The following is a 282,853-nucleotide window of genomic DNA, read 5'->3' on the forward strand; positions in this document are numbered from 1 at the left end:
ACCACCTACTCGCGCTGTGACAGCTGCCAACATACCATCACTGCAGCTACCATCCGTCCGCCATATTATAATCACTGCTGGACTTCCACCACAATAAGGGCAGAAATCCGGCAGTGGTAATGGTGGTGGACGGTGGTAAACTGATACTGCTACGATCAGCACCGCCACGCCAGTAGAACAACGGCAGCTAAATTATGACCAGTAATACGGCCTGGTGTTGTTCTGCTGGCAGGACGCTGCTGGCGGTAGACGTAGCCCGTCCCGTTCCCTGATGGAAGATCTCTTCGACCAAGGTAAAGGGAGGGGGGTGTTTGTGTGTCTGAGTATGTGCATGAATGTCTGAGTGCATGTGTGAATGCACCTGTGTGTGTTGTGTTGTTTGTGTGGTTGTATGCGTGTGAGTGAATGCGTGTAAGAATGGTGAAGTGAGTGTGTGTCTGCATGTCAGTGTGATTGTGTGTAAGAATGTGTGTGAGCATGTCTGGAAGTATGCATGTATGGCAGTGTGAATGATTGGATGTATGCGTGGTGCGTGTCGGTGGTCTATGGGGGTGAGGGGGTGAGTGTGATGATCGGAGGGGATGGGGAGGTGTAAGGATCAGAGTGGATCAGGGGTGAATGTGATGATCGGAAGGGGTGGGGGGCGAGTGTGAGAATCCGAGGGGATGGGGAGAGTTTGGATGGAGGGGGGATGGGTATGTCAGGTGTGTGTTGGAGGGGTGGGGGAGCTGCCTACCAGTAACAGGGAAGGAATTCCCTGTCACCAGTAGGGCCTACCACCATTGTTTTTGTGGCGTTGCTAACGCCACGAAAACCATGGTGGTAGGCAGGCTCATAATGCCGCCAGCTGTACTATGCCAGACGATGGCAGTAGGAGTGGAGAAGTGGTGGGTTGGCTGCAGCCAACCCTCCATTCTCATAATGTGGCAGTATGTACCGCTAGCCTATTGGCGGTATTGCCATCACATTACCACTCACCGCCGGGGTCATAATGACCCCCACAGTGTCTGCCCTGGACAGAGTGTCAGAGCATGAGAAAAAGGGGCCCCATGTTGCTGCCTCCCCTGCATGTCTACCACAGAAGCATTAGCTGGTGTTTGGGGGGTGGAGAAGGGACAAAGAAAGTCATTTGCAAACTCAGGGGCCAGTGTAGAATGATGTGTGGTCCCTGAGAACTGAAGGGAAGGAAACCAGCAATGTAGCTATCTTGTTTCGTAATGTGGCTGCCCAGGATTGATCTGCTATGTCAATAATAAGTGTTTCACACTTGCTTTTGCTTTGGTGTACCATCCAAAATAAGGTATGTAACACAAGTATTAATATGAATGTTCTTTCTGTGCATATGTTAAAAAAAATTGCCACAAAATGTGTCATTCCTTCTTCTTCATTTAATACTCCTTAATTTCAAAAACTATAACCCATCCTAAGCTGGATGCCAGTTTAGTCAGATTTCAAGCAGACAGTCAAGCTTTTGCTGTCCGTTACAGTAAAATGTACGTAGTCAACAGGTGAGCAAGTTAGTTTTGCCACCTTGTTTGAAGTCCTTGCGAGACAGTTTAACGATGTTTTAAATAGACTGGAACTCAACTTGTGCACACAATTATTGCTGCGCTTCTCAATGAATGCCATTCTAATTAACCTGTGGGACTCTATGTTGAGAGTGGCAAAATACACATAGGTCTTGCCAACAATGCACGTCACTGAATCCAATATCAGCACTTACGTTAAAGCTCGCTATTTCACAGCGCCTTCCCTGCTGCCAGCTTCCTCTTTCACAGTTTTTGGACAAAGGGACACCCTATGTAATATCAGTGTGTGCGTTAACAGTAGCATAGTTAACATTGTGTGTGCACAAAGTAATACACGGTGTGTATTTACAAAGCAGCCATATTAGAACTGTTTTTGACAACCCAGAAGTTAAAACAGTATATGTAAAAATCACAAAATACAGTGGGATGATCCAAAGAGTGACAGACAGCCCATTGAGCCAGTACCTGAAGGGGGCCCATCCAAACAAACTAATGACAGACGAGAGCTGAGCAAAAACCCATTTCTGTATGTTTACGTTCTTAAACTCCTGTGTGTTTTGTGTTTGTATGGATTCAGTAGTGACCGGCCTTTTCTGAAGGCTAATGTGATTCACCCACACTTAAAAAGATGACTTCTTAAAAAGAAATAATCTGTAACATTCACACATGTGCAGACGTTGCACTATACTAGTTCCGCATTTTTTCACGTTCATCAGCATCATTGTTTTCCCCTCTTCCTAAACACCTGAATTCCCCTCCCTGTCACAACTGTTGCTCCTCCCTCAGCTGGCCAGGCTGGTTTCCTGTGCTTTAAAACTCTTCCACGCACACCTCACCTCACCTGTAGATGAAAAGCTGCTGCGCTGACTGCCTCGGACACCTAGTATCTAGACACCTACGAGCGCCTCTTTCCAGTTTCCCTGCTTCTCGGAAACCCTGGACTCGTGACCACAAGGCCAACACGTAAGTTTAATGAGGTCGAGCACTTCCTGTCTGTAAGCTTTCTGTAGCCCCTGGGAGCTGAAAGTCAGTCACACTTCGCTTTGTATGTTTATTTATGTAATGGAAATGTACACTCGTTTAATAATTCAAATGCCATGCTGTGCTAAATTGTAATGCGCGCTGTAAATTATCATAAGCAGGGCCGTAACTTGGTCAGTAATTTTGGGGGTGGGGGTGAGCTTCAGTCAGGTTTCCCAACAATATTGCTGGCAGTGCCATATTATTTTACACTACGTTATACAACAAGCAGCGCAAATGAAAGGGCTTAAGGGCTTAAGGGCAGTGGAAAGGGAGACGAATGCGGAATGTTAAAGTACTGAGTGAAAGAAAACACAATATTTTGTAAAATAAACAAGAGTTTTGAAGACTTTCGAAAAACAGATGGAGACATTGTATGTTTTTTGTCTGTGTATGTAAAAGTTAATGGTGAAATGTGATAGACACCTCACCATAGTCCATACCCAACTGAAAGAATCTGTACCCAACTATTTACCAGAAAATACATTTATTAGGAGGTGTAACACCCCAAACACACCCCTCGAAGCTACGCCTCTACTCGTAAATGGTTGATATGTTTCAAGCTATTGTGTCTGCTTAACTGTTTCACACGGGGCGTGTTTCGTTCGTACGCAGAAAGACGGGATGAACGCGTCTGTCTGTTTCATTCCATAATCTCCAATCAGTCTCAAGGGACAAGTAACTAAAACCGGTTTGAAATTTGTAAACGTTATTTCACTTCAGGACATGTCTTTTGTAACTTCTGCTCTTCGCTTAAGTATCGTTCCTATTATTCTTCTGTCTTAGCATACCTGTGTTTGCTCAGAGTTGTAAATCACTTTGGTGACCTTGAAGTTTCAGATTATAAAATTCTTAATGAACAATTACTCAATAATTTATGAGTCAATGACGTTTGGGAGGTAAAACGGCTAAAGTCAGCACTGTTCTCTTTTTAGACAGCGGTGTGAGGGGGAAATCTTGCCTGATCATGGCATTAAAAACAGATTGCAACAGTTCACTACTTGCACTGAGCGTATTAAGGTTCCAACAACGTCGCTTCCTGAAAAATGCGTCGAAACAATTAACAGATAATATGTATCGCTATTGGTACAGCTCCCTGTTCTAAAATATATTGTTGACATTTTCTATCAGGACTTATCAATATCATTTGTTCTGCTCCTCAGTATTTAATAAAACGTATTCTGTGTTGTGTGAAAAAAATAATTTAGTAAACGTAATTTTGAACAATGTATTCTTAATTTTACTTACGCTGTAAATGTACGTACCTCCTATTCATTTTAGATGTTTTGGCTATCAGGATTCACACATATAGTGCTAGAACACAATCATTTGTAAATATTACCGCTGTAATATAAATACATGCTTCCCCCTCTCCAATCCACTCCCGTGAGCAATCCCTTATGTCTTCGCTCCCCAAATACTAGAACACACATGACATCTGCACATGATGTTGCATTAACCATATGTTCAATACATGCTTACAGATTGACCAAGCTAGAAACCCCTCCGTGAGGCTAGTTTCTCGACTTTACCAGAGTTTTGTTAAAATCAGTAGCGTCTCGTGGGGATTCCTGGGGGCGGGGCGAACAAGGGAGGGTCATTAATACATTACAATTTATTAAAGAAATTTTTTAAAAAAGTACCTTCTCTGCCGCATGCTGCTCTTCTCTCCCGCGTCGTCCCTCCAGGCACAGGCTCCCAGCCTGCCCTGCACTAATCCTGACGCTGCTCCGAGCAGCGTCAGGATTGTCTGGGAGCGCACAGCCAGAGCGCTCCCAGGCAGACTGGGAGCCTGTGCAGGCTCTCTCATGACAGGCAAGAAAAAGCCTACTGCGCATGTATGTTTGGCAGGCCCGAGACAGCCGGCCAAACCTACATGTGCAGTGCACTCCCCCCTCAGTGCACGTCACCCCCGTGGCTCTGCTGCTTTCAAACGAAAGGATAATAAACACAGTTTATTATCCTTTTCTTTGAAAGGTTTTGCAGCTGCTGCTGCTGATGGGGGGACGACGCTCCTCCACCCTTATGGAGGAGCTGCCCCTGGTTAAAATTCACTTTCAACCATCCCAGCTACACATTCTTTCACTCCCTGGATATCACAGACTCGATACTGCATGGCATTTCATGCCCTCGATTGCTGACTTTGAGGTGACCAGTTACAAGGAGTATCATATTTTCAGGATAGTAGCTCATGCATGTTGTCTTTTGTACATAACTGTTGCCACCTTTCTCAGAGAAGCACACATGCCTGTTTTCTTGATATGCCTATATTCAACAATATTTCATCTTTTACCAACTTCATAGCATCCTTCCTCTGACCATCTATTTTAAGAGCTTTTTTTTAGCTGATTTACCTTTCAGCAGGCCTTGCAGGGTCTCAAAATTGCCTGGTTGCAGTAGGGGGAGTGTATAACTCTAGGTGCTTATAGGAATTATAATTATAAGGATGAAAATGATTGCGTACAAACTGGAAATTGTCAGAGGCATAAAGATCATCATTTTATTCATTTCTGGATCACTTTGTACATGTGGAGATTTTAAAGCATTTGTAAGGAAGCAATGTAGTTTCACTCAACAGCTTATTCCCATGTGATAAAAATCATAATTTTATTCTTGTGACAATCTTTCGAAAAGCAAGCATGCTTGATGAATATCAGCAATCCATCATAATTACAATGTCAACATTACTTCAAACATTACAAAAGAGGCCCAGCTAAAAGAACTACCACAGGATGGATAGGAAAAATTATTTTCCAGTTAGAAAAACCCTCACCCACCAGGGTTACCCCTTGGTGACACGCTTCATCATTGGGTTTCTTCCTGTTCTGCCACGGAGCAGGATGTGCTAGGGCCTATGGGATATGTGGGAGCACTGATGTAGTCTTGTCAATGTGAATCACAGAAGGAATAGGAGTGGTGGGGCCTTGGGTGAGTTGAAAGTACCTGTCTCCTAGTAATTCCAATGATTTAATAGATCTCTTGAAGGCGGTATGATTAAAAAGGGGCTGCGGAAGTGGGGGATGTAATATACCTGACTTCCTAGTCTACATGTTTCGGAGCCTTACCCATAGGCTCCTCTTCAGGACTAAGGTGGACTCACTTTTGCCACTCCTTGTTTGACTACCCTTAATGAAAGCATAAATAATACATGCTCTGTGATATGGTGCATTTCACCTTACTAATGTGGTGTCATAAGATGATACCTATTGCTTATGGTGTCCGTCATTGATACTTGTGGAAATATAAGAGAGGCATAGTTATCATAGCCCCCATTTGTAATGGGCCTCTATAGTGTGACAAACAGCAAACCCTCAACAATAAATATTAGCCACTCACATATACGTCACCATCACAGTAAGAAGGGAACGAGTAACCCTTCATTAAACACAAAAAAGAAACTCCCAAATAATTATCAAAACGATATGGGAATCCCTAGTTCTACCTCTGTAAGCCAATGAAGGCCCAATTACCTCTTTGCAATTACAGGCACCCACAAGAGATACCTACTTTTAGGGTCCTCGCGGACCCCCCTTTGTTCAACGGGAGGCTGCCATCTTGGGGAAGTTAGCGGTCTAGTGCTGCACGCTTTAGCATGCTGAGATGCAAGAGCTGCACATTTAAACTCTGCTCCCATGTGAGCATTCAAGTTTCAGACCCCAGGTAGGTGAGCATTAGGTACAGAGCAGGAGTGTCACTCTGAGGAAGTAACTGCCTTTCGAAAATTGTTTACATGGAGCTACAGATGTAATAAGATGAATTGATTCTAAAACTTTACCAAATCTTTAGAGTTTGACTACAAGCCCACACCCCTCCTGGAGAAGCGATGATATGAGAATCCAAATGCTACTGAGTAGGTTACGCATGCACCACACGTGTGCTGTTTGGTGTGTTTCACATGTTTACATGTTTAAAAGTTTTAAATGTAGTATGTCTTGTCCTGTTGATTGTGAGAGCACTGTAGTCTCTCAGTCCTCAAATTCACAAGTGCCGTTTCCCACGAGTGGGGTGCAGTTTGCAAATAGGTGGCACCACACCCACAAACAACATATATAGCGGCCCAAAATGTACAGATACTACAGGATTTGTGACCCACCTACCCTTATCTACCACCTGCAGAAGTGGGTCTACTACAATGGTTTGCAAGTGGGTGGTGGATATCACAAGGGATTCCTGCATCAGGGAAAGTTTTGGCATTGCACTGATGAGCTACAAGTCCAGTCCTTTTGGAATGGGTCAGGCGGCATTCGGGGTGAATATCCTTACTCCAGCACCGTATTTTGCCCAGCAACTTTACCTGGTGCATTTCCATACTTGGTAAATCTGGGTCCATTTGTCTTGTATCTGGGAACACAACCAGGCAACAATGAATTAGGCATGGCATTATCCCCATCAAGCCTGTTTCCTTGAGGTCCTGATTTGGTTTTCTTACAGTGCTTGGTGCCACTGGTGTTGCCAATTTCATTGTGCCCATATCGTGCTTGGATAGAGGCTTCTCTGTTGGAAGTGGACTTTGAATCCAGAGCTACAGCTTGTAGTATTATAAGAAATGGAAGCCTACATCGCTAGGCTGTCTGTCTACATATTCCAAGCCACAGACTTATAATTGCTCCCCTGAGTTTTTGTTTGTTCTCCCTCCCCATCACACTCATTTCAACACACTTCAATTTAGTGGCTGAGCAAGCACTACTCATGTGGATCAGAACTGAACACATACATGCAAAATGACAAGCTGGTTGCAAAAGCAATACCCACTAGAGAAGTGGAGAAGTGTGGCTCAATGGTTAGAGCGGCAGACCCTGATGCAGAAATCTGGCCCAGGATCAGGGTTGAATTCCCACCTCGGTGGGTCTTGAGCTCAATCTTCTCGGACCTGATAATTCTCGCATTGGTGCCTAATCTAATTCATGGGTCCCACTCTGGGCAATAGCTTGCTTAATCTCCACAATGGCCCCAACACGCTGGGATGCCTGGCTTCACCTTGGAGGTTACCCAGGAGTGGGCACCTCACAGGGAAAAGCCAGTAGGGGTTCCACAGTGGTATGCGTACAGCGCCTTGAGACCCTAACGGGCGAGTAGTGCGCTATACAAGTACGAAGTTTACAGTTTACTATAAAAAAAGGGTTTGCCCCCTATTATATCAGATGACTCTGCTATGGGGTGGACCATGAGTTGCCAGCCACGATCGTGGCCCACTGTAGCACTGTCCCATCTCCTGTATGCTCTTTCTCACCTATGTAGCTTTTGTCCAACCTCCGGTATGCTCTTTCACCTGTGTCCTCCCTCTCCTTTTATTTGATGTCTGCTTAGTAGTCTTCTATACACTGCACACAAACATACATTCAAACAAGTACTCCGCGCCCCACAGCAATCCTGCTTTTTTATTTTTTACTTGCAGATCTTTCCCATATCTGGCCAGTATTCCAATCCTCTGCCTTATCTGAATGCAGATTGGTGGTGTTTGGGGGTGAGATGAAGATTTGTATGTGCAAGCTGCATGTGTGAGTTTGATTCCAGGTGTCTGTGTGTGTTTGTATGAGTCATGAGAGAGAGTGTGTCATCAACCTACCTTCCACACATCAATGAACCCCCTTATTAATCAACTTAGGAACACAGTGTGTATGCATGCACTCAGTCTTTCTTCCATCCATGCATTTAGTCTTTCACTTATCCATCCAAACACTCACTCATCTGTCCATTCTGTCAACCTTTGACTCATTATCGTATTCTACCACACATGCATCCAAACAACCCTGCGTACCATCTAGCCTATGAGAAATGGACTGAATTATCGCAGACTTGTTAAGAAAATGCTGTAGGCACTCGTACATGAAGAGTCAGTCTAAAATCACTGTATTCTTTTTTGACTGTGCCACCCTTCCTATGGGAGCCTTCACAGCAGCGTGGTGGGATTAAGAGGTACTGAAATCTTGACAAACACTCTCCGCTACTAGCAGGCTCTCTGACCTTTAGGCAGGGGGCTGCATTGGGTAGATGTTCTTCCCTGACCTATCCAAGTTCTCAGCAACACACAGTTGAGGTGCAGGAACCGCTGTTACGCAATTCTGCTACTGTTACTCAATTTCAATCTCAGTTTATATAATTAAAATGTACAGGTACATTTGCATGTAATAGTTATACGACTCGCCCTGCTTCTCTGCAATAAAAGGCCAGTCTGCTTTAATCACTATTTCCTGATTTCACCATCATAGTTTACACAACGTACATCATTACGGTATACAGCTACATCAGTGCTGTAACATTCTAGAATGATTTGTAAACAAAATATTTAGAAAATGGCTCGTATTAGGCCAAAGCTTGAAGAAAATTTAAGTTTAATGGGAAGCACTCACTTAGATCTGCCCGTGTGACTATCTTCATTCTCTAAAACCTTTAAGTGAATTAATTGAAATCAATGTAAATGCTTTCCTCTCTTAGACCCATCTATTAAAAATAAAGGAGCTGTGGGGCTCCAAAGTTGGTAATACGCCATCCAAAAACCTCCAGTTCTGGGGTGCTGTTAGTTTCAAGTATGACATTACTCCTCTACTCTAACCTTTCCCCATGGATTGGGGAACAGCTATGTGATTCGTTGTTAATAAATAGATTCTTCCATGTTTTCACCCTTTACCGACTGAAACAGGATTTACTCCTGGCTTAGAATCAATACCCAAGTGTTCATCTGAATGCCCAGCAAAGATTTGTACCTGCTCGCCATTGAAAATGGACTAATCTATATTCAAACTAAGTGACCATTCAGAAAACACCTTTAAAATATGGCGGAAACTTTACTGTCAGTTGGTGACTAGTTGAGTGTCATCCACAGTTAATATAAGGATTAGATAGCTTGATGGCTAACCAGAAGGCCTTCTAAAATGTGCTGCCTTTTTTCAATAGAAGTAGGTTGTACCTAGGAGGACGTATACTGTATCTAGCCATTGTAAAACATCAACTTTGTAGAGTTGTATTTATCAATTTAGTAATTTGTTAATTAAACCGACCACCATGTGAAAATGTCTATCAGAGTAGAATACACTCCCCCAAACCTTGTTTGCCTTTTATTGCACTCATATTCAAAATACATAAACACACCTGAAATATGAATACCGAAAGACAGGTTAGTTTGCTGTGTAATATTATTCCTATTAATATTACTTTTATTATTATTTCACCAATGCAAATTACAAATATCAATCAAAGAATTATTTTTGTTTCTGCCAACCTGCCTTTTACAAAAAGCCTAGACATGTTTGATATTACCATGGGCACTGTGTTCTTCAGCTTGCTTGTCGCAGGTATTCACCTTTTCCTGCTCCTCCCGTTTCTATTAATAGTTTAGCCAACACAGGAAAAAACACTGCACAGTTGAAATTGTCATGATGATCGCTAAAATGTTAATGAGCACCTCATATAAATAGAAATGTGGCAGAATGAGCTGAGTCATGAGGAAACCAACACAAGATAAGATGCATGGGAATTTAGCAGCAGAATGGGTGAGTCAGAATGACCTCGTTCTTTTTGGTCTCTGTTAGAAATGGGGTCTTTGGTTGGCTGTCAGGTTACCCCCTGTCCAAGCAAGGACCCTGACTCTAGTCAGTGAAAGTCACACACAATCCAATTTATCCTGTGCTCACCCTCTGGTAGCTTGGCACTGAGCAGTCAGGCTTAACTTAGAAGGCAGTGTGTAAAGTATTTGTGCAATTAATCATACAATACCACCATATAGCACCACAAAAATACACCACACAGTGTTTAAAAAAATAGTAATATTTATCTGGTTAAATGCAGGTCACAACGATCAAAGATGCAATAAGTAAATGTAGAGATATCACTGAAAAGTGATATAAAGTGTCAAGTCTTTTAAAAGCAAAAAAGTCTCTTTCAAGCACAACGTACCTGGTTCCTGTGAAAAATCTCTGCAATTAACCGCAGAGGAGGAGAAGCATGGAAACAAAGGGCCGTGTGTCGGTTTCTCGGGCCGCACATGGAGGAGTCATTTTGTTTCCACGCAGGGATGGCTGTGCATCGATTACCGGTGCTCGGTCGTGGATCCTCTTCGGGTGCAGGGTTTTCAGACGCCCTGGGGATGGTTCGTGGATTTCCTGTGCTGGCAGGACGAATTCACAGGAGCTGCGTCGATCCGGTGGGCTTTGTGCCTAATTTTCTACCGCACGGCAGATGCTGCATTGATTCCTCCCTGGAAGTTGGGCTGCGTCGTTCCGGTTTGGCTATTCGTCGATCCAGTGGGCTGTGCGTCAAATTTCCAGTCGTTATGCTGGAGCTGCATCGATCTTCTCATTCCGAAGTCTGGCTGCGTCATTCCGGTTCAGCGTGCGGTGAAATTTGTACCACGGTGCAGGCTGTGAATCGTTTCTGGCAGGCTGTGCGTCAAATTTTGCCGCATCAGGAGTCCTTCTTGAAGAGATGAAGTCTTTTTAGTCCTGAGACTTCAGGGAACAGGAGGCAAGCTCTCTCCAAGCCCTTGGAGAGCACTTCTTCACCTCAGCCAGAGAGCAGCAAGGCAGCAAGGCAACAGCAAGGCAGCAGTCCTTCACAGAAAGCAGTCAGGTGAGTCCTTTGGGCAGCCAGGCAGTTCTTCTTGTCAGGATGCAGGTTCTGGTTACAAGTTTCTTCTCTAGGAAGTATCTGAGTTGGTAGGGGCAGAGGCCCTATTTATATACCCAAATATGCCTTTGAAGTGGGGGAGACTTCAACGAGTGGCTTAGGAGTGCACCAGGTCCCCTTTCAGTTTAATCCTGTCTGCCAGGGTCCCAGTAGGGATTGGAAGGCACAGAACGATTTAAGTTAAGATACCACTCAAACAATGTATGAGGGCAGCCCCAAAGTTAGCCTATGAAGGTAGCAGGCCTCACAGCAGTGTAAAAACGAATTTAGGAGCTTTACACCACCAGGACATGTAAACTACATAGGTACATGCCCTGCCTTTTGCTTGCACAGCACCCAGCCCTATGGGTTACCTAGGGCATACCTTAGGGGTGTCTTATATGTAGAAAAAGGGGAGTTTTAGGTTTGGCAAGTACTTTTAAATGCCAAGTCGAATTGGCAGTAAAACTGCCCACACAGGCCTTGCAATGGCAGGCATGAGACAGGGTTTAGGGGCTACTTAAGTGGGTGGCACAATCAGTGCTTCAGGCCCACTAGTAGCATTTAATCTACAGGCCCTGGGCACCCATAGTGCACTCTACTAGGGTGTAAATTAAATAGTCCAATTTGGTATGATCCAATGTTATCATGTTTAAAGGGAGAGAGCATATGCACTTTAGCACTGGTTATCAGTGGTAAAGTGTGCAGAGTTGTAAAACCAGCAAAAGCAGCAAGCACGGTAGTAACGTGGGTTGTACAAGTGTAATTGTCAGTCATGTCCGAGGAATATTACACAGACGAAAGAAACCCTTTCCGAAGATATGAAATATTAAAGTACAAAACTGATAACTATAAATACACTTCAAATAAATATTCAAAAGTTAAGATTTTGGTGCTGCAATTGATTAGCGGAACGTCTTCTTGACTTCCGCACATCACAAATGAAGGATACCATGGATAGAAACAAATATAAATATGTAAACCAAGTGGATGTGAATAATCTAAAAGTCCTTACTTTACTTATTCTGAAAAAGGAGATTGACCATTTGTTTCCAGTATTATGTGTATTGAATGGAGGACCCGATTTAGAGTTTGGTAGATACGTTTGTCTACACTGTAAATTCAATGGATCTGGCACGACATCTACCAGTTTTTTTTGTGGTTGTGCCTTATCCTCTAAGTTATTTACCAGGGCTAGAATAACAGAAGTGCACCCATAAAAGGAGAACAAAGCATAGAAAAGGGTGTTGTTTGGGAAAATCAATGAATGGCCATTAGAGTTCATTCAAATCCACCGTCAGACCTACAAAATGCAAGTTAGGCTGCAAATAGTCCAGCTCACGAAATGAAACACCTATGTCTCCTCAGGCAGTACTACAAGCCAACCAGATTCAAAATTACATACACCCGCCAGTCCTGAAGTAAATCACAACACAATTTACAGGACAGCTTCTGGAACTATAAGGGAATTACACAGAAATCAATAGATGCAGACATTCACTCTACCTTGAAAAAGGACAGAAGCATAAAACATCATGACGTACTGTGAATCTCAACAAAACACTGTAGGTGGCCATGTAAATACAGAAAACAGTTACAGCAACACACATTGAGACAGCAAAACGCATCAACAAAACAAAATTATTGCAGAAAATGCACAGGGAACATACATACAAACACAACCCACACTGACCAATGCAAGAGGAGATGGGCCTAATTGAGAAAACTTGTAATATAACCAATACCAGAAGATGATTATCAACCTAGCAGCCAATCACACATACAATAGGTTAGCCCCATTAACAAATCAACATCAGACACACCAGCCTTTCCACCATGGCAGCATCATTGTTTGCTACACTGCCCCTAATCCTAGAGAATAAACACTTGAACAGGACACAAGACCGAAGGTATTCAGACAGAACATCATCCTCTTTTTATATTTCAGGCGCAGAGGGGATGGGAAGATACACTTTACCTCTATGAATCATTTTGGATCTGGTTGCTGAATGAAAACTCTCCGATGCCATCCTTGGCCATCTCACTTCAAAGTCACTCTATCATTCCAGGTGACACAAGAAAGACAATTCATCTGCTTTCACCAGGTTTTGAGATGCTTTGAAAATTGAGTACAACAGTACCATACTGCTCCATGCTACATGCACAGGAGGGCAGTCAATGGGTGGTATGCCAGCTCTTTGCCATAGCTCATTGTCCCCAGATTCCTGTTCCCCTTGACTGTACACACGTGAACCTCCAGACATCCTAACCGACCACACTTCAATATTACACTGACATTTCATCAATGTGCAAGTTTACTGCAATGCCAAGAGACTTTGCTTATTTTCCTGGTACGATATATAGCACTTTCATTTTCTGTAATTCATTGATTGCAAATTAATTGATTTGCAGGGGTCTTCAGGCGTGTGTATCCTTTGTGAGTACAGCAAATAGACATGAGATGTGCATGTTCACATTTGGCATAACAACATCATGGCTGGCACACAGAACAAAACTCTTCCATACCTAAACCCTAACACAAGCTATACATGTTCGAAACTGTGGAAAGTAAAGAAATGTGAACAAGTACTTTGATTAATCAATACTTCATTACTCTTCCTAGGTGTTATGTATATTGCCTCTCTCTCAAATCCCTTCTATTTGTGGATTTCAGATTGTTAATGTCACCTGGTATGGTCAATGGTCAGGTGCTGCTATTTTCCTATCCCCCCGCAGAATATTGGTGTATGTTTTCCCTGAACAATCATGTTAAATGCGTTTTGGGGTATGTGTATACATAGGTTCTACAAAAGTAGCTTTACAAGTCGTAACATCCCTTCGAACTTCAGGGTTAATCCAGTCAACCACTGATTTGCATATGTAAAAGGGGGTCGATTAGAGAATTTCTTCATGTAATTACAATCTTAATATTTGTGAATAGCAGCAAAATATATATGAAATCATAGGCACACATTATAGAACCCACACAGAATTAACTTTGTGAATTGTGGCTGTAAATCTTTAAATCGTGGCACAACCCTGGCACAGACATTGTAATGTCCTGGGTAGAGGGTGGACAGATCACACTTCCACAGTTATGTTTCCAATCTATCCTTTATTTAAAAAGCCCTCTCTGTAACTTTGTGTAGGAGGCTGGCCTGGATTGTAGTGGGTACCAAGGGGTACTTACACTCTGTACCAGATCCAGTTATCCCTTATTAGTGTAGAAGAGGTGTTTCTAGCAGCTTAGGCTGATAGAAGGTAGCTATAGCAGAGCAGCTTAGGCTGAACTAGGAGATATGCAAAGCTCCTACTATACCACTGGTGTCATATGCACAATATCATAAGAAAACACAATACACAGATATACTAAAAATAAAGGTACTTTATTTTATGACAATATGCCAAAAGTATCTCAGTGAGTACCCTCAGTATGAGGATGCCAATTATACACCAGATATATGTACACAATACCAAAAATATGCAGTAATAGCAAAAGGAAGTAATGCAAGCAATGTAAAGTTACAGTAGATTGCAATAGGAGCACATAGGTACAGGGGCAACACAAACCATATACTCCAAGTGGAATGCGAACCACGAATGGACCCCAAACCTATGTGAGCTTGTAGAGGGTCGCTGGGACTGTAAGAAAACAGTGAGGGTTAGAAAAATAGCCCACCCCAAGACCCTGAAAAGTAGGTGTAAAGTGCACCTATATTCCCCAGATAGCACAGAAGTCGTGATAGGGGAATTCTGCAAGGAAGACCAACACCAGCAATGCAACCAAAGTGGATTTCCGGACGAGAGTACCTGTGGAACAAGGGGACCAAGTCCAAGAGTCGCGACAAAGTCGACAGTGGGCAGATGCCCAGGAAATGCCAGCTGAGGGTGCAAAGAAGCTCCCACCGGATGGTAGAAGCTGTGGTTTCTGCAAGAACGGAGAGGACTAGGAACTTCCCCTTTAGAGGATGGATGTCCCGCGTCGAGAAGAAGCTTGCAGAGGTGCTCCCACGCAGAAAGACCGCAAACAAGCCTTGCTAGCTGCAAGAGTCGCTGTTAGGGTTTTTGGATGCTGCTGTGGCCCAGGAGGGACCAGGATGTCGCCACTTGGATGAGGAGACAGAGGGGGCGCCCAGCAAGTCAGGGAGCCCTCACAGAAGCAGGCAGCACCCGCAGAAGTACCAGAACAGGCACTTAGAAGAGGAGTGAACCGGAGCTCACCCGAAGACACAAATGGGAGTCCCACGACGCCGGAGGACAACTCAGGAGGTTGTGCACTGCAGGTTAGTGTGTCGGGGACCCAGGCTTGGCTGTACACAAAGGAAATCCTGGAAGAGTGCACAGGAGCCGGAGCAGCTGCAAATCACGCGGTACCCAGCAATGCATTCTAGCCTGGGGAGGCAAGGACTTACCTCCACCAAACTTGGACTGAAGAGTCACTGGACTGTGGGAGTCACTTGGACAGAGTTGCTGAGTTCCAGGGACCACGCTCGTCGTGCTGAGAGGGGACCCAGAGGACCGGTGATGCAGTCTTTTGTTGCCTGCGGTTGCAGGGGGAAGATTCCGTCAACCCACGGGAGATTTCTTCAGAGCTCCTGGTACAAGAAGGAGGCAGGCTACCCCCAGAGCATGCACCACCAGTAAAACAGTTGAGTAGGCGGCAGGATCCGCGATACAAGGTTGCAGTAGTCATCTTTGCTACTTTGTTGCAGTTTTGCAGGTGTCCTGAGCAGTCAGCGGTCGATCCTTTGGCAGAAGGTGAAGAGAGAGATGCAGAGGAACTCTGATGAGCACTTGCATTCGTTATCTAAAGAATTTCCCAAAGCAGAGACCATAAATAGCCAGAAAAGGAGGTTTGGCTACCTAGGAAGGAGGATAGGCTAGCAACACAGGTAAGAGCCTATCAGAAGGAGTCTCTGACGTCACCTGCTGGCACTGGCCACTCAAAGCAGTCCAGTGTGCCAGCAGCACCTCTGTTTCCAAGATGGCAGAGGTCTGGAGCACACTGGAGGAGCTATGGGCACCTCCCCTGGGAGGTGCAGGTCAGGGGAGTTGTCACTCCCCTTTCCTTTGTCCAGTTTTGCACCAGAGCAGGGCTGGGGGATCCCTGAACCGGTGTAGACTGGCTTATGCAGAGATGGGCACCATCTGTGCCCATCAAAGCATTTCCAGAGGCTGGGGGAGGCTACTCCTCCCCAGCCCTGACACCTTTTTCCAAAGGGAGAGGGTGTAACACCCTCTCTCTGAGGAAGTCCTTTGTTCTGCCTTGCTGGGCCAAGCCTGGCTGGACCCCAGGTGGGCAGAACCCTGTCTGAGGGGTTGGCAGCAGCAGTAGCTGCAGTGAAACCCCGGGAAAGGCAGTTTGGCAGTACCCAGGTCTTTGCTAGAGACTCGGGGGGAATCATGGAATTGTCTCCCCAATGCCAGAACGGCATTGGGGTGACAATTCCATGATCTTAGACATGTTACATGGCCATGTTCGGAGTTACCATTGTGACGCTGTACATAGGTAGTGACCTATGTACAGTGCACACGTGTAATGGTGTCCCCGCACTCAGAAAGTCCGGGGAATTTGCCCTGGACGATGTGGGGGCACCTTGGCTAGTGCAAGGGTGCCCACACACTAAGTAACTTAGCACCCAACCTTTACCAGATAAAGGTTAGACATATAGGTGACTTATAAGTTACTTAAGTGCAGTGGTAAATGGCTGTGAAATAACGTGGACGTTATTTCACTCAGGCTGCAGTGGCAGGCCTGTGTAAGAATTGTCAGAGCTCCCTATGGGTGGCAAAAGAAATGCTGCAGCCCATAGGGCTCTCCTGGAACCCCAGTACCCTGGGTACCTCAGTACCATATACTAGGGAATTATAAGGGTGTTCCAGTATGCCAATGTGAATTGGTGAAATTGGTCACTAGCCTGTTAGTGACAATTTAGAAAGCAGAGAGAGCATAACCACTGAGGTTCTGGTTAGCCTCAGTGAGACAGTTAGTCATCACACAGGGAACACATACAGGGCACACTTATGAGCACTAGGGCCCTGGCTGGCAGGGTCCCAGTGACACATACACTAAAACAACATATATACAGTGAAATATGGGGGTAACATGCCAGGCAAGATGGTACTTTCCTACACTTTGTTCTTCTACTTCTGGGGAAGTCTCCATCCATGTTGTCCTTGCACTGTCCCCAGTCGTGTAACAAAGGCACCTGTACCCCCTGTGGTCCGGGGGCTCCTAGGCTCCAGGGGGCCCCTGAGCACAGTAACCTGGCATTAGAACTCCTCAGTGAGCCTGGAGGGGGCTTTTCCATGTACTTTCCAGGGGGACCTCCTCAAGTTTCGTTACACCACTGACGTCCCCAGCCTAGAATCCTGTGCTTCTACCTCACACATTCTGTCCAGTCCCTAGGCAGAAAGTGGAGTCCAGTGTCCAGGCTGTGAGCCTGGGGAGGCTTCAACCTGCCTGGTTCTAACTTCCTCCACGACACAAAACCTCCACCCTTATTACAGAAAATGACACAACGCTGACATGACATCTCCACCTTTCTTAAAGAAGGATGATATAACAACCCCACCCCCAATTAAGGGAAGACTTCTTGAGTGACTTTCCATATGTATAGTGTTAAAAGCTGTGAGCTCTTTGAGTCAGTGAAACTGCTCCAGGTGCTGGGCATGGCATAATGTTCCTGCTTCTTCTGTGGTGCAGCTGCTAGTTCCATAGTCTCAAGACGTGAAGTAAATCTCTCATCATTCAAAGGGCTCGCTGAATGTGGTATAATTGCTTTGGTTTCCTGTAAAGATGTTCTCCTGCTCCTAATGTGACTAGTTCTGTTGACCCAAGAGCTTGCACAGTAAAGCTCTCAATGCCTAATGTGTCTTCAGGTGTTTTCCCATGTGAAAATTGTTTTGACAGTGGTGTGCAAAGTTGTCATTGATCTACCTGAATGCTGTGAACCGCTCCTTGAGTCATAGGCACACTTGGGTATCTCTTTAGTAAACTACTGTTGATGATTCTCTTGTGTTCCTGGCTCTTTGGTGCTCCTTCCACAACATGACAAACATTAAATGCCCATGGTATTTTAAAATACTAAATGTGACCCCAAGTGTGCTAATTTCCACTCGATGCTCCTTCTTAATGGTCGGCTGTAAAAATGTTGTCACGTAAATCACAAAATTCAGTTTGCGAGTACTCTATTTCTAAACGTCCTTGCCTAGTGTACAGTGATTTATCGTTCAATAACTTAAATGTTTATATATGTACCCATCCATGGGCAACATTTTGAGCTTCTTTCCCTAGGAGTTGCAGTTTAAACCACAGACCATTTTGAAACTGGATCCCAAAAAGTTTGTCTTGTTTTACCTGGGCAAACAAATAGCTAGAAATAATTCTTCCTTCGGCATACTTCTTGGAAGACCTGCCAAATTAAGCCGTAATCAAAACCGGTTTCTTTGGAAATGCTCTACGCTTTCATACGCATTTTCCTTAGTTTAAATAACCTTTTTGTTTTTCTTCCTTGAAACAGGAGTTCATAATCATGATGAGATTGTGAAAGAGAAAGGCAAATGTTTCTTTTTCCCTAGGGCAGTTGGATTCATGTGAGATTCGCTGCACAAACTGGCTGAATGTCTACAGCTTTGGCCGACACTGTTCATACTGTGAACAACCCAGTAATGTATACACAACTAGATCGTTGTTCTCATATATTTGTCCACATGCAAGTATTTTACTTTAACTAGAAATGAATGAATGAATGGTGCAAACTAGAATATATAAATATGGAATGAGATATTACAATGCCAACCAAGAGTACAATTTTAGGAGACCTTTTTTCATTACAGTTGGCACTCTTGTCATTTACGAGTAGCCAGGTATCAGCATCTAAGGCTGGGTTGCTCATTGTTGGCTTGGCCAACCTAATATCAGGGAATCTGAAGGCAGCAGCAAGAGCAGAAAGTAAGCAGGCCTCCAAAAATCCTAAATTTTTGTCCATTTCACTCTCCTTGACTTTCCCCTGACCTTCATCCGATACCATAGGTGTGTGACTCTTGCTCTGCTACCAGTGATGTTTTAATAAAGTAAAGGTCATTGTTCATCACACATCCAACTGCTAATGTGGAATTCCCTTATTTCTGGTACAGAAAATGCAATGTTAGAGAAGATTACTGTGTGACAGGAAAGGCTTGAGGAGGATGGGTAGGTGTATTTGTCTTTTTGTAGGTTGAAACCAGGCATGAAAATATGATTGCAACTTAAGGTACTTTGATCTGTGTTTTAACCTGGGAAACCATCAATAAAACACCGTTTGCTGCTAGGTGGGGTGCGTGGAATGTTCTTCCATAATGAGCCATTGGAATGAGTCTGATGTAATTGAGTTAATCAGTTTGCAATCCAGACAATCCTTGTTGATAAAGGCAGCCTCCTCCAGTTCTTTCTGTGTTATTGAAGTGGAGCATGTCACACTCTACTGATAAACAGTGGTAAAGTTAGTTTGGATCAGTTAATAATGAGATCACTAGTACCAAGCTCCCAATCTTTTATGTGTCAGACTGTAGACATACGTTCAGTGCATAATTTATATATGATCTGTTAGAGATGCATCCCCTGGTTGAGATGAGGTGATTCCCCTAAAATTGCTTATGCAGACTGATCTTTGATTGCCTTCAGAAATGTAGGATGCCAAGGTTTGGAGACTGTGGTAAGAGGATGTGTTGTGGAATTAGTGTTAAAGGAGTATTAACTCATATTAAGTGAATTGGAGGTAATTTGCAAGAACTGCCCTGTTGTTGTGTGTATGTTGAGTTCTTCAGCAGTAGGTGCATCGAGTGAGGTATGACAGGGGTAGAAGGGTAGTCCTTAAAATGTGAGTGCTCGTGGGAGAGAGGAATAAAGTAATTTGCAGACTGTATCATCTCATGTAAGTGATCTAAAATCAGTTTGTTGTCAAGTAGTTCATTTTTGGAAGTGGATAGAACATTTGTACTCTGATAGATGATAATTGTCTATTACATTATATGGCGACTAATCACACCTTTCATGCTAATCATGCAACTGAGCATTTTAAGTCTTTTAGTGGTAAGTCAAGTTTGTGTGCTGTAGTTTTTGTGTATCTGTACTCGACTGGATAATTAATGGCATAAAAGACTGTGTTGAGGAAACATTGTTGGTAAGTGGGAGGCTTGTGGATTTGGGCTCTCCAGCATTTCAGTCTGCCGGAGCAGGAGTAGCTTTGTTTCAGATTTTGGTCCCAACTGCCTCAATTTATGCTGACATTTTGCTGTGTGGTTTTATTCCCTGAGTGGTGTGAGGGTTATAATGAAATCAGGAGCATGGAGGAGTGAGTGTTGGTGATGTTGAAATTAGAAGAAATGGTAGCCACGGTATCTGTGCTAATATCTCTACCCATGAAAGAAACGTTGGGGACCTTAAGGGTGTCAGAATTTGTAGTGAGTTTATGGAGAATGGTATTGAAGAATAAATCCTAACCTTTCCATTTTCATGCAATGCAATATGTAGTTAATATTTCTGGTTTAAAATAATAGATTATTCTGCAGTTCAATATTGTGCTCTTTGAAACAAAGCAAGAAATACAAGCATAGTGTGACAGTCCAAAGAGTATGTCCTTCCTTACTAAAAATAAAGATATTTATTTTAAAGAGTCGAGTCTCAGACTATGGGCCTGATTCTAACTTTGGAGGACGGTGTTAAACCGTCCCAAAAGTGGCGGATATACCACCTACCGTATTACGAGTTCCATAGGATATAATGGACTCGTAATACGGTAGGTGGTATATCCGCCACTTTTGGGACGGTTTAACACCGTCCTCCAAAGTTAGAATCAGGCCCTATATGATTTGTCACTGCTGGAAGTTTCAGTGTTGTCTGATAGGACACAGTTTCTGTGATCTATTTTGAGTGTAGGTTTGAATAGGCTGGGAGAGAATAGGATCTCTTAAATGTTGTTACTCATGTATTGTGTAGTCTGATATGATACCAAGCACTCCTTGTTGTAGGTTTAGTGACTACAAAATATCACATTAAAAACATATAAGCTATTGATCTAGCGAAATAGCTTAAATATGGGAAAACCACAATATGGACCTGTGAAGCACCACTCTGTAGGAGAGAAATGCAGTAGTAAAATATTGCATTATATGTAAAAGGTGAGTATAAATCTGAGTTCATATTTGGTTAACAACATACAAAGGTCATATCGTCTTTGGTGTGACAGGAGCAAGGGAGTGGAAAACCACAAAACACATTTAGATGCAAAAGCACAATAACATGAAAATTCCCCCTACATGAAACATAAAGAACATTGTGGTATTACATGTAGGAGCAAACCTATATATGCACACAAAATCACACTAGAGTGTAAAATCATGTTTGATGCAACATGTACAGGAGCATGACAACATGTTTTAAAAGCATAAATTACTTTAAGCAGCAAAAACATATTTATAAAGCATCCATTTTAGGACATTCTCATCCCTGCTTTTCATCCATCATCCCTACTTCTCATCCACCATACATCATCCCTACTTCTCATCCATCATCCCTACTTCTCATTGGTCATCCTTGCTTCTCATCCCTACTTCTCTTCCATCATCCTTGCTAAAGTATTCTCTAGTAGGGTAGTCTGGTATTTCTGTCTTTGCTTACTGTGTATACTCCTCTTCGATCATCCCTACTTCTCTTCCATCATTCCTACTTTGCATCCCACATCCTTGCTTCTCATCATACTTTTAATCCATCTTCCATCATTCCTACTTCTCATACTTCCTCCATACTCCTCATCCCTCAGTCATGCCAACATATTTTCAGTTTTGTAAATCACACCTTCACACGGATTGGTGGGCAACAGCCAATCATAGTTGAGAGAGAGCTGCATTCCATTTCACTGAAAAGCAGCCCTCTCAATGCACATGCTGGGGAAAGAAGGAGGAGAGGAAATGCAACTGTGTGTTTGTTTCAAGTGAATTCAAGGCTGTACAGCATTTCATTTTATTTAACAAAGTGTTTTTTTCTGTTTACACAGCATCAGCAGAAAGCTCTGTTGGTTTGGGAAATACAAGGAGCCCAGAGCTTGGGCCAAAAAACAGCTCTTGGAGAAAGGGTTATATAGTTTATCTACGATTCAATGAAAACCTTTCTGGTTTCAGAAAAGGAAAAAAACAGCTCTCCGAGATAAAGGCAGCCTCAGATTTAAACATTTTATTTGTTACAAATAAAAATGAAACCAGAATTTTTTTAGGAATCAAACATTTTCTAGCTTGCGCAACAAGAATTTTCAATTCTATTAAGGACACGGAGGCAAGGATTATGCTATCTCTTCTTCACTGTCAACACACAGCAGCCAATAAAAAAACAAACTATATTTCCCATCAGCCTTACAGCCTCCATATGACCCCCAATCAGGGCCCACCTTCCAGTATACATAGCATAGTCCTCAAAGTCCATCCTATTTCTTTGCTGCTGCAATGAGGAGCTAAGTACTTTACATTTCCCCTAAACACCATTGTGCTGTAACAATAACTGTGTGCATGCTCAGCGTGGCCATGTACCTTCAAGCGTTTTCATTTTGTGTTGTGTTCACACGCAGATATAGGATTTAACTATTTCCGGTGGCTCGTTCCTTACTGCCACATATCGTTTGTCATGAGTAATTGCTTATCGACTCGCTTTCTGTTTGGGCCTTCCGTGTACGTGCGCATTCCCCTGTTCTTCCGTTCTGCCGGTGAGGAGTGAGAGGAGAGGCCCGCAACGAGTTGAGCAGTCCGCTTTCTCTTCTTGCTTTCGTGCATGCACACAGACTCGTCTTTGGGATCTGTGCGAGCGCGATTCAACAAGAGAAGACGGCTTCCTTTTTGCTTAGTGCCCCTCCCGCCCTACGCCCAGAGGGGCTGTAATAATACGTTAGAGCTTGGCTCAAGGGATTTCTGGTGCTCCTCCTCTTACATTGCATTGATTTATACCAGCAAACAGGTTTTTCTTGCTCATAGCACCTGGGTTTTCCCCCTCAGTATTGATACACATTTGTGCACCTTAGGACCTCTGAGCTTGTATTACTTGTGCACAGAATATCATGGCCCAACAATACATGGATGATGATCAGTATGGGGAATATGATGCTGGGCATTATGATCAGCACATGGAAGAGCACCTTGTGGAGGATTTAGACTTCCACGTTCAAGACTCAGTTAATAAAGCTTTAGTGAAAGCACTGCATCCATTCGCACAACCTATATTCAATTTTGGAGTTAGGCGCTTCCCATAGGTTAGGGGAACACCACCCCTGTAGAGGTCAATATAAATGTTCCTGGCTGGTCATCTTATGACCCTTTGGATCAGACCGTTAATATGGGTCTGAGTGATCACAAATATGGGGCTTTCAGGAGTCGTAAAACTCCTTCCCTCCAAACTTTGTCTTTGGGTCTTTGTGTTTATTTCCACTATGTATTAAAAAGCATGACAATCATTTTGGCTTTTGTACACTAAAATGCTTTATACTAGGTTTTAAGAACAACACAAGGTACATTAATTAAGAAATATTCAAAGTACTCAGAGTCCAGCACGCTAGGAAAGCTGTGACCTACCTCTCTCTGCCACCCTGGAGGTAATGCGAGAGCAGAGGAGGTTGTATATATGCTGGATAGCACCGCAAGTTTCCCAAAAATAGGCATAGGTGAAGAACAGGCGGTGGTAGCAGTAGAAGCAGTGCAATATTCTTTCTCACACACAGAACCGGTACAGCACAGACTGCAGCCGTGCAAGCCTCACAGAATTGGTACAACTGTCAACAACAATGCCAGCTTCTGACCTTTTCAAAACAGATGGGGCAAAACCAGTAGAAATCCTACGTCTTCATAGAATATACTCTGGGACAGTGCTGGGAATCTGATCAGCATCACATTATGCCATAAAAAAAAGTGAATTTGGTAATAATGCTTTATACCACAGAGTAATCCATTAATAACACTGCAATTTTTCCATCCATACAATTTATTGATTTTCTGTGGTTTAGTCTTGGTGTACCCACAGGCTCCTTGTATTATCACGCTTTAGGATGGCTCCAAACGTATCTGCAATGTCCAGTTTGTGTCCTCTTTCTTTCTCTTATAACATCTTGCTTGCTCACAGTCCTTCTCTGTTGCCGTTCCTCCTTCTGCTGGCATGTTCATAATTATCAGTGGTGCTGGATGCTGACTGAGCTCAGTTGACTGCAGACTCCAGAGCACCAGTTCCCTGTGATACTACCTGTTCCCTTTCTTCATGGGAGTTGTCACAGCTATCACTACTATGGGAGAGTCTGCACACTCAGCAGCACAAGTGCATTGTTGTGCAATTGGTGAAAGACATGCAGCCATTACAGATATCAGATTTTAACTAATACTATTAGATAGGGGTACTGAGCAGTTGTCTGCAAGAAGGACTGTTACTAATTCTTTAAAACAGTTGTTCCCAACCTGTGGTCCGTGGAACCCTGGGGGTCCACGTAGCTTCCTCAGGGGGTCCATGAGTGCTTAGAAAATTAACTATTATTAACAGATTAATGAGGTGTATATAAATAAAGTGGCTAAAAGTACAATTGAAAATGTACTGTAAATGTCCCAGGAACTTGAAACTGGAGGGTAAAAATTAAATTAGTATCCTCAGATTGATTTGTGGGAGAAGTTCAGGTGCATCAAACAGAATACAGTATGGATGGTGTGTGGCTTCAAGTGAATTTAGAAAAGCTCCAACCTTTCTGTTATATATATATATGAAATATATTATATTATATTATATATATATATTTAATATATATTTCATATATATATTATATGTATATATATTATTTTGTTTGTAAATTATGTAAAATGTGTTATTATTTGTGTATGTGTTTAATGGAATGCTTCTTTCTGTATTTTTTGTGCATAGTTTTGTAGTTCACATTATCGACAATGTGTAGGCCTGGATCCCCCCGGCTTCCAGTAGTGACTCAGTAGGGGGTTCCTGGGTTCCAATAAATTACTCAGTAGGGGTTCCCGGGATCCAGTAATGATAAAGTGGGGGTCCACAGAAATCAAAAGGTTGGGAATCATTGCTTCAAAACATACATTGAGTGGGGTCTGGTGTGTTCTAGAGGAGTAATTCTCTCTCACCTCATGAGCATCAGGGATTATTTTACATGCCATAAGTACTTCAAATCATCACACATTACATTATTTATCTCTTAGATGAATTGTAGAAGGAAAGTTGTATTTGTTTTCGCAGCATTAGGCTTTTTTAAATATTATAGTCAGGGCTCAAAATGCAAGTCAGACATATTAGCTTTTTCCAGTACTCGTTCAGACTTTCAATCCTTAACAAAATCTGTTTTCAGGATGTTACTTTGAGGCTTGATCATGATGTCTGAAGAGAAAATCCAGTGTTTTATTGTAGAGTTAAGTCAATGCAGTAATAGTTTTAAAATGAAAGATGGATATTTACCTGTGAAAAAGACATAATATAAATGGTTTGTGGCATATTGAAATGGTTCTAATTTGTGTTGTATGTTTTTTTTTTTTTTTTTTTTCAAGTAATGAGTACATGTGGAAAAAAGGTTCTGCATCTGCTGTCGCATCTGAGTCCATGAACAAACTATAACACATCTTCAATGCTACTTTTTTAACTATGCAACATACTCTATGCATGCAGTATATGTTTTCCCAGCAGAGCTACCTGATACAGTATTTGTGCGGTGTCAGCCAGTATTCCAGCCGGATACCATTCAGCCCGGCCCCTCCTCCACAGCCCAGTCTCACAGATACAGGTGTGCTCTGCTGGGGCCAGGGCAGTGACGCTTTCTACGGACCGCAGTTCTGGGGATGTGGCACTGCGTGTACTTCCGGTGCTAGAGAGTGTTCCATCCTTTCGGACCTGTGTGCGCGTGCAGCTTCTGTACCTGACTTCATAGGGAATATGTATACAATTTTATGCTGACTGAAAATTTCAGACGCACTGACAGAGACCAGAGGGACTACAAATCCCAGACTGCATTGCGGCCCCAGGAGGCTGCCATTTTCTGCATCATCTGCTCCCACTTGCCAGATCCAACGAGCATTATAAAGCGCAAGGGGGAATACTGCAGTGCGGGACGCACTGACCGATACCAGAGGGACTACAGTCCCAGACTGCATTGCGGCCCCAGCAGGCGCCTATTTTCAGCATCACCTGCTCTCACTTGCCAGGTCCAACGAGCACTATAAAGCGCAAGGGGGCATACAGCAGCGCGGGACGTGCTGACTGAAACCAGAGACCAGAGGGACTTCAGATCCCGGACTGCTTTGCGGCCCCAGGAGGCAGCTATTGTCTGCATCACCTGCTCCCACTTGCCAGATCCAACGAGCGCAATAATGCGCAAGGGGGCATACCGCAGCATGGGACGTGCTGACAGAGACCAGAGGAACTACAGATCCCTGACTGCTTTGGGGCCCCGGGAGGCGGACATTTTGTGCATCACCTGGTCCCACTTGCCAGATCCAATAAGCGCTATAAAGTGCAATGGGGCATACTGCAGCGTGGGACGCATGTGGGCTGCGCCCAGGCAAATCCAGGGCCAAGGGCGGGCCCATCCAGCACCCATCAGCGATGGGAAGAGGCAGGGAAGGGCCACCCCATTTCGCCTTTGCGTGGGAGCTCTTGTGTGGGAGCTCTTGTGCAGGGCAGGTAGGAATGAAGGGAAGAGACTGTAAAGGCTTTCCTTAGGCTGGTCATAGTCTTGACTCTGGTGTCGGTGGCTTGGGTATATGGGGCGTAACCCCTTGAATGGTGCAGGGTGAACGCTTGCAAGGGTATTGCATTGTACAATGGCTGATCTGGCTTTTATCGATGAAGCACCCTGTAGGTAAATTGCTGTCATTTCGTTGAGGCATGCAAGATTCCTTCATAATTCTGGAAGTAACTCATTTATTATGGGCAAGAGAAAGGCCACCGAAAAATCCTTGGGGGCAGCAGGCACAATCAAGTTCTCTAGACATTCCGCAGAGAACTGTACCCTGAATTAAACTGATGATCTGATAGTGGAAGTAGAGGGTTTATTGGCCACAAACAATGTGGACCCATCTCAGCGTAAGAGGACACGAGTTACACCTCCCAAGGGTATACAGACCTACCTTAGAAAAAACACAAAGGGGTGTGGCACCAGGTACGGCTCTAGCCCAAAAGACACCTATGCACCAGGGAATGAGCATTTAGGAGTAAGCACACTAGCAGCTGCCCCGGTCCCTTCAATAGATCTTTCTCAGGTTGAAAGCACAGCTGCTGTTAATGTTGACTGCTCCAACCGGTTTGCCTTCCTAGCTAAGGAACTGCACCAGATGAGAACCCAGATTCACTGGATCTAGCAAGGCACCCAGACACAATAGATCTAAATCAGCCCAAGATAGGGGAACCAGTGGCACAGCTACAGGTGCTTAGAGGGGAGATACAGGGATTGCATGAGTGTATGAACAAGATGGCTGTCGAATTAGGTGAAAAGGTGGCCAAATTATGTACTTGATGGAAAACGTAGGAACCAAGATAGGTGGTGCAAATCCAATGCCAAAGCACTATAGCCTTACACCCCTCCCAAAGCTGCAGTCAGTTAAGGGCAATGGGTTACGTGCTGACAATGGTGGGTTTGCTAGCGTAGCATGCTCAACCTCATCTAACCTTGTTAGAGGAGAATTAATTGGAGGTAGATACACCCTCAAGCAACACAGTGCACAGCCAACTTTGCCATCCGCCTGCCAAACAGGGCAGAATCATTGTGGGAGTCAAAATACCTCCAATAACAACCAGGTACACATCTGTCTAGCATTATCCACCTGATAAATGTCCCCAAACTCACGCAAGGAGCCAGTGAAACTCAATAATCTTGCATTAAAAAAGTAATCCACTGGCTCCACCACACCAGGGGTTGTACGTCTATTATTATGGATGACATATTTTCTGCCTCACGTTCTAGCCCCTTTGCACTCCAATGGGACTATATAGGAGTGGAACTTTAGAGTCCTAAATTGGTGGATGAGCTGATATCACTGGAATTAAGACTTATACCTACACCAAGAACACACATACGCCTTAAACTCAATGCCCCCAGCCGATTAAGAGAACGCCAGATCTTAGTAGGGTGTAATTCTTTAACTCCCCTCCAATGCACCACATTATAGGGGGAATGCTATAACTTAGCAGACATTGATTGACAACCAGGGGGGTAAGGACAAGTTCTGTCCTGAACTGTAGATCTACGGGAGGCATGAGTGGGCAAAAGGCAGCATGCGCCATCGAGGACCTAGATCCAAGTACACAGCTACACAGAGTAAGATTCATTCTACTATGGCTGGACAGGTAGGCGCTAGTGCGGGACGGAGGTGGGATAGCAGGCTGATTGCGGAAAATTCCATTTGAGTTCTAACTTAGAATGTAGCAGGCGTGCGTGCTAAATTTGTAGACCCAGAGTAGGGTGAGTTCATTGATCACCACCAGATTGTACTTTTGCAGGAGACGTGGGCAGTGGAACCAGTAAATTGAAGTGGGTATATTACGTTTGTTGCTAATGCGGTCCCTTCACCCATGGGTAGAGCTTCTGGGGTTCTTATTTGGTTGAAACTAGATCTTTTCCAATTAGTGAAAACAGTTCCAATGGGAAGTAAGGACTTGCTAGGGATAGAAATAAAAGTTAGAACGCCTACGGGAGCCAGATATATTGCGATAATCAACACCTACATTAGATCAGTCCCTGTAAAAGTCCCCTTCCCCACAGTAGTTCATTTCACTAAAACTGTTCAACGCCTAAAAAGAGGTACCTTAAAACTGATCTCAGGTGATTGTAACTCAATACCTGGACAAGGGCAGAGGGAGATAGTCAGGATATCCAAGGTTCTCTGATTGGTTCTGGGGCAGCTGCACGAACGACAGGGAAATTAGGCACTGTAGCTGGCAAACTAGAAGACTGTCAAAGTCACCAGATCCTCGGGGTCTGTGCACGTTCCCAACACTTCCACCACAAGACAGCTCCAATAAATTAGAATTATCACAGAGACTAAGAGAGTCCAAGTGGGGAAAAGGGGATTAGGAAGGGAACAGCTGGGAAGGAGACCTGTAGGAAGCAAAAGGTTAAAACATGCAATATCAAGATTATATCATATGAATCAGTACTAGATTATAACTCTAAACATTGTTGTTCTGAAAATCATAGACAACCTATGAGTGGACTTAGAACAACTAGGCTTCAAGATTACTGGATACCTGAGGAAATCAAGGAATGGTTAAATGTAATGTTCATATTCAAAACATTATTTTTTGCATGAGGATCAAGGAAAGAAAAACATTATATACTCACTACATCCCATCTAGAACTCTAGCATTTTGTTCCCACTAAAAACTGTAGGAAAACATGAATTGCGCACATTGTATACTTTCACAAAAAGGTTGTAAATACCATAGAATGATTGTGCACCATGAATAACTTAAGTTAGACTCGAGAAATAAATCACGCACTTTGTTGGCTAGAAAACCACCTCGTAAATGCCATGAAGAGGTAGCACATTATGAACACCGTGATATTAAACACAAGAAAAGAATCACGCTTCTTGCAGATTCAACTGTCACCATGAAAATGCCAGAAAAAGTTAGCGCACAATGAATAACATGAATTACACACGAGAATGAAATCGCACGTCTCGCCGATTTGAATGCCACCATGTAAATGCCAGGAAATGGCAGCGCACCATGAATATCAAGAGTTAAAACACGAGGAAAGAATTGTGCATCATATGAATGCCTGGAAATGGTAACGCACAATGAATAACATGAATTATGCACGAGTAAGGAATCGTGCGTCTCGCCGATACAAATGTCAGCATCTAAATGCCCAATAAACATCAAGCACACTTTAACACGCACAAGAGTCAAAAGATTTTATAATGATAATTAGGCACAAGAACTCGAACTCCTTCGAAAACGGGATCGGGGGCCCAGCCCGACCTCCGTCTTACCGCCCTGATCAAGAATCACCAAGCGCAATGAAAGGGTGAGGTCTGGAAGATCCCAGTAGGCCTCCGGAACAGGAGCTCAAGAAGTTGCTGCTGCTCTGCACCGGGACCTCTGAATAATGAGCACGTGGAGCTGGGCTGGCTCCCTTTTATAGAGTTTTAGCCCAGCCCACCAACCACACCTAGGCATGCTGCAGGGAAGCTTCTAGAAGGCCCTGGAAGGGGACCACACCCTGACACAGTCTGAAAGCCTGCAGCAGTACATTATGGTGGTCATTCTGACCCTGGCGGTCTTTGACCGCCAGGGCGGAGGACCGCGGGAGCACCGCCGACAGGCCGGCGGTGCTCCAATGGGGATTCCGACCGCGGCGGTAAAGCCGCGGTCGGACCGGCACCACTGGCGGGGTCCCGCCAGTGTACCGCCGCCCCATTGAATCCTCCGCGGCGGCGCAGCTTGCTGCACCGCCGCGGGGATTCCGACCCCCCCTACCGCCATCCAGATCCCGGCGGTCGGACCGCCGGGATCCGGATGGCGGTAGGGGGGTCGCGGGGCCCCTGGGGGCCCCTGCAGTGCCCATGCCACTGGCATGGGCATTGCAGGGGCCCCCGTAAGAGGGCCCCTACATGTATTTCACTGTCTGCTGCGCAGACAGTGAAATACGCGACGGGTGCAACTGCACCCGTCGCACAGCTTCCACTCCTCCGGCTCGATTCCGAGCCGGCTTCATCGTAGAAGCCTCTTTCCCGCTGGGCTGGCGGGCGGTCTGAAGGCGACCGCCCGCCAGCCCAGCGGGAAAGTCAGAATTACCGCCGCGGTCTTTCGACCGCGGAACGGTAATCTGACGGCGGGACTTTGGCGGGCGGCCTCCGCCGCCCGCCAAGGTCAGAATGAGGGCCTATATGTGAACAGTAGTTATATGCATGCTGAACATAAGTCTACAGGATGAAACTCTGCAATGCAAAAGGTTAAACAACATTATATCAGCACAATGCATGAATTATGTTAGTTTGAAATCGTTAGGCTTTTGCATTCTGGTTGCCAGTAGAGCGCGCACTGCCCTGATGTTGACAAAGACCTGATAAAGGAGAATGGTTTAATAGTTGCTAATGGCAATACTTGTTCTGATAATCCCCCGCACCCGACCTTTAAGAGAGGCATTCTGAGATCTTACACTGAATATCTCCTGGTCGACCTGGAAATGTGGCCGCTTTTTGACAGATATGGCAGTTATCTCTCGAACAGATAGTGATTGTTAGAAATGGGGTTTCTGGTTGACTAGGGAATGCACCTCAGCCAGGCAGAACTTACCCACTCTAGTCAGGGCAAGGGAGTTACACGTCCAAGATAACCCCTGCTCACCCCCTTGGTAGCTTGGCACGAGCAGTCAGGCTTATCCCAGGGGCAATGTGTAAAGCGTTTGCACAACACACACAACACACGTGATGCAATATCCCCACCACAAAGGAAACACAACAAAAGATTATATGAAAATATACTGTATTGTACACAATGCAATTATCAGACCAAACATCAGATATCAGTACTATCCTGCTACCTTAGCAGTTGTCAGAACGTTACACTGCAAATTAGCAGTAGTCACACATAACACACAGGTTACTCAGTATTCTGCAACATCAGCAGTAGTCAGGAAACATGTTATTACACCAAAGCACTTGTCATAACAATATCATAAAAATGCCCACAGTAGGAACATTAGAAAACATATGGCAAGTTAGAACAACATATTGGCAAGTCATGTCCATAAAAGGAACATTTGCACACATATATAAAAACATCATCAATTAGGCAGGCAATATATCAATCAGCCAAAGTCTGTAGGAAGAACTTGGATTGTAAATATATTAGTTTAAGAGTACCTAGTTTGATGAAGGCACCTCCAGTGCATTTAGAAAGCTAATTGGGGCCCCCGGTGCTCCTCTGCGCAAAACAGGGGCCTCCTGTGAGCACTGGGACCGAGAGGGGCGGCACGCACTCTCTCAGTATTCCTGACGGGACCCTCCTGGGACCTGTGGTCACTGGGGGCTTCCCCGGGCCTCCACCGGACCGCATGTTGTGGGCCAAGGTCACCCAGCTGCACGCACCCCCTCCAATTTGCAACGGGCCCCTCCTGGGGCCCGTGATCTATAAGGGTTCACCCCTGGGACTGCACCGGCCCTCCTATGCGGGGGGGAGAACAACACAATGCCCCAAATTAAGGATGCGGCAACCCGGCGGCGCGATGAACCTCCGATGAGGTTTTCACCCCGACCTATCCTTGGGCTACACTGAAAGAGGAGAGCGGGGACCCAGCGAACCTCGGTCCCTCGATGCGCTCCGCCTGGAGCGAGTATTGAGCCCGCCGGAGGCTCACAACGGGCCCGGCCGTGCTCTGGAATCCTGCCTGACCGGCAGGTGACTTTGTTTTCTTCCCCTGGGCTGCGGCGGTGCAGGCCCTCAAGTCAAGGCCTTCTGGTGCCCCGGGGGTGCTCCACGGAGCAGACCTCGCCCCGGGGGCAACGATAGGAGCACACTTGCTCCGGTATTCTGCGAAGTCAGTTTTCTGGTGCCCCGGTGGCACAAGGGGCAGCGTGACTCTGGCGCTGCCTGAAACACGGCCCGGGTCGCTGCAGTGATGCTCCCACAGCACAAGAAAGTGCTTTTCAAGCGCTATTAGTTCAAATGAAGCAGCACTTTCCCTGACAGAGTGCCAAATCCGATATAGCTACAGCGCTTTTAAAAGCGCTAAATCTGGCCCATCTTGAAGCACTCCTCGAGCTCCCTAATGTTGCAGGGATCAGGGGCCACAGCACCCTGCCCCTAGGGAGCAGAAACTAAGAAACAGGCCCACAGGAGAAGGGGCCCAGCAACAGGCTAGCACATAGAGGATGCAAGCAGGGGGCAAGTCTTTTCAGTGACCAAGCAGGTCACAGGTCAGCACAGCAGCAGCAGCAGTCCATGGTGGTTCCTGGTGAGTCCTTTCAGCCTTTGGTGTCCAGTTCCAAGATGATTCCAAGAGTCTCCAAATTGGGGGGAAAATTCCCCTATCCTTATACTCAGTCCTTACAATGTTTTGCAATGGTAGGGAGAGGAGGTTTCAGCCAGTTACAAATGGTTCTGGGAGTGCCCCCTCTCTCCTTTCAGCAAAGGCTCCAAACATCAATGGGGGGTTAACAACCCTATTGTGTGAGGCCAGGGCACAGCCTTTACAAATGTAGGTGTGCCCCGCCTCTCCATTCTCTCAGCCCAGGAAGACTATTCAGTATGCAGATGCACCTCTGTGACACCTCCACCTTCCCTGTGTACAGGCTGTCTGAAAAGTATGCACAAAGCCCCAACTGTCACTCTGCCCCGCCGTGGATTGGAGTCCAGCTGCAAAACACCAGAGTCATAGGCACAGATAAATGCGCACTTTCTAGAAGTGGCATTTCTGTGATAGTAATAAAAAATACACCCACACCAGTAAGCCATACCAAACATGCCTAAGCTACCCCTCATAAATCAGACAATACCCCTTACACATAAGGCAGGGCATATCTAATGCAATCCTATGAGAAGACAGAACTCACAGCAGTGAGACACCGAGTTAGGCTGTTTGTCACTACCAGGACAGGCCACGCAACCTGGCACATGTCTGGCCTTTCTACATACATGGCACCCTTCCCATAGGGCTAGCTAGGGCGTACCTTAGGGGTGACTTACATGTAGTAAAAGGGGAGCTCTGGGCCTGGCAAGTAAATTTAGATGCCAGGTCCCTGTGGCAGAAAACTGCGCACACAGGACCTGCACTAGCAGGCCAGAGACAGGTTTTGAAAGTCTACTTCACTGTGTGGCGCAAGCAGCGCTGCAGGCCCACTAGTAGTATTTAATCTACAGGCCCTGGGTATAGAGATACCACTGTACAAGGGACTTATAGGTAAATTAAATATGCCAATTAGGTATAAGCCAATCATACCAACTTTAGATGTGAGAGCACCTGCACTTTAGCACTGGTCAGCAGTGATAAAGTGCTCAGAGTCCTAGAGCGAACAGCGAGAGGTCAGAAAAACCAGGAGGAAGGAGGCAAAAAGGCTGGGGATGACCCTGCGTAAGCGAAAAAGTCCAACAGCGATCATGAGCCTGAAGTGCTGTATTCTCTCCTGCTATATTTACTAGCTGTAATCTGTCAGCGGTAGTCCATGCAAATCCCCTACAGATAGTTAATAACAGGAGGAACGTGAAATGGGCAGAAGTCATGGATAATGCGGAAATTCAAACTAAAATATACAACCTATTTGTGGATAACCTAGTTGAAGTAACACCATTAAGAGGGTATGAGCCCGATATGGGTCTTGTGCATTGTCAGCTCATGGAACAGCTTAGGCCTCTGTTTACTAAAATTAGGAAAAGAGAGGCTTCCAACAAAGTTGCCCCAGAATGGTTCACTAAGGACCGTCAGTTGGCCAATATCGATCTTCCAGACGCTCTGAAGCAGCGAATGAAGCCAAAAATAACCATTGCTAGGAATAACTACAAGGGTATCCTAAAAAAGGCTAAACAGAAGTGGGAGATAGCCCAATGGGAAGAGCTTACCAATGCACTTAAGAGTAAGAATCAGAAGAGGTTTTGGTCACTGGTGGCATCCAGCTCTAAATTAATAGGTAACCACCTTGAAGCAGTAGCAACCAGGAGCTTGAGTTGAGCACTTCGGATCCCTGTACAGTGGGGGGGGGGGAGGGGTGGAACACGATGGAAGCATTGGGGAGGAACTAATTGAGAGCGATTGCTTGGTAGGCCTGGAGGCTTTTTCCAACCCTCCTGAGATGAAGGCTAACGTAGTGCCCATATTGCCCCCAGGCTGAAACCAGGGTCACCCTGGATGCAAATGAAGAAAGAGAAGGCCCCTGGCCCGTATGGTATTCCAGGCGATTTGTTTTCCACTCACACCAAGATGTCTGGATCCCCTACCTAAATGCACTGAGCAATGCTATAATGAAGGGCATGACCATTCCACCGACCTGGCTAGGAGCTGTTATCGTGCCCATATTCAAAAAAGGAAATAGGGACGTTCCCTCTAACTACAGACCCATAAGCCTGTTGGACAATATTCAAAAATAATTTTGCAGACAGGTTCTGGCTAAACTACAAGCATGGGCAATGGACAATCATATCCTTGAGGATGCCAAGGCAGGGGTATGGAGCAAGATCAGCACTGTTGATCAGGTCTTTAGTTTCAAGTTGTTATGCTGGAAGTATGTCACCCTAAAGAGGGACCACCTGAATGTTGCCTTTATAGATCTTAGGGCAGTCTTTGACTTGGTACCTAGGGATAACTTGTGGGAAATACTTGCAGGATATGAGGTGCTGTTTGATCTAATACGTATCTTGAGAGCACTCCACATAAACACCTATGCCAAAGTGAGATGGAACTCATGGGGACGGATTTTACAGACCCGATTCCAACTCGTTGAGGAGTAAAGCAAGGTTGCGTACTGGCCCGACTTTTCAGTCTCTACCTTAATGGGGCAGTTAAATGGCTTTCACAATGTACACATGATGCCCCTAAGCTTGCTTGAACCTCTCTTCCAATACTAATGTTCGCCGGCGATACCCTGCTCATCTCTAGATTTCCAATGGGCCTTCAGGCAGAACTGGACTCCTTTGTAGCCTTTTGTAAAGCAAGGGGTCTGGAAACTAACCCATAAAAAAAATGTATGGGGATAAACACCCACAAGACATTTAGAGGGAGAATGTTAATCAATGGCTCCAAAATTGAACAAGTCAAACACTGACTATTTAGGGGTCCGAATGCCTTAGTCCGTGTCTTTGGGCCATCAGTTGGTGAAGAGCAAAAATCTTCTTATCCAGAAGGCTTACCGAATCAGCAGGAATCAGCAGGAAACAGAAGGAAACGGGGGTTGGTGCAGTGTCCCCGGTTCTTCAGATATACAAAGCTACTGCCCTCACGGCAGCCACTTATGGGGCAGAGATTTAGGGTTTCACGGATGCCACCGTCCTTCTAACGGCTGAGAACAATTTTATTTGGAACATGCCCAAGTGAACTAAGGCCACGCCACTGGTGCCACTGAGGATCGACTTAGCACTAAACCCTATAAATTTGGTGGTGGCGTTAAAACCCTTGTTGTATTAGGTGAGGCTGTGGAAATGCAGGGAACTAACACCGCATAGGGACTCCTTGATTGACCTAAATTCTAGTGACTCATGGGTAATCAAGCCTTGGCTGAACTACATTAAGTCCCATTGTGAGAAACTGAAAATGATTGACCTTTGGAAGTCACCAACAGTGGTTGCGAAGGACGTATCCCTGACATTATAAAGAAGTTACTGGAACTATACCTTGGAACAGACATGGTTGAACAGTGGCCATGAGAACCTGGCTGGGCAATTTTCAAACATTAAATGCTCCCCATCCTAAGAAAATGTCCTGGATAAAATCCATTCCCCCCTTTGCCAAGTGCCTATGCCTACAGCTTCGGTACGGGTCCTTACCACTAAGACATTTAACGGCTAAATGGGAGAAGCAAACCTCCTCTGTCTTGTAATTTCTGTCCTCAGCTAAAGGTAACTGAAGAGCACTTTCTTTTTTTCTGCTCGCAATATTCACACCCTTGCGAGAGATGGATAATCCCGGTTTGTAAACTCTTGAGTGCCAGACACAACTGGGAGGCCCTGAGAATCCTTAAATATTACTCGAAGGCGGTGATAGCTGTTACTGTAACCAAATATCTGGAGCAAGCATGGCACATAAGACTGAGAGCCATGCTCTAATGGAAATTCTTGGACTGACAAAGCGCCCAGGCTGTCTAGCTATCAGACAGATACTTTTGAACTTATATTTGATTACTCCATTTCCAATTTAGACCTGTTTCCCATATGCCGTACATGTACTTCAAGTTACATTTGTACCTTGCACTTACACGATGCATATGTGTTTTAATTCTTTTACATGCGTAAATAATACATATTTTTATCTTTTTTTTTTTTTAAAGATCTGAATGCACTGGGAGATTGTATATACTCAATTTTATGAATGTATTTATGTATACTTTTATGGTTGATTTACCAAAATAAAGTAAATAGTACTACTACCCTACTCTGTCACCACAGAGTCTCCTGCGCATATTAGAAAACCTCAAATAAATAGATGCAAAGTTCAGAAATCCAGGACAACTTAAGGATTTGGGAGGCCCTTGGCCTAATATATTTTGGGGGTCCTTGTTCAGAACAATTTGAATTTATGATTCAATTTCAGCTCTTTCATGCCCTTTTTGGCAGGGTTATTGACAGCACATATATACAAGTGCAGAATGCAGGTTCCTAAAAGAATCCGTAAAGCAGGCTCCTTGCTAGAAGTCTTTTAAAATAAGACACCCTTATGAATTGTAAGTGGAGGTGCTGTGTGTGTGGACTGGTGTAAATGTGGTAATAAAATAACTAAGAGAGACCCGAAAAGTTTTAATATGTACGACCTCTTGTTATAAATAAAAACAAAGGGTGGCTGTGTTGGAGACAATGATCAGGTACAGCTCACAGGGAAGTGAGACCATTGGTCGACATTTTTTGTGCCATGTAAAGTCCCTGCGGATCTGAGCACTTCTTCAGGACCATGTAGCTTAATCTACCAATGATTGGGGTTATAGTCGTAGTAATTAGCAACAATAGCCAATCTCAAAAGGTCACTCTGAAAGTGTAGGGTATACCTTATAAAAGCTAATATCTGACCTGCAGTGGGAAAGAGGCATATACAGAGTGAGAGTTAAAAACAAAAAGGGGATTCAGTAGGTCATACCCCATTGTCACCTAGCAATGCATTATGCAATTGTAGAAATTCTAAGCCATAGGTGGATTCACGCTTGTCAGTGAAGTTGTATATACACCTAAGAACAAACAAACAGATAATTCAATAGGCAGGTGATACACATGTGACATATAACCAACACTTACATATAATTCTCATCATACACATAAGTGAGTGTGGATAACCACTAGTGGTACTAAAGTGGAATGCAAAATTGCAGTAAAATCCCACATAGGCGGTAGAACTTACCCGATTTCAATAAGTAAATGGCCCATTAGGTGATGGCTTGCGGAGTGAATATAGTAGAGCGAAGTAACATTTAGCAGTTGTAATTATCACTCACAGGTGTGAGGAAGAAGCACAGATATGGGTGATCACCTTCAGTGTCAGGCTAGATCATAAACCTGATGCTCGATATGCCAAGTATGCAGCCATGTTGGGGATGACATGAGTGAAATTTCACAATGACCCATTAGTAAAATACGTAGAGGTCCCCACTCTGGGTCAGCGGTCGCTGTCTGTGCTCTTTGTCTCCCGCTCCGGCCGTCCACTGGCAGAGAAAGCCAGTCAAAGTGGGACACCTGACCGGGCCCTCTTACAAAGTCAGTGGGTGCGGAGTCCTGACTAAGGGGAATCTGTGCTGCAGCAGCAGCCATATTGGAATGGTCTCTGTGGAGAAGGATAAAACAGAGGCATCAATGAAATCTAAATAGAAAGAACATCATAAAAGCAATCTCGACAACAAAAGAAGCTGAGTTCCAAAAAACAATCTTCATATTCAAAATAAACACCAATAGAGCACATTTGTCACATGTTGGTCATGTATAAAAATTATTTACACTGGTGTGTGATTATGGGGATATCTAAAAACATGAGGAGGATACAAACAACTGCAATGCGTCAGTATATCTATATTGGGAGTGTCAGGGTTGGAATTTCAGAAGTTAGTTAAAAGGGAAGATAGCGCCTCTGTACTCTAGTCAGGGGTAGGTAGTATGGGTCCTACCGGAGGAAAATGGTACTGCTAATGCGTCCCTTTATGACTAATTTACTCTCTTTGGGACTCGTTTTAGGCCAATGAATCTTTTGACCCTGATTGAAGACACCTTAGGACGAGATAGCTAATCAACATGTCAATCAATATGTCAATAATGGCATCAAGGTTCACAGTAATACGACAATTCAAATTAATCAAAGACATTTAATAGAACACGCAAACCACCATGACCTTTCAGTCATGAATAACCACACCAGTTTAGTAAGATTTTGTGAGTTTTATTCCCTATTGATTACAATTCTACTAGGAAGTTTATTAGTCTCAAAACCAAGAAACACAATAGCATAGTCACAATATGGCAACTCTGATAAGATTTTATCAAAGCAAGAATCACGAATATTAGAACATAACACTGCATCAACATAGATTCTTTTTAGCAGAGTAACATTAGCGCATTATTCAACAAAGCATAGAATCAGTCATTTGTCTATTTGCCAGTTTAATGAATCCCTGTCCTAACCTCGAATTAGCATTGGCATGTTGGGCTTCATGCAAAACAATTTAGTAACACCAATTTAGAAAACATCTAACTATGCACTCTGTCAAAAGAAGCAGTTGGTACCTAGAAAGGAAAAGCAAACAGACAATTACAATTTAATTGTTATATAGTTACCCTCTGTATTGGGTCAGCCCTCAGGTTCAGTCTTCGTCCTCAGGACATCAGTTGGTTCGTCATCAGGAATTCAGCAATCGGGGAAAAGGGGCACTTCCCTCATAAGGAGGTAAAGTATAAACGGGCAATGTAAGGCAAGAATGGTTTTAAGAACCAAACTGCAAAGTCTCTATGCATAGTGACAAAGTGTCTGGGTCATAGCAAATCACATCAGCATTTCCCTAACTCCCTCCTTGTCTCCTATTCTCTCCTGTTCTGATTTACTTCCTGGTGTCAAGGGTTTTTATCCCATTTTCGTTGTGCATTCCCTTAAAATTTGGTTGGACAAGGGGTTGCACCCCACTATCTTTATCCAATTGTCTTCAAATTAGCTCATCAAATTTTTCACCCCATAACAGTTCTCACGTATTTTATTGGTCCTTATGATTGACGTCTTCAGCGGGTGGAATGTCCGGTATGATTTCATAGTCTTGTGGTCCTTCGCACATCTTCAGTCAGTGGCTCCATTGTCTGTACCGGTTCAGGCGACCTTGTACCTGCTACTAATCTACACTGTTGCATTCAGCTAAAATGTTTCTACAAGCAAGTCGAATTTCATGAGAACAGATCTACTACAGTTAGATTCAGCTACTAGTTTGGAGGAAAAAACAAGAGTTCATGTCCTTCAGCAAGTCAGCACAATGCACGTTAGAAAAACACATTTAATATGAGAGTCAGGCAGCTAGGTCTCGACTCATGCTAACTAAAGCCTAATGATTTATTAGTAAACTCTCAACGTATGACTTAATGACTTATTATTATTAGTTCAAAATCATCTTTTAATATAACATTTTATAATTATTAATCAGTTTCATTAGTCCCCGTATATGTTGACGGCCACTCCCCGTGGGCACATTTCAAGCACACGTTTAGTAAAATACATTAATACATTTTCTATGCGCCATTATTACACATTAGTTCATAAACTTTTCATGTTAATATATAAGCTACGCTCTCTCAGTACCCAAGAGCAAAAGAGAACAGGGCTCATGGTAGAAGAGCCTATGGTGAGATGGCATATATAACTAAAAACTGTGAAGTGCAGAAGTATCTGTAAAGGACCACAGACGCTGCTTTGTTGTGGTACAGTAGTAAGCTGTTGCAGCCCATCTACTTTTCATGAGTGTGTAGACACACCAATCCAAATTAATCAAGTGCTTAAACCTATTCAATGATAGTGACCATTTTTCAGTGCTGTAATAGAACAGCCACTCACTTATATTATTGCAGATATTGGATACAACTCCACTCCATTTCTCGTATGTGAGGTCCTGAATCAGACTTTTTATGGATGTTGTGATGGGTTGAAAAACAAACACAACAGTTCTCTGCAAAGCGTTTGTACTAGACTCCCACACATCACCCTTTTTAAAAATAAATGAAAGAAACCAGTATTTAAAACAGCCTGTTTAAGAATCTTGCAAGGTCACCAGGGTAGCACTGTCTGCAGAACGGAGTGGCTCTATCAAGACACCCCCTCAAAGACTGAGCACTGGTCCAGCACCCACTTTGCCCATGCATTAAAATGGCTCTGTCAGGAATGCGTGTAGGTATCTCACTATTACAGACAGGACGTAACGTCAAGGGGGATGTTTGTTGTGAAACACCCCTTAGTAATCTCCTAATTGGGTCTTGGCTTGACAATGGCAGTTTGATGACCCAAGAAAATATTTGCCTGTTGAATCATGCAGCAAGCACACAAAAATAACATTAATTCACTATAAAAAGAGTATTTCTTTAACATGCACAAGCATTTTATCTTGCTACTTCAGATATCACTGCATTGAGAGGCATTTATTAAAGTGATAATTTTAAAACATGAATTCAGAAATATCCCTCTGCTATTATGACATTGCCACTTGTGAAATCGGAGTCAAGTTAGTTGTCCGGTTTAACCAGTATTTGGCCTAAATTCTTATCATAAAAGGGGCAACATTATAATTGTCTAAATCAAACAGAAGGTGTTTGTACAGCACACTTCCTGACCTCACGAAATTGAAAGTTCTGTCTTAAGTGATAATGAAGTAAAAGGTGAAATCAATTATTTGCCTATGAGCACAAACATTGTTCAGAGCATTCAGGACTGATCCCAGATTTTATACTTTCTCATTGTGCAACTTAGCTACTAGATGGTTAGCCCTTTCTCTCACTGGATTCACATCAAAGGTTTTACAGTGTTGTTAATTCTTGGCACATGAGATTAGAACATGAGGGCAGACAGATGTCACCCAAACTCGGTTTGGGCTTTAGGGTCCAGGAGAACCGTGAGATGAGCCAGGGCCAGTCATCTGGCTTTAGCTTTAGGTGGCTTATCCACTTCCTGTACTGGACCTGAGATGGCAGAATGACCTACAAATATGTGTATGATGTGCAGGCAAGACAGAAGGCAAAAATCTGTCATCACTCCACATCATTATGCCAGCTGCAGGATTTTTAGTGGGTCGGGTCCTGCTAGGTCTCAAGTGTAGCAGTAAATAAAAACTGTCTTTGAAATGGGTCACTATTGATCCTATATTCATATCTTTTAAAGGTGAAAACAATTCTTGAATTCCCAATAAAGACTATAGTAAGCCTTGTGCTAATCCATAACATCAATGCATTCAGTTTTTACATTTCATCATGCATTTCCTAAGAGTGTTTGTTTTTTCCCATTTACTTTATTTTTGTAGCTTTTCATGGAACATATATTCCTTTTACATAAACGGAATCCGCTCTAGTCGTCTGGGTGCATTCTGATTGTGGGTAGGAGTTCGTGATGGGGCACAAGTGGGAGCTGAAGTGAAATTAAGAGCCTGAAAGTAGTGTGAATTTCTCACAGTGTCTATCAGTGTTGCATATATGTGTTTAGACTTCATGAACAAGCAGCTTTTTGATTCCCCGCAGAGTGCACAGAATAATGGTCACATATGTGTTGATTGTAATTGTGAGTTTATGGCAAAGTGTGTGAACTACACAACTAAAATATTTATTGCACCATAGGAAAATAAAACATACTGCTTAAAAGTTGATGAGCATGTGTGTGTGGTAGGATGGTGAAGTGAGGAGATCAATGGAGGTATGTGCAGACGATGAGTGAGAAGACGGTGTACAGAGGAAAATGATGATTTTGTGAGACATGCAGATTATTTTGTAAAAATGTGGGAAGACAAAAGGAGTAAGGGCCATATGTAGCAAGCAGTTTTGCCCATTCTGGGTCAATGGGAAAATTTGTTCGTACAAACGGCCGTAAGTGTATAACAGACTGAGAGATAACAGAAGGAAGTGAAGGGAAACAGAAGTGACTGTGACACACTATGAAGAAAACCTCATGTCCCACAGCTCTTAGCAATTTTTAATTTAGTCTCAAAATTCCATAATTGAAACATGTTCATTTCTTATTATTTAAAAATAAATTATTGTTGCTTCTCATTTATTTGATCCCGATAAAAGCATTCGTAAAGTAAATAGGTCTGGTTAGTTTTTTGGGGATTTCTGTTGGTATTATATGTCTGAATGCAATAATATACAACTCTGAAAGAGGCAGCCAAGTACTGGCCAGGTGACATGCTTTATGAAACACATGCTTTTAGTGGTTTTAGTTTTCCATACCCCAAAGTGTGTAGGTCATGCCTCTAGGAAAGGATTCCTAGTTACACTTAATTGCCAATGTCCCTTTAAAGAACTCCCCAATTTGTTCATCCAACATAAAGCACTAGCCATCTGGGAGGATGGCTACAGTGATCTTATGAATGGAATATGTTGTATCTGTACACCCCTCTCAGGCCTCATAAGTGTACTTGGACACGCATAGCACAAAATGCATGTTGTATGTGAGGGTAAATTTTGTGCTAATAAAATAGTGCTAAATGCAGGGCTATTTTCCTCAAGTAATTCTATGTAATCTCATGTAATGTCACCGTAATTTTGTGTAATTACGAGAAGCAAATTACGTAAGTGACACCCACCACTATTGTGTAGATAAATGTCTATTGATGCCTTGGGATGCATTTGTCTCTGGGTTCAATCCATGATTACCTTTCTTCTTTGGGGAGCTGCAGGAATGCTTGCCACATTTCTCAGAGAAAAACGTCAACTTTACTGGGTTATGCAGAAGACATGTAAGGACCAGGAGACAGTACTTAAATAGCAGTCTATGTAAATCACATTTTGAGTTGGGTTTGCATTAAAAAGGTGATGCAAACCTGTCTTATTGCATTTTGGACTTACTTTCCATGGCAAAACATTTTTCGCTCTAAGAAGTCGCCAGAAAGCAATGCAATTCAATGGTTTGCTCAGATTTACTTTGCATAAAAGGGTGTTCCATAGGTGGTACATGAGCATTGCCTTGTAACCATCGATTGCTTTTGACACAAAGCCCTATCTACTAACAATAGAAGACAGGGCTTTTGGACAAACAAAAGGAGAAATTATTTTGTTTCTGCTACCTGTTCCCACTTCGCACTGTGCAGAATACATCTACATTTTGAAAAGTTTTAAAGTCAGACTAAACATAGTGTTTTGTACTAGAAGGGTACTCTTTCGGTACAAAAGGTATGCCAGACAAGATGCAGACACCTTTGCAGTACAGTGCAAAGTGTTTGCGTGATGCCAGGGGGCCTGATTGTGCGCCAAGCCAGATTAACATGTCTCACTACACCAGCAGAACACCGTAAATACAGTTCTTGTCACCATCATATGTACACTACAGCCCAAAGACATATAGGCCCACATTATCACATTGGCAGTATAAACCTCCTACTGCCGCAGTGACGGCCGCCAAAGGACCGTCATCACGGCTACAATCGGTTCACCAGATTATGACCACAGACGGACTTCCACCACAAGAAGGGCGGAAATCTGGCCATGGCCATACTGGCGACCATACTGGCGGATGGTGGTAAGGTGGCGCTGCTACAACCAGCACTGCCACACCATGACCCATGATACGGCCAGGCGGTGTTCCGCTGGCGGGCACTGCTGGCGGTAGCACACGCCTGTCCCGTTCCCTGATGGAAGACCACCTGGATGCAGGTAAGTTGGGCTTCCGACATAGAAGGGGGTGGGGGGTGTTGTGTGTTTGGGGTTGTGTGCATGAGTGTGTGCGTGAATGTGTGTGTGTGTGTAGTGGTGTTTGCTTGGGTCTGAATGTGTGTAAGAATGGAAATGTGAATGCGTGTCTGCATGTCAGTGTGAATGTGTGTACAGATGTGTGCGGGCATGAATTGATGTATGTGTGAATGAATGCGTTTATGCCAGTGTGAGTGAGTGGGTGTATGCGTGGTGCGTGTATTGGGGGCTGGGGAATTGGAGGAGGGGAGTGTGGATGGAGGGGTGGGGGGCATCTGGGGAGTGTTTGGGGGTGGGTGAGCCTCCTACCAGTGACAGGGAAGGAATTCCCTGTCACTGGTAGAGCATACCACCATGGTTTTCATGGCGTTAGCAAACCATGGCAGTAGGCTGACTCAAAACGCCGCCAGCAATATTATAGCGGCTGCTGGGCTGGATATTGTTATCTTCGGCCCGGCGGCTGCTACCGCCATGGCATATGAATGGTAAATTGACGGATTGGCTGTAGCCAACCCGCCAATGTCATAATGTGGTGGTATGTACTGCCAGCCTGTTGGCGGTACTACCGCCACCTTACCACCTACTGCTAGGGTCATAATGACCGCCATAGTTGTCAGTTTGTTCCCTTAGTGCTTCATCATTGCAAGCAATACTAGCAAATGAAATCCTATTATTAACAGTCCTATCTTTTAAGAAAAAGTTAGATTAAACCTACTACATCTATGAACTCTTAGAACTGTATCATAGCTACAAAATTAGTAGAGGAGCTCAAAACCAACTACTTAAAGCTGAGCAGTGAATAATTGTACAACCCAGCAAAACACAAAAAATTGCAATGCCCTTCAGCAGACCTATCAACACACACAATCTTAATATCTTATCATAAATTTGTGATACCATTTCTATATTCTCTGTTAAAAGGGAGAAGAAAATAGGGGTCACTGCTTTCTTGTTGTGTCGATCATCACAATGTACAAGGGTTTTATGGCCCAGTTATTTTCAAGCTTTCCTTTGCTAGACGTTTGGGCTCCTTGTGTCTTTACAGACCTCTAGGTATTCTGCAGCATTCTCTTCTACTTACCAGTTTTTACGTAGCCTGTCCTACATGTTTGCTTGTTCTTCTAAGCATAGTCTGCTGCTGGGCCTAGGCCACTGAAAGGTCTGTCTATCCTAAACCTGGTTTTCTGATCTTAGGTATGGGCTAATGCTAACCCGCACTTCTGGGTTTCTCTGCCCTACAATGCTGTGAAAAGGAACTGGACTAGTGAGGGCAACGTAGTACATAATATCTCACTGAGGATCCATGCTGACTAGCCTTACTTTTCCAAATACCTGAAAACTAATACTCCTAACCATGACCATTACCACACTCCAGTAGTCCCAGCTCGCCCTATCCGTTTTAGTTGACTACACCTCGTTGCTTGCTGGGAAATGTCAAACTCGCCCACCCACCCCCAACATTATTGATCTAAGTACATCCCTGGTCACAGAAGTGGGAAATGTCACCAATTACTTTGAGGAAATGTACTTGGACAGTGAGCCTGCTTGCCTATGAAAACCTCTCTCCGTGCTAGAAACTTGTTTTGTCATCGGAACATGAACCAATCGGGAAACAAATAGAAAGTTGATAATTCATACCATTTGACAGGCACCTCTTGTGCAGAATGACAACAAAGAAGGGAAACTCGAGCAACAATTTTAATGTGCATTTTTTTTTTTTGTAGATGAAAATGCGTGCATTTCAAGCAGTGATGGCCCTGTGCTGGCTGCATTTTACAAGAGTATCCTCCTATCCAAACGGAGAAGTCAGTATTTCCTGTGGTTCCATGTTACCTAACCACGGAGAAAACGCTCCACAGACAGATGCAGCTCCCTACAGGATTTTGGTATCGAAAAGTACATTTATTCCTGAAGAGCAAATCACAGGTATTTACTTCAAAGTTTTTATTTTTCCTCCGCATCACGGTTGTGTGAAATGCAGATGTTTTGTTTCGTAACTGAATTCAAGCTGGAGGAAAATTAGTCAGACAGGAGTTGAAATTTATTTTCCATTACCAGGTTGTGAATTTGGTTGCAAATCATTTGCGAACCTTCGATCTTGACAAAAACAATTACAACTTAATTATAAACTACGCATTTCATGTACACTAGGTGAACGTTTTTGCATTTGTCTTGTATGTACGGGGCAGTAATGTAACTATTAGGCGGAATGTAAAATCGTATTCCTTATGTGATGGAAAGTTTCAGGTTTAAGGTGAAAATTATGCACTTCTCTCAATTTATTCTAACCAGGGCAGTTAATGTAAAGTTAATCCACTGCATTCAGGGTACCTTTTTCAAAAAAAAAAAAAAAATTCCCACTGGCAAAAAGGCCTTTAAAGCCGTAGCAACCCCTGCTGAATGGACCCCAAGATGAGAAGTATTCATGCCCACTTCCGCTCTGACCTAATGGAGCTTTCTGGCAACAGTAGGAGAAGGCGCTGACCAAAAGGTTTTCTTGATCAAAATCAGAGGTTGATGATCTTCTGCTTGCCTTAACTCCTATGAATTATGTCCATAACCCTTAATGCATCTAACTAGACTGAGGCCCTCATTACCCGGTCCCGGAGGTGAAGGCCGCCGTATCATGAGCATGGTGGAGTGGCCGACGTGAAACAGCCACACCACCGCCAGTCCAGCCAGCACAGGCAGACCATTGGCCTTCTCCAGGCCGGTGGCAGGCATCACACTGCAGGCCGTATTATGAGCGTGCAAACTACCAGGGTTTTCGCAGTGATCGCCCGCCATGAAAACCCCGGCAGGAACGCACCTGGCAAAAGGAATACCCATAGAGACACATACACACACCACACACATGCATGTTTGGCAAACACCCACTCCCCCTTACGGTCATCCCACCTACCTGTCTGGGCCACACAGCAGCCCATGTCAAGGAAGTTGTCTGAGAGGGGCAGATGTCTGCAGTGAGGACCGCAGCTTACCTGACTGTCACCGCCAGCAATTGTCGTCGTGGGCTTCAGTCCCCCATTGGCAGCAATGTTTTTTATTAGATGGTGCACAGCAGTGCAAACTGCCAATGGTTCACTGATGTGCAGGGACCACTGTGCACAAACGTGGCTCATAATACGGCAGGCGGAGTTGTGACGTCGTGGCGATACTGGTGGTGGGACCTCCTCACTCCCGTCCGCGGTCAGCCTGACTGTGTTGAATTTCGGGCTGCATTATGGCGGTTTCCACTTAGTGACTCATAACACGGCGGTTACTGTACCGCCACCACTGGCGGTCAGGTGGTGGGTTGCCGCATGGCAGTCTTGGCCAAAAGCTGTCAAACTCGTAATGTGGGCCTAAGTTTGTGTGGGTTCAGAAAAAATGAGTATGAAATAGACTGCTTATTGGATTTGGGTCTTCTGTTGATTGTAAATGTTAGCCTGTCTGGTGTAAGCATCTTGGCAAACAGATCCAGTGCCTGAACATATGGAACACATCTGCAGGATACCAGGCATAGCAACATGGCCAACTTACCCAAGAGTTCTTTCCCAGAAAAGTAATCATTTTTTACCCAAGATTGGACAGGTTAAGCACCAAATCAATGTTTCAAACTTTACAAAGACATATACCCACTGAAATAGGTGAGGGAAGGATGTTTATAAACCTGCACACTAATCCAGCATCCATCAGTTTTGTCAACAAATTAGAAACATCACCATTTCTGATCCCATGAGATTCAGACACTTCCATGTCCATACACCATTGTCTCCAAGCAGATTGGTACAGTTTGATTGTACTGTCCTCCCAAACCCTCTTGATAGGAGACTTAGCTTGACTCAAAAGTTCTGGGATAGCCAGCAACTCTGGCAATCCTCCACACCATCAAACAAAGCACCAACTGGTATGACTCCCCCAACAATCAACAAGAATGATCTGAGACAGATGGGGAAGAATTGGAGCATCCCAGGAAAGGTCAGTTATAACTGGAAACCAAACTTTAGTGCTTCAGAGAGGCAATATTAGGATAACATTACCTCTTGCCTCCTTACCATGGCCACTACCTTGAGGATCATCATGAAGGGGGAAAAGTGTAATTGCAATTCGTCCTCCATTCATGTAGGAAGGCGTATATGGCTGACGATCCATATCCAAGTGTCAGCTGAAGTATTTGGATAGCTGGAGAGATAATCATGATGCATAGAGGCCCACCTTTTTAGATTCCCATCTGTTCTTTAACACCTTTAAAATCCGTGTATCCAGCATCCAGTTGCAGGGATCACAAATGTACCTGGAATTCCAATCTGCCACAAACTCTGATTTGTCCATGGTCAACAAGAACCAGAGACTCTGAAAGGCGATCTATGGCATTCACCAGATGAGATTTTAACCAGCCTGGGAAATGGATCAGAGATAAACAGTCTGATCCCAGACCAGTATATAAATACGCCCACTGCACTGTTTTGCTGGTCAACTAAGGGTTTCCTCAAACCCTGCCTCCTGACTTATTCTCCCTTTTCTACTGGAATGCCTTCTTATAAATATGGTACCAACTTAAAACCCATAAGCCGAGGAACAACCTGATTTGCCCACATACAACTTTACGTGCCTAGACACAGTTTAATCTGCACAGACAACAGCCTGATATGCCTCCTCTGCCTCTTTCTCTGCTGATCATGACATGACAATGTGCCTGGTGGATTTCAGTGTGCCTCCTAAAGGCAGCCCTCTGGAGGGTAGATCGTGGTCCCATTGACCTGCCTCACCCCCCCCCCCACCTCCAGACACCACTCTGCTGGTGGGTGCAGTCTCTCACTGAACCCACCTGGGAGGGGTTTTCTGTCTCCTCTTGAAAGTGCATGCAGGTTGCCACCTGCACTGTGAAACATGGAGCAGATTTTAAAGAGCTGCTCTGTATTTCACCTGATGGTGCTGCCCAGGGGGCAGCACAATCTTTGTAATATAGTGCACTGTCCTTGTTTGCAGCCAGTGCACTTTTGAAAGGTGTGCCATGGTGGAATACAAGAAAAGTGTACTGTATTCATAAAACATCCCCAGATGAGCTATTGCACAGGGACTGAAATCAATGACCTGCAGATTACACAGATAACTCAGGAATCTGTATATTGAGCATAACCAGTATTTCTCTTGTCTTTTATCCTGCAAAAACCAGTGCCTATATATGCTGTCCCATGTATTGTCAGTCCTTAATATGTACTCAGGGTCTCTGTCCCTCTTTCATTGAAGGGTTAATTTTATTTGTAGACTCTCCTTTCAGCTCATTCCCTCATGTTTTAACTTTGTATCAGTTGCTGTTATCATTCTTATGACTTACTCTATTAAGTTATGTCGACCTATTTAGCTTTAGTCACGTAGTTTAGTATTCCCTATCTTCTTTCAACCTTACCACAAATGTGTGATGCTCCCTTCTCTACTTCTTCATTTCGTGCTTAGCCCTCTTTTATCACCATTTTCTTCCTTTTCTGCATAAATTCCACTTTTGTTTCTCCCGTCTTGTGTACATGGGTAAAGGTGTACTGGCAAGTTCCATGGAATGGACTTCACATAGCAGCTGATTTCAATCTCGTGAATATTTTTGTACAGAAAGCATGACCACAGCAGCACCTTTTTTTCCCAGGCATATCTAAATTTTACTTTTAGTAATGCTTTAATAAGGAGAATATAAAAAGAAAAACATTACATGAGAATAAAAACATTAAAATTACGCAAGTATTGTGCATATCAGGTGAAATATGACATTAACTTGAAAGTTGCACAAAGAAAGAAACTTGTTGTTACAAATATGTGAATTTTAAATCTAAATGCTTGAATTAAGAAATATAATTGTGAGGAAACCAATAGCATTTGATGTGTAATATTGTTAAGAATACAAAGAAAAGAGAATACAGGGGAAAAGAAGAAGAGGGGAAAAAGTAAGAAGAAATATTTAACAAAGTCGTGAACTGGTGCAGCAATTAACAACAATATTCTAATTACTACAGCAACATTATATGCTGTATAAACCTCAAATGGGATCAAAATTGATAGCACTAGATGAGGAATGAAATGCGTGTCTAGATAAATAGTAAGTGAGCGGCAACCATAACAGATCTCTATTAACAATTGAAGGACGAGAGGTGGCATGTGCTCTATCCATTCTGTGATGATGAGAGAGTAGATTCCACCAGTCAATAAAGATCATTTTTGTGGTGTCTTTCCAATTTGATGTGATAATGTGTAAGGCAATTTCAATTAGCAAATCAATAAATTTCACAACCGTACTTTCAGATTGCCCCAAGGGGGAGGAGCCTCATAAGAAAACGTGTAATATATTGAATAGTATATCAGTATAAAGGGCAATCAAAAACCATATGTAGAAGATCACTGTTATCATGAGAACAGAACCAACACTTAGCATCCTTGGAAATGTTAAATGTATGTAAACACTCAGGGGTGAGATACAATCTATTGTAAAAAATAAAACAAATGTTTGAATTGTGCTGCCTGAGGGGGGGAGTGGTGTGTATCTTGGCCTATACTGATTTCCAAGTTTGAACAGAAAGTTCTTGGTGAAGATCCGTTTCCCATCGTAATTCTTTATTGGAGTGTATTCTTTGTGTAGAGGAAGAATTCAAAATTTTGTAAAGGAAAGATGCCCTTATTTGTGAGGAAAAAGCGGGAATGGAAGAGGAAAGTTCTGTGTAGGATACAGGATGTGAGGAGTGTGAGAGAAACTGAAGAAGAATAGTCTGAAGGTGATGTTATTGGGCAGCGTAATATGGAGATATGTCATATTTTTGTTGAATATCATTAAATTCTAGGGATGAGTCATTAGTATGTGTAGTGTGTGTTAATAATATCACTTTTTTACTTTGCCATCTAATGGCTTCAGGAAGGCCTTAGATCGTTCCATGAAAATGAGACAAGTGTTTAAAGTCCATTTTAAAACTTGTTGGCATGGTCCTATGTTAAAGTTAAGGCTATGCAGCCCTGATTTAATCATGTTAAATGCTTTGGCCGGTAGTTCAGCAGCACAGATTCACCTAAAGTAAAAAAGTGGTATTATTAACCAATACACCAGGGCTACATGAGATGGAAGGCGAATTGGTATATTTTTTTTTTGTTAACACGACTAGGATGTTTCTGAGTACAATTAAATAGGGGTGCTTCCTATTTTAATATTCTGTCCTGATGATGACCCGTCTGAATTAATTTCTTTGATTCGGGTCGAAACGTCAACATTGTATTAGAAATTGTGGATTGACTTTGAAAAATTCATCAGACTCACAGTACCTATGGTTACAGGTGCTTATTTGAGACCTGATACTTTTAACCACAGTTTGGTTTCAGTTTTCATGTAAATAGCACTACAACACTTATACTAACTCATAATTCACTCACACTGCGCCGTTATACAGGAGCACATCAATTACTTCACTTTAAATTGTTGAATTTAAGTTTCCAATAAATGTGATATATTACTCACAAACCTCATCAGTACAGAAAGTTCTTTATGGTAACAACCACTGTTGTGGAGGTTAATTCATATTCTTTCCCCAGAGGGACTAAAACATTTTTTTGAAATATTATTTAATGCGTCTGAGCAGAGGGTTGAAGAGGAGAAGCATTCCTCTGGGTGAAAAAGATCCTCTGTGCCTCTGTAGGAGCTCTTCCAAGTGCCCATCTTATCTCGCCGCTGCATGCCAATCGCATATCCCATTTTTAACACAGATCCAATGTTTGGCATCAATGCATACATCTTGTGCTCAAAATTGCTGTGCTGCATTGCGTAACAAGGAGAGAGCAGGAGAGCACCATATCTACAGAGATTTGGCACTTTCCTCCCACCTCCATAGTGCTGGCACAGAATTTTGCTGCTGAGTGCCACCCACCTTTGCGCCATAGTGCTAACGTATCTGCATGAGTCTAGCATAGGCTTTGTACTGGAAGAATCCCTTCCAGTACAAAATACTATGCTTAGACTGAATTGAAAACCTGTCCACTTTGTATGTGTGCTTTATAGTGCTACACACATGCAAAGTCGGAAAAGCCTGTTTGAAGTGGCGTTAATTCTGGGCACTAAACCCTGTATCAAAAACCATGGATGGTGGCATGGGAAGGCATATGTACCATTCTTTGAACACCACTTTGACGCAATGCAAAGCAGTGCTTTACGCTGGTTCGCTTTATTTTTTCTTACAAATCAATGCAAGTGCCAATTTGCGTTAGTTTCTGAATCCCAAAAAAGATTTTGTGTTGGGTCAGTGTTAAAAAAGTAATACAAACCTGATGGAAATCCTTTCTAAATCTGGCCCTGTGTGGTATGTGCGCAGATGAAAGCAAAACCCACGCTAAGCACATTTATTAAATCCTGGGGCCAACAGCCTTTATTTGTGCACTACAAATATGGAAATTGCTCACAAATTTCCAGCACTAAGATATTCCAGGAAAGTCAAACATACTCTTTGCACACTGACCGACTGCAATACCTATAATGTAATTTAGGCTACAGTGTGTCCATGTAAAAGATCGGACAAAAAATATCTGGGCACAAAAGTCGGACTAGATGCAAAGTTGAAAATGTTCCGCACTTTTGATAAAACAAGATACATCATGGATGAATGTTAATCGAAGAAGTCATATCACAATACCCTAGACGAGATCTATCAAAACTGATGCTTCTGATGGATGTACATTTGTGGCGGGTGCGTACATTCGGTACAGGGGAAATCCAATATTGATGGCTGGACAGAGTAGTGTTACTGTTGTATTCAGAGAGGCATGCAGTGTGTGCTGGCCCTTGGCAGTATTGTGGATTCAGACACAATGAAATGGAAAGCGGCAGAGATGGTGTATAGAAGTATATTCTTTGACAAGTTGTTCTACAGAGAGCTATGTATCAGTACTTTATATGTCATAGTAGTGTATGGAACTACAGTCATGATCGGACCAAATAGCCATATAAATGCTGCCCCTATAGTTATAACGTTATGGTGCATAATGCTTCGGGGGTGAATGGATAATTCGTTTGATATGTTACATGGCATTTCGAAAACACAGCTTTTCTGCAAAACTTACATTTACACATTGTTTCCAAGAAGACACTGAAAATAAAACGTTTATTTGGAACCTGCAAAATTAATGTGTATGTTACAATCGTTCACACTGCCAATTATCCTAGACGCTTGCATTCAATGGAATAATGCATGTATTTAAAATTAAACCAACTGGTATTTAACTTCAAAGGAGCCGTCAAAATATGTGTTCTCTTTTAAGTGACTCTGCGAGCAAATACTGGCCCATTCCTAGGATTCTTAGTGGAGGCCCGAGCGGTTGGTGGAGATTTCACGGTTGGGAAATTTGCAGTCACCGATTCCAACGCCCAACTATTGGATTGTAACGGTGTTGCAGTAAGTCACCACTTCTTCTTCAACTTAAAAATAATGCTATTGGAATTGAATGCTAAAGATGAAGATAATTCCTTTCAGAATCAATATTTTCTTATTTTGCATTTTCGCCTGAGGGGGTGCTAAACAAAATAATTTGGAGTGGCTTGTGTTAAACTGATGGTCGACTCGCTCTCTAGCTTGAGGTCATGCAAGAAAATGGTGTGCCATCAGCTAAAAGCCCTGGTAAGTGGCTTGGTAAGTGGCTTCTAGGATGTGCTCTGGGCCTTGACAAACTTGACATGCAAGGTGTTATTGTTTGAAATTCAGAAACCCAGAACAAGACAAGGTGCATTCTGTGGACACACTTAAATATATTTCTCACCCTACTCATGATTTTATAACAGGTACTGGCTCAGCCCTGTGCATTCAACCCTTCGCCATTCACACAAATCACAATTTTAATGTGCCTATATATTCATATACGTTACAGACCAGTCATTTTTACGGTTGAGCCTGCGAGAGCATGTGCTAGCGCATGCACCTCGCATGTGAGACACTGTTGTGTTTAGTAAAGGGTTGGAACCCGACTGTAGCTCACCATTTGGTGATTTGTGTGGCACTCTTCTTTACAGCCTGCTAATTCATCAAGGCATGTCTGGCATGTTCCTCTGTGTGGAACTGGGAACAAGCACTAATTAATTTCAACTTAATTAGTGCCTGTCCGCTGCTACTGAGGTGATTGCTGTACTATTTTGTTCATACAGAACAAACAGAAGGCTTGTGACTGGCAAAAACGTGCCCAGCAGGACAAACAAAATTGCAAAGCTTTATTTTTTTAAAGCTAACTTTATTTTATTATGAGTCGTATTTTCCCATTTTCCCCTTATGTTTCCTTTTGTTTTTGTTTGCGGGGGCTGTTGTCAAAAGATGACAATTAACTTGTTTTTAATATGCAAGACCTATTGCATTGCAAATGCTTGTTCTAACACGTTTTTGGGCATTTAACAGTAAACACAGACATGACATTATTGGGTGGCATACCACACACATTGGATGAGGAGATAATCAGCATCTATCATGGAAACATTGAGACAGCAAGAGTTATACAACTTAAGTGTGATTCTTTTACTACAAAAACAAATTAATTTACATCAAGATTCCAATGTGCTAAGCCCCATATCTTAATATGTTTTTAGGGGCACCATGAGCATGGTAAATAGATTTTTCAAACATAGCACACCTGTCTATTACCAGAATCCTTCTTGATAACGAGGAGCTAATCTGGAGTTCTTCTGCCTGGCAATGCCCCTTTCGTCTAACCCAAACCCTAATCCTACAAGTATTTGTGCCCCCCGCCTCCCCAATAGGAAACTTGCCTCTTCCATGTTTCCCAGCTGTGCCAGTTAGGGGTCTGTTAGAAATGGGGTCTTTGGTTGACAGTCAGGTTACCCCCTGTTCAAGCAAGGACCCTCACTCTAATCAGGGTAAAAGAGAATCACCCTCAGCTAACCCCTGCTTACCCCCTTGGTAGCTTGGCAGAGCAGTAGGCTTAACTTCAGAGTGCTAGGTGTAAAGTATTTGTACCAACACACACAGTAACTTAATGAAAACACTACAAAATGACACACCAGTTTAGAAAAATAGGAAATATTTATCTAAACAAAACAAGACCAACAATCCAACATACACAAGTCAAGTTATGAATTTTTAAAGATTAAACTAAAAAATAGTGATTAGAAACACCAAATGCTTTGAGGCGTTAACACGGCGTCGTGACGGAGTCGTTCCCAACAAGCCGACACCAGCGGCGCCGGACACGGATTCGTGTAGACCCCCAAGTACAGTACCTTTGGTGAAGAGTGAAAACAAGTTGATGCGCGAAGTCGGGGATCGTGGCGTCAGTGCGAAACTTTGAATCTGCGCACTTCGAGAGGCGTTGGTCACGACGTGGTGCGGCGACATCCACGGGGTCGCGGACTTCAGCGGGGCTGCAGCGGCGTCGGGCCTGCGAAGGTCATCGCGTTCCAGCTAAGATCATGGAGTCGGGTGCAGGCGGCGTCACTGGATTCAGCAGCGGCATCGGTCCGAAGTCGATTTCCTTGGATTTCCGCCAGCTTTCCTTTCAAGGGTCTAGGGACTGGAAAGGGCACCACTTGTCAGAGCAGGAGTCTCTCCAGAGACTCCAGGTGCTGGCAGAGAGTAGTCGTTGCTGTCCCTGAGACTTCAAACAACAGGAGGCAAGCTCTAAATCAAGCCCTTGGAGATTTCTCCACAAGATGGAAGGCACATAAAGTCCAGTCTTTGCCCTCTTACTCTGGCAGAAGCAGCAACTGCAGGATAGCTCCACAAAGCACAGCCACAGGCAGGGCAGCTCTTCTTTCTCAGCTATTCAGTTCTTCTCCAGGCAGAGGTTCCTCTTGTTTCCAGAAGTGTTCTAAAGTCTGTGGTTTTGGGTGCCGTTCTTATACCCAATTTCTCCTTTGAAGTAGGCCTACTTCAAAGCAAAGTCTCTGAATGTGAAATCCTGCCCTTCCCAGGCCAAGCCCTAGACACTCACCAGGGGGTCGGTGACGGCATTGTGTGAGGACAGGCATAGCCCTTTCAGGTGTAAGTGACCACTCCTCCCCTCCCTCCTAGCACAGATGGCTCCTGAGGAAATGCAGACTACTCCCCAGCTCCTTTTGTGTCACTGTCTAGTGTGAGGTGCAACCAGCCCAACTGTCAAACTGACCCAGACAGGGAATCCACAAACAGGTAGAGTCACAGAAATGGTATAAGCAAGAAAATGCTCACTTCCTAAAAGTGGCATTTTCAAACACACAATTTTAAAATCAACTTTACTAAAATATGAATTTTTCAATTGTGAGTTCAGAGACCCCAAACTCCACATGTCCATCTGCTCCCAAAGGGAATCTACACTTTAATCAGTTTTAAAGGTAGCCCCCATGTTAACCTATGAAAGGGAAGGGCCTTGCAACAGTGAAAAACGAATTTAGCAATATTTCACTGTCAGGACATATAAAACACATTAGTATATGTCCTACCTTAACCAGACACTGCACCCTGCCCTTGGGGCTACCTAGGGCCTACCTTAGGGGTGCCTTACATGTAAGAAAAGGGACTGTTTGGGCCTGGCAAGTGGGTACACTTGCCAAGTCGAATTTGCAGTTAAAACTGCACACACAGACACTGCAGTGGCAGATCTGAGACATGATTACAGAGCTACTTATGTGGGTGGCACAACCAGTGCTGCAGGCCCACTAGTAGCATTTGATTTACAGGCCCTGGCACCGCTAGTGCACTGTACTAGGGACTTACTAGTAAATCAAATATGCCAATCATGGACAAACCAATTACATACAATTTTACACAGAGAGCATATTCACGTTAGCACTGGTTAGCAGTGGTAAAGTGCTCAGAGTTCAAAAGCCAACAGCAACAGGTCAGAACAAAATAGGAGGCAGGAGGCAAAAAGACTGGGGATGACCCTGCAAAAAGGGCCATTTCCAACAGTGTCCAATTCATAGCAAGCTGAAGGACTGCTGATAAGGTGCCAGTAATTTCCTCCCAATATGTTTTGATGGCTTGGCACCTCCAAATCAGGAGAAAAAAAAATCTCCTTTATGAATCCAGCATTTAAACTATTTCAGGCAGAGATTGTACCCATTTTCAAGAGGGGCTCTGGCATGGGGTATACCCTATGAAACTACTTTAACTGTATCAGGCCTACCCTGGGAAGTATCACCAGCTTCCTGTGTGCCATCCCTGCCTACTAGCAGCTGCTATCTTCCAATAGGCCTAAATTTGCTTCCCAAGACGGATACACCCCATCATTTCTGTCCAGGCATAACATGCCAGAGTTTGACATACCAGTGAGGTTTTTTCATCATCCAGTTGACCAGTAATTCGTTTGTCTGCATTTGGCAAATCAGTGAGCTTCATACTGTGCTGTATAGCACATGTCTCATTTGGAGATACCCCAAAGAATGGGACATATGCATACCAAACTCACCAGTGAGTTGTAACAAGGAATTCATGTATGTGTCTTCCCACACATCTCCTATCCTGGATATTTTGACAGCATCCCACGGGCCTGTCAGTTTCCTCATCTGTGTCAGTCCAGTGCTGTGTTAGAGGGGAGTCTATCGGGTACCCTTCGATCCCAGCCCACCCAATGAAGTACCTTGTACCAGGTTTCAATTAAAACACAAGGGATCTTTGGAAGGGCTGAGAGCACAAGGATTCCAAAGAGCTTCTCTGTGTCCATCAAGCCTGCTAACTCTATGCTGATTGAGTCCTCCCTCACCCAAAAAGACATTCTCAGTAATATAAATGTTGGAAATGGGGTCTCTAGTTGGCAGTCGGTTTGCACCCTGTCCAAGTAGGGACCCTCACTCTAGTCAGGATAAGGGAGATACCCGCTCAGGTAACCCCAGCTCACCCCCTTGGTAGCTTGGCACGAGCAGTCAGGCTTAACTCAGAAGCAATGTGTAAAGCATTTGCACATAACACACAGTAATAAGTGAAAACACTACAAAAGGACACCACACCAATTTTAGAAAAATAGCCAATATTAATCTATATAAAACAAGACCAAATACAATAAAAATCCAACATACAGTAAGAAAAGTATGAGTTCTGCAAGATTTACTTTAAACTACAGTTCCTTGAAGTCGATAGCCCCAGGTGGAGCTATCACGCCGTCGTGATCAACAAAACCAACAGTTCAGACCGGCTGCGGCATTGCGGGCCAGCTATGGTGTCGGGAAGACCTGCAAACAGTACCTTGGATTTACAGGGCGTTGTGATCCTGAGGGTGAGCTCCAGACCATTTGGTCCCAGAGTCTTGCCACTTTGAATAGATAACAGAGTTTCAGACAGCTCTTCATCTGCCAGTGCACATCATCTCTGAGGTGGAGGACTGTCAGTTCTGTCACCAGTTCCACCCACACCACAGTATTCCTCAAAAACCAGGGCAATCAGCATCAGGCCAGAGGTTTTCTCTCCTCATTCCAAGCTTAACTAAGGCACTGGCCTAGCAGATTAGTTGGTGAAACCTACCTAGTACAGTAATTTCCCCACCTGTCCCCTAATTCATAGATTCAATGCTGCAAAGTATTCCAGGCAGGCAGTCCCACATGAAAGGTCAATTGCCTTAGCGTCTCAGGAATCACTTCCATTTGCCACAGGTAGGAGTCTACCCTGCCACATACATAATCTTTTTCAAGTCATGTGTAATTAGACTCCAGGCACGTGAACCTGTGTTAACACTATGGCAACCATTAGTTGAAATTAGCTTCAGTCTCCTCCTTGAGTGCCCAACAATAGTTACTGTCCATGAACCATCAACCATTTAATCTCCAACTGCTCTGGGCTCTCAAATCTTCACACCCCAAATGTTGCTCTTTTGCAGCACTAGCCACCAGCCTGCTAGACCCTATGGGGACTCTTGAGATCCAGGTCATATTTGGGGTCGGTAGCACGAAATAGTCAAGGTGTGACCATATTGTTACCTACTATGAAGTAAGTGTATTCTGTGGTATTTCATTGACAGGTTTGCCACACACTTGCAAGACCCAAAGAAACTACTCCTGTAGGGAGAGGAGAGGTATGCTGCCTGGCACATAGCTTTGTTTTAAGCAAGTCCCAGTTCTGATCCATGATTGCATTAAACTCACTCCCTATCAGAGAGACACCTGCTTGAACGTCCATTAGGTGGGCAATTACTTTGTCCAGATGGGAGTGGAACATATACACTTTCAGACATTCATGCCTGACCCCCGTTCAATACAAACACTGCAAGGAATGATCCTGTGTATCTTCTATGAGTCCTGTAATATGGAAGGGGAATACCTTGTGAATTAATAGGGCCACACCTCTGTACCCTGTAGGGCACCTGTGTTGGCCCAGAAAATTGCACGTATGTCCCAGCAGATGGATTTTAGTAAGCAGTAATGCTGCTGGGGGGTGATGCTTCATAAAAGTGCAAGACAGCCCCTCTTTTAGTCTTTTTATTTTAATCTGATTCAAGATATCACTCGGAATCCAACTGTCTCAAGTTTATTGTCACATGCCATCCTCTGTTTTCCTTTCTTTCCCTATCCCTCTCACTCCACTAACTCATTCCAGTCTATATTATGATGTTGCAACATAAGACCACACATGAAAATTAACTTCCATTGCAATACTGAACCAACTAGTCCACATGACTGAACTATGGCACTCTCTTGGCTGTCCATGGTATTCAATCAGAGGTCCTTGTGATATCATGCAGCACTGTCACTACATAGTATAAATTGCATTTTTCTTACCACATTTATCACCAGGCACCACCCTGTAGGTAGGAAAAGAGTGGAAGAATGAATATGTGTGGGAATCAGTCTGGGAATGTGCGAGAGAGAAATTAAAAATGCACCCTCAGCTCATTCTGAGTTTGCCCTCAAGTTGCCAACATTATAGATCATTGAAGGGATGGCATCGAGGGCATGGCCCTGGTCAGAGTGCTTTGCCTCCTCTTCCTCACTGGATGAACCAGTTTCATCTTCATCAATGTGAGTCGTGCTCCTGAAGTCCCTCCATGTCCCTCACTGTCTCTGACCTCTCCTCCCAGTCCCTGATGGTTGCGTCTCTCTATTCAGCAGGTATCAATGCAGTTTGTCTTGTGCGGGGTGTCTCGAGGCTTCCTCATTTCAGCTCAATCCCACACAGTCTATGATCTGTTAAGGATGTGGGACTACCTATGGGCAATCACTTTCAATGTGGTTATGTTATTTGTATTTGTAAAGCACTCTATGAACTGCAAGGGTATCCGTGGGTGTGTGTGTGGGTGTGTGTGGGTGTGTGTGTGTGTGTCTATAGTCCAGTCCAGCCTACTATTGCACATTGGTTAATGGAAAAGCCAGGTCTTCAACATCTGGTGGAGTTTGAAATGAGATGAAGAAGCTTTGATGTGGGGTAAAAGGTCATTCCACAGTGTAGACGTGTTAAAATAGAATGCCCGTCTTCCTGATCTGGTTCATGTATCAATCAAACATTTAGAGTGCAGCAAATCACCCGTGGGGGTCTTGATGCACTGGATCTGTATGCTGCTGCGTGGAGGTATGACCATTCAAACATCCAGGTTTTTAGTTCTCTCCTGAATTGCTGGAGTAAAGGGACAGTCCTGAGGTGGAGGTTGTTCCAAGCCTTGGCTGCCAGGTGCGAGAAGGAATATTCTCCGCTGTTGGGTTGACTGGTCAGTAAGGCCTCCGCAAGGGAGAGGTAAGCTAATAAGAGGTGTCTGGTCGGTCGGTGAAAAGTCAGGCGTTTGTTGATGTAAGCTGGTCCTTCCTAGTGCAGGGCCTTGTAGACATGGGTCTGCATCGTGTATAGGCATCTCTTCTGAATCAAGAGGCAGTGTAGTTTCTTGGGATGTGGAGAGATGTGGGCCCTTCATGAAAAGTTGAGTATGAGTCTTGCTGCTGAGTTCTGTATTGTCTGGAGTCTCTTCCTGAGGTGTGCACTGATTCCTACTTAGTGCTTGTTTCCATAGTCCAGTCTGCTGGTGATGAGGGCCTGCGTGATAGTCGTTTTGGTGTTTGCTGGGAGCTACCTGAAGATTTTGTGGAGCGTGCAAAGGGTGCTTAAGTAGGCAGATGAGACTGCACTGATTTGTTTCTTTATGGATAGCTTGCTATCCAGGATGATGCCAGGGTTGTGGGCATGGTCTGTAATGGCAGGGGGGGGGAGGGGCTGAGCTGTGCGGGCCACCATATGGCCGTCCATGGCAAGGTGTTGTTCCCAAAGATGATGACTTCTGCCTTTTCAATGTTTAGTTTGAGACAGTTGTCCATCATCCAGTCTACCGCATTCATCATGCTTCTCTGAAAGTTAGTTTTGTGGTGGAGGGATCTTCAGACAGTGAGAGGATGAGCTGTGTGTTGTTGTCATAAAAGATGATGTTGAGTCAATGTGATTTGTGAGGGAGGTCATATAGGTGTTGAAGAGGGTCGGGCTGAGGAATGATCCTTGGAGGACTCCACAGATGATCTGTTTGGGCTTTGAGGTGAACGTGGGAGACTGATCCTTTGGGTTTTGCCGGTGAGGTATGAGGTGAACCATTTGAGGATGTTTCCTTGGATGTGGTGGAGTCTGTTGATCAGGATGTGTTGGGAGACGGGGTCAAATGCGTCCAGAAGGATGAAGGCTGCTCTTTCCCCATGCTCTGGGAGGGCTCTGATGTAATTTGTGGCTGTTATCAAGGCTATCTCTGGGCTGTCTCGGTGCTGTCCTGGGAAGGAGGCTGTAGAGATGGAGGTATTCAGGACCTTCCTGAGCTCATTGCTGATTGTTTTGCTTCTGAGGTTGAGGACATGGTGGGGGCAAGAGTCTGTGGGTGCTCCCAAGTGCACTGAGATCATGATGGAGTGTCTTGCATGATGAGGAGTTTTCAGTGGGTGAGAAGGTGTTTGGGGTACATGTTTGTAAGTGTGAGGTATTTGATGCTGTCTGCAGCAGACGGTTGTAGTTTGATGTTTCTGTAAATGGCTGCAGTGTTGTCATGGAAGAAGTCCACAAGGTTGTTGCACAGACCCTCGGAGGGAGTAATGTCGTTCTCGTGGCTATGGGATTGGTGAACTCCTTCACAATGGTGAAGAGTTCTTTGGTTTGGTGTGCGCTGTCTTTGATGTGCCACTTAATTTCAAGTTGCCAGCACTTGCATTTGGTGGAGTGCAGTTCCTCGGTGAACCAGCTTTTTTTTTTTTTTGCCTTAGTTGTCTTGGCAGGGGCGCTGGTGTGGCACGTTCTGTGATCCAGAGGGAGAATCTGTTTGCAGCTTACTCAGTCGTGTGTAGAGTCTGGGAGGTAGGAGTGTACAGTTTTGTCTCACTGGTTTTCTGATACCTTTTTCCAGTTTCTTTGTATGGACCTCGGGGGCACTGTGCCAGGGTAGGTGGGTCTTGAGATGGTGAAGTGTACGCTGTGGTGGTCGGACCAGGTGAGCAGTGTGGATGTACCTTACTCTGTTGCTGGAAGTGAAGATGGGGTTGTGCGTGTGTCCTGCAATGTGGGTAGAGTCAGTGACGAGCTGGTTGAGGCTGTTGTTGCTCAATCTTTCCTGGAGTTCAGTGGAGTTGGTGCCACCTGAGTCATCGAGGTGGAAGTTGAGGTCCCCTAGGAATATGTAGTACTCTGAGATGAATGCTTGTGGGACAGTGAGTTCCTGGATGGCGTTGCAGAAGCTGGAGCATGGTCCTGGTGGTCTGTAGGCAAGGGTGCATCTGAATATTATTTTCCATCTGTGTGGAGTTGAGAAGGTCGGTTACTGGTTATCAGGGGTTGTCATGCAGTGGATGGTGTCCCTGCAGATGATGGCAATTCCACCTCCATGCTTGTTGCTTCAGTCCTGGTGTGTTATCTTGTAACCTTTGGGGATGATGGTGGTGATGTCTGGTGCAGAGGCGGGGTTTAGTCCGGTTTCTGTGAGGAAATGACATCTGGGGTGAGGGAGGAGATCGTGTCCCAGACCTCAGTGGCGTGTTTACCAAGTGGATGTGGAAGAGTAGGATGCACTGAAGTTGTATCATGGTGGTTTCAGGCGATGTGTCTGGTGAAGCCTTGTTAGCGGTGTGCTGGTGCCATTGGTTGCTTAGGTGCTGAAAGTGAGGCGGCAGTGTGGGCAGGACAATGGTTCTCTGGTGGTATGTGGGGATGTGCGGCAGCAGTGGTTGGTATGTCTGGGGTCCAAGGTTCAGAGGTCAGCGGCGGAGTATCTTCGTGGGATGGAAACCCCAGGGGTCCTGGTGCTGGGTGTGGTCCAGGCATGGATGGGAGCAGACGGGCTTGGCTTTGGTGCACCTGTAGAGTGCCTGCTGTACTGCTGCTCTGCGGCCTCAATTAGGTAGATCCTGGGAGGAGGGAGGGGTGCTGTGAAGCAGTAGGTGGAGCTAGTCGGGAGGCAGGAACACTGGTGGCAGGCAGGAACAGCAATGGGGAGAACAGGATGAACCGTGATGACGAGTCAAAAAGCAGGACAAGGCACTCACAACAGGGGGAGGGGGAAAGCAGTAAAAGGAAGGCAATAAGAAGAAGAAAGCACTCAGAAAATGGGTAAGAAGATGATAAAGCAGTAGAAATGAGGCAAAAAGGAGAAAGTCCGAAAAAAAAACGAGGGGATAGGAGGAGAAGGCAGGAAAGAGAAGGCAAAAAGGAGAGAGCGATGCAGCCGCAGGGGAGAGCTGACCAGTATGCATGGAATATGTGCGAATAGAAGTATTGTGGAGTGGAATTTTCTGGGTGGTTGGGTTATTGCTGGAGGAAGATGCGACTATTCAGATAGGTGGGACCTGAGTTGTGTACAGGCTTAAATGTGCACATGATACATTTGACTTGAGCACCTGTGTGTTTCGGGAGCCAGTGAAGTTCCCTAAGGTGTGGGGTGATCGGAGTTCTGTGTGGGAGGATGAGTCTAGCTGCCAAGTGCTGAATGGTTTGTAGTCCTCTAGGGAATTGCTTTGTGAGCCCCGTGCAGCGGGTGTTCCCGTAGTCCAACTTGCTGTTCAATAGCGTGTGAGTGACAGTTTTTCTAGTGTTGTTTGAGTGCCATTTGAAGATCTTTCTCAGCATCTTCATGGTATGGAAGCAAGATGAAGTGATCCTGTTGACTTGTACTCTCATGTCCAGTTTGCTGTCAATGGTTATTTCCAGGTTCCTGGCATGAGTTCTGGGTGTGGGTCTTAGTTCAGCAGGCCACCAGTTGGAGTCTACATTTCAGTGTTGAGCTTAAGAGAGAGTACATTCATCCATTAATCAACTTGTTTGTTGTGTTGGAGGTGTTGTCCAAGAGGCAGAACATGAGTTGGGTGTCATCTGTTGATGATGTGTATATGTATGTTGTTGGCCAGATGGCTTATGTATGCACTGAAGAGGGTGGTGCTGAATGATGATCCTAGAGTGACCCCGCTAATGAGTTTATGGGCTTCAGAGGAATAAAGGTGCCAGACTGACTGCTTATGTTCTGTCTGTTAGGAAAAAGCAGATCCAGGAGAGTGCAGGTCCTTGGGTGCCAATTGCTTGCTTGCGCCTGATGATGATAGGTTGTGAGACTGTGTCACACACTGGAGAAAGATCCAGGAGAATGAAAGCTGCACAATCTCCTCTGTCATGGATTATGTGGCGGAAATGAGTGTTGTTTCTGTACTGTGGTTGGGCCTGAATATGGACTGCAAAGCTTTAAGGAGATGGTGGTCACTAAGGTGGTTGGTAAGGCATTGGTTGACTAGCTTCTTTAAGACCTTAGCTGGGTATGGTAGGAGGGAGTTTGGTCTGTAATTGGAAAGCTTGGCTGGGTCAGCGCATGTTTTTTTTGAGCAAGGATGTGACGGTGGCATATTCCCAGGTATTTACAATTCTGGCTGAGTTGGAGTCATTGAGAATGGGTAGTAGTGCTGGCTGATAGGTAGTAGTCCTTTGAAGGTTTTTGGCTGTGGGTCAGATGGAGCCCATGAGACAGTGATCTTTGTGGTAGTAGTGAATTTGATGGCATAATGGCAGGCCACAAGGTCAGGGTTTGTTGATCAGCTGTGATAAGTTGAGTTGTGACAGTGACTGGATCTATTTGAGGACTGAAGTTGCTATATATAGAGGTGATTTTGTTACAGAATAATTCCAAGAGCTTGTTGCAAAGGTCTTGGGAAGGGGTGTTGTTGCCAGCGGTGGCAGAGGACACAGTGAAATCTTTGATGGTGAAGATTTCCTTGCTGCTGTTAGTTCTGGCATCAATGCAATCTGCAGGAGCTGTGCACTTGGCATTCCATATCTGCTTGTGGTAGCGTCTTAGGGCTGATTTGAAGATTACTTTATCTGTGGTATCTCAACTTGTTCTCCATGTGCACTCCAGTTGCTTGCAGTGTTGAGTTCAAAACATATGGATAAATAAAGGGTTTTCTTGGGGGAAAGATTAGACTTGCGGTACTCAATCAGTGAAAATAGTGTCACTTCTTTTTGGAAATGCACCTTAATTTGCTACAGTACTTTCTTTCCACGCATTTCCTAAGATAGTTGTCTCCTAGATTTTAGAATGTACAAGTGTACAAATATAGTCAAAAAATGTGATATGCTTTATTGTCACTTCTGCATATACGTCAATTGCTTAATGTACAAAGTTGGAGTCACTAGTTGGAAGCTGTTGTATGGAATCATTTGTGAATGGGATGTCAACCCCTTCCGTGGGTCAGTATCAGATCAATATGTTGCCACCACAATTGTGGATGCAAAGCATTACCATATTCAATTGCAGTTGAGCAGCAGGAAGAGAATGGCACTTTCAATTCTCTTCCTACTATATCTCAGTTGCGAAGTGTGTTGTCTGAGGCAGATGGTAATGTCAAACTTGGGCCTTTTGAACATTCCAACATGCAAATTGTGGTTGCAAAGCCTGTGATCTTTAAAATTGAAGATGTTGTAACAAAAAGGCTTACACAGTTTTCTTCTTCCAGTCGCCTTCCTCACTTCACTAGATCTCTTTGTAGACATGTATGTTTAGCTAAGCTTATCTCTAAGTGTTTTTTTTTTTTTGTCTACTGAAGAACATTTTTTCATTTTATGTTCCTTCTTTCACTTGTCACTAAAGAATCAGCATTAACTATCTCAGAAAAGCTAATCATCCAAACTGTGCATTTGTGGGTGGTCACAGTTTACATGTACAATCAATCACTTTCTTCACACCAATGTTGAATAAAATAGGTTCAGTTTTAGCAGTTATTGCATACTTGGATATTAGAGTTTTTGTGTTAATTTTGTGATATGAAAAATTGTGTGATCTTGCACACACCTGAAACCTTAAAACAGGTGCGCTGAGTGCAAACAGAGAAAGTACATTGAATGCACTGCCCCCAGGGCAGCCGAAAACTCATGCTGCCCTGTGACAGCACATTCAAGTGAAAAACAGAGCGGCTTTAAAGCAACCGCTCTGTATTTACCTGTGTAGGTAGTAACCTGCCTGCCCTTTTAAGGTCCCCTTGCAGGTGCGTGTAGTGAGTGACTGCACATGCCTGCAAGGGGAGTCATAGGGGAGACCACTGACAGTGCACCACCTTATAGGTGGTGCACTGTCAGTGTGCCTCCAGACAGCTTCTTTATTTCTGTGCTTGTGTCTTTAATACAGCGCAGGCACAAAGAGGCAAAGGGAGTCCCTCATTTGCATGGGGGCATGCACCCATGCAAATGAGGGAACACCCTGTGGTGATAGCACTGGCACTATATGTGCGCCAGCGCTATCTGCATTACAGAAAGGGGCACACAAGCATCTGTGGCCCATTCTGTAATACCAAAACGCACAGTGGGTGCAGATGCCTGGGGCACTTTGTATAATACAGCTCGGGATGTTTCCTGTATATTTTACTTCGGTGGAGTCCAACATTAGTTTGAAAGACCATCAGTGCTTAATTTTAAAAAAGAAGAGTGCCTTTGACCAAAGGTCTGCTCAGATACTATGCCAGATGCCATTGAATGTTGGTGCGCTGAATACCATGGCTGTGTAGCCTTGAATTCACCTCATGCCTCTTAAATCAACTATCAATTTTGTGACAGACTTTCCGTCTTTCTCTGCCTCTGTCTTTCCATTTTTTTAATGTTCCCCCCTTCTTGCTCTCCGCCAATGTCTGAGGAGGAAAAATACGTGTCTGTCCCCAAAAATGAGTGCGGGTGGGGAGCACTGAATCAAAGTAGGCACTGAATGCCATCATCTAAGCCATATTTTCAGCTTATTTACAAAACATGAATTCACATAAATACATTTAAAAGCAAATAATTTGCATGGTTCGTGCTTATCCTGAAATATGACATTGCTCAGTCCAATGCAGGCATAGTACAAAGAGCATGCATTACAAGTATCCCTCCAATAACTTCCATAGAATATTTTGTTTAACCCCTTGTACCACATGGTCATAATGGTTACGTCTGCGGTGGCTCCTCTCAGGGGTAACGGATGTAACCATTACATCCGTGTACCGGCCCTCAGGGGAAGCGCTAGCGCTCCCCCCGAGGGCCGCAGTCCCCCCCCCCAGGTAAGGGCTGGAAGGGGAATCTCTTCCCCTTACAAACCCCCCCCCCCCCCACCACCCCAGTGACGTCTGATGAGGTCACCTCCCATCGTGCTGGGAGCATGCTTCCAGCACGATGTGGAACAGAAATGCAAAAGCATTTCTCTTCCACTCGGGAGGAGGGGGCCGGCAGAGGCATGAAAGGAAAGGCCTTTCCTTTCATGTCTCTGCAAGCATTTCTGCTGCCCGATCACGATGCGATCGGGCAGCAGAAATGCCCACTAGACATGAGGGAATTTTTTGGGATAATGTAAAATGAGGGGAACAGCCCCTTGGGCAAGGGCCGCTTCCCAGGGGGCCAAATTAATTTTAGGCCATTTCAGCCGATCTGCCTCAGGGGGGGCAGAAAACTGCTAGACACCAGGGATACATTTTTTTTCTTCTTTTATGTGTTGGGAGCGACCCCTTAGGCAAGGGTCGCTACCTGGGGGGTCAAGTTGTTTTAGGCCATTTCTGCCCCCCCGGGGACAGATCCGCCTAATATAAATAAGCCGATCTGCTTTCAGGGCGGGGGGGCAGAAACCACTAGACACCACGTGAACTGCCCCAAATAGCCAAAAAAAAGGCTTGGCACCTGAGGGGTAAAAGGCCTGGCAGCGAAGGGGTTAAAAGGGTCAAGGGTAAAGGGACTAGTCTTGACTTTCGTAGATGGACCAACGGACCAGCAGGTCTAGAGGCATTTGTCTGCTCTGTGGCGTCTCTGTGCCTACAGCACATCTGTCAGTACAGCGGATGTACTCTAGGAACGGCTGTGTGAGTGCCATGTTTTTTGGGGAATTTGTTTGGGGAAAAAGCGAAACGTGATAGTCATAATGCACAGGGCAGTTTCTCCTTGCACTTCAGGGCAAGCTTTTTTTTTTTTTTTTTTCCTGTCTAGGCTGACCAGTCCTTGAACGGCAGACGCAGCAGAAATAATGCATGATTGTTCAGCTGCCCTAAATAATGCGTGTCTGCCACCACCCTGGCAAAGGGGATCTAAAGAAGATGGACTTCTGGGTCAATGGTTTATAGCCACAGAGGCAGCTCTGTTGTCATCCCACCTCTAAATGACATGCAGGAATGTTTAGTTTGGTGGGTCTGCAGCCCCATTATTTATGGAGATGCTTCTGTCCCATCGAACACTATGTGATCTTAAAAGTGCTTTGCTCTCAGCTGAGGTCATAAAGCTCTCAAGGACTCCTCCTATTCCCCATCTCTAAAAAGTGCTAAAAAAAGGTATTAGTGAATTTTTATAAATACATGACTAAGGGCAATTTTTGATTTCTGTTGATAACTTGTTTCTGTTTCCTCAATTACAGAGCACTGCAGTAAGCCACACTAGTCGTGCGCCAAAATCAACTGTCAACATAACCTGGACTGCACCTTCTGGCTCTGGATATGTTCAGTTTAGGTATTCTTTGTTTGATTGAATATAATTTACCTAAGATCAATTCACAGCTTCATGTCCCTTTATTAAAGCAATAGATGACAACTGCAACCAGAACTCATAGTAAGTAAAGAAATCTAAACTAATATAGATTTGATAACATAAATATTTTTGTTGGTAGTGGAGTCTGCTTGTATTATCACGAATGGGATGGAAAATAGAATATAGTAACTTTTGTCTGGTTATGTTTGCTTAACATTTAGTTTTGAATGAACACACTAAAATCAGGGGTGAATGTCCATTTAAAGTAAAACATACATTCCCATTGGAAATGACAGCACACCTAGCCCTATTTAGTGTTTGCCAGACTGGTTTATACATCATCAGGGCAATGGAGTAAAGTATTCTGTCGTCCTTACGGAGTCCCTGTCTGACAAATTTTGCGATGACGCCGAATCAGCAAGCATCTGACACATGCAGGAAGCACCATCACAGCGGTTCCTATCACTGGATTGTAAGTTTGAAGTACAGCTCCTTCAACATGAAGTTAAAAAAAAAAAAAAAAAAATTGTAAACAAAAGCCCAAAGTGAGATTTTGTTTTTGAAAAAAAAAAAGAGCAATGCCTCCCTCACCATGGGATTTTTCTATTATGGCAATAATGCAGTTTTCAGCTATTGACATAACCCCGTTTCTAAATAAGGCGGGCAGACCTAGATTTTGGCAGACAGTGTACGTAGCTGCCATTGCAGTGGAGTACCTTCCCTTCCAAAATCTAATTGAGCACCTAGTTTTCCTATTTTTAATGCAGGCATACTCAAGCCCTTATGTATTAATAAATTTTAACGCAAACGGAGACTGGGTAAAACCTTTTGGTACATCAGGCGGTATGAAATACAATCTTTAGGTATATTGAGCAAAATAGAATTTATGTAACGCAGCATATCTGATATTGGTTCATTTGGAAAATGCAATACACTGTGCATTTATATCTAGCATTGTGTCAATGCAATGTATGGGGTGGTATCAAAACGTTATGTAACCCCAACTGCAGACAGCAAATTCCTTGATAGCCTATTTCAAGTTCTTTATCTTTTCTCACACATAGACTGAAAAGTGGCTAAAGGGCAACATATGTCTTTACCTTTGGTTTTGGTTGGCCAGGTTCTCGCCAAGGTCCAAACAGGGGAAACAGAAAGCAAAATAGCCTTGGCAAAGACAATTGGACAAAGACAATTGGACAGCCCTTAGCATTGTGGTGCAATTTTTTTTTTTTATATAATTTCAAGCACATTATACATGAATAATAAAAAACAAAGGGAAAACAGACTGTCATCCATATTCAGCCACAATATGAATACTTTAAAATTGCAAATAAAAAAAAGAAAAACACTGATGTGTGTATTTTATTAGTGAAGGTTTAATAAAAGGAAACCTTTCAATTGTGCCATGCACTTTACGAAGATTTTTTGTAAAGGCAGCAAGAAGTAATTGTCACCCAAAAAGAGCTTTCAAAAGGAGACAGCTAAAATGCCATTTTGTCACTCACATATGTTATAAGAGAAAATTCAAAAATAAATACCACAATCTAACTGGGCATCTGAATGGCAAGCAAAATAAATAGCCATTTTTGCAAATATAAAACGACAAAACGCACTGTATAAGAGCTTTATCACCAAAGGAAAAGGAACTATTTTTAAGTTGATTTGAACAATGTGCACTACAGTAAAGACAGTGACAATTCAACTCACCTATGGATGAAGCCTGCTGACCAAAAGCCCTTCTATAAGTGTGTAGTATGCAAGAATCTTGTTAGATTACAATAATCTGCTGAGACATATAAAGCTGTCTCAATTGCCAGACCTAAAAAATGGTGAAGATGCAGATTCTAATGGCATTCTCTTACTCGCTAGGCTTGACTTTTCTAAAGATTTAGGTGAAATTTGTTGGTCCAATCTGCATAATGCCTATGCATACGTTTATAGACTCGGTGCAGCTGATTAAAACCTTTGCTTGGAGGTAATGGTGGTGAGTGGCATTTAGAATTTAAACATCTCGCTTTACTGATGAACGAGGTCCTGGGTCAGAGTTCAAAACCTGATTGCTTTTCGTTGCATTTCAGAATTCGACTTCCCTATTGAATTAGGTACCCTACTATCAAAGATGTTTGTAAGATAAATATTTCCATAAAAAAAAAATAAAAAAAAAAAATCTATTTTCAGGATAACATCATTGTTTTCAGTGAAAGACTAACCCAAAAATGTTTACCAATGCAGTATGTTAGTTTCGATTTCAAGTGCAGTAGGAAACATAATGTTACTTCCTCTGGGATACCACTGTGATAATGACTGTTGTACCCTATTTTTTGAAGAATAGCTTATCATTTTAAGGGGAACTGGAAAATGACTAAGCACAATATCTTATGGAAACATTTCCAACCTAGGAACTACTTGTGTATGTGTACACCAAACAGTAATTATTTGAAGCCACATCAGTTGCAACAAGATGATTCGAAATAACTTAAAATATGAGGTATGTAGTGCCTGTATTGGGGGTTAGAATGCCAAGATTTGTGGTTATTACTGTAACTCTGACCACTTCAGTTTTTCACAGATAAATTTCAGCAGATCAAACCTCCCAAATTATCCTTGGAGGAGCATGTGTGGTAAATGCAGAGGCATCCAAATTTCATGAAGAAAACTCAGCATTTGAGTTATTTACCACACCTAATACATACCACGCTCATGCATTTGGAATTTCCTGAGTATAGTAAATACCTAATCGCCACCCAGCCAACTCAGTACATTAGTTTCCAGCTCCATGCTTGATCATTCACTCTGATTGACACCCTTTGGTTGCTCAACCTATTTTTGGATATTGCACCACCTATAAGCTTATAAAGTCAGCCCCTATATGCAATGAGGCTGAGTGGTGTGTAGGATTAATTTTTGCCTCATGCAGATAGCAGATCGCCTAATGATTTGGAATGCCAAGGCATGGACTGATTTTCATAAAGATGGTCCAGCTCTGTAATTGAAAAAATAAGCTTCAAAATAAAGGATATTTCTGTACCTCGCATGATGACCCACAAGCTCTTGGAACAGCCTACTTGATGTCCCTATTTTTTTAATTTCTCTCCCTACATCTTGTTAACTCCAGCACACAGAAGCAAACTAGAAATTGTACTAGAGCTCAACAAATGAAAATACATTCATAAATATAATAATTAGGCAAGAGGTATAGTTGTTGTTCATATTTATATAACTCCAGTTCTCAATTCAGGGACTAATATATTGTGCAGTTATTCATTGAGATTTTTCTTTTCTTTTCAGAGGAACCTTTGTTCAGAGTTTCAATAGATTCTGGACTGGAGTTCAAAGCCAAATTGTTGTGCCAGTAAGTTGCAGATTTTAATAAAGCAAATATTTTTTATCAACACCATCCTTTAACAATTGATATAAGGTTTCCTCCAGTTACCTTACATGCTGCACTGTTTGTAACAACTACAGGGGTGAACCTGTTTTTACATCCTGTGGCTACAGCGATGCCTTGATATTAAGTCACATCCACTTTTGTGAAATAGGCTTATTGTGGTAAGCCATGGTTTACATCACATCCTCTTCTGTGAAATGGGTACATTGTGTTAAGTCATGGTAGCCAATCACATCCATAAATGTGTTTGGGGGATAACAGCAGCAAACAAATGTCTTTATCACACCAAAGTGACTGTTTCCTGGTTCACTGTTATTAATGATAACCATGGCTTGAACACCTGAATGTCTTGTTCGTCAGAAGACCAGGTGCTGGATCAACTGTTGCATAGAGGCTTACGAGAGAGCAATACAGCGAGTAAAAATATATATTATCTGTGTATCAGTTTGCAAACTTTACTGTCAGTTATTTATTTAAAGTTTGTTTTTTAAGTCACTACTTTTTTACCTCATGACCACTTCAGAGCATAATGACTAGCACTCCAGTGTATAAATGACCATTAACGTTGTTAACTTTCGTGCACAAGATGGTTGAATGGTTCCTGTTGAAAGAATGGCCACTGTACATGAACCAATTTTAGAAACACATTCTTGTTTGGTCTTTTGATGAACAGGGCTGATGAACGGCGCTGGTCCCACTGACTCTGGCCATACCTCAGAGCTCAAATTGACCAAGTGACTGCTAGGACTAAACATACAAACTCACCAGAATGGCCTGGGACATAGATGTGATACTATATACATGATAGCATTGACTGTGTTGCTGTCATATAGTTGTTCATTTTGAATGAAGGAACAACTACTGCTGCTTTAGCCTTACTAACAATGAGAGGCAGTTAAAAATATTTTATGTCAAGAACGGCACTGCTGTCGCAGCAAAGGAGCAGGTCTTTTCCAAGCCCTACCACAAGAGCAAGCAGGGTTAAATTAATGTAATCTGTTTTTTCCTTAAGTAACTATAGCTCGCACCATCGCCAGGCACTGCTTGTACCCTCACATACTGCACCACTCATAGCCTGTTAAATTACTGCATTGATAACAACCCTAATGACATCTGAAATTACATAATTTATATCAACTTTGTGCATGGGGAGGCCATGAGTTATAGTTACTTTAGAGAAATTGTAGGATTGTTGTATCGCTTCACACATTAAGAACTATGAGCCAGCTTTTCTAAGGTTCTATAGGTCAAAGTCCTAAAACTGCCTCAACCCTCTCTTAACCCAGGACAAAATCCTTAAATAATCAGAGAAAAGGTTATTAGATGATACTCATTATGCTTTGTTCTTACATGAAGCACTGCTATTGCTTGAAAAAAGAAAACAATATTTTGTCCTGTCATCTGAATGAACCCATGCCTCAATACAGCTATATTTTTGATGGACACTAATTGCAGTAATTGGCATTGTTAGTCCTGGCATTTTTGGTGTGGTGTTCCCAGACTTTTTGGCCTTCTGATTTTCTGGTTGCTGACTTCTTTTTGCTGGCTTTAGGACTCTGGGCACGTTACCACTGCTGAACTGTGCTAAAGTACATGTGTTCCCTGCTTAAAACATGGTCACTGTTGGAAATGGCTTTTCTGCAGGGTCACCCCCAAACCTTTTGCCTTAATCCTTCTCTTTTTTTCTGACCTCATTTTTGCTGACTTTAGGACTCTGCACACTTTACCACTGCTAACCAGTGCTATAGTGCATATGCTTTCTCCTTAAAACATGGTGATATTGGCTTATTTAATTTACTTGTAAGTCCCTGGTCAAGTGCACTACATGGGCCCAGGGCCTGTAAATGAAATGCTGCTAGTGGGCTGTAGCACTGGTTGTGCCACCCACATAAGTAGCCCCCTAAGCATGTCTCAGGCCTGCCTGTGTGTGCAGTTTCACTGCCACTTCGACTTGTCATTTAAAAGTACTTGCCAAGCCTTAAACTCCCCTTTTTCTACATATGTCACCCCTAAGGTAGGCCCTAGGTAGCCCATAGGGAAGGGTGCTGTGTAGAAAAAAGGCAGGACGTGTACCTATGTAGTTTACATGTCCTGGTAGTGTAAAACTCCTAAATTCGTTTTTGCACTGCTTTGAGGCCTGCTCCTTTCATAGGCTAACATTAGGGCTGCCCTCATATACTGTTTGAGTGGCAGCTGATGATCTGAAAGGAGTAGGAAGGTCATATTTAGTATGGCCAGAATGGTAATACAAAATCCTGCTGACTGGTGAAGTAGGACTTAATATTACTATTTTAGAAATGCCACTTTTAGAAAGTGAGCATTTCTCTGCACTTAAATCCTTCTGTGCCTTACAATCCACGTCTGGCTGGTTTCAGTTGACAGCTCCCTTGTGCATTCACTCAGACAAACTCCAAACACAGGATGCTCAGCCTTACTTGCATACATCTGCATTTTGAATGGGTCTTCCTGGGCTGGGAGGGTGGAGGGCCTGACACTTAAATGTCAAAGGACAGTAGCCTGCCCTCACACAAAGGACTGCCACACCCCCCACTGGGACTCTGGCTGACAGGATTGAACTGAAAGGAGACCTTGTGCACTTCTAAGCCACTCTTTGAAGTCTCCCCCACTTTAAAGGCACATTTGGGTATTTAAGCAGGTACTCTGACCATCCCAACTTAGACACCTCTGAAGTAGACACTCTACTTCATCAAGACACTTCCTGGAGAAGAGAACCTGAACCAGAACCTGCATCCTGCCAAGACTAACTGCCTGGCTGCCCAAAGGACTCACCTGACTGCTTTCTGTGAAGGACTGCTGGCTGTGCCGAGAAGACCTCTCTAAGGGCTTGGATAGAGCTTGCCTCCTGTTCCCTGAGATCTCAGGACCAAAAAGACTTCATTCCTGCAAGAAGAAGAACTTGTGTGGTGCAAATTGATTGTAATTGGATTCATAGTTGTTACTTGATTGACTGGTTTCCTGATGGGTGCCTTGTGAGGAAGATTGTACTCAAAAGGATATGCCTAAGTTGGGAATGGTGACAAGCCAAGGATGTTATTGGCCTGTTTGGGTAATTTGGGAAATCTCTGGATAGCGCATCACCATCATTAAGGTAATATGAGACATCAGGTGATTTGTTAGGTAATTTTAGCTTATATTCTAACTCAACTGGATCCCCAGAAAGATTAATTTCACTACTCCCTCAGAGTTCTTTTAACAACGAGGTTGAGTCCACCCATGTGGTATCATCCTACCCGGGTGGGGATAGGTGGTCAAATGATGAAGCATGACACTACAATATGTGTGAGACCATCTACTCCGTAAGGGGAACTCACCCACTCTTTATAGAGCACACGGCCACCACCACCACACTCCATGCAAACAATTAGATCACCACGTCTGTGATCTGATGACTAATGTATTGTGAACACCATATTTTAAAGTCAACAGGATAATATTCATATTGCACTGCTTTTTAATGCTTGTAGGCAAAGATTTTGTTACAGTGAATCTCACATAATCCTGTAGTAAGAAAATATTTTGGTTTTGATTAATTTATCGATAATCCCTGGGGTAGAAGAAGACTTGCACTGTGTCCATCCTGTCTGTACCATCATAGGAAGGCCTGGCAGGTGTAGTTATGCATACAGAAAGCACTCTTCTGTTGTTCAAGTGCTACTCTCATTCTGCTTCTCCCCACAATAGCATACTTCCTGGGGGAATGGGTTGGTCCTTTTCTGCCTTTTTCTCTATTGCTCTGTGAGTAATGGCATTTTGCCTGATCACATGTTCACCTGTGCCTCAAAATGAGCATAATTAAGTGTCTAGGCAGATGACCTGTCCTCAATTTATTTTTCATTTTTCCCTTGTATATATCCCTTTTAATTTCTTTCCTTGTTTTTTTTTTTTTTTAAGAACATCTTGCTGATTCCCCTGTACTGTTACCGGGTGGCTTGCTTGAAACTAATTTCATTTGCAGAGTGCTGCTACCTGTGTCAACTCTTTCTTAAATGGGTTGCCATCTTGATTGTATTACATTCCAAGATTGCCACCATGTTTAGAATAGAAGTATTATGTTGATCACCTCGGATCAGTAAAACAGTGATAAACTGTATACTTTAACATTCAAAGATGGCTGCCAATGCGATGTTTACTGAGTGGCCACCTGGGAAATATATTATGAATAGTCTTTCATTGTTTTTTGCTCCAAGATAGCCAACACATTGCTTCTAAAAATGGTAGCTATGTTGGAAATGTAAAACATTATGCATTATGCTATGTACTGTACCCCTGGAGGTCTACCGACTAATGTTCTGTTTAATTGTATTTTTGTATTGCAAGCCTATTCACATCAAGTTTAGATGGCAGCCTCTTTTATCCCTACATTTATTCTTTTAATTTAACATTCATATGCTTGTTGAGTCTGTGTCAGTTTTATTGTGAATGGCTAAGGGGAGAAATGCATGATAGGATGGCCACCTCACTCCATGTCACCATGGACACTGTTTAATTACTGAACATTTCATTCAAAGATCACTGCTAGCAGATTTGTTAACGTAATTTCTTTAATTGGAGCAAACCAAGACTCTACCGAGAATGCATTATGTAGTATGATAGCCCAGGGCTAGAAACTACTACCATGTGTAAGGTGGCCACCTTAAAGGAAGAATGAGGCAGTAGGAGGATGAATGCATTCTAGAGTACAAGGATGATTGACAATTCTCATTTATGATGTCCACTGAGTGCCCAAATGCATCTAGAACTGAAGAGGCACTTTAGATTACAAGCTCCAGATCTATTGGCATTGCCAATGCTTAGTATTATGATTACTTATAGTCTTTATAATAAATTCAATTAAAATAGAAGTAATCAGTTGTTGGCCGAGAACCTAATGGATACAGAAACTAAAACATGTTAGTTGCTGTAATGCCATAACAATTTAATTACCAACATAAGAAGACCAAGTAAATGGCTTTATTGCATGCTCCATAAATTTAACTACATCTGCAATCAGCCTGATAAGGACACCTCTCAAGGTGTATTTCATTGCTTCTGTGGCTGGATGACAGACATGCTGTCTAAGGAAGGACCTTCACCATTTTCGGGTTAGATGCCAAGGCCAAATGCAGATAGCATGCAATAATGGGCCAGATGTATGACATTTTTTTGCACTCGCAAATGGTGCGAATCGCAAAATTCGGCCGTTTGCGAGTGCAAAAAAGTGGTCTGCGATGCATGAAAGGCATTCGCAGACCACAAATAAGAAATCGCAAAAATTGTGATTTCTTGCATTGCGACCTGGTTTTGTGAGTCGCAATTTGCGATTCGCAAAATCCACATCGCAAGGCGATGCTGCAAAAAATTGCAAATTGCGATTTTTCGCAGAATGGCATTTTGCACATGCAAAATACCATGAAATGAAACCAGGTGGTAACCTGGTGCAAAATTTAAAAATGCATTTAAAATGCATTTTTACATTGAACATGTAAAGCACACATGCCCTATTGGCATGTGTGCACCTTACATGTCCCCCACAACATTTTTGGGGTGCAGCAGAGGGGGCCTTAGGCCCCCAGCACCCTGGGCTTTTGCATTTCCAAAATTGCGATTTCTGGTTCAGAAATCGCAATTTTGGAAATGCAAAAAATTCGCAGATATGGGCCAACAGGCCCATAGCTGCGAATGGGGCCGGTATCGCAATTTGCGATTCGGTAATAGCATTTGCGATTTTTAAGAAATCGCTATTACCGAATAGCAAATGTGATACATGGCACTTTGCGAGTCGGAAATAGCGATTTCTTAAAAATCGCTATTTCCGACTCGCAAAGGGCCGTGATTATACATCTGGCCCAATGTTTCAAGGCCTTTTTTTGAGAATGGCCAATATGTGTTTAGGCCTCAAAAGTGGCCTAGTCTGCTCTATATATTCAGATGCAGGCAGCAATAAAAACAAGTCTGTGAAAGCGTGTCTTTCATCCTTACTCTTTTTTTAAATAGTGTATTTGATATATTTTGCAGGTAGGGACGATAAAAGGGTTCCATAAGAACAAAATTCATATGAAATGTCAACATGATTAAAAATACTTAGGCATAAAAAGATATATGTTAAAATACCTATGTATACATACATATACAAGCTCCAGTTTATCCCTATTATCCCTTCAGCCTTCCCTCCAAATGTGTAGATGCTTCCGAATTGCACCTATTCTCTGTGCATAAAGTTGTTCTCTTGACTTGACTACTTTCATCTTGCGTACCCAAAGTTCATATGGTGGGGGTGTTACTGTTCTCCATTGTTGTAATATTAGTGGCTTTGTTATTAAAGATACAGTGAAAAAGATCTGTTTTGATCGAATAGATAGATTTGAACAACTGGGAATTCCGAAAAGAACCCCTAAGCAGTCCGGAACTAAAGACGCTTGTACTTCAATGCTGAGCCACTGACACACTCTTCCCCAGAACCCTGCTAAGACAGGACAGGTGAAACACACATCTCCAAACTGTGCTTGTATCTAAAGCATTCCTCCCGAGACCGAAGGAAACATTTTCTTGACACGAGAGGGTGTATATTAGAGCATCCATTTTACAAAAAAAATCCATTCTTTTTAATTTAGCTCCCCTTATGGCTTTATGAGAAAATATATTCTACTGCCTCCAAAGCAGTGAATCAGTCTTACACCCCATAGTGGTCTCGATCCCGGTCAGAGCTTTGGGGATGATTGTCGTAGAGTTTTTTCTGCAGTATTCAATCCCACTTCTCCACCCCATTTGACCACTTATATAGTATGCTTGGGTAATATGGAGGCTAATATGTCTGATGTCTGAGGTGATTGAACGCAATGGTGGATTTGCAGGTAGGAGAAGATTAAGGAATCAGGGATACCTGGTTTGCTAGGTCTGAGCTGCTCCAATGACATGACTTTTCCTGCCAGTAGAAAATCATTGATCTGGGAAAACCCTAGCTTTTCCCATTCATTAATGTTGCTTGCACCCACCTGCAGACCAAACACATCAGATTTGTGTTGCTTGCACCCACCTGCAGACCAAACACATCAGATTCGTATGACGACATAGAGGGGTGAAATTGAGTAAAATGGTACTCCTCTTAGAGCTCGACATTTCTAGACCATACAAGATGGAAAAATCTATACCTGGTGTGCTTTGGAAGCCTCAGGACCTTAAGGAAATGAGGGAGTTGAACATTATCTTCAAACAGCATCTGTTTGAGATGAAATTTTTGTCAAGTTTCTGAGATGTAGCTGCTCTAATAGCCCATTCAAAATATGCTGCCTCAGAATGTTTTAAAATGTGGTAGTGCTAAGCCACCATCGTCAATGCGTAGCTGGAATGTTTTGAGCTTAGTATGTTTTTTTTTTATTTGCCCGTACAAACTGGCATAACATCTGATCGAATGCACTAAAACAATTTTGGGAGACTTTGATAATGACATTAGATAATATAAAGAGAAATAATGGGAGAATCATCATTTAAATTAATGGGGTATGACCAATAACTCTTAGCAGAAGCATTTGCCATTGACGAAGAATGTTTTGGGCTTTTTTGAGAGTGATAGAGGTCTGCAAAATTGTGGGAAACATATATGCCCAAATATCTAATGGGACATAGGGCCCTGAAATGTGCCAGCATATCTGTTGGACAGACTAGTTTGGTACTGTGAAACAGGAGTGCCTCTGAATTCGTATGATTAACTCTGCAGTACCCTAAGGGGGTGATTCCAACCCTGGTGGTCCGAGACGGCCAGGGTTGGGGACCGCGGGAGCACCGCCAACAGGCTGGCGGTGCTCCCAAGGGCATTCTGACCGCGGCGGTATGGCCGCGGTCAGAAACGGAAAACCGGCGGTTCCCCGCCGGTTTTCTGCTGCCCTGAGGAATCCTCCATGGCGGCGCAGCAAGTCCTGGCGGTTGTGACCGCCAGGAACAGGATGGCGGTGAGGAGTGTCGTGGGGCCCCTGGGGGCCCCGGCAGTGCCCATGCCAATGGCATGGGCACTGCAGAGGCCCCCGTAAGAGGGCCCCTAAAAGATTTTCAGTGTCTGCCATGCAGACACTGAAAATCGCGACGGGTGCTACTGCACCCATCTCACCCTTCCCACTCCGCCGGCTCCATTCGGAGCCGGCTTCCTCGTGGGAAGGGGTTTCCCGCTGGGCTGGCGGGCAGCCTTCTGGCGGTCGCCCGCCAGCCCAGCGGGAAACACAGAATAACCGCGGCGGTCTTCTGACCGCGTAGCGGTATTCTGTTGGGGGAACTTGGAATCACCCCCTAAGTCTGTAAATACTTTGATCTTTGCAAAAGCTCTTTCCAGATTCTGCACTTCTGCTCCTAAATACAAAATCATGTCATCAGCAAATAGTTTAACTTTGGGCACATCCTGTCGGGGATGCCTTTATATAAGTGTTTTGTCACAATGTGGTCACCAGGGGCTCGATAAAGAGTGCCAAAACCACAGGAGACAAGGGGCATCCCTGGCGGGTCCCTCGACATAATGCAAGCTATGTGTCTATTAACTAGGATTACAGCATCTGCATTCTGATATAGATTTTGGAGTAGCCTCACAAATGTTTGGGGAAAATTAAACCTATGCACAATTGAGAATAGAACTTCCCTTTGAACTAGATCGAAAGCTTTTTCAGCAACCAACATTATTACCTGTAGCAAAAAAATGGTGTTTGTTGAAGTAGTTCTTTCCAGAAGGAACCCACACTGATCCCTATGGACCACACCTTGGGCTAGTGGAATAATTCTGGCAGCCAAAATCTTTGTAAATGACTCGCAATTGTTGTTCGAGAGACTAATAGGATGATAAGAGCCCAGTTCATTCATCTTGAGAAAGCTAACAATTACTGCCCTGGTAAATGAGCTGGACACCTCCCCCGACTAAGTATGTCATTAAACAAAGTAGCTAGAAATCCAGCAATATGCTCTATCAGGGCTTTTTAAAGGTCGGCTTGCAGTCCATCATTCCCACAGATCTTCCCGTTATGGGTGTTCTTAATAGCCTCCTTTACTTCCATTAGCCCGATTGGTGCCACTATGGATGTCTGGAGCTCTTTACTAAGTGTAGGTAGATTAATTTCCCACAAGTATTTGTCTACTTGATCTAAACTGACTGAGGACGTAGGAGTGTAAAGTTTAGAATAGTGTGCTAAAACCACACTATGGGGGTCATTCTGTGACCGCCGGGGCCAGGGTTGGCGGGAGCACCGCCAACAGGCTGGCGGTGCCCCGCAGGGCATTCTGACCGCGGCGGTTTTGCCGCGGTCAGAAGTGGAAAACCGGCGGTCTCCCGCCGGTTTTCCGCTGCCCTTAAGAATCCTCCATGGCGGCGCAGCGAGCTGCGCCGCCATGGGGATTCTGACAGCCCATACCGCCATCCTGTTCCTGGCGGTTCGCCCGCCAGGAACAGGATGGTGGTATGGGTTGTCGTGGGGCCCCTGGGGGCCCCTGCAGTGCCCATGCCAATGGCATGGGCACTGCAGGGGCCCCCGTAAGAGGGCCCCACTTTGTATTTCAGTGTCTGCTATGCAGACACTGAAATACGCGACGGGTGCCACTGCACCCGTCGCACCTTCCCACTCCGCCGGCTCAATTCTGAGCCGGCGTCCTCGTGGGAAGGGTGTTTTGCACTGGGCTGGCGGGCGGCCTTTTGGCGGTCGCCCGCCAGCCCAGTGCAAAACCCAAAATACCCTCAGCGGTCTTTCGACCGCGGAGCGGTATTTTGGAGGGGGGAACTCTGGCAGGCGGCCTCCGCCGCCCGCCAGGGTGAGAATCACCCCCTATGTATTTCATTGGGTTGATCAACCATACATCCCTGGACCTCGTTGAAAATAGACTTAATGGCCGCATTATTTTCCCTCTTTTGAACTGACTAAGCCAAAAACCTCCCAACATGTTTGTTCTCTTCATAGTATTGCTGGAAAGATGTATTTTGATTTACTACTTTCTGGGACAAGTAGTGCTCCCTCAAAATATATCTAGCTTCTTTCACTCTGGCCTCTGAGGTCCTGTGTTGCTTGGTCAAACTCCTGTTGCAAGGTCATAGATTTCTCCTTTCTTAGCTTCATTATTTGTGCTTCATATGAAATGGCTTCTCTCCTACTGAATGCCTTGCATGCCTCCCAAATTGCAAAAATAGAGGGCGAACCTGCATTCCTAATCAAAAACTCAGTAACGGAGAGCTGTAGGGCTGCATTCCACCCTTCATCCGTCAATAGGAACTTATCTAACATCCACTGCGGCCGTTCTATCTGCCTGGCCCATTAATTCGGTAATGGGGACTGAAAAGGGATTAGGCAGAATACAAGAGTTTCCACGTGGCCTATTGATGTGAGCTTAAAACAAAATCAGTCCTGGAGACCACATTGAATTTTTGGGGAAACCAGGTAATTTCTTGGGTCTGGGGATGATCTACTCTCCAGTGATCTATTAAGGCCAGGTGTCTAATAATCATTGCCGAAAAACACGAGGCTGTGGGTTTGCTCTGAGACTTATTCTTATGCGATTTATCTATCGTTACATCTCGTATGATATTAAAATCTCCCCCTAACACCAGGAGACCAGGAAGAGAGATCAAAAGATTGTATAATTCCTGCAGGGAGATTGTTTCACCTTCTATGGGGCCATAGAAACTAACCAGATGCAAATACTGACTTTTGGTGTAAATGCTAACTGCTATCCACCTGGCCTGTTGATCTCTGAAAATTATCTGTGCCTATTATGATCTTACCCAGTGATGTTTAGCCCATATTTGATTCCATTGTTAACCCTATTCGCATTACACAAGGCAATTTAAAAACCTTTGCTAGCCATCTAGCTGGGTATCCTGTCCGCCTGACCCCCCCTATCCACTTTTGTTTTTATGCCTAGACTACTGGTTAGGACCTCTTCTCCTTCTGGCCCAACTGCCTAGATTTAGTGACTTCTCTTAACCCTGTGCACACTAAAATAACCTTTCCCTACCTGCTTTATCTCCCCCTCCTAAACCCACACCTGCCCCCTTTGTGCCCCTCCCCTCACAGCCAACCATGAAGCCCTCCACCCCACCCCTCCTCCCATCCCATGAAAGGGAGTGCTGTGGCACTCCCAGAACCTGCATTTGACGGAAAGCAGCAGATAGCCATGGATGGACATGAATGAGTCCCAGTGGAATTAAATCACATTCCCCTTTTCCCACTTTTCATAGTGTGTCTTGAAGTCCAAATCCTGAGCTTCATTAGATAATAATCGATAAATCAAATAGTCCACTGGAAAAAGTTTTATTTCCCCAAAAGGCTAATTCATCGTTTCTCCCTTAGCACCGCCCCTTTTATTGACTGCAATAATCATTTTGCATGATCAACAGAATGAAAGATGTGTACTTGTCCCTTACAAAACACCTTAAGTTTGGATTGCTGAATTATACCCACAAGTACCCCTCAATACTTGAAGTCACCAATCAGTCCTGGAAACTCTCTCCATTGCCGAACAGCCATGATAGACATGTAGCAAAATACCCAAAAGGAGCTGTAGTTTTTAGTTCTAATGGCATACGACAAAATTTGCTCCTTGATTGTGAAGTTGCCAAAGTTCATTAAGGCCGTGTGCAGGAATTTTGCATTTGGAGACCTCGTCACAGGTGCTTGATGAACCCACATGATTGTTAGATCTGAGCCAGAGCAACTTTGTTGGTAAGTATATACTACTCCGGCTACTCCTCAGATCCATAGTCTGACCTATTGATTGATCCACAGGCCCGGATGAGGCCCTCTCCCTTCCCGATCCTTTTGGATTGCTCACCGTAAACACAGGATACGTATGCTTCCCTTTGGGATTATCACAGATTATGGAACTGGGAGTTAAAAGGGTATCCTGCCATCAAGTTGTGACCTTGTTTGATCTTTAGAGAGCGGCCTCTCTGTACCTGAGACGAGCCTGGGCACTGGCTGTTGCTCTGTATGAATAATCTCAGGCCAAGATGTCTTCAGTGCTTCCGGATCCACTGAGGAGATGACAGCATTCATCCCCTGATGGGCCAGCACTTGCTGTGACTCCCCTGGAGAGTTGTCTAGTCTGATATTGTTACTTGTAGACACTTTAGATCCTTCGGCTGTTACAGATATTTTCTGGCTCCTAGTGGATTTCAGGGCTTTTCCCAAGACTCATGATTTTAGTGGTCCTTTTCTGGTGATGCCTTTCACCTTAAGTGTTTCAGACTCTTGCTGGGGGATGCCAGAGAGTCACTAGGGAGCAGCAACCTGCATCTGTGCTACACAGACAGCTTCTGCAGAGATTGACTCGTGGACGATCCCCACCTCCACCACGCTTACGGTCCACCTTCTGCATGCTGCCATGCCAAGCTGTTGCTGCTTGCTTGCTTACTGGCGGTGATGGACCTTACTTGTCCCACGTCTCACACCTTATCGTAGCCCCCCGGCATAGCCTACTAAGTAGCATTTTTCCTGCACCTCCAGCACCACTGCTGCTCCTCTGTTGCTCACCCACTGGCCATCTTGCTGTGACCCAGACACAGCTTCAACCACGAAGCATAATGGGATCTCCACGTTTTCCCATTGTGCACATCCTTACTCATTGGTAACTTTAAATAATTTTATATGACATTATTAGCCTAAAAATACATTGAGTAGTTAGCCCATTTCCTATTTTTATTACCTATTTTTTTAATCTTCCTAACCTTTGAATTTAATGTTTCTATCACATTAGAAGAAGGAATTTCTACAGTCCTTTCCATTTTATTAATTTCAAATGGATCCTCACATTATAGGCTGTGCTGCCTGCTGGTATTATTCTTTTCCAGACACTGTGGAAGTACAGAATCATCCAGTGGAATACGATAGATGTCTTCATCTTAATGTTTATTCTAGATTTTCTTTATCCATCTTGGTTGGTTGATGATATCTCCTGTGTGACCTAATTGTCGCCCTGGACTTTGTGCTACCTCAGTTGTGATTTATGTCAAATAGATATTCCCTTCCACAGACCTGTATTGAATACTGGAAGCTCAACCTGCAAGCATCCCCTCCTCTTTGGTTCTTTTACATAAGTACAAAACGGTAAACAAAGATAGACCAAGACTTCATGCTTCCTAAATGCCATAGTCACCGTGTTAGAAACCTCTGTGGTTTATCTGTCTAAAATAACTGTTTATGACAAGTGAATGGGCTCGTCTTTTGACCTATGTTTCCCTGGTGCCAGTTGCAGATCACCAGTGGTAACTGTGACTCCGAGAAGTTATGTTTCAGAAATCCCAGTGAATGCAATCCTGCTACCAGCTCCAACTGTTTCTTCATGTCATCTGTTCCTGCAACTGGGGGTGGCTTCGTGTTTGAAATGAGTGCCCCATCAGATGGATATGTGGCGATTGGATTTTCATCTGACAAAATCATGGTAAGAATTCCTATTTTAATAGCTGAAAATGCTAACATGCAAATGTCTTGAACAGTATGTCTTATCTGTACCCTTTTTTGTCCAATTTCCTTCTATGTACCAAAATAATGCTGACTGAATCCTAATGACTGGGGGCGGAATACAGACAAAAGCTGTTCACTGTAGTTGCAAAATCTATATGTAGGAAAGACATGAATGATTAGTGTAAACTAATTTAAATGGTCAAAGCATATTTTTCTGATGAAAATTTGTGACGGCTAAAAAACAAAACCCAAAGGAATTGAGTTCCACCCAAAAAAGTTGAATTCATTGTATTGTGTCTGTATAGCAGCAAATTCAGTTTGACCATCATAATCTTTTAAAGCAAATGTTAAAAAATAAGTTTTACATTGTCAATAAAAAAATAGGTTAATTATCTCTATCTCGTCAATGCAACATAGTAAAACACACAGGGGCCGATTCACAAAGGTAAACTTGTCACGCCACAAGTACAGACATAATGATAGAACTCATAAATGCCCTTTCTGAACTCCCAAAGTCATAAACTTATACTTTTGGTCTAAGTTTACAACAAAAGTCAAAGCATAGCTATGTGAATCGAGCCCATACTTCATTGAGCAATGGATGCATGAAAAGTATAATTTCTGGAATACATTTAATACTTTTAGATTCTCCATTTCAGCACATGCCTTCTCCAAAGTTGAATAATCACATTTTAGCATAAAATGTCTCTCCATTCTCTCCATCAATTTGTACATTTTTATTCCCCACTCTTTTAAAATAGGCTGGTTCTTTACTTCCCATTTTCTGCAATCAAAGATTTCCCCCAAATCCTGGAAAAATAAAATGTCCATGGAGTGGTTCCCAAACTTTTTAGACCCACAACCCACTTTTTAGAATGACAAACTTTTTCGAGCGACCTACCTTCAATGTACACGGGGAGGGGTGATTTTTTAATGTGACTAAAGCATCGTGTCTCATTTACACACAGCACATTTTCATGGAAATGGCTAACTTTCCACAGACATACAGCTTTACTGATAAAAGTGTGTAGCATTCAACACTCAAATGATAATGTGTGGAAATGGGTTTTCTGTGAAAGTTTAGCATTTTTGCATCACCAGATAAAGATGCTCTATTTGTTTTGTTTTAAGTCTTATAAAATCTCTGTTTCCAGCATACTTCAAAATCGCAAAAAATTTACTTTATCCCAACTGACAAATGTGTCTACATTTTGTTGTGTTTTGCAAAAAATACATAATTCACTTTAAAACTCCTTTCACTTTGTAGTCCGAGAAAGAAAAGTAAACACCAATCTCATGGTAAAAGAATAAGCTGCAGCTTGTCAGAAGACATAGCCTGACATTTGACTTCGGTCGCTGAAGCACTGCAAATGTAACAAGATAAACATATAATTTACAGGACTTTCCCGACCCACAAACATTGGCTCATTACCCACAGTTTTAGAAACACTGGTCTTTAGCAGCTTAATGTAATCTGTGACTTTTCTTGTACTTATTTCTTAACTTCAATGTTGTTTTTGGAACTGCTGTTCATACCTTACAAGCACTTCCTGGAAGGGAAATTTGTCCCCAGCTTAGCTACTGAGGCAAAAGTACAGAATTCCTCTCTGAAACCTGCTTTTATTTTCTAGGCACTGAATGGTTTACATTTGTGGGAGCAACAAAGCAACACATATCAAGACTAATGTTTCTCTTCCCCCAGCTATCAATCCATTTCCTTACTGCCGCCTTGAGTGTTGGCAGGTTATCCAAAGCTATTTTTTTTAAATGTTGCACAGATTAACATCACACGAAAAAACTACATATTTTAGACCATATACTAACTTTCAGTCCGGTGCTGAGGTCTTTGCCGTAGTGTAGAGAAAATACTTGCTTAGGAATTTGAAAAGTCACCCCCAACTTTTTGCTGCTCAATGCTGTCGTGTTATATCTGAAAGTGCAGTGGCCTGCTAATCAGACCCCTGTTCCAGCGCTCATTCCTTTAAAATGTAACTGTGATTGGTAAACCCAATTGGCAAGGACTTTACGACTCTTGGAAGGCCATAGTAAATGGTCCCAGTGTACCCAGGGCAGAGATGGTAAAGGGGTCACCAGGGCTGCAGCACTGATTGCCCCAAACTGAGTAACCAGAGTAAAAAAAAAAAAAAAAAAAATGCCTACAGAGCTGCCATGTCAGGCTGCACGAGCAGCTCGCCTGCTCAAGTTCAACTCTGCCCACACAGGTCAGGCAGAGTCCGCCCACTGCCCATAACATAACACACCTCAGATAGGCCTCCTATAGCCCAGGAGGCAGGGTGCATTGTGTTGTGGATATATATGTGGAAGCATATATGGCCTGTGGTGGCATTTAAAACTTAATGCTACCTCAAGTGACTGGCGGCCCATATGATGACATGGGCTGGCACCCGGGCAGATCCCAGATGTACAGCTCCATAATGGCATGACTGAATTCCCTCGTGTTTGGTGTCAAAGACTGCGGTTTTTAACCCTGGACACGATTCTCGTGCCCAGGTTTACCTAGCATGTACCCAGGTGATGTCCTCAGAGGATGCCCACCAAGTGACTAGCTTTCCCCTGCCTTGGAGGGCTTTCTCAAGGGTTTGCCGCCAAGACAGAGTGCTGATCACATGCTTGGGAGTGTGTGCCACTCCCAGAGGTCAGGACAAAGACCACTGCAGAATGGCTAGTGATTAGACCCATCATGGAGGTGAGCTTCAAAGGCTACACCACCGCTGCCGGACAAAGGAATTTGCCCCCCTCTCGAGGACAAAGCTTCCCCCTGCCCCAGACATCTTATGGCATGGGGCAGGTGGGAAAACGTAGCTAGTCAGTAGGTGGACAATCCCCTCGGGCTGAGCCTCTAGAGTGAGCCAGATGGAGTGTACTGTGGCAGATGGCCCATTCCATCTTGAAATAGTGAGTCCGGGATAGTTTAGTGATGCACTCCCATAGGATGTGGTCACCTCAGGGGTGGATTAGCTGCAGGACTATATGCCCTTTGGCCACTGGTCCTCACACCCATTAGTACCCCTAAATATGTGATTTAAAGAGCACTACTGGCCACTAGAACCTCAAATCTGCTGTGAAACAAGAAGAGACCCATTTCCACAAAGAAGGGGCACACTGCTGGACTTTGACTCACCCCGGACCACAGACCAGTTCCAAAAGGAATGCGAACCCCTCTGCAACTGGGCCCCTTCACCAGAACTCCCTAATACTAAAGGGACTAGTCCCCTGACAACGGCAGTACCAGACCACGGAAGAACTGCCCACCGGGACCGAAACATGGCTGCCCTAAAGTAACTGATCAGGAGGCTTCAGAGAACCACATACCTCCTGAGAGCGGACCACCAAAAGTTAACAGACAGAGGGGGTCATTCTGACCCTGGCGGTCAAAGACCGCCAGGGCCGCGAATGACGGAAGCAACGCCAACAGGCTGGCGGTGCTTCCTTGCCCATTCTGACCGCGGCGGTAAAGCCACGGTCAGAAAACCGGGGCCGGCGGTTTCCTGCCGGTTTACCCCCAGTTGGGTGAATCCTGGGGATTCTGACCCCCTTACCGCCAGCCTGTTTCTGGTGGTTTTCACCGCCAGGAAGAGGCTGGTGGGAACGGATGTCCTGGGGCCCCTGGGGGCCCCTGCACTGCCCATGCCACTGGCATGGGCAGTGCAGGGGCCCCCTAACAGCATAGCAGACAGTGAAAAGCGCGACGGGTGCAACTGCACCCGTCGCACGCCTGCAACACCGCCGGCTCCATTCGGAGCCGGCTTCAGTGTTGCAGGCCTCCTTCCCGCTGGGCCGGCGGGCGCTACATTGGGTAGCGCCCGCCGGCCCAGCGGGAAAGTTGGAATGGCACCAGCGGTCTTTTGACCGCGGAGCAGCCAAATGGCGGTTCCCGCCAGGCGGGCGGCAACCGCCACCCACCGGGGTCAGAATGACCCCCAGAGTCCGGTGGGCAGAAAACACACTTTTGGAAATTGCCCCAAAACATGAGAACCTGGAAGCCACGATAATCGACCTGACCGACCGAGTCCTACTCCTGGAGAGGCGGGTAGAGGGCCAGTATTTGCTCCTCTTCCCGGCCAAGTTGAGGGTGATTGCCAATGGCGAAACTATGTTTTTCCTGAAACCTGATGAGGCATGGGAATGGCTGGAGTCACGAGGTATGGGAGAAGGGCACCGAGGAGGCGGCTGCCAGGCCAGGTGGAACCCCCTTGGGGGATAAAGGAGACCACGGAACAGACGCCACACACGGGTGAACTGACCCAGGCTCAAAAGGATCTCGCTAAGAGAGTGGCCTTGGAGGCTGCGGCCTCCATTAGTAAGGAAATGTCCTCACAGGAAGGTAGTGGAGGAGAATCGGACCAGGCCTCTGTATCCTCGGTGGGGGGTTCGGGTTGTTTTGTGTCTGCTCCGAGGGTGACCCCTCAAACGGCAGACGAACTGGGCTGAATGAATCCATAAATTGGACCTGAGGTGAGGATCACAGTACGAACAGCAGGCCCTGGCGGGCATGGAGCTACCACCCCCCCCACAGGTGTCTCCGGATGGCAAGACCTATACTTAACTTGTTGACTAAGTCGCACTGTTGCGCTCTTTCATGGGCCACCTCAGTTGGAGAGGCACCCTGGGGAATGGGAGTTGGGAGTTACAGTTTTATGTTTTTAATGGTGATGTCGTGGTAAGGGGCCACATATATATAGGACACACAGGCTAGTCGTGGGGCCCAGCGGAGTGGCGGGCACATGGCGTACTACAGTCATGTTATCATGACAGAATACAACATAATAACATGGAATATAAGGGGGATGGGGTCGCCCACCAAAAGACATAGAGTGCTCGCCTACTTAAAAAGACGAGGTATAAACGTGGCCCTACTACAAGAAATTCACCTTGTGGCGACCGAGATTGAAAAATTAAGACGAAGATGGAGAGGGCAGATATTCGCCACCAAATATTCGGTATTTGCTAGGGGGGCCCTGGTGTGGGTTAGAGCGGGAGTCCCCTTTGAGGCCACCTCGACAGACATTGACCAGGAGGGTAGGTTTGTAACAGTAAGAGGGAAATTGCATAGAGTCCCGATCGCATTCACCAGTGTCTATGCCCTAATCAAGACCAGATCCTCTTCATGCAGTGCCTTTCGAGCCATATTATACGCCGCCAAGGGGAGGAGCTAGTGATTGTCGGAGATTTTAATAGTATAATGGACGTTGATCTAGACCGGTCCACTCCACCACTGGCGGGAGCCGTAACGCATAAAATAGCTAAGAATCTGAGAGAGTGGGTGAGGGCTTGGGAGCTGATAGATGTATGGCGTAGTCAGCACCCTAGGGAAAGGGACTGCTCCTACTACTCCTGCCTCCACCAGGTCCACACCAGGATAGATAGGATAGTGTGCTCGACCGCAATGGCGCAGGAGGTGACTCACTCGGAATATCTAGAGCGTACCCTCTCTGATCATAGCCCCCTCATGCTTACATGGAAAGCGATCAATGATAGACCCCCATCCCAATATAGAGATTGTCCGCGACAGCGCTGGAAGACCAGGCATATAGAGAGATGCTACGCTCTCACTTGGCAAACCATATTGCTATTAATAAGGGCTCTGCATCCGCGAGACATGTGGAATGGGAGGCACTTAAGGTGGCGACTAGGGGTTGCTGCTTGGGGCAAACAGTTGGAATCAGACACACATTGGAGCGGGAACTGAATAAATTAGAGAGGATTATACATGAGGGTGAAAAAGGGGGAAGCAGAGAGGCGACTGAGCAAGATAAATACAAGGAAGCAAAGAAGAACTATTCACAGGTCAAAGAGCAGTTGAGATGCCATAGTACACAGGGACATTGGGCATCGGAGGAGGGCAGATCGGGCAGGATGTTAGCCTGGATGGTGAGACCAAGAGGAGGGGAGACACCCATTGTAGGAGTCAGAGACATGAAGGGGGAACACAGAAGTACACTGGGAACCATAAATGATGCGTTTAGAGAGTATTACACCTTCCTCTATAGGAGCCCAGAGGCGCACGAGACAGAAACATTGGACATCTACCTGCACCCATTACCTCTGAACAGACTAGAACAGAGAGAGGGGGACGAGCTGGGCGGACCAGTGACTTTAAGGGAAGTGCAGGAGGCCATCACACAGTTAGCAACAGGGAAGACCCCGGGCATAGACGGACTCCTGATGGACTTCTATAAGAAGTATTCGACCCTGCTGGCACCCCAGCTGGTGGAAATGTACACAGAGGCGTTCCAGCGAGGCCGACTGCCGGGCTCAATGAGGGAGGCCCTGGTGATCCCTCTCCCCAAGACGGATTCGGGCAACGCATCTGGGACCGACATTCGCCCACTATCGATGCTGAATAATGACTTCAAAATCCTCAGCAAACTTATGGCCAATCGACTGCTCCTACATATATCGAACTTGATCCATGAGGATCAGAACGGGTTTGTACCTGCCCGCAACACCTCACTAAACCTTGGACGCCTTTTTGCCATCTTGCACATGCCACGCGAAGAGAGGTCCCCTACAGGAACGCTCCTGGCCATTGACTTTGAGAAGGCCTTTGATTCGGTCGGATGGGACTACCTGAGGACAGTCATGCGTCGGATGGGACTGGGGGAGGGATGGGTGAGATGGGTAGACCTATTATATGAAGCCCCACTGGCTAGAGTAAGGACGGGCAGGACGATATCGGAAACTTATCCTATATATAGGGGCACCAGGCAGGGGTGCCCACTGTCCCCATTGTTATTCGCATTGGCGATTGAACCCCTGGCAGCACGGCTAAGGATGGAGGGCAAGGGAAGAGGAATTGAGTGGGGACAGAAAGAGCACATTATCTCCCTCTCTGCTGACGACATCTCGATCTACTTAAGAGATGGTAATTCGGGACTACCGTGGGCACTCGACAACCTGGACCGCTTTGGCACCTTGTCCGGCCTGCGTCTTAATAGAGGTAAGACCTTTGTATTTCCCTTGGTGGCGGGAAGCCTGCCCCCACAGTCCTGTCCGGAGCATATAGTATGGGCACCACACACCTTCAAATACTTGGGCATACAGGTGTTTCACGATCTCAGGGACCTACGGGAAGGTAATGTGGGAAGGGCACTCCGATCGCTCCGTGCCTCTGTGGGATTCTGGCGATCTCTTAAATTGTCCATAATGGCCAGAGTGGCATTGTCCAAGATGATTATGTTACTGCGCCTCCTTTATTACTTCACCAACCTGCCGGTATTACTCCCTCTGTCGTGGTTTAGGGAACTGAACAGTATCCTCAGGGACCTCATTTGGGATGGCGGACAAGGAATATGGGGGACCTTTTCAGTGATGGGGTATTAAGATCTTTCACAGAAATGGCTGGTCAGAAAGGAATGCCAATCGGGCAATTTCTACTACATCATCACTTGTTACACCACATAAAGGCACACTGGGACACAGTTAATGCAAAACCTTCCACACACCGGGTCCCGATCTCCTGTTAACCTCTGGAACTGACCAACACCAGGTATCCGGGTTATATTAGGCCCAGAGTGATGACACACTTAATCCACTGCAGACACTGAGGGAGAGATGGGAAAAGAGATTAGGTAAAGATTTGTCGGAGGCAGAGTGGAGGAAGGTTGTGGCATACCTGCGGGTGGTTTCACGGAATACTAGACTTCGATACATACAGTACAATTACGCCCATAGAACATACCTCTACCCGCACAGGCTGAACCTAATATACGATGGTGAACCCAGGGGATGCACTAGATGCGGAGAAGTAGACGCGGACCTGGACCATATGATGTGGCACTGCCCTGGACTCCTGGGGAGCTGGAGGGCAGTTCTGACCGACTTGGAGGGCCTTTTGGGTGCCACTCTGGGACTGACCCCCTCTGTGTGTCTGCTGGGCTTGTACTCAGGACCATCACTTGGGATGGTAGGCAATCGATTCCTCGATTTGGCCTTAGTGTTGTTCAGAAGACAGATCACGCTAGGGTGGAAGTCGCCGAGGCCCCCACTTATGGAGGACTGGAGACGGGACCTGACAAAATGGGCGAAGGCTGAAGTGCAAGTGCTTAGAAGTGTAGAGGCTCGGGGGGTGCGTCTGACACCCCTGGCTCCTACATGGGAGGAAGCCCTGATCAAATGGGAGAGTAGGGAATGGGAGGTAGGGACATCGACAAGAGGGTCAGGACCCAACTCAGAACAAGACGAGAGAGAGAGGAACCGGAGCAGGTGGAACATACTGAACCGTGGTACTAGGGGGTACATCATGGATTGTACCTCCCTTCTGAGCAGCCCAGGACAAGGATAGAAAAGGAGCAGGCAGACCTGGAGAATAACAGAGGATATGGACAGCTTGAAGGAATATGGGCGGAGGTGTTGCTCCATCCCTGCCCGGGGCCACTCCCACACAGCAGGGGAGACACAGAAGAGACGTCTGGGGGTGGCGGTCTCCCTCGGCATGGGGTCCTTGGCATATACTCTCTGCAAATTAGTGGTCAATACCTGCCCCTTCCGCAATACACCACATGTTGACAGTTGTTATAGTTAAGAAGTGTTAGGTTGGTGTGAAAATGAGAGAAGATATTAAAATGCATGACACAGGAATATACGTAACTACTGCATACATAGCACACAGAGATAAGGCCATGCAAAACATAAGTACCAGATTTCCATGGGAACCCATTAATAACACATTTGAGACTAACATTGGGATGGACTGCGATTAGTCAGAACTGCGTGAATTAATACAAGTTTATGCAATAAACGGAACTGATTATATACACCAAAATGTTGAAAATGCTAATAAAAACAAATAAAAAATAAATAAAAACTATAGGTTCCATGTGGAATATTCTTAATATATGAATATGAAAGTGGAGCACGTGGTGTTTTACAAAACATTTATGGGAGAATATTGAGACCATATCACAACTCTGTAAAGGAATTGAGCACATCAAGTAGTTAATATTGTAAGTTTTTACTTGTGTACTCTCCAAAATACATGATTTGGGTTTTAGTTATGAACATATTGAACCCTATAATCAATTACAACAAGCAACTTTAAATAATTTAGTACAGTGTGGGAATGTTAGTGTAATGTGTTTACCTGGGCTATGCTTATATTTTGTACAGTTTTGGCAATGCATTCTCACTGAGAGCATGCCCTACATTGCTGAGCGTGAGCTGGTAATATGTGTCTGTAGATTAAATGGGAGTATCATTTAGCCAGTCTCTCTGTCTTCTAGTCTGATTTGTTTTTAATTTGAAACTGACACTTCGAGGCCCGTATTTATACTTTTTTTGCGCCGCATTTGCGACGTTTTTTGACGCAAAAACGGCGCAAACTTGCAAAATACCATTGTATTTTGTAGGTTTGCGCCGTTTTGCGCCAAAAAGCGGCGCAAATGCGGCGCTAAAGAAAGTATAAATACGGGCCTAAGTCTTTTTGGCAAGAACATTCTTTGTTATGGACCTTGTGTAGCATGCATGCAGGTTTACAGACCTCAATTGAACAACTTTTTAGATGTCTGGGAATTGTTTTGTTTTGTTACATGAGAAAACACTGTGGCTAATTCTAGACCTGTGGATTATTAGCAGAAGAGGAAGACATGAAGTAACCTAAATAGTTCAGTCATTGCAGTAATCTGCACCTTTAATGCTCACACCAATGTAGTTGCTGTAGTATTCATTATGGAACTTTCAATGCACATTTTTAAACTTAAAATACATTTTCTACAGTACTCATGGGACTCCGGCTGTAGGAAATGTTTCACTATTATTATATTTATACTAATTCAAAAGTCTGGAGAGGAACCAAACAGGCAAAGCTTCTCAAATTATGTGGGCAGTCGTGTCTTATTTCTCTTTATTGTTTTTTGGGTTACATTTGCTTGCTTATCAATCATCGATTCACCTAAGGACGATCAATAGTGTCTGATGTTCCACCAGTAGACAGTAAGGCTCTGCTGGGAAGGAATATGCCCAGTGTGCGCGCCTACCCTCAGAAAGAGAATCGCTGCTGCCAGAACATGCTACACAGAAAATGACAGTTAATGGCAAATCAAACAGCAATACAGGGAATTGTATCTTTTACATTTGAGGGATAAATTTGTGGGTGTTAAAAACATTGTGTGTAACGAAACATTTTTAACAGATATTTAGCTAACTGATCTCAGACCGACTGGGTTGTAGTTTTTTTCACTGAAAGTGGCTAAGAAACAAGGCCAAAGAGCAAATGGATCACACCAAAACTGTTAAGGTGTAAGCATCCTGCCTGGCATTACTCAGTCATAAAATAGAAACTTAGGCCCAATCGTTTCTAAGGGGCATTCAAAGGTTTAAAATAACGTCCATAGGATACCATTGTTCATATAAGCTATTCAAAATACAGTGCTTTGCTGAGTAAGTGCTTTAAAATATTTTATGGAAGCAGGTTGTGAGCTGTGAAAATCTCCAGTTTTCTCTTGTCGGCCTATAGTTTTTTGACCTGCGCTGTGGGTGAGTCTTCTTCATGAGGTTTAACACACTAAAAGCTTCTGTTAATAAAATATGTTAGCTGTAACCTCCAGTGCTCAAATTGTAAACGATCTCTGCTGCACCGATGAGGTAAGAGGCTCTGCACAGGTTTAAACATGCATTTGCACAATGTTGCAGGAGCTAATAGGAAAACTTGTCTGTTTCTGCCTCGCATCTGTGCATAGGTGTCACTGTTGCTGATGGCACTCGGGCTAAATAGTATATGACCTGCTAAGACTTTAGAATTTACTTGGGGATCCAACACATGTTCTCTTTCTTTCTGTCTGTCTGACGTGTAAAATCTATGCGTTTTAAAATGTTTCCTCTTTGGGACATTTGGTTACACTGCTGGCCAGCTCGCATTTCAGCGCCCCGTCCCTTTTACCCCCTATAGGCAAATGCTGGAAGAATAGCCTTCTTTTAGGGCTTTAGTTGGACCCTGCCTCCACAGCAAGCGTCAATAGCTATCTGCCTCCGTATTGGGCATTTTTGGGTCGCCTCAGAGGAAGAAAGGAAAAGTGCACCAATGCATTTGTCTGTTTTCATCCGAATTAAAAGTGGAGGGCACCACAACAAGACTTCTTCACCTAAGAAGCACTAATGGTTGAGCTTAGTGGTCATGTAATTTTCAAGGGAGTGGGCTGTAGGTAAAGGAAGCACCAGCAGATTGGCAAGATTGTCTTTAGAGGATGTCCCCTTTTTTTCTTTCCATTTGTCAATCATCACTGTGTGTAGTGCTTAGTTTTTGTTATGCATTTATTAATATACGTTCCTTTTTTAAAACTTTTTAAAAGAAAAACAATTATGAACATTGACTTATTCAGAGTTATTTATTATATTGCTAGGTTCTGAATTTCTTGACCCAGCACTCCATGAGTAAGCTCTTGGCTCCTCTGCTTCCTTGCTTCCAAGTTCTAACAAGCATTTGCAATCCAATGGGTCTTGCATTTGCTCGAGTTAGAGCTATTAACATTTTAAATGCCTAACTGGACTTTTCTTGCCACACAAACTGAAAATAAAAAGTTAAATATTTGGCATAAGTCAGCCATTTCAAAGTGCCACCACCGCCATGAGTGTGAGCACCAAGGTGAGACACGAAAGGAAAAAGAAGTTCGCTTGCTGTCAAAGTTATCAACAAAGTGCAATTATCTATGTAACCTGGTCGATGGCTACGCTGTAACCAAACCGCCCCAAGGAGGGACAAACGTAAAGCATTTACCAACAAAAACAAAGGATTTTTGAAAGGCAAACCCATGAACGAGTGATCGTGATGGGTGTGCAGTGGGCGTGGTTAAAAGCCCAGATACATACCAAAAACCTCTTGCGTGCTGCTATGCTCAATCTAAAAAGGGCACAGTAGCTTTCCATAGCCCTGGGAATGGATTTTTTGCAGAACTGTTTAGTGTTTTAACTCAGTCAACAGTGTTCCTATGAACTTCTGTTTTTTGTGTTGATGCTCTTTCACTAGGAATTCAATTATGTGCAGAATAAAGGAAACAGTTTACCTGTTACTATATTTGCAACACAAACGATAGCAAAATGTCAGTGTAAGGAAACAGTACCAGAAATCTAATGAATAAAAATACCTTCATCCATTCTTTGCGATTTATGACCAAATTGCTTCATCCACCCACAAAACTAGTCAACTTAAACTTGTCTTTGTGTGAACAAAGGCCTGAACATTTTTTGCCTGTGAATGCATGTGTGTAGCAATACATGTTTTTCCTAATTCAGAAAATGCCACAGAGTTGTGCAAGTTTGAAGTAGCATGCATGCTAAATGCATTAATACAGAGTCAGAAAATATAGTTGTATACAATTTTACAATTGATTGTAACAGCCCATGTTCAGCCACAAACAGCTGAGACTGGCTGGGTTCAAGAGAACTACCTCTGTTAGGAGGTGGCATTGTAAAGTAAAGAAGACCGGGTAGGCTTTGAAAGTCACAGCTGTTTTTCAATAAAATCCAGATGTTGATAAATAAACAGCAAAAGCTAATTCAGAAAACAGCTGACATTAATAGTATCTGCATGATTCGTTTCTTTTCCATAATACTCTTAGAATCATTAATATTTTTCTACCTAATCACTTTTACATTTGGAGTGGGCAACTTCAATATGTTCCTGGATAATCAAGTTGACTGACATTTTCCTTCAGCCGTAAGAGACCTAAAGACAGGACTACCTTAAAAATCGAATATAGGATCATTGACCGATTAATAATGGCACAGTACTTTTTCTGTGCAGCTGACTTTCATTTTCATTAGTATATTTTTAAGCAGAAAATGTATTATACAGAAATTTCTCATCTGTGATGATGCCCATAATATATACTTCGGAGCATGCACCAGCCGGCTTAAAGTTGTCAGTTCACTGGAGATTCAACACTTTTGTCCTAAATGACAAATAATTTCTATGGACTTTTTTGAAAGGGATGTACATTTTCTAGGGATGAAGTTAAAATAGGTGTAAAGGATATAAACATTTTGAAGTCTCTTAAAGCAAACAGTAATGGGCTAACAGTTGTTGAATCAAAGATCTAAGGTCACTTCAAGAAAAACAGTGGAGGTCCAGTTTAAAGGAATAGAAGACCGAGATGCAATAGTTTTAAACAATCCAGCGAGCTGTGGAGAAAATTAGAAAGGAAGAAATACAGCATTAGCTCAGTGCAAAACAACTAAACAGGCTTAATGGGATAGAGCCAAGTAGTGTGGAAAGCTGCATTCACACTTGGATCAACAATTGTATTCTAGAATATATAGGGAAAGTCTGACTAATAAGTGCAATGACCTAATAACAACTAATAATGATTTCAATTGTGTTTTTGCCAACTTGTATGATGCTTTGTTCATGAATCAAGAAACATTAAATTGTAGTCAAACGTTCATCATAATTAGCAAAAGATCTCACCTGAACAACATTTGGTCGGATTAATTAAAGAGCAGTGTTGGACATCCTGTAGATGTCTAAGGCACTATATGAGAAAATGTACTCACCCCCCCAAAAGAGATTCTTAACTATTACATTTTACTCAGTCAGTCATATGTTCTGGCGATACCTATAGAAGTCAGGAGTATAATTGGATGCCCCACCTTTGATGAATTTAGAAAATGTAGCCATATTTGTAGTGTCTGCAGAACAACAAGGCTTCATTATACTGAGACACAAAGTTGAGACTTTACTCCACTTAGCCCCACCAGCTGCTGAATATTATACAGATTTGCTCATCAACAGACAACTCAGAGACCCTTTTCTGTTTAGATGTTGAAAGTCACTAAACTAACGTCGTAAAGTATAGATTCATTCCTGTGGCATCCTTTCAGTTCTCTAATGTCCATAGAATGAAACCATTGAAGAATACCCCACTCACCCATATGTTTCATATTGCTTTGGATATTGTATTAATTTTTATCAGAGAAAGAAAGTAAATAAACATTTTACGTAGTGGCAAGTAAAACAATACTAGACAAAATTATTTTTCAAATACCATGATGACAGCCAGATCCTTTACATCATGAGCAATACCACAGCTCTAGAGTGGTCTTTGTCTGAAGTATTTTATCTAGAAACTAATTTTGATGGGAATCCTTACCTCACCACCAACATTCTTAATATGTATTCCATCATAAACATGTGCAATTAATCATTATCTGATGGGAAATTTTGGCTTCTTCCGTGGGATAACAATCTTTGCTCCAATGACACTATATCACCTAGATTCACTTATGCACTAAGGTTTGGAAAAATAATGGGACTGTATTAGAAGGGTGCATTGAGAACCATACAATAGCCCTGAATAGACTTGTGACCCTTTGAACTACACCATGGTGTATTTGTGCATTAGTGTGTACCATGAAGCCTTTATAATGGATGAGGTGCCTTCCCCACTTCTGTTGTCCAAATTCTCTCTTGTTAAAAAATACTAAATGGGTGGCATCCTTTTCAGAGGGATAACAAGTGGGGTGTACTATATTAGGATTTGTATACATTTTGAAAGATATGTAATAACACAATATTGCTTTGTTTGAGTTAGGAAGCAAATTCAGAATGTCCAATGTTTAACTTGTAATATAACTTTTGGAAATTAATGAAATCTCTAAAACAGTCACAAACTTCCAAATTCAGACTAGCTGAAATTATAGTAAAGCTAATGGCTCCTGAAACAAATGCTATGCCTCCTTTGCCAATTATCATGAAAGCATATTTACAAAGGATCTATTGACCAGTGACATCCCATCTATGTAATGAAATCATTTTGGCCCATGTTTATAAACTCAAAAACAATATACCGGGCTGAGAGGGTCTTCATATTTGTTAGTGACATATCAAGTTATGAAAAAAGCATGATGTAGTTCTCCTAAAATAAGCCTGGACATGATTTGTAATTTCATTGTAACTAAAGTTTACTAAACATCTGTTGGTGTCCATAACAATGTTGAAATCATAAATGATGGGAAATCTGTTGCTCTCCTAACTCAGTATGGCTCTACCACTATATTTATTGTAATTGTTCAGGTGCTAATTTATTGTGGTAATAGTAGGATGATATTGGTCACAGGTCTTGCAATTTCAGGAAACCCATACTTTGTTCATTCTTAATGGTCCTAAAAATAATATTCTACTAAAGAAAGAATAATCCAAATTATTTAAATTTTAGCATTAATTAGCCTATCCACTGTTTCACTGTTGGTCTTGGATGTAGAACTACAATCATGCAAACCTATTCGACTTCAAGATGAAGCTTAATATTGGTAATCTCTGCCGCACTCATACTTGGTGCTAGCTCTCAAAGCATGTAGAAAGGAACACTCAGTTTGAAACTGTGAACCTCTTTGCAGTGTTCTCAATGTTTAGGGATCAGTGCCTTTAATTTATGGCACTTCTTTTTTTCAAGAACAAATACCAGTGTATGACAATATGTCTAATAGTTTATTAGCAGAATACTGATCACTGATTTCGGGTATTGGATACTAGGCACAGATATTTATGTGAAGTTAGAATGTGTTGCCTTGAGAAACAAACATTATTGGCTCTCTTGATTAATATGATTAATATAATCAATCTATGCTGCTTTGCTCATCTCTGCCTATACTCTTTTTCAGGGAAATGACGACATTTATATGTGTGTCTTGAACACAACTCAGCAAATTGGAATTCAGCATGCAATCTCCACCGGACGAAATTCTCCCACTATTAGGCCTCTGGTATGTGTATTTCTTTGTTCTGTTTTAGATAACATTATTTCTATAACATCATGCTTGAAATCTGGACTCCTACCTTTACCACACCGTAATCTATATAAAAAGTAAGCATTTAATAAATGCATTGCTAAGGTGTTTATACATTTTGAGAAAGCTAATGCAGCGTGACCTGAACATACAAGTACATCGGAAATCGTCAGGTGTCTGCCATATAAATCATCTGTATGTGGTTTCATACACATTTTAGGAATTGTGTTGAGTTCTGAGGGGATTTTACTTTGCTTTGTGAAACATGCTGATCCTGTGTTGTGATTTGCAGCCCCGTGATTAAGAGAAAATGATTTTGTCTCATGGTTTTCTCACAGAAGGTATGGAAGGTGCATCAGAAGGTAGAATAAGAAAACATTTTCAAAATATCTTCCTCAGCTGTGTGAGGAAAAAGGTCCGACATGCTGAGTAAAACATACTTCTAACTGTCTGTCCTTTAATTCTCCAGTGTTCTACTGTAACCATTATGTCCCGGCACTGGAGCATAGGGGGAGCACTAGCACTCCCCCGTGGGCCTCCCCCCACACCTCTAGCACAGGGATGGAAGGGGAACCGCTTCCCATTCCACTCCTGTCCCCTATCCCCCAGTCACACCTGATGATCAGCGCGCGATCGCACGCTGGCCTCATCAGAGGCTGCCCCCATCGCGCTGGAAGCTTGCACAGAGACATGAAAGGAAAGGCCTTTCCTTTCATGTCTTTCTGAGCATTTCTGCAGCCCAATCATGAAGCGATCGGGCTGCAGAAATGACCACTAGACACCAGAGATTTTTGTTTTCTGTAAATAAACAATGAAGGGGAGCGACCTATTTGGTAAGGGTCGCTCCCCTAGGGGGCAATTATTTTGAATTAGGCCTTTTCTGTTTCCCCCCCCCATGGGCAGATCAGCCTTTTTTAATTAGGCCAATCTGCCCCCGGGGGGGAGAAGCAACTAGACACCAGGGATCTTTTTTAAAAAAAATTGGGGATGTGGGGAGTGACCCTTTAGGCACTCCCCTAGGGGGCAAATTGTTTTTAGGACATTTCTGCCCTTTGGGGGCAGATACTCCTATTTCTATTAGGCCAATCTGCCCCCAAGGGGGGCCGAAACCACTAGACACCAGTCTATTTTTTTTTTAATGACAATTTCACTAAAGGGGAGTGACCCCTTAGGCAAGGGTCGCTCCCCAGGGGGGGGAGCGCAAATTTATTTTAGGCCATTCCTGCCCCCCCTCCCCCTTGGGGGCAGATCGGCCTATTTTAATTGGGACGATTTGCCATCAAGGGGGGCCGAAACCACTAGGCACCAGGGATTTTAATCTTTTGTATTTTTTTTTACTAATGGGGAGCGACATAGACAAGCAAGGGAAGAAGGCCATATGGGAAGATCACAGGGGAATGATCTAGAAAAACAAAAGGCTCAAATCACTACAAAAACAATAACCCATATAGATTAAAACAAATGTACTCTGAACCAAAAATGTTCAAGAAGACCCGTCTAACCCAACACCAAAGCTTAAAATGCCCAACATGCACTTGTGTAGCAAAGTTTAATCAGATGTACACATTCACTGACCATCAACACCAAATTTGAACAATAATAAAGCAAAAAGGAAGTGTGCTATAGTGAAGAAATGAAAAGCATGTAGAGGTGACATACATAGTAGGCGGAAGAGGCGAAAAGATGACTGCAGCAGGCCAAGTATTCTTTTAAATGAAATGCCCAAGCTGGGACTAATATTAAAATTCACATGAGGTCTATAGAGACTAATATAAGGCCACAAATTATGAGAACAACCATAGAAACAGGAGAGCAAAACCATCCCTTATTCAGAGTGAACCGCTAAGATAAAAGATAAATGGGTTAGCGAACACCCAGGGAGACTAAACGGACCACTAGAAGTAATATGGCACAAAATATACATTCCAAAATGGAATAAAAATAGGCCCAGAGCATGTAAATGATTGGTGCTTAAATGACTGGTGTGACCTGTCCTATGACTGAAAAGAGTATTTTACATAGGCACAGAAGGGAACAGCTATCTCAAACAACACGGTCCTCAGCAGAAAGCTGGAAAATAGGAAATACCTAATAACTGAGATGACCAATAACAGAGCTATCAGATCACTGTCAATGGGACTAGAGAACGAACAGTGTAGATTTGCCACTCAAGGCATATGGATACTCATAACAAAATATACTGATCCACCATCACACAAGAAGAAATGAGATAAAGAACATGGGCCAAAAGCAGCATGTAGGTTGAAAAGTGACTAAAGAAGCTATAATTGCTTTATGAAATTTGCTGAAAATAAGGTAGAGAAAATCAGCTGAGCTATTTAACGAATAAACATAACGTCTCCCTTATGAAAAATATTCCACAAATATGGCAAAACCACATTGTCATAATAAAAAGGGCCTGACAGAAAAAAGTGCAGCTGTAAACCTAAACTGAGCCCAATCACTAGTACGTAAAAGCCTTACTCACTGAGATAAGCCCAAACTGGAGAGCACTGAATAACTGATAGTCTATATGCACAGGAAAAATATGGCCAAAAATACAATTAAACACTGACCCATGAATTGATGCAAAAGTGAAATTTGAAAAAAATCTCCGCACCAAGAAGCGTGTGCATAACGGGTGGCAAGGACCAGCTGACTCAACAATAAATGTGAAATGCAGTAGTCGGGGCATTTCAGAGCCCATAATGTACATAGCCAAAACCAAAAATAGCCTCTAGAAGTGAGCAGTTAAAACGTGTCTACAACCATGATTCGAAGTACACAATTCTCCCTTACCTGGTCAGCTGAGAACGCTCACCATACTCTTGGTATGTCTTGTCACATCTAGGAACCGATGGATCACCTCTGCTGTGTGATGCATCTTCAACCGGAGCCACACAATGCTCCCCAACCTCAGATCAAGGTGCTTTAGTTCAGCAGGCCTGACTGGGTCCCTGTAGCCAGCCTGCTTTTTTACAATGTATTCTTTAATAAATAATAACACCAGGTCTACTTATTGGATTTGTACAGTTGTGGTCTTGCTTTATTTATTCAATTTTACCCTGTATTTCTAATCTGGTGTGGAATTGTTTTGTGTGTTGTTTTCACTGTTTTACTATTTGAAGTGATTCACAAATACTTAAAAACACTGCCTCTAAGTTAAAACTGATTGCTCTGTGTCAAGCTACCAGAGGGTGAGCAAAGATTAATTTAGGGTTTGCCTTTACCTTACCCTGACTAGGAGTATGGTTACTGTTTGACTAAGAGTTACACCCCAGTCAACCAACAACCCAATTTCTAACACTCAGATTCTCCTACAGATCTTTATCTTGACATTAATTAAGGTCAGAGCTTAATCTGATCCTTTGACTCAATGGGATTTGAGAGAGGAGATTGTTCTCTGTCATAGCTAGGGTGAAGGTAATTCAATCTAGCAGACTGTTTTGTAATGTCTGGAATTTACCGGTTTTGCATAGAGAGGGAAAATTATAAATTAGGTACATTTTGGCTTTACATACCACAGGGTTCCATAGCGGAGTGCTATTTTGGTATTGCTAAGTGCATAATACACTTCTATTGGTGGTAATGTACAACTTTCAATTAACTAAGGTGTTTGCACATGCCGGCGTCACTGCTAAATCAATTTATTCTCCTTTACTTAATACCACTCCCCTGTCATTTTCTTGAAACAAATGGTAAATATATTGGAAAGAAAATTGAAATGCTAATTTCTCAAAGACAGCTCTATCAGTGAAACAATCATACATTAATGATATGTCATTATATGTCATGGTGTCTTGTTTTAGGGAGTGGTAGAGAGTCCAGTTACATCTTTCAACAATGGAAACATTAAATGCACTTTTGTTCTGAGAAGTAATATTTCACTTCCGAGTGGCGAGGCCAGCAATCTTTACTATATATTTCTTGCCACTGGACCTGTTTCAGCAGGTAAGCATCATCTTTTTTCATGACTTTGAAAGTAAATATAATGTCGTATGTTCACTGTTTCTGTTAGATTACAGTTTAGTACAGTAGTTACTGTTATACTATTGCCCACTCAATGGTTGCCAATGATCAGAGTGCAGCGGCGAGAAAGGTATGTTGTTTTATTAATTTAATCTTTTTTTTGTTCCCCCGACATGCGCCGTGCCACCTTGCCCCTTTTTCCTCCCACTAACCACAACTGAGCCACTGTTTCTTCTTGAAATGAAGTTGCTTGTGAGAAACTTTACAGCATGAGGTGCTAGAAAGGATGGCCTGATAAAATGTGAATTCAGGCAGCAGTGTATTTTCATGCTAGCACCCCTAGTTTGAGGTACGGGACTGGAGTGCTTTTGTCTACTGGAAGTGTCCATGGAGGAAGCCAAAATCTTCTGCTATCCCCCAACTTTTGCCAGTCCCATAGCAAACAAAGGGCCTGGTTTACAGTTTGACAGACAGGTACTCCAACACAAACGTGACGGCTACCCCATCTGCCTCATTACAACAGCAATAGTCACAAATGTGATGGATAACCCACCCTCCTTATTACAATTGCATTAGGATGTTATGTCATTTCAATAAAGCAGACAGGATATTGGCCACATTTGCAGGGTTGGCTCCTCCATGAGGGCGGAGGTGCTTTCTCCCCCTGCCACCCCCCACCAGCAGCAGCAGCTCAAAACCTTTCAAAAAGAGGGATAATAAAACCATGTTTATATCCTATTCTTTGAAAGGGGCGGGCAACAGGGGTGACGTGCACTGAGGGGGTGTGCACAGCACTCCCCCTCACTGCGCATGTATGTTTGGCCTGCCATCTCGGGCCGGCCAAACACACATGCGCACAGGGCTCTCTCCAGCCCAGCAACACAGTTGCTAAGCTGCAGAGAGCCTGCACAGGCTCCCAGTCTGCATGGGAGCGCCCAACCTGGACGCTCCCATCCAATCCTGACCCTCCTTTGAGCAGTGTCCGCAGGGCAGGCAGGGAGCCTATGACTGCAGCATCCGGACGAAGGCGAGTGGCTCGGCGCAGGAGCAGAGGTAAGGTGTTTTTTTTAATTTTTTATTTCACTTTATTAATTCCTCCTGTGATCCAGCCCCACACACCGCCCCGCTGCCGGAAATTCCCGCAAGCCGGGACTGCTCATTTGTGAGGGACTACCAGTCTGCCAAACTGTAATTCAGGGGCCTCTTTTCATGCTCTGCCTGCTTTCACATTGTGTGTGATAATGCAGAAGACATGTGGCATTGTGGATCTTTCTCAAACCTTAATGAGGTGGGAAGCACACCAGTGAACTGGAAGCTGTTAAAATGACGGTCATCCATGACAACGAACACTATTATCAACAACTTGAAAAATGTTGGCAGTGTTTTGAAATGTATGACCCGAATTTGGAGTTGAACCGAAAACGCTCAAGCATCTGTACAATCTTTTGAAATACACACCTTATAATTTCTACTAGAAAAGAATAGCTGGCAACAGCGCAGCGTGTTTCAAAACTGTACATATGCAGCAGTGTTTTTTTTGTTTTTTTTTACCTGAACTACATTTTCATTTAATTCAGTTATTGGTAGTTGCAACGCGGACCCATATCTTGTGTGACAACATATGGCAATCTTGAATGCAATGCTATGTATTCTGAGAATTGCAGTTTTGATGCACTCAATATATGTATTTGATTAAAAACCACCCATGCGCGTTACATTTGTCAAATTAAACGTATTGCTCTTTAATTGTAATATTTTCAAAATTCACAGCTGTTCGAAAAAATATTTTTTTCCTTTTCAGATTCTTGATATAGTTTTACATGATATACACGTAGAACTAACCGCGTATATTGTGAAATTGGTGTTATTAACCAAACATTTTGTTTGCTAGAGTCGCACAACAATCATATTGATAGTTCAGCTTGTGCTTAGGATACTACATCCACTCTTCTACAACTCCCCCCGCCCCCCTGAATTCTGTAGGGTGCCCACCTCTAGTTAAAAGAACAACAGGATTGTTGAAAACGTGATCTGTGCAAGTGCTCTGGATTCATCCGATTCCTCAGTGCCAGCATGTGTTTTCCTTTGAGACATTATAGGCATTAAACTATTAATACCAGACTCTAACTGGTTGAACCATATGACCCACAGCATTTATTAATGACAATATAAAAAAACTGGAAAAATGATATTAATTCTACAAAATGAGCATTCTGTCTCCTCATAGAATAACAGTAGCCCTTAAGCGGTGACGTAGGACAGATATCAGCGTAGTTTCTTTAAGACATTCATGTCCTCTGCATTTCACTTAGGAATACGAATAACGTTGAGTGTATTTGTGTCCCGTTTCAACATTTATTGCTGTTATTTATAGGTTACATTAATTTGTATTGCCACTGTCAGCACTGTAGAGCACGTTGTGTCAACTTTGTTACTAATATCGTTGAGGCTTTGTCCCTCTAAGTTTATAGAGGCTGTTGCCTGGTCATTTTACGAGCCACCCTATTAGTTTCTGTATTTCACATCCTGGTTCATGTATTTGAATGAAGATTTCCGTGGCCACGTGCACGCTGGAATTGTTAGAATCCAGTCTTGGCGTCTGCCTGACACCTCTGTCAGTGCGGCACAATCATGAGTCAGTTGATCTACACAATTGGGTATTGGTGGTGTTGGGCATGTAGCTGCTGCACTTCTTGTCATGGTTAGAGGCGAACACATTGGTTGCTGGTAAAGCACAGTATATTTCAGGTTACCCCATGTTTCAGTAGAATGAGTTCATTGCTTGACATACGTCACACCAGGGTTTTCACGTTTATAGACGTGGCACGCTGTAATGTGTGAACCTCGACACGTAAGGGAACTGCACGCCCTGACTCAGCGGTGATTAACTCATAAACCAGTCAGTGAGGCTAAGTAGCATTTAAAGCATGTGTTAGGCACAGTGTGGAATTCCTTCTGATGATGGGTGACAAGTTTTACTCTAGTCATAGATCGATCACAAGGGGGCTACACAATGTCTTTGGGGTTTAGTGAACTTTTTCGATGAAGTTTACACACATATTGTTATATTGTTTGATTTGTAGTTAGCCCTGGTGAAGGGTCATTGACCAGAAACGCATTGGGTATTCATAATTAAAAATCGCCCTAGAATAAAATGCATACCATTGGATTCATTATGTTTTTTCTAAACATACGAACTTCATTTGTCAAAACAAAAACGGAGTTTAATTGATATCAATTTACACAACTGAATAATTTTCAAGAACATGAATAATAAAGAAAGTTTACTTCAAACGTCTGGATACAAAATAATTGAACGAACTGAAGTGACAAAAACCCTCAGTTTTGAAGTAAAGTGTGTCTGGGCCTTGGTAAGAGGGCTTCTACTGCCAGCACGAGTTAACATTCATTATAGCCAGCACATGTTAGCAAATAAAGGTTCTTTTCATGTAGTTTATGTGGTTTAGTTGTTCAGATATACTCAGATATATTATCCTGATAGAACATCAGGAATTTATTCCTTACTAAAGTGAACACACGTTAAGGATATACATAGTAAAACAAATTAATGCCTCTAGAAATATCTGGTTGGGACATTTAGAGACACTTTATCAAGACTCCTCAACTGTCAACAAATGACAGGTGACCAAATGTTACCAATATTATACATAACTGATAGACAGGTGAAGTTCCCGTGTAGACACATTTGTATTATATTTTGGAATATATTAATACCAGATCAACAGTATCTTAAAGTTGTGGCAAATCTGTCCTGCTTATTTAGCAGTACTTATTTGCAAATTCAACATTGCTCAGTGAAGGGCTAACTTTCATCTCGGTTTGTAAAGCAGGATACCAATAGCAGAGCTAATTGTGATTATCTATATCACCAAGAGCAAGCAGAAAGTTAGAGTCGATACTGCTAGGATTAAAGCATTTGTAGGATATTAAAACTACTGGGTATTTCCAGTGATTTTTTGGGGGGTCCTGAGATTGCATGCCCATAGAGAATGTATTTACTATACATGGCAGCACAGTGATGTGCCACTTGCATACAAAATTGTACTCACATGTTAAAAAATATATTTTTCGCAATTCCTACTGTGCTCTAATGTTACAAAAAATGCTTGAACCGAACATTCTGCCTGTGAACGATTTCCTGTAGGTGCTACACTTGCATGTTTTGCGCCCTGGACTCATAAATGGCAGTTCACTGATATGTTGAGCAAGACCTACCCAGTTACTCAGGAATACTGTTTTGACTTCCCATTGCATTTGAAATGCACAAGACTAGATGTGTCCTCATTGGGGCAGAACTTGGGAAATGCGTTAGGAGTGTAGAATAACATATGATATGTGGCCCATACTCAGTCTTGCCATAATCCGCTCTTGATGTTACTTTAAAGGGCAGACTCCCCTTGACAGTGCTTGCTTGTCAGCTGCAGGTGGAGATTTTACTGCACATGATCTTCCACACAAAAATAAGGGCTCAATTCAGGACAGTGCACTGAATTGAAACACCTTGAAAGTGATCATCATGGGTAAACAAGAAAATGTCCTAGAGGTTTATACTGAGTGTGAACCAAGAGTTTAACATGTTTCGCAAATTTAATGAAACTTTGAGGTGAGAGTGGTAGCTGAACCACTCCATACAAATGACCTTAGAGAAACAAAAAAATATCATGCCCAGGTAGACAAAATGAAAGGGGTTAATTATAACTAATATATCAGCAAGCAACATGCAAAGGTCCTAGTGCAAGGATGCCTATGGGCATGGTTAGTCCGAACTGACACAGACAGGAAACCCATATGCATGATTTGATCAACAATGGGAGAATTACTATGCACACATTCTAACGATTGTTAGAAATGGGGTCTTTGGTTGACAGTCAGGTTACCCCCTGTTCAAGCAAGGACCCTCACTCTAGTCGGGGTAAAAGAGAATCACCTTCAGCTAACTCCTGCTTACCCCCTTGATAGCTTGGCAGAGCAGTAAGCTTAACTTCAGAGTGCTAGGTGTAAAGTATTTGTACCAACACACACAGCAACTCAATGAAAACACTACAGAATGACACACTATTTTGGAAAAATAGGAAATATTTATCTAAACAAGACAAGACCAAAATGACAAAAATCCACAATACACAAGTCAAGTTATTAATAAAAATGCAAAAAAGAGTCTTTAAGTAGTCTCAAACACACACTAACGCTGTTAGCGTGAAAAAGTACCTTGGGTATGTCAAAAATAACCCCGCACGGGAGAGTGCGTGCCAAAAAGCGCTTGCGATGCTTTGGTTCCACTCACGAGCGTTTCTCCTTCCGCCGGGTCGGGGCGCGTCATTTCTTCTCTCCGCAGGAGGGCGATGCAGCGATCCGGTCAGCAACCTAGAGTCCGGGCAGGCCTTGTGTTGTTTTTCCACGCCCAGCAGTACTTGAGTGGGAAATCCAGCCGCACGATGATCTGAAAACCCCGCAGCGCTGGTTGTGATCTCCCAGCCTCTGTCAGCGATGCTGCGAGCCATTTCTCCCGCTCCGTGCGTCAATTCTTTGGTCGCATTTCCAGCGAGCGTCGCTTCTCAGCTGCAGAGCCGACGGCGCGTCATTTCTTTAGCCGCAGATCAGAGTCACGTCGATCTTTTCCCCGCACATTGCTCTGTGCATGGATTTCCTTGTCTTTAGGCTGCCAGCTTTTCCTTTCAGGGTCCCAGGAACTGGATGGGCCTCACAGGGCAGAGTAGGGGTCTCTCCAGAGACTCCAGGTGCTGGCAGAGAGAAGTCTTTGCTGTCCCTGGGACTTCAAACAACAGGAGGCAAGCTCTAAATCAAGCCCTTGGAGATTTCTTCTCAAGATGTAAGGAACACAAAGTCCAGTTTTTGCCCTCTTACTCTGGCAGAAGCAGCAACTTCCAGAAAGCTCCACAAAGCAGTCACATGCAGGGCAGCTCTACTTCCTCAGCACTTCTCCAGTCAGAGGTTCCTCTTGTTTCCAGAAGTGTTTCTAAAGTCTGTGGTTTTGGGTGCCCTTCTTGTACCCAATTTCTCCTTTGAAGTAGGCCTACTTCAAAGTAAAGTCTCTTTTGAATGTGAAATCCTGCCTTGCCCAGGCCAGGCCCCAGACGCTCACCAGGGGGTTGGAGACTGCATTGTGTGAGGGCAGGCACAGCCCTTTCAGGTGTGAGTGACCACTTCTCCCCCCCCCCCTGCACAAATGGCTCTTCAGGATATTTGTGTCACTGTCTAGTGTGAGGTGCAACCAGCCCAACTGCCAAACTGACCCAGACAGGGAATCCACAAACAGGCAGAGTCACAGAAATGGTATAAGCAAGAAAATGCTCACTTTATTAAAGTGGCGTTTTCAAACACACAATCTTAAAATCAACTTTACTAAAATATGTATTTTTCAATTGTGGGCTCAGAGAGCCCAAACTTCATATGTCCATCTGCTCCCAAAGGGAATCTACACTTTAATCAGATTTAAAGGTAACCCCCATGTTAACCTATGAGAGGGACAGGCCTTGCAACAGTGAAAAACGAATTTAGCAATATTTCACTGTCAGGACATATAAAACACATTACTATATGTCCTACCTTAACCATACACTGCACCCTGCCCTTGGGGCTACCTAGGGCCTACCTTACGGGTGTCTGACATGTAAGAAAAGGGAAGGTTTAGGCTGGCAAGTGGCTACACTTGCCAAGTCAAATTTACAGTTAAGAATGCACACACATACATTGCAATGGCAGGTCTGAGACATGATTACAGAGCTACTTATGTGGGTGGCACAACCAGTGCTTCAGGCCCACTAGTAGAATTTGATTTAGAGGCCCTGGGCACCTCTAGTGCACTCTACTAGGTACTTACAATTAAATCAGATATGCCAATAATGGATAAGCCAATTACATACACATTTTGTAAAGGAGCACTTGCACTTTAGCACTGGTTAGCAGTGGTAAAGTGCCCAGAGTAACAAAAACAGCAAAGTCAGAGTCCAGCTCACATCAACAACCTGGGAGTAGAGGCAAAAAGCCAAGGGAGACCACGCCAAGGATGAAAAGTCTAACACATGTTTCCCCCCCAGCTGAAAGTGGGGAACAACTACTCAACCTCATGGGAGTTCTCATCACTAAGGCTGAAGAACCTGGCCAGACCATCAGCATTTGCGTGCTCTGTACCGGGACGGTGTTCCACCCTAAATTCCATCCCCTGTAGGGAAATGGACTACCTCAACAGTTTTGGATTCTCACCCCTCATCTGCATTAACCATCTGAGGGGCCTGTGGTCGGTCTGAACTCGGAAGTGAGTCCCAAACAAGTAGGGTCTTAGCTTCTTCAGTGCCCAGATCACAGCAAACGCTTCACGTTCTATGGCACTCCACTTACGTTCCCTGGGTAGTAACCTCCTGCTAATGAAGGCTATGGGTTGATCAAGGCCCTCTTCATTAAGCTGTGAGAGTACTGCTCCAATACCATGCTCAGATTTACAGTTAAAACTGCACACATGGACATTACAATGGCAGGTCTGAGACATGATTACAGAGCTACCTATGTGGGTGGCACAACCAGTGCTTCAGGCCCACTAGTAGCATTTGATTTACAGGCCCTGGGCACCTCTAGTGTACTGTACTAGAGACTTACTAATAAATTCAAATATGCCAATCATGGATAAGCCAATTACGTACACTTTTTGTAAAGGAGCACTTGCACTTTAGCACTGGTTATCAGTGGTAAACTGCCCAGAGTAACAAAAACAGCAAAGTCAGAGTCCAGCTCACATCAACAACCTGGGAACAGAGGCAAAAAGTTAGGGGAGACCAGGCCAAACATGATGAGGCTATTGTGGAATATTGTAAAGCACTGTGCTCAACTCCTATCATGCCAACTATAGAGCATGTTATGGACTACTTAAATGAGATACCTGTGACTCAACTGATAATGGCACGGGTTGACTCAATAGATATGCCACTCAACACATACAAGACTAAAACAGCCTTTGACTGTAAGGAATTGGGTTGTTGGTTGACTGGGGTGGGAGCCCTGGTCAAGCAGCAACCACTATCCTTGTCAGGGTAAGGCACAAGCAAATCCCAGATTAACCTGTGCTCGGCCCTATGGTAGCTTGGCACAGAGCAGTCAGGCTTAACTTAGAGACAATGTGTAGATTATTTGTGCAACACGTTAAACAGTGAAAACACCACACAAACATCTCACACTAGGGCCCTCATTACGACCCTGGCGGTTTGTAACCGCCAGGGCCGCTGGACGCGGAGGCACCGCCGACAGGCCGGCGGTGCCCCGCGGGGCATTCTGACCGCGGCGGCTTAGCCGCGGTCAGAGAAGGGAAACCGGCGGTCTCCCGCCGGTTTCCCGCTGCCCCCAAGGAATCCTCCAAGCCGGCGCAGCTTGCTGCGCCGGCTTGGGGATTCCGACTCCCCCTCCCGCCATCCAGTTCCTGGCGGTTCTCCTGCCGGGAACCGGATGGCGGGAGGGGGAGTCGCGGGGCCCCTGGGGGCCCCTGCAGTGCCCATGCCAACGGCATGGGCACTGCAGGGGCCCCCGTAAGAGGGCCCCAAAATGTATTTCACTGTCTGCCTTGCAGACAGTGAAATACGCGACGGGTGCAACAGCACCCGTCGCACCTTCCCACTCCGCCGGCTCTATTACGAGCCGGCATCCTCGTGGGAAGGGAGTTTTTCCCTGGGCTGGCGGGCGGTCTTTTGGAGACCGCCCGCCAGCCCAGGGAAAAACTCATAATACCCTCCGCGGTCTTCTGACTGCGGAGCGGTATTACGGAGGGCGGAATTCTGGCGGGCGGCCTCCGCCGCCCGCCGGAGTCATAATGAGGGCCTAGGTTTAGAAAAATAGCACTTAACATGACATAGGCATCCTCCTTCCTTACTTGCAGAACGAGTCCACCTTCCACCCTTCACCTCACCATCATTCAGCCTCAACCTTTTCACTGTCTATAGTCCCCCCTTGCCAACACAGTCGGATCCCACAGACTCAACACTAAATCCTATGCCAACGACACACAACTCATCCACTGCTTCTCAAAAATTCTACTACCATCAGGACAGAGGAGTAACTGCCTCATGTTCAACACAGACAACATTGAAGTGTGATCTTCAGCAGTGACAACTTTTCCTGGGACGCTCCCTGGAGGCCAACAGAGCTGGCGCCACTCAAACCCCAGGTAAGCACACCAGGAAATTCAGTATTAGGCTCCAGCTTCTTCATTTTGCACATGCTATGCAAAGTCTTCAAGAGGCTTCCTCAAAATGCAAGACACACCATCGCCCAAGCTCTTGTCACCAGTCGACTGGATTAAAGAAACACACTCTCCCTATCTGATAAAGTGAGGAGTATATATACAGATCTGCCTAGATCCCTGACGTGGTTTAGTTCCCAAACAGTAGGTAACAAGGCGTGCTTGGGCTGGTAATTAGTATAAACAATTCCCTCAAAAGCGTGAAGAGGGAAAGTAACTAACGCAGACACCTTCAGTTTGTTTGTATTTGTTGCCTGATCTTGGCGCCTTACCACGGTGGCACTCATAAGGGAAATCAAAACATGGGCCTAAGTCAAAACAAGGCAGCCATCTTAAAAGAATTAATTTAATAAATGTGCTAAAACAGAGCAGGCTAAGTAGGCTAAAAGTCACTAGGTGATGGGGGGGCATTAGTTTTGCAAGCCAACGGCTAAGCTAGCTCCTGTATCCCTATTGAAACAAACTAGGATTCATCACAGAATCAAGGCCCACCTAGTTTAGAGACTACTAACCATATTAGACAATGCAGCAAAACTCATCCTGGATCTCACTCGTTGTACCCACTTCACCCCCCATCTCAAACAACTCCACTGGCTCCCATTTCAAAACAGATGCCAGTTCAAGCTCCTCACCCACGTGTTCTAGGCCCTGCACAACTCCAGACCCGCCTATATTGTCCAGATTCCACAAATCCTCCAGACACTTCCACCCTACCTTCCTTGCGCTGGCCAATTCCAGCCTCATACAACGCAGCAGAGCAGGAGGGCGCTCCTTTTCCTACCTTGCAGCCAAAGCCTGGATAGACTCCCCCTGCACCTCAGGACCAGAGGGAGAAGTTCTTACAGTTGGAGATTTATACTCGGGGTTGGGGGTATAATTCAGACATTGAAATGGATGAGAGATGCTGTCGGTTTGGGCGCATACCAATTTATAGAGCATAATGCACAAGATAGGACCGTAAGATTAACTTTGGCAGGTGGGGAGAACAAACCTCCTAGATCATAGACATTACTTAAGAGGACGTCTGGACAGTGCAGACAAGCCCTGGCTACCTTACACTTGTCGCTGGCTGGAGTATGTTGGGGAGATGTGTCCGATTTGAAAATAAAGTGGGAGCACAAACTATAGAAAACACTTATAGTTAAAAAATAGACGGATAAGCTGAGCTACACACAAAAAGTAACGAGCAACTTGAGATTTAACTTCACCCAAATTTAGACCAAACTTTTTATCTCCCATATAGATAGCCCATGTGTTTTAAGGCGTTACCGACTCCTGTTCAAGATGCCATTATACACAGCTTACTTCTTTCATATGGTATGGGAATGTGCACTGACGGTATTGGGATGAAATACTTAGCATTTTTACAGAGGTATTGGGCCAATCCTTAGAATTCACACCACAATTATGTTTGCTGAGGCAAAGATCCAAGACTACCAAATATATATGTCGGCTTCATTATCTTGTGCGCGTCATGGCCAAAGGTAACATAGCCATGTGCCTGAGAGCACATAGGGCCAAAAATATTAAAATATGTTTAAAAGATGTTACGAATAGAGCGGTGGCTGAACTGACTGAGCTCCTGTCTAAAATACCTAAATGTATAGGTTTTTAGGAAAGAAAGGTATGTCAAATGAATAAGAGGGGGGAACACTATGCGGATAACTTTGGGATAATATGTTAAAATGGTAAAATAAATAAATATTATGCTAGGGAACAACTTGATACTGAAGTGAGAAGCGATTAGTGCCATCCAAACGAAAGTGGAATGTAAGAATGTAAACAGGAACACTCTGGATGACAAAGCGCCCAACTGTTTTCTTTAATATAATATTGAAAATGTTTTGATGAGTCACAGGTTGTTACATGGTTGAATGCTCTATGTCACTGATCATTAATTTAATGTTGTACATATACCTAATAGTGTATGTGAGAATTTTTTGAAACAATTACATGAGCGAATCTAAAAAGTAAAGAGCCATTTTAAAAACAGAGTTGCCATCCCTGCTCTATTTTAGTGAGATGACTTCACTGGCCAGTACCCTCACTCCAGAAATTGTCGCAGGACCATTGTGTGTCAGCGACCCTATATACACAAGCACAAGCCAGAGAAATTCCTAGGGAACCTGGTTAAATACCTCTCAGCATCCAACATCATTATTCGCCAAAGCATGGGGGGGGAGGGGCGGGAGGGCATTTTGCTTCCAATATTATCCTCTCAGCTAAGTATCTTCAGAAAGCTCACAGTAGTCTTCCTGGTATGAAACCACTTTGTTCGGCCGTGTCTAGGCGCCCAATTAGCTCAGATGACTATTACTTTTATAAATAGGCTATACATAATCAACCATCTGCTTTATACTTTGCATATATATTTTAAACAAAGAGTCAGATTTCCAAAGAACTCCTACATTACCTCTGAAATGCAGTAAACGTACTGCTATATCGCTCCTGGCTAATGCCTGGAATTCAGGAGTAGACCAGGAGCAGCATAAGAGGAAGTCTCATGAAAAGCTTTGTGAAATGGGCCCATTCATTTTCTAGCGCTTAAAGGCAAAAAAATAAAAAAAGATGTGACACACCAGGTGCAATGGTAACTGGTTACCGTTGAGCTGCAGATTGATGAAGTTAGGTATTAAGATGGTGCAGTTTTTGACTACATCAGATCAGATTTAGGAAAATATTTCCTATGAGTAGGTATAGCTTTCTCTTATTCCTGGAATTTATTTTAAGCCACGAGTACTCTACAAGTAAGTTACACCTACTCATAGTTATTTTTTTTTTCAATCAATCAAGATTTATAAAACGTGGCAAACCACCCGATAGGGCATCCATGTGCTTGCAAGTCACAAAAAGGCTTATTGGAAGACCCAGGTCTTGAGGGCAATTCATAATTTCTGAAGTGGGGTGATGGTCCGGAGGTGGGTGGGGAGCCTGTTCCAGGTTTTTGCTGCTATGTGAGAGAAGGGGCTTCCTTCACTTCAGCTTAAATAGATGCGGGGAGTATATGCAAGTGGAAGGGAGTCAGACCATAGTCTTCTCAATGGTTTGTGGAAATTCAGGCAATAGATAATATACCCGGTCCCTTGGTTGTGTGGAGCCTTGTGTGCGTGGATCAGCAGCTTGAATTGGCATCTCTTCTCTAAGGGGAGCCAGTGGAGTTGGTGGAGGTAGGGTATGAACTAGGTTAATCAGGGAAGGCCAAGATGAATCTGGCTGCGGCAGTTCTGTATGGTCTGGAGTCTCCGTAGGAGGTGTGCGGTGATGATCCTTTATCTTTCTTGATTCAGTCAAATGCATGTTTACCTTACAGGCACTGCTCAAAAGAGCAGTTTTTCCAAGGGGTCTTTTAGAAGGTAAGCACACCCAAACATTTTCCATTTATTTTTAAAGTGTTTTTTTTTTTTTTTTTTTTTTTCAATAATTCAAGCGAGACAGCTATTTACTAAACGTAGAAAGTATGAAATTATTAGCATGGCTATATCTTCAGGGAAAAAGGAGTTTTAAAAGTGTTCATAGTGTTGAAAAAGAGTGAATCCAAAAAAAGAAGACAGTCAGATTGTAAATGTGATGCACATAATAAATCTGCCATTCCTTTTGTTACAAGTTATGTACACAAAGTAATTTACTCTGGGGTTAGAAAGGATAGCGGCCCTTCTCACAAGGATTCTGCTAGTTGACTCGATCTTGTCATACAGTTGATGGAGTCCTGAATTCCAAATGTTAGACAAGAGAGCTCCTCACCTATTGCTGAAATGCAGGAGTAAGCAAGGAATAGCACAAGAGCAGCTAACAGCTACCGCTAGCAATATATTTGTGCAAAAAATATTTAATTGTTGGTGAGTAACAATGTGAGAATGATTTACCTAATCTGTAGGCTTCCGTTCTTAAAAATAAAACGAAGTACTTTCTGTTGACTTTGGATCCCCTTTATATCAATGTGCATTGAAGGAAAAAAAAACTAAAGTATACATTTCCATGCTAAAGTTTTTATATTTTTGATTGACACAGGGCTTTGTCACCCTCAAAAAGGCAATATTTATGATAAACATACATACAAACATTTACAAACACATGATGGCTAACAATTTGGATGAGGAGCGTCAATCCATGCTTTTACACATTTTCTCAAATACTGATTTTAATTAACGCACAAATCTTCACTTTGGAACGAAGGAGGGGGTTATTACTTCACAAATGAGATGGATAACCCATCCACCCTATTACAATTCTATAATATCCTATGGAAATTGTAATATGACAGATGGCATATCTGTCACATTTGTGACAGAGTGACTCATCCTCCAAACTCTAAATCAGGCCTTTTGTCTGGACGAGCCAGCAAATCACAGACATATATTAAAGATTTTCATAATTGAGTGTTCACTTTCGTTTAACCTGTTCCTGCACAACATTGATCTTGTAACGAGATTAATGCATGAATCCTGCAGCTTGGTATAATGCTTACTGGCACTTCTCTGATTAACCCTTTAACATCACCTACCAACATTACTCTATATCGTTAGTATACTTTCAACAAGGGACGTGTGGAAATAAACTGGTACTGTCAAAATGGCTGCATTTGTAGCCTCTTTTAAAAACCAGCTTCAAATAAATGCCTCTATCTTCACAAGCTAATATCCAAATGACCTCTTAGCTCATGTGAACTGTAGCGCACCCTTGATTCTTGTGGCCATATTGCAGACAGGGCTTCTGGTGTGCAAAGGGATTGTGTGCCACTCTACTACACCCTGAGGAATATCTGTATTACAGAAGGTACTGCAGACTATTGTGGGAGCCCTTCTGTAATACTGCATGTTTACTGCTGATGCATTCTTAAGAGAGTTGTCTATAATTTCCTTAGGACATGGCATCATGCAAATGAGGGAAACATTTTGCGCAATCTGTACTATGGATGCAGGGAAAAAGGCCATTACGAGTTGCACTGACTGTGATCACAATCACTATGCTGCCTGAAGGCAACGCTTTGGTGGTGGTACTAGGGGTGACATGGACTCCTTAAACATTCCTTTCCAGGCACTCACACACTCCACTTGCCTGCAGGGGGATCTCTTCTCCCTTTGAAATGCAGGTGGATGTTGCTTCTTCAATATGATGTGCCCTTTCACTAATGCTTAAGGGGCACCACAAGTTGCCAGCTGCATTGTGGGCAACGCATTGATGGAAATAAGGCATGCTGACCTAGCCTCCTCAAGGCTCAACTTGTTGAAGGTGCAAAGTGGTGCAGACCGGAGCAGTGAGTACTTCCCTTAATATCGCCCCTGGTGAAAAAGGTTAATTTGTTTTTTCTCATTTCCCCCAACAAACTGAGCTCTTTGTTTTCATTCAATGATCTAGGAAATCTGGTGCTCTTGCTGTGGGTTTTGTGGGCTAATTGAGCTGTATCATGAAAACTTTGCAGGAGCTGAGCAATTCTTTTATGCTTGTGAGTTGTCTAAAGTTCAGAATTCACCCAAGTTAATGGATGAACATTAAACAGAACAAGATGTAAAAAGTAAGCAGAGGATACCTCTCTCCGTTTCCGACTTCTCTAGTATAAAGTGCATGCATTAACTAGGGGAAATTCCGAGTTATATGTTTGAAATTGAGACACCTCACACACAGAAAACAGTCTTACTGCTCTGCACATAGCCACCATGATATAGCTCCTGGTGTTTTTTTTTTTTACCCTCTTTGCGCAGCATCAGTTTGCTTTTGGAACCAGAAAAGTGACGTGGCAACAGTGCATATGGTTAGAAAACTAAAAGGGAGAACTATTGGAAAGATGTTCTTGGCTTCATTGCCACATTAGATGTCAAGTAAGTCCTTTTGAGTTAGCGAAGAAGTTGAATGAATAACATATGTGCATTTCATTTTTCAGGTGCAATAGGACAACATACTCAGAATCCATTTATCACAGACCAGATGGCTGATATCATGGCGACCCGAGCACAAGTTTTAACAACTTCCTCTGTAACTTTAAACATAAGAGTACATGGTATGTATGATTTTTTTCAAAATAATTCTTCAATGAAAATGTTAAAACATACCAGAGTTGGCTTGAAGCATGAACAAGTCCCTGCTAAGTGAATATTACATTCATTTTAAGGCAGTTCTACTTCAAATATAAACAAACATTTACAATGCAATGGGTCTTTTGTTTGCTCGAGTAAGAGCTGTTAACGTTGTAAATTCCTAACTGGACTTTTGTTTGCCACTTAAATTGAAAATGAAAAATAAAACAATTGATATAAACGGGGCGATTCAAAGCGCCATAGCCGCCCTTAGAGCCAAGGAAAGACACAAAAGGAAAAATAAGTTTGCTTGCAGTCAAACGTATCGGTAATTGTGCAATTGGCCATGTAACAGGGTCGATGTCCAAGGTGGTAACCAGACCGCCCCATGGAAGGACAAATGGAAAGCATTTACCAGTAATAACAAAGGATTTTTGAAAGGCAAGGCCACAAACGAGTGATAGTGATAGGCATGCAGTGGGCGTGGTTAAAAGCCCACAGATAGATTACAACTGGTCGGAGCACTTCCGCGCTCAACCTAATAAATGGTTTATATCGTGTCAGTGAAAACAACTTTAGAATAGTTCACATTTGAATAGACTTGCACACTGTTCCCAGTAAGGTGTAGTTACACATCTTAAGGCACAATGCAAAGCAAGCAAGTATCAATGAGCTGTACCTGCTGTTCTCCAGGGAGAAGGGTGAGGCAGCTAAACTGCATTCTCCAAATTATACATATGGAACAACAGCCAGAGTGAGGGAGATAAACACATTCTTGTTTTCGCCTCTGGAACTTGGTTTCTTCAACTTCCTATTTATGTGTTCCAAAGTAGTAGGGCAAAAAGGCACAGAAACCTATATTGCCAATGTGTGTGTGTGTGTGTGAAGAATGTGGATTTGCATGTGGGTGCATGACTGTGTGTGCTGGGGAGGAAAGTGAAAATGTTATTTTTATATATATATATATATATATATATATATATATATATATATATATATATATATATATATAGTGATCACTGATGTTTTCATACACACATCTTTCCTGGAAGGATGTTTTCATACACACATCTTTCCTGGAAGGAGGATTTCATACACACATCTTTCCTGGAAGGTGTCTGTTAAATTGTTATGCTGTGTTGTGCGTTATGTTGTATGTCATGCTTTAGGTTATGTTATGTTTTGTGTTATGTTTCGTGTTGTGTTACGTGGGCTGTGTTATGTTGTGTTGAGTTGTGTTATGATGTTTTATGTTATGTTTTGAGGTATGGTAGGTTTTATGGTATGTTTTATGTTATGTGTTGTGTAATGTGTTATGCTATGTGTTGTGTTAAGTTTTTGTTATTTTATGTTTTATGGTATGTTTTATAGTATGTATCTGTTAGAGCTCTACAGGTCCTGGTGTAGGAATACTAAAATAAATAATTGAACTTAGTATCAATTAAAGATCTATGTTTTGGGAGATTTTTTAAACCGTTTAAAATCTGTGCATGCACCTAGATGTAGCGGAAGCTGATTCCAGTGCTGGGGGACAAATATGAAAATGAACTGCCCTCCTACTTGGTTGTGTGAATGCGGCAAGGATGTAACAGAAGTTTCCCAGTGGATCTAAGACTTGCAGTAGGGACATAGAGCTGAAGTTGGCCCTACAGATAGAGAGGCCCACTTCCAAACAGGGATTGATGTACCATACGACAAGGAGCGCTTTGTTGACAGGCAGCCAATGTAGAGTTCTGAGAATGGGTTCTGAGGGCGATCGAGGTGGAAGATTACCAAGTAAACGCGCCGCAGTATTTTGAACCACCTGGGGCCCTCATTCATGGCTACTATTAGTGCATTGTCATAGTCCAGGCGACTGACTATGAGAGCCTGGATTAGGGATTTTGTAGACTGAAGAGTTAGCCACTGTTATGCTTTCCTAAGGAGGTGCGTAGTTCTAGAGTAGGGACCCGAAATGGCATTCACATGTTTCCTCATAGAGAGGTTTTCCTCTACCATTTTTCCCAGGTTTCTCACTAACGCTTTTGGGTTGGGAGCTGAACCTAAGTTTTGAGACTACCATTCCTACAACCGCACAGAATGAGGCTCCCCAAAGAGCATTGTCTCTCTTTTGCTAGTATTTAGCTGAAGACAATTGAGCTGCATCCAAGAGCCAATCTTTTCCATACTATCACACAATCTTTCTTTAGTAGAGTCCGGGTTAGGCCACATTGTAATGACAAGTTGAGTGTCATCACCAAATGAGATGACATTGAAACCGAAGGACTATATCACTTGCGCCAGTGGGGCCACATAGATATTAAACAGTGTGGGGTTCAAAGATAATGGTTTCATCCGCTGCAAAGAGGTTACTTTTGCATACAATTACCTGTTCTTTCCCTAAAGAATAGTCTACTAAGTCTGAAGCATATTTAAACAAAGGCAGAAATTCTGATAGTGTTTTCATAACGAACATACAATGTTTAAACTAAAATTATAAAATGCACTTGTTTGATTACAATTCTGGAGTGATTGTCAAGCAATACCATGTCACTGGCATAAAATAAAACATTCAGATAGAATGATAACCTTTGGTTTATAATTGTTTTTATGGAGATTTGGTTAATGCATTATTTATATATATATATATATATATATATATATATATATAATCAATTTCTATAAAAGAAATAGTGGCAACTACGCACTGCATGTCATCTGTGCCAAACTCTTACAAACTCAACTATTTAAAAGATTTTCCAATTGATTACATCCTTTTTGGGTATTGCATGTAACTGACCCTGTAACTAGGTCTAAGGCTAGCCTCCAATGAGTTATAATCGACTAATTTATTCTTGGCAGTATCTTCAGTCTAAGGGGATTGTGAATTTAACATTCAGCAATTTGACTCCATCAAAAATGAAACTGAATATTTAGTAGACTGCTTTTCTGTATTCAGTTTTAGAAAAGTAGCATTGGTTTGCCATTAGCATCATGGGTTAATCTTCAATTGAATATTGTTTGAAAGTCTTTGGTACCGTGAAATACGGCTTCGTTGCTACCAAGACAGCAAACCACTTATCAAAAAAAGACTAATTGAAGTTGTAAAGAATATTTTTTTTTTATTTATTTTTTTTATTCATTTGTTAAGAGAATTTTAATAAAAATATGTCCACAATTATGGTGCTCTAAAAAACCAACACGTGTTTTCTTATGAATGTCACTTTCTCGGAGCTAACATTATTTTTTTTAATGTTTCTTAAACACCAATTGATTTTATCCAGTACTTATTTTAGGGTTTATAAAATAGGCAAATGTTTCCAAAATAGTAATGATCAATATGTAGTTAGGTGTTTGATTTGATCGCGATTGAACATGTTACCCTGCTGGGCGCAAAGAATCCTGTTGTCCCGTATGAACAACCATAATCCATTAAATGTCGTGACTGTTTCCACTAGGACAACTGAGATAATTATTTTTTTAATGTCTTTATTCAGTTCGTTTCCTGTACAAATTAGTGTTTTTAGAGTTATATCCCTTTAGAACCCTGAACATCCTTCATTCAGCATTGCTATAGCAATACATTTTTGGAAAGGTGACATTTGTAAATTAAAGAGGTAATAGTTCCCAGAATTATGCCCACTGTTGCTGCCCTTCACCCGATCCTGACTACTTGTCCCTGATGTTGTTTATTTTTGGGGTCCCATTTGGACTACAGGCATGCAACATACTTCCAACCCCCATTCTCCGCTTTCTGGCCCTTCGGTGATACTGCTGGAAACAAAGGACTAGAGCTCCATCTGCAAGTAGCACAATTGGCTGGGGCTAATTAAGCGATTGTTTTGCCAGCTGGAAAGGTGCAGAAATTGGCTTACTAACGACTGTCATTTGCTGGATTTTTTCTTGACCTATTGAAAGACCTTCCAGCTGTTCCATGTGTTCCCATTTGGGCTATGGGCCCAAACTCCCTCATAAAGCTCACACTCTGCTACCGAAACTGGGGGGAAGGGGTTACTGCTAATGGACACAGAGAAACACCCATTAACTCCTTCGCTTCCAGGCCTTTTCCCCCTCCTGTGCCAAGCCTTTTTTGATTATTTGGGGCAGTTCGCGCTTAGGCCCTCATAACTTTTTGTTCACATAAGCTACCCATGCCAAATTTGCGTCCTTTTTTTCCAACATCCTAGGGATTCTAGAGATACCCAGACTTTGTGGGTTCCCCTGAAGGAGACCAAGAAATTAGCCAAAATACAGTGAACTTTTTGTTTTTTTCAAAAAAATGGTGAAAAGGGCTGCCGAAGGCAGCTCGTGGTGGTTTCCCTGAAAATGGCATCAACAAAGGGTTTGCGGTGGCAAAATCACCATCTTCTCGGCTTTCAGGAACAAGCAAACTTGAATTGGAAAACCCAATTTTTCTATACAATTTTGACATTTTACTGGGACATACCCCATTTTTACTATTTTTTGTGCTTTCAGCCTCCTTCCAGTTAGTGACCAAAATGGGTCAGAAATCAATGCTGTTTCCCAGAAAGCTAAGCATTTCTGAAAAGTAGACACAATTCTAAATTCAGCAAGGGGTCATTGTGTACATCCTACAAGTGTTTCCTACAGAAAATAAAAGCTGAAATATTAATAAATTGAGATTGAGGTGAAAAAAACAGCCATTTTTCTCCACATTTTATTCTGTAACTTTTTCCTGCGATTTCAGATTTTTGAAAGCAATATACTGTTACGTCAGCTGGACTCATCTGGTTGCGGGGATATATAGGGCTTGTAGGTTCATCAAGAACTCAAGGGTACCCAGAGCCAATAAATGAGCTGCACCTTGCAATGGATTTATATTCTATACCGGGTATACAGCAATTAATTTGCTGAAATATAAAAAGTGAAAAATAGGTATCAAGAAAACCTTTGTATTTCCAAAATGGCCACAAAATAAGATGTTGAGAAGCAGTGGTTATTTGCACATCTCTGAATTCCGGGGTGCCCATACTAGCATGTGAATTACATGGCATTTCTCAAATAGAAGTCTTTTTTACACACTGCCTTAGATTTGGAAGGAAAAAACACTTGTTTTGCTATTCTGTGTTCCCCCAAGTCTCCCGATAATAATGGTACCTCACTTGTGTGGGTAGGCCTAGCGCCCACGAAAGGAAATTGCTCAAGACACAATGTGGACACATCACATTTTTTCACAGAAAACAGAGGTGTTTTTTGCAATGTGTATACCTGTGGATTTTGGCCTCTAGCTCAGTCGGCACCTGGGGAAACCTAGCAAACCAGCGCATTTTTTAAAACTAGACACCTAGGGGAATCCAAGATGGAGTGACTTGTGGGGTTCTGACCAGGTTCTGTTACCCAGAATCCTTTGCAAACCTCAAAATTTGACCAAAAAATCACTTTCCTCTCATTTCGGTGAAAAAGTTCTGGAATCTGAGAGGAGCCACACATTTCCTTCTACCCAGCATTCCCCCAAGTCTCCTGATAAAAATGGTACCGCACTTGTGTGGGTAGGTCTAGCGCCCACGAAAGGAAATGCCCCAAAACACTATCTGGATACATCAAAATTATCAAATACAAAACTACCTGTTTTTGCAGGGGGGAACCTGTGTTTTTGGTCCTGGGCTCAGCAGCCTTCTAGGGAAACCTGCCAAACCCAGACATTTCTGAAAACTAGACACCCGAGGGAGTCCAGTGAGATGTGACTTGCGTGGATCCCCCAATGTTTTCTTACCCAGAATCCTCAGCAAACCTCAAATTTAGCTAAAAAATCACATTTTCCCGCACACTGGGACACATTTCATACCATCCAATGTTCCCCTCAGTCTCCCGGTAAAAATGATACCTCATTTGTGTAGGTGGGCCAAGGGCTTGTAAAACGGAAGAGGCAAAAACATGTCGATAATGAGGTGGAACAAAGGGGGTCCAAAAGGGCAGTTTGCAAAAAAAAAAATTTTAGGCCGACAAGTGCAGCAGAATTTTTATTGGTATAGATGAGACAATGCTGGGTGGTAGGAATTTTGTGGATTCCTGCAGATTCTGGAAGGTTCCATCACAAAAACGTGGGAAAAATGTGTGATTGCCAGCAAAGTTGGAGGTTTGCAGGGGATTGTGGGTACAAAAATGGTGCGGGGTGCATGTGAAACACACCACTCTGGAATCACACAGATGTTTAGTTTTCAGATGTTTCTAGGTCTTGTGGATTTTTCTACATGGCAGCGTCCCAAAGTCCATAAAGTGCAGCCTTCGCCATTACAAGTGGGACGATTTTGAGAGTAAGCCAAGTTCTCATGGCCCAAATGTAAAACTAAAACCCTAAATAATCAAATGCCTTCTTGCTTGCTGTGGGATAAGATGTTTTAGAGTGCGGGGAGAGCTGAAAGACTGTTAACCCCTTCAGTTGAGGTGTGGGCTTAATCAGGCCCATACTGGTTGGTAGCCACCACCCCAACATGTTTTTGGGTTTGGGTTTTTTAAAGTTCCCTGGCATCTAGTAGACTTTCTGCCCCCTGGGGTGTGGATCAGGGGTAATTGCCCCATCTGCACACTGGTGGGCAGAACAACTTTGGCCCCATTTATTTGGGGTGGGGGTTTGGCCATACCCCCACCCTCTTATTTTTGAAAAAAAAACTTCCCTGGCCTCTGGTGGGGTTTCTGCCCCCCCCCCCCTTCGGGGCAGCTGGGCTTTCCAAAAATAGGCCCATCTGCCCCCAATGGGGGGCAGATATGGCCAACAGTAATGTGCCCCCATCGGATGCGACCCTTACCCAAGGGGCTAAAGAAAACACATGCATACAAAATACCAATCCCATGGGGGCAGATTGGCCTAACAAAAATCGGCCGATCTGAACCCTGGGGGGCAGAAATGGTCTAAATACAATTTGCCCCCCAGGGGAGCGACCCTTGGCTAAGGGGTCGCTCCCCACCTCTTAAAAAAAAAAACAATTGATCCCTGATGTCTAGAAGTTTCTGCCCCCCTAATATTAGGTCGATCTGCCCCCAGGGGGGCAGAAAAGGCCTTAAAAAAAAATGCCCCCCCTGGGAGCGACCCTTGCCCAAGGGGTCACTCCCTCATGCCAATTTCTGGTAAATAAATAAATCCCTGGTGTCTAGTGGGCGTTTTAGCAGCCGGATTACTTGCAATCCGGCTCCTAAAATGCTCAGAGGAACTTCAAAGGGAAGGAAATCCATTTCCTTCCCTTTAAAGTCTCTCCGGCCTCCTCCACGTGATCGGAAGAGAAATGCTTTGCATTTCTCTTCCGATCACGCTGGAAGCTGAGTTTCCAGCGCGATGGGAGGAGGCCTCTGTGATTGTCAGCGCGCAATCTCGCGCTGAAGTCACAGGAGGTGGGGGGGAGGGAAGGGCTTCCCCTTCTATCCCTGCCTTGGGGGTGGGGGGGAACCCCACAGAGGGAGCGCTAGTGCTCCCCCTGGGCTCTGTGCCCCGGACGTAATGGTTACGTCCTGGGCACACGAGCACTGTGCCTCAGGACGTAACCATTATGTCCTGGGCACAGAAGGGGTTAATAAAGATTGTGGTTGTCTGTGACTGACTATAAAAGACATTCACAACAGCATCACATGTTTTGCATGTGATGTGCCCTAAAAATGACCCTGTGCATATTGTCTTAGATATACTTATTATTAGTAGTAAATCAAGACCACTATAATCGAAAGAAGGCTAAACAAGGTGATTCCCCCCAAAGGGCTTAGAAATAAGTATGAAAAAGGGTCACATCTATGACTTTTTACTTACAAGAGAAACTTCTCACTGACACTGATAGTGTAGTACCACCTTCACATGAGACTGCAGTATTGGTGAATTGTTGTAGGGTCCTTTGCTTTACACCATTTTATCTATGTTTTAGTTGACATACAATGATATGGAGTATCTTTCTAAAAATATTAACTAATATAAAGTGGAAAATATGAAAATTCCTTGGTGGTTTGTGCCTATCCCTGACCTAACTTTTGACCATGCTCTTTTTTTTTTTTTTCTTCCTGGGACTTACAATGCAGTAACATCAAAATATTTTTATCCATTTGTAGTACTATAACGTTCTGTTCAACGGGTAGTATTCAGCATTCCCAGTGTAATCTGGATAGTCACACATTATCACACAATTCAAACCTTCCAGAGGAATCACTGAGTAGAAATAGGAACATTAGTAGTAGCTCTATGAGCACAAAAATAGGAGAAATGCTTAGATAACAACATTAGAGGTTGCTTACATCTTCCCTATTGAATACATCTAATAAATGTGTGTAGCAAGAGTAACAGGTATCCACCAATCTTACTCACTAATCCCGAGAATTTACAACCTTTACTGTCGAATGTATTATGTGTCTGCTGAATTCCAAAGGAGCTGGATGTTTTCAAGTACTTTGCTTAACAAAGGTTGGTTGGTAAATCCTTTTGTATGCATCTGGATATAGATCCTATGCTTTGAGTAAACCCGTATAAGGCGGATTTTCCAAGAATGAGCTAGGTTATATTTGTGCCCTTATAAAAATGGAAAATCATGGTGTTTCTTAGTGAGGAATAATGTGTGTGGTGCTATTAAGGTTCTAAATAGTGTAAATGTTTTTCATTAGAAAATGTTCATGAATTATCAGAAAGTCTAAACGATTGAAATTGGTGATGTTTATTTAAATGTACCTTTTATCCCTATGGGATTAATAACATATGATAAAACACATGAATTCTAAAGTATTCCTAGCATTAGAAACCAACTCAGAGATATGGAAATGTCCAAGAAGATGATTAGTGCTCACAATAGAAACATAATGTGCCTTACACCATATGTAGGAGAAATATCTGCTGAATTAATTAACTAAATAATTTTAAGGTCATACCTTTTCAGCTTATACATATATTTCATTGTCATAATTTATGTTTCAGTTTTTTTTTGTATTTGCCTTGGTATTTTGATTACTTTGTAAACCAGCATTTACAATGCAATAGGTCTCGCATTTGCTCAAGTTACAACTATTAGCGTTATAAACTCATAACCAGATTTTTCTTGCCACATAAATTGAAAATGAAAAGTAAAACAGTTTCACATCAAAGCGACTGTGTGGAAGTCACGGGCCATCTAAAATAAACATTTTTATGTACATTTACTGTGGGTGGTTGTGGGAATAACGCACTATTGTACCGTACTCGCAAGCCTCTAAAACCATGTAACTGGGTCGATGTCATGCAACGCGCTTGATTACTGCCCAGCGAGATCGCGCTGCGTAGAATATACAAAGAAAAAGTAGTCCAATAAAACATACTGAAAAGATGGAGTCTCATATGTTTACAGTAATTTACTGGTGCTGTTGAGGAGGACTAAATACTGGAAAAGGCATGACGTATGCATGCACTTCACAAATGAAATCAAAGATTTTTAAAAGGCAAGCTCACAAACCAACCAAATTCAAGGGCATGACATGGGCGTGATTAAGAGCACACAGAGCGATTAAAACAGGGGCCAGAGCGATTGCGCGCGTTCGACCCCAAAAAATGAGAGCTCACTTTCATCCACGATAGACTACACATTAGTGCAATTTTTTGGTAAAGGTAAACTTCTTTTGTTCTAAGGAAAGATGAAAATGTGGAACTTCTCTTAGATGAGTTGTGGAACTATGGATCCTTGTGAAAAGGGGGATAAGTATTTGAAATGTGAGGAAAATCTTACTTGACTCTCCTTGGACTCACTTGTACTTTATTCATTTATATTGCTTAAAATACCAAAATCTAGCAAGTTTTTAACCAGAATAAAGACAAAAGCAAAAGTAAATAACAGGACTACTTTGTGTATGTCAAGACTCCAAAATCATGGAAAAGTCCTATCCCATAACACATAGGCAGAAAAAAAAACCAAATGTTTAGGGAAGCATTGTAAAGAAAAGTGGGTAGAAGATATTAAAATGGTGAAAGCAAACAATACTTAGAGACTGTGGTCAATGATTAACAATGCAGCCAATTGCTCAGTACCCAGTCAAAATTAAAGTGTGTTGCTTTCACATCCTAAGAGAATTATATATTGACCCTTTTTGTTAAGAAGCTAGTGATATTGGCACTTTTAACTCTACTGATTTATTGTAGTCTGTCTGTGTTCCCATTTGAGATTTTAAAGTTACTGTGGCCCCATATTGTGTTAACTCCAGTTTTAATTGAAGCGTTAACTGTGGGAGTTATTGCAGACTCATGGAGTTGCTCAATTCCACGTCCAATTCAGAAAAAATGAAATCTAATATTTATTCAAACTACAGGTTAAGTGTATTTCTGACAATGATATAAAATTATATGCTAGGGTTTTCTCCAAGTGTTCCATACTTGTGTGAAAGAATGAGATCTCCTCTTGTGAGATCAAACATGCTTTAAACCGGTGTGCAGAACCTTAGACATTATTATCCCTTTGGTGGTATTAGTGCAAAAACAAGTTAATACTCCGAAGAACAATATTTGTGTGTCCTTCATTGACTGTTACTTCACCTTTGACTGATTCAACTGTAATGGTTGTTTAACAACTGGAAAATTACCCCAAATTCTAGACTATATAGTACGCCTTCATCTGGGGAGGGAAGCACCTATGTCCTTTCAGATGTACACTAATAGGGGATAAAATTAGGATTCACTGTCTGTTAGGCTTTTGACAAATGATCTGATGCCAGATGAGTTTCTTACAAAACCATGGGGTCAGCATCTACAGAAAGCTTGAGACATAGATGTGACTGTTTTCTTGGACCATATTCTCCTACATTCTGAACATTCTTTAGGCAAACTAGTAAAATTCAAAGTGTTAAATGACTTGTGTATTAATATAACAAAATCTAAACTAAATTCCTCTGGGAAAAGTAACATATTTAATTGATACATGAATGAAAACTAAATACATGTTCTATGGTTGTATATATGTTACATTAGACTGATGCTGTGGCTTGACATAAATTGCATTTGCATTCCTTAAGCATGTGTACATATGCAATCATTTTAAAATAATGTATCTCATAACTCATTACCCTCTTTGCGATCTGTGATGAAAGAAAAAACTGGCACCCTTTCCTATGTGTATTTTAGTTTTTATAAATAATTAGGAGTCTTTCTTGATACCACCATGTGTGGTTATTTTTTTTTTTTTTTTAGCACTGGCTAATTTCATCATCACAAAACTTTATTTCGGTCACAAGACCATAAAAGTGCAGATAAAAACATTACAATACTAATACATAGCATGTGTAAAACATATCCATGGTAAAAGATGAGAAAAGTGCAATCAAATTATAAAAGCTGAGCTTTATGATATTAACCAAATAAACTAGGTATCTCAGGATAGACCCAAGGCATCTTATTCATGAATAAATGTAACAAGATTGCATTTATCCCTTGATAATGTTTTTTAATTCATAGTTCTAATCATTCCATTACAATAGCATGAGGGTAAAATATCTTCTGATGCATGAAACAAGGACATAAAAATGTCAGAAGACCATTTACGACATGCCACTTGTCTAATCCTCCACATAACAATTAAGAAGCGTAATACAGCAATACCAAAAATTGAGAAGTATCAGACCTTAAGGTGTGAAGGGCATTTTTATGTTCTCTGACACCAAGAAGCCGGCAAGCATGAGACGTTCACTGGGAGGAAGAACAGCACATGTTCAACAGTTTCCCTTTCAGCTCTGCAAGATGTGCAAATAAACCCACTATCACCATTATTATGGGCTACAGTTATCAGTAAAGTGGGCGATAGGCAGAGCTCTATATCTTAACTGCACATACAATTTCCGAGCTAACGGGGCCTCAATTTAGTCGAGAAAATGTTCAAAGTTATTCACCACCTTAACTTGGAGAAAAGTATCTGTCAGACTACCCAGCGAGGGGCTTACCAGCATCTGAGCTGATTTTAACTCCAAATATATTTTTTTAACTAGGGTTTTACTGAGTGACTGTGCAGTCACCAGGCCAACCCACATTTCTCCACACCCTATCTTGATTAACATTTCCTTAACATTCAGAAACCAGGGTATACTACTCAACCTAGATGGACCCAATACTTCACAAAGACATGTTCGATAGGAAATAACTCAGGACCAACCCATATCCGCCTCCATTAAAGTATGGGCCTAAGCCCCACCCCCTCAGAGATGGGTCTTAAACCCATGTAAAATCTGAGTGGAATTAGTGGCGAACTAACAGGGAGCCCTCGAAGCTGATGCAGGAAACAATTTTCCTGCAAGCTGTAATTTGGCCACTTTTTTGTGTCCCCAAAGTTCTGACCCATTCATGGCAGCCCACAAAGCTTGCATTTCATGAATTTGAATTGCCAGAGAAATTGGACAAAAATATGAGCTTTTCCCCACTCTTAATAGCGCCCCACTATGTTGCATGGTCTTGAGTCTCCGTTTCTCTATGTGGAGGTACCAATCCATGTACTCAGTTAGGACATCCCTAAATAATCAAAAACCTTAACCTTCTCCAAGGGAGCATCAGTGAGTGAGGGGTTGTGGCATATAGAGCGACCAGGATTTAAAATGATAAATGTAGTTTTATCAACATTTATCACAAGGCCTCTGTGCACACAAAAAAGCCCTCGAAGTGACAAAGTAATTTCTGCAGACCCATAGGGGATTTAGATATTAGGAGTGTATCATCATCAAACATCAAGGCAGAGGCCTCAGTGCCTGCTAACCTAGGTGCATCTCCATCACGTTCATCCTAATAGGAGACCAAGTATTGACAAACAATGTGAAAAGAGAGGGTGCAAGTACACATCCTTGACTTACCCCCCACTTCACAGGAAAATGGTCCGCCAATTCCCCCCACCCAGTCCACACTTTACCTGCACAAAGGTGCCAGAGTGTAGCCTGATAAAAATAGCCAACAGGTCAGCCGAGAAGCCCATATTGGCCCAACACTGCCACAATTTCAGATGAGGGACCATGTCAAATGCCACCCGTAGGTCAACGAAGGTGATGTAAAGGCTGCCACAACCCAAGACACAGTTTTCCAAAAAAATAATTGGAAGCAGAAGACCTGATCAGTGTGCTAACATGGGCACCAAACTCCTGTTTTACTCTTAAAGAGGTCACCTGGAATTGTATCCAATCTAGGGGCTTTATTGGCCACTATCTTACCAAGAGCTGAATTTAATTCCTCTAGCATAATTGGGTTAGGTTTAATGCAGTTAATATAGGTATCCTCTTCTAAAATACAGTTATTTTCCAACAACTTTGACAGGCTGTTGGTGGTAACTTCGAATAGATTATAAAGAGAGGAAAAATGACTTACCCAGTCTGCTGCAGAGATATTTGAAATTGGCGGGTTGATATCTCCCCTGCAACCCAATAAGACCAAATTCACAAACCCACTGTGGTCTTTTTCTTTAACTGCAATCAATATATTGTCCCATCACTCAATTTCCCAATCTTTTTTGGCCTTTCTAAAAGTATTTTTATAAAACCCCCTCTGAACTTTAATTTCCCTTCTATATTTGGTTTTGATAGCAGAACAAAGGACAGATCTGGCACTCTTGCATGCTCTATTGTACCATAACTCAGACGGGCATATGCTATGTTTTTATTTTTTAATTCACACATAAAAAATCATTTAAGATCACCAAATATCTTGTAATGGATTTGACAAATCAAATACTGGGCTGCATTGCTGCTGTCTCTGCTCACCAACTTAGCAATATCCCCCAAGCAGCCAGCCACTTTTAAATAGATTATACCCATCTGCTCCTCCAAGTCCTTCATAGAAGCCCACTTCATTTTGCATTTATTACTGGACACCCTTACCCAGGGGTCCAGTGGAACCCCAAAGCGTGTCTCCACACCTAGAGCAGAGAGGTCAACATTCAGACTCAGGGCTTTGTGATCACTATCTAGCTGGGGAACAATGATAAAATCAATCAGAGTTGGCCAAATTAAAGTCAAAGATCCACTAAAATATAACCAATGATAATGGTTATAGGCAGTAGATTGAACGTAAGCTTCCCCTTACAATCGGACTTTGACCTACTGTTTGCAGCCCAAAGACTCAAGTTCAATGTGAGAGCATAGATTTGCATAGCCAGAGGGGACCATTTCTTAATCTGAACTATTCTCAGACTTGGTATGCCCCATACACTATCTTCATGGACATAAATCAAACAATCCCCATCCAAAGGTTCCAATTGACAATTAAAATTAAAGCCCACCACCTTCAATACATCCCCAGGGGCAGCCATCATATGGGAAACCAATGATGGATGACTCATGAGATGAACCACCTGGTCGGAAATATACATTGTATAGCTACATAGTTCTAAACTTATTGGTTAAGCAAACATACAAAATGTCAGGAGAGGGGATCAAGACTTCCTTAATCTTGCATGCCAGTCCAGAGTTTATCCTCTGGAGAGTCTACCTCTGCATGTTTGAAGTAGCACCTTTACTACAATTAACAAAACCTTCTCCATGCAGAGGTCTTAGGGCCCATGTTTCCTGAAATAGGCAGATAGTATGTTGATCAATAAAACCAGTCCATTCAGGAACATTGTGCTTGGAACCTAACCCTGCAACCTTCCAAGACAGAAGTTTGAACTACTTTTTTGGGGATATTAAACAAGAGCCTGCAGGGCTCCATTGATTCAAGGAGTCTCTGCTGCAACATCCTGCAATGGAGATTAGCACGGCCAAGCAATTGTGAGAACATCAGTGGCCTTAAGCTCCTCTCCTATGAGTTCACACTCCCAGTAGTTGCCCATCCCCTCCAGAACCGATAAATCTGGAGGGACAAGCCCCTACTGTCAAGAGCTATTAGGGCAGGACTACTGTTGCAAACTATTGACCATGATGACACTGTGGGATTGTCGAGCTCATATCTGTGCCCCTGGACATAGTAGGCACCTCCTCTCTCACCTTCTCAACTTTTCATGCCCAATTAATATTAATATTTTCCATAGCCATCCATTGGGTTTAGTCACTCTACCCTATCTAAGACACTGAAGTGGTTTGAGACTTGTATCCTTAAACCAGCAGAATCCATTTCCTGGACAGTTGAGTCCCTACAGGTGTGGGCTGGAAAATTGTGTGCAAAAGTGACTGTCATTGGGGCCAGGTGGTTTATAAAAATATCCCAGCTGGAATAGGCCAATCCTGGTTTCTCTCATAGAACTTAAAAAGGGACTGGAGAGCAACCTCTGTACAACCTGAGGTGATCAGAAATTGATAATAATGCAATCCCCATGGTGAACTTTTGTCCCCAGTCCCACCCAACTCACTCTTTGGGTAAGTAGAATCTTGCCTCTGCTCGATCATCCAGCTCAAGCATTTGTTGGTTAACTCATACTGGCCCTCTCTCTCTCAAGAACATACGGACAGGAGGCTGGTTGCTTCTTCGTAGTTATTGAGACATTGGACTTAGATAAACTCAATCCCATAACTCCAATAGACTAAAGTGAGGGGGACTCGGGTGCCTTGGTTGCATGTGGAAAGCTTCTAGCTCCCACCTCCTTATTATTACAAAAGACATAACTGGATGCAGTGGAGCTAGTAGGATTGCCCACGAGATTGTTGTGTACTGCCTGGACCCATAACCAAGTTATTTGACAGTCAGACTTTTGAACACAAATACCATGTTCTCTTCGGGTATATCGGGAGCAGGTTGCCGCGGCTGAGTGAGTGCCAAGTCAAGGGCCTTTTCAAAGGCTTCCAAGCAATCAATACAGAAAGCTCTTTGTGTAGATGATCTTTGATTTTTTCCAAAAGAGACTCCAGAAGGTCGTCCACCTAGGGTGCTTTAAGCATAGAATCTTGAAGACTAGAGACCAGTGAATCCCCAGCACAGGGATCGGTATATGGGCTGTTGGATCCAACAGGGGACTTAGGTGCAGAATGTTGTCTAGGCCGCTCAGCTGCTTGAGGTAGCCGAGGTGTACACAACTTACTAGCCCCCTTCTGGACTGAGCACCAGATTAAATGCTGGATTTACAGTATCAGTACTAACCTACTGATTTCCCAAGGATGTACAGACCGCTGCAGCAACTCCATTAATTGAGCTAAGCCCTGCTTGGTCTACAGCATCAGGGCTCCAAGTGACAATCTCCTTTTGGTCATTGCAATTTTGGTTGAAATATTCCCCATTGCCCTCTGTAACATTTTATCAATGCTAGTGGTCTTCGGCGGCGATGGCACTTTAAGTATGTCCCCCTGCACTTTCCGCTTAGCCATTATGGATAAGTTCAGCCACAGAGCTCTGGGTTGTGCCACAAAGAAATAAAATGTTTGAAGCAGGAAAAAGAGACACTCCCTCCAAGGTCACCTCAACAGACTGCCCAGCCTAGAATCCTCCGATCTCCAACGGGCTCTGGCATCCTGGGCAACAGGAGTGAGGGGAGCTCTTCATAGTGCTAAGTAGTCCTGCCCTCAATGTCACCGGTGGCACCTCCAGGCACTAAGGTTTCTTGGACTTGTAGTCCCCCTGTTTCCAATCGCACCATCCCCTTCTCAAACGTTCCCCTGCAGTTTCACACAAAGCCACAATACAGTCCCCTAGGGGGTGCCGGCTGGGGCCTGGTCTCAGATGATCTCTGGGGATCCACACCAGCCTGCCCCTGCCTGAGACCAAGAAGTGACAGGGAAATCAACGTGGGACCTACTGCCACCGACCTGCAAGCTGGTCCCAGGAAGACCATCTTATGTCTTTCATTTGGGAGGGTGTAGGATGAAATTGGTGCTTGTAAGCAAGGGATGTGGGATATTGCCCCCGGGGTTCAACAAGCAGCAGCCATGCACCTACATCTTTCCTCCTTCCTTGAGCAGCAACTCTACAGGTGAGGAAGCTGCAGATTGCAGTGGTTTTGTGGTCAGATACCCAGTCCTTCCCGGCCCACTGACTCTTCCAGCGTAGTGACTGCAGTGCACGTCAGTGTTAGGCATAGCACCGTCCTTAGTTACTCTCCCGGGGCCCAGCTCAGTAGTTCTTTCCCTCACTCAGTTCAGGGCTCACTGAGGAGTTTTGCCAGCCTCAGTGGAACCAGCAGAACTATCTGGCGAGCAGCAACACTAGACACTCTCCTCTCCAAAACTGGAAATGCACCAATTTTCCACTTGCCTTTTGTTCTCTAGGCAACTCAACAAGGCTCAAAATCCAAAAAATCCAATTAAATTCCAGTCTGCATAGGTGGATCATCATCAGCAGACTGTATCTATTCAGTGTGGATTATGGGACTAAATCTCCCAGAATCCTTAGTTACAGCACAAGGAATAGTTTTGCTTCAGTAGTGCCAAGATTAACAATGCCCATGAAGTCGAGTTCCATCGAGGAACAGGCTTGCTGAAGGAATCCTGAAGATGCTCCTATTAGGAGTAATATGTGCTAGAGCAAACAGCTTTCTGATCCTGCTCCCTCGGTGACCATAGCGAAGTTGGAGGTGCCTCACCTCTCAGGAGATAACATTTCTGAAATCAAAGTCAAAATGAGGTTAGAATTTGATCTGCATCACCTTCTCCTGCAACTAAGAGGCCATTAGCTGCTGCAACATTGCACTGCAGTGGCCAGCTTACACTGTTATTCCTGTTCAGTGAGCAGAGATTATTCATGGACATGTTCCCATCTGCTATTGGAAGGAATACCTTACAAGACTGGTCCTGAATTATCTTCTTCCAGAGGGTGTTGCTGCTGAGGCCATGATCTTTTGTGCAGACTCTTCATCTGGCAGATGGTTAGGATGAAAAAGGACCTGCTATGAATTGTCGATATGCAGTTTCACACAAGAGGAGGTGACCAGGCCTTAGTGTTATGGAATCTGAGTTTGACCCCCCACCCCATGACTCCCAGCTCAATGTAATTGTAAATCAAGCCCATTAAAGCAAAGTTCATGTTTGGAAGAGCTTTTACTTAAGATTCCAAACTGTTGATTTTCAAAATACGAAGAGTGTGACATGCGATTGTTGAAAAGTTTCTGTTTCTCCTATCGGCATCAGAAAAAATGGAGGGAAGTATGACTGAGAGTTACATTCAAGCTGTGTATACTTAAAACAATGTGAAAATAATTGGAACGGTTGTAAATGAGTGATGTGTAAGGACCTGGCATTGTCTTTTTCTAAAAAGATGACCTAATGGGGAAGTGCCTTTTTTAAATGATTCACAACCCCCCCCACCCACCCATGGATTCAGGCAAACTCACCTTGAGAATTCTATTTTAAAATCACTGAGAATGGAATAGAGATTGAAGAACGATATGCATGTTAAAATGAAGCTAGGTGAGTCATTATCTGAATTGTTATACCACTTTGGATAGCCTAAAGAACAGTGTAATTGACAAACTGAGCCTTACGGGCTGAACACAACAAAATTCTCCAGCACGTTGAAAAAAATTTAAAAAAAGGCACAGTAGCTTGAAATGTGTAGAAACATGCTGAAAGATTCAAACATTTCAATAATTACCAAAGGAGTGCCAAAAATAAACATGTTGCCATAAATATCTCCTCATCACTAAATAGCTAGAAAAATGGAAGAAAGAAAAGCAACATGTGTTTGTTTCTTAAACCCATGCTTTAATTATGCTCCATGACCTGATTTGCCTTTCCCCTTGGCTGCTGGTTCTGGCAACAGGCAGTGCGACATTAGTACTCAACTGTAATAAGCTTTACAGTTGAGTTCTGATGACATTTCCTTATAATAGGTGACTGAGTGCATTACACGTCGCCTAATATAAAATAAATTTGAGACAGGTTTTTATACAGGGATTGCAGAATGCCATGTGTTAAACGTAAATGCAAGTGCAAAGACACAAGAGTAAATCATTAACAAACAATTGCATTGTAAACTTGTGATAATTATCATAGGAATAATAGCGAAAATAAGATTAGACCTGCGTTATCATCTTTTTCTATATATTATCATCACAAGTTGCCACAATAAAGGTTTAAGAAAACAATAATAATCACTCACAAATGTACTAATTGAATAACATTGCATGACATTATTTTGTGATATTTGAAAAAGAAACACTCAAGCCCTCATTTCAACCTCAGTGGTCTTTTTCAAAGACCGCCGAGGTTCCGCCGGGCCGAAGACTGCCAGTGTTGGTGGTCTTTCGCCAATCATATTATGACTGCTGGTGACCCTCCTCCCTTTTTTGGATGGAGAGCCGCCAGCAGCCATACTAACGGTCGGCGGTGTAGTGGAGGCTGCTCCACCATCACCACCACGTCATCAGAACACCGCCCACCGAATTAAGTCTCAGTATTTGGCATGATGGTATTCTGGTGACGGGGTGTTGGCAGCGGAGCAGCCCCCATGGATCCCGTTCCGTCCCGGAGGATCACCGAAACAGGTAAGGTGATTGTCCGTTAGGGGAGGGGGTGGGGGGGTGTTGTGTGGTGTGTGCGTGCATGGGGGTGTACGTGTGAGTGTGTAGAGGGGGTGTGTGAGTGCGTGTATTTATCTGGGAGGTGTAATGTGTGTAGGGGAAATGTTAGGTGTATGTGCGCGTGTATGTGCGCGTGTATGTGCGCATGTATGTGTGTGTATGTGTGTGAGTGGAGTGAGCGCGCATGAATGGGGGTTAGTGGGGTATGTTGGGGGGTATATGGGGGTCGGGTGGGGAGGAGGTCCTACTACCTTTGGGGTGTGGTAGGGGGGGTCGTGGGTGATGGGGGTGGACTCAGGGGAAGGGGGGAGAGGGAGACCCCAATCAGTGCCAGGGAACGCATTCCCTGGCACTGATAGTGCCTACCACCATGGATTTCATGGCGGTTCAAAACCCTATGAAATCCATGGGGGTATGCAGGGTCCTGATACCGCCGACGGACTAGTGACGGACACCGGGCTGGAGACTGTTGTTTTCAGCCTGGTGGTTGTTACCGCTGTGGCAGACGGTGCGGTTCATTGTTGGTTTGGCATATGCCATCATTGCACCGTCCGCCAGGGTCGTGATGAGGGCCTCAGTCATTGTGACCATGTTAATTGCATAATGAATATTAAATATGTTCTAAGGACGTAGGTAGTGTATGTATTCTAAGATGCTTACCTGTAATACTGTAATACAGAGTAGTTATTTAATGACATGTGGATCATTATCCATTGCCTCATTGTGATTTATGATCTAGGCCGGAGCTCCAAAACACGAAGCAGGTGCATGACTCAGAATAATACCACAGAGAAGTGCCTTTCCTTTTAAGCATTGATGTTCATCCAGCAGAGAATGTCATCCAGAGATATCTGCCATAATTCAATATAAAGCTAAGAGTGAGGGCATTATTTTTAAAGCAGTGTTCCTCAAACTTTGTAATGCCAAGTCCCCTCTTCCCCCAAGCAAAATGGTTTAGCTTTGTGCACTCCACCCAATTTGTGGATGGTGCACAGTGGCAGGAAGCTTATTATTTGGGCAGTAGGAATTGTACTAGGGCACAGTGGTGAAAGACCGGGCCGCTGCTCTTGTCCTTTCACAACAGGATCCACTAGCACTCCCTCACTGCTGGCTCCTGCATTGCTTGCTTTCTGCAGGCTTGTGCAGTCGCCATGCCTAATGCCTGAAATTCTGTACTGACCCTCCCTACTTTCTTCTGCTGCGCTGTTTGTCTCCCTCCTAACTCCTATAGCATGCCTTCCTGCTATCCCTCCAGTTCTTGCAGTGATTCTCCATCCTGATTTCTTCTACACTTATGCTGACAGACTCACAAATCAACTCCTTTACTGAGGTTTATCCAGCACCCATCCACACCATGCTCCTGCAGCCTATTTTCAGATTTCAGGAATGCTTCCATCTTCCAGGCTCCTGAAACCCTGTCTTGCTCCTAGCTCATACACTTCTCTCTCCTCCATGCTCTCCCTCCAGAATTCAGTTCAATTCTATCTCTGTACATTCCGAAAGAGTGGAAGCGTGTTCATTTGGGCATGACACAATATCATCTGGGGGGTAAGGAGGCTAAAGTCCTCAGTTTTAAAGGATGTAAATGGAAATGGTTCCTTTTCAAGGGGGACGGTGCTCATACAGTTGTTTGTTTTCTTATTTCAAAATTACCATCCCACATGATTCCATAATCATTCATACTTGTCCATATATGTTAAAATTGTATAGCATCTGTAAGTACTGTTTTGATGAACAGATCGTGACAATTAGATTGCAGTAAAACTGAAAGCAAGGTAAATTCGGTGACCGTGGAAGAGATGCTATTAAAAAGCTGGCTCGCTGGTAAATTTTTATGTTTGTTTCACAAACTACAACTTTAGATTCAGTTATTTCTCCTTATTAGGCCTAAATTTTTAACTCTAGGGGACTACTCATGTTTGATAGAAAAAACATGTACCATGCATTAAGTGACGAATACTTTCAGTAAATAGGGATTGACATTCTGTAATGTAATTGATGCCAAGTTTTTTGTTTTCTGATATTTTGCATTTATTTCTTAGCCTTTTAAATATATTTTCACAATTAAAACGTTTTCATCTAAGTATCTTTTTTTGAACAGGTGCGCTCATGCTTATCGCATGGATGACCACAGGGAGTATAGGAATGGTGTTTGCTCGTTACCTGAAGAATGCTGCAGAGAAACCTGTTTTGGGAAAAGCACTCTGGTTTCAGGTTTGTTGGCAGTCATCTTATCATGCATTTCAGTTATGATATATTTCCCTTGTTTGGTACCACCAACATTTCTCTTGCCTCTACTGTCTAATTTGCATGTTTGATCTTTTTGATCTTTACCTCTTCTAATTATCAGACATATAGAAAGATGTCATGGGGTACTCATTTTTTGCATTTTGCAATCCATCCACGAACAAATGTATTCAATTAGGATTTTCTTTGACTAGATTTAAGCTTGAATAAGTGACTATGCCCAACTGCCTTGTAAACATTGCTTGGTTCTTCTCTGAGCCCATACATTGTGTCCTATATTCTAGACACTTTTCAATGCTAAATCCATGTAAGTGTGTTGCTAAATCTTATTATCTCCTTACATTTTGTTATGAGAAAGAAAGTAGAAAAATTAATTTTAACATAACTGCATTCCTGAGCTGTTCCTGTATTATTCCTTTAACCCGCCAATACATTGCTGCCCAGTCTGTAAATTAGCAGAACTTGAATTTAACATGTAGGCAGTGTTTTTAAAAAATGATGGTAAAATCAGTTTGATTTCACAAAACTATTATCCTATAAGTAATTAAAAATGCATTCCATTGTCACATTTTGTTTAGTTGAACATCTGCAAATCAAGCCATCTTTAAAAACGTATCACCTTACTAGATTAAAATGGAATTTAGGGCCATATTTATACTCCGGTTGCGCCGAATGTGCGTCAAAAATTTTGACGCACATTCAGCGCAAACGATGCCCCATATTTATACCCTGACGCCCGATGCGGCGCACAAGGGGAATGGCGCTATGTGCGTGAGTTTTTGGAAGCGGCACCCCGCCCTGCGTTAATGACATGCAGGGTAGGCGTTCCCGTCCAAAAACCCACGCATACAGCGGTGCGTCGTATTTATGCTTCCGGGCAAAAATGTCTCCCGGGCCGTAGGCGGCGCAAAAAAATGACGCAAAGCACGAATAGCGTTAAATTTTAACGCCTGGGTCAGGGCAGGCGTTAAAATGGGGCAAACACACCTGTACTTAAGCAGAACACACAGAACAAACAACAGAGCAGCAGAGCAGCAACAGGGAGCTATGGAGGTGCTTTTTCTTCAACGTGCACGTAGACGCAGAGCCCTGCAGCAACAACAGCAGCTACAACAACAACAGCAGGGACCCCAAAGACAGCGCAGAAGGCAGGACAGGATATTCCGCCCAAGAACAACCCTGCATGGCCTCAGGGAACGGGACATCATCCAGAGGTACCGGTTGAACTGGCAGGCCATTCAGCAGCTGCTGGCAAATATCGAACAACAGTTGGCCCCCACTTTAGTGACACCCCGCACTATCCCAACTGAAACAAAGCTGCTTGCCGTACTACACCTGCTGGCAAGTGGCTCCTTTCAGACAACTGGTGCCCTGGTTGGTGGAATTTCCCAACCATCATTCTCTGCATTCCTGCCTAAAGTCCTGGATGCCATCATTCGCCTGACACCCCGCCATATCTGCTTCCCTAACACACTGCAGAAGCAGCAGAAAATAAAACAGGGGTTCTACGCCATCAGTGGCTTCCCGCACGTCCTTGGTGCAATCGACTGCACACACGTACGCCTTGTGCCACCTGCTGATTCAGAACACCTCTACCGCAACAGGAAGCACACACATTCAATCAACGTGCAGGCCATAGTCGATCACCAAGGACTGATCACCAACATCGTGGCCAAATATCCTGGGAGTGTACATGACGCATTCATCTTCCGTCACTCCACCATCAACCAACACTTCCAGGATGGACGCTATGGCAATGGACTACTTGTTGGTAAGGACAAAAAACAAACCCATACACACACCGCACACAAACCCTCTAGGACAAACAACACATACACCACAATAGCAACACCTAGCCAGGAACACACTGAGGTACTCACATCACTAGCCATGTGTCAGAAGTCAACATTTAACCTGTCACACATTGGAATTTAATCCACAGCCTAATGTGAAGACATCAATGAGTGTGGTTGGCCAAATGTCACTTTACAGATTGGAAGTCTCAAAATAACCTGTACACTAATACAATGCATAAGTCAAAAGGTATGGGATGGCCTGGGCTCATACACATGAAGGTGTCAAATACACTTTCACGTTTTAACTCGGCATGGAACTAACATCACACCCCCAGTGAGGACACACAGACAACTGTATCACTAGTCACAATGCTAGGGAGGGAACACTCTACTGCAACAACAAAAACAGTCCTTCTGACAAACGGTTAGCCAACAAACACTTGCTCAGCCAAGGGAAAATATATCAAAGCAAAGTTTTCAATAACAACCATAGGTTGGAACATTAGTACACAAAAGAGTCACAGACAACACAAGACAACTACAGCCATCAAAGATCCGTACAACACTGCCTCCTACATCTAATTCAATCCATTCTCTTTCTCTTTCAGCTGATCAGGGGTATGGCATCCAGCCTTGGGTGATGACACCATTCGGGAACCCAATCACTGCTGCAGAGCGGGCATACAATGACGCCCACAAGAGGACCCGCAGCATTGTGGAGAGGACCTTTGGGATACTAAAGTCTAGGTTCCGCTGCCTTGACATCACTGGCGGGAGCCTACTCTATTCCCCAGAGATGGTGTGCAAAATCATCCTCACTTGTGCCATATTGCACAATATATGTGTCCAGAGGAACATTCCCCTCCTTGAACTGGACCCAGGCATGCCTGAGGATGACGAAGAGGAGGATGCTGGGCCGCAACAGGAGGGGGGACAACCCAACACGGCAGCAGGACAGCGTAGGCGCCAGCAGCTTGTAAATAATTTTTTTGCTTAATGTATAATAATCACCTGTATTACACTATTGTAAATAAACACAGATATCAAACACCACATCATGCTTTGGTCCATGCATTACTGAGCACCTTTACTTATAAAATGCTGACGAAGAATGTGGTCTCCTTGACCAACAATGCCATAACAATCATCACAACAAAAAAGAACATTTCAATTGTATGCACAGAGGGTAGGATGTGACATGATACATTGCCATACACAGAGGCCCACATGAGTACAAATGTGGCAAATCCACATGCTACATCAAAACACCTGAGACAGTCTTGCACCCAGACAAAAAAAGTAGATCATGTGAAAGTCACATCACATGTGGTCAGAGACAGGGTGGGACCATCCATGTGTACGTCACCATGTCATCAATGGCTTCTCTCCAGTGGGTGATATGAGCAAAACACAATTGGGACAACATTAGCTGCCACTAACTCAGGAGGAGACCTGGATGTCACAGTGACAACATACACCCAGACAGGTGATAGTGGATCCACATACCAACACACATGTACACATATGTCATACAATCAACCAAATTATTGAAAGTAGACCATCACAGTCGGGTCCCAGTTTGAACCTAGCAGGAAGAATGTGACATGCCACTTAACCAGTTAATGCAGAAAGGGACACAGACACCCACTAAAGAATATTCCCCAGAACATCAGGAACGCTCAGAGTCTTCCAAACATAGTCATTGGGAAATGGTAGGCATGTCAGCTCAAAATCATCATTACTGCAAACTTCTAATGGGCTAATGAGATGAATGAATGGTCAACAGTCATACATACCATATGGCCTTACATTAGCCTGCTGCTGCAGGTTTCCCATAAAATATTAAGCCAAGCCATGGATACTGTAACTAATCAGGATGGTCAAATCCTAGGGTGCTGGGGGCCTAAGTCCACTTCTACGGTCCCACAAACATACACAAATCCTGTACTTGTGAGCCAAACACATGCATAAGGTACATGTGTGGCCTACATGTCAAGAGTAGAACACAAAGCACAAACACAAAATGAGGCTAGGACATGGTTAGCCCCATAATAACTGTAAGTGACCATTGCACTCCCTGTTAGGACTCCAGATAAAAGCATCACCATCATAAGTGTGGACCAAATTTGGAGAAGGAATACATCATGGTATCCCATCCATCATTTCCAAACAGCCATCAGCAATTGCCACAAATATGTTGACAAATATGGAAAAGACATTATGTAACGTATCCACACCATTACTGTGTGAATGCCTGCCATACATACAACAATGGACATGTGGCATATCCAAACACAAATGTGTATCACATTGCCCCGTTTGACCCTGACAAATCACCTTCCCCAAGTTAAAAACATGAAGACGTAACAAAAAGATTTGATCATAATTCTACGCATACAGCATGGGTGTCATATTTTGGTCACGTACATGAGTGCACAGAATGCAGAGTCAAATCTGAATGTATACAAAAATTTCACAGATTTAGACAGCAAAATATAAGTTACATCATATTTCAGATTTGACTCAGCAGCATGTGCATTCCTGTACGTTTCATGTATGCGCATCATGTATGCGTCGGAAAAAATGACGCAACATGCACATATTTTCGTACATCTCGTACAGTAAATGAATATTAATATTTGTAGGAGGCTGGACTGGCTTGTAGTGAGTACCAAGGGGTACTTGCACCTTGCACCAGGCCCAGTTATCCCTTATTAGTGTATAGGGTGTCTAGCAGCTTAGGCTGATAGATAATGGTAGCTTAGCAGAGCAGCTTAGGCTGAACTAGGAGACGTGTGAAGCTACTACAGTACCACTTAGTGTCATATGCACAATATCATAAGAAAACACAATACACAGTTATACTAAAAATAAAGGTACTTTATTTTTATGACAATATGCCAAAGTATCTTAGAGTGTACCCTCAGTGAGAGGATAGGAAATATACACAAGATATATATACACAATAGCAAAAATATGCAGTATCGTCTTAGAAAACAGTGCAAACAATGTATAGTTACAATAGGATGCAATGGGGAAACATAGGAATAGGGGCAACACAAACCATATACTCCAGAAGTGGAATGCGAACCACGAATGGACCCCAAACCTATGTGACCTTGTAGAGGGTCGCTGGGACTATTAGAAAATAGTGAGAGTTAGAAAAATAACCCTCCCCAAGACCCTGAAAAGTGAGTGCAAAGTGCACCAAAGTTCCCCTAAGGACAAAATAGTCGTGTTAGAGGGAGAATGCAAGGAAAACACAAATCAGCAATGCAACAACGATGGATTCCTGTCTGAAGGTACCTGTGGAGCAAGGGGACCAAGTCCAAAAGTCACAAGCAGCTCGGAGATGGGCAGATGCCCAAGAAATGCCAGCGGTTGGTGCAAAGAAGCTCTTACTAGGCTGAAGAACTGTGAATACTGCAGGAACGACAAGGGCTAGAGACTTCCCCTTTGGAGGATGGATCCCCCACGCCTTGGAGAGTCGTGCAGAAGTGTTTTCCCGCCGGATGGACGCCAACAAGCCTTGCTACACGCAAATCGTTCGTTTGACGTTTTTGGACGCTGCTGGGGCCCAGGAGGGACCAGGAGGTCGCAAATTGGACCTGCAGAGAGAGGGGACGTCGAGCAAGACAAAGAGCCCTCACTGAAGCAGGTAGCACCCGGAGAAGTGCCAGAAACAGGCACTACGAGGATGCGTGAAACGTTGCTCGCCGAAGTTGCACAAAGGAGTCCCACGTCGCCGGAGACCAACTTAGAAAGTCGTGCAATGCAGGTTAGAGTGCCGTGGACCCAGGCTTGGCTGTGCACACAGGATTTCCGCCGGAAGTGCACAGGGGCCGGAGAAGCTTGCAAAGTCGCGGTTCCCAGCAATGCAGCCCAGCGAGGTGAGGCAAGGACTTACCTCCACCAAACTTGGGCTGAAGAGTCACTGGACTGTGGGGGTCACTTGGACGGTGTCGCTGGATTCGAGGGACCTCGCTCGTCGTGCTGAGAGGAGACCCAAGGGACCGGAGATGCAGCTTTTTGGTGCCTGCGGTTGCAGGGGGAAGATTCCGTCGACCCACGGGAGATTTCTTCGGAGCTTCTGGTGCAGAGAGGAGGCAGACTACCCCCACAGCATGCACAAGCAGGAAAACAGTCGAGAAGGCGGCAGGATCAGCGTTACAGAGTTGCAGTAGTCGTCTTTGCTACTATGTTGCAGGTTTGCAGGCTTCCAGCGCGGTCAGCGGTCGATTCCTTATCAGAAGGTGAAGAGGGAGATGCAGAGGAACTCGGCTGAGCTCATGCATTCGTTATCTAAAGTTTCCCCAGAGACAGAGACCCTAAATAGCCAGAAAAGAGGGTTTGGCTACCTAGGAGAGAGGAAAGGCTACTAACACCTGAAGGAGCCTATCACAAGGAGTCTCTGACGTCACCTGGTGGCACTGGCCACTCAGAGCAGTCCAGTGTGCCAGCAGCACCTCTGTTTCCAAGATGGCAGAGGTCTGGAGCACACTGGAGGAGCTCTGGACACCTCCCAGGGGAGGTGCAGGTCAGGGGAGTGGTCACTCCCCTTTCATTTGTCCAGTTTCGCGCCAGAGCAGGGGCTAAGGGGTCCCTGAACCGGTGTAGACTGGCTTATGCAGAATTGGGCACATCTGTGCCCAACAAAGCATTTCCAGAGGCTGGGGGAGGCTACTCCTCCCCTGCCTTCACACCATTTTCCAAAGGGAGAGGGTATCACACCCTCTCTCAGAGGAAGTTCTTTGTTCTGCCATCCTGGGCCAGGCCTGGCTGGACCCCAGGAGGGCAGCTGCCTGTCTGAGGGGTTGGCAGCAGCAGCAGCTGCAGTGAAACCCCAGGAAGGGCAGTTTGGCAGTACCAGGGTCTGTGCTACAGACCACAGGGATCATGGGATTGTGCCAACTATGCCAGGATGGTATAGAGGGGGCAATTCCATGATCATAGACATGTTACATGGCCATATTCGGAGTTACCATGGTGAAGCTACATATAGGTAGTGACCTATATGTAGTGCACGCGTGTAATGGTGTCCCCGCACTCACAAAGTTCAGTGAATTGGCTCTGAACAATGTGGGGGCACCTTGGCTAGTGCCAGGGTGCCCTCACACTAAGTAACTTTGCACCTAACCTTTACCAGGTAAAGGTTAGACATATAGGTGACTTATAAGTTACTTAAGTGCAGTGTAAAATGGCTGTGAAATAACGTGGACGTTATTTCACTCAGGCTGCAGTGGCAGGCCTGTGTAAGAATTGTCAGAGCTCCCTATGGGTGGCAAAAGAAATGCTTCAGCCCATAGGGATCTCCTGGAACCCCAATACCCTGGGTACCTCAGTACCATATACTAGGGAATTATAAGGGTGTTCCAGTAAGCCAATGTAAATTGGTAAAAATGGTCACTAGCCTGTTAGTGACAATTTAAAAGTAATGAGAGAGCATAACCACTGAGGTTCTGGTTAGCAGAGCCTCAGTGAGACAGTTAGGCACCACACAGGGAACATATACATGCACACCTATGAGCACTGGGGCCCTGTGTGACAGGGTCCCAGTGACACATACATATAGGCCACAAACCTATGAGCACTGGGGTCCTGACTAGCAGGATCCCAGTGACACATAACAACCATACTGAAAACATGGTGTTTTCACTATAAGCACTGAGGCCTGGCTATCAGGATCCCAGTGAGACAGTGAAAACAGTGACAAACACCCTGACATACACTCACAAACAGGCCAAAAGTGGGGGTAACAAGGCTAGAAAGAGGCTACCTTCTCACAATATTCATATCATATTTTTTCACTCAGCAGCATTAGCACTCCTGTAGGTGGATAAAATATGACGCCCATCATGTATGCGTCGGAAAAAATGACGCAACATGCACATATTTTCGGACATCTCGTACAGTAAATGAATATTAATATTCATATCATATTTTTTCACTCAGCAGCATTAGCACTCCTGTAGGTGGATAAAATATGACGCCCATCATGTATGCGTCGGAAAAAATGACGCAACATGCACATATTTTCGGACATCTCGTACAGTAAATGAATATTAATATTCATATCATATTTTTTCACTCAGCAGCATTAGCACTCCTGTAGGTGGATAAAATATGACGCCCATCATGTATGCGTCGGAAAAAATGACGCAACATGCACATATTTTTGGACATCTCGTACAGTAAATGAATATTAATATTCATATCATATTTTTTCACTCAGCAGCATTAGCACTCCTGTAGGTGGATAAAATATGACGCCCATCATGTATGCGTCGGAAAAAATGACGCAACATGCACATATTTTTGGACATCTCGTACAGTAAATAAATATTAATATTCATATCATATTTTTACACTCAGCAGCATGTGCAATATTATGCGTCATAAAAAATGACGCGAAATTATGTATGCGTGAAAATACGACGCAAACCGCGATTAAAAAACGGCGGCCATTTTATGCAGGAAGTGATGTAATAGGATATCCTGTTTGCCAAATCTGTATTGGAAGTTGACTTTCACTTTCACTTTTCAGTCTCAGATTTTTCTAGACTGTGTGGTTCAGTGAAGAGTGTTGTCCTGTGAATTACTGCTTTGTTGTCCTGTGTAGCTTGTCTTTTGTACTTTGTTCAGTCTAATATTGTTGTGTATCATTGTCTCAGTCTGTTAAGTCTAGTTTTGTCCATTCCTGTATTTGTTTGTATTGTCTGTGGGAGTCTGTTGTGGCTAGGGTAGTTATTGGGGTTAGTTGGGCTATTTTCTCCTTTTCTTAACTTCACACCTCTACCTTTCCCCATTTCCTACTTTATTTTTTCTGTTAGTCATCAGTCATAATGTCAGGGAGGCCTCGCCTGTCCAGGATGGGCGAAGATGAATTGGGGGGATTTATCTGGCTAGTGTGCCATTTCCTCCCGCTGATGCTGGAGGCTGGGGGCCGTGTGATACAGGGGTATCACACGGAGGCCCGGAAAATTCGCTGGGAGAAGGTGCGCCATCACATGGTCCGGGTCCATGGGACCATGCGGAATGTCCATCAGTTGAAACACCGCTGGGCCGATCTGATCACGAGGGAACAGGACCTGCTGGACCACCTGGGAGTCAGGATTGGTGGCCCTGTTGGTGAGTAGCAATCAATTACATGGACATGATAGTAATCTGTGTGTGAACATGTGATGAATGTTACCCAATCTGCTAGATAAGGAGCTGCCTATGTGTAATGCTAGGGAAACCTAGGCCCTTGTCAATATATATTGATATCCCCAAATTGGCTACACTTTTTCTCCCTCAAACAGCAGAAACTTAATACATATATCTGTATTTGGCAGGTGTGGCCCATCTCTGCGTGATGCAATGATGCAAATGCTGCCTTACTAATGTTTACATATGTGCCCTAATGTGTACGTGTTGCACAATGTGTATGAAGACCTATGCTAGCAGTCAGATGGCTCAGTTGTTCTACACATACCAGATGGCTGTAGCTGTATGTAATGTAGTGTAGCATTTGTGTCAGACAAGCAACACGTTAATGGCTCTATTTGTACTCTACATGTCATAATGGGCAATGAGTAAGTCATGTCGAAACAACATACCTACATATGTAGACCCCATCGCTCGAAATCTGATTTGAATCCCATGATGATGATATACATGTGTGTTTTATACACGTCACATGAAGTCAGATATGTTTTCCACAGATATGTCACATGTGTGTGTGGTTGCTGTGTGTTGAACATGTCCACATAGGCTGTTTGACTGTGAGTGGTCATGCAGTCCTCATGGAACAAGTGTCTGGATGTCTCTCTGGAATGCACATGCTGAGATGTTTGGATAACAATATTGGCGGGGCATAATTATTGTGAGTAAACTTGGACGACACCTGACTGTCCTGGCCACTGCATGTGTGTAGTAGGGTGTGTAACTGTAGCAGGAGAATCATCCAATGTTAATGTTGAATACAAACTCATCCATGCAGTATGAGCATGTGTGAAAGTGTATCATTACCATGTCATATTCTCACAGTGTCATTGTAACAGAATTATTTTGTCAGTCCACCCAGTCTGAGTACATTCTTCCTGTCATGCTTTACAGGTGGACCAGAGCCTTACACCGTGGGAGAGGTGGCACACTTCGACGACCCCGATACCTACAGTGAGTGTTGCCTGAGTGCTATTTGATATATTTATTTGGCAATGACGCAAAATGGACTACTGTGTGTTCAAGAGAAATCATGATGTGATGCGCTGGCCGTTCATTGCCATTGTCGTGTTAGTGTGATATCAAATTGGACTTATGTTTCTGTTAAGCAACACCTAGCCATCTCTGAGATTGAGGGGCTGTAGGACATTACAGTTGGGCCGCAATGGGGAATGGGATGAGTTACTTAGAATACACTGGTCAAAGTAAGACTTGGTCGGGGACTTGACATGAACTGAGTCTGCATATCAGACTGACATTCTCCCATATAGCTTAGGCACATGGCTGTGATGAAAAGTGCATCTTCCTAGTTGAGGATGGACTGTGCACACTGTAGGTTGGATCTTCCGGGGGCATGTACTTACACAAGCTGAACTAGGAGTGTGTGTGACTTGAGTGCAATGGCCTATGTGTTCTGTTGAATCATGAGAATGGGTGTTCCACCTCCTCTGTGTGTGTAGTAAAACATGCCTCACTGATAGTATGTCATGTTGGCAAAAGTCATATCATTGTGACATGTGTGGTCCATGGATGTCACAATGTTTGCCTAAGTCCAACGTGTTGCTAGCCATTCATAGGTCTTGTGTGTGAAGGCACATACTTGGTGAACGTTCAATACACTCCTGGGTGTGCATTTCACATGGGATTGGTGGTTGTTCTTCCCACACCACCCTCAACGACTGGGATGTTAATGTGAAACCGGCTACCTTGGACTGTAGCAACCAGTATCTCACACTTACTTGACACCTTTTGTGTCGTGAGTCAGAACCTAGGGCCAGATGTGCCAAACTGTGTACAAGTTGATAAACTCATAATTATTGTGTGTGAGTTGCAAACATCTGTTTCCTATTCCGAAATGTATTAGGTGATCATGAAAATATATGGGAGATTTTATTCCTAATCCTAAATATGAAGGCTTTTTCCAGTCCTATTTGCAACTGACAGTGGTATGCAAGTCCATTTGCAATGGAGTTTGTGGTTGCTAAGTGAGTCGCAGTTATCATCCACTTTAAGTGGATGGTAACCCACTTGCTAGCAGTAAGGGGTCCCCATTGTAACCCATCACCTTTCCGAGTGTACCAAAATAATCCTGTACAAAACAGGCAGTGGTCCTTGGGACCACTGCGGCCCGTATTTATAATTTTTTTGCACCACATTTGCCCAGCTTTTTGACGCCAAAACGGCGCAAACTTACAAATTACAATTGGAATTTGCAATTTTGCGCGGCTTTTGCGTCAACAAGTGACGCAAATGCGGCGCAACAACAAATATAAATACGGGCCTAAGTGCCTTAAATTATTCAATATTGAAATTGTCGTAATTTATTTCTAAGTGCTGCTCATTTCCCATTGAGGTAAACGGCCTACACTTGGGGAACATGTTCTGCGTTATTTCCAAGCGGTCACGGACATGGAGGTCTGCTGTTCCCAGCAGGCCTCCATCCCCGTGAGTGCCCATAGTTGCAAAGGTGGAGCAACTTGCAACCCACATCATTGATGTAAATGAGGTGGCTCTTAGCAACCCCATAGCAACTCACAGACGGTGTCAGATACCCCATTCTGCATTGCAGATTGTTCGTCCCATTTCCCATCTTCCTACATCTGGTCCCTAGTGTAGACATTGGGTTATAGCCCATTGGTTCAATCTTAGCACACAACCAATTCCAGATGGCTTAGAGTGAGGAGTGTGATAGTTATCACATATAGTGACATATGTAGTGAAGTAAGTATGCGGAAGAGGTGCAGCCATGATGTACAAAACCGTAGGGATGATTAGGATGAGTAGTGTAGGGTGATGTCATCCATCATGTAGAGACCTGGATATTCTAGGTGTGATATGCCCTTATGTATGCATGCTTCACATGTACTTCCTCTGAGCCCTTCTGTGAACTATGTTGTGACAATTGCTGCAACCTATACATTTCTAGTAATGTACAAATAACCCATTGTGCTATCCCACCCAATGCAAAGCCAAAGGTAAATATCTGCCTTTTCTCTTCACAGCTGCTAACATGAGGGCGGCCGATCGCATCCATTTTGAGCGGCGTGCCATCCGTTACAGGCACATCCTGCAGGTGCAGTCTGGGTATCGGCGGATGGGCCGCAGGTATCACTCCGAAAGGGCCTCCGGGGCGTGGTGGGCCACACCACAGCCTCCAACAAGTGTGCCACCTACAGCCACCAACGACACAGCCACCAGGTCTGGCCCAGTGGTCCCATCTACTTCGGCTGCCATGGACCCGCCGCATGCAGCACGACCTGGACCCAGCCGTGTGCTGGCAGCAGGACAGTCACATGTCCCACCAACAGCTGCCACTAGCTCGACCTCTGCTGGCACACAAACCCTCCCCACAGACCCTCCCGTGGACCCTGCAGCCTTCCAGGCATTGTCCCAGAAAGTGGACAAACTTTTGAGGAAGGTGGACAACCTGACTGATGACATGAACTATGTAAAGACCCGGGTCCGCGACATCAGGCGCACACTAAGGAGTGCAAACGTCTAGTTCGTTTGCCCTCTTAAACTTTTATCCCTCCCCTCTCACCTCTTTCCTTTTTTTCTCCTGTTAGTTGGGCTTTGGGGATTAGTATTAGGATTAGGATAGGTATGTAGCTTAGTTAGTGTTAGGGAAGAGGGTGGGGGGTCCTTGTTATTTTTCTCAAATATTTGTGTGTGGGTGGGTGGGTGGAGGGCAATGTTGGGATTCATGTTTAATAAAACAAAAAAACAAAAAAAATGTAAAACAAAAAAAAAAAAAAAATTATCTGCTTGTTTAGGATAGTGTAGTATGTGTGTAGGTTAGTATGTTTTGTCCTGCATGTGTCCTGTCTCATAATGGTGGGTGGGGGGTTGATGTTTAGATCGTTTCGTTACATGTGTAGAGTAAGTTTAGCTTAGGTTAGATAGGGACAGTTGTGGGTTATTAGTAGTCAGGTTAGATTAGTGTAGGTGTACCTTTCCCTTAGTTGCCTCTTGTAGTACTAGATATAAATAAATATTTTGTTAACCCTTTACTTGATGCGTTAGGTGCTACTTTATCATGGCCTTGACATCCATGTTGCAGAATGATTTAGTGTGACATTTGTGTCCTATGCTCAGCATCCCCTGGGAATGGATGTTTAACATCCCATCTACCCGTGTGCTCACTTGTTAAGTATCCTCAAATTGGGAGACTCCCCATTGGTAGTGTGCATTGTACACCAAGCTTTTGTTATGATATGTGTCCAACTTCACAAAGAGTGCTTCATTACATGTCAATGTGGGTTAATTGTTAGGTCGGACAGCAGTGTGAAGCTCAGGGAGATCTTTGTAGATGAGGAGTTGTTCACACTCATGTATTGCTGCTTTCATTGCTGAGCTACATCATGTGTGTACTGAAGCAGCATGAATTTCCTTCATGGAAGCCTACTCTGTAAGGGAAGTTAATGCAGTGTGATTTGTACACGATTCATTACATTAAGCGGCATCCATTCTTATTTAAGTCTTGCATGGAGCCTACATTTCCCAGACACCATTTGCTCTCTGGAATAGCAATAGATGGTGCATCATTCTGACCAACACAGCATGATTGTGTGTGCTTAGTTCCTTCCTCAGTTATTTCCCTCAGTATGGTAGGGCTATGATGCAATCCTGGCCAATGCACAGATGGATCTGAATATATGACATCAGGACAGTAGTATAGAGATTCAACAGGGTTGCCACACAGCCACTTTGGAGTTAGGTACTGCACAGTTGAAGTGTGAAATGACACAGAGACACAATAGGTGAGCAAGTGCGATTTATTTACAGGTGTTGTAGTGCAAATTGTCCATTCAACATTTTGGCAGAGTCCGTTCTGGGGCATCATTTCTTGGTGAGCCTATAGAAGGTGTCAGTGCAGAGGGACAGGATTACCAAATTGTAGGAGAGAGACATTCACTGGCAATGTGGACAAGTCAAACAGTGGATTGCCAAACAGTCATTGAGTGTAGGTGTTCAGAAACTGGGCTTTGACTAAACGCAGGACCTTGGTCAGAGTAGGCCATGGTGCAGGGACTAGGGCTTCCGGGTACTCCTCCGTGTGAAGGTTATCTGTTCCACGTCTTCTTCTTCTGATGTGTGTGTTGCCTCCTCTGTCCTTGTTGTTGTTGGTTGTGAAGGGGCAACACACACCTCAGTGTTAGAAGACATGGACGCAGACATCCCGGGGGCTAGTCCCTGTGGACTTAGGAAGGGCAATACTGCAGCAAGGAGGGCCTGCTGGTTTCTCAGAATGGCAGCCACATCCCGATGGTAGGCAGCCAGGTCAGCCCTGAGGGGTTCGATGTTGCATTCGTGCACCCGTTGACTGGCTTGCATTCTTAGTTGTTCCGTCAACTGGATGACAGCTGTGGCGATTTGCTTTTGAGTTTCTACAAGTTCCTGCATGTGCGATGTTAGTGCTTGCATCACAGCTGTCTGATCAGCAGGAGGGATCATGCACGAACGCACCCTCTCAAGGCTGGCTGCCATAGTTTGCATCCCCACCCGCACCTCCTTGGCCAGCTCCCGCTGGACCCCAACGACGGTTCTTTCAAAGCTGGTTCCAGTGTCGTCGGAGTCCTCAGCTGTGTTGGAGCTGGCAGGTATTACATTTGGGGTGGCAGGTGGGTCTACTGGGGTGGCTGCTTCTTCTGGGCTCCTCCTTGGGACTGAAGGTGGGGTTTGGAGGCTTCCTAAGACCATGTGGAGGGTTTGTGGGGAGAGGTTGATGGGGTCGTCATCGATGTCATCAGGGAAATCAGGGTCAGGCATATCGGCAGGAGATCCATGTTCCTCTGCAATGAAACAGGGTACAATTAGTGTGTCTGTGTTGTAACAAGTTTGCAAACAGTTACAGGCGTTTGGATGCCTTATCTTTGGTGTCTGTTTTTTTCTGGGTATCTGCTGTCCTTCATATGGGCATTGTTGTAGGCCTATGGCCCACCTGTGTGTCACATGTGTGATGTGGAGCTACCAGACTTGTCTGCCTAATTGCCGCTAGGTGTTGCTTTGTAACATTTTGTGAATAGGCATCTTTGTGTCCTACTAGTCCCTCCGTGATTAACTATTCTTATGTAGAGACATTTTCGAGGGTGTGTTCTCATTATCCGACCTGAGCTGACTTGCTTACGAGGCAGCAGGATAGCTAATGGTGTGATGGACTGAGTCTGACCCACTTTTAATTGACTCTGTCACCCTGATTCTTTCATTTTGCTCTAGCTAACTAGCATTGGCTCATGTCTCCCACAGCAAAGGAATGATTATACATCCGAGCCCATGACATCTTTGGAACTTTTCAGGGAAGTTGTGGTCACTCAGATCCCAACATCTTCACTCTTTTCCAGTATGAACTCATACACAAAAGTCAAAGACAGTATTTGTTTCATATGATGATCTCTTTGAACAACTGACTTGTCTATATTTAGGTGTGAGCCACAATAACCCAAATACTTCAACATGGTAGACTTGAAATAGTCAGCAGGAGAGTAAGACATTGGTCGAAAGCTATCATGGTGCCTAACAGTTTGTACTCTCCCTCTGCTTGTTCTATTTATAGCACAGCATGTTAAGCTTCTAGCCTGCCTGTCTGAATCACTGGGGAGACTTCATCCGTCATATCTGAGCAATGGCCTGTGATCTGGTTTTGCATCTGCAGCAAGGCAGGCAGCGTCTGGTGTTTCTCTGTTTGGAGACTCCCTCTTGTGTGTCTTGGGACAAGGAAGTGATTTTATAAGTCATAAGTCATGGTGATGAGATAGTTTCCCTACGCAGGAATGGCAAATCAGAACCCCTACCCCATCTATCCGCAAAGTATGAGAAGCATGTAGTGCAAAGTGCTCAGAGGCTCTTAGATGTGAGCATATGCGTAAGAGTACATTCAGGGTAAGGTGCAGAAAGGCCTACAGCCTGAGGCTAATGCGCAAAGTATACATTACACTTGCCAGAATACACATTGACTGACTGTGGGTGTTGTGAGTGCCCTGCCAACACACTTGCCTCTCAGGACCTGCCCCATTCACTTTTGATTCACATTGCATGCAGTGTACATGTTCCGTGCCATTTCCTATGCATGTTCATGTTTGGATGTGGTGTGGATGTAAACATTGTTGATGTTTGAAGATGAAGGTGGGTCATGTGTGTTTGATTGTATAAGCCTGTTTATCGTATGAAGGTCCGATTTGTTTGTCAGACTTTGCAGGTGTGTTGGAGTGACCAGTTGCCTATGTCTCCTCCTCAGGTGTTGTCTGAGCAGTATGACATTAGTGATGTAGCCTTGTTATCCAGGCATGTGAGGGACCCTGACGTATGCAGCATGTGTGTGTGGTTGGTGCTGTGTGGGTCCTATTGCTGTTTACTTTGGCTTATGTATGTGTCAGGTATGGACATTGGGCATTTGAGTGTACTGGTGCGTTTGTATTTTTACACTGACTTGTTGCGGATGTCAATGTCACCCCCTAATTTGTGTATGTATATTCCATGGGGAGGTTGCTGCCATTTGGTACTGTAGCTGCACAGAGATGAGAGGCGTTATTGTAAGGTGTTGTGGCAGTTACATTGCAGTTGTTGCTTTGCCTACTGGGTTACTGATAGGGACCTAGTTGCTGTAGGATAGATTTTACAAAACAAGTGCCTGGATGTGAGTTTGCTGTAGTGGCCTTCCTACCTGTCGCTGCTTTCCCTTGGCTCTATTGTTGTACTTACAGGATGTCCCCATGGGGCTGTACTTGTTGCTGTGTTTGGTGGTGCCCCAGCTTCAGTGTGTGCTAGGCATGCCCCCCTACTGTGCTCCTTTACCCATGCCACTCTATGTATATGCTGACTTACATGCATTGTGTAGTAGGTATTCCCCCCCTGGTTGCAGTTAACATTAGTGCATTATAATTCCCCATGCGACTTACCCTGCATGTGCATTGTGTCTTGGTAGTCTGCACTGTCCTGCCCTTGAATCCCTGTGACGATCTCCTCGGGGATGGCGGCTGCAACCATCTCCTCCATGTGGTCCAGGGCCTCCTGTTGTGCTGGACTCCCACCTCCAGTCTGCATTGCTGCCTTCCTGTTCCTGGCCATTTTCTCTTTGGTCCTGCGTTTACAGTCATGCCAGCGTTTCTTACACTCAGTGACTGTGCGGCGTTCTTCAGCCACACTGTTGATCTTGTCCACTATTTGCTTCCATATGGCCTCTCTCCTACTGAGTGGCAATTTGGATGTTATGAAAAGTTGGTGCTGGTGTTCCGTCACCTCTCTCACCAGGATTTCCTGCTCCTCTTCACTGAAGCGACACTTTCTTTTCTTTTTTTGGTTATCCTGGTTTGTTTGTGGGACCTCTTGGCTGGTTCCTGGTCTGCTGTCATCATCCTGGGCTCTGTTGTGTCCACTGGGATCCATGTTGGCTCTCTGGTAACACTGCAGTTTTCGCGCTAGAATTTGACGCAATTGCGTGAGAAAAACCAGCGCTTTCACGATTGCGCTGTCGTAAATCGGCCCACGGTGATGTGCGTCGCCTTTACGTGGTTTTTCCTTACGACTTGACGCCGCTGTGTGCGTCACAATATCCTGACGCCCACCTGTTGGTTGCGCCGCCGTACGTCAAAGTATAAATTTGACGCCCGCACGGCGCATCCAAATGGCGTTAGACGGCACAAATTTTTTTGACGCAAAACTGCGTTAGCGCAGTTTTGCGTCAAAAAGTATAAATATGGGCCTTAATGTCCCAAGAGCAGAAATAAATTGGAGCCAATCATCAAAGAGAGGCATGTTCTGCAATTACAACCACAACATAGACCTTAATGTATATATTTAACCGCTTCATAAGGTACTCCATATCACGAGAAATGACAAAGGATGGGGCAATCAATGAGGCATGACTACCTCTTAAAAATGTATTATGCATTCTTGTTGTTGGCCTTTGGATTTGCATGAAAGTATTTCATAAAACTAAGACATTTTAGTCATCAAGCAAAATATTCTTTGGCTATCCTTTAGCAGCACAAAAGAATGATGGACGGAGTGCTGACAATGCAAACACTCACCCCCAGTCACAGATCTGGGTTTAATCCATCGTTTTTTTGCTGCCCATGCCATTCCAGTTTGGACCCAGCCATATGCAAATCAGTCTTGACCCTGTTCCCCATGGGAACAATCCAGCCCGAACTGCCAGGGCAGGTCTTCCCTGGACTGGAAACAAGCATCCTGGGACCGGTTTCGGGTTTCACCCCTCATCAGCCAGGCTAGCTTGAATCCAGTGGCATGGGAAGCACAGGACCCACGTCTGGCCATACCCTTCCCACTTAAGGCAACATTAGCAACACAAAAGAATGATGGACGGAGTGCTGACAATGCAAACACTCACCCCCAGTCACAGATCTGGATTTAATTTATCGTTTTTTTGCTGCCCATGCCATTCCAGTTTGGACCCAGCCATATGCAAATCAGTCTTGACCCTGTTCCCCATGGGAACAGTCCAGCCCGAACTGCCAGGCCAGGTCTTCCCTGGACTGGAAACAAGCATCCTGGGACCGGTTTTGGTGGCTTTGGTGGTAATGGTGGTTTTTGGTTTTGTTTTGGTGGTACTGATGTAGAAGTTATTGGCGTATGTGGTATTGGAAAGTGGTATTTATGATGGTGCTCATAGTATTGGATGTGTTGGTGGCCTTGCTGGTGGTTGTCTTCATAGTGGTGACAACGGTGATTAAGGTGGTTGCACTGATGGTGGGTGCATTGCTGGTGGCGGTGTTGATGGTGGCATTAGTTGAGTTGGGATTAGTATTGTGGTAGTAATATTTGTAGTGGACCATTGGTGGTATTTGTTGCTGTGGCATTGGCAGTTATGCACAAATATTAAAATTATACATCTTATTCATCTTTCTTAATAATTTTGTGTTTTTCATATAAGATTCCTCAATCACAAGATGCCCATCTAATGGGATAAAAAGAAAACAAAATGTTTATGATAATTTTGCACGAGTCATGTCAAAAGCAGTGATTGAAAATACTTGTTGCAGTTACAGAGATTTGTTTTTGTGATGAAGCAGAATTAACTAACATTGCCATTGTATATCTTGCAGGTTCATGTGCTCATGATGGTTTTGACCGTAGCATTAACAATAACGTCTTTTGTTGTGATTTTTGTTGCGGTGATGGGATGGAGCTATGTAAGTTATAATATTTTATTTATGAAAGCAGTATATGAATGTGTTTGACTATCCTGTTGTAAATATGTTTTGTTTTTAAATACTAGTTTTAATGCTGGTTCCAGTCCAAAAGACACTTTCCAGATAAACTTGCAATCTGTCACTTGTACACCATTTTCCATTTGGTATAAAAACATATGTGGTATGTCAAAAACAATATTGAATTTGAAAGTAGTCTTAAAGCATGCAAGTTTCTAAGCTGACAACTTGTGTCTGCTACAATGCTAGAGTTAGAATATAAGTATATTTTAGGAATACATTATATAGAATATAAAGTTATGTAGAATGTACAACTTTTAATATATTCTTATAGTATATTCTTATGTAATATATGTGTGTTTATAAATGCATTATTACTGGTAACGCTATAATATTGTCCTATTGCAATCAAGGGAGTCTGTTGACGTGATAAACCATGAGACAAAAGGCCAGGTTGTGCCACAAGAAACCTTCTGTTGCTCATGATGAAAAAACTAATTTGTAGGTACTGCTCTTGGTTTCGCCAGACTCTAATATCTGCAGTAATCCTCTGCACCTTTATGGACAAAGCAAAGCCCAAGAAAATTACTTTATTATGCTTTTATTCAATACCAAATTGTGTAAATGCCTTGTTTCCTTTTCCTGTGCATTTAAACCAATCATGCTCTTGGTCATTGTACATTTAGTAATTTTTCCATTTCCCTATTTACACTTTTTAGATTTTCTGTCAATGCTAATCCAAATGTCTCATGGGAATTGCAGTTCATAACTGCTGTTCCTCCTGGTACCCATAGATGATTACCTGGCAAAGCCATTGTTGTCAAGCACTTTGAGCCCTTTTTTTGATATTCATGCATGGCAGTGTGAAGAGGAATCCTGCACATTTCTCTAAACCCTATGTAGTCCCACGATTACCTTCATTGGGAAGTGCTACCCCCTGCCAAAAGTGAAATCCTGAGGTTTTCCTCAGCTGTACCATTTGCTCATGCATAGAACGGCAAAAGGAATCCTTTTGTCAGGTGGTATTTGCACAGCTAAAGGAAGATAATCACCTCAATGATAAGTGGAAGAGGATGAAAATAGCCATCTCCTCCACCCTCTACCCAGGTAGCCCTCATCAGTTTGCCTCACCCCTGTTGTGGAGCTTTTGAAGCATAGTAAACCTGAAGGAAATTCTCAGAGACCTACTAAGCACCATTTTCGACAGAGCAGGGTAATCACTAGCGCATTAAAGGTGGGGCCAAAACCACCTTTCTTCCTCAGGCTTATACCAACATAAAATAAGGTGGTTAGTACTGCTACCCTAATGTAACATGGTGGGTGTTTGAAGGGCAACTCGCATAGTCTGAAACTATTATCTTACTATTTGTATCTCAGTCATCTCAAAAAATGAACATGACACAGGTACTTGAACCTTGGTGGATGGATACTATTGATTGATTCCATCATGTTTAAATTTGTGGCCCTGGTATTTTCCATCTGGGTTAAATTGCACATAATTTTACCCATACACGTCTGTATTAATAAAAAGCTAGTGAAGCCATATTGAAAATTCATATTTGGATAGCTGATTTCCAGTAGTTTATGATATAAATGATACACCTAATACCTTACACAATGAGGTCTGTTCATCAAATCATTTTTGAGTTCATACAGTAGTTCATTTCTACTACTACTTTATGCACTCACAATTCTATTATCTAACCTCCATCTGGAGACCTCCGCTGATACCTGCCCTAGCTCCTATGTACAGAGTTCTCCATTGCAAGTGCAAAGAAAGAACTCTGCCTGCTTAACTCACTGTTTTTAGTTTAAATATAAAGAGAGCAGTAAAGAATGGCTGAAAATGGTAAATATCTACTAGTAAATGGGAAGACCCCAAATCAACATAGAGCAAAGGCTGGCACATGAAAATGATATAACACCCTCAAACTACTGAGGTGTTTGCTATTCACCTAGGGCTGGCTTTAGAGCTGGTGGTGCCCGTTGCAGCAATCTTTTTTGGTGCCCCCCCTTCCCCAACCCCCATCTCATGAACACATCCTTGGCTTCCCTCACTACCACCTGGCAAAAGTGTCCCTCATCTCTCTATAGCCCCTCTCACATACATTTCATTTGTTTTAACACACTGGTAAAGCATGGCTTTACTAATCCACTCAGCTATCTACATAAAATATAGTTATGCTCTTTGCATCAGGCATATTAACCCTCTGCACTACTTTATGGTGAGTCAAAACTGCCACTGGACAAAATGCTGATCTCTCTCTCGATCAAGAACATTTATTACAGCAGTTGACATTTGAATTGCTTCCTGAAGGCTGGACACACAAAGAACTTTTCAGCAGGTGCTTTTAAATTGCAAGTTTCGTAAGTTATTGATAAACACAGTGCCCCCAGAGGTCAGCGCTCCCCATCCAGGTCTGCACCCAATGCGGCCTCACCGGTCACACTGCCCTAAAGCCAGCCCTGTATTCACCAGTCTACTGTAGTAGCGCTAGTGAATAAGAAAGCTAAAATGTACTCCATCAAAATTTAGCAGTAAGTGAATCAGGCCAGGCCCTGGTACTGCATAGCACTTTCATGGAGAAACTATATATATGTGTGTGTGTGTGTGTGGGTTTGTTTATATATTTACTGAAAAAAACAAGGTTACAGGTACATTATAGTTAGGTTAGGAATTTACACACACAAAACATTAGAAATTCAGCTGTTGTGGTCGGAGTCATTTCAAGTAAATATAACTCGCACCCTTGCCATGCACAGAAAAGTACCCCACATATTACATCATTGATGACATCTTCTGTGCCATCACTGATATTATCACTCCAACATTTGTGATAAAACTATTGACGAAAAGACTGTGCATGATGGGGACACGTGTTATAGTTGGCTTAGGACCTTCACAGCAAAAGATGATGTGCTATTGCTGAACACATTGCAGGTCTATTCAGTTACAATTCAAGTTTTGCCAAGTACATTTTGTCTTATATATTTGGTAAGGATACATTAATGCCAGTATTGTAAATCAAACAAAGACATGAATACATTAATGTCAGTGTTGTACATCAAACAAAGACATAAAATTATTTCGATATCAGTGTGGCATTCTTGCGTCACTGGTAGTGTTGTGTATTTAGATGTAGGCCTGGTTACAATTCTGCTACTCCTGCTCCAACTGTTGCTATCAATTTCTTGATAAGAGAACTGTAAAAAAAGAAAGCTGTAAGGCCAGATTCACAAAGTCAAAGTTATTACGTTTGGTATTCACAAAGATAAGTTATGACTAGTCTTTTTATGTCCGCACTCGGGCAGAATCTCTGCACCTGGGCAGAATCAAAACACTCATAGCGGAGATCCTCCCCAAGTGCGAAGATTTTGCCCAGGGGTGGAAATTCCGCTCTGGGTGCAAATTTGAATCTCTTCACCCGAGTGCTGACGTAAATATCCTACTCATAACTTACCTTTGTGAATAGAGAAAGTTGGTTTAAGTTTACATTTGTAAATTGGGCCCCAGTTTAATATTACTATAAAGCTACATGTTAGTAATGTGCAAGATGTGTGCATGCCTGTAATGAGTGAAGAGAGTGTAACAGGAATGAGAATTTGTAATGTAGTTGGATGACAGAGGGATTTAGGTTCTGTTGTGATGCTGGGACTGCAGGCTTTAAAGCATGCCAGGATGCATTGGGGGAGGATACTTTCCTTGAGGGGGGGGGAAATGGAGACAGGTTCCGGGTCCACCACAGGAAAAGGTTTTTCCTTTGGTATGTTGTGAAATCTTTCCTTCACCTACCTTCTCTCATCCTGCCAATTCTTTTGGAGATCAGTCTCCACTCCTAATGCATTGACAGAGTCAGTCAGCTACTGCCACTTTGCTGCCTTCTCGGCTTGACAGAGGGTGTATTGATACAGGCCATATATTTCTTTGTAGTGTTCAACCTCAAAGGTAGTGATAACATCTATCTCTTTCTTTTCCTCTTAGGTGGTGTAGGCTGCATCATGGATGCTGTAGCTGGTCTCTGACAGTTAGCAAAATAATCCAGTTCAAGGGGAAGAAGGCTGAGCCCAGAATGTAGATTGTATGTGCTATGAATTATGGTTGTCCGGTATGAGAAATTGGGTTATTAGTTGTGCAGGTTATGAGTCATGTGCAAGTAATAGGTCCAGAGTTGTTTCCGTACTGGGAAACAAGTACTCCATTGTAGCACTTCACTCAATCAGGGTAGCGAAGCAGAGCAGTGCAAGGCCTACTCATTTGAGGTGGTGTGGGCTAGTAATCTCCATCTGCTAGTACGCAACAACAGCACTCAATAAATCATTCTTCAGTCACTACTTTTTCTTTGAAAAAGAGCATTTATTACATTCACACTATTAAATACTTTGCATTCATTTAAAAATGTATTCATCAGGTAGAGGGAGTTACCTTGGTGGCACTTTCAAATCACGTTACCACCCACCATCTATAACAGATGCAATATCCGAATATAAGGGGGTAACATTTTACATAAAGCAGGCCAGCAGGCTTCCCAGAGGGTCACCACATCAATATATAAGGCAAACCTATTCGATTTACAAGGGGTCACCTTAGACTCAATGAGCATAGTTATTTGTAATCTGGTATGTTAATGTGTTTGTAGAGTGCATAAATGCCAATGGTGTTTTGGAGCTACTTTAACTTATTATACAAGCTCAAGGGGCCTAAAATGACTCAATAGCAGGAGGGAAGAGAGGGGAGGCCTAACACAATGCCAAGAAAAGCCAGGTTTTTAGTTGTTTCGTAAAGGTTTGTAGATCAAACTGAACTCTAAGATAATCAGGTAGAGTATACCAATATTTAGTAGCTGCATGAGAGAAAATCCTTCTTCCCCAATTTGTTTTATTAGACCTGGGAACGACCACCTCTCTGGCAGTTCTGGATCGTAAGGTACAGTTAGAGGTATGCCATTTAAAGATCGTACAGAGAAAAATTGAACCTGTCTGATACAAGGTATAATGGGCCCAGCATAGGGCCCTAACTTGGATTCGGGCTCTGATAGGAAGACAGTGCAGCTCACTAATTGCTGGAGACCCTGAGCAACGTTTTGGAAGGTTCAGTAGATCTGGGGCTGCTGCATTCTGAAGGGTCTGGAGTTTATTACGAATGCAGTTCTGAGGGCCAACATACAGGGCATTTCAATAATCCAGTTTTTATGCAACTAGTGCAGTGATGACACTTCTTCTCAAATCAAACCGAATGAAAGTGAGAATTTGCTTTAATATTCGTAGGGTCAGGAAACATGAGGAAGTGACATTGGTGGTTTCATTTCTGAAGGTGAGCTTGAAGTCAAACATGACCCCCCACCCCCACACCCCACCAGGTTCCTTGCTTTCTCGACTGGTCATGGCAGAGCACCTCAATCAGTCGGCCACCATGAAGTATTCCAATAGGTGGAGTCCCTGCCAAGTAGTAACACTTCAGTTTCCTCAGCATTTAACTTTAAGCAGTTGCTGTGCATCCATTTGGCTATGCTGCTCATGGCTTTGTTGAATTGTTTGGCTACTTTTTTGGGTCTAATGAGACAGATACCACTATTTGGATATTGCCAGCATAAAAGCAGACTAGGAAACCTTGTGATTGGTTCAGAGGAGTGTTGTATGCATTGAATAATGTGGAGCTGATTGAGGATCCCTGAAGGACCCCACAAGGAAAGGGGCTGAAATACAATCGTCCGGGGCAACCACTTGTTCTCTATTGGTTAGGAAAGATCTAATCAGTTTTAAGGCTGTCTCTTTAATGCCAATATTCCCAAGTTCTTTAATCATTAGACCATGGTCTACCATTTTAATTGCGGCTGAAATATCCAATAGGATGAAGGCCACACTGTTTCCTTGATCTACAATGGTTCTGATTTCTTCAGTTGCTGCCATGATTCGGTACAATGGTTAGGTCTAAAATCATGCTGTGCCATATCAAGAAGATTGTTGTCTTCCAGGAAGGCTGCACTTTTTTGGCCATAGCTTTCTCCAGGATTTTGGCCATAGCAGAAGGCAAGATATTGGCCTATAGTTTTTCACTTTCAAAGGGTCTAAGGAGGATTTCTTCAGGAGTGGTAAATGTTTCCTCACATCTGGAAAGGAGCCCAAAGTTAGAATCTGAGTAACAGAGTAAGCTGGATTGAAATAGATTTTGAAACAGGATGAAGCACCTGAGGACAAGAGTCGGAAGGAGTACCTGATTTAGTGGTTTCTGTCAGAGAAGCAACTTTATCCTCAGTAAGTGCAGTGAAACTCAATAGAACAGGAGGAGAGTCTTTTAAAAGCTCTTCCAGAGATGTATGATCTGTATCCTTTATTAGGAGTGGGACTGGGTTATCCTTTTGAATACTTGATACAGTTTATTCACTTTAGAGGAAAATAAGTTATCTATTGTGTCACAGAGCTGCTGGTCCGGGATAATCTTATTTTTATTACTAACACAGGATAAAGACTTCACTGTAAAATGTTCCTTAATGGAATTGCCTACTGATATGATTTTTTTCCGTAAAGAATATGGCTTTGGCTACATGTATTTGCATTTTATATATTTTTTATAATGGAATTGTATTTTATTTCTCATCTGGGCTGTAGCACAGTCTCCAACGTTATTGTTGATGACTGCATGTCCTTTGGACTTCTCTAAGCTCCTGGGAATAGCATGGAGTCGAGATGGGTGACCTATGGTTAGACTTGACTTTAAGGAGGCTAATTGGACGACAGCAGTGTCAACCCATTTGTAATACTTTGATGCCACTTGCTCAGCTTCCTCCTCCATGGAAGGTATTGGTGGTGTGTGACATTTGTTGTAATTTTAAATTATCTATATTTTTCCAGGAGCGGTATTTTAATATAACTGAGGTCTTCGAAACCATTGGCCTCAGGATAGGGCTGGTCAGTTTAAAAAAAAAAGAAAATGGCCGAATGATTGGACCAGGATAGAGACAACATTTTATCTGTCCTTAAATCAGGGTTGCTGGTAAAAAATGGCTTCTAGTGTGTGGTCACTTTCATGCCTGGGAACTTTTATCTGCTGTCAAAACTTTGGAGGTTATCTATCAGGTGTTCCATATCTTTATCTTCTAGGCTTTCTAGGTAGAAATTGAAAATCCCCCAAAGTTGTGAAATTGGGGTAATCAACACATGATTCCAACAAACCTAAGAGTGGCTGAGTGAAACTCTCCCTGGGGCCGAAATATTAGTAAGCCATTAAAAGAATAGGTGTTACAATTTTTTTGATTGAAGGCAACAACTTCACAGTTACGATAAGATAGGGATTTCTAGGTAGTCTTATTATAATTGCAGTAGATAATTGCAATACCGCCTCCTCTATTAGACTGTCTGTCCTCCCTAATTATCTCATAGCCTTTGGGAATGCCTGTTTTAAAATATGGGTCAGATGCTGCTTCTGCCCATGTCCCAGCCAGGAAGGAAAGGTCTGTTTTTTCCAGTTCCATAAAATATGCAAATTCCTGTCTTTGCCTTATGTACAAACTGTTAATTAAGAAGCAAACACTACCTGTCTATATTTTCCAGTGGATTTGTAGTCCAAGCCTGGGCTTGCTCACCATTTGCATTGGAGGATAAACGGAAAGCTTCCTGAAATGAGTAGCCACATATCGGGCAGCAATATTGTGTGGGAGGAGCACTAGTGTTAAAGTAGGGGCAGTATGCAGACTTACCTGAGCTCCCAAAGATGAGGAGCACGGCCCTTAAATATTTATAAGAGGCAAAAGATCCAGGGGTCCTGGTGCTTGCACTGTCTGGCCGTGGACAGGCAAAGAGAGGCTTGCCTTTGATGTGCCTTTGGTGCGCTTGCTGCGCAGAAGCGCCTCACAGACCCTTAAGAGGGCCATGTTTGAGGGGGGCGTGGTAGAGGGTGGTACTGAACTGTCCGAGATGCACTGGAGTGCTTCATGATTTAGAACACAGGCTCCCCTGTGCTCCATGACCACTGGTAACTAAAGGCTAACTAAACTAAATGTGAGAAAATAAAATCATAAACTAAATAAAATGGCAATCATTGCTAGAATACAGCAAATTAAAAATGAGGCATTGGTGGCCAGGCACCTCCCAAGATGGCCCCGAAGAGGACCTACAATCAAAAGAAAGCTGCCTTGAGCATCTGATGAGTATCAGCTATGATATGACGCGGGCACGCTTCCTGGACCCTTTAGTGGGCTGTTAAGGGGGGGCATGGCAGAGGGTGGTGCCAAATCTTCCAAGCCTCACTGTTAACATCAAACGGTACAGCGGTTAAGATGTTTATAGACAGTTGGAAGATGTGATGGCTATGTGCAATTATTAGAAAGCCATTACGAGAGCAGTTTATGACCAAAAAATGATACCAGGCATATGGCTGTCAATCTGCAATATAATTAGGAGCAGAGTTTATTTTGAGCCTTAACCCCTTCGCTGCCAGGCCTTTTCCCCCTCCTGTGCCGAGCCTTTTTTTGGCTATTTGGGGCAGTTCGCGCTTAGGCCCTCATAACTTTTTGTACACATACGCTAGCCAAGCCAAATTTGTGTCCTTTTTTTCCAACATCCTAGGGATTCTAGAGGTACCCAGACTTTGTGGGTCCCCCAGAAGGAGGCCAAGAAATTAGCCAAAATACAGTGAATATTTTGTTTTTTTTAAGAAAATGGGAAAAAGGGGCTGCAGAAGAAGGCTTGTGTTTTTTTCCCTGAAATGGGCATCAACAAAGGGTTTGCGGTGCTAAAATCACCAGCTTCCCAGCTTTCACGAACAGCCAGACTTGAATCAGAAAACACAATTTTTTAACACAATTTTGGCATTTTATTGGGACATACCCAATTTTTATGATTTGTTGTGCTTTCAGCCTCCTTCCAGTCAGTGACAGAAATGGGCATGAAACCAACGCTGGATCCTTGAAACATTTCTGAAAAGTAGACAGAATTCTGAATTCAGCAAGGGGTAATTTGTGTAGATCCTACATGGGTTTCCTACAGAAAATAACAACTGAAAAAGAAAAATATTGAAATTGAGGTGAAAAAAACATAAATTTTTCTCTACGTTTTACTCTAACTTTTTCCTGCAATGTCAGATTTTCGAAAGCAATATACCGTTACGTCTGCTGGACTCTTCTGGTTGCGGGGATATATAGGGCTTGTAGGTTCATCAAGAACTTTAGGTGCGCAGAGCCAATAAATGGCCTGCACCCTGCAGTGGGTTTGCATTCTATAACGGGTATACAGCAATTAATTTGCTGAAATATAAAGAGTAAAAAATAGCTATCAAGAAAACCTTTGTATTTCCAAAATGGGCACAAGATAAGGTGTTGAGAAGCAGTGGTTATTTGCACATCTCTGAATTCCGGGGTGCCCATACTAGCATGTGAATTACAGGGCATTTCTCAAATAGACGTCTTTTTTACACACTGTCTTACATTTGGAAGGGAAAAATGTAGAGAAAGACAAGGGGCAATAACACTTGTTTTGCTATTCTATGTTCCCCCAAGTCTCCCGATAAAAATGATACCTCACTTGTGTGGGTAGGCCTAGCGCCCCCGACAGGATATGCCCCAAAACACAATGTGGACACATCACAGAAAACAGAGCTGTTTTTTTGCAAAGTGTCTACCTGAAGATTTTGGCCTCTAGCTCAGCCGGCACCTAGGGAAACCTACCAAACCTGTGCATGTTTGAAAACTAGAGACCTAGGGGAATCCAAGATGGGGTGACTTGTGGGGCTCTGACCAGGTTCTGTTACCCAGAATCCTTTGCAAACCTCAAAATTTGGCTAAAAAAAACATATTTTCCTCACATTTTGGTGACAGAAAGTTCTGGAATCTGAGAGGAGCCACAAATTTCCTTCCACCTAGCGTTCCCCCAAGTCTCCCGATAAAAATGGTACCTCACTTGTGTGGGTAGGCCTAGCGCCCCCGACAGGAAATGGCCCAAAACACAACGTGGACACATCACATTTTTTCATAGAAAACAGTGCCTACCTGTGGATTTTGGCCTCAAGCTCAGCTGGCCCCAGGGGGGGGCAGAAATTATGTAAAATTAATTTGGCCCCCACCCCCCGAAACTCCAACCCCCCGCCCCCCCGGGAGCGACCCTTGCCTATGGGGTCACTCCTCCCGCGTGACATTGGCGCCAAAAAAAAACCCGGTGCCTAGTGGTTTCTGCCCCCTTGGGGGCAGATTGACCTACAATCGGCCAATCTGCCCCCAAGGGGTGCAGAAATGGTCTAAATACAATTTGCCCCTCCAGGGGAGCGACCCTTGTCCAAGGGGTCGCTCCCCATCTGTAAAAAAAAAAAAAAAAAAAAAGCACTGGTGCCTAGTGGTTTCTGCCCCCCTTGGCGGCAGATCAGCCTAGTCAAAATAGGCTGATCTACCCCCCAGGGGGGCATAAATGGCCTAAAATAATCCCCCCCCCCCCAGGGAGCGACCTTTGCCTAAGGGGTCGCTACCCTTGCGTGAAATTCACGCAAAAAAAAAAAAACTCCCTGGTGTCTAATGGTTTTTGCCCTCCTTGGGGGCAGATTGGCCTCATCAAAATAGGCCAATGGCCTAAATATAATTTGCCCCCTAGGGGAGCGACCCTTGCCTAAGGGGTCACTCCCCACCTAAAAAAAAAAGAAAACCTAACAAAAAAAAATGATCCCTGGTGCCTAGAGGTTTCTGCCCCCCCTGGGCCTTCCCAAACAAATGCCCCCCCTGGGAGCGACCCTTGCCCAAGGGGTCGCTCCCTTTTGTCAGTTTCACAAAAAAAAAATCCCTGGTGTCTAGTGGGGTTTCAAAAGCCGGATTGCAAGCAATCCGGCTTTTGAAACCCTGGCAGAGACTTCAAAGGGAAGGAAATACATTTCCTTCCTTTTGAAGCCCCTCGGGGCCTCCCCCATGGGATTGAAAGAGAAATGCTTTGCATTTCAGCGCGATGGGGGAGACCCTGTGACTAATCAGCACGTGCGCGCGCGCGCTGATGTCACAGGGGGGGTTGGGGAGGGTCGGGGTAGAAGGGGAAGGGCTTCCCCTTCCATCCCTGACTTGGGGGGGGGTGGGGGGGGAACCCCAGAGAGGGAGCGCTAGCGCTCCCTTCGGGCTCTGTGACCAGGACGTAATGGTTACGTCCTGGGCACAGCAGCACTGTGCCTCAGGACGTAACCATTACGTCCTCGGCACAGAACAGGTTAAGGATTGTATAAGAGAAGTGATAACTAATTGCCTTCCTCAACTGAGGCCAGGAATGAGAAATGAGTGGTTGAATAGGCCTATTACTCTAATGGTATTTTGGGTCTTGTCCTTGAAAAGGATCATCTTTTTGCATTTGTTCTTAACCCTGAAAAAGCAGCTTGCCACCACAAAATGTGTTGGCTGGATGCATGAATTTTTCATTTACAAGAGCAACGACAGCACACAATTGCTTCATTGGAGGACATTGAAAGATATGGGGCCTGATTCTAACTTTGGAGGACGGTGTTAAACCGTCCCAAAAGTGGCGGATATACCACCTACCGTATTACGAGTTCCATAGGATATAATGGACTCGTAATACGGTAGGTGGTATATCCGCCACTTTTGGGACGGTTTAACACCGTCCTCCAAAGTTAGAATCAGGCCCATGATGTCTTAAAGTTAATTGAATGTCTATGAAGGAATACATTGATTTGGTGTAGTTCCTTTAAGAGTACTTTGTACTAATGATGGTTTTAATTAGAACATATGTATGTTATTAAATATTGTGAATATGAAAAGTTCTGAAGAATAGAGTTTAATCTTTTTTTACTTCTATGAATGAATATTTCATAATTTCAAAGCTCCACACAAATGCACTTAGATATTTATATGCAATCATTTCATTAAGTGCATTGCAATGTTTATTAAAAATCTTTGTTTATAGTATTCTTTGAATAAATGAAATCAAAGACACCCTGAATCTCAAGTTCAATCTGACGCAGAGTGTAGATTACAAAAGGTACATTTTCAGTCAAGATCGACAGAGTTGGTGAAACTACAGACAAATCAATTGAGAGACTGGTTAGGTTAATCGAACACTGTAAGTTCAATGAATTTAATGATGTGGAAGCAACATGTCTCAGAGTTATTGATGGATGTCTGTCAGAGTCATTCAGATAACGATTGCTGAAGGACAGTGTTAGTCTGGAGCGAATTCCCATGGCCTCCAGAGCCGAAGAGTGTGCTGATCGACAAGCTACTAACATGGAGGCCGGAAGTGCCCAAATTGAGTCAGCCATGAACATGCAAAGTAAGCAGAAGCACAAAGCTGAAGGACGCAAAAGTACTTCTCCACGGAAAAAGAAGTTATGTTTCAGGTGTATATTTTCAATTCTGCACAATGGTAAATGTCCTGCCTTTGGGCAGATATGCAAAGATTGTGGCAAGGAGAACCATTCTGTAACGATTTACAAGGCGAAGGAAAAAGTAAGGGGCATATTTTTACTCTGTTTGCACTGTATTTGCATCATTTATTTTGACGCAGATTTGGTGCAAACTTAACTCCATATTTATACTTTGACGCTAGACCCGTCTAGTGCCAAAGTTATGGAGTGAGTGCCATTTTTTTGTACATGAAAACCTACCTTGCACTAATGACATGCAAGGTAGGCGTTCCCGTGCAAAAAATTACTCTAACGCATGTGCGCCTTATTTATCCTCTGGCATCAAAATGACGCACAGGAGGAGGCGGGCCTTAAAACATGGCGCCAAGCCAGATTTGTGCCTTTTTTTTAACGCCTGGGTCAGGGCAGGCGTTAGGGGACCTTTTGGGCTCATTTCCATGGTGGGAGACCCTTCCCTGCACCCAGGACACCCCATGCCACCCTCGCACACCCCTGGAGGACACCCATGGATGGGGGGGACCCATCTACTGTGAGTACAGGTAAGTGAAGGTAAGTATTTTTATTTTTTTTAAGTGGCATGGGGGTCCTAACTTGGGCCCCCCTACATGCCACTGTGCCCAATGGCCATGCCCAGGGGACATAAGTCCCCTGGTCATGGCCATTGGGCATGGGGGCATTACTCCTGACTCCTGTCATTTTCATGGGGGTTGTGCATCAAAAAATGGCGCTAGTCCGGTTAGAGCCAATATTTTTGACTCTAATCTGATTTGCACCATTCTTTGGTGCACAACCCCAAGTCTTCCTTTCTCCTCCGCTGCCCGGTTATCGCCATTTATTTTTACGCTAACCAGGCCGCAGTGCCGGCTACCGTCATTCCATAAATAAGATGCCCGCCTGGTGCGTTGGAATGTCATTAGCTGGTGTTAAACTTTTTGACGCAAATCTTTATACAGAACTATAGAACGTTCTTTATACAGAACTTGTCGCTGATGCTACCTCAGTCGTGTTAGGTGCAATCCTTGCACAGCGCAGCCAACACGCAAATGCTCGAAGACAGATTGTGCCCTATGGAAACAAAAGCTTGTCCCAACCTGTACATGCCTATTCCCAACCTGAGAAGGAAAGTTTAGCAGTGATGTGGGCTTGTGAACATTTCTGAGAGTTCTTATACAGAAAGCCTTTTATCCTTGTGACGAATCAACTAGCATTGTTGACCATCTGTGCCAATCCAAAGACCAAGGTGTCTCCTCCCTTTGAACAGTGGGCTCTATGTTTACAAGAATACAACTATTTGATCTTGCAGTGTCCATGGAAAGATCAAATCCCTACCCACTACTTCTTAGAGTGCCAATACAGTATCAATCCACAACTTCCAAGACTGCTGAAGCCTATATAAATTTAATTGTGAATTCAAACACACCAGCTGCCATTTTGTCGTAGAAAATTGTCACTACTATGAGTCAAAATAATGACATGCTAAAAGTGAGAGACATCATTACACACCAGTCTTGGAACCAGCACACACTCGACCTCTTGCCAATGAGAGTGAATAACAGAAGTTCATAAGTGCCAAAGATGAACTTTCTGTGACTCAAGAAGTCATTATCCTGAGGGGTTTGATAAGTGTTATCTCAGAGAGACTGCAACAACAGATAATTAGAGTGGCCCATGAAGGACATCTTGGAATTGTTGCCACAAAGCTCCAAGTCTGGTTTCCTCATCTAAATGGAAAAGTTGAAATAGAGTTGAAGGCCTCTAATCTATGCAATTGCCTCTCAAAAACCACTCAAAAACCCTTAAACATGTCAGATTTGCCAAAGCATATATGGGAAAGAATTGCTGTGGTTTTTTTCAATCATCTTGACAGTTTACATCACCTGATGGTGCTTGTTGATGAATACTCTCATTTTCCATTTACAGACAATTGCTCATCTGTCACTCAAGAAAGAGGCATTGAGAGATTAGATGGCATCATTGCGACATGCAGTGTTCCTGTGATCCTAAAATCTGTCAATGGTCCACCTTTCAATAGTTGAGAATTCAAAGATCTTCTCAGTTATCTTAATGTGAACCATCAGAAGAGTACACCTCTTTGGCCCCAAGTCATTGGCCTTGTCGAACGTTTCATGAGCAAAGAAAGCTGTTCAGCGTGCTGTATTAGAAAAGCTTGACCTTAAGACTGTCCTGAACTCAACCCTGTGAGATTACCATTCAACTCCTTACTCAACCACAGGTGAAAGCCCTGCAACTTTTGGCTTTGTGAGGGTTATGACGACCAAGTGCAGACAAGTGAGAACATGCAAATTATGTTGTTTTCACAAGAGGAGATCATGTGCTTGTTCACTGTTTAAGAAAATGTAAGTCTGATGCTCCATTCGATGCGGAGTCATTCCATGTCATCTCCCACAAATGACATATGCTGACTGCCCAATGTCCTGGAAAATCCATTATTAAGATTCCTTGCATTTCTGACATTTAGCTCACCACTCGTCAGATGTTAAGGTCAAAGTAGAGAAATGACAAGTGAAAACCCCGACTGCTTTTGCTCCTGCATCACCAACACAGATCATGGATGCTTCTATTGCCAGTTCACAGTCTCTGAAGACAACATCAAGATGAGTAATCAGAGTGCCCCCCAAGGCTTATTGCAGAACTTTGATTGTAAACATATTTGTAAAAAAATTTTTTTTTTTTATTTAACAGAGGAGGAGATAAAGTGCTGTATGACTTATGAATGACTGAACCCTTTTGATTCCTGATGGACTCCGTGGAACGGTGATATAAGTGTTGGAGTGTGGTAAAGTGAATGCAGGTTTAGAATGTTGAGTTTGTGGTTACACACGGACAAATAAAGACGTGTAATGCATAGCTGTGTGTGTGTGTCATAGTTATTGGCTGGTACACCACTTTCAAGTGCTTTTCTCGAAGATCATGATTTTGGTCTGATCGGTGCACAGCTTCAGACAGTTGGTCTTCATCCAATTGGTGGTTTTAGTCATGGAGCCATTGAACTTGATCCGATTACTGGGTGTCTTGTCTGTGAGCGAGAGATTGAGATGTATGTCATCAGCATAGGAAAGGGCATTGATGTGAAAGCGGATGATGCTTGCTAGAGGGATCATATATGCATTGAAGAGCGGCAGGCTCTGGGTGGATCCTTGAGCAATTCAGCAGATGAGGTTGTGGGTTTCTGTATGTTGCCAGCCTAACTGACTGGTCCTTCTAGTCAGGAAGGAGCATATACTTCAGAGTGTGTGTCCTTTGATTCTGATGTCGTCATGTAGGTGTTGGATGTGAATGGTGTGGGAGACCATGTCAAACATTGTATAAGGTCCAGAGTCATTTGGATGTCATCTTTGGCAGCGATAAGGGCAGTTTCCATGCTGTTTTTGGGTCTGAAACTAGACTAAGTGGTGGCAATAAAATTGTCACTGTTAAGGTACTAAGTGAGGCATCTTTTGAGGATTTCCTTTAAGACCTTGGCTGGGATTGGCAGCAGGGAGATTTATCCTCAGTTGGCAAGCTTTGAAGGGTCTGAAAGGGTTTCATCAGCAATGGGAGGAAAGTTGTGTGTTTCAAGCATCTAGGAAAGTTGTACAAGAAGTGGAAACATGCAGAATAAATGTAAGCATGGCGCTGATGAGTTGCAGTCCTTTGGAGTAGCTAGGGTGAGGGCAGGGTCTAATCGGGGCCCTGAGTGTATGGATGTCATGGTGGTGAAGATTTCTTTGGAGTGATGTTTACCACATGTTTAGCATTGGCTCCTTGGATAAGTTCGGGAGGCATTTAGCAAGGTCTGTCCTGTGCAGATGCGGTTTGAAATTGCCGTAAGTGTCAGTGATCGTTTTGCTGTAGAATTGAGAGAAATTGTTGCAGAGGTAGTGTGAGGGGGTGGTTGATTTGGAGGCGGATGCTGGTGAGCTAAAATCCTTCAAAAGGATGAAGATTTCTTTGCTTCTGTTGGTTCTGGCATCAATGCTGCCCACCACAGTAGCACATTTGGTTGTCCAGATCATTTGCTGGTAGCGTCTCAGAGCGAATTTGAAAGTGCTTCTGTCAGCATGGTCTTGGCTCCTTCTCCATTTATACTCCAGTAATTTGCAGTGGTGTTTTATCCACCTGAATTCCTTGTGTACTAACTGGTGTGGTGTCTTGTTGTATTACTGTGTTTAAGCTGACAGTGAGTCAGCACAGGAGGTGATCCAATTGCAGAAATTCTTGATGGTTTTCTGGAGGCTGATTCTGTGTTCGGGTCTGTGGGTCTTGAGCGATGTTCCATTCCTTCTTCGTGATACTGCTCCACTTTCGGCATCCTGGTCTGGCGGTGGTGTATATTAATTGGAACAAGAGTGGGATGCTAAACTTGATGATGGTGTGTGCTTCATAGAGACTGGTGCGGGCTCTTTGAGTCTGATGTTGTAGAGGGTGGTGAAAATCTGATTCAGTAGATGCACAGTGAAGTGGGAAGGTTAATTTACTTGCTGAGTGAGGCCCAGGCTTCTAAGTTGTTGAGTGCTTTTGAGTTTGAGTTGGAATGTACTTGCTAGTAGAAGTTTAGATCTGCAAGTAGGATGCTAGTGTCTAAGTCTAGTGGTGCAATGAAGTCTGTGATGGCATCAGTGAAGTTGGAGAGCAGTCCAGGTGGTTTGTAGAAGAGAATGCTGCTTAGAGTGAAGTTGGTTGACATTTGCTGCTTGAACAACAGATGTTTGAAGCTAAAGAAAGAATTGTCCATGGAGGGGTTACAGCTGGTGGTGTCCTTGTGGATGATGATGATTCTGCCTCAGGGCTTGTGAAGTCTCTTCTGCCTGATGATCTTGTAGCAGGGAGTTGGTTGTATGTTGTTTCTTTAAGACACGTATTGGAATACTGTTGTGGTGTTGTACTGGAGTCTGTTAAGTCTGTGGCTGGCTTAGGCAATGCAAGGCTGCATTAAACTTACTTGATGAATGCCTCCTGGTGCTTCATTCTTTTTTGTTACAAAACATTTTGGCAATGAGGAGCCAGCCTTGCAGCCTGCCCAGTGACAAGTGGCTCCACAGAGCTAATACTCGGCTGTGGATTTGATTCCTGTTCATCGATCCTCACTGGACTCTTCCGGGATTGAGGATCTCCCCTGATCCAGTGGAACCTGAAAAGTGTGGAAGGTTATCCTACAGGTACTCTTTGTTTACGAGGCTGCATGTTTTAGAGGCCAAGTGAAAGCACATATAGTTCATAAACTGCAGTGCGAGCTGTGACAAGAGTGCCAGTCCAATAGTGTGAGTGACTTAGCTCATGAGAACGTGTACTATAGTTATATGCATTGCCTTTTAAAGTGTGTCTACCCTGTGCAGTGAATTCTCTCTTCACCCTCAGCACTGTCTGATACTCCGGGAATCAGTGAGCATGCCACCAGCATTTGAAAAACTGTGTACAGGAAATCCAAGTGCTGGTCGATATCTCACACACATTGGAGTGTGGCATACTCCATTGTTCTACCCCTCCCACTTCCTGGTGTAGCATTAGAGAGAAACAAATTTGACATCAACTCTTAAAACATAAAATAGCTTTTTTACCCACTTCTCTTGAGGATTTCATTGTACTGTTATGCTAGTTGTTTTTTTTTTTGTTTTTTTTTGTGGGCATATACCCTTTGGTAAGGTAAGAATAATAACACAGAATCCTTATCTGTAGTAACACCTTCACCTTTTTTGTCGCATCAGGCGTCTCCAACTGTCACATAGGCTCTCATTCTTCTAATGAGACTACTGGATTTTGAGCGGCAGAATCGCCTGCGGTGTGGGAGACTGAGTCTGAACCCACAATAGGTGAACTAGCAGTACCTCATCTCTACCCAAGAGCAGGGATGATTAGGCAGCTGAGCGCATGACACAATTTACTCCTCAGGGAAATTGTGGTCACTCAGATCACATCCGTTTCTCTGTTACATTAGTCTCACATATACAAGGACAATCAGAGTCAGTATATGTTTCAATAAGGTTTTAATGAAACAACTGCATCTAAGACAATAAAGCATGTACTGCAGTAACCAGGACAATAAAGCTTAATAGGATTAAAATTGTGACTAGGAGAGTGAAGCATAGAAATAATGCTGCCATATTGTCACTAGAGTCAATAGACGAATTCCTACCTAGGCTATATTAGAGCACAGCATGTTAAGCTCTAGTTCTGCCGTTCAGGTTCCCCTGGGAAGACATCATCCCCCATACCTGAGCAAAGGCCTGAAGTCTGCATAAGCAGCTGTAGCGAAGCATTCAGCAATCAGCATACAGTCGTGGTCACCTGGCTGGAATCTCCCCTTAATGTGTGTGGGACAGGGAAGTGTTTTTATAATAAAACAACTGATGTCCTGAGAAAATGTCCCTCCGTAAGGATGTGTATGTTTCTGTGAATACCAGAGACAAAGCATTACCACGTTTTACCGGCAACCTATCTTACTGCAGCCTTGAAAGAAGCACAGTGTCTTGTTTAAGAACGTAGTTCTGGCCTGCTGAAAGAACACCTAGACCGAAAAAATAAAACAAAACTGCAAATGTGGCTATTTTTAAAATAATAAACAAAGCTGAATAAAATATATCTAGGTTCAAGTGCACAGCGGCAGGTCTAGTGTGCTAAAATAGCGTGCAGGGCGCTATAACTAAAATGGCTACACAACGCACCTATCCAATGAGATGATTGGTTAGATATGTTTGACATTTATTTATTGCCTCTGGATGGTCACAGTTTTAGGCTCAAAAGAAACAAGGCTATTCTTTTAAAACATGATATGAAGGACAACAGGAAGTCAGATTCCTTCCTGAGGCGTTAGACTCTGATGGCCAAAGGATCCTCGATGTTTACAAAGCAGAGTGATTAGAGTGAAGATTTGCGATAGAAGTAAACACAATGACAGGATATTAATTTTATACACAGCCACAAAGACAGGGAGAATCCAGTGTTGAATTTATAGCAGGAACTATCAGTAACATTTCAATTTGGTAACATGACAGATGAATTATTCAGTGACCAGTTAATCTTCCAGTGTTGGAGTAGGAAAATTCAATAGTGATAATGGGCAGCAAAAAAGTCCTACTTTGAAGGACAATGTGGAGATTCCAAAGGGGTGGAGGGCCAGAATTTTGAAATCAGTGAGATGAGTAGAAGAGGTGAAAGGGCATAGGGTAGCAGAGAAGTCATGGCAGTGGAGGAAGCAGAAAAACAAGATAATATTGCAGGGGCTGGGTCTAAAGTCAAAACATAAGTTAAATTTGTGTGGTAGTTTTTTCCATTCAGGAGAGTCTAAGGCATGCTTCACCATTGGAAAATAATGTAGGAAATGTGCCAGGAAATGTCACTTTGCATGGCTGTGTAAAGAATTTCCCAAGACCTAGGTGGGAGTTACAGAGGATAGTTGCAGAGGTGGTGAGTCTGGGTTCAGATGTTGGAAAAGAAAGGAGGAGAATCAGTCCTAAGGCATTTTTCATGGTTTTGGGTACAAACCTAGATCTAATGGTTGATATGGGTCAATGTACATTATTCTACTCAAAGAAATGGTTGATAGTGAATGCCGGAAATGAAGGGACTTCTTCGCAAAGGCATTTACCTGGGAGGTTATCAGAGGGAATACATAGTGATATTCTAGGCTATTTTAATGCCCCATTAAAATGTATGTCTAGAGAGGCTGAGGGAAAGGTTCATGTGGTGGAAAAGTCCACTGATTGCGAGATGGATGCATGCATCAATATGATGTATATACTATTGTCAATACAAGGGCGCCCAACCAGGTTATGGTGGTAGACTAGTTGGATGTTGATATATTAAAAGAGCTAAAGGGGTGTTCAGGGAAGAACTTGGAGTATCAAAAGGGTACATAGATATTTTTTTGCCAAACCAGGGGCACTACGAGTCAAGCATAAACTGAGAGTTCCCATTGTAGTTAGGCATGAGCTAAACAAATGTTTAATAAGAATGTAGCAAAGGGGGTTACCATACCTATTGAAGGTTGTGTCTCACTACTCATAATCACGCAGAAAGAGGTCAGTTGAGCTTTTATGTTGACCTCAGAAGTGTAAATCAAAAATTGTCACAGCTGTATTTCCCTACCAAATAGAAATGAGTTGATCTTATTGCTGAAGGGTGGCTATTTTTTTTAATTGGATTTAAAAATTTATTTCCAGCATAGAAAGTTGCATGAAGAATCTAAGAATATAACAGCATTTATCACCACAGAGGGCACTTTCCAATTTACATGGAACCGTTTAGTTTGTCTTCAGCACCAAGTGCCTTCCAGTGCATGATATCTCAAGTGTTTAGGGTTTATCCAATTTCAAGTATTTTCAGGACATTATCTACATATTTGGGGCAACCACGGAGGAACACAATGAGACTCTTAAACATGCATTACATAGATCGATGAGGGCAGGACTAAGTATTTTGCCACAGAGAAAAATGCACTCTTTGTTGACTGAGGAGGCTCAATAGCTCGGATACACGATTTCAGGTGAGGGGGGAAACCCTAGAGAGACCATCTCAATGCCAGTATACTTCCTCCGCCACAAAAAAACAAAAATCATCAGAGATCTTTTATGGTTTCAATCCAATACTGTTAAAACTTTGTTTACTTTGCTGCCAAGACAGGGAGGTTCAGGGTTTTGTTGAAGAAAGCATGTATGTTTGAATGGGGAAATGAGCAGCAGAAATGTTTTGATTACATCAGAGAAAACAAATGCTCGGCCGGCATATTGGTATCATTCGATACAAAGTTGCAGTCTGTTTTAACTGTGAATGCCAGTGGTATGAGGACTGGTGCTGTTCAATCCTAAGAACACAAGGATGCTGAGAAAACAGTGGCCTTTGCACTACACTCACTAACAGAAACTGAGCATAACTATTCTGTGACTAAGCATGAGGCATTGGCAGCAGGTTGGACAAAAGAACATTTTAGAACATGTCGGGTGTGAACGTTATACTGCACACTGATCATAGACCATTTGTTAAAGTACTAACCCCTGGAGGAGCTAGTAAAGATTCAGCCAGTTTAGCAAGACTAGCAGCCTGCTTACAGGAGTATTGGTATGTTGTTGAATATATTACACGGTTGAGAAATCCACAAGCTGATGGTCTGTCACAATTACCAGTGGATTGGCAATCTGTGGATGGCAACACGGTGGTGACGAGACAATGAAGGGGCAGTGGCCTAGTTGGAGGATGAGATATATCGTGGAAAGGGTGCCTTTACTGGGAGGAATGGGAAGGAAAATTATGTAGAAAGTGAGAAGCAAGACGTGCAATGTCCATTGATCAAGTTGTATTAAAAAATCTTGGATGAGCTATCTTTGAATAGCCAGTATATTTTGATGCGAAATTATGTCTTTTTCTCCTGAGAATTTGCGAAGAAGAGTAATACAACTTGCTCACGAAAGACACTTGGGCCATTCAATCAGGATTTATAAAGCATGACTAAACACCTGATAGGGTATCCAGGTGATTGCAAGTCCCAGAGGCTTATTTGAACAGCCAGGTCTTGAGGGCCATTCAGAATTCTGGAAGTAAGATGATGGTCTGGACTTGCGTGGGGAGGCTGTTCAGTGTTTTTGCTATGAGGTGAGAGAAGGAGCATCCTCCACTTCTGCTTCAGTAGATCTGGGGAGTATGGGCAAGTGAAAAGTAGGCAGAGCATAGTCTTCTCAATGGTTGGTGGAAGTTCAGGTGGTGGTTAATGTATGCAGTTCCTTGGTTGTGTAGAGCCTTGTGTGTGTGGGTCACCAGCTTGAATTGGCATCTGTTCTGTATGGGGGGGCCAGTACAGTTGCCGGGGGCGGGGTGTGATGTGGGTTTGTCTTGGAAGGCCAAAGATGAGTCTGGCAGTGGCGTTCTACATGGTCGGAAGCCTCTGTAGGAGGTTTTTGGCAATTCTTACAGCGAGGACATTGCTGTAGTCCAGTCAGCTGGTGATGAGGGCCTGTGTCAATGTGCCTCTTTTATCTGGAGGTAGCACCTTGAAGATCTTACGTAGCATGCATAAAGTGAGGAAGCAGGTGTAGGAGACAGCATTGATATGTGATTTCATGGTGAGCTTGTTGCTAATGATGATTTCGGAGTTTCTGGCATGGTCGGAGGGAGTGGGTGCGGGTCCTAGGTCTGATGGGCACCAGTTTTGTTTCATGATGTTGCTGCTATTGCCAACGTTCAGCACTTCCGTCTTGTCTGTGTTCCATCGAGTAGCTGCTTCTGCTCCAGTTATGTCATGAGTTGCTTGTTGATGATCCTTTCCAGACCCTTCGCTGGGAATGGGAGAAGGGAGATGCTGGTAGTTTTTGAGTTTGCTGGGGTCGGTGTAGGGTTTTTGGAGTAGTGGTCTGACTTCGGCACGTTTCCAGGCATCAGGAAATTTTGTGATGGTGATAGAGGTGTTGAGCAGTGTGATGAGTTCCTGGTCGATCCATTGGTTTCCAAGATTGGAGATGTGGGTCTCTGAGAGCTCCCAAGTGGACAGATTTCATGGTGGAGGTAATGTCCTGGGTGGAGAGCATGTTTCAGGTTGTCATTGTATGATACATATTGGTTACGGTGGTGGTGGTGTATCTAACAAGGAAGTCCATAGGTGTGGATTGGGAGTTAAAATTTTCTGTGCATGGTTGCGATCTTGTTGTGAAAGAAGTGGGACAGGTTGTCGCACAGCTTCTGTGAGTGTAATGTTTTCACTTGCAGCCGGGTAAGTACCTTGGTGGTTTTGGAGCTGGTTTTGATGTGTGCAGCAAGGGCTGTCTTCTTTGTTGCCCTCACCATGTGGTGGCTGAGGTTGACTGAGGTCTTGAACGCTACCCTGTCGGAGGTATCCTTGCTGTCGCACAATCTCCTCTCCAGCTGTTTGCTATCTAATTTGTTGTTCTGAGTTCCTGGGTGTACTAGCTGGCCTTTTTGGAGGATTTTCTCTTGTTGTTGCTCTTGATGGTGATCATGCTGTTAGCGCAATTGGTGATCCAGGCACTGACGTTTTTCACTCCCTGTTCGAAGTTGGTGGCCGTAGTACGGTTGGAGGTCCTGAGGACATCTGCCAGCTAGTCTCTGAGATTTTGTGCCCCCTCTAGTAGGGGCGCGCTGGTCATCTTGGGGGTGGAGGTTCAGGGGCTGGAGATGCCTCTGATGGTTGTTTTGTCATCCGTTTAGAGCTTGAAGTTGAGATATTCCATGGGGGTGGTGTTGGTGGTACACTGTATGGTCTCTGTGGATAATGGCTGTTCCTCCTCCCGGCTTGTTTGTGCAGTCCTGGTGAATGATTGTATATACTTCAGGGATTGCTGTGCCAATGTCTGGGGCTGGTGTGGGGTTCAGCCAGGTCTCGGTGAGGAACACTATGTCAGGTGTGAGGGTGGCGACGAGCTCCCATAATTTGGTGTAATGCTTGCATAGTGAACGTGAGTTGGGAAGGGCACTTGAGACTTGGGGTTTTTGTTCAGGTGGTGTCGGTGGTGTGTTCGGGGTGGGGCTGGTCATTGGGCTGGTGTGTGTGCTGTGGCAGGTGAAATTGCAGTGGGTTCAGGTGAAAGGTCCTAAAGTGGATGGTGGGCCTGCGCAGTGGAAGTGTCTGTTGCAGTGTCTGAGGTGCAGGGTGTATAGCTCAGCAATCTCAGCAATGGTCTGTCTTCAGGGAAGGAAGGACCAGTGGTCGTGGCACTGGGCACAGTCCAGGTGCAGATGGGCTTGCCTTTGGTGTGCCTTTGGCATGTCAGCAGCGCATTCACTGCGCATGTTCACACTGCGGCCTGCATTAAGTAGGTCATAGGGTGGGCAGGCTTCTGTTGGCAGGAAGAACGTTGAGTTTGAAAACCCGGTCAGGAAAACCCCAGCAGGAAAGCCCATGCAGCAAAACCAAGGCAGCTGTGGTGTCACTGGATAAGTCTGGAACTAGCAGGAACTGGAAGCCACAGGCAAGTGGCAGGTGCCTAATCGGTGACTAAAAGGAGAAATAAGAAGGAATTTGGGTGACTTGTATTTGATGTACAATTGATTCAGTGGATGGAGAGCTTTACTTTGTGAAAGAAGACTGAGAAGAAGCTCAAGGTAGGTCCTCAAACTGTGACTGGTTATATTTATTTTAGTAAGGAATGGCACAGTGTCTGTATGGAATGTATTGGTCCAATGGCTGATCTGAACAGGGAGTTCAGATTTGCCATGGGTTTGATAAATGTCTTTTTAAAGTGGTTGTTGGTTAAATTACAACTGAGATTACCACAAAGGAGAACATTCTGTTTTGGAGTTGATATTGAGGGAAGAAGGGCCTCTTCATACATTGATTACAGTTAATGATACACAATTCACCTCACAAAAAAATTAGGAAATTCCTAGGTGATTGTGGGATTAAACAACATTGTACTGCCTTGTACAATCCTCAAGCCGATAGAATAGTCAAGAGGGCTACCCATGTGGTGAAAGGAGCAGTTTGAATGACAAGTCAAGTGGTTGCAAGGGAAGTAGAGTTGTGAATGAAATGGTGTGGGCACATTGCATCACAGTGAATGGTGTGACTCTGGTTTCTCCATTTTAATTAATGAGAGGGTTAAAACCTGAACTACATTGGTACCAAGTTGTTTAAAGGAGTGCAATTCTAAGGAGGAATCCCGAATCGGGGAAAGCTGTACTCTAGTGGACATCCACAAAGTCTGAAATAAAACCACCCATACAGACAGTTCATCCGATCACCAATAACCAGGTGAAAAAATTTACAGATAGAGGGTATCCCAAGAAATTAGTTAAACCTGCTTCCAATTGTGCATGGTTTAAACCCAGAGAAGCTCTACTTACTCCCAGAACAAAGAAGAAACCCATTTGATGTGTGTTATCATGTACAGTCCAAAAGCAAATATAATTAAAAACATCAGAAAAAAACTGGAAAATATTGGCACCTTTTCAGACTTCTAAACCAAAGTTCTCGTTTCGTAAAGCACAGAATCTAAGAGAGCACTTGGTCAGAGCAGCCGAACAGGACAGGAAAAGAAAGATCTTAGGGATATGTTATGCCTACCTCCAGTGAGGGGTCACTTCAAATGTAGTGAAGGCATAGCCTGCCAGTTCACTACCAACTCATTCTATTACCATTAATGGAAAAACATTTCGACAGAAGGATTTCTCTAACTGTAACACTAAAAATGATGTATGCTGTTTAAAATGCCATTATGATTTACTCTACATAGGGCAAACAACTCAGGCTGTAAATGCATGCATACTTTAACACCAATCAAGGATTCAGTGTGGCGTGGTAGATACCCCATTGGTTGACAACTACAAAAATGGCAGCCATACAGAGAGTGAAATACGGTGATAGGTATTACGTGAAGTTGGAAAAATACTATAGAGGTGCTTGTCGCAACAAATTTAAATCCGCTTAGAAACTAGAATTGAAACATTTGGTACAGTCACCACTGGCTTAAATGAACTGGACGAGATGTGGGATCTTATCCAATGATGTCCTCTATTTAACATTTTACAATGTGGAATTTGTACGTGTTTCTGGCATTTGTGTTTACATTTGCATCCTCAAAGCGTAGTCATTAGTAAACCTGCTTAAGATGTACTAGTATTTGTACGATATATTTGTCATCCTAGATGGCATAAAATTAGCCTTCTTCATTTCCATTTAATTGTTCTTCATGTACTGCAAGTATTTATACTCCATATGGCGCCTTCAATATTACTGAACCATGTGTAGGGGATTCTCCCTCCCCTAGTTAACACCACGAATTGGTAACATGATTTGCTGGTTTCACTACGTTTGACACTGATTGAAGCTGCAGTCTTTTAACTTTAATTTTCTCTTGGTGTTTTTGTCAAAGTCTGTCTACTCCTTACTCTGCTGATACACACACGTTTAGCCTCTCCAAATATGGCTGACATAATTTCATAGGATTCTTTAGACATAGGTATGGCCACTGCTTTTATGTTTTCCCATGGCGCACTTTGCATCTACAGACCCACTTTTTAACTAACAAGGCTCTGCGTGTTTGACACAGAGGAGGTGAATTTGTTTGCTTGTGTCTGTTTGCGCCTACAGTGTGTGGTAACAATCCAATATTGAGAGCCCTCCTATTTACTCTTCATAGTTTTTGACACTCACATTAATCTTTTCACTGCATATACAGGACAAAGTAATAACAACAGGAGCTATAGCTAGCCACTGGGCCCTTGCATGGCCAGCTTGCATGGTATGTTCATATAGCGTTTTTCGCTAGCTTGTAGTTCGGTTATCCAAGCCCCTGGACTGAAACTGTGTTTTTGTTGCAGTCTTTTCAAATAGGACACTCTCACGACTTTGGTACTTTAGGAATGTTTCTTTCCATTTTGGGTTAGGTAATTGTTGGACTTGGCTTTTTGACAGGGACATCCCCAAACTTTTTGCCTCCTTCTTCCTATTTTTTTCTGACCTGTTGTTGTTGGCTTTTGACCTCTGGGCACTTTACCACTGCTAACCTGTGCTAAAGTGCATATGCTCTCTGTGTAAATTGTACTATTGATTGGTTTATCCATGATTGACTATTTAATTTACTTGTAAGTCCCTAGTAGAGTGCACTACATGTGCCTAGGGCATGTAGATTAAATGCTACTAGTGGGCCTGCAGCACTTGTTGTGCTACCCACCTCAGTAGCCCCTTAACCTTGTCTCAGGCCTGCCATTGCAAGGCCTGTGTGTGCAGTTTCACTGCCACTTCGACTTGGCATTTAAAGGTACTTGCCAAGCCTAGAACTCCCCTTTTTCTATACATAAGTCACCCCTAATGTGTGCCCTAGGTAACCCCTAGAGCAGGGTGCTGGGTGGGTAAAAGGCAGGACATGTACTTGTGTGGTTATATGTCCTGGTAGTATAAAACTCCTAAATTCGTGTTTACACTACTGTGAGGCCTGCTCCCTTCATAGGCTAACATTGGGGCTGCTCTCATACATTGTTGAAGTGGCAGCTGCTGATCTGAAAGTAGCAGGAAGGTCATATTTAGTATGGCCAGAATGGTAATCTAAAATCCTGCTGACTGGTGAAGTTGGATTTACTATTACTATTCTAGAAATGCCACTTTTAGAAAGTGAGCATTTCTTTGCACTAAAACCTTGTTGTGCCCTTCAATCCACATCTGGCTAGGTTTAGTTGACAGCTCCTTGTGCATTCACTCAGACACACCCCAAACACAGGGTACTCAGCCTCACTTGCATACATCTGCATTTTGAATGGGTCTTCCTGGGCTGGGAGGGTGGAGGGCCTGCCCTCACACAAAGGACTGCCACACCCCCTAGTGGGACTCTGGCAGACAGGATTGAACTGAAAGGGGGCTTGGTGCATTTCTTAGACACTCTTTGACGTCACCCCACTTCAAAGGCACAACTTAGTATAAAACAGGGCCTCTGCCCTACCTCATCAGACACTTGCTGGAGAAGAAACCTGAACCAGAAACTACATCCTGCCAAGAAGAACTGCCTGGCTGCTCAAAGGACTCACCTGTCTGCTTTTCTACAAAGGACTGCTGCCTTGCTGTTGGCCTGCTGCCTTGCTGAACTCTTGTCTGGCTGTAAAAGTGCTCTCCAAGGGCTTGGATAGAGCTTGCCTCCTGTTCCCTGAAGTCTCAGGACCAAAAAGACTTCTCTCTTTCACTTGGACGCTCCGTGCGCCGAAATTTTCGACGCACAGCTTGTTCCGCGGCAAGAAAAACGCCGCACACCGACGCTGATCGACGCGACGCCTTCGGGACGACCGAAACTTTGACGCACGGCCTCGCAAGGACAACGCCGCCCGACTTCCCAGGAGAAATCGACACAACGCCTGCCGTGAGATCAAAACTTTAACGCACGGCCTCGCAAGGACAACGCCGCCCGACTTCCAAGGAGAAATCGACGTGACGCCTGCCATGAGATCAAAACTTTGACGCACGGCCTCGCAAGGACAACGCCGCCCGACTCCCAAAGAGACATCGACGCAACGCCTGCCGTGAGATCGAAACTTCGACGCGCAGCCCCGCAGAACGACGCGCAGCCGGAAAACAAGCAGGAAAATCCACGCACAGACCCGGGACATCTGGTACTCCCCGTGATCCACAGAAAGAGACTGTCTGCGTGCCGGAAAACGACGCACGACTTCCCGCGTGGAAAATAACGACGCAAGTCCGTGTGTGCTGAGGAGAAATCGACGCCCACACCAGTTTTCCACGTGTCTCTTCTCCTGTGGCCCTCTGAGGAGATTTTCCACCAGAAACCAAGTACTTTCTGTTTGAAAGAGACTTTGTTTGCTTTCTAAAGACTTAATGCACTTTATATCACTTTTCAGTGATATCTTTACAAATTCATATTGCAACTTTGATCGTTTTGACCTGCAAATACCCGGATAAATATTATATATTTTTCTAAACACTGTGTGGTGTATTTTTGTGGTGTTATATTATGGTATTGTATGATTTATTGCACAAATGCTTTACACATTGCCTTCTAAGTTAAGCCTGACTGCTCGTGCCAAGCTACCAGAGGGTGGGCACAGGGTGAATTTTGGATTGTGTGTGACTTACCCTGACTAGAGTGAGGGTTCTTGCTTGGACAGAGGGCAACCTGACTGCCAACCAAAAACCCCATTTCTAACAGTAATCATTTGGCTTGGTCCTTAGGCATTTTTTGCCTTCATAGTCAGTCTCAAACTGCATGTGTTCCACGATGCTTGAAGGTGTGCACCAAATTGGCTTGTATGTATGCCTAGGCTAATTATAGAGCTCTAATATATTACAGCATGTGCTGTACCAGCTTTCGGAAACTGGGTGATTGAGCTATCAGACATATCGGCAGAGAAACAGATATATTTACTTACCAAGTTTTTATTAGGCATTTTCACAGTGTGTGTCTTGTGTTGTCTTTTGATATATGACCATTTTTTATGTTGAATATGTATATGACCAGCCTGTGCATGGTCTGACTCTAGATATATACATATATTGCTTTTTATAGATTCTAATGTCTTCCAATCTGTCCTGAGAAGGCCTGAACTTTTGGAGCTTAAACGCGTCAACACTTCTTTTTGGAGTCAGTCTGATTTTAAACCAGAATTGAAGCATTTTTAAAGGGGCATTTACCTGTTTGAGACACTGGAGTACAGAGTTTGTCCCATATGTGATATTGTCCTCAAGGACTACCTCCTACAAGGACTGCATTAACAAAAGGTGGACTCAGGCATAGTGAAAAAAGTGGAAGACAAAACAAATTTCTAATTAATAATGTGTCACATTAAGTGTTGCTAATTGGATTTGTTTTTTGACAATTTTGGTGTGATGTAACTTTTGAATGTTATGTCTGTAATGTAAAAACAGTTCTAAATATTATATGTTCCTACCACGATAAAATATAAGTACGTATGAAATAAATGGACCTGAGAATGTGGATTCATTTCTTTAAGATGGTATTGTTAAATAAGTTTTTCCTAAGTAATGTCTTTAATTTTTCCCTTTGAGAAATTCATGTACTTGCCTATATGGCTTATATTTGAGACTAATTAGTTCCCACTAATACGTTTTATACAGATATAAACTAACTCTCCTGCACAGCATTCTTGGATAATCCAATATGGCAAAACCCTTCTTCTCCTGGTCGGAGCACCAGCCCCCACCTCCCCTCCCGGTCTCCCCCAAAACATATGGCTGTGAAAAGGAGCAATGCCTCCCTTGTGTTAACTCCAAACCAGTTTTGGGGCTCGCACCCTCCACTAGTTTTGGAGGCAAGTTGGCTATGTCGTAGTTTGACTCTTGCTCTAGGCAAGACTGCTGGCTTAGGGATGACATTACTTATGTTTGTAGGCGTCTATGCCAACCCTACAACAAGTCACAACTGTCGTCCCAACCCTCCCGGCTCTATAGCAGCACGTCACCAAAAACCCAAACAGTAAAAGGTGATTTCTGGCAGCCTATACTCACGGACTCAAAAGTGTGACATATCAGGGCGTCTCATGGTTAAACAGAGAGTACCCCTTTCTCGTATTAACAGCATGTCTCAATCAAACACAGGCAATGAAGGATATGCAGTAAAGGTTTCAATAGGTTTTATTTTACAAAACTGCAATCTACGATAAGTTTCATGGGCTGCAATGATTAGGATAATGAATAATGCAAGAAACAGAATGGTAAAGACAAGTCATTAATACAAAGACCTCCACCTTCTTGCAATAACATGAAGTGACATGATATATGAAATATGTCCTAATACCCCAATAATGTCAAACCCCCTCTCTAACCTCGAAGAGAGCTAGGTGTGTTAAACCTAATCTGCCAATGCCATGTCCATGAGAAGAGCCCCCCCCCCCCAACCCTTGTTACCTTTTAATGAGGTCTCTAGCTCAGACGCCATAGGGACACAAAGACTGGGTCAGCATCAAGGCAATATGCAGCATTGATAGCATTGATAGCATTGATGGCATCTGGTCGGAATCCCTTTGACTATCTGTCTAAGTGAGGTGCATTTCTACAGATGTGCTCGGAATCCTGAAGTTGGTCTGTTCTTACACAATAGATAACAAGACATTCTTGGGACGGCAATTTATGTAAACAATTCCCTCGAAGGCATGAAGAAGGAAAGTACCTAATGTGAACACCTACTGTTTCTTTATCTTTATTGCTTGATATTGACGCCTTAGCGCGGTGTCACTGATAACATGAAACTAAAACATTGGTCTAACTATAAATAAGGCAGCCATCATAAAATATATAATTAAATAAATGCGCTAAAACAGAGCAAACTAAGTAGGGTTAAAGTCACTAGGTGACGAAGGAACAAGTCTGCAAGCCAAAGGCTAAGCTAACTCCTGTTTCCCATTAAAACAAACATGGATTCACTACTGCTAGATGGACAAAGGAAGGGGTCACACCTGGTTTCTGGTCTGACTGCTTGTGACAGGGTAGGCCCACTTTATAGTGTAACTAGATCTAGGGCAGAGCCCCTACGCCATTCTTTCAAGAGAAGCCAGCACCTCCTTAAACCCAAGCTCTTTGTCTTTTGTCTGGGAACCTGTACACATATACATGTGTACATATGTTCATGTGCAACCAGTCTAGAGCTCCTTACCTGAGATTCCTTGCAACAACCCTATCTAAAAAGGCACATACTGGTGATAAATTCTCAATCTAATTGCCATTACTTTATTGTGAGAGAGAATCAAGAAGTCTCACCCACAGTAAGGGTCCAAAAGTGTGATCAAAAGCAAAAACTCCTAAATCCTAAATGGGAAGCCCCATTTGCAATATCAGGTATGTTTGAATTAGGTAACATGAATGCTGGTCCCTTCAACCTTTCCATTCAGAGTTTTCCCTAGCAGATGAAGGGGTGTCAGAGTCCACTACAGAAATCTAATCGCAAATTTATGGCTGTAATTTTGGTTATAGAATCTCCATTGTGTGAAGACTTATAAATTCTACAACTTGGCATATATGCCTACCTCCAATTGTTGAATTCCCTCCTGCTGAGAATTTCCACATGGGTGTACACACAAATGTATATTTGTGGGGATTTCTGAAGGTAGATTTCCCTATGTGAATAGGGCTCAGAGTATTCAATTGGTGTTTCATCTGTGAAGACTGATAACCCAGTAGGAAAACTTGACATCTCAATTTCAACATTTGCTTATCCTTCGAAAACTTGACATTCTCTCAATTTCAACATATGCTTATCCTTCCTTTGAAATGTGTGGACAGTATCATACCTTTCAGATGGAGTTTAGTAGCCATATCGATTTCAGTGAAACCTGGACTCAACATCATATTAAAATACATAACATATAGTTCATAGATAGATAGGCTGTGTATCAGAGCAGCAGCTATGCAAAGTACACGGTTACTTGAGATTTATATTACAATGTACTTTAGAGTGTTTACATATCTCACCCAGGTTTTTAAAAAAATGTATCTCAACAAATCCTCTCATCTCTCACAGACTGCTGGTGCTCATGCTGTACTGGGATGTATTGTTATGATTCTGGCTTTTCTACAACCGATCATCGCTTTGTTCCGCCCAGGTCCAAAGGATAGCCAGTAAGTACAGCATTTATTCACTCACAATAATATGTACAGCTGAAAACCAGCAAGGCTGGTCCTTAACTTCTTCTTACATAGTTTCTGTAGACTAGCCACACATACATTCACACATAGTATATGTTAGTGTGGCTGTGGAGAGTTGTGGAGCACTTTGCCAGTAATCTATCCGAAACACCTATGACATAAAATCTTGGGATCAAGATTTACAGTGCACCACAGATAATGAGTACAACGTGATTTTATATGTTGGGTCAGGTTCTCTTGAGTGTTCAATTACATAGGCGAGTGAGTGCTCTGGCATGGGAAAACTAGAACTCTTAGTCCCCAGGTCTCAGAAGAACAAGTCAGAAACAGAATTAATTAAATGTCTTTGACTGTCTGAGTAAATGCTGTCAAAGGCTAAACCTTATAAGGTGTGTGGTTAGTATACAAAAGGGCATCTGTTACCAAAGCAACAGTACAGTACAGTGTATTTCTAGCAAACACTGACTGTTGACAACACTTACAATAAAATGCCCATATCTGAGATACAGTTACAGCATGAACAGGTGACATCACTGGAGAAACACAAAACAAAACCAAAACACAATACTAAACACATTATTAGATGTCAGACAGTAAGCCAATATTGTCACAACGAAAATGGTTATCTCATGCAGGTCTGTCAGGTATCATTTAGACCAGATGTACACAAAATACAGTACTGACACCGGAGCCCCTAGCAAACTGCTATACAATGTTTCCAATCATTCAAATGCTTGATCATGCCCCATGGAGGATTCCATAATATATGTATTCCTTCAGACACAATGGCCCTCATTCTGACCTTGGCGGGCGGCGGAGGCCGCCCGCCAAAGTCCCGCCGTCAGGTTACCGTTCCGCGGTCGAAAGACCGCGGCAGTAATTCTGACTTTCCCGCTGGGCTGGCGGGCGGTCGCCTTCAGACCGCCAGCCAGCCCAGCGGGAAAGAGGCTTCCACGATGAAGCCAGCTCGGAATCGAGCCGGCGGAGTGGAAGCTGTGTGACGGGTGCAGTTGCACCCGTCGCGTATTTCACTGTCTGCGCAGCAGACAGTGAAATACATGTAGGGGCCCTCTTACGGGGGCCCCTGCAATGCCCATGCCAGTGGCATGGGCACTGCAGGGGCCCCCAGGGGCCCCGCGACCCCCCCTACCGCCATCCGGATCCCGGCGGTCCGACCGCCGGGATCTGGATGGCGGTAGGGGGGGTCGGAATCCCCGCGGCGGTGCAGCAAGCTGCGCCGCCGCGGAGGATTCAATGGGGCGGCGGTACACTGGCGGGACCCCGCCAGTGGTGCCGGTCCGACCGCGGCTTTACCGCCGCGGTCGGAATCCCCATTGGAGCACCGCCGGCCTGTCGGCGGTGCTCCCGCGGTCCTCCGCCCTGGCGGTCAAAGACCGCCAGGGTCAGAATGACCACCAATGTTTTTTTCCAGAAGACGGAAATGCTGAGAAGGTGGTGACGTATGGACAAACTTATTTGACTTCAGAAGCATCATCACCCACTGCTGCTTTACACAATGATGAGTTACCAATTAGATTTTCTAATGTAGCAATCTATTGCTAATCTGTTTTTGTCTGAAGGAAGTACAGGTGGTATTGCACCATCTGGACTAGAGTTAAATGAATTCAGAAACATCATCACCCACTGTTGAATTTCACCCATACTTAGGGTCATCCACCTCTGAGCAATCAGAGTACCGCTGGACAAGGGAAGGAAAATATCTGATTGCTGCATGTTTCCTGGAAAGAGTGGAACATGTTCCTGCTTTCACTTCTGTCAAAACTCAGTGTGTAGCAAAAAGTATGAAATCTGTCCTCAAGTGGTCTACCAGGAAATCCTGGACAAGAGAGGGCACCTGTGAAGAGGGACACACATGACTTATTGAACTGGACTTTTGCTGTTTCCATAAAGAGGTAGTAGAAGAGAAATGTGTCTCCTGCATTGTAAAAAAAAAAGGGAACCTTTGAAGAAATATTTATCAGGTAGAGGGAATGCACTTTGATTGAGGCCCTAAGAAAGCAGGAGAAGAAGTGCCTATTTCCTCCATGGATCATGGCTGGAGTCACCCAGCAAATCTTCAAGCAGTTGGCAGTGAACTCTGTCTCCTCCAGGGAATCTGTTTCCAGGGTCACCTGTAAAAGATCACAGGGTTATTGGAAATACTTAAGTGCACCAGCCTGCTAGGTTACAGACTGTTTCTCCAGTCCGTGTAAGGCGGATCAGTGTGCTAGTAAATGTTGTTTGTTTTTGATGCATATTAAAAAATATTTGTAAAAAAAACTAAAACTTACCTGCTCCTCTACTCGCCGGTCCTCTTGCTCACATCACTGCAGGCAGGCACAGGTTTCCAGGCTGCCCTGTGGCCAATCCTTCTCAGAGCAGCATCAGGATTGGCTGGGAGCACCCATCCAGGGCACTTTCAGGGAGGCTGGGAGCCTGTGCAGGCTCTCTCCAGCTCGGCAACTGTGTTTGCGCATGTGTGTTTGGCCGGCCCGAAAGGCAGGCAAAACATACATGCGCACAGTGCACTCCCCTCGCTGCTCATCAAACCCAGTGGCCCGCCGCTTTAACAAACAAAAAGATAATAAACATGGTTTATTATCGTTTTGTTTGTTAAAGGTTTTGCAGCTGCTGCTGCTGGCGGGGGGTGGCGCTCCTCCGCCCTAACAGAGGAGCCACCCCTGGGTTCTTGAGTACAAAATCATCCATACCTAACTAAGTCTGTCCCTCCATTCTAATGCCATGCTACTAATAGTTTACTCTGTCTCCAGGTTCAAGTCATAACATGACAGTAATACATTTCAGTTCTATATCTAGCATCTGTTCTTTTGCACTTTTTACAACATTGGTGAATGAGCTGTTATATCATGAGTGTTTTTCAAATACACCACTCTGTCACTGTATGTTGTTTATTGTATGGGGTGTGAATTAATCATACAACGAAACGGAAATAGAATCAGAAACCAAACATCTACTCTGCACGTCGGTTTACCCAAAGCAATCATTGCACCCGACAGTGCCATCTACACAGCAGCCTGCTGTTAGACCTGTATTTATTATCATTATTCTAGCTCATCGGAAGGGAATGGTAACATGCGCTATTGGCTCCATTGCATTTACTAATTCCAAGGTATCTTTGCAGACCTATTGTTCTTCATCCAGAAACAGCTTAGACTCTGGACAAAACTGCGGGGAAATGAGATAGTCTCTGAATAGGGTCAGGTGTTTTAAGTTGTGCAAGTTATTCCTCATTTCTGAGGGGATCTTCCAGGTCTTGTCTCTCTATTGCATAGTTAAATCTCCAAGTATCTTGAGTATTGGTAACTCTTAGTGGAAGAATCTACCACTCTTAAATCAAATGACCCAGAAATAAAGCCCTAAGAGGCAAATCATGACATCATCTAACCTCATTAGAAGTAGAGTACCTAAGCCCTCAATTATTTAACTTGCCAGCTTGGTTGAAGAACAAATAAAGTTAGGAACCTACGAAATCTATATAAAATGCATTGTCTCATTAGTAAAGACTTACATTTCTTGCAAAGGGTTCCTGAAGTGCCATGGAACCATACAAAATTAGTAAGTAGTACACAAATGCCACATAATGTAATCTAAATTATTTTACAGAAGCTTCTTAGACGTAACTTTGCGTATAAGATTATTTACAGTTGTATTGCACTTTTGATGCACTTTTAATGCATCATGGTAGAAAGTTGATCCTTGGGCCAAGCTGTCCTCTAGCTTAAAAAATAACTGCAGTCTTAGTACTTAAGATGTTGTACATGGTGAGTTATCTGGTACTGGTTCTTCAGATGCTTTTTTACATTAAGGTTTACTAATATTACTTTTGAGCAGATAGTAGTCTGTAGTTTAATTTTTTTAAGTGATCACTGTGAACCTAATAATTATTTGTTCCCATTAAAATATGCTGTCAACTTACAGCTCATTACTCTGCTGAGGACATGCCATTGATATGTACCAACATCCCATGACCGCGCTGCATTGCTTCCAGGAGGGACAGGCACAAAAGTTCAATGCGCTCTAAAGTGCTGCTAGCATCCCACAAGGCTGGTGTAACTCAGGCGGTTCCCTACTAACACTTTACCACAATGAACTTGGTATTTGGCTGGAATGGGACTTCATTGCCCAACTGCTCTGCATCCTGGAGCAGCAGGGGCAAAAGTTCAACATGCTCTAAAGCACTGCTAGCATCAATTAACTCAGTATTTGGCTGGGGTAAGAATTCATCCCCCAGCTGCATCGCGTCCAGGAGGGTTGGGGCCAAAAGTTTAATGCATTCTAAAGCACTGCTAGCATCCCGCAGCGTGGGTGCTCCTCAAGTGATTCCATGCCTAGACTTTTCCACAACAAACTTGGGTCCATATTTATACTTTTTTAGTGCTGCATTTGCGTCCTTTTTGGACGCAAAAACGGTGCAAACTTGCAAAATACAATTGTATTCTGCATCAAAAAGCGGCGCAATGCGGCGCTACAAAAGTAGAAATATGGGCCTTCGTGTTTGGCTGGGGTGGGACTTATTCCCCCAGGTGCATCACATCCAGGAGGGGTAGGCCCAAAGTTTCACTACGCTGTAAAGCACCCATATGATTCCGCAGCTTGGAACATGCACGCGCGTACTCATGGGCCAAGAGCGGTCCAAGAACAGGCCTATCTGCACCCATCCGTGGCCATAAAAGCCTGGGCTGGGCCTACTCTCGTGCCTATTTTAGGGGACGTCTCCAGAAAGCTTGATGAAAGGTCCCTATTCTTGCTCCCCACTCTTGTATATTCTGATTTTATTTAACTTTTGCCATTATCTATTGCATCCTTTCTGCTTTTCTGTTGAATGTCTGCTTTTTATTTAAGCCTTGGCAATGGGGTGGCTGTGCCCTCAAGGCCGCCAATTGTGCATCTCTTGACAGTTTTTTTTAGCTGGGGTTGTAGGAGTCATAATTAATGAGATAGATATGACAGAGAGGCTCTTGCTTCTGAATCTTTTTGATCCTCTGAGCATCTCTATGGGAATGGCACCCGATCAACCTTCTGCAGTGCATCCAGCTTTGCCATCCTCCTTGGATAAAACTGCATCAGTGCCTTCAGATATGGTTCACACCCATAGTTACAGGAGTCACTTATTGATTGCAGCACTGCTTCTAAACGCAAGTGTAGGACCAAACCTGTGCCACCATATTAGTGTAGTAGGGGCTAATGACACAGATTCTGATCCTCTCCTGGTCCTAGGAGGCTCCATTTCAACCCCATCAGACGTGACCACGTGACCCTCGCTTGACACTACTTACATACATTTTAAAAACCCATTTGAATCCTTGACTTGTTAAAATTGAGGCTGAAATATCCAAGATCTCATAAATTGGAAATCCAAGGAAGGCACCCTGGCTTCTGAGGTTTTGCCTATGGCATCTACCACTGGGGCTCCCTTACCATGCCTATCAGAGACTAAGGATGATCCATGGGGAGTGCTTTTCTGACCAGAGGAACAAGCAGGTTAACAATCTTCCAAGCTTTGGCTCAAACCATGCTTCCAGCAAAACTAGTATCCTCCTTCATATCTACCTACCCCAGGAATGTTGCCCCTTTTTTCTGTTTTGGGAAATGTACCCTGCCTGGATAATCCTAACAATGAGACCTTTGACCAACTCAAAAAGTATCTCAATGGTTATCTCAGCACTATTATCATGGTAAGGATTGTGGACTGGATTGGCCCTCTGGAAAAAAAAACTATTCCTCATGACTGTGTTATCATTACCTTTAAACATCCACTCCTGGCTAGGTAAATCTTGAACCATCATCATCTACTGTCAGGTTGCGGGGGCATTAACATTCTGCCCGGGCTGTTTCTACAAACATCCGAAAGATGGTATGGCAACCCCATCCTGCCCTAAATTTTCAACTTTTGTCACAGAGGCCAATGGTAAGTATTCCATGTCACAACAAGTTCCTACCCCTAGCTGACTTTGATGAGTTGTATTGACTATTTTTGTACCCATGAGAGGTGGCTGTTCCATCCCAGAGTGTAATACCTTAACTGACACCGGGGAATGAGGTCTTGCTGGCTGGTATTGGGCCCCCTGCAAATGCTGGATTTTGTTGCCCAAGAGGAGCAACGCTTGGGTCCCACTGGGAGACCCTCCTATCTGGGCTAGGTTGTCATCTGACTCCTTAAGAGGAGGCAGTTCTGAGGGGATGTTGAAGCCTATTAGTTGGAATGTGGCTGGGTTGTTTCGAAATTGGATGATGCTGATTGGGTTCATTACATCACTAGTTTATCCTTATACAAGAGACCTGGTGCACAGACTTTCCCATTCGGGATGACGTGTGTGCTTTTGTGTTCCTGCCCACAGTTTGAGGGGTCGAGCCAGTGGGGGTCTGACCATTTTGGTCCGTACAACCTGCAATGTTAAAATTCACCCAATTTATATTTTACATCTGGGAATACAGATTTTGTGGGTGGTTTTTCCTTGTATTTTTAGTTTTTATTTGATTCATTTTTATTATTCTGTGGGGCCTAACGTCTCCTTCTATTACTTGGAGGACTTGTTTTATTGTGGTATAGTGTCTAAAGGAAAGGTTTTTATCTGTTTTGCGCAACTTTCATTTATGAATCAGAGGTGGCTTCAACACTAAACTTGGTTTCAATGCATTGTTTTTGATCCTCTTCAGGATTTGTGGGACTCTTGTGATTTGGGGACTATAGATTGGAGGGGTGGCAAGTTATTAGAACACTTATTGAAGGGTGGTCTGTACAATGGGATGGAGCTAAGAGGGTAATACAACCACCCAAGTTTTACCTTTTAAAGGAAGGGGAGCAAGCTCTATCATCTTCTATATATTTGTTTTCCCCTCAGTGTGCAATATCAATTGTGTCCAGTGCTTTTAGCAACCACAACCCCATTGAACCCTTTTTACCGATCCCATGTTACAGCACACCCCCTGATGATCCCAGTGCTGGGTCAATCTGCCCCACAGGGGCAGAGACGTAGGTGGCGTGGCGTTGATTAGTCATGATTTCTCACCCTCCTTATAAAAACAAACATGTCTCTGTTTCTAGTTTACCTGTTTACTTTTGTAGGGCAACCACCCAGGCACAGCCATTCTTTCGGTCAATGCCTCCTTGAATGAGAAGATGAAGGAAAGTTTACTTGGCAGAGTTAAGGCCAGTGCTAAAGATGTCCTTGATTAGTTTGATAAAGACTGTAGGCTAGCCAACAAGATCCTTAGAGGGGGCAGGGCCAAGGTGACCAAGGGTTGCGCCGTATAGAGGGAGGCAATTAGAAATTGGAAGCAGGTGAATAAACGGAAACCTGAAATAATTTATTAACTGCATGCATCTTAAAGACACTGGTGCATTTTGGAAAATTGTTAACAGTCCTAAGCTCGCTGAAACCTTGACCACTGGATTGGCAACTAACATTCTGGCTGAGAGTTGGGTTGCCCATTTTAAAAGTATTTATTCCTTTGAGGCCCAAGAAGTAACTAAGCCAGAAGTTTGTTCTTCCCTCTCTCCACTGTCCGTCAATTTTGATATATTAGAAGTGAGGGAGTCGATAATCACTAGTCCCTTTAGGAAGGCTCCTGGCCTGGACAGTGTCCCACTGGACTTTTACAAAGAAAATGAGGGCTTTGGGGTGCCAATTATAACCAATGTTTTAATAGCGTGCTGTATATGCACTGTGATTGTTCCAGTCTATAAAAAGGGCTCCAGAGAAGATCTGCAATGCTGCAGACCACTTTCACTGTTGGATTCCATGGTAGAGGCCTTTGGTCATGTACCCCTCAGAAGGATCAAAGAGTAGGCGAATACAAATCGGCTTGAGTAAACCGATTTAAACTCTGAGATATCCTCATCAATGTTGGACTGGATAAGGGCTTGGTTAAGTTTGTTTGAGCTCTACACTGTGGGATGAGTTATCTTGGGGAATCCGCCAGGGTTGGGTCCTAGCCCCGATTCTGTTTTGTTATACATAAATGGATTGTTTGTCCAGGGCTGGGAAAGATATGCCCAAGATCAAGGCTACACCTATTCTAGCATTGCTTTATGTTGATGATACCATGTTGATGCCCACACTTCTAATGGGCTGAGGATTTTAATAAATAGCTTTGTCTCCTTTATGGATGGTTTGGACTTAAACATTAGTACTGCAAAAAAACAAGTATATGGTCTGTGGATCCAGGCCTGGCAATGAAGGATTGTTTCTGATTCAAGGCAGGCTCATCAAAAGGGTTTCAGATTTCCCCTACTTAGGGGTTGTATTCGATCAGAAATCCTCTTCGGTGTCTTGTGTCTCAAACTGGTGCTTCAGTTCAATCGGGCAGTGGGTGCTGTGTTCGGTTTTGCCCAGAGTGTGGGCAATAAACCTGGGTGTCTGCTTTCTGTGGTTTCCTCAGCTACCTGTGCATACCCTGTGGCTCCCTTGTCACCAAATCCCAGAAGGCTGGAACCCCTTCCCTCACCCTCGCTAGTTGCCTCGTTGTTCAGAACTGCTGTGAATCTCCCTGTTACTCAGGTGCGCGCCCTGGAACCAGCAGGAGTGAGTGCTCTCTGTACAGCTAGGGGTTCAGTGGCCTGAAGGCAGCAGATAGGGGGTTGAGCTTTGGGGAGTTCTAGTGCTGTACTAGGGTGGTGCAGGGACTGTCTGGCCTGTTGGCGTGTCCTCCGTGCCTAGACCTAACAGTCTTCTCTTGGATGTGGGCACACTTGGGCTCCCTCGACTGTCAGATTAGTGTATCCTAATGCGGGGATAGATAGGCATTGGGGAGAGCACTTCCATACCTACAGATGGCAGGGAGGTGCAGATGTCTTGCTTGCCACCATTGTGGGTCAATGTTATCAGCCTGGGCTTCCTCAAAGATGGCCCATAGTTCTAACAATTATTCCCATTTGTCCTTCTTTTGCCCTGTGTATTTTATTTGTATGTATGTTCTTGTGTGTTCAATTATATTAGCGTTGAATGTTTCCACTTTGAGCCCGGGGAACATGTGTGCCTGTGTGTGTGAATGTGCGTGTGTGTGTGTGTGTAAAAGTCATGGCAGAGTTTGCTAAGCTTTTTAGCCTGAGTGGGGAACTTACTCTGCATATGCTTTAAAGGGGTTTCCATGATGGGGTTGGGTAGTCTTTTTTGGAATGGTTCCTGTTTAAGTTTTTTAAAAATGTTTTTAGGAGATTTTTAAGTTATTTGCATCCTAACTTTTGTATTTGTATAGGATTTTTTCAAGTTTTACTCTGATAGTGGGGAGATATGTACAAGGGTGTTACTTGATCTACTCTAGTAGTGGGAAATATATATACAGAGTTACTAGATCTAATGAGTTCAATGTTATTCAAAAATGCATCAAAATAAACATTTAGGAAACACAAACATCAATGCATATGAAGAATCACAAGCTAGAAAAAAGTGCAATTGTCATTTGGCATCAAAATAGCAAGCCTTACTTTCACATCAAATAATTTGTAAGAATCAGCAATACCTCATAGCATTTTAAGTTGTCAACTAACACAGTACTTGAGGTAAAACACAGCTACATAAATTTGCTGATAATGTACGTTTGGTCACCAACAGACACAACACTCAAAACAAGGCACAGTCATATTAATTCACCAGCATCACAACATCTAAATGGCACCTTTCCAACTGGCAAAAAGAAAAGCTGATCAGGCACAAAAAGAAACAAAAGGAATGGCTTGTCAGCAATACCTTAGCCCACTCCTAGGACAAATTATCCCGTGACCAAGGGAAGCTCTGTGCAATGGGGGAGCCTGATAATCTTGTTGATATCAGCTTGGGTGTGAAAATTAAAACAATTAATGCAGAAAAGGGAAGGGGCGCCTTCAATTATCTTAAGCCCTTCTCTGCAAGATACAAGCTATACCTATTCTCCTGGATTCCAATTCTTTTAGTTCCCTAATGTCCGATTTACACCCTATGTCACACCCAGGGATCCTGCATACCCTATGTGTCATGCCCAGCGGTCCAAGCAAACACACCTCTCAGTTCTTTTAGATGATATCAGTGTTAAGAAACCAGTGGCACTTAGAAACCATCTTTAGACTAGTAAGATCGTGGGCCCTATATCACACCCAGGCCTATGCGTACCATCTGTGTCATGCCAAGCAGGCCAATCGAAAGACACCTCTTACAACAGAGGCTTTGACCCTATGTCACACCCAGGGCCTTATAAGTACCATCTGTATCATGCCCAATGGTCCAAGTGATCAGCAACCCAAAAATAACAACAACAAAAAAAATAACATTATTCCCCTTCCCTGACGCTGAGGATCAACAAGGTGACTTCCACGACTGTGCGGGTATGCTTTTTTTTTTCCTTAGATTGCCACAGGCCAAATGCTAGGACTAGGGGCTCTGAGGGCTCTTACCCTTCCAACGACAGCTTCAGGGTGGACATTCACCCCTTGAATTCATCAGAACTTTCAATCAACTGCTACGTCTGCTCATCTTTCTTGTTGTGCAAATGCGAATCCAAACAGGCGGGGTCCCATTCCTTGGGTCGCAGCTGGGCTCAGAGAACCAATCAGCTCCTGACTGGCTTACCAAAATGTTGCTCGAATGAGAATTTAAAGAAATAAATAGTCCCCTAGAATCAACCCAATCATTTGCCCACTCAATTACAAAATCAACACTATTCTACAGAGAAGGGTTATAACAGTACCACAACAATATCGGGCTCACAACTCTGTTACAAAATAAATACCATTTATTTTATCCACTTATTAAAAATCAGAATTAATATCACACACATTGTTGCACATCATGGTAAAGAAAAAATCTTTAAAATTACACAGTACATACACAAATACATTTAAAATTGAAAATCACAACCCAAAACAAAAAAATATATATACAGCCTAAATTCCAGGAGACATACACAGAAATATACTATGACACTGATCAGTCAGCAATTGTTATGCACATTGTTAGGAAAACCTTTTTTCATCTACAACAACATGCTACATAGTATTGTATAAGAGTTGATTCTAGGGGAATATTTATTTCTTTAAGTTCCTGTTGGTGCCCTATCCCCTTGAAGTATGGGGCCCTCTCTTGCTTTTACACTAGTATTGGATGGGAATTTAACTTAAAAAACACAAGACGTCTGGCAAAACAGGAATGGTTTGTTTAATTAATCATTAGGCCTGGAGGGCAGTTACAGAACCGGGGTATGAGGACTGTCTCTCATTGTACATCGGTTGAATCCAGTTTTTATACACTTCTCTGAGTGCAATTAAACTATAAACTGCATCTTTTCTTAGTAAAAAAAAATGTGAACAGTTGTCAAGGAGTTGTAAATACACTTCCAGATAGTAGACGCAGGTGAGCCTCAACCTTGCATCAGCAGAATCTGGGTCAGCAAGTATGTGTCCAGGTGTCCAACCTGAGGGGCGCTGGGTCACTGCATAGTCTGTATGTGCTGTGTCCTGATTGGCTACGTGTACCTAATTATATGTGACATCTAACTTTATGATGTTTTTGGAATGCACACATCCCTCTGGCCATGTGTGTTTTATTGGGGCCATTCTCTGGGGACCATTGTAGGGTTGCTTCCTATCTGTTGGATCTGATCTAAGTTTTCCAGTTTGTGTGTTTGGCTGCCAGCTACGTTTCACCCAACCTGTGACCTCTCAGTCATTAACTTCAGGCCTAGGTCTACAAGCCTTCCTGACCATGTACTTACGTGCTGGGGTTGAGGGAGAGTTCTTGGTGGGGAAATCTAACAATGGTGATGCAACTTTGTGTATAAAAATATGTTGCAGTGTGCATCATCATTGATCAATCCAATAATAAGGTGTGCCTTAATTGTTTTGGGTCCTGAGTCCATGGGAGCGAGCACTTTTGGCCAGATTCCGGCTAGGGACAGTAAGATCCTCACTCTGTTTCCACGTAGGCCACTTTGATTCTGGCTCTTTTTAAGTCTGCCCTTGTTGTTTACTCTGTCACAAAGGTGACGCATATCCCGTCCGCTGTATTACAGTCCTATTATATCCTCTGGGAATCGTAATGGGGTCGATGTTATCTGTTATGCCATACTCAAAATCAGGCCCTCTATTTTTTTTTTTTTACAAATACTATAATTTGTTTACTAAAATGTGTTAAAACCAACTCTAAATATAAATGGATGTCAGCAGCGCATATTAACTTTGTTGTTTTTGTGTTCTCTATCTAGCATTCAGGTTTGCTTCAATGTTAGACGGTTTTTAAAAGATGCTTTTTTTTAAGTGGTAATCGATTACTTTTTGATCCATTGTTGTTACTTTATTTTTATTCTTGTGATGATTTATGTATTGTTTGTGTTGCTTTCATGATTATTTTCATATAATCAAACAAAGCTTTTCTGATGATGATGATAGGCGGAAGGATCCGCAGTTTCCGAATGGTGCGCTTGTGGAACACTGAGGTTGCCTAGTCCAGATTCTAGGTTTATTCCGTCTCTCCTTTTTACGTGTATCACTCTTTTGATATCTTTCTCTTCCTCCTTCTTTCTCCCTTTTCTGTCTTTCTCTCTCTTGGTCTGGATCAAAGTCTGATGATGAAAAATAAGTCCAGGTTCCCAAAAATGAGCACGGGTTATCCATCACCTTCAACCAATGACACAGCGTAGGCACTGCTTGACCTATATCCAGCATTCTGCAATGCAAAATACATGCATACCACAATCATTTTGTAGCACTGTAATATTATTAACTCCATAGTAGGTCTTTTGAGGATTAAAGACTCAAGTTGAAAATATTCTCCATTGTCAAGCTATTTAAGTGTTGACTTTGTCCCTCCGCATTTACTCTGATTAAAAAAAATGGTCAAAACGAATCAGAAATATGAAGTAACATTTGCAAACATCCATTTGCCTCCACAGAAGATTCATCTTTAACTGGTTTCATGCTCTAAATGCCATGGTCATAAAGGTACTTGCAGGTAGGTTTCTTTAAAAATGTAACTGATTACTGTACACTAAACTTTGTGGAAGTGTTATGTGTAATTGTAAAGTGCATTATCACCCATTAGGTTATACTGGCATTGCGCAGGTGTGTTGTCCTAGCCCTGTCTATGGTCAATTAAAAAGCCAGGTACTAAGGTTCTTGCAAAATTCAAGAAGAAAGGAGGACACTCTGATATTAACACCTTACTTTAGGGGCTATGTGGAAGAATGGCACCTTCCAGATCTGGTTCTGTGTATGTGTGGGTTAGGAGAAGGTGTTTGGGTTGTTTGTGGGAGGGATGCAACTGTTCAGGTAGGTGGGGCGTAAGATTTGTGTGTGAGGAGTTTAAAATGGGCATGTTTTTGTATTTGGAGCCAGTGTAGCTCCTTGAAATGTGGTGTAATCTTGTGTGGGAGTTTGAGGAGGGGTCTGATTGCCGGGTATGGGAAACTTTGCAGTCTTGTAGTGAGTTGCTTCATGATCGCAGTGTAGATGCTGTTCCCATAGTCCATCGAGATAGTGACTAGGGAGTGAGTGAGTTTTTCTAGTGTTGCTTGGGAGCCATTTGAAGATCTTCCTCAACATATTTATTGTTTGAAAGAAGAATGCACCAACAGCATTGACTTGTGTGGTCATTTCCAGCTTGTTGTTGGTGATTATTTTGACATTCCTAGCACAGGTGCTAGGTGTGGGTCAGAGTTCAGAGGGGTACCAGTTTAAGTCCCATGGTGAGATGCTCTTGCTGAAGATCACTACTTTGTCTTGTCAGTGGTGAGTGACTTTGATCATGTAGGCCGTGAACTTGTTTCTTGTGTTAGGGGGTCTTGTCCGAGAGGGAGTGTATGAGTTGTGTGTCTTCAGCATTGAAGAGGATATTGTTCTTATGTGCACAGATGAAGCTGGCCAGACGGATCATGTATGCATTGAAGAGGGTGGGGTTGAGGGTTGAAACTTGAAGCACTTTGCATAAGTCATTTCTGGTTTCTAAAGAGGAAGGTTCCAGGTCGACAGCTTGTGTTTTATTGTTAAAGAAGGAGCAGATCCAGTAGAGATAGGGTTCTTAAACGGCAGTTTCTTGCGGGCTCCCGACGAGGATGTAGTTTGAAACATTGTCAAATGCTGCAAAGAAGTCCAGGAGAATAAGGGCTGCTGTGACTCTTCTGTCAAGGATTATGGTGATGTCAGTGGTATCAATGAGTGCTGATTCTGTACTGTAGTTGGGCTTGTATCTGGACTTCCTGGCATTGAGGAGCTAATGGTTTGTGAGGTGGTCAGTGAGGAGTTGGTTGATTTCTCTATGAACCTTGCCAAATATGGTATGAGTGCGATGGGTCTGTAGTTGGAAAGAGTTATGTGGTGTGTGTCTGGGGATGTGATGGAGTTGATGGAGGCATTGAGGAGGGGTGTTATGGCTTCTCTGATTAGTAGGAGACCTTTGGTATAGTGGGGACAAGGAACGGATGGGGCATCTGAATGGATGGCCTCAAAGTAGCAGCATTCTTTCCTCATGCATGATGGGAAGCTGAGTTGTGACGGTGTTCGGTTGAAGGTCAAAGTTGCTGTATATGGAGGTGATTCTGATAGCTGGGTGCAAAGATCTTGTGAGGGGGGTAATTTTACTGGCGGCAGAAGGAAGGTAGTGAAATATTTGATGCTGGCAAAGATTTCCTTGTTACTGTTAGTGCCGGTGTAGATGCCATCTGCAGGAGCTGTGCGCTTGGTGTTCCATATCTGTTAGTGGTAGCATCTTAAGGCAGATTTGAAGATATCTTTATCTGTGATGTTTTCACTTGTTCTCCATTTGTTCTCCAGTTGCTTGCAAGAATATTTCATCAGCCTGAGGTCCTTTGTGTACAAACTGGCATGTGGTTGGGCTATTGACATTGGATTATGCTTGAGGGGAGTGGTAGGTCTATGGTTGTTTGGGATAGATATGTTGAAACTAATGAGGGTGTTGTCTATCCCGGTCATAGTTGCTGGCTTGGCAACTGTGATTTTGCTGCTTAAGGAGAAAAATTTACCCAAAAGGTGTCCATTATGTGGGTAGATTCAGTAATGTGCTGTGCTGAGGTCAAGATTTCTGAAATTTCCTAAAATGTGCGGTAGCATTTGAGTCAGTGCATTCTTCTTGGTGAAAGTTAAGGTATCCGAGGAGGATAAATTTTGCTGGCAAAATCGGTGCAGGGTTATTGTGGTCCATATATGAGGGTTCCGTCTAGGAAGAAGTTGGCTGTCATGTGTATCTTGAACGTGAGGTATTCCATGTGGTTGGTGGGGTGTGCGTGTAGATGGTGCAGATAATATCTATGAATATAATGATGACTCCACCTCCAGGCTTAAGCTCACAGTCGTGCCTAGCAATCTTGTGGCCAGCAAGGATGGCTCTAGTGATGTCTGGTGCAGAGGTTGGGTTTAACCTTGTTTTTTTGAGGAAGGGAAGCACGAGTGCAGTAGGTCCCATATCTTTGTGACGTATTTAGTGAGCACACAGGTGTTGAGAAGCATGTTTGAGAGAATGGTGTGGCGTTTTGTGTGAGTGGTGTATGGTCTGTGTGAGCGTGAGTGGGTGACTGGTTTGTGTGTGAGTGAGCAAGTGGGGTGCTGGGTGCTGTTGATGCAGGAGTGGTGGGTGTGAGTATGGGAGTGTTCATGAGATCTTGCAAGAGGTGTATGTGAATACTCTGTCGGCATTGTGTGGTGCCGTGTGGCAGCAGTATGGTAAGCGGCGGCCAGGGTTGACAGCAAGGAGGAGCATGGCAGGGTAGCAGTGGGAGAACTGTAAATCCTAGCACTGGGCACAGTCCAGGCCCATAAGGGTGCAGATGGGCTTGCCGTTGGCGCACCATTGGTGCACTTGCTGTGTATCCACATTGCAGAGACCATTAAATAGGTCATGGGAGGGGGTAGTAGCGCACGGTGCCATGAGCTGGAAACTACTAATGTTACTTCTGTGCAGATGAATGATGTCACTTCTTGTGTAGTTGATGACTGGGACGTGTTATTCTCTTGCTTGGCTTCTTCTTTTAAAGATGTTTGTAGTGGGAAACCACATATGTGACTCCATGTGCTGATGGATGATGGGAAATCCAGTTGTGTCACTTCCTGTTCAGATGGATGCTGGGAAATGAAGTCCTCTTTTTTTTGGCTTCTTCTAAAGTCGATTTTGACAGGAAACTAGAGATGTCACTTACTGTTCTGGTGGATGATGTGAAATCTTGTGATATCACTTTCTGTTCAGATGGATGGTGGGAAATCCAGCGATGTCCCTTCTGTGCGGATACATAATGGGAAAAGTATGACTTACTTATTTGAAATCTAACAACTAGAACTTTACCATATGGTGAAGTTTCATTATGTAAACGTGGAATGGCTTTTTATATTGTATATTTCTTTTAAATTTGTAGGAAACAGTGTTTGTGAGTCCGCGTTGCACCGCTCAATATATCTTTTACATTATCCTTCTTCCTCCTGAGTTTATCTTTTTTTTTTTCCTGCTGCCATTTACGGGATACCCGGGAACCATTTTAAACCTGTTCTGGCCGATTGTCTAAAGCATATCACAATACTCAATCATGTCAGTTGTTACTAAAAACAAAATCTCTGCTTTACATTGTTTAAAGATAAAGAGCAAAGCAGTGATGCCCATTTTAACAAAGGCCAGGTTTATCAAGATTTTGTGCTTGTTCAGCGCCAAAAACAGTGATGCAAACCAGCACAAAGATTTGAATCCTGTTGAGAGCTGGAAAGGAGCAATAAAGAAAAGCTCTACTTTGCATCTTGGAGGTGTCACATGAGTGATACATGAGCTTTCCCATATGACCATCTATGTTTTTAACACTACAACCTAGCTTCTAAAATGGTAGGCAGGGCTTTGCACCAGAAATATATGCCTCTTTTTTTCTCCAAAACTTTCCTACTTTGCATGTGTACTGTAATGTATGGCACACATACAAAAGTGAAAAAGTTCTAAACTATAAGTATTGTATTCTGTATTAAAAAGGTATCTCCCAGTGCAAAAGCTATACTGGACATCACACACCCTTGCAATTTTGTGCGACGGCATGCTTGGGCCACAAGGCTGACGTAGTGCATCATTAGTGGACGGCTGGGGAAGGGAGGAACAGCGTCGTATCTTCATGTCTTACTAGACATGCCACTTCCTGTGACACAACGTAGTCCAACAACTTTAGTTGCTGTGCTGCCTTGCATCAAAGTGTCAGTAAATCTGGTTCTTAAACTTGCAAATACACTGTTTCACCATAGTGTGGCTTAGATGGCAAATAAAAAATATACATAAATTTGCTTTCAATAGTTAGTTAAATATTGGTATTCTGACATACTATTTACTATCTGTTGAAGTGTTTTACTTTTTTGGATTCAAAATATAACACAGCGGATATTCCAACTCCGCTATGTAGTGAAGATCTACATTGATGTTTGAATATGCCAGAAAACATTAAACTCTGCACAATCGCAGATAGGAGGGTAAAAAGTAAATTTTGGCACATGGGCTGAGTCCCCAGTAAAAACTCCGCTGACATGTCATGTGCTACTGATTTCCAGTTTGCATTTTGTACATGGGAAGTGCCACTGCCACCAAATGTATGCTTCCCGGCAGGGCCTTGGGTCACACATTTTTGCACTTAAATTATTTACATTTCTAATTTGAAGTGTAGTTAATAGTGCAGTAGTATCTTTGAAATAGTATTCTAAATTTAAAATTCATATATATACATATTATATATAAATGTTGTACACATTATCATTTAACTTCCAAATATATATCATTTTAAACTTCAGGTAACTTATCGAACTTTCCCTATACTTCACTATATGAAGATCTCTGCCCCATTTACGGGCAACTGGAAAATTACGGGAGAGGAGTAATTGTTTGTTTAGCATTATTTCTTATGTCTGAATGCAACAGAACACAAACAGTGAGTGCAAGCGGCTGCTCGTGCTCGCTAAATGTGCTCTAGATGTAGAATTACCTCCAACGTACTCCCGGCATTTAGGAAGTTTTTTTAGCCCCAAATGCACTCTTGCTTCCAAAATGGACTTGTGGTTACATTTTGTTCTAAGAAACAGTGCTAAATGAAGCTGAGCACAAATAGTGAGCGTGAGCAGCCACACGTGCTCAATAAATGTGTTCTTGCAGTAGGATTTTTTTCTTTAAATTATTTAAATTACTTAACCACACTAAGATAAATAATTGCATAATTATCAGTAGTTCCACTTAAAAGACAAGCTTAATTAGGAAAGTTAATTCAATATTTCGGCAAAGTTTAAATTTCTCCCATGCCTAGAAACATGTCCTCACTTTCTGCTTCCCTCAGCGCTTTGCTATTAAAGAAGCGGCCACAGCGGTTGTATGACAGAACCACGCATGGCAGAATCATGCGTGGCTTAACAACATGTTTGGAACCACAATCGCGTCTTAACCACGCATTCCTTTACAACGAATTTCATTGTAAAGGCATGCTTAGTAAAGGTATATTTGGTAACGCCATGCGTGGTTGTGTGATACAACCCCCTCGCCACCGCCCTAAACCCCAAAACCTATCCTGTCCTAAAAACTACCCCAAAACCTTGCCCCACCCTAAAACCTGCCCTGTCCTAAAAACTACCCCAACCCTCTGCCCCCACCTAAACCCTAAAAGCTAGCATGCCCTGTCCTAAAACCTACCCCGCCTTATCCCAAAAAACTACCCTGACCCCCCCCCCACTCCTGCCCTAAACCCTACTGTGTCCTACACAGTACCCCGGCCTTCCCTAAAAATTGCCCTGACTCTCCACCCCGCCCTAAACTCTACTGGGGTAGTCCTAAAAACTACCCCAGCCTGTCATAAAAACTACCCAGGCCCCCACTCCCACCTTAAACCCTACCCTGTCCTAAAAACTAACCCAGACGGTCCTAAAAACTACCCCGACCTGACCTAAACCCCAAAAGCTACCCTGCCCTGTCCTAAAACCTACCTCACCCTGTCGTAGGAACCTGACCCTGACCCCCACCCTAAATCCTAAAACCTACCCTGTCCTAAAAACTACCCCACGCTGTGGTAAAAGCTACCCGACCCCCGGCCCAAACCCTAAGACCTATCCTGCCCTGTCCTAAAAACTATCCTGCCCCCACTCTATAAACCATAATAGCTACTCTGCCCTGTCCTAAAACCTAAACCCCTCCCTTTCCTAAAAAACTATCCCTACTCCCAGCCTATACCCTAAAACCTACCCTGTCCTAAAAATTACCACACCCTGTCCTAAAAATGATCCTGATCCCCCACCCTGAACTCTAAAACCTACCCCGCCCTGTTCTAAAAACTACCCAACCGCCACCCTGCCCTAAACACTAAAACCTACCCTGTCCTAAAAACGACCCCACCCTTTCCTAAAAACTACCCAATCCTCCATCTGAACCCTAAAACCTAACCTGACCTGTCCTAAAAACGACCATGCATTTGCGTGGTTCAGGCACATGTATAGTCCAGGGCGAACATGGTAACGCTTGCATGCTTACGGCTGCGTGGCTCCGGCCACGTTGTAAAGGCTGTTTCCCGGCCAGAGATGCTAGAACGATCCAGTCTGTAATACAGATTGGACTGGTGCTAAACACTTGCTCAAATGCACGGGTGCAAGTCCCCTGCACATGAGAAAATCCTTTGCTTTTGTGACTGCATCATATTAGTGACACAGGCATAGATGCAGAGGCCACATAGAGGTGGCACACAGAAAACGCACCCCTCCCACCACACAAGGGCACTCTTTGGATGGAAGGGGAAAGGGTTATTCCCCTGACATCCTCTTGAAGGCAGATGCAGTTAATCACTGCACCTGCCAGCATGGTGATCACTGCCACCCTTTACAATTCAGTGTTACCGCCTATCAGTAATTCACTATACCCAGTTTAGACAAAGGTTGGGAACAGCTCACATTTTGTCATAGGTGCCCTGACCTTGTCTATATCCATCACATCTAATTAAAGTGTTACATTGGTCCTAACAAGGGCAGTGTGCCCTAACTGTGATAGGGCACTTTTAGGTAAACAAAAACATTTTTCATAGGACATGTAAGAGAAAGCATATATTTGCTCACACGTAGATTTAAGAGGAAAACAACCATGAGAAGACGGTAGAGGGATGAAATGAGACATGAGGGAATGAACCATTTTGCATACTAATTTGCCTAAAGTGCTTCGTTACATGTTTATGTTCACAGGACTGTTTTCCGTTTTAGCCGGTCCTTGGACTGTAAGGTGGCTTCTTTCCTCTGAGCAATAGCATAGTTGGAGGATGCGGATAGACTTTGGCAACATGAGCCCATAGAGTGGCCCAGGCCATAGTGTTTCGTTTTTGTTCTGAGGAATTTAGAGCATTTTTATGAATGCATCTGCAGCTAGCCAGATGTATTTGAAAGTGACCAGGGCATTTACAAGATGCCAGTGGAGTGGTATTCGAAAATAAGCTGTAAGGCGTATTTGCTTTAGGAGATATACATTAATTTATCTCAGTAGAAGCAGAGTCAGGAGATGAAAAGAGAAAGAAAATAGATCTGAAACTCCAACATGTATCGGTTGCATGAACCTGTAAAATCTTTGGGATGTACGGTTACTTTATACATATCAGACAGCTATTTGACAGAAGTTAACCAACAATAATGGCTTTACTTTAAGCTGAGTATGTTGTCACAATGCTGAAGCTCTTGCCAGTTTGTTGCAGGTAGAACTGATTTTAAAGCAGATAATTCCTATGCCACTTCAGCAGGTATCAAACACTTTAAATAAGGCTTCACTTGCCAAAGTCCAGTCTATGGTCAACCTTTGTTGAAGTTATCACGTTCTGATTTGTTTTCATAATTATCTCTTCCTCATTTTTATTCTTTCAGTGGCTACTTTATTTCTAGGATTTAACCTAATTGATAGATCCTCGAACTTATGGTTGCCCAAAGTCCTGGGAGGGTTTGTCGGATGGGAGGCCCTGACCATTGTACTTCTGGAGCTGAACAATCACCTGAAACTGAAAGGTACGATTTCTACCATATAATATTTCTTGTCTGCTATCTTTGTGAATGGTGTCAAAAAGGAGCTACTCACTTAGTTATTATATTTTTCAGAATCAAATGTGTATGAATTCAGCGAAAGGAAGGTAACGTATTTGTGCAACTTATCAGCATATGTAATTTTCTCAGAATGTCTATTTTCAAAATGGGGAGTCACTTTTATAACATTGATTTTGTGGGCGTTATAGGCTGCTAAGGACATTGTCACCAGAGCTACATATTGTATATCCATTTTCAGTCTCCAAGCACCACAAGGGAATTTCCACTCTGTTGTAGTAACAAGTCAGGGGAATGCCAACTGTAGAAGTGTGAAAGTAGGGTAAAGGGAAGAGGGAACTTCAAATGAAAAACAACCAGGCTTCTGTGAGTGAGAAGTGGCACCAAAAGAGCCTCTAACATATTCACAAGCACTCCCTTGAACAGGAAAAAAACTATGCGAAAACAAAGTTTGAACCAGTATGAGCATGAAATGCAAATTACTTCTACACTAATGAGAGTGGTTACAAGAGGAAACATCTCTACTAACTGCCTTCATTCTGAGGAGAAGGGGAAAGTGCACTGTGAGGGGGCCTCGGAGAAAGGTCACAGCATCAATAATAGGAGGAGACTGGATGCCTGGTAGTTTGGCTCTCAAGCCATGTACCAAACTACACAAACACCACAGCCTCACAACTCTCTAACTTGCTAGGCAATTGTGCAGCCGTCTCCAATTCTACTTGTACCACCCTGGAAGTGCAAGCAGGCTTCCTTGACCTGTTGCTAGCCTGCCCTCAACGTTGCCACCTCAGCTACTAAGCGCCAACATTCCAATTACAACTGAACGCATATTGCAGACATTGCCAGCAGATCCTTCTTAGGATGTTTTTACCCTCTGCAGTCTTCCAGATGAAAGCCTAACGTTGCTGATTTAGGCTTATGGATGTACTCTCATTAAGTTTTTTTCAACGACTGAAGGACCGCAACAACAATTCTTCCTCTTCATATTCTGGGGACCTATCAACCACAATAGAGGGTGATGGCAAATTCTTCCTTGTGTCTGCTGGTTTAATTCTAGAAATGTGTAAAATGAGAGGTAAATTTACTATGTTCCTGCATTAGATAGGAGTTTAGAAGAGAGCCAAACTGAGCCCACAATCTTGTGCTCCTGTGGAGGTTTCCTGTGTCTATCAGCAAACCTGTTATGGGTTAGCTTAACCTGAATGAGAATTTGTGCAGCTTTGCTGTTAGCCTTTGGTATGTCCTGCAAGTGATTATTTGCTCAAATAATATTCTTACCCTAGAGGGTCAGTGGCAACATCTTGGTGGAATGCCCTACATACATAATAAAGGAGAACATACTATAGATGAATGCAGGGAATTGTTATAGGAGAATGACGATTCCCAAAATAAAAATGATCAGGAAATCTAAATGTAACTAAAGAGACAGAGGCTAACATTGCATTAACTATTTAATGCCACTACTACAGCACCGTTTTCAACATTAGAATACCAACAATCCAAAACTTGGACATTAAGGCCCATATTTATACTCTGTTTGCACTAGATTTGCGTAAATTTTGTAATGAAAATTCAGTACAAACTTAACTCCATATTTATACTTTGGTGCTAGACCCGTCCAGCGCCAAAGTTATGGAGTTTGAGTCATTTTTTGTACGTGAAAACCTACCTGGTGCTGATGACATGCAAAGTAGGCATTCCCGTGCAAAAAATGACTCTAAGGCATGTGCGCCTTATTTATCCTCCCACGTCATGTTGACGCACAGGAGGAGGCGGGCCTTAAAAAATGATGCTGAGCCCATTTGCGCTGTTTTTTAGGGCAGGCATTAAGGGACCTGTGGGCTCATTTCCATGGTCTCTGACCATGTAAGCAGTCCACAGGTGCCCTTCCCTGCCCTCAGAGACACCCCCTGCCATCCTCGCCCACCCCTGGAGGACACCCATGGATGGGGGGACCCATCTACGGTAAGTAGAGGTAAGTATTTTATTTTTTTTGTAGGTGGCATAGGAGGGCTTAACTAGGCCCCCCCCTACATGCCACTGTGTCCGATTGGCCATGCCTAGGGGACAGAAGTCCCCTGGGCATGGCCATTGGGCAGGGGGCATGACTTCTGTCTTTGCTAAGACAGGAGTAATTTCCATGGGGGTTGTGCGTCAAAAAATTACGCTAGTCAGATTAGAGTAATTTTTTTTACTCTAACCTGACTTGGACCATTCTTTGACGCACAACCCCCAGTCTTCCCTACGTCTCTGCTGCCCGGTTAGAGTAATTTATTTTGAGGCTAACCAGGCTGCAGCGCCGGCTACCGTAATTCCTTAAATATGACAACCTGCTGGCGCGTTGGAATGGTGGTAGCCGGTGTTAAACTTTTTGACGCAAACCTGCGCTGGTGCAGGTTTGCGTCAAAAAGTATAAATTTAGGCCTAAGTCCATACATAGTCCCTTCATAGAAATCTCATCCTCTTGTAAAAGCTGTGAACTGATGATTCACAATGCACACTGTCCATGGTTGTCTTCTCTTAAAAATCCTTCTTTTGTGGGTCTAAGTTACAAATATACCAGATATTAATATTTCATTGGTGAAAAACCTCAAGCATGTGACAACAAGATTAACTTTATGTTAGAAATGGGGGTCTTTGGTTGGCAGTCAGGTTGCCCCCTGTCCAAGCAGGGTAGTCAGGGTAAAGGAGAAAGACACCTGGTTAACCCCCACTCACCCTCTTGGTAGCTTGGCACAAGCAGAAAAGCTTAACTCAGAGTCAATGTGTAAAGTAATTGTACCAACACACACAGGACTACAGTGAAACACTACAAAAGGGAAACTACGCAGGTTTAGAAAAATAGTAAATATTTTTCTAAATAAAACAAGACCAAATACACTAAAAATAAATCCACAATTAAAAATATGACTTTAGGAATTTAAAACACAAAGATAGTGCCTAGAGGCACGAATTCTGCAATCTGATAAGACAGTATCCTGACGGAGTCATTTCCCACAATGCAACACCACTGGCACCGTTTACAGAGTCATACGGACCCCCAAGTACACTACCTAAGCAAAACGTGTGGAAAACAGGCCAGAGCACGGAGTCGGGGAGCGAGGTGTCACTGGATCTGATGCAGCATCTGTTCCAGTACAGCAGGGCAAAGGAGCAGAGGTATTTTGAAGAGGCATCTGGTCCTTACTGCGGAGTGGTGGAAGTGAGGCAGCGTCGGTTGGGAGGAGTCAGTCCTGTTGCACTTCCGGCGAAGTCACAATGCTGCATGGTGACATCACACGGTTTTGATCATGTCACAGGGTCACAGGCACTGACGGAGTCGAGTGTCATGAACCTCTGGTGTACCACACTCCAACTCACGAGTTAGTGCAGATGTCAGCGGCTGCAGCGATGTTGGTCCTACGTTGTTGGTGGGGTCGCTGCGTCTCGACGAGGTCCTCGGATCCAGGTTTAGGAGTCGTCGCAGGCTTCATGCAGAGGTGTCCTTAGTGAATTCGCACGGAGTTGTCTGACGTCGTTTCACAGGATTTTCACCAGAAATTCACTTTCAGGGACCCATGAACTGGAATGGCACCCTCTGGCAACCTAGAGTGCACAACATGCAAACTCAGGAACTGGCTGGAGAAGCCTTTGCAGTCCCTGAGGCTTCAAAAACAGGGGGCAAGCCCTTGGAGATACCTCTCAAGCAGGAATGCACAACAAAGTCCAGTCTTTCTCCCCTTTTCAAAGGCAGATGCAGCACCTGCAGGATAGACCAACAATGCACAGTTGCAGGCAGGGGCAGCACTTTTCCTCAGCTCTTCCCCTGGCAGAGGTTCCTCTTGAATCCTTGAAGTAGTCTGAAAGTCTGAAATTTTGGGTGCAATACTTATACCCCTTTCGGCCTTTGAAGTTGCCCAACTTCAAAGAAAAGTCTGTTGTTTACAGGATCCTGCGTTTCCCAGGCCTGGCTCCAGACACACACCACGGGTTTGGAGACTTCTTTGTGTGAGGGCAGGCACAGCCCTTTCAGGTGTAAGTGACCACTCATCCCTCCACTCTAGCCCAGATGGCCCCTCAGGATATGCAGATTACACCCAGGCACCCTTTGTGTCACTGTCTAGTGGAGATGCACAAATAGCCCAACTGCCAGTCGGACCCAGACAAGGAATCAACAAACAGGCAGAGTTACAGAATGGTTTAGGCAAGAAAATGCTCACTTTCTAAAAGTGGCATTTTCCAACTAACAATCTAAAAACCACCTACACTAAAAGATGTATTTTAAAATTGTTAGTTTAGAGACCCCAAACTCCACATTTCTATCTCCTGTCAAAGGAAAACTGCACTTTACAGTTATTTAAAGGCTGCCCCCTGTTGCCCTATGAGAGAGAGAGGCCTTGCAATAGTGAAAACTGAATTAGGCAGTATTTCACTGTTAGGACATGTAAAAACACACAATGACATGTCCTACCTTTAACATACACTGCACCCTACCCATGGGGCCACCTAGGGCCTACCTTAGGGGTGCCTTACATGAATAAAAAGGGAAGGTTTAGGCTTGGGAAGTGAGTGTACTTGCCAGGTTGAATTGGCAGTTTAAAACTGCACACACAGACACTGCAGAGGCAGGTCTGAACCATGTTTACAGGGCTACAGGTCTACTAGTAACATTTGATTTACAGGCCTTAGGCACCTCTAGTGCACTTCACTAGGGACTTGCTAATAAATAAAAATGGCAATTATGGAAAAACCAATTACATATACAATTTCACATAGGGAGCACTTGCGCTTTAGCACTGGTCAGCAGTGGCAAAGTGCCCAGAGTTACAAAAACAGCAAACACAGTGGCCAGCACACAGCAACAACCTGGGAAGTAGAGGCAAAAAGTTAGGGGAGACCGCGCCAAGGATGCCGGGTCTAACACTATAGCTAATGAACCTCCATAGTAATTTGAAAATATATAACATGTACAATAAATATATTTTCACACATTAAACAACACATCACTTTCTCTTAACGTCTTCCTCCTCAATCAGTCTTCTTTTTTTTTTTTTTAAATATGGGAAGTGGAGGGCAGGGTAATGTTAGCCTCCTTATCTTTAATGAAATCTTGATTCTCTAATCATTTCATCTTGAGAATCGTCATTTCATTACAAGGCAGTAGGCATGTTGAAAACCCTTCAACACCACTTTTGCCATATGATCTACAGGTCTGAAATAATGCTTTCTGAAAGCAGTAGTTTTTGACCACTCCACTGCCCTTAAAATCTGTTCTAGGTGACATCCTGCAAAATATGCTATACTTGCCTTTGCACCATGTAACGAATGCACTTAACATGTTTCTACTGCACGTAACTTATTAAAATCCGGAAATCTTAGATAAAAGATTGACTCAGACAAATTAACTTCATCTGAACCATACATTTCATTACTTATCTCCAACGCTTTAACATCCAAAACTTTTCTACATGAGACATAGCAGGTTGCCAACTTCATTGATAATCTCTTCAAATCCAAATATTTACTTAATGGCCATGGTTGGAATTAACAAAACTAAATTGACATCCCATAATCTGTCATACTTTACTTTAGGCGGTCTCCTTAACACCATACTGTTCTTAATTTTACAAATTAAGAGATTCCTTCCAAAATACTTTCCATCCATCTGCATGTGTGCTGCTGCAACTGCTGATCTCTAACAGTTCAAGGTTCTGTAACTAAATCCTTTCTCAGATTGTTCTGCCAGAAGATTAGTCACCTCTATAACAGAGGCCTACAAAGGATCCCGAAACCTTTCCAAACACCAACAACTCCATGTTCTCCAAACCACCTTATATCTACTTTTTGTACCTCGTGCCCAGGATTCTTTCAAACATTTAACAGCCTTTTCTGACCGCCCAAATAAATAGGTTCAACAGTCCACTCTGTAAGGATATTCTCCTCCATCCATATTCTTTAGTAAACCCACTTCTGCTGGAATCATAAACGGAATTTGGCATGCCAACTCAATCACAGTTGGAAACTATACCTGAGACACCCAAAAAGGAGTCATCGATACCATCGACTGACATTTCGCTAACCTTGCTTTAAGAAGAACTCTCTGAATCATAGCTATTGGAGAAAAATCATACTCTTTTAAATTTCTCCATTCCTGCTGAAAGGCATCCACTGCGGAAGCCTATAGATACAGTAACCAACTGAAATAGTTCCCTATTTGGCAAGTCAATCTGCTTGCAAATGAATCCATGTCTAGGGGACCTTCATGGCAAATCTATTTACTTGAAGCATATTATTAGATTTAATTTCATGTCACTGTAATCCCTCAAATTTCAAGAATTCCAATCTGCCATCACATTCATGCTCCCTGGTAGGTACTCTGCTTTCACTTGTACCTTGTGCTAGAAATAAAAATACCACAGATCTCTCGCTAGTAGTGACAAATCATGGGCTCTACTTCCCCCAGGTGATTATTATAAGACCCAGCTGAAATATTGTCCATTCTTATTAGATTTGTGTGACCTTTTGTAATGTCTTTAAAACTGAGAAAGACATAAAGGCCCGCCAACATTTCTAAGCAACTGATATGCTGAGTCCACTCACTCATTGACCATAGACCATCTGTCTGTCAATCTCCCATCCGTGCTTCCCAGCCATTCAGGTTTGCATCGGTCTCCAAAACATAATCCGGCACTCATCCAAAGATCACTGTCCCACTCCAAGCTACCATGTTGTTCAACCACCAAATGTATTCCTCCTTTACCTCCCTGTTCAGAACTGTACTGTCTACATACCAAAGACCTTTTTGTAAAGCATTCCTTTTTACTCTTTGAAGTGCACAGTAATGTAAGGGGCCTGGAAAACTTGCTTGAGTCAAGGACGGCAAAAGACACATCATGCAAACTAGATCCTTTAATGTTATCATTTTCTTCCTCAAAACCTGTGTTATTTCCTTTTTTATCCTTTTGATTTTTCTTAACGGTAATTGCATAAGTATCTTCACAGAATCTATTTGGAGGCCTAAGAACTCTATTCCTTATGACGGTATCAGAATGGATTTCTCCTTGTTTATCAAGAAACCTAATTCTTCTAACGAATTTTGTACTAAAGTCAACTGATTATCCAGTTCTTCCAAAACCTGAGACATAGTCAAAATGTCATTTAGGTAGATAGTTAAACATACTCCTCTCTCCTTCTCTGAGGTATTCCATCACTGCTCTCATTCGTCTTAATAAACCACCAAGGAGCTGCAGACAATCCAAATGGAAGGCACTGAAACCGATACATTTGATCTCTCCACCTGATTTAAAGATATATGGGATGGGAAAATAAGCATCTTTCAAATCTAGTTTGACAATCAAACTGTTCTTTTTTAACATATCTCTCAACAAATGGATTCCCTCCATTCTGAAATGCATTTATATTAAAATGTGTTCAGTTCCCTGAGATTTATGACTGGCCTCTATCATTTCTCTTTCTTTTCCACTAATGAAAGATTGCTTACAAAACCTTTCTCATTTCTGCTATTAGCTTGATCGCACTTTTTTTAATCATTGTAACTATTTCTAAATCCACAATTAAATTTTGCTCTTCTACAAAATTCAACTCCCATAGTTCAACTTTCTGCTTTGGAATCTCTGAAAAATTATGTTTTGAAACCTTGAATTGTATCCAAAAACCTGGACAGATTGACCTCGTCCACGTGTGACTCTTCCTCTAGCAGACCTTCCTCCTCTCCCTCTTTTTGGATAGAAGCTGAGAGGGGTCATATCCTCTTCCATGTTCTTTGTACTGTTGGTTATATTGGGTCTTTGAAAATCCAAGGCCATTGGACAGTCCCCTTCTGCTGGCCCTTTTCAAAAACACCATTGTTAAAAACTTTCCTCATATCAAATTGAGCCTTATCTAAGGCAGTAAAAGGTGACATATTTTTTCCAAAATGTTTGACTAAACCATCACTAACTAAAAGACCTCTTGCTTCCTCACTAGGTTCTTTCTCTACTAGATCACCCTGGTCACTCCCAAACATTTTGGGAAGATACTGGTGGTTACTGACTCTTGGCTGTGCCCTGAGTACTGTTTGCCAGTGCTCTGTGTAACGTGGATATGCAAATTAGGCTAATTATAATTGGCAGTTTTAACCTGCCTATAAGGCCCTAGTATAAGGTAGGGCATGTAGGTTTAGGGACCCCAGTATAGGTAGTGTATCCATAGGTGCACTGCTGAGGTGCCTAGTGTCATTGTAAAGGCAGTCCTGCCTTGCTGGCTGCTTTTAAACTATAGTTATATGCAAATTCGACAATGGAATTAAAAGTACTTCCAAAGTCTTAAACTACCTTATTTTTACATTTCTCACCCCTAAGGTGTGCCCTCTGTGTCCCTAGGGTTGGGTGACATGTAACTATAAGCAGGGACCTTATACAAATTGTTTTATAAGCCATGGTGAGGTAAAATAGCCAAACTCGTTTTTCTCTCACTGTAGTGAATGGAGTACATAGGCTAATATGGGGAGACTTTATTTTAATTAACAAACTCCTCCTAAGTGTCAGATACCTCAAGTTTGGCATCAAATAATTGTTATAATAAATCCCCCAACTTACAATTGCTGGATTTATTATAACTAGTTCAGGTAAAGAGTTTTAAACTCTACCTGAAAAGTTGCCAATTTCAGCTCCTTAGTGCCCTTCTCTGATTGGCTAGCCTCTGGCAGCCTGGTCAGGCTCCCTTAATGAGGTGTGAAGTGGCCTGGGCAGAACACAAAGGATGTGCCTAGGGCTGCCAAACTGGTCTTCAGAGGCAGGGAAGGACATTTGGAGCAGCCCTGTACCTCCCTCACATCCTGCAACCCCAGACAGATAGGTGCCCTCTTGATTAGACTGGGGGAGGGAAGGAGAGGGGTGTGTTTAGGATTTTTTAGCCACACCAGTGGATGGGCTCAGCCAAATGTAACCTCCAAAAATCAGTTTCAGCCATGATGGATTTCTGAAGAATGTTGCTCCCTGGGACTGATTTTTGCCACACTCCCCAGGAAGTGGTCATCACAGGGGGAAGGACCCTGCATCTGATTGGAGAACCAGGACCTCCTGTTTTTCACCCAGGAGCAAGGATAAATATGGCAGAGCTGCACCCACACCTCAGATCCCTATAAGGAAGAACATCAGAAGAAGGACTACCCTGCTGGACCCCTGACCTGCACCTGGACACTGCACTCTGAAGAACAGCACCAATTGCAAACTTGGGCTTCACCACAAGAAGGACTCTACCTGGCTTCAACTGGTTAAAGGAGGGACTCCCTGTTTGCTATTGGTGAAAAATTGCTAACCAGAGTCCCCTGTATCAAGTCCTGAAGAAACTGACCAGCTGGCCACTGTCCACTGGCCAATTTGGAGCTTGAGCCACGTACATTCTGTTGTAGTCTGCACCCTCATGGAGCAACGCAGAGCTTCTGGAACCTTGGGGTGAGCTGTGGACTCCTAAAAGACCATAAACGACCCCCTGGAAGATGTTTGGAGGACTTTTTGGAAAAGGTACATAGTGATCAACCCGCCATGGCAACTGTAGCCGGCTTGCCTCAACCGCGACCCAGCCTGACTTGCAGGTTCGTCCTGCTGAAGAAAATCTCTGAAAAAGTGACTACGTTCGAATGTAGAAAGTTGACCGGGTCCTCCTGAGCAGTGTATCTGAAGAGGGTTCCAGGGACGTCGGATCAAGACTCAGGTTCGGCCCGGTCAAAGGATTTTCATCTTGAAAAATTGTCTAAGTCCGAACGTAGAAATATTCACTGAGGGCTCCGGGGACATGTATTTGAGCAAAAGCTCTAGGGAGGTTGGATTGGACTGGTGATTTCGTCCCACTGAAGAAAAATCTTCAAGAAAACAACTATGTCCGAAGGTAAACTTTTGACCGAGGCCTCCCACTTGCTGTAGCCAAACAAGACTTAATCGCGGTCAGCCTTAAACTTTGACTATAACCTGGTCGAGGTGCAACCAAATGACCAGATTGGCACTATTCGTTTCTATGCGCCTAAAAACACTAATTCTTAAAAAAGTCATATCTATGGTTCCCTTGATCTGATTTTGTTCATTGTAGTGTCATGTTAAAGCTAAATATTTATCATATTTTCATCAATTGGTTTTGAATTTTTAAACTGTTTCCTGTGTTTTATTTATTTACTGTTTTGTGATACTTGACTGCTTTACGCTTTGTCTCCTAAGTTAAGCCTTGTCGCTCATCGCCAAGCTACCAAGGGCAGAGCTGGGGTTAATTTATTGAGACCTAACTGAACCTAGTGATGGTTAGTGACCTATTGCTAAGTGGAGGTACTTACCTGCCCTTATCAATAATCCACTTTCCAACAATATTGCTTTTCTTCTCTTAGCCAATAACCCAAAATAGCATTACCTAATAGAATTACCGCTCTTTGGCTCCAACCATACAAGAGTTCAACATCAGTTGGAGTGTCATTTAAATATGCTTATTCTGCCATATCTAGGATCCTATCTATAGGTCCAAGCACATCATTATCCTGACATTGTTTAACAAAACGTTCAAGTCCTTTTCGTGGAGCTCTGCCAAGTCTGAACAGAAAATAAATTAATTCTGTGTCCAAATTCTGAATACAACAAACATTTTCTTCAATTGCTAACCAAGAACATCCCACTCCCAATATCCTTACTTCTTCATCTATAGGTTTTCTCAACCATTGGTTTGTAAATTTACTGACATGATCCATCTGCCACTAGTTACCACTTCTAGGATGCCTGATATCGTATGGGGAAAACAGTTCTCTCAAAGAGCTTCTTTTACAACCATCTTACTTGTCCTCACCTCATCATCTAATACCCCAGCACTAAATTTATGATCCTGCTCAACATCCTGAACATATAAATCAAACTCCTTTGCAATATCTTCATTATCAAATTCATCATCATCTTGTGTCCCACTAGGACACCTCTCTTTTGTGCCGCTTTGGACACCTCCCTTATTGATGGTTTTCAAACCATCCGTTCCTTTTTTCGTAGTTTTACTACTTTCCAGATGCTTAATTTTGAGCAGTCTTTTGCCTCCTTTCTTACCTTTACTTTAATCCTCCTCCAAAAAGGAGTAAAATTTATCGCCTGTCCCCATCTTCTTTCTTTTTCTTTCATTTTTCAAAGTGTCCAATGTCTCCCTAACTTGAGACCTCAACTCATGTTGAATCATTTTTTTCATAATTTTCTCTGACACCTTACTTCTGTTGGCTAACAAACCTCTTCCTGAACAGGCTCCATACTAATCTGTTTACTATTATTAATCTCCAATCTGAATATATACAGAATAAAAGACCTTTAAGTAAAACTACTTCACACAGTGATCCAAAATAACTCTGTAATCTCAGTGGAAAACTGTTGTAAATGTTGTCTCTGAATTTGTTAAATTGTTAATTCAGTGTGTTCCATCCTAAACTATCATGTCTGCCAAATCTTGAGTTGTTTAAAATGTAAACCGTTCTTCTCTATTTAGCATCCTTTACCCAACAAACAGTAACTATTAGACGTAAATAGTAATTTTTTTAAAAGTGATCAGTACGTACTCTGATCCCAAAGCAGCAGTGTACTTTGAATCAGCCTTTTACACAAACAGTCATCCGCTCGTCTCTAAATGGAGCTCAAAAGCAAATGGTTGGCACACGACCGAGAGTTGTTTCACACGAATTGTCACACGATTAAGGGGCTGCTTGAGACGGCTTGACTCGAGACCAAGAGGCCATTTAAAAGGAATCGGTAAGCAATTGTTTTCCCCTTCAATTCTCCCTCGACCACATTTTCAGGAGCATAATGTGTACACTCACACCCATGGTTAACAGAATACCAATACTTCATTTAATAATACTTCTTTCTTTAAAAAACACTGAGTGTAACAAAATTAATTCAACAAATAAATAATTATAAGAAACTAACCTACAACCTAACCGTAACTATAACACTGCATCTGAAAATTAGAAGCTTTCACACATTTATTCTAAAAAGCCACTCAAACAGTCAGTTGTATAAAAGATATACCTATCTCATGGAAGTGCAGCTTTGAAAAAAGGACGAGAGTTCTATGGAGAGACTGTTTATGGACATAGGGGGTCATTTTGACCTCGGCGGTCTTTTTGAAAGACCGCTGAGGGACCGCCGTGCGGAAGACAGCCAGTGGTGGCGGTTTTCCGCTCGGCCTATTATGACCGTTGGCAGCTCTCCGTCCTTTTACGGACGGAGAGCCGCCAACAGCCATACTGGCAGGCGCCGGGGAAGTGGAGGTTGCTCGACCTCCACCGGCGGTGTTCTGTTGGTGGTGTGGTGTTGGAGGAGCAGCCCCCATGGATCCCGTCCCCTCCCGGAGGATCTTCGGACCAGGTAAGTTGATCGTCTGTGAGGGGAGGGGGGTGGAGGGGTGTTGTGTGTTGTGTGCATGCGGGGGTGTGCGTGTGTATGTAGAGGGGGTGTGTGAGTGCGTGTATGCTTGTGGGGGTGTTGTGTGTATGGGAATGAGTGCGTGTATGTCTGTAGTTATGTCTGTATGGATGTGTGCGTGTATGTGTGAATGTGGATGTGTGTGTCTGACTGTGTGTGTGGATGTTTGCATGTATGTCGGTTTGTGTGCGTGTATGTGTGTTGATGGTGCCTGCGTGCGTGTCGTGTGTGTATGAGTGTTGTTATGTTGGGGGTCGGGGTGGGGAGGGGGGTTCTGCCACCTTTGTGGGGTGGCAGGAGTGGTGGGGGGGATAGGGGAGGGAGTCGTGGTGGGGGGTGGGGGAGACCCCTATCAGTGCCAGGGAATGTATTCCCAGGCACTGATAGTGCTTACCGCCATGGATTTCATGGCGGTTTCAAACCGCATGAAATCCATGGAGGTAAGCCGGGTCAAAATACCGGCAGCGGTATAGTGACAGCCGCCGGGCTGGAGACCCTGGTCTCCAGCCCGGCAGTCGTCTCCGCCCTGGCGGGCGGAACGGAGATCCGCCAGATGACCATGGCGGTAACCGCCATGGTCATAATACAAAAAAAAGACCGCCAGCCTGTTGGCGGTTTTACTGCCGCTTCTCCGCCTTCCGCCAGGGTCGTAATGACCCCCTTAATGTTAGTTCTAGATTGTTGGTGTTCTATTGTTGAATTCCTTAAAGGTGCTGCAAGAGTGGCATTAATGAGTTAATGCATAATGGTAGCCTTTGGTCTTGTAATGAAATTCAGTGATTGTGCTGAATCTTGTGGCAAGGTCACCAAAACAAATATTGTTCAACAGACTGATTGATACACATAGGGCCTCATTATGAGTTCAGTGGATGGCTTAGACCATCCGCCATACTTCTGACGGGAAGGTTGCTACCTCCCCGCTGGGCCCATTAAGAGTGTCCTGCTAGATCAGCAGGCGGAAACATGAGTTTTTACTTGCTGACCTAGCAGGAAACAGCCTACAGCATTGTCTCCAGCTCATAATGCAGCCAGAGGCAATGCTGGAGGATGCAGGTGCACCAGCACACTTGCAATGTTCATTAACTGCAAAACAGGCAGTGAACATTGTGAGGGTGCTGTCCAGGAGGGCCCCTGAACTGCCCATGCCAAGTGCATGGACAGAGCAGGGGATCCCTGGATCCCCTGCACCCGTTCTCAGTCAGCCTTTTCATGTTGGTGCTACAGCCATGAAATGGTTGGCGAAGAATGAAGTCATAATCACCAGAGCAGAGCTGCTTGAACCGCTGCCCTGGCTGATTAGGACTGCATCTACCGCCAGACCACCATGATCCTTGATCAGAGCTGGCGGTCCCACTGTGGCCCGACCTCCATGGTTAAAGTATGGTGCTCGGACTTCCGTATTGCCGGCGGTTCGACAACTTTCCGTGAGTCTGGGGATCTAGTGACCACCAGACACGTAATGGGGCCCTTAGTCTGACCTTGCTTTGTAGATTTGAAGTTGATGAATCCAAATTGACTCTATAGCGTAGTCTAAAAATGAGAGATAAATTGTAAGTCTCTGTCTCTAATTCTATTATTTAGTAAACCATGCAATCTTATCACTTGTATAAGTGGTATAACCACTTAATATTGTCAGTTCTGCTATAATGTTGTGATTTGTGATTTTAGACCAAGGTTGTTTTGGAGCTGGTAGAGGCCGTAACATTTTCATAGGTATCCTGCAATCTACTTCCACTTGAGCACAAACCACATGTGTTTCATTAACTTTGCTGTCACATGATATAGCTGTGGCTACCAAATGTTTTGGGACAAAAACTCTGTGGTCATAGGCACCCAGTGTGACCTGCTAGTGATGCTTGATGCCCCACTGGATAATTTCCTCTTGCAAATCTGGATCTAGGAAAAATATTAACAATACATTAAAATATGGTGTTGCACTTCCTGATTTTGAGGATCTGCTTTTACTGATTTTACGACATTCACTTTTTCCAATTCATGGGAATTTTGCACAGCATTCTCAGCTTTATGTTCTTTTATTGATTGTGTTTCTAAAATTGAAGGATGTTCCTGTCACACCATTTACTCTGAGTTATCTTCATGTTAGGGGGCACATGCCTTTCTATGTCAATGGACAGGTATAAAGGTGACATCACATAAGAAACTGGAAAACAAGGGTCCATTACCATGGCTTGCAGTTCTACACTTCATAGATTTAACACATTTCAAATTGTTACGATCTGTCCACACAGTTATTTTATTCTGCACCCCTTTTAAATAATGTCTGCATTGACAAAATGCCTCTTTTACTGCTAACACTTTCTTATCATGAATCATATAAGCCTTTCTCATGTGTATTAATGTTCAGGAATGATTAGCAATAGAAATTTCCAGATTCTGAATCTTATTGAGATAAATTGGCTCCATTAGCTATAGACAAGGCAGAAGTCCTCAATATGAAAGACAATGTACAATCTGGATGCTATAATATGGAAGCAGTAGTAAAAGCTTGTTTAGTTGTTCAAAAGCCTTATATAGTTGTGCACAAGCTTTTTTAGTCAATTTTATAACAAGAGCTACAATAGTAAATCCTTTAAGAAATTGCAAACCCTAAAAACCTTAGAGTGTTCTTCTTGGGGTATGCCTTTCTTTCACAACTTAAACCTTATTTTCATCCCTTTGTAGCCCTTACTCTTGCATATGGGAACCTAAGATGGATATTGTTGCCATCTCAAAGCAGCACTAGCTTGATATACATTGAATTTAATCTTAGCATTGGTGGAACCTCTGCCACATGTTTTTGATGTTTCTGTAATGTGTTGGAAAATTGATAGGATATCATCCAGGTTAATGATAGTAAAAATGTCAGAAAAATATCTGATTATGTCAATATTGAATTGGGCAAATGCTGTAGAGGCAATACACAAACAAAACAGCATTACCAAGTCCCTAAAGTAAGTGACCATAATAGTTATTAAAACGTGTTTTCACATTTATCTCCTTTTTTTGACTCTTACTGAATTGTAATCCCCTCTCAATTCATGTTTTGAAAAGATTTTGACTATCTTTACTTGGTTTAATAGAACAGAAATCAAGAATTGTGGCTACGGTTAGGAATTGTGATGGTGTTCCATTCCCTGTCGTCCACACACAGTTGCAGCTTTGTCTGCCTTTGGCACAATCACAAACTGGTGTATATATAGCTGAGAATCTGGAATAGCAAATACATCACTTCTTCAAATTGTCATCACAATATTATTTTCTTTCTTTTACAATTAATGGATAAATCATACTCTGGTATCCGCTCAATCTGGCAATCTTAAAGGTGATTTGGAAGAAAGACTCTTCAGCAGTAGTAAGTTTAATAGATTCAGAGAGAAGGTTTAATGTTAAGTTAGATGTGAAAAGGAAAGAGAGGTAGGTTGTGGTAAAACATAACTTTATACACTACTCAGAGGTGAATCGCACTATCCCTTTAGTACACTATTTGTAAATTATGGAGCTTTTACCAGGGGACTCCTTAAATAAAAAATAGAGCCCTGGCCACAAATTCAGAAACCGAACTACAGATTCTATATGACATTGGCTGGTATCTGTCAAAGAGAATACCAAAATGCCATAGACAAGCCCAAGCTTAATTAGTTCTTAGGAATACCCCCATGAGCTTCACAATGCTACACAATGGATAGAATATGCAGGGAGAACTACTTTTGTCACTTAACCAGGCACCAGAACGCAGGAGGAAGATCAAAGCAGAGTATAGAGAAAGGAAATAGAAACTGCAGAACAGAAGGATGAGAGCAAGAAAATAGGGAAATAAGAGAAATAAATAAAATGTGAATGCAATCAGAAAATAAGTCTCAAAAAGAGGGGAGAGAGAGAGAGAGAATTGAACAGGCTTCATAACTAAGGATGTTGCTATCAATAATGCAACATGTACAGTGGTACTGGGCCGCAGGGATGTGGAGCACCTACTGCACCTAAATTATGGATGTATTCTGTTACCCAAATATCAGTGGGGGCATTTTCCTTGCTTGCATTAGGGCCCATGGCAATCGTGCTACACCACTAAGCATGGTAAGAATGCTCAGGGCCCTTATGGAAGCAAGGAAATAGTGCACCTATCCTCTAGTTGTCTAGTAAAAGATAATCATAATTGATTGTAGTAGTCCCCTTGAAACCATGGACCATATTCCATTGCAATTCCTGTCCCCAAAACAGCTCTACCAATGAATTGAGTCTAAGAACTGAAATGAGTTTGAAAAGGACATACAGAGATAAACCATTTTGAATGAATGAGTGAAAGAGAACACCAAAATGTAAAGAAACTTCCCATGTTACAGTTTGAAATATGGATGAGATATCTGAGTAGGTTATCCACTGCAGAGCCAATGTGTAACTGGAAGGTAAAAGATGCAATTAATAGGGAAAAAAACACCTTTCCATCCGTGTACCAGTAAGTACTCTGCAGAAAAGCCCAACATTAAAAATTTAAATTCAGTAAACAAAGAAATTGAAATATTTACCCATAAAATGCAGCAGAAATGCACACAGCACCACCCAAAACTCTGCTTACCACAGGAACCTCCAATATTTCATGGTTAACCCACTCCCGGCTCCATCTGTCCATCCTTCCATTTGATCCCTTTGCATTACATTTGTCATTCAATATGAAAGTATAATAGTGCTTGACACACCTGTCCGGCCAGAGGGAATCTAGGGGCTTGATTTAGAGTGTGGTGGAGGTGGTTGGCATAATGGCATATGGAGATGGTAATATGGCAGACAGGATAACTGTCACATTTGTGACAGAGTAACCCATCCACCAAACTCTAAATCAGCCCCAAATGAAAATAACAAACACGTAGTAGAAATCCTTGGGGGTACATTTCTCAGGGACCATGTAAAAGGAATGTCACTTATAATGACATTGTTTTTGTTTGTCAATATATACCCTAAAAAGTACAACAAAGAGTTGTACCAGCCTGTGAACTGTGCTATGCCTCCCTATACCAGATTCCAACCCCTGAGTTGAATTATGGGATCATATGTCTTTCAGAAACCCTTTAATAACACACTTGTTCATGTAAGTTGAGCTGTCATGTTGTTTTTAGCTTTTGCATGTTGAACTTAAGGAGGCATCTAACATAGCGTAGCACCAGGTAGTTAAGACTATACCAAAAAAAAGACAGGAGGCCTTCCCCATCTATGTACCCAGGATGTAGAACAACATTTCCATATCCATCACGACAGCCCCTAAGCTGCTTCAGTGTTTGAAAGAGTTCAACATGCACTCCTTTAAAGAACACAACATCGCAATGCATTAGCAGTCCAGAAACCAGCTAGCTAACTTTCCTATCAATTAATGACTTTATGCTGCCTTTTGACCATCTACAGTGCTCCACTTCCTTATGGCTTGGTTTGTGCTATAGAAAAGCCACTTACATACAGGACTACATACAAAGTGGCAATACACAATTTCGAGAGGTGTCTAATTAGTAGTTCAATTATGTCAAACATTACATTTCAAAAGGCATCACAAACTACTTCCTGACTGCAATTATTGATTCAGTGGTGGTTAATATTGAGAATTGCATTGTTAGTACTGGTAAACCAATGTTTATTATAGTGTACAGTACAACACGTGACAGTCTGAGTGGAAGGAACTATCTAGATATGATTAATCTATTCAGTGATGGCTTCATTTACATAATGTCAACAGTAAACACATTTTGGGGTATTGTCATGTCACATGTAATTATGGGTGATAGCAGCAATCATTTCATTTAGTTAATTTAATACAAATGTTATGGAATCTTATACATGTTATGATTCATTTGCAATAGAGTTAATGAATATTAACTTTCATATATTTATGGCCCAATTTACACAGGTACATTTACCCTTTTGTGCAAGTTTACTTATTTTGGTATTCACAAACTGTAAGTTAATATTAAGTTTCAGGCCACAGAGCATTCTGCAAATAGAAAGATAGACTGGTATGTGTAGTTTGTGAATACCAAATAAATGTAAACTTACACAGAAGTGTAAGTGAATTAGGCCCTACGTGTTTTGCATTGTAACCATTCAATTACTCAAAATATGCTCTTTTGTAATTGATTTATTTAATTATTTATGCACTTTGTTGATGTCAATGACACTGGCCTCTAAGTGTATGCTAGTTAGTATCGGTTTCAGTCTCAGTTACCTAGAGTCAGTGTATGATTGTGTGTATGTGCATTAGCGCCTCGTATTGCCTCTATGTGCCCTTGTGCTTGTGACACATGTCTATAGGCATCTTGGAATCTCCTTGTGTACCATTGTATGTCACAAGGTAAGTAATTAGGCACAGTAATGGTCAAACTGACACATCCCTATATGCGTGGTCATAGTTTGAGTGTGGGTGGAAAAAATAGCAGGGAGGGTTGTCTGTAACTAGGACAATTGGAGAGTAGAAACATTATAGCATATTGTTAATGTCTGCTATGTAGCATCCCTGCCACCACAGACCACTGTGCTCAGTATTCAGTCAAGAACAAAAGAATATCTGCAAAAAGCATGATATTTAGCCATTACATCCACCTAGCCCCCCTGATAATGACCCATTGGTGCACAGCATTTGGAGGAATTTGGCTTTGGCTGTTCCCTGTCCTCAGTCTCCCTGGTGCTGGAGCACAATATATGTGTATGAATAACATACCCTATCTGCATTGGTGCTTGTGGCCAAAACAAAATGTTGTGCCCAGAGGATTGGGCATTCCTTGAGCCTGTTCCGTCTGCCTTCATAACCACAAGGCACTAGGCACTGGCTTTGACCATGCTCACTTGCTCTCAGACCAGATGAGTATTTTAGCAGTGGCATGCAACTATGCGCATAATCTGTGTATGCAGCCAGACCTGCATCCAAATCCCAAACAGCCCCCCTCCGCATCAACAGCTTTTTGCTACGTACTACAGGGCTGGCAGCAGTGCTTAGCCTGTCAGTCCCTATTTCTAAATTCCCAAGATATATACTCAGGCTGTGTATGGTCACCAACCTCCTACACATCTAACTCTAGCTTCACACAACCTTCAGAATGCATAACAAGTATTGGTCAATGGCATATACTCAGCCTCACATGCACCTGTGCTGTGTACTCAAAATGCATGCATTTGTCCATTTTAAAGAGGCTTAGGTACAAGCCTTGCCCCAACACCCAGACCACTAAACCATCTTCATAGGCCTTCAGGAGTGCATATTATGCTCTGGACACAGGACCTAGCCTAGCCAGCAGCCAATTTCTGAATCAGTCTCTTTGCCACTAAACCATCTTCAAAAAGCATTAGGTACTCTGGGCATGGTGTAGCCTGATAATAGTCCCTGTGTAAGCCCCATTGCCACCGAACAAGCTATTTAAGGTCTTTGACATTGATTCGCTGCCATTGCCCTGGCACTGCCATCCATAGATGCAATGTTGTTTTCCTATGTACTTTTTTCAGGATTTGGAAAAAAGTACCTATAGAATCTTTCACAAAATGGACAGTTTTATCCACAAATTCGTGAATCTGCAAAACTGTGCATTCCAGAAAAAAATAGGAGATTTTTTTTTTTTTTAGAAAGAATATGTCCCTCTGGTGCCCCCACCTATTCGGATTCCCCCTTGGGTTCAGTGGGTACCCTGCTACCTTAAACCCTCTCTATCACATGTTTATAAATGTAGGCTTGAATGAATGAAGCTAACCCTTGTAAAGCACACACATTACCACTCCCAAAGGAGCATCTTGGTGCCAAGTGGGAGAAATGACTAGGTCGAGCATAAGAAATTATCACAAACACATCAGAAGCTAAACAGAAGCCAGTTCTTCAGCTGCTTCTTGAACAATCCTTCAAAATCAGTGAGTCTTAAATGACTGGGAAGCTGGTTCCATGCTTTAGTGCCTTGAACTGAAAATGATTTTCATCCAAGAGTTCTCAGCCAAAAAGGAGGGGAATTGAGGAGGTTGGCATAAGAAGATCCCAGAGTTCTTTTAGTTGTGTAATGGGTAAATCTTACTGTTAGATATCTGGGCCCCAAAGATCTATAGGCTCTGAAGGTGAGAAGAAGAATTTTAAACAAGATTATTTTATGAACTGGATGCCAATGTAGGGCTTTCAGAGCTGCCTAAGCAGATGATAGTCTAGGAAGTTGCAACACAAGTCTGGATGTTGCATGTTGCACAACCTGGAGTTTTTGAATAGTTTATTTAAAAGATCCTGCATACAGCCTTTTGCAATAGTCAAATCTCGAAGTTACTAGAACAAAAGCAACTGTCTTCCTTGTAGCCAATGGGAGCAGGTTGAAAAATCTTCTCAGTAATCTTATTAGATTAAAACACATGCCTGCTACTGCAAGACCTTGAGGGCGGAAGGACAAGGAAGCATCAAATTTGACTCCAAGGTGTGGGGCACGGACGGTGGCTGCCATTGGCCTGGAGCAAAAGAATTTGATTTGCCAAGCAGCACAATATCAGTTTTGTCAGTATCACATTTGATATGATTGGATTGCATCCACCAGATTACTTCATAAAGGCAATTTTTAAAATTGAGGTCGGAGCCAGAGGATGCGCTATCCAACGATACGTTCAGCTGTGTGTCATCTGCATAAGAGGTGGTTTCAATTCCACATGATGTAATCACAGATATCAGAGGGAATCATATAATTTTATGTAATACAGGGCTACGAGATGAGCCTTGTGGAACCCCTGATGTCACCATTCTTACTGAAGAAGAAAATGGTTTTAATGAGACAGATTGTCTGCAGTGATAGGAAAGATTTAAACAATTTAACCCAGGCCAGTATAAGTTGAGAGATTCCCGCAATCCTTGATACATTGGAACAATATATTATGGGAGATGGTGTCAAATGCAGCTGATAAGTCTAATAAAACCAAAACTGCATTTCTCACAATTTAATTTAATGTCAAGGTGTCAGCATCTTCCAAAAGGGCTGACTCAGTGGAGTGTCTTTGGCAGAAGCTACACTGTCCTGAATAGAGTATTTCCATATGTTCTAAAAAAAAAAGTGATTAATTGACCATTTACGATTTGTTTTTCAAGTATTTTGCTCAGAATGGGGGTAGTGAAGTGAGGCGAAGATTGGACAATATTGTGGGATTGGATAAGGTTTTTTTTTTTCCAGAGGTTTAACCACTGCTAATTTCCAACCAGATGGAACCTCTGCATTGCCTAATGAAGTGTTTAGAATTTTATTAATCACAGGGTTGACAATGTTGACAACTTTATGCACAATCGACAGGGGACAAGGTTTCTTAGGGTATCCTGATTTACAGGACAGAATGGCCTGATGTGACTGAGCTAAAGTGATTTCCTGAAATGCTGTCAGGGTTCACCACAATATTGTTCATCCAAGGTGAGCTAATTCCTCTCATCGAATAATGAGGAAATTTGATCACATAAAGTTTGAGAGGGTGGGATATCCCTTACTAGTGCCTTAAATTGTAAGAAGGAACTGGAGATGATAAAAATAATTTCCGAGTTGGATTTGGTTTTGTCGATCTGAATAGAAAAGAAGGCCTTTGGGCAACATTAATCTGACCATGGTAAAATTTAAGTGCTGATTTAAAGTGAAGCAAGTCCCTATGATGATATGCCTTCCGCCATTTCCGTTCAAGTTACTTAGAATGCAAGCACTGGTCGGCTACCGCCTTGGTGAACCAAGAGGCAGAAGGCTGGGATCTATGCTTCTCCTGCAAGACGATTTTGACGGCTATATTGTTCACATTGTGAGTGATCCAGTTATTAAAGGAAGAAAGATCTGCCACCAGATTTCCTGTGAGATATGGAGTAAAAGTGAATTGGCATTTTAGACCGTTTGGGGTTGGGCTTCTGTGAATGGCATCCTAAAATTGCCCCATTATTTTCCCTCCGGGGATGTGCCAGTCCTTTTTATGGAAAAATTAAAAAAATGCTACTTCTTACATCAAATGTAATTCTTTATCAAAAGTATGGTCTTTGGAGGTTTCAAGTATTTAGAACCATAAATTATCTGCAAATTAATGGTCAAGTTCCTATGAACTTCAAACTTTCATAGCTCAACCAATACCTTTTCTGTAATATTTATTTCTCAGAAACTAGTGAACGGATTTACTTCATTCCAAACAAAGGCACTACTCTGAATGAAATTCCAATTCCATGCCAGGTTTGATATAATTATTTTCAGCAGTTTTTAATACAGTGGAGAGAACATTTTCCTATTTCGTCCTCTCAACATGGAATAAACTTAGGCCCATATTTATGGGGATTTGGCGTACGGCAGCGCCGCAAGTCTTCATGGTGCGCTGCCCTATGCCAAGGTGAATGTGCAGGAATGCACAATATTTCCAAAGTAGCTTTGCATGGCATCATAAATACGGTTGAGGAGCTTGTGCTGGGCCGCCAAAGCAGCAAAAAATGTGATGCTCCGGCAGCTCAAGCCTTTCATAAATATGTCCCTTTGTCATTTAGACTACGCCTCTTGAGAGGAAGGCCAAACTGTAGAAGATACTAGAGTTGTCATGGGCAATCAGACACATGAAAAACGATATGTTCATATAAACAATTATGTTGTTTTTTCTATTTCAGGTAAAAAATGAAAATATTTTTGTTATCACGTACATAATTGGGAACCTGGCCTTCTTAATTGCTCTTCTTGTGGGAATCGGACAGTCGTGAAAATAAAAGAACAACAGATTGAATGACTGAAAGAAAGACCTTTCTTCGGACACATTTCTTGACATTTCAGAAAAACATTGTCATTTTTCTACTTATTTTTTTAGGATCAAGATAATTGCACAAATATATTAGTGTCAATAATTCAGAGGTATAATTACCAAACAATTTGAAGTTCACAATTGTTTTTCAGTATACCACATCTCTCTAATTGTGATGTTTCTCTCAAAAATCACTTGGGCCCATATTTATACTTATAAATGTATAAACCTATACCTTGGATGGGTCCCCCATTCTTAGGTGACCTCCTAGTGTGGGTAGGTGTGGGTGGGGGGTGTCCCTGGGGCCAGGGAAGGGCACCTGTGGGCAGTTTCCATGGTCTGCTACCATGGAAATCTCCCTACAGGTCCCCTTACCTCTGCTCAGACCCAGGTGTTAAATAATGGCCCTAAGCAAGCTTTCACCATTATTTAAGGCCCCCATCCCCTGTGCTGGATTTTAGCACGGGGGATAAATACAGCACAAAGGCCATATCGTCCTTTTCTGGAGGGGAATGCCTACCTTACATCTCATTGAAGCAAGGTAGGTTTCCCTCCAGAAAACAATGTAAACTCCATAACTTTTGGTGCTAAACATGTCTAGTGCCAAGTAGAAATATGGAGTTAGGTTTGTGCTAAGTTAATGTAAACAAAATATTACGCTAATTTAGCACAAACCAAGTATAAATATCGGCCCTAGTTTCTTAACAGGAATATTAATCTGTATTTACCTAGAAGTAAAATGTTGTGGGGCCCTTGATGTTTGTAAATTACTGTAGAAATATATAAAATTTATATTGGCTGGGCCATTCTCCCCGCCATTTTTACAAAGGAAATATTTTCTCTTGTTTTTTCTACTTATTTATTTTTAGCATACTGAAAATTAAGTGGCAGATTTATACTCAGTTAGCACCTTATTTGCGTCATTTTATTAATGCAAATCGGGCGCAAACTTAACTCTAAGTTTGCGTCAAAAAGTATATATATGGCCTTATATGTTTAATAATAAGTAGTATTGCCAGAGTGGGTAAACATGAACATTTTAATGTTCGCTGATGCTGGGAAACCAGAAATGTAGTGGATGCCCTGTTCACTAACCTCCTAGTGTCCCGCTCCATTTGGAAGCATGAAAATTAGTTTTTTTACCAGTCACAATGGTGGGAGCCATGCCTTGTTTAAGGTCAAGTTAATTTCACTTTATTTCGTTCTGCCCAGACATCGGATGAAGGATTGCCGAATTTGGCAGGGAAAACACTACGTGCATGTCAGGGCCATAATATTTTTGTTGTTCTGAAACAAACTTCTACTCTGGGACTGTGCTTTAAAAAAAAAGAAAATACTTAGTGGGGGACAAAAAACATGGCAGCAGTCAGAAATCTTTTTCTGCTCATATACTTGTCACACCAATGGGTGCTCATCCACTAAACGGCCAGAGGCCAGATTCTCACACAAACTGGTCACCCACCAGTTGTTAAATGAGCCCCTAGATTCTAATATAAGCTGTTCTGGTTCCATTTTTTGGAGGAGTCAACTGATGAAAAAAATATTCTCTAAGAAACCTCTCAGCAGAGCTATTTTATATTGAAACCTGCATAGGTGTTGCTGTAGTGTGGGCCTAAAAAAAACATTTAAAATGTACAAAACATCTTTATAGCGCAATGTAATGCAAGAAAAGCATGCTACCAAATTAAAAAATTTCTGTACATTGGCCTTATCAAGACAATGACATCTGTATTTTGCATATTTATTAGTGATTGCTTGTATGGAAAAAAATATATAAAAAACGTACTGGCAGTCGGCATCCAGTTGTAGTTAGGACCTAGTTTCTATTAAAAAAAATGTTTTTGTTTTGCTAAGAACTTTCATGCCGTTTGATAAATCTTCACTAAATTTTCCACGAAAATACGAACCTCACTTCAGCATCTGTGTGGAAAGTTTCATGGTTATCCGCCAAGTGGAGGCTGAAGAAAAGAGGGGGTCCCAAACTGCTTTTTCCTTTTGCATTTTTCCATAGGGATTTTGAAGAGCAGTAACACTCAACCCACTGGACGTAATTATACCAAATTTGGGAGAAAGCTAGCTCTTGGGCCAGAAAGCGCCCTTTTTGTGATTTGGTGTAAATCAGTTCAGTAGTTTTCTAGTTAATAAATAAAAAGTTTAGTTTAGTGGGTTTCTAGAGTGCATGGCTACCCGGAGGCCTCCTAGCGCAGAAACTGAAACATGCGGACCAAAGGGGAAGTTAGGCTCTGAACAACCAGGTTTTTCACACTCTGCGGAAAGAGAGTTCATTGATGTCTGACGGAGCTCCGGGGATAGGGAGTTCCAGAATTTGGCTCCTTTATAGGGTATAGATCTGCTACCCCCTCCATGCTCTCTTAACCAAAGGGATCTTTATGAGCGAAGCCATAGATGATCTAAGAGCCCTGCAAGGGTTATAGAATGAAGCAGCAGGTCTTAGCAAGGTGTGACCTCTGTTGTGCACGGCTCTATCCTATCCATGATGTACAGGGATTTAAATGCTATCCGTTGTTCAACTGGCAGCCAATGGAGGGAATCTATGGAGGATCTAGCGGATTGGTGTCTGGAGAGATAAAGATTCAAATAAAGAGTATTGCCATAGTCCAGGCGTGAAAACCAAACTTGAAAACTAAACTTGTATATATAAGGATGTGGATTCTCTTTGGTTCCCCCGCAGATTCAGAGGAAAAGCAAGACTCTGATTGGCTGGCTGCAACCTAACAGAAAAGTTGTGGCTGCCATTTTGTTTCTCACATTGCCTAGGAGGTTTGAAAAAACAGTGTAAAAACATATAGGGGGTCGGATACAGGTATCCTGACCTCATAGGACACATGGAGGGGCTTGACCACTCATGGGCAAAAAATTGCTTTTTTTGTGGCCAATTCACAGATTCGAGAGTCCTCCTCGGACCCTCCTCAGATCCTTTGGAAAAACAAGGCCCTGAATGGCTGGCTGCAACCTGGTATTTGTCATTGAGTTTAAATTTACTGTAATCCAATGCAAAGCATGAGTCACTCGGTCAATTCTACTTCAAGTTAAACATGTGTTTAAAGGAAGGATGTTTTAAATAATCTCTATGTGCCTCAACACATAAAATGATCTTTGCTAAAGTGACCCACTTTACAATAGATTTATAGCTCCATAGTGGGCTATACAGGCCATTAAAGGCCTGCTCCAATTTGCCAAAGGCAACGGCTTTCAACAAGGGGGCAGGACTTTAATGGCCAATATAGCCCTACTACAGCCTACTATAAGGCTATTAGTACAGTCCGCCACTAGAGGGCAGAATGTTCTCATAAAAAAAAAAGAAATTCTCATAGAGCCCAAAGTGGGGTGAGGGGGGTGGGTTGAACCCCCCCCCCCAGGCTCCATGAGGCATTTGTTCACAGCTCTTGCTGTGTGACAAACATTGGAATGTTGGAGCTCTGGGCTTTTACCAGCCATTAGAAGCCCGGAGCACTCCATTGCCTTCAGTGCACTCCCATCATTCCAGTGTTGTAATTGAAGTTAGTGACCCCAACCTGGATAATACTTTAGCATACATGCAGTGATATAATTAACTACATTCATGAGCCTCAGCATATGAGTGTAGTCATGTGCCCAGTAATGCCAGTTCAGGTGAGTTGATTACAGAATTTTAATCTGCTCACTAAAAATTAAGAATTGTTGTACATTCTGATTGCTTTCTAAAAAAATTAAAAGCACTTAATGCATTAAGACTAGAAATACAAATACCATAATTAAAAATGCCATCACTCATCATAAAATTACTTCAATAACTTCATTGCCAGCATACAAAACAAGAGGAAACTTGCTCCAGAATGGCACTAACAAAAAGCAGTTCTCACATAAATCATGTTTGCCTTTTTCTGTTCAAAAAGAAAATCAAATAAAACCAGTTAAGGACATCTTCAGTTGAACATGATCTGTTTTATTGAACATTCCACTTAATGAACCCCACTGATTGTGTTCATGCCCCTTTTTAATGTTTTGCTTACCATGATGCCATTAATTCGATTTAAAAAAAAATGTAAAAAGCCTGGAACAAATAAATTGACTTTAAAGTTCTGTTAAATATACGAGTGTGTAATATTTATTTTGAATGTCTTACATCCGGGCTTATTCAGTGTCATATAATCACAACAAGCTGATGACTGATTTTTGCTTTGAGATCTTTGAAGATATTCTTCAGTAAACTAGTATACCAAAATGTTGCCATGTTATATTTTTCTAATGTTGTATCGAACATGCATATCAAAATGTTTATCCTCTTGATTTTTTTTCAGATAGGTTTCTTGCACAAAGGTAATAAGGATGCACATGTGTTATATTTTGTCAACATACTGCACGTTGGAGGGTGACCAAATACCATTCTAATGGAATCCTAAGCAGTTGTTTTGTATATAGAAATTAGGATATGATGTACAAACACTTGTATCAAAATACTGGCCACAAAATCACAATCTTTATTTTTCAAACAGTGTGGAAATCTGTAAACTAATTAATGTATAGTATGCGACTCAAAAAATACCCATTTGGAGTGGGTTACAGTCTGTCCCAGCTTATGAATGTTAACAAGGTAGGTAGAAAATTGAGACTTACTCCAATTGCATGCCGTCAAAAGGATCGTGGCCTGCTAGAGTTAGCAGACCACCATGTCATTGCGTTTGAATAAAGTATTTTTTTTAATGTAGCCTGTTTTCCTTAAAGAAAACCGGGCTGTGTTAAAAAAAAAAAAGTTTTCTTTTTTAAAACGTTTGCTTCAGAGGTGGCATGCTCCATTTCAACAAACCATTTTTTATGTACAAAGTAGAACCATAGGGACCTGTTCTCTTTTGCAAATGTATTACAGCCCCAGCCCAGCATTCTGTTAATGTCCAGTGTGTCCAAAACAGTGATGTATCTCATGCCGATTCGCAATTTGAAATGGACTTCTTCCAAACTGCAAACTGGTAAATATTTACAATCCCAATTTAGCTAACAACTTAAATGGGATTAGTACATCCTAAAAACCTATTTAGTGGTCGTAACTTCATCCCAGCATTTGCAACCACAAAATGGGTTTATAAATCAGACCCTAAGTTTTGTAGGTTGTTGCAGTAAATATTGTATAATTGGTGTAGACTAGCATCATATCATGCTAGGAGACAACAATATCATGCAGTTTGATCATGGACTAACATGGCTACACACTATTGACTTTACAACACTACTGAGGCACTCGTTGATCTCATCAGTTAACAACAATATTCATAACATTTTATTCAATATCAAGTTATGATCCCTCATTCATCATTAGTAAAACCAAAGAAAAGCGCTATCAATGATATTTCAAACCTCGTAACCTAACATAAGATTTTGTTTCTGTCAAAATTACTTATTCTGTACCTCCTCACAACAAAAATCTTTAAGATTCAAACAAATACATTATTCCAGAATCTTTATTACACATAAATCAAGTCAAATCTCCTCTCGGGAATTCAATGTCTTTCATACTCCTCAGCAATCAGAATATGAGTCCATTTCTTATGTATAATAAATCAGAGAATAGTCCTGTATTGGCTTCATAGTCCCTTATTATTGATTACTAATTAATCGTCCATCCTTCTCATAAGTTGATAATTAATTAATTGTCCATCCTTCTCATAACGACATCACAGCCTACATGTGTTTCATCACATGACTCCTCAGGGCTGAGACTTAGTCACTTCGTAATATATAAGCCTCCTGAATAACAAAGGTAGAGAAATAACAATGGTCAACATAAGCCAGTAAAACGTGTTAAAATCTATCAAAACCAAATCAAGAAAATTTGAGAGAAAAGACCCCACTTCATTAACCAATACCCAATTGCTGTACTTTGCTGTAAGTGATAAACTGTTAGTATAGAAATACACCCAACGTGAGTACATACAGACAAAATCATGTGCCACCAATAATACCAAAGATAAATCTACCAATAACACCATAGCAAACACAGCCATGCATGTGTTAGTATGTGAAAGAGACGGCCAAATTTACTGCCCCACTACGTGTGAGAACCAATGAGACAGCCTGCCACCATAAATCTGTGTAATAATTACCTCAGAAAAAAAGGTATCTTAACCTGTCGTTGTTTCGTTCGCTAACAGGACCACCAGTAAAACAATGCCCAAAATTATACCCCCGAAAAAAACGCTCCAATCTTTGTTAACCACTACAAGTTAAAAATAAAAATAAAGCAATAATTTTCAAATTAATTTGAAAATATTATCAAACTGAGTCATTCATATGTTATACTAAATCTGCAGACTCCGTTATGCAGATTCAATAACTGTTTGCTACATTAAAGTCTATTACCTCCCCGGTAGAAAATCGCGGCTCCTTAGAGACTCCTATTTATAGAATTCCAATCTCACACTGCTGGAAGCGCCACACCTGTATACCTTCCATTTAAAGAATTCGTGTTTCTAGTAAATGTAAAGAAGTTAAAGTAAAATATTACTTGAAACACTAATTCTTTCTATTGAATGAACTGAAGTGTTAAACATATTGCCATTTGAAATTTGGAAAATGCTAATTATTTGTGAATTTAATTTTGCACGTTTGTATCCTAAAAGTACTTATTATTTTGTTTTAGGTATAACATGATATTGGTTAGGCATAAGTCTTTGTAATATATGTATAATATGCACGAAAATGTTTATCAAAAGTAACAGCATAAAAAAAAAAATCTTATGTAATTTGTGTTAAATAGGATGGTAAAAATCCTAAATGGGATATTTTTTTAACAGCTAATAGTGGGGTTTATAGGTAGACTAACATTGTTTTGACTAAATATGTAAACGCAGACAAAATATTAATGCCTAAATACTCTTATAACATAAGCATTCCTTTAAAAAAAACATACGAATTGTAATTATTTTTGTCGTGAAATTCGGCAAACTAATTGAGTTGCTACGTAGAGAAGGAACAATTTTGACTACTTAATCTCAAACTTGCTCAAGAATTGCTACAATAAGTGCTCCAGCTGCACTGTCAAGAGGTCAGTAAGCCCCATCATCTTAAATTCCCTAAATTGTCTGCTTTGCCCGATTTAAAGTTTCATAATACATATTCTGCATTAGGGCAGCATGTGCGCTTTATCTGAAGTAAATTACAGTTTATTGATTCAAAAGATGAAGTGCAATCTTTTTTAAAAGAGATAAATATTCCATTTCTGTACCTTAACGTTGGACACACTTATAGTGGCAAATAATCTCTGAAACAAGTCTGGTAAAATGGTATTACACTTTTGTCTTCTGCCCATTCTTCCACATTTTTTACCAAACAGAATGTAAAAAACATTGCCTCTGCACATAAGATGATGATCGCTTGAGCAGGCAGAACAAGGTCCCTTTAAAGAAATACGCTGATACATCCTTCCAATCAAGGGCAGTGGAATATATCTAGCATTTTTAATTTTACTCCTATGATTTGCCAAGGTGTTGTTCAGGTTTAAACAAAACAGTGGGCCTCATTGACAAGAATCTGATGCATCACCATTGATGCATCAGATTTCTTGTGCTTTCCACACATCCCCTTACAACACCAAGGATGTGCTTTAGTTACAATACAGCTCCATGGCTCAATATCTCACAGATGTGTCAGAAATTCTGATGCATCTGTTGGCACTAAACTCACGCTTTGCTGGAGTAGCGTTGCTAAACTGATACAACTCCAGCAATGCGAAGCGTCTCCCATTGGAAAAAGTCATGCACCAGTTTTACACCTGCACTGCATAAAATTTTGATGCAGTGAAGTTGCAGAGTGGTGCAGTGTAATGTTGTAGAGTCATCATCAAAATACTTTATTCGATTGAATTTAACAATCATAAAAGTCATTGCACATAAAAAACATATTCCAAAAGAAGCAAATGCTAATATATATATATATATATAGATATAAATATAAATTCGACCAATTAAGAGAATAAAAAAGGTTTAAAAATTTAATAAGCAATTTGGTTAAAACAAATAAGAAAGTCTCAGATATAACGCCTAAAGATCTCACTCATTTACCTCAAGGTGTAATCTAGCCTTAATCACTGAGCACAGGAATAAGGCTAGTCCATTACAAACCATGATAGACGGGAGGGACAAAAGATACAAAAAAAGCTGGGCGACATTGTTTAAAATGCATTAGTTTTAAAAATGGTATCACAAGCATTTTCCTGGAAGTTAAATAATATTTGCAAAAGAAAAGTATATGCATTTTATTTTGATCGGAGATATTATCGCAAGGGTATTTTCCCAGTTGTGGAGACCAGTCATTAATCAAGGGAAAGCTAACAAGGTGATGAAAAGACTCTAATCTCAAACGCGTAAGGACATACTGATGTCTTGAGTTCAGAACTTTACATAAATATGGTTCCATGCCGTTCTTTTGCTGTATCATATGGTTTCTCCTGACACTGTTTGTTTGCCTCTACATCCCATCTCAATTCGGCCAGGTAGGTGACGCAAGTATTTTTCAAGTCTTTCCTGGATATTGTTTTCATTTTATCTGGAGCAAAATACAGCTCGGGGTGGCCCATTTTAACAAGGAAGTTCTTTATGTAGTTTAACCATGGGATTTTAAGCGAGTAAGTAAGTGCTAGGGCATCACCTATTATGGCCCTATTCAGCCTCGCAGGGTCAGAGGTCCAAACTTTATGCCAAAGTAGAATTGGTTGAATGCAAATAAGATCTATAAGGTACGTAACTCCCATTTCTAAATGGCATACTAATGTAGAGGTTGATTGCGGGACGCTTAGGACTGTTTTCAGGAAAGCGTTTTCAGTCAGCTGTAAAGTAGTGCAGTCCCGATAACCCCAAAGTCCTGCCCCATACATTGCTACTGAGACGCATTTCGCGTTATAGAGGGTCATCATATCTTTGGGAGTTGCTCTCCCCATCCTTTTAGAGAAGTTTTTTATCACCATAACGGTTTTAGTGAATAGCAGTTTTCTCGCTTTTATAGCTTGTACCCATGTTCCTTTATCGTCGAACATAATACCTAAATACGAGAATGTCCCTGTATCGGCTAGTTTTACACCTTTTAACTTGATTTGACAATTCTTTGAACGTCTTCTGGAATATGTCATTGAGAAGGTTTTAGTGTGGTTGATTTTAAGGCCCAAGGCATCCATGCAATTATCCAAGGTTGTTGCTAATCGTTGTAGAGCCACTGGAGTGCGGGCCATCAAAACAGCGTCATCCGCATACAGGAGCGCCAGGATCTTCAGAGGCCCTACTTGTGGGAGATCTCTACAGGCATTGGATAGAGTCCCCTCTAGGCTATTGATGTATAAAGCGAACAGTAGGGGAGCTAGCACACAGCCTTGACGCACCCCTTGTTCAATGGGAAAAGATGAAGTAAATTCCCCCTGGCGCCCATAGCGAACCTTGGCATTTGCTCCAGCGTACAGTTCCCTAATAAAATGGACTATAGTATGTCAACCCCCATATCCAGCAAGATAGACCACAATTTTTAATGCACCACACAATCAAATGCGGAGGTCAGATCTACGAATGCAAGGTATAGGGCTCCGGGCTTGGCCCTTGTATATTTGCCAAGTATGATCTTTAGGTTAAGAGTCTGTTCCGTTGTCCCTATACCAGCCCTAAAACCATATTGTTGATCAGAGAGGATATGATTTTCCTCTGTACAGTCTTGCAGTCTATTTAGGATGATACACTCGCAAAGATTGCGCGACGTGTCGCGCAATGAAATTGGACGATAACATGCAGGGTTATGGCGATCTCCCTTTTTGTAGATTGGAATAATTATAGACTCATCCCAGGTCGGGATGAAGGTTGTTAAACAGCAGGCGCGTAGCACCTGTGTCAATAGTGGGCCCCAGAGAGACACATTAAATGTATAAATGTCAACTGGGACTCCATCTGGGCCTGGGGCTTTTCCATTTTTACTTGCGTTAATAGCATCAGTGACCTCATTTAGAGTAAATGGTGAAATTATGGTATGACCGTCTAATTTAGGGAGATTTGTTTTCAGTACCAAATTTTCTGAGGAGTAAATGGCGGAAAAAAAGGCAACCCAATCTTCTTCAGTGATGGTGATTTCAATTTTTGGTGTTTCTCCATCACATAATAGCGGGGAATTCACAATTTTCCAGAACTTAACATTATCATTCCGGAGACTTGCGTCGTGGAGGGATTGCCATGCCTCATTTTTTTAGATTCTTTTTTCTTTTCTTTATGGCGTTTTTATACTCCTTCCTCTTTAAACTTAGTTGGTGTTTATCCGGGTTTTGTAGGTGTAGGTAACATTTTAGATTCTTACGGGCTTGTGTGCATTCAGCATCAAACCAGCCTTTATCCTCCTTCAGTCTCGATTTGTTAAAACTTGCCTCAAGAAGCTGTTTTATACCGGCAGTAATTACGGTGAAAGCTTTAATGCAATCTCGTGGACTCGTGTTATCTGCGAGACAAGTATTTAATTCTTTAAAATAATTAGTCACTAATCGTTTCATGAGACCTGTAGGTTCAATCTCAGACCACCGGATAGTATAACCGTTTCTTGCTCCCATTTCGATATTTTCTACTATCTCTTCCATTTCCCTATGTTTGGGAATGTGTTGGGGAAATATGAGGCCTACGGTTTGAGGGTTATGGTCACTAAGTGTGGTGTCATGGATATTATAATCAAGTACATGAGGAAGGAGATTATTAGAGAGTAAAATAAAATCAATAATCGTATTGGCATACCTACCATTAAAAGTGGGTTTCAGTTGTGATCTACCATGGGTCAGGCTATTGCGCAGGATAAGATCAGAGCTAAATAGGACTTCATTCAACAAATTGACTGGGTTATTGTGTATAAAGTGTAATAGGTAATCATCGCCATCGGGGCATAGGGGCAGTAACCCTTAATCGTTCAAGGGCACCAATGTATGTTAAAATCACCTCCCCACACAATATAGGACTGTTTATTTGAAGAGACACAAGCTCGATTTATATCGTCCTGAAGAAGGTTAAGTACTGATCGAAAATCTTGAAGGGGTACATTATTATAAAAATTGCTGACCACCAATTGTGCGATATTTTTTAAATCACATGTAACCACTTGATAAAACATATTAGAAGTTAAAACAATGTCCTTGATCATATCACACTTGTCAGAAATAAAAGTGCACAAACCGCCCTTAGCCCTGCCCAGTGGAGAGGGAACGGCAGGAGTATGTAATGTCCTATAGCCATTTATGTGAATCGGGTTCACAGACCAAGGGGGTTATTACAACTTTGGAGGAGGTGTTAATCCGTCCCAAAAGTGACGGATATACCACCAGCAATATTACGAGTTCCATAGGATATAATGGACTCGTAATACGGCTGGTGGTATATCCGTCACTTTACCGTCACTTTTGGGACGGATTAACACCTCCTCCAAAGTTGTAATAACCCCCCAAGTCTCTTGAAGACATACCCAGGGAAAAAGCTGCATATATTCTGACCAAACCTCATTCTCCACTTTAGTTTGGAGGCCCGCCACATTCCAAAATAAGGGGCTTATCGACTACCTGAGTCTTCCCTGGGATGATGTTGCTTTCTTTACATACCAGAGGAGTCATTGCGCAGGTAGGGAATTTTTTTTGACGGGGCTCTTAAAAACAGTTAATCTTTGGCAAAATGGCTGGGGGAAAGTTCCATATCCAATCGTTCTTCTCCAAAGTCCACTGACAGGTTGTCAACGCCCAGTTGGACAGAGGCTGGTGGTTCTATAGGGTGGTTAAGCCTGGGAGGTTCCTTATCAGGTAGTAGTCAGTCTATGGGGGTCATTCTGACCCTGGCGGTCACCGACCGCGGAAGCACCGCCAACAGGCTGGCGGTGCTTCCATGGGCATTCTGACCGGTGTCCCGCCGGTTTCCCGTTGCCCCAGGGAATCCTCCACGGCGGCGCTGCTTGCAGCGCCGCCATGGGGATTCCGACCCCCTTACCGCCATCCTGTTCCTGGCGGTTTTCACCGCCAGGAACAGGATGGCGGTAACGGGTGTTGTGGGGCCCACTATGATTTTCAGTGTCTGCCAAGCAGACACTGAAAATCGCGACGGGTGCAACTGCACCCGTCGCACCCCTTCCACTCCGCCGGCTCCATTTGGAGCCGGCATCCTCATGGAAGGGGGTTTCCCGCTGGGCGCGGTACGGTCTTCTGGCGGCTCCCGCCGGGCGTGCGGTTACCGCCGCCGGCGGGAGTCGGAATGACCCCCTATATCTTCCAGGCTGAACCCACAGAATCTATTCGCAGTAGGAATCATGTATTGCGACTCAGGCCTGATTCTTTGATCCTCAGGTCGAAGGCCAAGGCCGTCATGGCCTTTAGTACTCGTGTAAAAAAAAAAAAAACAGAGGAAACAGGGCAACACCATGGTCGGTGATCTGTTGTGGGGTTAAATTTCTTACGATATCTTCAACCAACGTAGGTTTTTGAAAGAACTACACAATCGCCCCTAAATATTTTGTGGTTTCTACCCACCCATTTCACCCTTCTAACCATTTTAATATCTTCAAAAAGTTTATTAGTCAAACCAGGTTTCGAACGGGTTGCAATCCAATTCAGGGCCTTGTTCCTCAAGGCTGCCCATGATTCCCCCTGTGCTCCAGATAGAGTAGGAACGTTTGCAAGAACTACCACATAGGGGGTTGCCGCGGGTGGGAGGTCAAGTATGTCTCTCCCTGTTAAGGGGGTGCCCTGATGGACTTTGGGAGTAGTTGCGTGTTCCCCACTTTTTTGCGCTATTTTATGAGGTTGGGCATTACCAATTCTATCGGGTAGAATGCAAGAATCGACTTGTTTTTGGGTGATCTGAGGAGTGGGTGGTTGGGCCTGATGCATTGAGGGAGAACTAGCATTGAGATCAGTGTCGCCGAGTTGCAGTATAATTGGAACTGATGTGTTTATAGATTGTGGATTCAATAGTTTAAGGAGATAGTCCATTTTTCCCTCCTATTGAGTTAGGCGTTCTGTTACTTGATCAAAGCATGAACTAACTAATTTTTCTAAAGCAGTTGGGAGCTCTGCAGCTCTAGTTTTCCCTTTCACCATATGGGATTTGTTCTTATGATCAGGTTTTACGTTTTGGGAGCGAGTTTTGGCGTTTTGAGTGGGTGCGTTAGATTGGGCTTCCAGAGAACCAGGTCTAGCGTTAACAGGTGGCTCTTGTCCAGATGCCATGTCCTTCCTTCCTAATTGGGGTTTCCTCTTGCGTTTTGGTGAGGGGGGATGCTCATCAGCATCTGAAATAAAATCAATTGTATCTTGAATGCAACCATTTATATTTTTGGTCCGACTTCCACTTTCAGAAAGCTTGACCAAGTAGTCAGGAGTTATTGTTAGTGAGGGGGGATTAGGGGGTACTAGTGGCCTGTTCTGGGTAAGTATTTTTCCCTCGACATTAGTAATCTGTTTGTCGATTTCCCCCATAGCTCCTGAGATAAATTTCAGTATTGGCGTATGGTTTTTTTGTCGAGATATCGTTTGCGCTCGATTGCTTTCTCTTTCCCATTATTGCTAGCTGCCTTAGACGCAGGGGATCTATATTGATAAACTACAGAATAAGAGTTTTCTTGCGGTGTATGGTAGCTAACAATTGCTTATACGAAAATAGAGGCAGAGAGAAGTAAAAGGATTTATCCCAGTATTTGGAAGTTTTCAAAAGGACAGAGGTGCAGGCTATTGGGGTAAGATCACAGGGAGTCAAGGAAGAAAGATGCAGTACCTGTTTGGAGTCTTATAAACCATGTCCTGAGTTCACGAGGGAATTCTCAGAGGGGTGGCCCAGCCCAGCCTCTGCCGCCCGCGCGTGTCCAGCAAGGCGGGAGCGCTGTGTTGTTTTTAAAGGGCTCCTGCCCTCTCAGCGATGCCTGGCGTCTCCTCCTCTCCCCCAGGTGAAATTCAGCATCGCACTTCCCAGCAGAGTCAGTTCTGCATAGCTTTTCCTGTCAGAATGCCTACCCTGCATAGATTATACCTGGCACAGTAATAATGTGATGCAAGACTTTACAAACTGACACCATGGGCCCAATCTGTCAGTTTGTACATATAGAACACTGTACTGTACTGCTAGCACCAGTGCTGCCTCAAAAACATGATGCAGCAGTGGTGCAAAGGCTTGTAATACGTTGAAACCCAGGAATTTCTGGAAGTAAAGTGGAAATTCAGGTGTGAGTCGCACCTTAACTCAGCATGTCTTTGTTAATTGGACCCATTATAAGAACATAAGACGTACTACGAGAAGGAACATGGCAAAAATGACAAAGAGAGCAGACATGTAAAACCTTGCTCTGCCACAGCCCGAGTACCAACCACAGTGATTCTGACGACGCCTGCGGCCAGAGTGGCGCAGTGCTTCTTCGGAGGTCCTCCCCCTGGGGATAACATACCTGATGGCAGGTATTGGGCTGTGATCATGGCAGAAATTGTCCACATCCACGCACCGAGTAGGCTGGGTCCTACAGAGAGGACAAGAATGGACCCAGCAAGTTAAAAGGGGCCCGGAGTGATCGTTGCCCTGGGGCCCCAGCCGAGGGAACTAGGCGGGCTGGGTGAGCCGTGGAGCTGGCGGTGCCCCCCCCCCCCCTCAGGAGACAAGTGGAGAGGCCTCTGGAGCCCGGAGGGAGATGTGACCTGCAGTAAATAAGGCCTGACTGATGCAGTGGGCCTGCGGAGGAGCAGACACTTGAGGCCTGGAGGCCTGGCTGAGGCGTTCTGGCATGTGGCACCAAGGGCTCCCCTCCCCTCTGTTTTCCCGTAAGGGCCCCTCTGGCAACAGAACAGCCTTTTTACTAGGCTGCCTGGCTGAGGAGCGTGGAACCCGGGGCCCAGCGAGAAACGTCCCTCTGTGGAGGCGAGGAGACTGTCAACAGAGCCTGACTGGTGGTGAGTCTCAAGGCCAGGGGCGAGGTCCGGTTACATGGCCCATCCTCCCCCGCATCCCCACCCCCTATCCCTGCCTCCCTGGAGGACTGCCAGTTTGGATCTGCCGGTGGGTGAGAGCTGCGGTCCCCAACCACTCCTCGAGCCTACGAAGTCCTGGGGCAGTGCCTGTGGAGGCATAATTGACCAGCGTGGAAGAAGTAAGGCCCCGGCTCTGGAGAATCCTCATAGTAACCACCCTTGGGCAAAGTCACAGCAGTGCGGGAGCTGATGACGGAGGGAAGCCACTACTGTCGTGGACCCTATGGTTCTAATGGCATGGGGGCGCCTATGGCGGTGGTGAGTGGGACCTGGGGCTGCACACCTGAGCCTGGAGCTTGTCTTGTGACTGCGGGTGACTGGGTGGCCCCATGTCGACCTTGTGGCAGTGCAAGTTGCCGGGTAGCCACAAGAGGGAGCAACTGCCAGACCTTGCATCATCGGTGTGTCCTGAGTGTCCCGCTGAGATGCTATCACTGAGACCCCCCTCCTTTTAGGTGGTGATGGATTGGAGCGAATTGCATAACCGGAGGAGGGGGCACTGTGCCATAGGCACTTGGAGAATGGCGCTGTTGGTCTGGAAAGGTAAACATAGGGAACCCTGGTCAGAACAGATACTCGCCGCCATGGTGAAATCTAGCAAGAAGAGAGATGCTGGGTTGGATCACACTGTGCCACCACCGAGGCCTGGTGTACACTTGATGGCGGACAACCTCCCATCGGACCTGGAGGGCCCCACACGTGGTGACATCCTGCAAGCGATAGCGGCCACCCATGAAGCACTAGAAACAAAAATCGACACCCTGGGGGCTGAGTTTGGAGTGTTGAAAGACGACCATCGAAGGCTGGCCGAGAGGATAACCGTGGTGAAGAGAGATTTGCGGTGGTCCTGTCCAATATAACAGACACAATTGAGACTGTCTTCACTGGAGGACAAAATCAGAGGATTTGAACAAAAGATGCAAAAGTTGTTCCAAAAGGAACAATATAGAAATCCTAGGAATCCCCGAAAAGTCAGAGGGCTGGGACATGGTAGCTTTCTTAGAGACCTGGATAAAGAAGGAATTAGCACCAACCGGCCTTTCCCTGTTTTTTGCAATAGAGTGAGCCTACAGGGTCCCTCCATGCCTTCCCAGTCCTGGAGCCCGTCGAGAGTGGTAATCGCAAGATTCCTACATTATAAGGATAGGGACAACATACTAGCCCACCTCAGAAGAAAGGGGAAATAATGCTGGATAATTCCAAAATTATGGTGCCCGGACTACTCCAAGGAAGTCCAAAATCAGAGATATACGTTCCTGGCTGCAAAATGGATACTTCGACTGATGGGTGTTTCCTATTCTATTATCTTTCCGGCCCACCTCAGACTTGTGTCGCAGGGCACCACTCTTATTTAATAAGCCTAAGGAGGCATGGTCATGGATTGAAACACAGCCTGCACAGGTCTCACAGAAAGCAGAAGACTCTGACACCACACACATAACAATCAAAATGCAAGAAGCAGGGGCTCCTGGGGGGGCCCTCCTCTGCCGAAGAGGCCAGGCAGGCCCGGCATTGGGCACTTGAAGATATTGCAACTTCCAGGAGGGGGAGCCAACCAGCCCTGTCTCCCAGTGTGAGAACCCAGTAGAGCTGGAAGTAGACAATGGATCAGCCTCAAGTAATGTCACAACCTGGTCAGATCACTCACCCTACAGATTCTGAATTGGAACTCCCCATTGTCACTCCCCGAACAGCAGATGACCTCCTGTGAGGATAGATCACATGGCAGGTTACCCCTGTCCAAGCAAGGACCCTCTCTCTAGTCAGGGTGAGTCACACACAATCCAAATTATCCTGTGCCCACCCTCTGGTAGCTTGGCACTGAGCAGTCAGGCTTAACTTAGAAAGCAATGTGTAAAGTATTTGTGCAAAACATTGTGCAATAACACAGTATAACACCACAAAAATACACCTCACAGGTTTAGAAAAATATAAAAAATGTATCTGAGTAGATTAAGGTAAAAAAAAATAAAGATTTTATAAATACAAGTTGAAATATCACTTTTGTAATAATAGAGTCTTTAGTTCTTAAAAAGCAATAAGGGGGTCATTCCACCGCCGCCCGCCAAGCGAGAACCGCCGAATGACCACACCGCGGTCAAAAGACCGCGGCGGCCATTCTGGCTTTCCCACTGGGCCGGCGGGCGACCGCCAGAAGGCTGCCCGCCGGCCCAGCGGGAAACCCCCTTCTACGAGGATGCCGGCTCCGAATGGAGCCGGCGGAGTCGAAGGGGTGCGACGGGTGCAGTGGCACCCGTCGCGATTTTCAGTGTCTGCAAAGCAGACACTGAAAATCTTTATGGGGCCCTGTTAGGGGGCCCCTGCACTGCCCATGCCAGTGCCATGGGCAGTGCAGGGGCCCCCAGGGGCCCCACAACACCCGTTACCGCCATCCTGTTCCTGGCGGTGAAAACAGCCAGGAACAGGATGGCGGTAAGGGGGTCGGAATCCCCATGGTGGCGCTGCAAGCAGCGCCGTGATGGAGGATTCCCTGGGCCAGGGGTAAACCGGCAGGAAACCGCCGGTTGCCCTTTTCTGACCGCGGCTTTCCCGCCCGGTCAGAATGGCCCAGGAAGCACCGCCAGCCTGTTGGCGGTGCTTCCGTCATTTTAGCCCTGGCGGTTAGAATGACCCCCTAAGTGTCTCTTGCAAGCACAAAGTACCTGGTTTGTGTCTAAATCATCCACATGGGACAGCAGAGGAGGAGGTGCGTGGAAAATAGGGAGGTGTGCAGCGGTTTCTCAGGGTGCACACAGACGATGCGTTGATGCTTTTCCACGCAGCAGGGGTTTTGCATTGATTTCTGGTGTGCAGGCTTGGATCCTCTTTGGGTTGTGGGGTATTTGGATGCCCCAGGGACAAAGCGGAGAAATCCTGGCATGCAGGACGAAGTCACAGGAGCTGTGTCGATCCGGAGGGAAATGCGGGGAAATTCTGTTGCACAGCAGGTGCTCCGTCGATTCCTCTCAGAGGAAGTCAGGCTGCATCGTTCAGGCTCGGCTATGCGTTGATCCAGGGGGCCATGCATTGAAGTTCCTTGCTTGCAATGCTGGCGCTGCATCGATCTCCACTCGGGGAGCCGGGCTGCTTCATTCCGGTTCGGTCATGCGGTGATTTTCTCACCGGAGGGCAGGCTGTGCTTCGATTCCGGCAGGCTGTCGGTAAATTTTCACCGCACAAGGAGTTCTTTGCAGGGATTAAGTCTTTTTGGCTCTGAGACTTCAGGAAACAGGAGGGAAACTCAATCCAAGCCCTTGGAGAGCACCTCTCAGCAAAGCCAGAGGGAAGCAAGGCAGCAGGGCAACCTCAAGGCAGCAGTCCTTTACAACAAAGCAGTCAGGTGAGTCCTTTGGGCAGCCAGGCAGCTTCTCTTTGCAAGTTGCAGGTTCTGGTTCAGAGTTTCTTTCCCAGGAGGTATCTTGTCAAGAAGTGTCTGAGTTGGTAGGGTCAGAGAACCAGTTGAAATACCGAAATGTGCCTTTGAAGTGGGGGAGAATTCAAAGAGTGGCTTGGAAGTGCACAAGGTCCCCCTTCAGTTGCATCCTGTCTGCCAGGGTCCCAGTAAGGGTTTTGGCAGTCCATTGTGTGAGGACAGGCCACTGTCCTTTGATATGTCAGTCTCAGGCCATCCACCCACCCATCCCAGGAAGACCCATTCAGTATGCAGATGTGTGCATGTGTCTGAGCATCCTGTGTTTGGGGTTATCTCAGTGAAATGCACAAGGGGGCTGTCAACAAACCCAGCCAGACTTGAAATGTAAGGCACAGAAGGATTTAAGTGCAGAGAAATGCTCACTTTCCAAGAGTGGCATTTCTAAAATAGTAATATTAAATCTAACTTCACCAGTCAGCAGGATTTTGTATTATCATTCTGCCCATACTAATTATGAGCCTCTTGCTCCTTTCAATCAGAATCTACCACTCAAACAGTATACGACGGTAGCCCTAATGCTAGCCTATGAAAGGAGCAGACCTCGCAGCAGTGTAAAACTAATTTAGGAGTTTTACACTAACGGACATAAACTACACAGGTACATGTCCTGCCTTTTCTCAACATAGCAGCCACCCCTATGGGTTACCTAGGGCCTACCCTAGGGGTGACTTATATTTAGAGAAATGGGAGTTTAAGGCTTGGCAAGTACTTTTAAATGCCAAGTTGAATTGGCAGTGAAAGTGCACACCAGGTCTTGCAAGTGCAGGCCTGAGACATGGTTATGGGGCTACTTATGTAGGCAACACAATCAGTGCTGCAGGTCCACTAGTAGCATTCAATCTACAGGCCCTGGGCAAAATTAGTGCACTTTACTAGGGACTTATACGTAAATTAAATAAGCCAATTGGTATGAGCCAATGTCATCATGTTTTAAGGGAGAGAGCATATGCACTTTGCGCACTTTACCATTGAAAAGCAGTGCTAGAGTCCCAAAACCAGCAAAAATGAGGTCAGAAAAGGAGAAGGAGGAAGGCAAAACGTTTGGAGGGTGACCCTGCAGAAAGGCCATTTCCAACATATCTCACTTGTCTCCTGTTGCTGAAGTCTCAGGGCCAAAAAGACATTCACCTTCTACAAAGAAATCCTTGTGCGCCGATAATTCGATGCACAGCCTGATGAAAATGACACGCAGCCTGCACGTGATGAGAAAATTGCTGCACGGCCAAACCAGAGCGACACAGCCTGACTTGCCAAGTGAAGATCAACGCAGCGCCTGCGTTGCGACAGGAGATTCGCTTCACAGCTCACTGGATCAATGCACAGCCGAGCCAGAACGACACAGCATGACTGTCAACGAACAATCTATGCAACACCTGCCATGCGACAGAAAATCTGATGCAACACGCTACTGCATGCCCAGGATTTCCACGCATCATCCCTGGGTGCAACGAAGATCCCTGCACCGCAGTGAGGAACCTAGACCGCACGTCGAAGAAACAGCGTAAGTCCCATGTTGCGGGAAAGGAAATGACACACCCTCTCTTTTTCCAAGCAACTTCCTCCTCTGCGACCCCCGTATGTGTAATTTTTGATGTACACCAGGTACTTTGACAAACCACACATTAACTGTTTATTTCTTATTTAAAGACTATGGCCCTCATTCTGACCTTGGCGGGCGGCGGAGGCCGCCCGCCAAAGTCCCGCCGTCAGGTTACCGTTCCGCGGTCGAAAGACCGCGGCGGTAATTCTGACTTTCCCGCTGGGCTGGCGGGCGGTCGCCTTCAGACCGCCAGCCAGCCCAGCGGGAAAGAGGCTTCCACGATGAAGCCGGCTCGGAATCGAGCCGGCGGAGTGGAAGCTGTGCGACGGGTGCAGTTGCACCCGTCGCGTATTTCACTGTCTGCGCAGCAGACAGTGAAATACATGTAGGGGCCCTCTTACGGGGGCCCCTGCAATGCCCATGCCAGTGGCATGGGCACTGCAGGGGCCCCCAGGGGCCCCGCGACCCCCCCCTACCGCCATCCGGATCTCGGCGGTCCGACCGCCGGGATCTGGATGGCGGTAGGGGGGGTCGGAATCCCCGCGGCGGTGCAGCAAGCTGCGCCGCCGCGGAGGATTCAATGGGGCCGCGGTACACTGGCGGGACCCCGCCAGTGGTGCCGGTCCGACCGCGGCTTTACCGCCGCGGTCGGAATCCCCATTGGACCACCGCCGGCCTGTCGGCGGTGCTCCCGCGGTCCTCCGCCCTGGCGGTCAAAGACCGCCAGGGTCAGAATGACCACCTATTTTACAACTCTTGAAATTCACGTTTCAACTTGTACTTATTGTCTCTTGATCGTTTTTGATCTTATTTTAATCAGATAAATATTCTATATTTTTCTAAACCTGTGTGGTGTATTTTTGTAGTGTTTATACTGTGTTATTGCATGATTTCTGCACAAATACTTTCCACATTGCCTTCTAAATTAATCCTGACTACTCAGTGCCAAGCTACCAGAGAGTGGGTACAGGATAATTTGGACAGCGTGTAATTTACCCTAACTAGGTTTATGGTCCCTATTTGGACAAAGGTGAATACCTCTCCCAAACAGAGACCCCATTTCTAACAAATGTTATATCTTTCCCATCTAAGCAACCCCCGAGAGCCACAAATCACCCCTTGGGGTCTACCCTGTGCATAATTTCCGGCAGGCCGTACATCATTTTTCTGTGCACATGGACCTTCCTTAAAGAGATTAGGTATTTTTTGGCCCTGAGACTTCAGAAAACAGGAGGCACGCTCAATCCAAGCCCTTGGAGAGCACTTCTCAGCAAAGTCAGAGGCCAGCAAGGCAGCAGTCCTTCACAGCAGTCCATGTGAGTCCTTTGTGCAGCCAGGCACTTTCTCTTGACAGGTTGCAGGTTTAGGTCCAGACGTGTCTAATATGTTGGGTTTAGGGACCCAGTTTATATACCCCAAAATGCCTTAGAAGTAGGGGAGACTGCAAAGAGAGCACAAGGTCCTCTTTCAGTACAGGTCTGTCTGCCAGGGTTCCCAGTAGTCTGGTTGGTAGTCTATTGTGTGAGGCCCTGCACCCTTCCAGCTCAGGAAGACCCATCCAGTATGCAGATGAGTGCAGGTGTGACTGAGAGTCCTGTGTTTGTGGTTGTCTGAGTGAAATGCATAAGGGAAATTTCAACCAGTCCAGCCCAGACGTGGATTGGAGACAGGCTGTAAGGCACAGATGGATTTTAAGTGCAGAGAAATGCTCACTTTCTAAAAGCGGCATTTCTAATATAGTAATATAAAATCCAATCTCACCAATAAGCAGGAATTGTATTACCATTCTGGCCATACTACATATGACCTGCATACCCCTTTATGATCAGGATCTAGTACTCACACAGTATATGAGGGTAGTCTTAATGCTATCCTATGTAAGGAGCAAGCCTCACAGTAGTGGAAAACCACTTTAGGAGTGCATCACTACCAGGACATATAAACTACCCATATGCCTGTACTTCACCCTGCCATATGGGTTACCTAGGGCCTACCTTAGGGATGACATATATGTAGAAAAAGGAGAGCTTTAAATGCCAAGTCGAAGTGGCAGTGAAACTTCACACACAGGCCTTGCAATGGCAGGCCTGCGACATGGTTTAGGAGCTACTTGTGTCGGTGGCACTACCAGTGCTGCAGACCCACTAGTAGCATTCAATCTACAGGCCCTGGGAACATGTAGTGCACTTTACTAGGGACTTTCAAGTAGATCAAATATGTCAATTGGATATGAACCGATGTTACCATGTTCAAGGGAGAGAGCATATGCACTTTAGCTCTGGCGCAGACTCTTAAAACCAACAAAAATAGTGTTAGAAAAGTGGAGGGAGCTGGCCAAAAAGTTGGGGGATGACCTTCCAAAGGCTGTCAGGTCTAACAACGTTCACTAACATTTACACCCCAAATGTCAACCAAGCTAGCTTCTTTGCTGAGCGATCCCATCAACTCACCCCATATTTGACAGGAGCAGTACTAATCGTTGGAGACTTCAACTGTGTGGGAGACCCAGACCTGGATAGGTCGCATCCCCTGCTGGTTGATTCCCCAATGCACAAGCTTGCCTAGATGTTCACTTCCTGTGGGGAGAACTGGAATTTAGTCGACTCCTGGTGCATCTTATACCCACAGGATAGGGGCTACTCATACTATTCTCCTATAATTTGCATGTGAAGTTAGATATGTTTGCTGAGCACACCACCTCTGCACCAGAAAATAAATAACATAGAGGATCTTACCAGAACTATCTCGGACCATAACCCGGTCCTCCTACACCTGAGCTGGGGGGAGGACATGCTCCCCCATACCTACTCAGATGCTTAGACGGGAAGCCTTGACAGACCCTCTGTGAGGGCGCAAATTGCCACATGTGTCTCCCAATATTTCTAGGAAAATAGAGTCTACTAACTCTAGAGGCATGGAAAAGGGCTGCAATTAAGACATTCCTGCGGGGCCGCTGTATAGCTGAATTGACTGGGATACGGAAAACCCTCCTTTGGGAGCTTCAGACTGCTAAAACTGCACTGAGACATATCGAGCTGGTGCATACAAAAGGGTCTGGACGATCAGGAGTCCCTACTTGTGGCTAACGAAAAAGTAGCGGAACAAGTGGAACAAGACTGCCGTCATGACTATTGAAACAATATGATAATGGCCCTATGATAATGGCCCATGTGTCCAGGGACAAAGTGGGATGGCTCCTGGCCTGGTTGGCTTTTCTCAATACTAGAGGAATTCCAAAAGGGGAGATCCGAACAAACTCTGCCCTTCTGCTGCATATGCAAGCTGATATCAATGGAGCCTTCTACGACTTCTATACTAAGTTGCACAAGAGCAAATTTGAAGTATCCCCAGATTACATTAAGGCCTTCCTTGCACCGCTTAAGTTTCCTAGAATATCACGGGAGAAGGCAGAATTATTGGGAGGGGAAAATACTCTACCCACTGCTCTCGTTCTCGCGTTCAAACGGGCTTCCCCCCCTTACCTCCTCAGATTCTCACCGAGGGGTGTGGGGGTAAGGTCGCCGTTGTCCTCGTCCTTATTGTTGGTAGATTTAATTCCCGTCTGCTGCAGCCTCCGATGCGTCTTCGTGCTCTCAGGCAGGAAGATCGCTGCTCCATTTCAATGCCGAACCACGGCCGCCATTTTGTTTTCGTTCGGCCGCGATCTTTGAGCTCCAGATCTCTCCCTACTGCTGCTCGATTCCCTCTGAAAGTACTCCTAAATATGCTGCAAGCTTTCGGACGCTGGGGGCACCGTTCAATGTCCTGTTCAGGGTCTCTATTACTTCAGGATTAGGTGGGCCGCGATCATGGTCCCCGGAGCGTCGCGCTTAGGCGTGCGGCTTCATCAGCTGCAGGCCACACCCCCCACTGATACTTATTATCTCTTATAAAGATGCTCAATTTTCCACATCTCCTGAGAGCTGATCATTTCACAATTATTTGAAACTCCCTTGAATCGGTAACTATAAATTATTAGAGCTAAACATTTTTACCCATTTTTCAGCAGGCATTCTTAGCTAGGATGTCTTCCTTGGATGTCAGGCCTATTGACACTTGCAAATTAGTCCATATGTCATCATTCAACGACTCTAAGCTTTGCTTTCTTAATTATTATGAAAATATTTATTTTGTAGTTTAGTATTTTTATTATTATTCGTAAAATATTCAGGTGTGATTGGGGTTAATTTTTGTGAACTGAAAATGGTAAACTGTAAATTGAAACAAATGGTTCAATGTTTGTTTATCTCATTATTTATTTGTTAGTATTCCTTACACTAGTTTGAGTTCTGGTGTATTGCCTCTCGGAAACTTTGCAGTGCTTGACAATCTGTTTTTTTTTCTGATCAGTTAGATAGCCTGATGCTTCATACCAGTTATTTTCTCAACAGACTCCAGAATATTGACATCAGACTACAGTTGGCAAGGCCCAGTTCCTCTTCTAAAGTTGGTGTATGTGTGGGAGGATGAGGGTTAGGCAATGGCTAAAATCCCCATGAGAAATACTTGTAATTAGATCTATCTTGAAGGACAGCAAGCAAAATATTTATCAAAGTGCAATGTTCAGGGAGGTGGAATGTGTAGGGCCCAGCATTTGTTCTAAGGGGCTTTCCTTCCATTGCCTTGTGTGTGAACGTGGACTGGGCTATTTGATCCAAAGGCTTTGTGAAAAATTCTGAGTAGTGTATAAGACTCTTGCTTCTTTAGGAGCTAATGCGACCGCTTCAAGTCTGGGTTGATGTGGTACAGTTTACTCAATTAAAAAAAACGTTCTTTGATGTCGATTTCTTTCTTTTGTTTCTCTCTTTTGTGGACAAGCATTGTTAGCAATTTTAGCAGTAGGAAGACTGAGAAGTCTCACTGCAGTATGGCTATACATCATGAAATCTTATTTCCATGATATATTGATGTAAAAACGGTTTTGATATTATGGAACTAAACATCGCATTTACATACTTAGTACAAACATGCCTACAAGCTATAAAAATATTCAAATTATTTAGTAAAATGTATATGTCCAGAACTAGCACACTATACTATAAAATATTTTTTTAAATAACATATATATGTATATAGCTATCTCTCTCTCTCTATATATATATATATATATATATATATATATATATATATATATATAAGTCACTTAAAAAACAAAGGTTACAGGGACGTTGTAGTTAGGCAGTGCAATTGTGTAATTAGCAGTGCATGACGAGGTTGTGAGTTATCGTTACTTTAGGGCACAAGTTATAGTTACTTGAGGTAACTCTAACTATAACCTGTGAATTTCTATGGTTTTGTATGTTTAATATGTGAGCCGAACTGTAACGTCTCTGTAACCTTTGTTTTTTCAGTGCATTTCTATGTTTTTTTTTGCGTATAGTCATTTTCATTACTATATGTTAATCCAACCACTGCCGTGCAAGGCCTTTGGCCGAGCGTGATGGCGGTTGGACACAGGCCCTGATGGTTACCCCTTACAAGCACCCAACCTGGCACCATACTCGGCCTTCACGGGTGCGATGCAGAGGTTGGCCGCTAGGGCTGGTCTGCAGCCAGTCCCTGTGGCTAACCCCTCCCAACCACCCAGCTCTACTCTGCACATGGCTCTTTGGCCATTGGCAGCAAGATTTGGCTGCAGTCTGTCTCTCTGGATGTGAGAATAGGTGTAAGAGCGTGATATATATATATATATATATATAAAGTCCCTTTAAAAACAAAGGTTACAGGGACGCTGTAGTTAGGCAGTGCAATTGTGTAATTAGCAGTGCATGACGAGGTTGTGAGTTATCGTTACTTTAGGGCACAAGTTATAGTTACTTGAGGTAACTCTATAACCTGTGAATTTCTATGGTTTTGTATGTTTAATATGTGAGCACTACTGTAACGTCTCTGTAACCTTTGTTTTTTCAGTGCATTTCAGTTTTTTTTTGCGTATAGTCATTTTCATTACTATATGTTAATCCAACCACTGCCGTGCAAGGCCTTTGGCCGAGCGTAATAGTGGTTGGACACAGGCCAGGCCCTGATGGTTACCCCTTACAAGCACCCAACCTGGCACCATACTCGGCCTTCACAGGTGCGATGCAGAGGTTGGCCACTAGGGCTGGTCTGCAGCCAGTCCCTGTGGCTAACCCCTTCCAACCACCCAGCTCTACCCCGCACATGGCTCTTTGGCCATTGGCAGCGAGATTTGGCTGCAGTCTGTCTCTCTGGATGTGAGAATAGGTGTAAGAGCGTGTATCTGGGGGTGAGAGTGGCTGTGAGTGTCTGTGGGTGTGTGGGAGTGCATGCATCAGTGTCTTAATGGCTGTGTCAGTGTCTGCGCAGGTTTGGAAGTGGCAGCATGAGGGTGTCAGTGGGTCTGTGAGTGGGTGTGTGAGTATGAGTGGGTCTGTGAGTGGGCGTGTGAGGGTCTGAATGGGACTGAGTGGGTGCACAAGGGTCTGATTGGGTGCATAAGGATCTGAGTGGGTGTGTGAGTAGGAGAAAGATTGAAAGAGGGAGAGAGAAAGAGCCAGATATATTTTTTTGGCTTTGATGGATGATATACTGACAATTAGATATTTCTGCACAAATTGAAAAAAATGTATTTGTCAATTAAAAACAGTAAGATCACCTTTCCGTATGAGCCCTAAAGATTTGTAGTTTGGGGAAAAAAAGGAGGAAAATGAATCTTGAACCCTCAAAGCTCAGTGTGTAGGTCTGTGACATTCACACATGAACTATTATTTTTTTTAAAAATGTATAGCCCTTTATGGATTATCTAGAACTGCAGGGGGTGGGCTCAAGGCCTCCCCCGTGGTCTCTGACTAATTTTTTAATGTATTTATTTTGGTGTATACCATTTACAGGTTATAGGGGGCTGTGGGAGGAGCCCCAAGGCCTCCCTCCCAATCCCATTGCTTCAGCAAGCAGCTCTGTGCTTGCTGAATCAAAGCTTTCATCTCTGTTCTCTGCACGCATATCTGCGTGTAGGAAACAGAGATGAAAACTATGTTTTTTGACAACGGGACCTGCTTTACTGGTCCCCCTGTCAGAAACCGGAGTGTTTGCTGTGACCTGGCTGGAGTTGTCAAAGCAGCAGCCAAGCCACAGAAAACAGCTATCACACTCTAGCACATTTTAATATTTTAAGCATAATAATATGTCAAGTGTAACCTTACTGTGGTTTATTTTGCATACCTTTTAAAGACTTGAGGGAGCCCTCCTGATTCACCTTTAGAATATTTTTACTTTATACTTTATAAGAATAAGACCCTGGAATACAAAAGATCACCTCTACTGGCTATACCGGAAAAGTACCAGAAGGAAGGTGTGCATTTGTGTCTCTCTCTCATTTTACCAACAAATTCTACAGTGATAATTTTTGTTTTTGCAATGGTAAGCTGTTTGTGCATGGCATGGAGGAGGAATGTCTTTGTTTGAGGCCTCTTCTGATCTAATTTACCCTTCTAAAACACACTAAAATGTTAAAATACAGAAAGAACAAATTGAAAATAGAGTGAAAATATTGTCAATATGACCTGCTTATCCCTCAATGTATTTTTACAATAGTTGATTAAATGGCTGAAAGTTGGATTTCTGGTGATAGTTTGCCATAGCCAAGGACCACGAACTACCCAGCAAGCTGGCAAAAAATGAGGTATGATTTTTCAGTTGATGATTGTGAGAAATTGGGTTCTTTTTTGATTGGGGTGTGAGTCCTGGTCAGGCAACCTTGCAGTTTGAACCACAAAAAGACACTAAATTAATCTGTTCTTAACAATGGGTAGTTTGGCACAGAAAGCAGTGAGGCTTAACTTAGAGGCAATGTGTAAAGTATTTATGCAGCAAACAAACAGTAATAAAGTGAAAACTGAACATGAGAAATTCCAAACTAATTTAGATAAACAGAGTAAATGTAATTTGTATTTGACAGCAAAATGGCAAAAGTCCAATCAGGATAGCTGGAGATATGATTTTTTTAAACTTTATTAAAAACTAGCACCTAAAAGTTAAAAGCACCAACCACGGACAAATAGTCACACAAGGCCAGGTCAAAGTTAAAAAAATATGGCTGAATGTGAAGGAGCACGGTTTGGATACAAGAAGTTAATGGACCTGGTCAGCACTTACCTTCGGACTTACAAAAATTCTTTAGAAAAAGTGTCTGAGAAGGCTAAGTTCAGAGGGTAAAGCTGCAGGAAGTGTTAGAGGAGGGAGCGTCGTCATTGGATGTTCTTGGGTCAAAGCCGCTGTGAAGATTTCTACGTTCAGACTTAGGGGGTCATTCTGACTGCGGGCGGGCGGCGGAAGCCGCCCGCCTGGCGGGAACCGCCAAATGGCCGCTCTGCGGTCAGAAGACCGCGGAGGCCATTCTGACTTTCCCGCTGGGCCGGCGGGCTTCCACCAAGGGAGCGCCCGCCGGCCCAGCGGGAAAGGCCCTGCAACACAGAAGCCGGCTCCGAATGGAGCCAGCGGTGTTGCAGGGGTGCGACGGGTGCAGTTGCACCCGTTGCGATTTTCACTATCTGCTATGCAAACAGTGAAAATCATGCTGGGGCCCTGTTAAGGGGCCCCTGCACTGCCCATGCCAGTGGCCCCACGACACCCGTTCCCGCCATCCTGTTCCTGGTGGTAAAAACAGGCTGGCGGGAAGGGGGTCGGAATCTCCATGGCGGCCGCCATGGAGGTTCAGCCCAGGCAGGGGACCGAATGGCAATGAAGCACCGCCAGCCTGTTGGCAGTGCTTCCGTTGCCCGTGGCCCTGGTGGTCTTGGACCGCCAGGGTCGGAATGAGGCCCTTAGTTGCCAAACTGGAAGTTGAACATCTCCATTGGGATGTGGCAGAGGGCTGTAGTTGGAGACAATTCCATGAGGTGAGATAAGAGATGTGTTGTTGTGGAGAAGAATGCAGTGGGAGATGCTGCAAAGTCAATTTGACTAGTGATACAGCTTAGGCAGATAGGCAAGCAGGTTGGTCCGAATGTCATCCTGGTTCTCAGAGCACTTTTCAACCAAAATTTGACCAAGTCCTCAGTTTTTCTTTTTGCCCATCTGGGTACCTTCAGCACCACAACCAAGAGACAATGAATGGTTGGACACTTCTTGGGGGTTCAGGACTTAATCAGGCTGGGTCCAGGTGCAGGGTCAAGATGGTGGGAACCTTTTATGTCTCTATGACTCTGAATAAGAGGCCAGCAAACTAGCCCTTGGAGTCTCTTGAGTGCAGGTGAAGATGCAGAGCTCAACAGCAGGGCTGACCTTTGAGGGTTCAAGACAGGCTCCAGGCAGCACACCAGTCCTTCCAAGTGTAGCAGCAGTCTGGCACAGTTCAAAACAGGTACCAGCTGCAGGCAGGCTCTGAAACGTCTTATGTAGGTCCAATAGTGAACTGAAGAGTGCTTCTTCTGGAAGTTCAGAGAAGCTTCTGGAAAGGTTCTGTGAAGTGAACAGATTTTCCTAACTCCCGTACCCTGACTACAAGCTGGCTGAAGTGAAACTAGAGTTGTTAGGCCCTTTGTGGGAAGGCAGAGCAAAGGCTTTTTAGGTATAAGTGGTGCTGTGCTCAGCTCCCCCTCCCCTATTCTGCCAGCAGGTGACATATTGAGGCACACTGAATCCCTCTGTTGTGTGACTTTTTGGGAGGTTTTTCACAAAGTTTAAGTATCCGCTGCACCAAGGCATGTGACCCACGACAAACTGCAAGCAACAGGGCCTGAGGGCAGGAAAATGCCAACTTTCTAAAAAGTGGCATTTTCAAAATTGTAATGAAAAATCTGACTTTAGCACTAAAGAGGGTTTGTCATTACAATTTCATTTGTACCAAACGTGACATATTTACCTGCTTCCAATTAGGAATTACAGCATATTAACTGTAACAAGGAACCCCAGATGTTATCCTATGGGAGGAGGAGTCCTTAAAGTAGTGAAATATTATTTTAAGAGTTTTCACTACCAGGATATCTAAAACGTACATGTCCAATCTATTAATTATAGAGCCCCCTGGGACACCTAGGGCCTGCCTTAGGGGTGACATATGTCTCAAAGGGGAGTTTAAAGGTTGGCAAGGGAGTTTAGTGTCAATTGGGCATGGCAGTTTAAACTGCACTGATGCTGCAATGGCAGTCTAGAGACATGTGTTAAGGTGCTACTTAAATAAGTGGCACAATAAGTGCTGCAGGCCCACTGATAGCATTTTATTTACAGGCCCTGGGCATATGGTATACCACTCAACAAGAGTCTTGCAAGTAAATAAATTATGCCAATTAAGTATATGACAGTCAAACGAGGTTTAGTGGAGTGAGCAAAAATATTTTAGCACTTGTTAGCAGTAGCAAAGTGCATAGACTCCTAAAACTAAGATATACACATTTCAGCAGAAATTGGAGGTAAGAAGTCAAAAGGTTTGGGAGTAGACCACCATTAGGTTGACGGGTGCAACAACAACTTTAGTATCGAGACAATTTGTTATGCTATGTGTGTTTGCCCAGAACACTATCAAGCCTGGGAGGGTATCCTGGAGCAGAGCTGCTGTGTTGCCTAACTGAGCCTCGTGGGGGGGGGGAGTTAGTTGAGGAGCCAGGCCCTCCAATTCTTGCAGAACTCAAGAAGAGAATAGGAAGCTTTGATGTGTAGTGGGAGAGTGTTCCATGCTTTTGGGTGATATACGTGAAACTCTGGACTTTGGATCTGTTTCAGTGTATGAGTGGGATGTGTGTGAGTAAGAGTCTGCCAAAGGGAATGAGTCTGGGTGGTGGGTGGAAGGAAATGTAGCTATTCATTCAGTTAGGGAGACATGGCCTATGTTGTGTAGTGCCTTGAATGTGTGAATAAGGAGTTTGAACTGAGCACTTCCGTGTGTGAGAGGAGCTCCCTAAGGTGTTGTTTGGTGTGTTCTTTTCTTGAGAGGTTGAGGATATGTTTGGCCGATGATTTCTGGATGGTTTGTAGTCTACGAGTGAGTTGCTTAAAACTTTTGGCTTAGTGGATGTTTCTGTAGTCCAGCTTGTTGATGATGAGGGCATGATTTACAGTTTTTCTGGTCTTTTGCTCAGCATCTTCAGCTTGTGGAGGTAGGATGCAGAAACGGTGGTTGACTTGTGCACTCATGTCTAGTTTGCTGTCAGTGATGATCCAGAGGTTCTTCATGTGGGTGTGGGTTGAAGGTTGACCACCCAAGAGGTGCAGTCTCATAGTAATGTGTTCTTGCTGAAGATCACTATTTCTCTCTTGTTGGTGTTGAGCTTAAGACAGTTGGACTTCATACAGTTGGAGACTTTAAAAATGCAGGTTTTGAACTTGGTTCTTGTGTAGGGAGTCTTGTAGAAGAGGGAGAGAATGAGTTTTGTGTTGTCAGCATAGGAGACCATGTTGAATTCAGGGCACCTGTGATACAGCACAGTCTGGATGCAGGACCCATACAGAGTCGGCTGAGCAAACTTAGCTTAATCCTTGTTGCAGCACAAGATGCATCGGTGATCTCCACACAGTTGAGGTATTGCACCAAATTTCTCCACGCAACTGCAGTGATGTGTCGGGTTCGTGAGCGAAGCGCCTGTTCCAAAGTGTGGCAGTTCTGAATGGGATACACCAAACTTTTCCACTCTGTAAAGGCGATGCATTGATCGCCTTGCAGTGGCAGTGATGTGTCTGTTCCGGATCGGTGGTTCTGTGTGCAATGCAGCAGTTTCAAGTGTGATGTGCTGATCCAGTTCCTGCAACAGAGTGATGCCTCAATTCTGCTCTCAGAGCAGTGGATGCATCAGTACCAATGAAGCAAACCCCTAAATCCCTTTCCATGGGTCCAGGACTGGGATGGCACCACTTAACAGGACAGACTCACAAGCAGATGAGATCAAGCTTTGGAACAGGAGGGTTCTAAATATCTTGTATCCCTGAGACTTAGTCAACAGAAGGCAAGCCAGAAAGCCCTTGGAGTCACTCTGGGTTCAAATTATGCTGGTCCAGTCCTTCTCACCCAGGCTGGGGAACAACAGGCAGTAAGGAAGCTCAGCAAGGCAAAAGCACAGCAAGGTAAAATTCAGCAACACAACAGTCCTGAGTGGCAGTCCCTTCAGCAGCACAGCAGTTCTTCCTGGCAAAGTAGTCACTGGTCTAGAAGTGTACTGAGTTGGTGATGTAAGTGGTCCGGTACTTATACCCAGTTGTTTAGTGAAAGTGGGGAAGACTTCAAAGTAAGGCTTTAAAGTGCGCAAGGTCCCTAACCTTCCATTCCTGGCTCCAGACTCACTACAGGGGGATATACAGCTCTTTGTTTGGGGACAGGTACATCCCTTTTCAGGTGCAAGTGTTAGCACCTCCCTCCCATCCAGGCCAGGAAGACCTATCTGCCTGGTGATGGGCCATGAGGAAGTGAATGGCCTATCAGGCACACCTAAGCTCTTTTTGTGTGTAGCTGTCTAAAGGGAATGCACAAAGCCCCACTGTCACTCTGCTCAGATGTGTATTGGAGACAGGCAGAAGGCAGAGTAGTTTGAGTAAGGAAAATTGCTACCTTATAAAAGTGGCATTTTTATACTTGCATCTTAAAATCCAACTTCACCATGTGTTTTTTTAACATGCCTATACTGAATATGGCAAAATGCAATCCAGTCAAAGCATTACATATGTTTACATCGACAGCGCAATATATGATTGCTGTCAACATCAGGACAGTGCGCGCTCTACGGGCGACGTAAATGCAAAAACCCAGTCCTTATGCATAGGCATATTTTGTGCATTGTGTCTCTATGCAGTATGTTAACTTTTTGCATTGCAGAGCTTCTACCATGAAAAGACATTAATGCTGTTTGTAATTCATTGTTCATTTGCAAAGCTTGTTTGCAGGACTACAGGGTGTGGTCCTTTATTCTAAGACCTTCTAGAAGTCTTTCTTGTAGCATGGCTGGGTACGGCTCATGGGCAGAGCTTGGCCCTATATATGGGAGCCAGCCCAACTCCACGTGCTCACTATTCAGAGGTCCCGGTGCAGAGCAGCAGCATTTTCCAGAGTTCCTGTCCCTGAGGCCTATCCAGTCATTTCCAGGCCTGCCCTCATTTCTTTGGTGATATTCCAGCAGGGCGGTAAGGCAAACGTCGGGTTAGGCCCCCGACTTCGTTTCCAATGACACTCAAGTTTTGGGCCTAAACTTGACATCGCATGTGCTATTGTTTTTCTGGCATTTACTTCTTGGCATTCCGATCGGCAGTGCACGCGATCATTTCATGGCATTTATATTGTGAATTCAGAATCGGGAACAGTGTGTGCGATTCGTTCCTAGCATTTACTTCTTGGCATTCAGATCAGCAGTGCGGGTGATCATTTCATGGCATTTGTATTGTGAATTCCGAATCTGCAACAGTGTGTGTGATTCAATCCTGGTATTTACTTATTGGTATTCAGATCGGCAGAGTGTGTGATCACTTCATGGCATTTGGTTCTTGATAATCGAATCGGGAACAATGTGCTCGATTCTTTCCAGGCATTTAACATTTGAAATGCAGATTGGCAGAATGCGCGATCATTTCTAGATATTGAAATTTAGAAGTGCAAGTTTGATTAAGATGCATAATATTTGCTGAACATTTGAGTCTTGGAATTCTTAATCAGAGAGTGACGTAGTCATGTTATTCATGAATCTAGTACAGTTTATTCATGCAGAGAAATAACCATGTGTTCTTTGATTCTTGTTACAATACAATGACTACTCTAAGAACTATTTGGAGAGCGTTTATTATGTGAAAATATAATATGTTAATTCTGGAATGTTCATATGAAAACCTTGTATAACCTTTTCTTGATTTCCAGGTACCTAGATTATTGAGGCCTAGTTATAGTGAAGCCTTAGGCCATTCATGTTTTCAGTATAAGTGTTTATTAGAAACAAAACGTATTGAAAGTCATTATGATTAATCTTGCAAGTGTGTTGTTCAACTCTCGCTTCCACAGGTCTCCTTCCACGCTGTTCCCAACCCAAAACCCATTCCCCTACTTGGCCATTCTCTAACTCTGTGCTATATTACTAGTGGATTTTGGAGCTACCAAGAGGTGGACATGTTGGGAACATGCGCAAGCCCCGAGGATCTGGTCTCCCTGACAGAATAGTGAGCCCACAAACTTTTAATCCTCCTGGTTTGCGCTAGGTTCTCAATATGGCCACATTGGATGAGTTAGTTAAAGCTCCAATCTGATGTGGTAGCATACAATGACATAGCAACCAGTTTAGCTGAGAGAGTGAGTCAGTTACAAGACCGAGTAGAAAAGAAGGAACAAGGTCCTCCGGGCGCGGGCTGGCTTGGTACTCCTCCTCAAAGTTCAAGAGGTAATCCTCCAACTAACATATCCCTCAACATTCCCTCCGCCATTCCTCTGGCCCCTCAAGGAAGTTTTTTCAGGTGACCCTCTGAAAACGCAATCCTTTTTGACTCAAGTAGAATTGCACTTTACCTGTCGACCACACACTTTCCCTGATGCCCAACCCAGGGTGGCTTTCCTGTTATCTTACCTTACTGAAAACGCGGCCACTTGGTCAATTACTCTTGTGCATGAAGACAGTCCCCTACTTTACAATTGGAGAAACTTTGTCTGTGAATTTGAAAGTGTTTGATCGAAGAACAGTGACTCTATCAGCAGACTGAGAACTGTTAGAATTGCGACAAGGCAATAAAGATTTAGGCCATCATTGCAACCCTGGCGGTAAATCCCGCTTACCGCCGCGCAGAAGACCGCCAACATACCGCTGCAGCTGTGGAATTCCACTGCAGGTATTACGACCCACAGCCCGGAATCCGCCACAATACAGACACCCACACAAGTCCGCCACACCAAAGGTCAGTGATAAACTGGGGATACCAAAAGAATACGCCCACACTATCATGACTCACGAATCAACGCGGTCTTTCAGCCGTGGTATACCATTGGCAGCACACACAACCGCGCTCAAAATACACGCACATTAACAAAACACAACCACATTGGACAATTCGAAATACACACACCTGATAGACATACACACACCACACCCACACACCCAATCCAATATAAAACACACACCCACATTACCCACAAACCCTTACTACCAGAAATTTGAAAGCAGGCCAGAGAGAGACACTACCTAAAACAACACCAGCATCCACAGACACACAACACCATCACCAACACAACATCCACGCACCTCAAACACACACCAACTCATCCCCTCGCACATCACAACAGACACCACCTCACACATCACCCACACCACATCATGGCACCTCAACAACACCCCAGGTTCTCTGAGGAGGAGCTCAGGGTCATGGTGGAGGAAATTGTGCAGCAGACATCCATTGCAAGGAAGTTGGCACTATGGGGAAGAATTGTCGACAGGGTAAACACAGTGGGACAGCATCCAAGAACACCAGATGACATCAGGAAGAGGTGGAACGACCTACTGGGGAAGGTGCGTTCTGTGGTATCCAGACACCAGATTGCTGTACAGAGGACTGGCGGTGGACCCCCACCACCTCCCCCACAACTAACAGCATGGGAGTAGCAGGTCTTGGCAATTATGCATCCTGAGGGCCTCGCAGGAGTTGCAAGAGGACTGGATTCTTGTAAGGCAAATCTTTACTACCTTATCCCCCCACTCCACCTGCATGCCATCACATACTCCCACCCGTACCCTCACACCCATCACCCCAACAACCCACAGATACCCCACGAACACAAACCACACATCCCAAAACCAAGCCCTGCATGTAACACCAATGCATGGACACCCATCACCGAAGCATGTCCAGTACAGAGACTCATGCCCCAAAATCAGCAGTCACAAAAGGACCAAGCCAATAATGCAAGCACAGGAGTAGAGGGTCACTCACCCATTGCAGACGATGGCACACGGATACAATAACTATGCATTTACACCCCAACAGGACCCCTACCCAACGTCACCAGACAGGAGGTGCCAGACATATCCAGTCCCCCCACAGAAGAGGCACAAAGTGATGACAGCAGCTCTGCACGCTTGGATCAAGATGACCAGCCCGGCCCATCAGGGACCTCAGGACAGTTGGTTCCCCTGCCACTGTCACAAGCCACCACAGAGCCTCCCACCTCAGAAAACACCAGCACAGCACCCATCCAGCGGGCCCATCCCTCTGTCCCCAGGACACGTCAATCAGCAATGTGTCCACCACTACAGGGAACCCAGGCAACCCCACTTACACTGGATGATCATGGACCTGGGGGCAGTGGCAGTGGGCACACGGTTGAGGGGACAGAGGCATATGACAACAGGGAAGCTGAGAGGACTGCTGTGCGACAGGGGGAGGACAGGTCCAGGGAACCCACTCTCCACGAGGCACTCTCCAACATCCTGGGAGCTTACCATCATTCCCAGGCGACCATGGCAACGGTACTGGCCAAGTTTCAGGAGTCCCAGCGGCTGCAGGAGGAACACTACCTTGGGATCAGGGAGGACCTGAAGTCCATTAACACCACCCTGGTCACCATTTCAGGGGTGCTGGCAGACCTTCTCAGCACCAGGTGGGACACAGTGGCACAACAAGGGGCCCCTGACACTAGCCTGGATGATGAACAGCCCTCCACCTCCGCTGGTGCTAGTGGACAGGAGGCACCCCCACAGGCACAACAGGACACCAGCACCCCACCCTCTGCAGATGGAGAACCACCCCGCAAACAGACCCTGAGATTCAGGGACAAGACAGAGAACATTGCCAAGACCCCGCCAGGAAATAAGACCCCTCTGAATGTCACCCTTCTGTCCCACTATGTTACCCTGTCCATCCTTAAACTGCCATTGCTCCACTTCCAATGCCCCTTTGGACAATGCACCTGTGAAATCAATGGACTGGACTCTGCCATGGACATTCTTCCACCATCACCCCAGCCCATTTTACAACCCCCTCCACTTATTAGCACAGGAATAAACACACTTCAATCACAAAACTATCTGGAGTCAGTCTGTGCTTTCACAAATGTGTAATTGCAATAACTATGGAATATAGCAATGTCCATGTACTTGTTCACGTACCAATGCAACACAGCTGTAGGCCAGTAGTAAACATAGCAGAGGGCACAAAGTGGGACCCAGATCTGTGAAATGGAAAGTCAAAGTGACAAGTCAGGTCCATACACTGAATGAAAATGACAGACTTATGCTAGCTCAAACAACAGTATGAGATGTGGGAAGCAGTGACATCTTCTTACCTATGTCTCACTGGAAGTATTGCCTGATGATGTTTTTTCAGATGTCAGTATCCTCTTCTTTTGCCTCCTCTTCTTCACTGTCCACAGGCTCCACAGCTGCCACAAGACCACCATATGGCCCATCCTCCTGCAGAAAAGGTACCTGCCATTGCAAAGCCAGGTTGTGCAGCATACAGCAGGCCACGATTATCTGGCACACCTTCTTCGGTGAGTAGTATAGGGAGCCACCTGCCAGATGGAGGCACCAGAATCTGGCCTTCATGAGGTCGAAGGTGCGTTCGATCACCCTCCTAGTTTGCCCACGTGCCTCATTGTAGCTATCCTCTGCCCTTGTCTTGGGATTTCTCACTGGGGTCAGTAGCCATGACAGGTTGGGGTAACGAGAGTCACCTACAAATGTAGAGGGACAACTGTTAGACACACACTAACCCTTAGGGACAGCCCCATACCCAGAAACCTATGTCAACTGTATTTGGACCTTGGACTCACCTATTAGCCACACACTGTGCCTCTGGAGTTGGCCCATCACATAAGGGATGCTTCTATTCCTCAAAATGTAAGCGTCATGCACAGAGCCAGGATACTTGGCATTGACATGGGAGATGTACTGGTCTACCAAACACACCATCTGCACATTCCTTGAATGATAGCTCTTCCGGTTTCTATACACCTGTTCATTCCTGCGGGGGTACAAATGCCACATGGGTACCATCAATGGCACCAATGATGTTTGGGATATGTCCCAGGGCATAGAAATCACCTTTCACTGTGGGCAAATCCTCCGCCTGAGGGAACATGATTTAGCTGTGCATGTGTTTCAGCAGTGCAGACAACACTCTGGACAACATGTTTGAGAACATTGGCTGGGACATCCCTGATGCCATGGCTACTGTTGTTTGAAAAGACCCACTGGCCAGGAAATGGAGTACAGACAGGACCTTCACTAGAGGGGGTATACCTGTGGGATGGCGGATAGCTGACATCAGGTCTGGCTCCAACTGGGCACACAGTTCCTGGATTGTTGCACCATCAAGTCTGTATGTGACTAGAATGTGTCTCTCTTCCATTGTCGACAGGTCCACCAGGGGTATGTGCACCGGAGGATGCCGGCATCTCATCACCTGCCCCAGCAGACGTGCCCTATGGAGAAGAACAGCGAGCAGAGAGATTCATCCAACACTGAGGTATCCAAATGTGTTATTTGCTGAAATATTATTAATCCTCAATGTGCCGGTATCTGTCTATATTCCTGGCCTAGATAGGTGTGATGCAGTTAACATCCATCCCATGTGGCCTCCTGAAATGGCAGCTGCCTCACCTGTAAGGTGGGGCAAGGGGATATGAGGGAACTGCGCTGGCATTGTACACCGTCGCGGTGGGCGGTCGAAGACCGCGGCGCAATTCAGCATTGGTTAACATTGGCCCGTATGTGTCCCAGGAGCCAATGACGATGTACGCCGGCGGTGACGGTACGCACCGCTGCGGACGTGACCGCCTTTTTATGTCTGTTCACTCACTTGATACCTGACCTTCAACAGGAAAGGACCTACACTGCAAGTGCTGCTGTGACCTGTGTCTGGAAGCGACGATGGCTCATGTGTCTGGGGAAAGGGCCCCTACCTTCACTTCGGAGGAGTTGGAGAAACTAGTGGATGGGGTCCTTCCCCAGTAGACGTAACTGTACGGTCCTCCAGGCAAACAGGTGAGTACACTGTGAGCATGCTGCATGGGCAATGGCTGTTTTGAGTGGTGTGGATGGAAGATACATAGGGGGGCTGAGGGCTGCATGTGCGGTTGGTGAGTGTATGTGTGTCAGGGCATGGTTGGGAACTGGTGGGCAATGAGTATGACGGTCCGGACAGGTAAGTAATTTCCTTTCCCCCTGTACCATTTCTCTAGGTCAGCATCCGTCAGAAGAAGGGTATTTGGCGTGCCATCACCAAGGACGTCTGGACCCTGGGGGTCTACCACAGACGGAGTGCCCACTGGCGTAAAAGATGGGAGGACCTGCGCCACTGGAGCAAGAAGGCGGAGGCCCAGCTGGGGATGGCCTCCCAACGTGGGAGGGGTGCCCGTCGCACCATGACCCCCCCGATGTTCCGGATCCTGGCGGTGGCCTATCCGGAGTTGGATGGGTGCTTGAGGGCATCACAGCAGCCATTAGGGGCTGAGTACACTCTCATTCAGCTGACTCTGCAAGCATCACGAGGTGTCTGGGTGGGGGAGGTGGGCAGTGGGTTCCCCTAGGCCAGGGCAAACTTGGTTGGCAAGGTCCCTTGTGATGCAGGCTATGTGGCACCCCACCAGTGTAAGAGCCATCTACATCTAGTCAGGCTCCTGTGACTTCCAGGTGTGCAGCAATTGGTCTTAGGCCTTGTACCCCATGGTCAGCTGAAATTTCCAGGAACTGTCAGTGCATGGCATAGTGCAAAGGGCTGCTCCCTGGGTGTTGGGTCCGCCAACGGTAATGGTGTTGCATGCACTGAACATGTCTTTCTTCTGCCTTTCCCCCCCCTTTTTGTGGTCTCCCTGTTCTTGTGTGCAGTAGCATCAACAGGCGGAGGAGCATTGGCACCGGAGCAGGAGGGAACTGCAACTCACTTGACCCTGGAGGGCGGAGCAACAGAGTCTGAACCCACCAGTGGGACAGAGGGCAAAGGGAGCTCCACGCCGGGGACAGGAGCAGACTGCAGTGACAGCGATTCCTCCTCTGATGAGAGCTCCCTTGCGGTGGCGGGCACCTCTGTGCCCACTGCATCAACAGGTACAGCCGCCACCCCCATACCAGCACCGCCCTCCCAGCAGCCCCTCAGCGTGTGTCCCGTGCCCGCCCACCCAGGAGGGTGGGCATCTCCTTCACCCCAGGCACCTCAGGCCCTGCCCCAGTCAGCCCTGTTGCCCTCAGTGAGGAGGCTATTGACCCTCTGAGATCCCTCACTGTTGGGCAGTCTACCATTGTGAATGCCATCCAGGATGTAGAGAGGCATTTGCAACAAACACATGCATACCTGGAGGGCATTCATTCTGGGCTGACAGCCTAACAGAGCACTTCAGGGTCTGGCCTCAGCACTGATGGCAGCCATTATCCCTGTGTCCAGCCTTCCCCCTCCAACTTCCTCCACCCAGACCCCATCCCCTGTACCCCAGACTATCCAAAGCACACCATCAGACCAGCATGCACACTCATCAACATACAAGAGTGGCTCAGGCAAACATAAGCACCACACATCCCACATGCACTCACACGAGCACCATCCCCAGGCAGACACAGAAACATCCACTACCTCCACTTTGTCCCCCTCCTCCACATCCTCCTCCTCCCTCCCTGTCTCATCTCCGCTCACACCTGCATGCACTACATCCTCAGCCACTACCTCCATCACCAGCATGCCCATCACCACACACCGCTCACATGCACTCACCACCCCTACTACCATTCACACATCCCCAGTGTCCTCTCCCAGTGTGTCAGTGAGCCCTCCTCCCAAAGTACACAAACGCAGGCACACACCCACCCAACAACCATCCACCTCACAACAGCCTCCGGCCAATACACCTTCACCCAAATTCAGATGACGTACACCTCCTACAACCACTACCTCTTCCTCCACTCCCAAACCCCCTCCATCTTCCAGTCCCAGTGTGTCTAAAAAACTCTTCCTGGCTAACATTGACCTCTTCCCTACACCTCTCCCCCGTCCTTCCCCTAGGGCCAGGTTTTCCAGGTCCAAGCCCAGCACCTCAGCCACCACATCCCAAGGCACAGTGGTGCCAGCAACTGCGGGGTCATCGAGTTTGCCACCCATCAGGGCTGCCAGTCTGCCACGTAATGAGGGCAAGGACATTCCGCCACCTGCCAAGGTGAAAAAGGTTCCCACATCCCGGAAGGAGAAGCCGAAACTAACAGCCACCAAGGGCTCAGCAAAAACAAAAGGGGATAGTGGCAAGACAACTGTGGCACCATCAAAGCTGGGGAAGGCCCAAAAGCAGAAGAGCAGGTCAGGAGAGGGCATGGTGGCACCAACTGAGGGACCAGTGTCACACTTTCTGTCCACGACCACACCAACCTGTATGGCGGCGCACACCGCTACCTGCCCCGCCACCACAACCGCCACCTGCACCCCCCCCAGCACGTCTACAGCCTCAACAACAGTCCCCATCCTCTTCCCCAGTGGGCAGCTGTCCGAGGCTGCAGGAGACATCCTGCTTTGTCCCTCAGCAGGTGCTTACCCATGCTCCGCCACCAGCACAGCTGCCAGCACCACCGCCACAGACACTGCTGCAAGCACCGCCGCCACAGACACCGCCGCAAGCACCGCCACCTGCACCGCCCCCGGCACATCTACAGCCTCAGTGACAGTCCCCAGCCTCTTCCCCAGTGGGCAGCCATCCGAGCCTGCAGGAGACGTCCTGCTTTGTTCCTCAGCAGGTGCTGACCCATGCATTGCCGCCAGCACCGCCGCCTCAGACACTGGCACGGCCGCTAACATGGCTACCATCCCCAGTGGTCAGTCGTCTGAGGCTGGAGGAGAGTTCCTGGACCCTGGGCAGCTTCCATGAGCCATGACTTCCATCATTGCTTGTACTTGCAGGTGGAAGGCGAAGCCGCAGCAACATGGGGTATGTCACTGCCTCCATGGCGTATCATGCTACCTGAACCTAGCCAATCTCATGGCACGCACACCCAGGTGAGGGAATTGTACCGGCCACACTGTACGTGGAGCACTCTGGGCACCATGCCCCCTCCAGAACCAGTGGAGTATCACATCCACTACCTCAGTCCTTGGCCGTATGCAGCACTCAAAGCACCAGGCCCCCTCCAGAACCAGTGGAGTATCACATCCACTTCCTCAGTCTTTGGCAGGATGAAGCACTCTGGGCACCAGGCCCCCTCCAGAACCAGTGGAGACTGTTATCAACTTGAGAGTCTGTGGCTTTGCACTCCCCAGGATAAAGCAGTGGGCAACCCACCCACCGGAGAGGCTTGAGAGACTGTGGCTTTGCACTCCACAGGATACAGCAATGGGCATGGAGCCCCCTCATGCAGCAGTGGTGTTGTGCGTTCATCAGGCTGAGGTGCCCCCCTCCCCCTCCCTCTGAGGTGCCTGTGTATTTTTGATCTGATGCCCAAGCAGTGTTCTCTCCGTTTCGATTCAGGTATCATGTGTGGGCTTCGTCAATGCATTTTGGGCCCAGTGGTCCACGGGCAATGATTAGTACACTATCCGGACTTGTGTAGTAGGTGTACATATTTGTATATACTGAATTTTGAGTTTTGACTAATGGACTTTTCATGATTACAATCGTTACAATCATTTCCTTTTGTCCTTGCGTTCTTCCAGGGTGTGGGGGGGTGTGTATGTAATGTTGCTGCATTAAATTATGTGTATGTTGTTGTGGGTGAGGGTGAGGGTGGGGGGTTGCGTGTTGCGTGTGTGTGTCACTCTCTTTCCTCCCCACCCTCCCCTGTGTTGTAGGTGCAGGACTCACTGTGGTCGCCGCTGCCGCCGGTCGTACTCCTGTTAAAAGAGGAGGTAAACCAACATGGGTAACACCTGAAGTTCGGGCTCCATGGCGTCCTGGTTCCTTGTTGGGTGTCAAGAGGTGAGTGTTTCCACCGTGCTTTTGATAGCATTGGTTCCGCCCCGGAAAAGGTGGCAGATAGGCCTCTTGTAATACAGTGGGCGGTACTTTGTCTTCCGCCTGTCTGTTTGCGGTGACCGCTGCGGTGTTTGTTTCTACCGCCGTGGCAGTCAGAGTGTTAAAGTGGCTGTCTATGTTGGCGGTTTCCGCCACGGTCGTAATCCATTTTTTTTTTTCCACCCGGCCTTTTTGCGGTGTTACTGCTGCTTTAACACCGACCGCCAGGGTTGTAATGAGGGCCTTAGTTTCCTATTTGGCTAGTTTTAATCAGCTGATAGCAGAAACATCCTGGCCTGAAGAAAAGCAAGCAGCCCTGTTCTGTCAAGGACTCTGAGAAGAGCTAAAAGACATTCTTGCCCAGATCGATCCTCAACCTACAGATTGTCAAGATTTGATAAACCTCATTTTGAGAATAGCCCATAGTCTTGCAGAGCGACAAGGAACACACAAAAAGACTGAGAAATATTCCTGGCGTGTTCACGAACATAGAGAATCAAGAACTCCAAAAGAGAGTAATCACAAACCAATGGAATTGGAACTATCAGGCGGCCTTTGACACAGTCAAAGTATATACAGATCACCGCAATCTCCAGTTCATGAATTCAGCTAGACTTTTAACTCCTCAGCAACTTCGATGGATGTTGTTTTTTGGCAAGTTTGATTTTGTGGTAACCTTCCGTCCCGGAAAGGATAATCGCAAAGCGGATGCTTTGTCCCGTCAAGATTCTACAATGTTACCCGCAATTCAGTCTCCTAGGTCTATCATTGCTCCAGACAAAGTTCTCTGCATCATAAAAACCGAAGATTTTTTTGAAGAAATCCGTAATTCCTTCACCATTGAGAAATGGCTCACATGGGCTCAAGCAGATCTCAAAAGGTCAATCAAACAAGGCATACCTTTCCATGCTGCCCGTATTTTTGTTCCAACTACCAAGTTGCGCAAGTTAATATTTCATTGGCTGCATGTTAAACCTACAGCAGGTCATCTAGGTATTCCTAAAACTCTTAAATTAGTTAAACGCTACGTTTGGTGGCCTACTTTGATAAAAGGCGTCAAACAGATGGTAGCCAACTGTGAAGTTTGTGCTCACATCAAGTCAAGTCATTTAAAACCAAAAGGTTTGTCACATCCTCTCCCAACTCCACATCAACCTTGGGAGCACATCTCATTAGACTTTATTACTGGTCTACCCATTGTTCAACATCACTCAGTAATCCTTGTGGGTGTAGATAGTCTCACAAAATATGCACATTTAATTGCTTGCAAGAAATTGCCCACCTCCAGTGAACTGGCAACAATATTTTCAAATTGAGTGGTCCGATATCACGGATTACCAAAAGTGATTCTCTCCGATCGAGGATCACAATTTGCCTCTAACTTCTGGAAAACGTGGTGCAAAACACTTCAAATCACTTCTACACTGTCTTCCAGTCATCATCCTCAA

The 282,853-nt window shown here is 43.7% G+C and overlaps 1 protein-coding gene across 2 annotated transcripts; it reads left to right on the top strand.

The window, feature by feature from the left end:
• Positions 1-2,338: 2,338 nt before the first annotated feature.
• LOC138293180 (putative ferric-chelate reductase 1) lies at positions 2,339-242,793 on the top strand. Of its 2 annotated transcripts, none has more exons than XM_069232257.1 (16): positions 2,339-2,492; positions 46,422-46,623; positions 53,959-54,092; positions 69,451-69,542; positions 72,849-72,912; positions 86,155-86,346; positions 101,982-102,083; positions 105,917-106,058; positions 121,220-121,336; positions 142,785-142,897; positions 161,991-162,077; positions 194,352-194,449; positions 207,359-207,417; positions 215,304-215,441; positions 215,532-215,563; positions 238,485-242,793. In XM_069232257.1, exons 2-16 carry the CDS (start codon positions 46,422-46,424, stop codon positions 238,572-238,574), a joined length of 1,662 nt encoding a protein of 553 aa, XP_069088358.1. In that variant the 5' UTR covers positions 2,339-2,492; the 3' UTR covers positions 238,575-242,793. The 2 variants fall into 2 exon arrangements, with proteins under 2 accessions (XP_069088358.1, XP_069088359.1); XM_069232258.1 differs by having other exon boundaries at positions 215,322-215,441.
• The last annotated feature ends 40,060 nt before the right edge of the window (positions 242,794-282,853 follow it).

Source organism: Pleurodeles waltl, chromosome 4_2 (assembly GCF_031143425.1).
Source record: "Pleurodeles waltl isolate 20211129_DDA chromosome 4_2, aPleWal1.hap1.20221129, whole genome shotgun sequence".
NCBI lineage: Eukaryota > Metazoa > Chordata > Amphibia > Caudata > Salamandridae > Pleurodeles > Pleurodeles waltl.

What these genes read in the sequence shown, in the direction of transcription:
- LOC138293180 (XM_069232257.1), top strand. Translation starts at nt 46,422, where the DNA reads ATGAAAATGCGTGCATTTCAAGCAGTGATGGCCCTGTGCTGGCTGCAT. An exon ending in CTCCCACTATTAGGCCTCTG is followed by an intron (nt 102,084 to 105,916) that starts GTATGTGTATTT and finishes GTCTTGTTTTAG; the next exon opens with GGAGTGGTAGAGAGTCCAGT. An exon ending in CCAGGTCCAAAGGATAGCCA is followed by an intron (nt 194,450 to 207,358) that starts GTAAGTACAGCA and finishes TTGCCTCCACAG; the next exon opens with AAGATTCATCTTTAACTGGT.